This window comes from Mytilus edulis, chromosome 2 (assembly GCF_963676685.1).
Source record: "Mytilus edulis chromosome 2, xbMytEdul2.2, whole genome shotgun sequence".
NCBI classification, from domain to species: domain Eukaryota; kingdom Metazoa; phylum Mollusca; class Bivalvia; order Mytilida; family Mytilidae; genus Mytilus; species Mytilus edulis.
The window spans coordinates 3,909,912-4,198,269 of NC_092345.1; the positions used below are offsets into that span (position 1 = coordinate 3,909,912).

Below are 288,358 nucleotides of genomic sequence, written 5' to 3' on the forward strand. Positions count from 1 at the left end.
TCAACATCGATTAGATTTTCTTTAAAAACTTATTAATTATTGGTTTCAACTCGAACATGTTGCTCTTATGTTGTTTATAAGTTAATCTTAATCGAAAAATATTCCATATGAAATGATCCTACTTTTGTGGAATTTTGTCAACTAAAAAGAAAAATAACGGCTGTTATAAAACTGTGAAACACAGATAAAACTTACATAATTATTCCGATAGATGTGTACACCATGTAATTTATTTATGCAATTTTTATTTCAATAAGTTTTTTTTCTGAAACATGCGTTTTTAAGGAAAAACAACGTGTTTTCCTTTTATAGTGTTTTCGTACATTATTTGGCCTTTTAAACATTTTTGGATTCGAGCGTCACTGATGACTTTTTTGTAGACAAAACGCGCGTCTGGCGTAAATATGAAATTTTATTCCTGGTATATATGATGAGTCTATTTTCATTCTAAGTACGTAATTGATATGCGGTATGTTTTTTTTTTTATCGTCGTTGAGTTCTACAGTGACCTATAGTTGTTTACTTTTATGTCATTTTGGAACCAAGTGGAAAGTTGTTTCATTGGCACTGATATCTCATCTTCTTATATTTATAGTTCTGTTTATTCTAATAAGCCCCCAAAAAGAAATAATTCAACGGGAAATTTATAGTACTCATCATGCTTTCGTGCCTAGGATTGTATACCTATATGACAAAGTAACTCTATGAAACACAGTTTACAAATAAGTCTATTTTACACAAAATACATGAGCTGTGGAAAAATGTTTTCTGGGCGTCTAGCCTGTGCTCGTTTCTCTTCGGAATATAGGAATAAAACACGTATTTTTGGGGAAAGGAAATTTAAAGTCAGTTTATTATCACTGGCTATATAAAAAAAGAAAGGAAACAGTTATCTTGTAGAAAAAACTTTCTCCATATTTTCCAGGTTTTAGGTTATAACAATACAATAGATTACTGCATTCAAGTACACAAATTGAAACAAAACATACGAAAATGGTCTTTAACATGATAATTATACATAGAGTTGTGCTGTTTGTTTACTTGCACAGCTCTTTGTGTAAAAATAGAAACTCATCATATGAACCATCAATAATTGAATAAGGTAATAAAAAGTAAAATAACAAAATTACCGAACTTCGATGAAAAATTCTTAACTGAAAGTCGGCAAGCAAAGGTCAAAATCAAAAGCTAAAACACATCAAACGAATGCACAACAACTGTCATATTCCTGACTTGGTATAGGCATTTTTCTTATATAATAAATGATGGGTTAAATGCGCGTCTAGTGTATAAAATTATAAGCCTGGTACTATTTACATCACTTAGTCAATGTCACTGCTAGTAGACGTTTCGTCCCTGACGGTATCACCAGCCCAGTAGTAAACTCTTCAGTGTTAAAATGAATATCAATTACCGGTATATGGTCATTTTTTTAAAATAAATTTACTATTTGCAAAAGGATGAATTATTCGAAAAGCTAAGGATTTTCTTATCCCAGGCATAGATAACCTTAACCGTATTTGGCACAACTTTTTAGAATTTTGGGTCATCAATGCTCTTCAACTTTGTACTAACTATTTTGATCTGAGCGTCACTTATGAGTCTTATGTAGACGAAACGCGCGTCTGGCGTATTAAAGTATAACGCGCGTCTGACGTATTGAATTATGATCCCGGTACCTTTGATAACTATTAACACCACTGGGTCGATGCCACTGCTGGTGGACGTTTCGTCCCCGTGGGTATCACCAGCCCAGTAGTCAGCACTTCGGTGTTGACATGAATATCAATTATATGGTAATTTTTATAAATTTCATGTTACAAAACTTTGAAATTTTCGAAAAACTAAGGATTTTCTTATCTCAGGAATAGATTGCCTTAGCCGTATTTGGCACATCTTTTTGGAATTTTTGGTCCTCAATGCTCTTCAACTTTGTACTTGTTTGGCTTGAAAACTATGTTAATCTGAGCGTCACTGATGCGTATGTAGACGAAACGCGCGTCTGACGTATTGAATTATAATCCTGGCACCTTTGATAACTATATAATTGTACCTTTTGATAACTATTTTATAGCTTTCTAAACCTGTCACTTGTATGACAGTCGCATAAATTTACAGTGTCTTCTGGCTTTTTCCACATTTTGTATTTTACTATTCTTTCTATTCCCACGAGGGAGATTAGTGGAAGAACAATATATGTTGTTATTGCAATATATGTTGTTTAAGTCATTAGTGTCTGAGTTGGTTTTTTTTTTGTGTTTAAAAACATGCATCAAGTATTAAAATTAAGTGTTTCTAATATTATGGAATTTTTAGAAAATAAAATCGTTTAAAAGAAAAGGAAGTAAGAGCATTTAGTAGTCTGTAACCCGGATTTGTTTTTTTCTTAATCGATTTATGAATTTCGAACAGTGGTATACTACTGTTGCCTTTATTTATATAATGCATCACCTTTATACCTTCATACGTAAATTTCAGTCGTTTAATGTGTCTGATGTTTTGTTTTTGTCATTTGAATAGGGACTTTCCGTTTTGAATATTCCTCGGATTTCAGTACTTTTGTGACTTTTTTTTTATGAACAAAAATGTATATATTATTTAATGTTATTGATAAAACAAGGGACTCTATTGTTAAGTGATTCATCATTCTTAACCTAAGGCGCCATCTTGTCAAATTAAACTGTTCAGGAACGATCCCAGTAATCATCAAACGATACGACACAGGAAATTGTTTTTATAACACTTAATAGAGATACATTGATCTGTAAAAGATCTCTTAGGAACGGACATTTACTGATATATAAAAATCAGAAATATTTTGTAATTGTGTTTTTCAATGATAAGGGTCGTCAAGGAATGGACATTTACGAAAATCTACCGTATACGTTGTTTTGTTAGAATCGTCATGGTTATCCAATTAGTAACCTAAATTAACAAGCGGTCAAATTACTTTCTTTGCCTCAAATAAATAATGCAGTGTTAATTTGGTAGTTTTATAATGTATACATCTTTAGGGGGAGGAGGGGTTATTCTGTACTACAAAAAATTAATCAGTAAGATCAGGGATAATGTCTTATTCTTTTTCCCTTTGGTTTATTACAGTGAAATGTGAAGTGCTTATAAGAAACCGTTTGGTGGGCTTTTTTAAACAGAAGGAAATTTGGATTAAACTTGGTTTTATAGCTAGCTAGCTAAACCTCACACTTGTATGGCATAAATTTCCATTAATTTGACAACGATGTTTTAACAAAACAAACAGATGTAATAAGTTAACATGTAAAAAATAGGGGTACAGCAGTCGACATCGTCTTATAATCTTAATCACTATAAAAAAATACACAATTATTTCAACAAAGAAAAATTATATACAAAGCACATAAGCAAAATCAAAAGACAAGGATACAAAAATTTAAAATAGCACAATAACATAATGACGGGATGTTTAAGTACCAAGCCACGTCAAATGGATATTAGCCAAAAATAAAATTAACAGTAAAAGTAATAATTCACAAAGACAAATAAAAGAATGAATATAACACTTTATAGAGATGACAAGGAAAGTCAGTAACTAGAACTTATACTCCAAGACGATCATGCACTAATTGGGAAGTTGATGTGGAATATTTATCAAAATGGTCTTGGTATCTGCCAGTGAACTTTTTGAAATGATAAATTTATTATTCTAGACGGGCATTTAGTCTATATGAAACTATTACGTGGTGCTTGCATCAACAGAATTGCATAGTATAATCAAATACGAGGTTGAAAGGCATTAATAATATTAAAAGTACCATTTAGTGGGTCTTTTTCAACAGCTGTCTTATTTAAGGGATAAACCAAAATCAAGAAGAATAAAAATCTGCTAAATTTTACAAAACCACTTTCTGACTAGTGACAGGTACATCAACGTGTGATCAGTTAAACTACTTATGGGTATTTGGATCCCCTTTTCCTATCTTGTAAGTGGACTATACTGGAGAATTTAATCCAGTGCTGTAGTTGATTTTTGTGTTTCATTATTGTTATAAAAATCATTAAATTTGTTGTCCATTTTTTTTATGATATAAAAGTTTGACATCCCGTAGCCTTTTGTAGTTAATGAATGACATTTGTTTGGCTGATTATTGAAGTTTACTGTTAACACTTGTCGTTTGGTTCTATATAGTTTCATTATATGCTCATTTCTTAATGGATTACTTTTTTTATTGCATGACGAAAAACATTATTTTTTACAAAAAATCGTTATACTGGACTGTAGTAGAATTATAGTTGAAGCAGAAATAACTCAATATAAAAAAAACGAATTTAGTTCATGATCTTGGTTCTCGTGGAAAACATAAAATATGTATAAGATAGCATGTATCTTTTTGTGTAAGTCATTAGATTTTCCGTTGGTAATATCCCCATTTATGCTTATAAATGTATGGTCCATAAATAAGCAATAAAGATTGACTGAGGAAGGTAAAAATACAAACTTATTACAAACTATTCATTCCTATAAAGAAAATGAAGTCTTATGAAAAATCATTCCGTTACTCTGGCCTATCTTTTTTAACTTTAAAAACTACAGTGAAAGAAAATATGTGTGTGCTTCTTTCTGGGTTCAACTTGATATTGAACTAGCAGACGAATATACGTTTTGAAGTAAGTTGGTACAAACAGTGGTAAATGAAGATGATAATTGAGGAGAGAAGTATTTTCGTAATTTGACCTCGTGTTAAGTAAACAACTGAAAAAATACATGATATTCAATGACTCTTCAATTACATTTAATGATGTAATAAAAACTGAAACACGTATACATTAATATGTATAAGATTTAATATTCGTTTACTCATTCAAATAAAAAGGTCAACTATCAGACTCTGATCTGAGACGTAAAGATACTGATAACTATCAGACTCTGATCTGAGACTGGCATATACGTATAGATACTGAAAAATATCAGAATCTGATCTGAGACTGACATATACGTATAGATACTGATAACTATCAGACTCTGATCTGAGACTGACATATACGTATAGATACTGATAACTATCAGACTCTGATCTTAGACTGACATATACGTATAGATACTGATAACTATCAGACTCTGATCTGAGACTGGCATATACGTAAAGATACTGAAAACTATCAGAATCTGATCTGAGACTGACATATACGTATAGATACTGATAACTATCAGACTCTGATCTGAGACTGACATATACGTATTGATACTGATAACTATCAGACTCTGATCTGAGACTGACATATACGTATTGATACTGATAACTATCAGACTCTGATCTGAGACTGACAAATACGTATAGATACTGATAACTATCAGACTCTCATCTGAGACTGATATATACGTATAGATACTGATAACTATCAGACTCTGATCTGAGACTGACATACACGTATTGATACAGATAACTATCAGACTCTGATCTGAGACTGACATATACGTATTGATACTGGTAACTATCAGACTCTGATCTGAGACTGACATTTACGCATAGATACTGATAACTATCAGACTCTCATCTGAGACTGATATATACGTATAGATACTGATAACTATCAGACTCTGATCTGAGACTGACATATACGTATAGATACTGATAACTATCAGACTCTGATCTGAGACTGACATACACGTATTGATACTGATAACTATCAGACTCTGATCTGAGACTGACATAGACGTATAGATACTGATAACTATCGACTCTGATTTGAGACTGACATATACGTATAGATACTGATAACTATCAGACTCTCATCTGAGACTGACATAGACGTATTGATACTGATAACTATCAGACTCTGATCTGAGACTGACATAGACGTATAGATACTGATAACTACCAGACTCTGATCTGAGACTGACATATACGTATAGATACTGATAACTATCAGACTCTGATCTGAGACTGACATATACGTATAGATACTGATAACTATCAGATTCTGATCTGAGACTGACATAGACGTATAGATACTGATAACTATCAGACTCTGATCTGAGACTGGCATATACGTAAAGATACTGAAAACTATCAGAATCTGATCTGAGACTGACATATACGTATAGATACTGATAACTATCAGACTCTGATCTGAGACTGACAGATACGTATTGATACTGATAACTATCAGACTCTGATCTGAGACTGACATATACGTATTGATACTGATAACTATCAGACTCTGATCTGAGACTGACAAATACGTATAGATACTGATAACTATCAGACTTTCATCTGAGACTGATATATACGTATAGATACTGATAACTATCAGACTCTGATCTGAGACTGACATACACGTTTTGATACTGGTAACTATCAGACTCTGATCTGAGACTGACATTTACGCATAGATACTGATAACTATCAGACTCTCATCTGAGACTGATATATACGTATAGATACTGATAACTATCAGACTCTGATCTGAGACTGACATATACGTATAGATACTGATAACTATCAGACTCTGATCTGAGACTGGCATATACGTAAAGATACTGAAAACTATCAGAATCTGATCTGAGACTGACATATACGTATAGATACTGATAACTATCAGACTCTGATCTGAGACTGACAGATACGTATTGATACTGATAACTATCAGACTCTGATCTGAGACTGACATATACGTATTGATACTGATAACTATCAGACTCTGATCTGAGACTGACAAATACGTATAGATACTGATAACTATCAGACTTTCATCTGAGACTGATATATACGTAAAGATACTGAAAACTATCAGACTCTGATCTGAGACTGACATATACGTATTGATACTGGTAACTATCAGACTCTGATCTGAGACTGACATTTACGCATAGATACTGATAACTATCAGACTCTGATCTGAGACTGACATATACGTATTGATACTGATAACTATCAGACTCTGATCTGAGACTGACATATACGTATTGATACTGATAACTATCAGACTCTGATCTGAGACTGACATATACGTATAGATACTGATAACTATCAGACTCTGATCTGAGACTGACATATACGTATAGATACTGATAACTATCAGAATCTGATCTGAGACTGACATATACGTATAGATACTGATAACTATCAGACTCTCATCTGAGACTGATATATACGTATAGATACTGATAACTATCAGACTCTGATCTGAGACTGACATATACGTATAGATACTGATAACTATCAGACTCTGATCTGAGACTGACATACACGTATTGATACTGATAACTATCAGACTCTGATCTGAGACTGACATAGACGTATAGATACTGATAACTATCGACTCTGATTTGAGACTGACATATACGTATAGATACTGATAACTATCAGACTCTCATCTGAGACTGACATAGACGTATTGATACTGATAACTATCAGACTCTGATCTGAGACTGACATAGACGTATAGATACTGATAACTATCAGACTCTGATCTGAGACTGACATATACGTATAGATACTGATAACTATCAGACTCTGATCTGAGACTGACATATACGTATAGATACTGATAACTATCAGATTCTGATCTGAGACTGACATAGACGTATAGATACTGATAACTATCAGACTCTGATCTGAGACTGGCATATACGTAAAGATACTGAAAACTATCAGAATCTGATCTGAGACTGACATATACGTATAGATACTGATAACTATCAGACTCTGATCTGAGACTGACAGATACGTATTGATACTGATAACTATCAGACTCTGATCTGAGACTGACATATACGTATTGATACTGATAACTATCAGACTCTGATCTGAGACTGACAAATACGTATAGATACTGATAACTATCAGACTTTCATCTGAGACTGATATATACGTATAGATACTGATAACTATCAGACTCTGATCTGAGACTGACATACACGTTTTGATACTGGTAACTATCAGACTCTGATCTGAGACTGACATTTACGCATAGATACTGATAACTATCAGACTCTCATCTGAGACTGATATATACGTATAGATACTGATAACTATCAGACTCTGATCTGAGACTGACATATACGTATAGATACTGATAACTATCAGACTCTGATCTGAGACTGACATACACGTATTGATACTGATAACTATCAGACTCTGATCTGAGACTGACATAGACGTATAGATACTGATAACTATCGACTCTGATTTGAGACTGACATATACGTATAGATACTGATAACTATCAGACTCTCATCTGAGACTGACATAGACGTATTGATACTGATAACTATCAGACTCTGATCTGAGACTGACATTGACGTATAGATACTGATAACTATCAGACTCTGATCTGAGACTGACATATACGTATAGATACTGATAACTATCAGACTCTGATCTGAGACTGACATATACGTATAGATACTGATAACTATCAGATTCTGATCTGCGACTGACATAGACGTATAGATACTGATAACTATCAGACTCTGATCTGAGACTGACATATACGTATAGATACTGATAACTATCAGACTCTGATCTGAGACTGACATATACGTAAAGATACTGAAAACTATCAGAATCTGATCTGAGACTGACATATACGTATAGATACTGATAACTATCAGACTCTGATCTGAGACTGACATATACGTATAGATACTGATAACTATCAGACTCTGATCTGAGACTGACATACACGTTTTGATACTGGTAACTATCAGACTCTGATCTGAGACTGACATTTACGCATAGATACTGATAACTATCAGACTCTCATCTGAGACTGACATATACGTATAGATACTGATAACTATCAGACTCTGATCTGAGACTGACATATACGTATAGATACTGATAACTATCAGACTCTGATCTGAGACTGACATACACGTATTGATACTGATAACTATCAGACTCTGATCTGAGACTGACATAGACGTATAGATACTGATAACTATCAGACTCTGATTTGAGACTGACATATACGTATAGATAGTGATAACTATCAGACTCTCATCTGAGACTGACATATACGTATAGATACTGATAACTATCAGACTCTGATCTGAGACTGACATATACGTATTGATACTGATAACTATCAGACTCTGATCTGAGACTGACATATACGTATTGATACTGATAACTATCAGACTCTGATCTGAGACTGACATATACGTATAGATACTGATAACTATCAGACTCTGATCTGAGACTGACATATACGTATTGATACTGATAACTATCAGACTCTGATCTGAGACTGACATATACGTATAGATACTGATAACTATCAGACTCTGATCTGAGACTGACATATACGTATAGATACTGATAACTATCAGACTCTGATCTGAGACTGACATATACGTATAGATACTGATAACTATCAGACTCTGATCTGAGACTGACATATACGTATAGATACTGATAACTATCAGACTCTGATCTGAGACTGACATATACGTATAGATACTGATAACTATCAGACTCTGATCTGAGACTGATATATACGTATAGATACTGATAACTATCAGACTCTGATCTGAGACTGACATATACGTATTGATACTGATAACTATCAGACTCTGATCTGAGACTGATATATACGTATTGATACTGATAACTATCAGACTCTGATCTGAGACTGACATATACGTATAGATACTGATAACTATCAGACTCTGATCTGAGACTGACATATACGTATTGATACTGATAACTATCAGACTCTGATCTGAGACTGACATATACGTATAGATACTGATAACTATCAGACTCTGATCTGAGACTGACATATACGTATTGATACTGATAACTATCAGACTCTGATCTGAGACTGATATATACGTATAGATACTGATAACTATCAGACTCTGATCTGAGACTGACATATACGTATTGATACTGATAACTATCAGACTCTGATCTGAGACTGACATATACGTATAGATACTGGTAACTATCAGACTCTGATCTGAGACTGACATATACGTATAGATACTGGTAACTATCAGACTCTGATCTGAGACTGACATACACGTTTTGATACTGGTAACTATCAGACTCTGATCTGAGACTGACATATACGTAAAGATACTGAAAACTATCAGAATCTGATCTGAGACTGACATATACGTATAGATACTGATAACTATCAGAATCTGATCTGAGACTGACATATACGTATAGATACTGATAACTATCAGACTCTGATCTGAGACTGACATATACGTATTGATACTGATAACTATCAGACTCTCATCTGAGACTGACATATACGTATAGATACTGATAACTATCAGACTCTCATCTGAGACTGACATATACGTATAGATACTGATAACTATCAGACTCTCATCTGAGACTGACATATACGTATAGATACTGATAACTATCAGACTCTGATCTGAGACTGACATATACGTATAGATACTGATAACTATCAGACTCTGATCTGAGACTGACATATACGTATTGATACTGATTACTATCAGACTCTCATCTGAGACTGACATATACGTATAGATACTGAAAACTATCAGACTCTGATCTGAGACTGACATATACGTATAGATACTGATAACTATCAGACTCTGATCTGAGACTGACATATACGTATTGATACTGATAACTATCAGACTCTGATCTGAGACTGATATATACGTATAGATACTGATAACTATCAGACTCTGATCTGAGACTGACATATACGTATTGATACTGATAACTATCAGACTCTGATCTGAGACTGACATATACGTATAGATACTGATAACTATCAGACTCTGATCTGAGACTGACATAGACGTATTGATACTGATAACTATCAGACTCTGATCTGAGACTGACATATAAGTATAGATACTGATAACTATCAGACTCTGATCTGAGACTGACATACACGTTTTGATACTGATAACTATCAGACTCTGATCTGAGACTGACATATACGTATAGATACTGATAACTATCAGACTCTCATCTGAGACTGACATACACGTTTTGATACTGATAACTATCAGACTCTGATCTGAGACTGACATAGACGTATAGATACTGATAACTATCAGACTCTGATCTGAGACTGACATATACGTATAGATACTGATAACTATCAGAATCTGATCTGAGACTGACATATACGTATAGATACTGATAACTATCAGACTCTGATCTGAGACTGACATATACGTATAGATACTGATAACTATCAGACTCTCATCTTAGACTGACAGATAAGTATAGATACTGATAACTATCAGACTCTGATCTGAGACTGGCATTTACTTATAGATACTGATAACTATCATACTCTGATCTGAGACTGACATATATACGTATAGATACTGATACAAGAAAAGATAGTTATATACGAGCAAAATGTAATCGTGTCGTATTGACAAATATATAGGCCCGGCAAATGGACTTTGCCAGTGCCTGTTGCGTCGAAGTATTTGTCAACATGATTAAACCCACGTTATTATCTCGCATCAGTACCTTTTTTCTGTCTCGCCCTCTGTTCGTGTTTCACCTCCTTGATTACTTGTATAATTATGCAAATTGGTCGAGGTCTTTAACGATAATTTAATTCAAGAATTCAACGAAATAGGTTATGTATGAATATTAATGAATGTAAAATTTAGATTCGCCAAACAAAACAAAAATCCACTCGCCCGCTCATCGATTTTTAATGACAACGACCCGACCCACCCACCGAATTTCGAGATGTTTACACATTTTAACTCGGGTATCATATACATTAAATTTCAAATATGTTTTCTTGTCAGGCAGTATTGATAAGGGGTTGATGTTTCGCATATAGTACTTACCACGGGGAAAGGGGGGGGGGGGGTACTTCGATATTTTATTTGGTAGGGGTGTGCCATTTTTGCCTCAAAAAACGTACCCATTTTAATATAACATTCACTGAAATTCAGTACCTATAGTTATATAAATATTTAAGAAATAATGACATATACTTATATACAATTTTTAAAATATGACCCATGCTTATATAACCACTAACTCACCGGGATTCATTTGGGAACTTATTTAAAAGCACTTTGTTTGAAAGATGAACTTTCAAATGAATTGATTTAATATAATATAATAATTGACCATTAATAATGTAAGATTCTCAATAGCATATTTATATATGATATGTAGATCATACCCCAAATCAATATACAGTTATCAAACGTAAATGCATTTTAATACAGGATGTCATTAAAAAGGAGGGTAATTTTTATATAAAATCTCGCAAAATTATGACCCATATTTTTGGCACATCCCCGTATACCCAATAATAGGAAGTTAACCCCCCCCCCAAACCGTGGTACTTACATTGTTCTTTTTTTAATGTACAAAGAACGAGGCTTGTATAGGGTATATTGGGATATGGGATATTTGCCATTATAATTTTAGGGATATGGGATATTTGTCCTAAAAGTAAATGGGATATGGGATATTGATGCATTTATAAGGATATTGAATTTTTATCATGAAAAAAAAATAAGTGGAATTAAAAGTTAAATACAGAAATATTTACATCTCACTTGATAAAATTGCCAAAAAAAGTTTAATATTAAAGGTCATTTTAGTGCTTTGTTGATTTTAATGGAGTTTATGGTCGTTTTTGTCGAGCCTTCGACTTTAGTCGAAAAAGCGAGACATAGCGATCCTACATTCCGTCGTCGTCGGCGGCGGCGGCGGCGTCCACAAATATTCACTCTGTGGTTAAAGTTTTTGAAATTTTAATAACTTTCTTAAACTATCCTTGAATTGTACGAAACTTTGACAGAAGCTTGTTTATGATCAGGAGATAGTATCCAGAAGTAAATTTTGTAAAAATAAAATTCCATTTTTTCCCTATTTTACTTATAAATGGACTTAGTTTTTTCTGCCAGGAAACATTACATTCACTTAAACTACTAAATTGTCTGTTTTACTTACTAGTACACTTGGTACAATAAAAAACCTGATAATAAATTGTTCAAATAAGGCCTTTGAAAATAGTGGAATTAACTACTTTTGGAGTGTCAAAAACTCGTTGGAAGTACTTGATAAATTGCATGCATATATTGGTGATTTTGAATCTGTTCAAAGTTTTGATTTTTCTACCCTATATACCACTTTGCCTCATATTCTTATTAAGAAAAAATTCACATCCCTAATTAACTGGGCATTTAAAAAGTCGGAATGCGAGTACATATGTTCAAACTCTTTTAGATCATTTTTTAGTAGCAATAAACAAAAGAACTATGTCAATTGGACATGCTTTGATACTATTTATGCACTTGAATTTTTACTTGATAACATTTTTGTTCGCTTTGGAGATTCCGTATATCGTCAAGTTATTGGAATTCCAATGGGGACTAACTGTGCACCACTTATTGCGGACCTGTTTTTGTATTGTTATGAGTTACAATTTATGACTAAAATTAGCAAAGACCCATCAAAACAACATTTGATACAAAAATTTAACAATACTTTTAGATATTTGGATGATATATTGGCTCTAAATAATGACGACTTCAGTATGTATACTAAAGAAATTTATCCTGTAGAACTTACTTTAAATAAAGCTAATGATAACAATGACCACTGCCCTTTCCTCGATCTTGATATCTATATCATAAACGGGAAGCTTAATACAAAAATTTATGATAAAAGAGATGATTTTTCATTTCCTATTGTTAATTATCCATTTTTAGATGGTGACGTTCCCTTGTCACCATCTTATGGTGTTTATATATCTCAACTTGTACGATTCGCTCGTGTATGTAACAATGTATTAGATTTTAGCGAGAGAAATTTATGTATTACTGAAAAATTATTACACCAGGGTTTTCGATATCACAAACTGGTCAAAACATTTACTAAATTTTATCACCGGTATAAGGAAATAATTCGTAAATATAACTCAACATGCAGACATCTTATACGTTCAGGTATTTCACATCCAAAATTTTATGGAAATATTCTTTATAAAGCACAAAAATGTCAGTATTCTCCTCAGAAACTAACAAAACCTTTAAATAGACTTATTAAAAGGGGATATAGTTACGATACTGTTGTCAGGTCATTAAAGATTGCATATTTTGGATTTAACATTGATTCACTGATAGGGTCTTTGCATCGGAACTAAACACATTTATTTCTAAAAAAACAGTTGTTGGCATGACACGGGTTATGTTCTTCTCATATATTTTATGATAGTATGATACTAAACCCCTAACGGGAGGGATTGTACCTGATATTCATATGATGAAGACATAATCTTTCAATCAGTTTAATTGAGGTCTGGAGCTGGCATGTCAGTTAACTGCTAGTAGTCTGTTGTTATTTATGTATTATTGTCATTTTATTTATTTTATTTTGTTACATCTTTTGACATCAGACTCGGACTTCTCTTGAACTGAATTTTAATGTGCGTATTGTTATTCTTTTACTTTTCTACATTGGCTAGAGGTATAGGGGGAGGGTTGAGATCTCATAAACATGTTTAACCCCGCCGCAATTTTGCGCCTGTCCCAAGTCAGGAGCCTCTGGCCTTTGTTAGTCTTGTATGATTTTAAATTTTAGTTTCTTGTGTATAATTCGGAGCTTAGTATGACGTCCATTATCACTGTACTATTATGCATATTTTAGGGGCCAGCTGAAGGACACCTACGGGTGCGGGAATTCTCGCTACATTGAAGACCCATTGGTTGCCTTCGGCTGTTGTTTGCTCTATGGTTGGGTGGTTGTCGCTTTGACATATTCACCATTTCCTTTCTCAATTTTACTCTGTGGTTAAAGTTTTTAAAATTTTAATAACTTTCTTAAACTATCCTGGAAATGTACAAAACTTGGCCAGAAGCTTGTTTATGATCAGGAGATAGTATCTAGAAGTAAATTTTGTAAAAATAAAATTCCATTTTTTCCGTATTTTACTTATAAATGGACTTAGTTTTTCTGCCAGGAAACATTACATTCACTCTGTGGTTAAAGTTTTTAAAATTTTAATAACTTTCTTAAACTATCCTGGAATTGTAAGAAACTTGGCCAGAAGCTTGTTTATGATCAGAAGATAGTATCCAGATGTAAATTTTGTAAAAATAAAATTCCATTTTTCCCGTATTTTACTTATAAATGGACTTAGTTTTTCTTCCAGTTAACATTACATACAGTCTGCAGTTAAAGTATTTAAAACATTTTGAAGATTCTTAAACTAGCCTGGATTTTTACCAAACTTGGACAGAAGCTTCTGACAATCAAAAGATAGTAACGAGAGGAATAATTTTATTGATTTTTTTCATCATTTTTGATGAGTGTGTGATTAACAGCAAAAGTAGGCGAGACACTGGGTTCCGCGGAACCCTTACAAATTTTATTTAAAAGTCATTCAAACCCAAGCGAAAAGTATTGATCTATTTTCGATATTTATATGCTCATATGTACTGATAATTTTAAAAGTATTTGTTTTGCTTTCCATACTTCGTTCCTTATTGTTAATTTTCCTTTTTTGGATGGTGATGTTCCTTAAGCACTATCTTACGGTGTTTGTATATCACAACACCTCCGCTATGCCCGTGTCTGTTGTAACGTTTTAGGTTTTAATGAACGAAATCTATGTATTACTGGTAAATTATTAAGTCAGGGATTTCGTTACCACAAATCACTTAAAATCTTTACTAAATTCTAGATTTGGTTTTGAAGTTTGGTTCTACCTGTAGAAAACTTATTTCAAACGGGATAGCACATCCTCATTTTTACGGAGATGTTGTTTACCGTGCCATTGGATGCTGGATGTGTAATGATTGATAATTTAGTCTCAGATGCATTACTTTTTATTAGTTGTAATTGGCTTTGAACTAGCTGTCAGTAACTACGAGTACTCTCAGATCTGTACTTAGTTTCTTTTTGTTGATGGGATGTACAAGTACTCGGTCACGTCCACTCTCTGTTTTTGTTAGATGTATTTCTGTTTGTATCCATCTGATGAGTTAAGCCTTTTTCAACTGATTTGTATAATTCGTTCTTATGTTGTACTGTTACACCACTGTTCCAGGTTAAGGGGAGGGTTGGGATCCCGCTAACATGTTTAACCTCGCCACATTCTGTATGTATGTGCCTGTCCAAAGTCAGGAGGCTTTAATTCAGTGGCTGTCGTTTGTTGCTGTGTTACATATTTGTTTTTTGTTCATTTTTTTATACATAAAATAGGCCGTTAGTTTTCTCGTTTGAATTGTTCTACATTTGTCATTTCAGGACCTTTTATAGCTAACTATGCGGTATGAACTTTGTTCATTGTTGAAGGTCGTACGGTGACCTATAGTTGTTAATTTCTGTGTCACATGGTCTCTTGTGAAGAGTTGTCTCATTCGCAATCATACCACATCTTTTTTTTTTATATTATATGCTCATATGCATTGATAATTTTCTTGAAATAATCATAGATTTTTGTTAGATGTATCCATCTGATGAGTTAAGCCTTATTGTTGTCAATGATTTTATTTGTTTTGATGCCTTATATGATTACAGAATATTTTCTAGTGTTTTACCTCTTATTTTTTACGTGGCGAGGATCTTCAGAGGTCTCCACGTTTCACAGATTGCTCTGATTTGCAACGGCTGTTTTGCCAGACAAGCTGGGGCCGAGGAACGTCAGAGCACGTCCCATATTAAAAAGTAGATATTTCGCCGTATAAACTATGTTAATAACGAATAATTACTAAATAATCAATATAAATTAATATTTTTTCTTTCTATTACTGGTGTTGTGAGGAAGGAAATTAAAAAAAAGTAACAAAAATATTGGGATCTATGTAATTCATAAAGTTCAACATCAAAGAGTCAAATGTTGTGTTATTTCTTTGCAAAACAAGGGCTGTGCAAATTTTGTCTGCTGTAAAAATATTGCAACAGTTAAGTGTAATGTAGGTACATTAGCAGAAATCGTTCTTGTGTTAAATTTTGAGTTATTGAACTTGCATGCTAAATATCCACTTTTTGATATGGACGTGCTCTGACGTCCCACAGTCTCAGCTTGTCTGGCAAAACAGCCGTTGGATGTCAGAGCAATCTCGGACAAGAGACAGGGTTGAGTCCTTCTGTTCTTTTAACATAGGTTAACATGTAGGATGAAGTTTCTTATCAATGAAAGAAGAATGCTATCAAAATGAAATTTTACAGTCATATGAATCACGGTTTGAACTATTAAAAAAAAGTCTGAAATTAGACCCCTTACACTTAATTTATCGTTGAAGATCACAGAAAAAGAGATTGTTATGTACAAGGCTCTAAGATGGAACACTTCATCTTTTGGACACATATATTCTTATTTAACACTGGAAGTATGCACTGTAAATTTCCTTTAACACAGTTTGTTTTCCCAGTCAAAATTGTTAACGTTGTGATGATGAGGAAAAAAATGGGATTGGGAATGAATTTATAATGATTTTTTGGGATATTTCAAAATAGTTTTAGGGATATGGGATATTTGTAAAAAATATTTATTGGGATATTAGGGGTAAACATTAGAGGGATACGGGATATTTGGATAAAAACTTAATGGGATATGGGATATTGATACCCCCCTAAACAAGCCTCAAGAACATTAAAGACAAACGCTCAAGATTTGAAAAATAGTAAAGGTGTCAAATAAAAGGTGTCAAATATCATCATGCATAGCTCTTAACAAAATTAAGCAATTTCAATGAATTTGATATCTTCAATTCCCGTAAGAACTAAATGTATGAATTAGTATGCTTTACGCTGTTCAAGTTTTGGATTTTGCTAATTTTTTTACATTGAGCAAAACTGAAGTGACATTTATTTTTGAATCGTCCATCTGGTGCAGAAAACTTGGTACCGTTAATGTTGTTTTAAACATAGAAACCAACACTGAAGACGGATAGCATTAATCTAAAGAGGAGGAGATAAAAAAAAAACAATAAACAAAAAAGCATGAACTCCTTACCTTTCCTGAATAGCAGTGTCTGTAAATTCAATAATGTTCAAGATTAAAGCTTGCTGTGGACGCTGTCAAGAAAAACCATTAAGTAATCTGTAACAATAATAACACGGTAGAAATTGGATTTTTATATCTGGCTGAATTATAGTTGATGACTTGCTCTTTCCTAATTGTAATCATTTGACGAAATAATTATGAACTTTAGACCTTTACAAGGCTTCTTTTCATATATAAATCATATTTCGATAGATATTAGAAACAATAATAATTCGTATTTCCAAGCAGATGAAAGTGAAAGTATATTTTTTTAATTGAGATTGTGTGTCTTATACCAATATGTGACCCACTGAGTAGGTTGATACGATGGTGGAAACTTGATCTGTGATCATGAATTATACTGGGTTCCTTGTAATATCATCCGTTAACATTTACCACACAAATGTCATGCATTAATGTTTTATATCAATAAAGTATCTTTTCCAATAAAACATCTTTGGAACATTAAACAGACTTATGTTTATAACCAAGCGTGGATTCTCTAAAGAAAACGTTTTAAGGATTCAATCAGGCTTAAGCGGAACCCGTATGTGAACATTGATTGAAAAGGAGCATTTGAAAAACTGAATTTGTTCTTTTCCAACATTTTAAGAACAATTTAATGTAGATACGTCTAATTAGGTGGAAAGTATATAAAAATGTAATCAACACACTTTATATTCCATGCGTCCGCTGCACTTTTCTAGATTCATCAGGAACGCCCGAAGTCGAATATTTGAATGCCATGAATGTAAAAATGGTACACACAAAAATTAATCATATTTTAATGCAATTTTGCAACTTTTAGAGTTTTTAAAAATTTTGAATGACCTCGAATGACATCTTTTACAAAAAGATAATATTTTTATCTTAGAGACAAAAATGCATAGCCTGACTTTGTCATGAAGGGTTTTCGTTTACGGTAGGAATTATCGCCCAATCTCGTATAAGTCATGCAATGGGATATATTAAATGAATAAGAAATAAAATCTTAATAGTAAGAAACTTTATTCCTTTTTATTCTTTAAATATATTGAACTTGAAAATTGTCAAATATCTTGATCAAATCTCAACAACTTTTAAATGAATAGTCAAAGACAACGGCTTTCTGCTATAATTTTATCATCACATTCCTCCATAACAACGAAATGACCCTAAAGGGTGTATTTTCTTTTCTTTTATAGAAGTATAGAATTGGATCTAAATTTATGAAATAGGTAAGCTATGATGTTTTTAAAAGTGTGATTTATGAGTTTATATCCTTCTAATTTATCTTTTTTCTGATTTTCTGATGTACAAAAAGAACACTATAACGCTCTTCGAATTTGTAATTGGTTCAAATATAGGAACCGCTCAAAGAAAACAAATAAAACTGTGATTCTGCATAAAAAGGATGACGAGTTTTCTAGATAGCAACTGTAAAATGAAATGAATTCAAGGAACATTGGTTTTTTTCTGTATAAATTAATTATGACAAATAAAAGTGAACGTTTATAAAAAATTGCACATAAAAATTCAACTGTATCATGAACTGCAAAATTGCAATCGTCGAATGCAATTGAAAATGTGTATCTAAATAATTTAATTTTGGATGTAACACGTCTTCTGATTGGCTGAAAGTATTTGGTCTATCATAGACATAATTTTGTTATTTGACCGTGATGTCATGGTTGTTTTCTCGTGATAATTATACTCATTAAAAACGGAATTCAGTCTTAAATTTGAAGGAATGACTGTAATAATTTTTCTGTCTTTTCGAGGTAACCTTTAAAGTTTTAATCAAACATCTCGGTTATAAAATATTTCATTTTTCATTCCTGATTATAAAGGTCCTGTAATACTGATTAGGAAATAAATAGATAAGACCCTATATATTGTGTGTCGTTCTTATAAATATTTACATTGTATAAATAACACAATGAATGATCACATCAAATAAAATGCTGGACCAAGTACCTACCATCTTGATCTGTATTTGTAGACTCGCGAACGAGTGGACACACCAGAAATACTTGCAAGATCACATGATTCGAGCATTTCACCAATAGATGTCTGTCACCCGTTGGCTCACAGATCGACTAAAAGTTTCAAATAATCTGCGTGTCCAACTGTTTTAACAAAACTTAAGTCAGTGCCCAAGAGTGGCATCAAGCTGTAGTCTGGATGTTTATCTACAAACAGGTAGGTTTTGATAATCTAGACTTCACATTTTACATTATCATAAAATCAGGAGATGTGATATGAATACCAAGGAGATAACTGTCAACCACATGCCAAGGACGAATTGTTATACTGAAATGTTAGAATATGGCAGTTGTTGACTAGTAGTTCGTTGCAATTCAGTGTTTCTGTTTTTTTCGTTGTTTTCCTCTTATTCATGCAGAAGATGTGTTTCCCTCGGTTTTAGTTTGTAATCTGGATTTGTTTTCTCTCAATCGATTTATGACTTTTGAACAGCGGTATACTACTTTTGCCTTTATTATATGTAACTATTTAAGAATTGAATGCTTCTTTTTGTAACTTCATTGAGGTGCAAAGGGGTTGACCGAAGTACATTTTGTATGAAGCTTTTACAACCCTATGAAGTTACAAAAAGAAGCATTCAATACTTATAATTACATTTTTTAGCTATGATCATGAAAACACGAATTTCATAGTTTTTTTAAATTATTTTATTCACCTGTGCCACTTTATTGTGGGACCACGTGTTATCATGAATGAAAAGTTTTATTGAGTAATGCAATTGCTTACGGAATAACATGTGATGTCCAGTTAGCCAATCAGAATAAAGTATTATAATGAAACATACATCTAATGTAATTATAGGTCATTAAGTTTGTTTTTGTAGATTCTTCCACGCTTCATACAAAATGTACTTCGGTCAACGCTTTTGCACCTCAATGAAGTTACAAAAAGAAGCATTCAATTCTTAAATAGTTACTAAATAAAGGCAAAAGTAGTATACCGCTGTTCAAAAAATGTTTTAACATCATTCAAACTTAATTTCAAAAGTTTCCAAACTTGGATTGTAACAATATTAAACATCCTATCATCATTAAAGAAATATAAACCTTTCTACATCTGACATTAAGCTTAACTGATATTTATAGAATATCATTCTTAACTTTACATATATCCGTATATTAAACCGATCTTACGTGTAGTTACTTTCTTTAAAGAGATATAAAGGTTCACTTTTAAGATACAGTTAGCCCTGGAGAAAAAGCCAAATGTAAATTCCGTATTTGAAAGGGCGTTTCTGCACATCAACATTAATAAAATTTCATTAATGACTTCTAAAAATAATCCCCTCGCCAAGGTTGTCGTTGGTTGCCCTGCGTCATAAGAAACTTTTGCATCGCCGATTATTTCTTAAATGCTATTACTGTCAAATATTTTTTTGCGGAATTTATAAAAATTCTATAAAACTATATCATCAATGTTACAACGTAAGCTATAATCAATATTTTCATTGCTCAAAGCTTTTTTTTATATTACAGCATAGTATTTTCATAAAGATCATATCTAAAAAATATCAATTTCCATCAATTTTTATGTAGGCCAATGTTAAAAACAACCTTTTATGTTTTTAGTCTTGAAACCATCTTCAATAGCCAAAGAGTCAACAATCCACGCACTTAATTCAAAATGATGGCAGCAACCGTTACTATTGGTGACCATACATCAATCCATCAACAATGAGCATATGTAATAACGTATGGTCGGTTATTAAATGTTGACATAAATTTATTAAATTGTCTTTAAAGTTTTCAGTCTAAAATTCATCTGAGATGGTTGTTGGGGCATTTACAGAATTCAATTTATAAAAAAAACCAATACATAATTTATTTTTGTAGCGGAATATAATAAAGAATGTTGTGATATATTAAAAAAAAGTTAAATAATTTTTTTTTTAGGTATGCAAAAACTGCAGAGGTACCCCAACCCAGTACTTCTATGTAAGGTAAGAAGTCCTTCAGGTACCCCAACCCAGTACTGCTATGTAAGGTAAGAAGTCCTTCAGGTACCCCAACCCATTACTGCTATGTAAGGTAAGAAGTCCTTCAGGTACCCCAACCCAGTACTTCTATGTAAGGTAAGAAGTCCTTTAGGTACCCCAACCCAGTACTTCTATGTAAGATAAGAAGTCCTTCAGGTTGGAGACAGCACGAGTGTGAACCTCGCTTTCAAATGACTAAATTCTGCGAACAATAGATATGTCTTTATGAAAAATAAAAAACAGCTATGAAGAAAGCTTGAAACTGTTATAAATTTGAAATGAATGAATGTTTCAGATGTTTCCAGCATAATTTCGAATGTGGTCTTTGTAAATACTTGTTATAAATATTTCGATATTTAAAAACACTTAGGGGACAATGTAAAAAATACATTTACCCGGGATGGACGGGTAATTCCATGGCAAAAAAAAACCCTGAAAATTAGAATATAATAAAAAAAAAAAAAAAGGGTAATCGACACAACGTTATACAGATGGTTAAAAATCAATCAAAAATCATAGCAACATTGAATGCTCCGGTAGGGTCAAATTTTATATATACCATCGTCAAACCGACTCGAACTTAAAAAAACTTTCAATTATGTTAATCTGTAATTCAATTTTTCCTCAACATCACAGAAACATCTTCCTCGATAGATTTTCTGTCAAGAGAATTATTATAAAAGTATATAATTAATAATCTTCATTTTATCTGTAGCCGCAACTTTCTTGTAATTCTAGTAATAAAGCATGGACCATATGAAAATATGTCTCGCAATTATTCCATGTAATGAAAATAACCACATGATATACAAATCTTTCGTTTGATACGCCTAACATAATTTGATATACGGATAAAAAAACTAGTTATATTATATTATATTAGATAAGTTCATATGATGGTTACAGCGTATAGGTCTTATTTCTCATGTAGATATATTGGAAAATACATTAACCCAGATAGTCCACCACAGATATATATCTATAGTCCATCACAGATAAAAGTAATACAAGTTAACTATATATTAAATCTTTCGACATTGCATATTATTGACACATGACCGTTTTTATTTAAAAAGTAAACACAATATATAAATTTTCTTTTTAACAAAATATAGGAAGTAATTAATGCATGGCTTGAGCAGAAAATCCGGAAGTATCGTATACGGACATTTACCCTCCAGGATATATATGAAATCTTGTCATATTCTAAATTAAACATGTTTTATTTGATTCTGTTAAGGTTGTATTTCTAATTATTTGTTTTATGCATATTTAGTAAAAAAATAAGACAAAAAAAAAACTCTTTTAAAGGCTAAACGATTGTGAATGTAAATTTTTCAGATTTCGCCGGACATGCGGAATAACTATATTTGTCACCGTTTGTCATTTGGTATAGTGTTCAGCTTTGGCATACTTTTGTTTGGTAACTATGCTTACTGGAAAATCCCTCTCAGGTATGTGGAATGGTTATTTATTTGTGTTATCATGTTTGATTAAAAAATATACAGCGCTCGGAAATTTTATCAATATGTGCGCAATATAGGGATCCAAAACATTAACGATTGTGATACCTGGGGCCTGTTTATCGAAACTGTCCTAAGTTCCGTCCTAAGAATTTCTTAGGACAGACTTTAGGATGAAGTTAGGACCGACTTACGACACGTCTCAGCATGCACATCGAAGCTATCTTAGGAATATCTTAGCTAGGACCTCCTAACCGATGTCCTAAGTATTGGTGAAAAAGAAAATACAAATTAGATATGAACAAATACAATATGATATCATATTTTATCAATAATTTTGATTTTTCAAATATAGTTAATTAGAAACTTATTATTAGTGTTACATAAAAGATAATAAATGATTATTGTATAATATTTGTACATTTAAACTGTATAAAACCAAACATAAGACAAAAATAATAAATACGTATTATATAAAAATTTAACAAACTAATTGTAAACTAGATATATAATCGGTAAAAATTATTACATGTTTTTGAGTGAGTTGAATTCGAAGTGTCAAGGTTTCAATATTTTTAGTCCAAAGACAAATCTCGTGCATTTTTCATATAAATCCGCAGTATTTCAACTATTTTACTACTGGTAAAAACAACAATACGTGTGAAAATGATCAAAAAGCGAAATTGAATATATCCTAAAGTTAGGACCATCCTAAGACCATCTTAAGACACCTAAATTGATATCCTAAAGTTAGGACAATTCCTAGGGTTTTCCTAAGTTGAGACATGTTTGATAAACCCACTTAGGACTAAGATGTGTCCTAAGTTGGTCTTAGGACACGTCCTAATCCTAAGAGAGCTTCGATAAACAGGCCCCTGATATATTTTAACCGATATTTGACATTGTTACGTTCTAATTAATAAATACTCATTTATAGTGGAATATCATTTTCAAATTAGAATCAATGCAAAGAAAAATTAAAATAAATTTATGGAAAACCTTTGATAAAAATGAAACGTTTCACGTACACGTCAATGAAACGGCGACTAAACTGCGCAAAATAGAAGAGCTAACGAGCCACCAGTCTCCAACATGTGTTTAAACAATTTCAAATTATTGCCAAGTCTAGAAAACTGTGAATTGATTTAAGAAAGACTATCCATATCCGTAGATTTTTGGGGTAAAACAAATAATTTTACAGTAAAAAAAATGTTACGAAGTTTACGAGAAGCTATACAAAATCGCTGAAATACTTTTAAAAAATATAACTAGTTTTGTTATAAAGTGCATGCATGCATGAACAACGTGTGAAAGCATGAACATTGGCTGAAAGCATGAACACTGTCAGAAAACTTGAACATTGCCTGAAAGTATGATGAACATGCCGGATAGTATTAACATTGCCTGAAAGCATAAACACTGTCTGAAAGCATGAAGATAGCCCGAAAGCATGATGAACATGCCTGAAAGCATGAAGATAGCCTGTAAGCATGATGAACATGCATGAAAGCATGAGCATTGCCTGAAAGAATGATGAGCATGCCTGAAGATAGCCCGAAAGCATGATGAACATGCCTGAAAGCATGAAGATAGCCAAAAAGCATGATGAACATGCCTGAAAGCATGAAGATAGCCAAAAAGCATGATGAACATGCCTGAAAGCATGAAGATAGCCAGAAAGCATGATGAACATGCCTGAAAGCATGAACATTGCCTGAAAGAATGAACACTGTGAAAGCATGAACATTGCCTGAAAGCTTAATGAACATGCCTAAAAGCATGAACATTGCCTGAAAGCTTAATGAACATAGCTAAAAGCATGAACATTGCCTGAAAGCGTGATGAACATTGCCTGAAAGCATGATGAACATTGCCTGAAAGCATGAACACTGTCTAAAAGCAAGAACATTGCCTGTAAGCATGAACACTATCTGAAAGCATGAACACTGCCTTAAAGTATGAACACTGTATATACGCATTATCACTGTGCGTTAACTTATTCGAATCTATTAAAAGAAACTATTCGTAGTTAACTCATTTTCAATAATTTTGCTGTGCATCAAATACAAATATGCTCAGAAATTTTGTAATTCATGCACACAAGCCACACACACAAAGCAAAACATACCAATACATGAGGACCTTTTCGTATTCTATTTTACAGGGAGATTCTTTGAATATTTCACGAAAAATGAAGAGTATTTTATGGATTTATAATTGTATATCTTAAAAAAAAATTAAAACATTTTTTGACAAACAAAGTAATATCAATGGTGCTATGTCAAATTTATTCTTTTTCAGACACGAGATCCCATCGAAGAATTTCAGTCATGCAACGTTAAAAGTTTTGTGTCAAGAAGTCCAGTTCAGTGTTACACGTAGGCCTTTGACAGCACTTGCAAGTTTTCCAGGTTCAGGTAATACCTGGGCAAGGCATCTGATTGAACAATCAACAGGTAGGCAAAACAAACAATCGGTAATACATGGGCAAGGCATCTGATTGAACAATCAACAGGTAGGCAAAAAAAATCATCGGTAATACCTGGGCAAGGCATCTTATTGAACAATCAACAGGTAGACAAAACAAACCATCGGTAATACCTGGGTAAGGCAACTGATTGAACAATAAACAGGTAGACAAAACAAACCATCGGTAATACCTGGGTAAGGCAACTGATTGAACAATCAACAGGTAGGAAAACAAACCGTTGATAATACCTTGGATAGACATCCGATTGAATAATCCACGGGTAAGCAGAGCAATTCATCGGTAATACCTTGACTAGAGAACTGATTGAAAGACCAAAGTATACAGAGATTGACAGACAAACACAACGAAGGACTGAAATACACAAAACAATATCCATTTAACATATTATATTATATAAAAAAACTAAAGATTGAGCTAGACGAATTTTACTGAAATATTTTGGTGTAATTAGATTCCCAAAAAGAGTAAGATTGTGTGGCCCAGCTAGTGACAGTCGTCGCGTTGGCTGCTGCTGAAATTTTAAACCCGGTTATAATCCGAAGTCTGTGAAAAGTCCAGAACGAGGATGTCGTGCACGAGGACAATAGCTAATACGAGTTGTAATCTTTGGTACAATTACATGTTTACCGTACCAGCAACAAATTCAACTTAATCAAGAAAAAGCCTTTGTTAAGCAGCTTCTTTGTCTGGGGACCAATCTATCATGGGAGTCCCAACATATTAGATATCAACTTAGCAACCTTTGTATTATAAGAGGATATGCTAAAATGTTGCTTCATATAAAGAAAACTTCACAATGGGAAAATCCGAATTCTTTTTAATTGGATGGCCATCTAATTTTTGGGGATGGGGCAGGAGGATCTTAAAATTGAATTACTTGGCCTGGTAAGAATTGAAAATAAATGACTTTGCATCAGATAGGATGAACATTTAATATTCTTAATAAATTAAAATGCAGTATAGTTGAGTATGCAAATGTGTACAAAAGTAAAGATGAGTTGTCGCGCGTCAAATCACAGAAAAACAGTAAGCATGCGTAGCAACAATTAAAATACATCGATTAAGGGGGAAGGAGGGGGGATACCCCGGTAACCTTTTTTTTTTTAAATAAGAAATTCTTGTAGCTGAATATTATAATTAACCATATTGTATGGATAAGTGTTTAGTGTTTTAAAATTTATGTTGATCTCTAGAATCTATTTAGATCGGTTGATTGCAGACTCACTTATTCTCTTATTCTACTTTAATTTGTGTCAAATCCCTATAAGACTGGTAATAAAAACCAATTGGCTCCGCATGTCCTTTTTCATAAAAAATCTTTATCTTAAATAATAATGACTATCATAAGAAAACAATGGGAAAAAATCGTCATATAATCAGGAAGTATGTTTTAGAAATTTCTGTAATAATCGATGAAGCCTTTCGTGCATAAGGAAGTGAATTTTTAATTATTACTCTAAACAAACCACATTATATTGTCAATTATGAATGGAATCTTTAGATGGAGATTATAATACAGTCAATAAATCTACGTTTTGGTTTCCTTTGATTGAAAGATATTCGCCAAACTGGCCTTGAATTCAAATTTCATACAAGCATATCAATGATTTTTAGCCATGGCGTTGTCAGTTTATTTTAGTTTGACTGTCCCTCTGGTATCTTTCGCCATCTTTCAATGAATTTTCGTTCAATCCGAGAACATAATTTTAATGATTATAACAAGGAACCGCAATTACATTCATATTGTGTTTTTGGTATTAGAATAACAATAAGGTCAAATTAAAGTTTGCATAACCTATACTGATTTTTTTCTCAAAAAAAGGTTTTACAGCAGATCTTTGACTGGTTGGTGTCTGTCATTAACATAAGAACATAACTAAAAACATATTTCTGTATTTGATTCTTTGTAAATCCAATATGACGTTTCTGTTTGGATGCACGTGCTTCTCCTAGACTTAAGCACCAAACAGTACAATCATGTCCCTGCGTTTCAGTTTTGCCTCGTTGTTGAAGCGCTCCATATAAAAAATGTGTTCACGATTTACGCTTTTTACAACCATATAAAATTATACAAAAAAAGCATTCAATTCTAATAATTTCATTTCCATACTACAACTGTGTGTAAACCATTAAAATAAGAGTTATACCAAGCTTTTCCTAGGTTTTTTTCAATTTATTGTTTTAGCATTGTCATGGATAGTACATGAAGTCATTGTTGTTATGTTTATACAGACATAAAAATTATCCTGTGATATTGGAGTTTTAGCGATTGTTCTCAAATATCAAAATGACATATTATATCTAATGAAATATATTCAATGATAATATATTATACCAGTTTTATGCTCTAAATACCACGTTTGAATATCTTTTTATTTATACTAGGTATTGCAACAGGCAGCATATATTGCAGTGATACTATAAAGAAGGATTTTATTGGTGAATGTTCAGTGAGTTCAAATGTCGCTGTTATAAAAACCCATGTTGGATGGGCGAATACAGTTCGTATGCGATATAAGAAGTCCGTGCTTCTTATAAGAAATCCGTATGATGCCATTATTGCTGAATTTAACAGAGTATTTGCTAATAAAACTACGTCCGCAACAGAACAACAGTTTACAGGTATTATAACTAATAGTTTTTTGCATTCAGTTATATATAGTAAATATTAGGTGCGAACTTTTCTTTGCAGTCTTTTGGTCTCTGACAGAAAGTTGTCTCTTCGGCAAACATTCCATATCTAATGTATTATCGTATGATTTTGCAAACAAAATAAAACAGTTAGTTGTATTTTTCTGGGGTTGCAAAATGATTGATAAATAGCACATTTTCAAATTTATTGTTTTAAAATCATTTTTTTTAAAGCGTTAAAATTTACAGATTGGTCAGATTGTGCCATACATTACCCTTCATGGGCAAAATACAAATATTAAGGTAAAGCTTACCGATATGTTTCTGGATAAATTCCGAGAGATGTGTGTTATAGACAGTAATAGGCTGACCAATAAACAAGTCACGAAAAATATTAGATGTAATAAGTATTGGCTCATATGTCGTATACAACGGTATAGGCAGTATATTAAAGTGAACTAAGCCAATATTCCTTATAAGCAGGTTAACTTCTTGACCTTCATTTTCAGTTACTGCAAGCATGTTGTGTATAATAGTATATTGGTTTGCTTGTGCTTGTATAATAGCATATTGGTTTGCTTGTGCTTGTACTCTTTTTAAATATCAAGCTATAAAAGACCTAAACAATTACTAGCGTAGACAGTTCAAATAGGAAAACCAATCTAAAATTACTAGCGTAGACAGTTCAAATAGGAAAACCAATCTAAAATTACTAGCGTAGACAGTTCAAATAGGAAAACCAATCTAAAATTACTAGCGTAGACAGTTCAAATAGGAAAACCAATCTAAAATTACTAGCGTAGACAGTTCAAATAGGAAAACCAATCTAAACTTACTAGCGTAGACAGTTCAAATAGGAAAACCAATCTAAACTTACTAGCGTAGACAGTTCAAATAGGAAAACCAATCTAAAATTACTAGCGTAGACAGTTCAAATAGGAAAACCAATCTAAAATTACTAGCGTAGACAGTTCAAATAGGAAAACCAATCTAAAATTACTAGCGTAGACAGTTCAAATAGGAAAACCAATCTAAACTTACTAGCGTAGACAGTTCAAATAGGAAAACCAATCTAAAATTACTAGCGTAGACAGTTCAAATAGGAAAACCAATCTAAACTTACTAGCGTAGACAGTTCAAATAGGAAAACCAATCTAAAATTACTAGCGTAGACAGTTCAAATAGGAAAACCAATCTAAACTTACTAGCGTAGACAGTTCAAATAGGAAAACCAATCTAAAATTACTAGCGTAGACAGTTCAAATAGGAAAACCAATCTAAAATTACTAGCGTAGACAGTTCAAATAGGAAAACCAATCTAAAATTAATCTATCTAAACAAAACACGAGAAACGGGAAATACTTATGAACCACCTCAACAAACAACAACCACTGAACATCAAGTTCCTGACTTAGGACAGGTGCGAACAAAGCAGCAGGTTTAAACGTTATAAGTACCAACCTTCAGCCTTACCTGAAACAATAGTATAAAATCACAACATAGAACGACACACTATAAAATATCAATTGAAATGGCTTAACTCAATCAAAAGACATATTAACACAAACAAGTGAGCTTCAAACGAATAAATTTGATCTATAACACAATGTAAATACAAATCAATAAAATAAGGGGTGAGATGTTAAACAATATCAGAAAGAAAACCATAGTCTTGGACAAATTGCGTTGAAGCCTTCTGGGCGACATTGAGATGACGAACAGCAATAAAGCGCTGTTCTTTTGTCTTTTAGCTGTGCATGTACGGATTTTTTTTGTCATGGATGGATAACCCATATCCTTGCAATAAAAAATCGAATGGTAGACACTCGACACCATAGCAAAAAAGCACAAAAGATACAGTCTACAAAACATAACGCCAACAACTAAAGGTCGTTTTCATTTCACAAACTTGCGATGAATCCATGTGCTTTGTAGGGATAAGCAGCTTTTGTTCCACAATTGATATCTGTCGTGTTTTAACGGCAATTGAATGTTTTTTAATTATTTAGACAGAGTACAACGATCTTTATATTTTCGTTACATATAAATATTTATACATTTCTTTTTCAGAAAAATTTGAAACTTTTGCGTTGAAGAAAATCGATAAATGGAAGAAGTTTTATAATTCCTGGATGAAGTTTAGTGGCCAAAAATATATTTTGATTTACGAGAAAATGAAGAAAGATCCTGTTAGTGAGATAGGAAAATTATTAGACTTTCTTAATATTTCAAAACAAATTAGAACCGTTCCATGTATGCAGCAGAATATGGACGGAAGATACCGCAGACACCATAGTTACATAAACTTTAACCCCAAAATGTTTTACACAAAAATATTAAAGGTAAAACTAAATGCTGCTGTTGAACAAATAGAAAAGCATTACGGAAAACTGAACTATTCTACAAATATTGAAATGTTGAATGAAAAATAATAAATTTTCAAAAAATTATCAAATAACAAAGTGAATGGTATTGAACTGCTTGCATATTTATTTTACATTATTGGTAATTACAGATGCGGAGTATAAGTCAACGAGACAGTAATTTCAGTGACATTAATAACCAGTAGGTGAAAAAAAACAATCTCATTAAAATGCAGATTTTGACACATGACCTGTATATAATTCATATTTGTGAGCAAAGCTTGGACACAGCATATGTATTTTGATAAGAGTCAAACAGTGTCAACTAACAGCCTTTAAAGTCGTGACTCTTCAATATGTCAAGTCCAATTCACTTCGAGTCTAAAAAAGAAGTTAACAGATTAAACATATGCTACCAAATAGCATATGTATATATGCATTTTGACTGCAGTGGATATTTTTGTTGCATTATCATTTAACCCAACGTCGATCATATATATATAAAGATCGAAGTGTATGAATCAGTTGATTTTACCGGGTTTGCGATAACGTAGCACCTGAGATCACCCCAGTTTTTGGTGGGGTTCGTGTTGCGTAGTCTTTAGCTTTCTATGCTGTGTCTTGTGTACTATTATTTGTCTGTTTGTGTTTTTCTTTTTTAGCCATGGCGTTATCAGTTTATTTTCGATCTATGATTAGGTATAGGAAGATGTGGTATGAGTGCCAATGAGACAACTCTCCATCCAAAAAACAATATAAAAGTAAACAATTATTGGTCAAGGTAAGGCCTTTAACACGGAGCCTTGGCGCACACCGAACAACAAGCTATAAAGGGCCACAAAATTATGAGTTTGAATATCCCTCTGGTATCTTCGTCCCTTTTTTTAGAAGGTCTATAGTAACTAAAGCATATTACTAAACAGAGGGTATCTTCGTCCCTTTTTGAGAAGGTCTATAGTAACTAAAGCATATTACTAAACAAGGAACAGGTAACTTAAAGAAAAAAGAAACAAAGTATTGATCTGGTATCTTCGTCCCATTTTGAGAAGGTCTATAGTAACTAAAGCATATTACTAAACAGAGGGTATCTTCGTCCCTTTTTGAGAAGGTCTATAGTAACTAAAGCATATTACTAAACAGGGAACAGGTAACTTAAAGAAAAAAGAAACAAAGTATTGATCTGGTATCTTCGTCCCATTTTGAAAAGGTCTATAGTAACTAAAGCATATTACTAAACAGAGGGTATCTTCGTCCCTTTTTGAGAAGGTCTATAGTAACTAAAGCATATTACTAAACAGGGAACAGGTAACTTAAGGAAAAAAGAAACAAAGTATTGATCTGGTATCTTCGTCCCATTTTGAGAAGGTCTATAGTAACTAAAGCATATTACTAAACAGGGAACAGGTAACTTAAAGAAAAAAGAAATAAAGTATTGATCGAGAAATTCTTCTCAAATCGGCGATAGAGACCTCCATGAACTTGCTGTAAGATGAGTTTTGGTCCATTCTGAAGGCAGCCATATGGCTTTAAGATGAAGAACAGTAATCAAAGTCCTATTCTTTCCTTTTCTTGTTTCTTTCTTCGTGAGCACCTAGTGATGTTTTGTCACGAATTAATACACCATATTCACTCTTTTTCACAGCTGACTATACATATACGGTACAGGGTGATCTTATTTCTTAAGGTCGTATGGCAACCTGTAATTCTTCACATCTTTGTTCTTCGAAATTTGAGGATATTTGTTTCATGGGTAATCATATCACATCTTCTTTTTTTATATCTGTTCACAACATCTTTCAATCTGAGAGCATAACATGCGTAGAATTAGCTTTTTTACTAGTATTGTATTTTTGTCTTATTTCATTTGCAGATTTTATATAATTAGAACATGGCTTTGTTTCCGAGCGAAAGAAGAACGTCATATTAGAATAATTCTCAACAAATAATCAGTGGATAAATAAAATAAAAGCAAAGATAGAGCTCTTTTCAATAAATACTGTTTGTCCCCTCAAAGTCACAGTAATGCCACAATTTCACTATTCACTGAAAATAATTTACGGTCATCATTAAATACAGAACATGTGATGAAATTCGATCATCTTCGATATCAATATAACCAGGAAGATTTGGACAATTAGGACTTAGATATAAATCAAGTTCAGACAATATATTTCAAGTGCTATAGTGAAAATTTATTAATCCGTTTATCAAACCTTTTACATTTCTTTGTGTCTAATTAATTATATTGTTAAATATATGTTTGTCGTGATGGAAATCACTCTGACCATGACAAGTTAATCCGTTGGACACTAATCCTTTTCTATAGTAACTGTTTTTTTATATATGCTTTTGTATGTTATTTTGTAGTCAGTTTAGGTCTTAGGTCTGGTACTGTCCGGACCTTGCTAATAAAGTTTAAAGTATTGGTATACCGTTATGGCAAGCCGTTCTCGTCAAAACTATATTTAAACCATTTTTCGAAAAATTTACACACTGAGAATTACAACAAAGCACACTGAGATTTAAAAACTTCAAAACGCACACTGAGAATTGAAAATTACACACTGAGAATTGAAAATTACACACTGAGAATTAAAAATTTACACACTGAGATTTCATAAAGACGCACTGAGATTTCATAAAGACGCACTGAGATTACAAAAATGAAAAACGCATACTGAGAATTGAAAATTACACACTGAGAATTGAAAATTACACACTGAGATTTCAAAAAGACACACTGAAAATAAATAAACTGAAAACACACACTGAGAATTTGAAATTACACACTGAGAATTTAAAAATACACACTGAGAATTTAAAATTACACACTGAGAATTTAAAATTACACACTGAGATTTGTGCGCAATTTTTATGCGCACATATCTAATTAGCATACTTAATCTGAATCTATTACAAGCTTAAAACAACAATGGGACATAACTCGTTAGTCCTTCGATTTGGTTCCAAATTATTAATAAAAAAAACTTTAGAAATACAAGAACAAGAAAAATACTCACTTACCCTTATTACAAAATATAACCAAATGGTGAAAAACTTTATTAAAATTATAAGAAAACATTGGAACAATCTGCAAAAGAATGCAGCAAAATGTTTACTCTCTCCTCTCGTCCAAGGAAAGTGTCTATTAAAGCATATAAACGTAACAAAAATATAAAAGATTAACTAGCGAAATCAGGAAAACAGTTGGAAGACTTTTGAAAAGGGACCCATGTTTAATTACTGGTAGTAATGACCTGAATTATAGGCAACAAACTAACTTATGAATATAAGCGATGTTAAGTCTTGAAATTTATTACGAATGTTGGTTGAAGGAATCGCATTTCATTATAATGACAAGAGTTCTTGAGATCAAGATATTAATCTGTTGAATTATTCATCTCATGAATATTCATTTGTAATTTGCATATTAATCTCAGTGTGTATTTTTGAAATCTCAGTGTGTAATTAACAATTCTCAGTGTGTGTTTTTCAATCTATTTCATCTCAGTGTGTCTTTTTAAAATCTCAGTGTGTAATTTTGAATTCTCAGTGTGTGTTTTTTATTTTTTTAAATCTCAGTGTGTAATTTCGATTTCTCAGTGTGTTATTTTAGGTTTTTAAATCTCAGTGTGTATTTTTTTTCGAAAAAAAGGTTTAAACATAGTTTTGACGAGAACGGCTTGCCATATACCGTCTTTGAATTACTATAACACGGAAAACGCCCGGTTATATCTATACCGAGTTACAAAGTAAACATTTTCCATTTTCTCTTGCAATGTTTTTTCATCAACAGTCTCAATATGAAAAAATAGAGATGTGGTATGATTGCCAATGAGACAACTAACCAACAAAGTGCAAATAAAGTGAATCTAAGCAATTAGATGCAACCGTATGACCATCATCTATGAGAAAACCGTATACCGTATAGTCGGCTATGAAAGTCCCCGACATAAAAATATTAAACAATTCTATTGAGAAAAATAGCGGCCTAATTTATAGCAAAACAATTTACGAAAAACGAATTTGACAGACGTAAACCAACGACAACCACTGAACTTCGGACCCTGAGTTACAGGCTCCAGACTTGGGACATGCACATAAAAAACATGGTAGTGTTATACATGTTTGTGAGCGTCCAGCCCTCCTCTAACCTAGAGCAGTGGAGTAAACCATAAGAACAAACTATACAAGAAAGTTGAAAAAGGTTTAACTCGACAGATCGACTCAAACTCAAAAACTGTCATTTACAGTCAGAGAAAACAGAGAAAAACATGACCTTCTACAATGCCAAGATACAGGTATCGACAGATTATAGTACCGTGAAAGTAATTGGTTTTATTTAACTGATTTCCCTCTCTAGACCTAAAAACGACCTTACTGCGCTCTCACTACGCTTCTACTACGACCTGAATTCACCACGACCACACCACGATTGTTTTGAACATGTTCAAAGTTGGCCACGCTTATCACGATCTTGAAGACCTCACGACGACCGTGATATGACCTTACTGCGATCTACACGATCGTACTACGATCATCAACTTTTGCATCTTTTTCACAGATCGTACTGACGTTACGCACGGTATTGCGTCGCAAGACGTAACATGTATAATTGACAAATTTGACGCCATATACTAAATTTGACATTTTGTTATCAAGAGCGGAGTACCTACTCGATCGACTTTTATCAAATAAATACCATAAGCTGAAGAAATGTTTCAAAATTTATCATGTATAAGGCAATTAGTTACGTAAAGATAGTTTTTATTTTCTGATCTGATTAGATGAAAACAAATGCAAATTTTTCCAATTTTGTTTTGGATAGAATACATAGCAACCTTTAAAAAAATCTTGCTTTCGGAGGGACACAAGAGAAGATAAATTTAGCCGGAACATTTTTATGACAAATTGAACATAAAAATTTATGGTATTTATTTCATAAAAATCGGTCATATAATAATTCAGCAAGATTTTTTTTATAATGATTTTAGTTGAAATGATTTTTTTTTTAGATTGAACTCAATTTTGTCCAATATCTGTGCGAGTTTTCAGACTATTTCTCGATCTTTTTAGTACTGATGGTTTAATTTTACAAATACGTATTTATATAGTTGTTTAAAATTTATAAGACCTTTGTAACTCGGATTCTAATCGGGTTCTAATCTATAAAGGTGTTTTAGATTTGAGTGAAAACTTTTGTCCATAACAAATTATTCCTCGGCCCATCCCCCCTTTTCCCCTGTGTCTATACAGGGTTTATTCCTTATGTGTGTATTTTTTTCTAATCTGAGTGTTATTTTGATTCAGCAGACCATTTTGGAATGAACATTTCCCGGCATCATTTTAACTGCCTAAACAGTTCGTAAATAGTGTGTATTTGTATAAAAAGACGCCACTGTGCAGAAACGTCAAAATGACACCCTTGGACATAATGGCTAGACATAGGGAGTATACTTTCCGAACAAAAATGTAAGGTCATAATGTTAGTGAAAACACCCGACTCATTTAACCATTTGTATGAACTTATAGTTTGTATCTTATAAATATGTTAGTTTTGTATTATAAATGCACATTTAGTATTTATACAACATGTTTCACCTAAGGAATGGACAAAAATAACGTTTGGACATAGTGGCTAGACATTCGATTTTTTAAAAATCTGCTACAAGAAAATTTTTTTTTTTACATTTGAAACTTTGAAAATGTTTATCTTTTTCTGAACTTTCTATTGAGTATAGTTATAATATGATTTGATTATTTTATAGGGATAATAATAAAACTTAAATTTATATAAACTTTCCTCAAAACTCATTAAGACAGGTTCCTCTGCTGAATATTTCGTTGAAGGCTTGGTTCAAAGTTCAGCCAATACCAAAAAACGGGTATGATGTTATAATATAAATCTAGTAGGAAGCTGATATACTAAATTTCGCAGATTTTATGTGCAAAATTACAACGGAACATAGAGAAATGCATTTAATTTAATCTGAAATGTTACGCCGGACATGCAATTTTTAACGCAAAAGTAAGATTTGTGAGTTCAATAAAATAAATGTATGGTGCAAAAATTTATAGAATGAACTTAAAATAAGAAAAAAATGTCCGGGCCTTTCTGTAGATATATGGATGTTGGTGATTTTATTTTTTTATAGACAAATGGTTGCTGTTTTAAAATCCTATAATAACGTAATTTTAATCCGAACGCATTACCGTGCGTAACGTCACTACGATCGTGGCCTAATGGGACTGCGGTATTATAACATACATACAATAGTAATATTGTTGCTTATAACGTCTAATTTAAAAAAAAATCATATTAACATTAACAGGTTTTACGATAGTTGAATGCTTTTTGGTGATTCGCGCCCATTTGAATGGAACTATTTGCTTGATTTAGAAATGGTTGCATTTGAAGAATTAAACTCACAAATACAGGTTAATAGCAAACAACAGACTATTATGGCAAGCCTTTTGCTTCGCAGTTTGTGTATGTTTTTATTTTAAAGAAATCTACAGATTCCCAAAAGCATACACAAAAAGTTTAAGGACAGCTTTAACATAGGAAAATTAAAACCTTATGTCTTATATTTTTGTTGAAATAAATTGAATAAATCGGTGCTGTCTTGTCAAAGTGTATCCTGGTCATGCAGATGATACTGCAGATGATATATTATAAAAGTATTCCATATTTACTTACTTTTATGAATGACTTTAATTTACAAGTTTGAGTTGTTTACTCGATATTATAAACACATGATTTGATTTCTACCAATATAGTTCATTTTGAGTTGTTACAAATTATAGTATGTTGGATCTTCTTAAACTCGAAAAATGTGGTATGATTGCTACTGATCAACTTTTCAAAAGAGACCAAATAACGTTAAAGTAAGCGACTGTTGGTCACCGTAAGGCCTTCACCAATGAGCTTAACTCATAATGCATATTTCTATTTTTTGAATCAGAACCGAAAACAAAGTACCGGTTATAGAAAATTTAACAGACACATGTTTAATCCCGCCACATTATTTATGTATGTGCCTGTCCCAAGTCAGGAGCCTGTAATTCAGTGGTTGTCGTTTGTTTATGTGTTACATATTTGTTTTTCGTTCATTTTTTTTTTTTACATAAATAAGGCCGTTAGTTTTCTCGTTTGAATTGTCAGATAACTGCGAGTACTCTCAGATCTGTTCATTGTGTCTTTTTGTGTCGAGATGTATAAGTACCGGGCCACGTCCACTTGTATTTTTGTCCATCTGATGAGTTAAGCTTTTTTCAACTGATTTTTATAGTTCGTTCTTATGTTGTACTATTATACCACTGTCCCAGGTTAGGGGGAGGGTTGGGATCCCGCTAACATGTTTAACCCGGCCACATTATTTATGTATGTGCCTGTCCCAAGTCAGGAGCCTGTAATTTAGTGGTTGTCGTTTGTTTATGTGTTACATATTTGTTTTTCGTTCATATTTTTTACATAAATAAGGGCGTTAGTTTTCTCGTTTGAATTGTTTTACATTGTCTTATCGGGGCCTTTTATAGCTGACTATGCGGTGACCTATAGTTGTCAATGTATGTGTCATTTTGTCTTTTGTGGATAGTTGTCTCATTGGCAATCATACCACATCTTCTTTTTCACATGACTACGGACTAGAACTTTAAAGAATAACCATCATTGATTGATTGTTGTAAGTTAGTTTAACGTCAAGAGTCAAATATTTTATGCATATTCAAGACGAATGAGAACAAATTACAGAGAAATTGACTACTGCTGTAAAATGAGGAATTGTTAGAGTAGATACAGAAAAGTATTAGCAATAATATATTTATATATACCTTCTACAACGAAATTTGTTTTACATGCACACGTATAAAAGTTGCGGTTTTTATCCAACGCAATCATAGATTTGAACATAGTTTTAAATTTAGACTTGTTTATATTTTTTCGTTTGGGCTTGTATCATATTTTCCCTCCGGTTTATATGATCCGTGCATCCTATTTTGACTCTCTAAATTCAACAGTCTATCCTAAATTGAGGTAAATTATATGGCCTTCCAAATTACGTTTTCGATCCCTAACATCACTGAAGAGACATTTATTGTCGAAATCCGGATCTGGTGTATAAAAAAATGTTGACACCTCATGTTTGTGGCATAACATCTCTGCCGCAAGTTCATTGTTTTCTGTTTAGTATTACATTTATATTAAGATCCATTTTGCTACATCTTGTGATAAATTTATTTGGCAATCGCCAATGGCAGTCAGCAGGGTTTAAGAACATCAGTTGTTCGACCCGTTAGTCAAATGCGTTTTGTTTAAATATACTTTTTCACTTATTTGGTCTTTTGGAAAATGTTGTTTGTGTTGTATTTAGACCCTTCTACAACGAAATTTGTTTTACATGCACACGTATGAAAAATTGCGGTTTTTATCAAACGCAATCATAGGTTTGAACGTAGTTTTCAATTTAGACTTGTGTATATATATATATAAAAAAGTGAAACTCCATAAAATCTGACAAAATCAAACGTTATAATTGTAACCATCGGAACTGATGGAAAACAATTGTCATTTCTGTTATAATTCTAACCATCGGAACTGATGGAAAACAACTGTCATATCCATATTCCATAACCTTAACTGGCTATCTGAAAACTTTGTTTTAGATACAAAACTATTAATTTGCGGACACTTGGAACTTTCGAACGAACAAAATATTCAAAAGAGTAGGTTCAGTAGGACCCCTTTTTGGCCCCAAAATATAGCAGTTTTACAAAAGTATGAAAATTGTTATCTTTAAACCATTTACTGGAAAGTAGAATGCTTCTGCTACACAAATATGGGCTGTTTTTGACAATACAATGCACATATATCAGGTACTAGCATCATTAAAGGGAAAAAACGTCACGACCTACAGGAAGTAGTCAATATTTTTTCATTAATTATTGAATTTCTCCTTTATTACTGCACATATAGCGATAAAACTTTGTGAATATATATATTATGTCATAATGAACATATTTAAACCATAAGTAAAAAATCGCGAATTTTCCCTTTAAGTCATGCTAAATTACTGAAATCTTCACAATTTGAGCATTTTAGTTAAATTTTAGACGGTTTCCGTCTAAAATGCAAGTGGCCGCATTCGTGTTCATTCATAATATTAAAATGTAAGTTGTATTATAACATATATAAAGTTTGAGGATGAACACGGATGCGGCCACTTTCATTTTTGACAAAAACCATCTGAACAGTGACGTTGTTTGGCATATTTAATAGATTTTATATATTTAAGCTTGAATCGGAGCGTTTTAATGACTAAATCAGTTGAAATCTTTTACATTAACTAATCGAATCAATTTAAATAGACACTTAAGTGTTTAAAAAGTGTCTAAAATCTTTCGTTCGATGAACCTGAAATTTAAGGCCAAAATCGGCCCTTACCGGATCTACTCCTTTTCAAACATGTTCAAAATTTTATAAAAAGGTCAAACAGTTTTCTTATGCCTTGATAGAGCGTTATTATTACTGACACAGAACGTCATCGTTGTCATCAATTCACAAGTCATCGTCACAGAATTATGCGACTTTTCAAACTTTCTTTTTCTCTTTTACTTTCACTCCTCTTTGTTCACCTATGAAAGCTTGTATAATATTGTATAAACTGTTTGTTTTATATGCATGTCCATTATATTATACTATTATTGTAACTTTATACTGTATTATGGAGAAGACTTCATAAGTATGATTTACTTGTGTCTAATCCATTTTGCTTTAATTCAGCAAATAAAATATGTTTAAACTAAAACTAAAACTAAACCGAATAGTTAGCTATAAAATGCCCCGAAATGACAATGTAAAAAACGTTGCGCACGATGTTCCTACAACACCACGTTAAACCACCAGACGTCAAAGCGAGTTTTCTGAAACTTTTGACGTACATTTATTCAATTTGTAAGTTTCATTTGCTTTTTTTATGTAGTTGGTTGATTCTAAATATGTCTCTATTAATTTTGTGATGTCAAATTTCCATGAATTTATTTACCTCAAGTTGTGGAAATCGAATAAATAATGTTTACCCTTAAACCACCTTAAAATGTTGTATTGTCGTAAGTAATGAACTTGAAGGAAAGAAAATGGGACAGCAGTATACGGTTTTCAATAATTGAATTATAACAAAACTGCTAAAGTTTCATGGTACATATCATCTGTCATTGTAAATTTTTCATATCTTGATTCAACCCTATAATACAAATATATCCGACACTCTGCAAGTAAATAAAAACATATTTACCCTTGATTAATTTGAATGGAATTGTATTAAAAATTTGCCGTGACACATACCTTGTCGAAATACAACCAGTTAAATAAAATTACTAAAACCCGATCTTGAAAATTATTTTCCCAGTCATTTGAAGTAACTAGTTGCTTGTTTTTAAAATGTACTAATCATCTCCTGAATCGTCCGTATAATACGGGGTTGCATTAATTCAATAATACTGTTTTTGTCGCTGTTTCCGATAAGTCTTTCAGTTACCTCCGTTTCATGCACAACATGCACCGTGGTTTTTTTTCTACAACCAGCAATTTTTTTTTCAAATTTCACAACGCGATTCATTTTATGTATCAGGAATATACGATGGAACAAATTTTGCACATGTAACGTCGAAAAAAAAAGCGTTTGTTTGGATTTTTCGACGTTTGGACAAAATGGCTACCGTTTTGTAATGTTTCGTAGCATTTTATTCCTGTAAGACCCAAACATGCAGTTAATAAAAAAAGAATCTAGACTTTATGTAATTTTTGTTTATCTAACTTTTGTTTTGGTAAATTATAAATTACTTTAATATTGAAATATTGCTTGGACAAATGAAATATCAACTTGGACAAAATGGCTACCGCTTGAAAAACGACTGTGTAGAGATGGTTTTATAGAATCTACAATTTTTGAACTCACGAACAATGAGGCAAATGTTTGTTCTTTCGGTAGATGTTATAATTATCTCACATTTTTTAGACATCTTTAGCTATGTCTACTTATAAAACTACCTTTCAGTCGTTAAGTCAAAGAAAAACGTCATTATTCCAGCTTAATATGCAACAACCGAGTCAAACGAAATTCGACAAAAGAACGACTTTAATTTAACCGAGAACTGACACACTTCGTTGCTTCTGCCAAATTTCGGGAAGATCAGAGAATAAGAAATAGGATAACTATACATAAGAGATAAAACAGTTGTTTAAAATGTAACGTTCGACATCCGTTTTTTTCACATAGCTTTGTTGTTTTAATCCTCAAATATACTAGATATTACTAAGCATATGACCAAGAGCTATAAGAACATAAAGGAAAACATATATTGATTTAGTTTTTATAGTGGTTAGTGTTTGTTAACATTTTATTTTGTTTTGCGGAGGAAATTTCGAAGATCCTACGGGTTGTAGGAACAGCGTGCGTGACGTTAAAACAATTCAAACGAGAAAACTAACGGCCTTATTTATATATATAAAAAAAAGAAACGTTACTGTTTCTTACACATTACTGTGCATCAATACATCCCGCACAGTGCAACAGTCGATCCTTGCTTTGGATCGTAACCTCCAGACGGGAAAATTGGAGTATATTCAACTTCGTACTATATTTGGTCTTTTAAACTTTTTTGGATTCGAGCGTTACTGATGAGTCTTTTGTAGTCGAAACGCGCGTCTGGCGGATATACAAAATTTAGTCCTGGTATATATGATGAGTTTATTTACAACCATGCACTGGGTCGATGCCACTGCATGCTAATGGAGATTTATTTCCCCGAGGGTATCACCAGCCCAGTAGTCAGCACTTTTTGTGCGGACATGAATTATCATTTATATGATTATATTTATAAATTAACTGTTTACAAAATTTAGAATTTTTGAAATACTAAGGTTTTTCTACCTAAGGCATAGATTACCTTAGCTGGATTTGGCAAACCTTTTAGGAATTTTGGTCCTCAATGCTCTTCAACTTCATACTTTATTTGGCCTTTTTAACTTTTTTGGATTCGAGCGTCACTGGTGAGTCTTTTGTAGACGAAATGTGCGTCTGGCGTATATACAAAATTTAGTCCTGGTATCTATGATGAGTTTATTTTCTATACACCGGGACACTCTCAATACTATACTAACATTGTCAAAAATCTACAGGATGACATTTAACAGTTTTCAATAAAAAAAAGATATATAGTGAAATGTATTTTTTAATTGTTTTTACCATGAAAGAAGCACAACATCCCCAAGTTCCTTAGTACCTATGTACTTTATTTTATGCATTTAGGACTATTTTGTTCTATCTTAATAAAATTGAGAATGGACAACAGCAGAAAGTTTGACGTTTGGTCATTGGGCTTGTAGTTTGTAGTAGGTATTGTAGTTTGGTGTTTTCTATTGGTGTATTCATATTTTTTCATATTTTTGTATTAACGTCAGTCTCTTAACACATCGAAAGGTTAATTGTAAAAGTATTTTTTCTAGTCAAACACATCAGATGGAAAATTGTGAAAATTGTGAATTGAAGTAAATCTTCTTAATGATTAATATGCCTAAACTCTATAGTCTGATTCCCCTCTTTCTTTCTAAATTACTTAACATTTTGTATAAACGGTCTTATTTTTATGTTTAAAAAGTAAACTAGGAAACACCACTATTTGAAAAATAAAATAAAAAAAAAAACATATATAAAAAAAAAATTAGAACAAAATAAATATGCACTTACATAAAAAATGACAAAAAAAAAATGACAAACATCCATAATGATAAATATAAACAAAAACAAAGATGTATGTAGAAAAGATGAGAGAGTAAAGTCAGACGAAGTTGTTTTTACAATTTATATGTTTCAGTTCTAACCATCTGCTGATTGACATAAAAAAATAAACATTGCTTGATAACAGACACCTATAACAATTAAAGGATAATACTTAAAAGTTAATTTGATTGTCCTGTCGATTAGGATCATCAATGTTACGTCATTCGGGTGATAATCACAGGTAATTGTCACACGTGCCATAATGACAGTAAAATTGTAAAATTATTAGATAAACAGCACCCTTCCCGTGTCGCCTAAACCAATTAAATGGGAGGGACCTTATGACACCGGTGTTTGGACATAAGTGGCAAAGGGTCAATGTTTACTCCACTCTTAAATTTATATATAGATTTTATATTTCGCGGATAAATCAAATGAAAATATTTATTATGACTAGGAGACAGTAAATTTTGCTTGAAGGAGAATTTATTTATGATAAGAAAATGAGGAACAATAAAAGGAAAACTTTATGTGCATCGTCAGGTGGTACACCATTACAGTGGAGAAAGGGTAAGAAAACTTTTTAACGATAAAATTGTAAAAAAAAAGTTTTAATTAAAGTCATAATGGAGTGTAGCCGCTGGGTATTTTTCGTACTTATTCTTATTATAGAATCCGATCAGTATTTTCAAAGAAAATGACTTGTAAAAAATAACAATAATAATTCATAAATTTCTTTAAATATAACCATAGATGTAATACATAACATCTATGATATAACCAAAGACATAAAATGTATTATATGTCTTTGATATAACCATAGATGGGTATTACATCTAACAAAGTACATTGCAATGCAATATTTTGTTAGGGGAAAATTCAGTAGCTGCATGCTTAGATAATAAGACATCGTTTATAAACATTCTGGTGCAAATTACTGACTGTTTCAACTTTGGTCAATAAAGCATTGATATTCAAAATATATTATATTACAAATCTTATAGAAGTTTTTACACATTATTAAAATAAAGTTTGTTCCCCTTACACTGAAATGTATCTCATAATTGAAAATCGAAAACTACTGTATGCTAATTAAATTCGATATTCTATAAAGTTATTTAAGTTAGCTGTATTGATTTTTAAATTGCTGTCCTTAAATTATTTTCACATTTAATTATGGATTTTATTTTTTGTTAAATTTTGTTAGAGAAGTAACTTTTAAATTTCTCTGACGGATTTTCATCTGGTTTGCCTCCAGAAATCGATCTAGCTATTTTAATCGCCTTAACTTTTAACCAATCATTTCCTTCGTTACGAAGTCCCAAGGAACTTGTGGAGGCCATTTCAAATTTTGTAAACACTACGATTTGAATGAATGGAAGTAAATGAAGCGAAAACAACCTTTTAAATCTTAAAAGTCTTGGAATAAGTGACAGTTTTGATGTTTTTATTTCCACACTAAATTCTCTGCGATCGTGCAACTTTTATAGTGATATATTTTCGTCCCAAAAAAATTGTATGGTTTGTTCTGTTTATCAATCTCCTTTCCATGACAATCTAACATAGGGGATTTTGTTCGTAATTGCGTTTTTGTATGTCTATTGTGGTGAAAATGTCATCCTCTGCAACGAAAATACCGGGACTATCTTTGTCGGCGAGGAATAAACGAAAATTGCCTGAAGTTCCAAACGTGTGTATACAAAATGGGACAGAAAGTTTAAAAACCCATGCAAAGTTTAATCCAGAAACTGTTGAAATATCAATAGGTGGTACACACAGTAGAGGACGAATTAAACCAGGATCTGAATGTATAAAATTGTCGTTTGACAAAACAAATTCTTCCGATGATTCTCTCTCTGCATATGAAAGTAATACAAGTACTTTATCAGGTGACACAACATTCACAAATTCAAGTGTTTGTGACCAGTCAACTGATAATGCAGAACATGATTCTATTTCAAATTGGACTAATAACAAAGAATGTAATAAAGAAAACTTTCTTACTCCAGTTAAGGAACCAAGAGGACCCCCTGAAATGGACAGGTTTGATTTTATCTCGCCAAACACTTGCAAGACCCCTAAAAGGAGATACACAGAAGGTGACAAGCTGATTGCTACTCCAGAATGTTATAATGCAGTACAGCTTGAGGATTTATCACGATTTGAATTCCACAGCGATGATGATGATCAACCAAGGGAAGATAGTAGTAGTTTAACAGTAGCAGTACGAGTTCGACCTCTCAATGCAAGGTGCAGTAGTCTTGTCATTATTGTCAGTTTTGAGTTTTTTGTTTGGGGAATTTGATAAGAGATTAAGAACACATTTCCTTTTTTACTTAAAAAAATGTTTTATACATGTATCTAAGTATTGCTCTGAGTCTCTCAATAGGGTCATTGACCTATTTTAATAAATTTTTCATGTACAGTACACAATGTATTTTAACTTTAAAATACATTTACATAAAGTTCTGAAATGACAACTTTGCAAGTCTTGTAAACAGGTGCTACAAGCTAAAAAAAATTGGTGTATCTCTGGTTTTTTTTTATTGTACATCCATGAAAATCATGATAATGATTTCAATTGTACATGTAATGACATTCAGAAATTGTATTTTAAGTGACTTGTCACTTGTTTTCCAATTCTTGCATTGTGTTGCGGCACATGTTCATTTATTTGTTTCCAGAATAAACTTCAAAGTATAGTTTATCATGTTTATATTAAATTGTGTGAATTTATATTTTGTACAATAATATTTATGCATATTGAATTGTACAAATTTGTTTTACCATGTTTACATGTACATTATATCTGATAAAATATTTTTTCAGAGAAGAAAAGATAGGCAACATCCGCTGTGTGGTATCTATGTGTGATAAAGAAACAACAGTTACTAAGGATAACGGTTCTAAACAGACATTTACATATGATTTTTCATTCTGGTCATATGATAAACAAAATGGCAATTTTTCTGACCAAGAAAGAATATACAAGTTATTGGCCCAGCCTTTACTGGTCAAAGCTTTTGAAGGCTATAACACATGCTTATTTGCATATGGTCAAACTGGAAGTGGAAAAAGTTACAGGTACATATGATATGTAATAAAACAGTTGTTTTTTTTGCGTATTTTTACCATGTTTACACTAAGGATATACGTATGCACCATATTTTTAAAATATAGCCCACCCTAAAGTTTTTTTGGTCATTTTTGATTAAGCACTGTTAGAGTCAAAATGTTCCTCCCATAGACTCAACGGGAAAAAAAAGGAGGTAAAATAAAATAAAATCGCTATGTACAATATATGATGTACCTACCCTATTTTTTTGAAAGATGTACATTTGTAATAGAAAACACATTTTTTTGGCTGATTACATTTGTACAGGACTACATGTACATGTACTAAAATATCTATATTATAGATCTTTATTAAATGATATGAGCAAATAAGCCCTAATACAGATAAATCAGCATGTGCAATACTAAAAACGTTTCACTGTCGATATAAATCAAGATTTAATATTGCTCTTCGAACAGGGCCAATACGGAAAAAAACAGGGCCAATACAGAAAAAAGCGGGAAAAAAGCCGTATCAGCCCTAGGGCTAATACAGGACGTTCACTTCCGGTTTTCAATTTTATTACGCCATTACTTAACTCTGGAAGTATCGTTATGCATAAAAACATTTGTATAATATTTTTTAAATTAAAGTCATAAAATAAACAGGTTAAATGATGTGCAATGTTTTGTAATGTCTTAAACTTTTGAAACGGAAAAAACGAGGGCCAATACGGAAAAAAGCGGGAAAAAAGCTGTATTGGCCCATGGGCTAATACGGGACGTTCACTTCCGGTTTTTAATTCTCTTATAATCATTTAATAAAAGTGTTATGAACTGGCTGTTTCTGTATTGGCACTGGTATAGATTCTCGGTCAGCTGTATTGGCCCTCGACCCTACGGGTCTCGAGGCCAATACAGCAAACCTTGAATCTATACCAGTGCCAATACAGAAACAGCCAGTAAATAACACTATAATATTAATTATTGTCATTTGTACCAGTAAACAATATAAAGGTGAAATATAGGTAAACTCTCTTGGTGGCATAGATCTACAGTACATGTATACATGTTGTATATATGTCTCTTTTGCTGGTCATGCTACAGTCTTCACGCTGAATGGCAGCCCAGGCATCCCAGGCTTGTAAAATTTCTCTCGGGCCTGTTAAAATCATATCTACAGGCCAATAGAATCGTAACTAAAATTTTTCAAAAATTGAGCTCCGGGCCTCTAGATTTAACAGTTCATCGTGAAGACTGATGCTATAGCTACATGTACATTGTAGTGTTGAATTCAAAACAAGCAGACAGGATATTTTTGTGACCTGTCCATTTAAAACCTAATGAACAGAGATTTCAGAATGATAAACACAATATCATTACTACAGTCATTGTACTAGCATTAATTGTGAAACCAAGAGTTAAAGTAATTTTCAAATGATGCAACATGTTTGCACTGTCATGACTGTATAAAAAAAGCTAAAAAATCTCTAAGTGAGGATATAAACCTTGAAAAATGCTGAATATAAAGCCAAATAGACATGTATGTAATTATCAAACTACATTTATATTCAGAGTTTCATATTAAACAATTTAAACTCATACCTGCTTTCATTATATATATGTCTTAAATGTCTTTTTACATGTTCTTGTTTTAATTACAGTATCATGGGACAAGTAAACGAAGATAGAAATGAAATAGGAATCATTCCCAGGTTTTGTGAAGAATTATTTTCACGAGTAGACCATGAAGTGACCAGAGATTCAGAGATGGTATGTTTATATCTGTACTAGTACTGTTATACTCTTAGTCATCATGGTAATTAATGTACAACAATGTATGTTGGTGTTTTGCACATGGTTAACTGTAATATGAAATCTTTTTCACTGGGTTAATTTTGCTTATTCTTGATCATGTTATCTCCACAAAAAAATAAAAAGAAACAATATTGATGTGAAATGTGAACTCACCATTGATTGGAGAATGTTACCCCTACAAAATAGTTCTATTGTTCGAAATCATGTACATGTAATATTATAACAACCAAGAAAATATCGGAATTACAGAATTTGATAGTTTTTTTAGCATTGGTCATTTAAGATTGACTGTACTTGTACTTTTCTTACACATCTTAACAATGTGTTTCAAATAAATATGCCATATTTATTATGTTTATACATTGTACATGTGTTATAAGGGTTTCAAGTACAGGTACTTGTAAAAAAATATCTTGAAGCACTGTACATGTACAAAGTGCTTATCTTCTAGAACTTTCAAATATTTTGTATATATATATAATGTGGTTTGATTGACAATGAGACAACTTTCCACCAGAAACTAAATGATCTTTAGGTCACTGTACAGCCTAAAAAAGAGAGAGATGTTTATATTATTAAACAGACTGTTAACCGTTCAACAACCTAGAAAATAGCTCTGTAAAACATGTCATGTAGAATGAAAACGTAATTTAAAGTATATGATTGAGAGTTTCTTGTCCTTTTCAATAAACAACTCCTCAAATACTAAAACTTAATAATTAGTTCTTTTGTAAGTGACACAGTAATTTTCAGTACATTATCTTTGTGATAATATTTGAGAGAATTCCATTACCATTGCCGCCCTAAAATTATAATCTGTTGTCCTCAACAAAGTAAAATCTATCAATTTGAATCTACTTCATTTGAAGTTTAAATGAAAATTCCATTCTAGTGTTGACTAGGTCTTTACTTGAGTTGTGTATTGTAAAATCTATTGTTTGATTTTTAAATGAACAGTACTCAGCTGTTATTGTTTTCCCTTTCGTAATAATAATATAGGACTTTAAAGTTTGAAGTGATTTTAGTTAAGCATGTTAAATCTACACAGACATTTAAGTATTATGGTCTTTACTGATTTACTTTGATAGTTTTGTCAATAAAGTATGAAGTGTATTGTTGTAGGATCCATTATCAATTTGTAAACAAAGTGAAAGAATTTTTATTAAAATTTTAGTCAAGTCATAAATTTCTTCAGTTAGAAGTTGATTATTCTTCTTGAAGATGTAAACCCAGCACGTACAGTTATACATACTTTGATCAATGAATAAAACTGTAGTAAAATTTAACAGACAAAATATTTGCACCAACATAAAAGACTGTACCTTTACTTCATAATGAGTAACTTTTCAATTTATAAAATAAAATTAAAAGAAGATAACATAGATAATTGGTTTATTGATGTAAATATTTAAACAGTAGGTACAAAATTTCATTAGACCTGGGAATCACCTAGATTTTTAAATAGATAGTCATCAATCATATTGATAAACAAATGTTATTGGTCCCATGTGTAGCTAAAATTTATTTGAAGTAAAGAATGTGAAATGCACAATATTACATAATGCAGTTACAGAAAATAAGCTTGGACAGATTTAGCTCCTAGTTCAGATCGGTGCTTACGTTTGTGCGCATTACCATTACAATTGCGCGCAAAACTCATTACGTTTGTGCGCAGCTTTTGATTACATTTGCGTTCATTTTTTTGACAGATAAACTCAGGTAAAATACACGTAATAATACTTATTTATTTATTACTTTGATCAAATATTTCCAAGTATCAGTACCCCTTCCGTTAGTCTAAGTCTCCTACGGCACCTATTTTGAAAGAATTCAATCAGTAATTTTTAAGGAAAAATACAGGTAATAATTAATCATGTTATTTTATTACTTTGTTCAATTATTTACAAGTATCAGTATACCCCTTCTGTTAGTCTAAGTCTCATAAGGCAGGGAAAAAAAGAGATAAAGCCGCATATTTTTTTTCGATTTTCAGATTCAATTCAACAAGTCAAAAAGGTGCATGCAATTTTTTAAGAAAATCTGTGGCCCATTTATTGTAACTTGACCTAAAGCTATAGCGGAGTTTATACCTGGTTTTAGAATTCAATATGAATAATACATAACTTGAACTAACAAACTATTTTTAAAATTAATAATTGATAGTCATATATCCATTATGAAAATACAAAAAAAATATGGTCATTTATATTTTAATATAATTTTTATTTATATTTTTACCTGAGATTACCTGTAACATGAATGCGCACAAATGTAATCAAAAGCTGCACGCAAATGTAAAACATTTTAATCCCCAAATGCGTGCAAACGTAGTGCGCCCATCCAGATATACATGCAACTTTTTTGGCTAAACATGTTCTCTTTTTATGAGGTTGATTGATAAAAATCATTTTAAATTATCCATGCCTTTGACATGTAATTAACATGATAAGAATTTATTGATAAAAATTCTCATGTTGTAATTTATAATTTACATAAATTATTAATTTAAAAAAAGTGAAAATAAAATATTTAGTCTGAACATTATGGAGAATTAACATTATGTTCTGACACCCATTAATAGTCAGAAATTATAATAACAGCCAGTCCCATCATGATTTCCAAACAAACGGTTGTAGATAAGATTTAACATTCAAAGTATTAAAACTAGTCTTTATATGTTCAATGGACTATGAAATTGGGTAAAAAATCTAATTTGGCATTAAAATTATAAAGATCATATCATATGGAGTCAGAGCTCAGACATAAACAAGTCTATTTTTGTTTTTGACTTAAAGAAGTCAAAACATGTATTTATCATAAAATGAGTATTCAATTTTAGACTTATCTAAGTCATAAAATGACAGACTTATTTAGGTCTATTTATGTTGATGAAAAAACTTAATTTCACTTGGTGGCCAAACTACACAACCTATGACAGCAAAAACCTGTCTGAGAGTTCACAAGGACTTGAGCTATCTATATGTAATTGTCTAATTGAACATCCTTGCTAAACACAGATGTTTTTCCTCATTAAGTGTAGTTCCAGGTGGTTGCATTGTAAGGTTAATTAACATTATCTCCGATTTTTTAGACTCTCATTCATATTTTTCTTTAGAAGACAAAGTATTGTCTTTCAATGTTGTCATTATTTGATTTAGATGCATGACCTCCTTATAAATATGCGTGGGTCTTGAAGTTAACCAATTTTGATCACTTATCGACTTGTAGGAGTCGATATTTGCAACTTTTTGATTCTGGTCAATTATTTCTTGCTTAACAACATTTGACTTATGTAAGTCGTATTTTGTCTTGCATTAAAGGGAGACTAATCCTAAAACTTACAAATTTAGACCTCTATGAGTCAAAAGCAGATTCAGACTTATTTATGTCTGAGCTCTGACTATAAAAATATTTATATATTATATAGACTTACTTACTTTCCTTCAATTGTTAACTTTATTAAATATTTATCTTTAAGGAGTCTTTCCTAAAATGTCTTTTGTAATTTATAGAATAATAGAATTTACAATGTAAGTGTAGGTTGTTTAATATACATACAATACTGCTTAATAGAAAGTCTTATAACTAAATAGACTAAATCTGATGTTTACTTTTGTTTAATATACTTCAAATATACCTTAATAAATGCATTCAATAATTTCTGAATTTACTGTCTTCAATTGTCTATCTAAATAGAATAAGTAGACAAAATCAAAACTAATTTTACTTTTTTTAGATCTTTCGTTTGACTTTTAATGAATTAACATGCTTTTGCTGTAACACAGATTTGGAAAAAAAACCAGTGTGCTGCATGATTAATAGAAAGTTTTAAATACGTTCTGATTTTATGAAATATTGATAATAGGCCTATGACATGTATGAATGCCAGATCAGAATATAATGTATTGACGTAAAACTAATGTAGGAATAATTAATACAAGAGTCAGTTTTGTAGGTTAATTTGAAATCATACAATAAGTTATTTGAATAGTGGGCCACATAAACCAAAGTGTCAACAATGGTACGTGCTCCTACAATACAATTGTATAAGAATTAAACAGTTAACAGGTCATTATAAACCATACCTTAATTGTGTGTGGGGATAACGAGTGTCACGTTAATCAACAGTTCTATACGTAAACTGATGAATAATAAGATATTGCCGTAATTGGTAGAATTAAATATCTATCAGGTTTGAATGGTTCTTTGTCAGATGTTTGTGCATTAGTTTGGTCCTAGTTTGAACAAATTGGTAGAAAGCATGGGCCATCAAACTTTGTAATGTTTTTATTCTCCGTGAATATTTTTTAAACTTGTCCCATCTGAGATGTCCCTTATTCTATTTGACATGAATCTATGAAAAACAAGTTAATTAATTGTGTTATGATCCATTTGTCCTGCTATTGAAACTCTGAATGGATTTTGATAGGGCATACCAATATTTTATAGGAAATCTAGGTTTTATAGCCGTAAAAAAAATTAAACTGGTTTTATGACTTGTATTATATATTTTATAAAAGTACTAAATTCAAACCAGTTTTATTGAAATTTAATGTTTTGTCTGACCAATATATTAATAAATTTCCATTATTGTTCTATTTGGCATTTAATTCCAACATTAACATATATAATATATTGTTAACCTTGTATGATTGAAGACATTAAGATTAGTGGGTGTTAAAACTTGTTATAATTCTATGATGTAATATTATACTTTCTATTGTGTTTTATTCTTATCAAGATCGACAAAAAACAAAATATGTTTGTAGACTTTCAAAATTCTCTTTGGGGGTGTACATTACATTATCTGGTTTTGATCTTTAATTAGATTTATAGCAATAAACATAAAGAATTGTAATCTTTTGTAATACAGTTGATTTTTATCCAAATGTTTTGTATGTTTTCATGTACAACATATACAATGAAGATGGAATTTGTATAATTTTATAAAGTTTGTGTTATATTCTCAAACCATCTTTAATTTCATAGTCAAATTACGAGTCATCATTAGTATTGAAATATGTATGACTATGGATGCCAAACTTATAATTGTCATGATTGTGCTATTTTGGACTTGTTGCATTCAAATGTTGCCTGACAGCGTCCAACTGTGATGACACATGTTGATTGCTTCTGTCATGTGGTGGTCATGTCACAATGTGTTTAAAAATTCTCCTTCAAAACTTCTTGACAACATTCAACCAAACTTGAACAGACTATTCTTTAGAACATGAAGTTTTGCACCTGCTATTTTGATATTTAATTCGAATGATTTTTAGACTTTCTTTTATTTTGAGATAGCAGGAAACACACATGTTTTTATAGAAAAAAACTTTGAATTTATCCTTGTCTCTGGTTGAAAAGTTCACAAACTTATAGAAGTAAATAAATTAATATAAGATGCAATACAAAATGCATATTTTAGTGTACATGATGTAAAAATCAGTTTCAGTGCAGTATGTACATTTAACCATTTTTGCCTTGCATGCTCAACAATAATGTTTAAATTCATTATATATTTTAAGATACACCACACTAATTTTCTTATAAGTAGCTGGGGTATAATATGCAAAAATGCAGATTATTTTAATTCCCATACAAAGTAATTAACAAGCTTATAAAATTGATTTTTTAAGGTTTTGTGGTTAGAACATGCTAGTTAAAGCTATCATATGGCAATCAGAGGGATTTAAATTTAAGTCTACATTTTAAATGTGAAAAATTTTGTGGTTAGCTAGGCCAAAAGAAAAAAATTGTATAAATAAACATAAATAATTGTTAAAAGTTCAATATATCCAGTATGAAAATATTGTTTTTTGTCACAGATCTATCGGAATTTAAACTATAAAAGTATGATCCCATGTTCTCATTGTTATACTTATCATTTTTATAAATAAAATTGAAATTGAAATTTATTGGTATTCATAGAACTAATTGTCTACTGTAGGATATTCTACAGTAGATAATTAGTATACTTTAAGACAGCTTTAATAGATGTCCCATTTATTCCTGTAGAGTACAAACAGTTTATAAAAAAAAACCCACACAAATACTTGTCTGGGTCTTGTACTGTTTTATAAAAATAAGTGTCAGATGATTTTTTTAGGGCACTATCATAATGATAGATAGAGATAGATAAAGTGTTAATGGTTAATAGTGCTATAATACAGAATAGCAGGATATGTACAGACTATTTGTTTGTCTAATTATAACATGCCTTTGGAATAAAATGTTAATCCTTATTATCAGATTATATTGTAGTTAATCTGATTTTAGACCATTTAAGGCTAATTCTGTTACAGTAGAATATTATACAGTAAAACCTGATATTTCTGTAGTCTCGTGTAAAAATATACAATTTTGTATGTGGGTCAGATTATTATTATTGAATAATGGCATTTTGTTTTTGATACTAACTTCAGCATCAAGAATATCAAGCAAGCTACTATTCAAACTGATGAAGTCAGTATCACAAAATTAAATGCCATTATTCTCTTTATAGGCAATTTTTAGCAATATGTTTATTTATAATTTGTTGCGAATGGACATGAACATGCGACGTTGCTGCACTGTAAGTGACACCATTCTTTTATTTTTCAAGCATCAGGTCCTGTCCATGATATAGAAAAATATTAGGTAGTTAGATCAAAAGGAAAATTTACAAAATGGCAATAACTCATTTATATCTCTCTTATATTTCAGGTCAAAATCAATGTAGAAATATCCTTCTTTGAAATTTACAATGAGAAGATCCATGACTTGTTGGCTTCTTCAAAAGAAAAGGGTGGAAAATCACAGGTAATTAAAATAACAACATCAAATTGTTTGAAGAAGATCCCTGTTCGTATTGTGCAGTAGTAGAATAGAAAGTGTGTCTTGTATCTATCTTTGAAAATCTTTTTCATTAGTACCTTATCAGTTTGTTTGCAGCAGTTATTGAAATGTAATAAATTATGGACAAAAAAGGAACATTCTAATGAAACATTGTTTTAACATTTTTATTAGATAAAGTTTCATCAATTAACAATTGATTCTATGAAAATGTACTCAGAAGTGCAGTCCACATTTGACAGATAAGTTGTTTTAGTTGTATCAGTTGTATTAGAATGGAGATATCAATATTGTATTTAAAGCCCTGACAGCATCTATTGGTGATTTGATTGTTGCAAATACCTGTTTACTGGCTCTGCTAATGCTTCACCAGTAAACCTTATTTGTGACCATCAAATCACCAACTGATGCCGTCTGAGCTTTAAATACATTACATTTATCATCTAAATGACATTTGCTGAGTTTCCACATGTCTCATAATAATGACACTTTGTTCTCTTTAAAGCAAGAATATTTCTTATTTCCATATTTTACAATTATTACAATTCTTTCTCGTTACTTTTTAAGTCTGAGTTATACTGATTTCTATTCAAGTAAATAGACTTGTTTTTCAGAAATTCACTGGTATCACTGCTGATCAGTTAATATTATGAAAGAGGTATTATCATACAGTTTGCCATGTTGGAAACTTGACTAGTTTTATTTTTATTTAAGCTCAAAGTACGAGAACATCCCAGTACAGGTCCATATGTGGAAGGATTATCTATGTATGTTGTCAACTCGTTTGAAGATGTGGAAGGGTGGATAACTCTTGGTAACAAAAACAGAGCTACTGCAACCACAGGAATGAATGAAAGAAGTAGCCGATCACACTCTGTCTTCACATTAGTATTGACACAGACAAGGGTAGGTAACTCTAAGTCATAGCTTTTAAAATTCTTAAAAATCAACTTCATGTGTTAAAGCATTAATTGAAATGGACCAATTTTGAACTAAAGGTCTTCTTATGGTTAATTCAAATATGGAGTTTATTTATTAGACAATTTTTCTAAGAATTTGTATTATGTTGCAACAAATGATGAACGAGAGTGCAAAATGAATTGAAATACATGTTTCACAAGTTTTGTTGAGCTATGAGTGTTTTTGCATATAAAAATCCTCAAACACAAAATTGAGGAGGATACCATAATGTAATGAATATTTATAATCTGAATATTAAAGCTGCTAAAGCTGTTTAAATAAAAAAGCTAGATAACATAAAAAAAATCATTTTAGACTGATGAAGTAGGAGTCAAGAAGAACGATCCTCGGAGAATCACCAGTAAGATAAACTTAGTCGACTTGGCAGGAAGTGAAAGGCAGTCACAGGCAAAGACAGAAGGAGACAGACTAAGGGAGGCAACTAATATCAACAAATCTCTGACTACACTAGGAATGGTTATCTCCTCTTTGTCTAAAAAATCTACGTCAGGAAAGAAGAAATTCTTCATACCGTACAGAGACTCAGTTCTCACTTGGTAAGACATTGCAGGATGCAGTTATTAAAATTTCCAATTATAGTTCATTTACATATCAACAAGATCAATTTATTATAAAATGAACAATCATCTAAAATTTTCCATAATACTGACATCCCTTGAGTTGAAGATGCAATAGAATAGAAATGTTAGGATCTAGTTTGCATCAGTTGTAATTCATTTGATTTGTATAAAAAATCATCATTAAGAACCAGAAAACAAAAAAATATTGGAGCTCAACAGTGCCCAAATAAAACAGCCACAGATTTCTTAGGGAAAAAATGATGCAAATACCAAAGAAAATTCAGAATTCCCAAATACTAAATGTGGGATGTCTTTTTTAAAAATAGGAATTCTAATGTTTTTCATTTCTTTTTATTTTCAGGTTGTTGAAGGAAAGCATAGGTGGGAATTCTAAGACAGCCATGTTAGCAACAATTAGTCCAACTAACTACCACAAAGAGGAAACACTTAGTACTCTCAGATATCCTTTGTTTAAACATTTACAATATTATATCTGTTAGGGAAGAAATTCATTAATTTTTATTAGTTGTATTCATGCTTGCTCAAAATCATACATGTTTATCTTTACATATTATGTATTATAAAAATTTAAATGGAGTTCTGATTTCTAAATTTCTAAAATTGAGATGAAGTTCCAATTTCTGATTTAATTATAAACTGCAGTTGGGAAATATTTGAAAACTATTTGAATATATAGGTAGTTTATCTGTTCAAACAGTTTATTTTAAGATGTACATATTTACATGTTTGTCTTAATTGTCATCTTTATGTATATAAAAGTTAATCTGATGAATGTTAAAGCCAACCTGTATACTTTTACTTTTGATAATCTACGCATGTGGACAAAGCTTCAAAAACAATTTAAAAACGGACAGAAAGCCCATGCAACTCTGAGATCACAGATGATCACAAATGATGAAATAGTAAAAAGGACAAGGTATTGAAGTAATTAAAGCAGTATGGTAAAATTATCCCGATTTATTCCTTAACTGTTTATACATATGCTAAGATAGCCAGTAGTATTGTGAATACTGCTAGAGTGAACGAAGATCCTACTACAAAGTTAATTAAAGGTAAGGAATACATATTTGATTCAATATAGTTCTCCTCCCATCATATCTGAAAAAGTTGTCCTGACTTTTTAACTTTTGTCTGCAAACATTAATTTGGTTTTTGTGTACTGTGGATTGACTTATTTTCATGGGAACCAATTTTTGTGTATGGCTGAAAACTTGCCAGTTCGTGGATATGTGATTTCATGTTTGTGCCAAAAACTGCATATAACTTATTAGAAATTTGTATTTAGTTGAAAATTTAAATTCATTGGTTAACATGGTTAACCTGTACCCAAGAAACCCACTAAAATGAGTATCCAATGGTTGTATCATAATGAATCCACAGTAAAATGGTGATGATTTTGAATTTTTCAGACCAACTTATAGAGATAAGACTACAGCCCTTCATGATGTCAAATGTTTTCTTCTTTGAAAGTTAGACCTTCTTTATCTGAAAGAATTACACTTATGGTTAAGGAAATAGGTCACTGGAACTTGACCTTAAGTTTGTCTTATTTAAATCATAAGGGTTTATAAATACACACATTAATAGGATTACCTGCTTGGTCAAATAAGAAAACAAAAGGAAAGGAATTTATGGTTGACTTTTAAATTTGACCACATAATTGTTTAATTATAATATAAACTAACCTAGTAGAAGGTTTAAGAGAAGCTTACTGTTAAATGGTGAGTTTTATCACTGTTGTCCTCTTAAGATCATTTATAGCTATTATATATATATATCACACAGTCATAAGTAAAAGTCAATGTTATCACCTTTAAAATATTTTTTAAATTAATTATGGAAATTTAATTTACAGAACTCCGTGCAGAGATTGACAGATTAAAGATAAGTGATAGATGGAATAGAGACGAACAACAGTCAGCCACACAGACAGAAATCGATGAACTGAGAGAAAAATGTGTGGCCAAAGAGAAAGAGATTGAAGAAATGAAACAGTTAGTATTTTGAAATTATGTTTTGGTGTGTGTTAATTTTCATGTTTATTAACTCAATTATATACATATGTATATTAAAATGAAGAAGTTTTAGAAATGGCTGAACTTTGAACTGTGAAATGGGAATATCATTAGAGGATCAAAAAAAAAAATTGATGAAAGGATATTTATATAGATTTAGATGACTTTTTTTTGCGTATCTTTGATTGGCAATTAAGTGTTCAACAGTTTTGTTAGTCATATATGTTTTACCGCTTGCATTCATGGATCAAGTATATGTTTTTTTCATCCACCACATTTACAATACATTTGTAGATCAGTTTCAATATTTTGTATTATAGGTGTGTTACTCAAAGCTATTCATAATGTATTTGCCAATATCAATAGTCTAACTTTGATATATTTTTTTCTCCCAACTGAACACGCTAAATGTAATGTAAAGTAACAACTATTCTTTTATCAGCATTTATTTTCAATATAATATTTTTCAGATCATGGGAGTTAAAATTGCAACAATCTGAAGAAAGAAAAGCTCAAGAAAATAAAAACCTAGAGGTAACTATCTATGTCCACATGATTTAGGATTTAAAATTTTGGTTGATTTTGTCTTTTTCTTATGCTTGTAGATAAGGTGGTTTCAAATTTTATTTTTTCAACTCTGTGATCGTTGTTAACATTTTAAAGCTGACATAATCATTCTATTCTAGACTTGTACTGTACTTAAAATATAATGATTACAACTGACAGACCCTCTACAATTTATCAAAATTATAACTTTCACTATTTCAACTAGTCCTATGTATCTAGACAAAATTCTAAAGCAATATGTTTAAAAAGAAAATTTAGTCCTCAATTTTATGATTTCATTTCCACCGATAAAAATAAGTGGACATATAACAAAACCACATCTTTGAAAAAAGATGATTTTTATACATTTTAAAGAACTAATTAATTGATTGTAGAAATCTGGAATCACCTGTAAAGTAGACAACAAGATGCCAAACTTAGTGAACCTGAATGAAGACCCTCAGCTGTCTGAGATGTTGTTGTATGTCATTAAAGAAGGACAGACTAGAGTGGGCAGAATGTGTGACAATTCTAAACATGAAATACAACTCAATGGAGCATTGATAGCAGAAAATCATTGGTAAGGATTTTATTAATTTTTTATTTGTTACAAAACTCTGTATGCAAAGGGGATCAATGAGTCACTTGTACCAGATGTACTGTGAACAGAACAAAATATACCAAAATACTCCAGAAAGGAAAAATAAAAATTTGCAACACACAGGACAGATGATTAAGATCATGTGTATTAAAAGGACAAATATGGCAGGTTATAAATGCTTTTAAGAAACAGAAACCCGGATTGCTGTAAATTTGACAGTTCATTCCTGGTTTAAGTGTGAAATAAAATGTGACTTTGTATTTATTTAAATCATATTTTAAAGTACACAGCTTTGATATATTCTTATATTCTTATCTGTTTTAGTTGATATTTGATATTAAAGTAATAAAAGGGACTGCATAATGTAATTTGTTTTATGTCATTTGTAGTATTATCAACAACTTAGAGAACGTGATCAGTATAACACCAATCGATGATGCACCTACGTACGTCAATGGAAACCTTATATCAGAACCAGTCATTCTACAACATGTAAGTTCTTATATATAACATTTATACCATATTTTGCTCATTCTCCAGGAAATTGTGATCTGGCTAATGTACATAAAAAATAGTTTTCTTTACACTTGAAAAGACTTTTAAGATGAAAACTGATTAATTTGAAAACTATCTTAAAAGAAAAACAGATACCAGAATATTTTTTTTATTTTTACAACATTGTACATCATATTCTACAAATTTGTACCAATAGGACAGAAATCAGAAGTATTAAGGATGTTTGCTTGTCATGTTTTGGAATTTTGTCAGATTTTCGAAATCCTCTGGTTTTATCTATTTGAATGCCTTAAAAAAATTTGCCCATGAACCCCCATTTTTCATTTTACATGTATATATTTTTTACATGTATAATTATAAGCCATTTGTAAAAGTCTTATAAAATCTTATTTATTTTTTAATAGTTTTTGAGAACTTTAAATGGTCAATGATAAAGCTATGACAAATCAAGAGATAACATTTTCCCGCCAAAATTCCAATGCTAATATCTTGAAAACAAGCACATTGACCCTTATATTTTTTTTTGCTTTTTTGATTCCTCAATTAATTCCCTATCAATATATACTAGTTTTATGAAAAGTTATTTATTTTGAAACTGAGCAGCAAACATCCTTAACTAAGTTTTGACAGTTTTAAGGTGATCCGGATATCAGATAGATATAAGTTTTGTCAGTTTCATCATTCTCTTTCATCTTATGATCTTAGTAAGGTCAATATCTAAAAAATTAGTTAAATTCTCAGTTGAATAAAAAAATGCTAGAATGAGTTTGAGTGAAAGACCTACTCAAAAAGCTTCTTTAGTTATTTAGTTTTGAGGCCTTTTTAAAAAAAAAAACTTTGGTTTATATATGTGTAAGAAATGAACTTAAACAGTATTTAAGAAATTTTCACTTTAATATTGTTCCATACTCTTTTCAGGGTGACAGAGTTATTTTGGGAGGAGACCATTATTTCAGGTACAATTTTAACAGTTTTTTGTTGAACAGTCCCATATCACACTTGAGACAACATTATTTACATTGGAACATTATTTCACCTGATAACTGTATTTGATGTATAAACTCAGTAATAATAAAGGCTGCCACTATGAACATAAAATATATATGTAAAATGTGAAAATACGAAAGAGCTGTGACTGTGGCTATTAATAAACTTTGTTCTAAGGATATAAAGTTCTATTGTCTGATGACATGTTTTATATTTCACAAAACCTAAAAGTAACAACACAAATATTATAATGGTTTCAATTCCAACCCTAGTGCATTTATGTGAACAGAATAATCATTAACAAGCATATAATTCAATATAAGAACCACTAACTTACATATTTTGAGATTGTCTTGTTGTCTTCCTTGTTAAGTGGCATGAGGTATTTGCCATTGAACATTAGGGCAAGCAACAATCCATGTTAAAAGTAACTTGGTAACCTATGTTAAAACATTACTTTATGTTTATCCCTATAGATTTAACCATCCTAAACAAGTGAGGAATAGAAAACAAACATCAGGACAGGAGGTGAAGAAAGACTTTGAGTTTGCTAAACAGGAACTTCTCAATGTTCAGGAACAGAGGTTCGTTCATCACATTGTCTTCATGTATACTCTTACTTCTAAACAAGATCTTGGAATATCAAGAAAATTCTAAATATTCTGTGCAAACTAAATTTTATATGCAGAAGACTTATTAATATGATTTTGTTCGTTTATAACTGATGCAGCTGACACAAAACCAGTCATGTCTCATGTTTGAAATGATGCTATCAATACATTTTTTTGTGTTCTTTTCTTCTGAAATCTACATCAATACCTAGTAACATATTTTCTCCCTTTTAAATTTTGCGTTTTGGAATTTTTTGTGTTAGCTTGAAAATTAATATTATATTCTTACACTTATTTGTTGGCAAGAAATATTTTCCAACATGAAAGTTCAGTTAGCATTAAGGTGCTGTTCTTTTAGGTAATGTGCAGATCTTAATATCAGGAAACATTAGTCATCAATCTTATAAATACTTGTAGACTTCAGTCAGAGTTAGAGGAAGCCAGGAGACAAGCCCAGGAAGAAATGTTGACAAAAGTAGAAGAAGTCAAGAAAGAAGCAATGAAAGAACAAAGAGCTGTGGAAAATAAACTAGCAGAATGTGAACAATTATTGGTAAGGAATTGATACAGTTATTTAAATAAAAACAAACTACATGAAACTCATAACTTACCTTTTTTTCTTACATTGAAAGAAATATTATTTATGTAATATATAAAACTCTATCATGATATTCAGTTTCCAGTAGTAATAGGGAAGGAGTTAAAATATACACTTGTACAAATTTTAAGGATTATTCAGGTAACCACAGTAAAGAAAATAGTATTTCTAAAAAAATGATTAAACTACAGTTATAAATCTGTCATTAGATGAAAAGCTCCTGTAGAAAATGTGTTAGAAGATGTATGAACATATCTTTTTAATGCAAAGAACTAAACACATGGTTTTTTTTTGTTTTGTAGAAAAATCAGTCTGAGGAAGTACAAATGGCTGAACAAGGGAGACTCGAGGCAGACGACACTATTCAAAAATTGAAGAAACAGAAAATGGTATATAAATTTACTTAACTGTTATGAAGATTGCATAAAAGATTAAAATGTTCACTACCTCAGTTTACTTAAATAGCCAGCAACACTAAAATGTTATCAAGTATTTTTAAATGTGTTTAATATTTTTTTTTTACTATTTAAATATATGATTTGTTTTAAATGACCATAGTAAATATATCAAAGGATTTCTTTGTTATATGGTTTTTCTCGTTTTGAGAAAATATCGATAGTAAATACAGAAATTGTGAAGTGAAAATAAGATAAACAAAAATATATTTCTGAAATATTTTTTTACTGAAAGTTGAAATTTCATGAATGTGATTGGCAAAACATCTTTTTTGTGATTTATCTGTTTTCTAGTTACTTGAACAAGAATTGATGGTTGGACGTAAGAGACAACAGTTAGAGGCCAGAGCAGCTGAGAGGGTAGGTTATTACAGTATATATAATCTGTACATAAGAATATGGTAGATGTTCTGATTCTAGTGATATGAATGCTTGTTAGAAGATAAACACTTATCCATTACAACTATTTATTTGTAGAACTTACTTCCTGGTTCACTAACAGGTAACAGAATATCCACATTGTACTCTAAATAAATATTTGTATATAAAAGAAAGGAATGTGCATAACTACAAAAATAAAGTACTAAAATTAAGTTCTGGTATTTGAAAAATGAAATGTGTTTTAATGACATTTCTAATCTATGGTAAACAATTATATCTTTGTTTATTTCACAGGCTCAGCTAAGTCCAGCTTCTACTAAGGGCTCAAGATTGAAAGAGTTTTTAGAGACAGAGAAACAGAAAGTAACACAGAGACTGGAACAACTCAAACAGAAACGATCAGACATATCATCACCCACCAGACGTAACGCTATGATGGAAAATCAGCTGGGTAAACGGGACTTGTATAAGATTGCTTTGTCACTGAGGGAAGCTAATAAGATCAGTCAGTTACTCAAGAAAAATATGGTAAGTACCGGTATCTGTTTCATTTGTATCTTGGTATACAGTCCTTTCTGTACACATTATTGTATTATCACCCTGAGAAGACAAATAAATCAGAATGAAGTAAAATATGGAAAGCTTTTCTAAAAATTGTTTTTGTTTTAAAAAATCTTAAAACCGGACTTTATACTGTTTGCACAGAATTTTTGAATGGACAATTGTTTTATTTGAAAGTTCTTCATTTTTTTTGTGATGAAAGACTTTGCTTCTGTCTCATGCAAATTGTAATATTAATATGTTTTAACATAGTTTATTTGGTAAAGTTTGTTTAAAGTTTTATCTGTTTATTGTAGACTTTTAGCAGAGAGGACTATTTAGAAGATGACAAGTTAGCAACAGCTATCAAAGTAACCAACACAGAGTTAGGACTGTGTACATTCTGGGATGTTCCTAAGTTTGAAGACAGATTAGCTCAGATGAGAGACTTATATCAGGTATGTAACAGTTCTGATAATTTAAATAATTATTTCAACACAAGAAGTCCTAAGATGATCAGATTTGGATACAACCTATTGAATTTTTAGTGTTTTCTGGAAATATTTTATGACATAATCTGACATTGAATTACCCTAAGTATATGGCTGTCATGAAGGGTTTTCTTTGGAATAGAAATATATACATGTATGAATATGTACTATACAAAAGTCTTTGATTTCAATTACATATTTATTTTCAAATATATGATATCAAAAAAATTGTTTTTAGAATATTTAAAAAAAATTATTGCTTATAAAAATGTCATTATGAGAAATATCTGAAACTGAATAGACATAATATGGATTTATCATTGTGTTGTTGGTAGATTTGTCTGATAGATGTATATATTATGATTGCAGAATGATTGTGAGAGTTCTGCTGATGATGAAGTATTTAACGATCCTAGTGAGTCATGGCTACCAGAGGCCCCTACTACACCAAGTACACCAAGATCTCCACTTGGGTAAGTTATTATGTCGGATAGATATATGTTGAAAGATGGGGAAAATAGATAACATGTTCACATTAAATGGTTTATACATTTTTCAACTTATAATTTTACATGCTGTACCTAAATATAGTTAAGTCAGATTTTCTTTAAGCTGATATGATTAAGTTATACATACTTTTTAAAGATTTAGAAAGTTAGTATTTAGAAAACCTACTTTTTTATAATTTTATGTATTTATTATTAAATATTGTTTTTTTTGTATTTACAGGAATAGCTTTAACAAATCACCATTTAGACAGTTTTTATTATCAGGAAATAGTTCCGTTACTAGTCCAAGAAGTTTTAAAGGTATGTTATACATTATTATAAGATACTTTGTACATTTAAAGCATGATCAAAACAAGCAATGTTGACTTAGACATATCAATAATTAACAAGAAGATTTGTTGAAAACACACTTGTAAGTTAAAGGGTTGAAATGCTATAGTGATAATAATGTTAAAATATTGGATGAATTGCAATATTCACTGTTTATTCTATACAAACATACAGAAAATAATTCTGATTTTAATTATTATATAATTACAGATGACACCTGCTCCTGTCCAAGTCATTTAACAGGAACAGCACTAGCTAAAATGTGTGAAAGTGTCACACTGACATTCGTAGAGAATATTCAAGGTATAAAACAATGTTTAAAAGAGTTAAGATATGAAACATAAGAATCACAAACAAATCTAGCAGCATTTATGTCACAAATACAAGTTCAGTTTAGTGAATTTTCAAATGACCAAAGACAGACAAGGATATAATTCAAGTTATGCATGTAATAAGTTACATGTCTTTAATAACTAAGCCTTGTTATAACAGCTAACACATGGCTAAGTTTATCCCGTAAAAGCCTCATTGATTTACCATGGTTAATAAACAAATGTATTAATTTAATTAAAAAATTAGATATCAAGGCTATGCATTTAGTTTCTGTGCAAATATTCAAAAATTCCCTAGAACCCATTAAAAGTTAAAACATTTATGATTTAATTTACAAATAACAAACATGTTATTACAGATTTAGAAAATTTAAGGATTAAAGAATAGACAACTCATAAAAGTATCTGTAATAACCCTATGGGTTAAATCCCTGACTGAAAGACTGAAATAAGAGATTTGTCTAAATGTTCAATAAAATGACAGCATTTAATATGAATGTTAGTAAAAGAATAAAAGTAGATGTGGATTATACATAATGGGAACCCACAAAATGTTAACAAGGGTTCAAGCAGTCTGATTTACAAGTTTAGATTTTATTTTTTATTAACATTTTTATGAGTCTGTTCTATGCAAAACTCTCCTTGCAATCTTTTAAGAATATAACCAAATAAAATGCTGATAAGGATACAAGTGCCTACCATTTGTTAAATAGAAAACAATTATTTTGTTTGATTTAAAAAAGTATACATGTTTTTTTAAAGATATTTTTGTCTATAATGTTTAAAAATATTTTCATTTCAGATAGCTATCTTGAAGAAAGTATGGCAGATAAAATAGTCAAGTGTTCTCAAGCAATTAAAAAATCAGTAGTATATCTGATAGACTCAAATTCTTCACAAGATAAAGGTAAGTCTGTTTGAATAAAACTATATCTGTATTCTCAAATTGCATGTACTGCATATCAAGAGGTTCTGCCAGGGTTATCTATCTTTATTCCTTGTATTTTACAAGCAATCAGTTATACTAGCATTACATGTTTAAAAAAAACGTTATGGGGTAAATAAAGATTTTTCTATTTCTCCATTCAAGACTGTCTAACTTTAAGATATTCAATATATGAGCTTTTATTGATTTGAATAGAAGCAGATGTAGGGTATACATTTAGGAGAAATCAATCCACGTCCAAAGACATAAATAACAAAAAGATATCTATAAACATAAAAATACTTAAAACCATGCTATATGGATTGCCCAATCATTCAAGATGTCATAAATATGAATAAGTCATCTTATGTGTTATCTCTTCTAACTTCATGTCGATAATTTATTATGCAGAATCTGAAACAAATGAAGAAGAAACTCAGTGCTGTTTACTGAAGCTTGCTACAAATATTCAGACATTAAGTTCTCATTGTACAGTCTGGGCAAACATGTATGTAAAGGAACAGAGACACTCCAGGGTCATTCAGGATCTTACAACTAAGTTAAAGGAGCATGTCAAGGTCATGGGTAATCACGTAGTACGTTTTTTCCAAGGATGGGGAAACGATATAGACAGTTTGATATGTGACTCTGGGTCAAAGATTGTGGATTGTGTTCTAACCGTGTGTAAATTAACGGGTGAAATGTCTCTAGCAACAGATATGAATATTATTTCATTTGAGCAACTGAATTGTGAGGAAGCAGATAAAAATGAGGTTTGTTTGTTGTAATTAATTTACTGAATATAAACATTTGAGTTGGTAAAAGAAAAAGGAAACTATTTATAGATTTATGCATTTTATGTTTAATATATATCTATGAATGGTGGTTTAAATTTAGTACTGCAAATTGGAAAAGATTATGATTAATACCATGAATACCACTACCACTACAAAAAAAAAAGACAATATCTGCTACAAATAACGCTTCATTAAAATATAATGTACCCTATTTAACTGTCTATCTATTTGATATATATTCCAAAAAGGCCAAAATTTTTAAAGAAAAAATCTTAATTGTCACATGTAGATTGACTGAAAGTTGTAGAAGTTTTTTCAAAGTAATATAAGTATTTTGAATTCCATATTTTATGTAAACTGCATATTAAGGTCACATTCTTTTTAAGAAGATTTAATTTAATTTTCTCCCTACATTTCAGTTGAGTCCTGATGTTTGTCATGCTTTCTTGGCTGGGTGTGATTTGTTGGTGGACAAAAGTTTACAAGGACCAATCAAAACATTAGAAGAATGGGAATGTAAAGCACAAAATCTGGCAGATCTATCCAATAATAATCTGGTAAGTTGTCACATTACTGTCAATAAACCATACACATAACTTATGTGGAGAGTACGAAAAGACCTGAGGATTAAAATTTATCTAGATGGTTTGATATTTTATAAAGCTTCAAGTGAAATAAATTGATCTACATATATTAGTGCTTACGTGAAAGGCTTTCAAAGTCACTATAGAAATTTTCAGAGACAGCCTTTCTGTGATCACTGTGACTAGAATAGGGTACTATAAATATTAGAATGTAATTCTCAGTTCTCTATTTTAACAGAATTACAGAGGTCTTCTTTAGTTTTAACAGATATAAATCCTTCTCCAATTTTCATGTTTCATGTTTATTGAATTTAACTTATTTTTTTCAGTCTCTTGGAGAAATTCCACAACACATAGAAGAATTGGTCTCATCAATGAAGATATTGTTTTCAACATGTCAGGAATTACAGGTATATTATTATATTACATATTTAAAATTGTATTAACAATATAATAATTGTTTTTCCTGTTTATAAAAAAATATTATTAAGAATCCAGAGCTACAGATGATGAATATGTAACCGGAGAGCATGAATCTACTTGCAAAATTGCATGTCTCCACCGGGATTGAACGGTGGACCTCTGTGTTACAAGGCAGCGTGTTAACTGACTGAGCTAAAGAAGTACTTCCTTAGCTCAACCGCTTAGGGCTGACTAAGTATCTACCACATCTAAGGGAAGCAATCCTGTCACAAATATACAAATATTGATGGAGTTGTTTAGGATTTTCACTGAAAGCCAAGTGTATTCAGACTTTTGCAAAATCAATTAAACATCCATGAAATTACAATTGTTTGTAAATCTACGAAAATTGGTATAGATGAAAATAAATAAATTCCCAGTTTGTGCACTGTTGTTGATCTGAATGTTAAAAAGGTTGTGATAATTTATTTGTTTCACTTCAGGTTGACATGGATACCAGTGTTAGAGAGAGTTATGGTGGCATTCCATTACAGTTTTATTCTGTCAGTTACAAGCGATCACAAGGACTAATACACCACATTAGCAACCTCTGGGAAAATGTACAGATTTTACTTAATAGTGCTGAACCTTTAATAAAAGGTTTGTTTCTACTATATCAGGAACTCTGGTTAAATAGTGTGTATTATCAGTTTTCACTGTCACTAATATCTGAGTTCTCCATAAAAATTTCATTTATCATCTTGGTGAATAGGAAATTTTGAAATACCATCTTGTGTCTAGACATTATAACATCACATATAAAAAAAAACATTGTCTAAAGAAAATAGTTTCAAATTCTGACTCAAGACTCTAGTTCAGTTAGTTTTGGTAATGTACATAAAATCATATATTTCTAAGATTGAATAATGATTTAATAAGCTCTAGATGAAATTAGAATTTACCTATTTGAAAGTAAATTAATGAACATGCACATCTTTTGGTTGTAAGAAAATGTCAGAAGAGCTTTATTTAGATAAAGAGGATATACAATTTGACTGTGATGCAATTTTAGTGATGTATAATAGTTAAGAACAGATTGGATTAAGTAACACGTAGCACAAGGGTTTCCCCATGATGGACTTTGTCAGAGATGGGAAAGACTCAGAAAATAGACTTCCTATGTGTCTATCTCTTTGGGCAGGGGTTGTACTTAATATTAATTCTTGTCATTCATTAATCGTACTGTCATGAAAATAAATGTATTATTAAGGTAGCACAATACAAAGATTTTTTCACTCCCAATCAGACAACTTTAAACTGATGTAATTCATTTCATCCTTCTTTATAATTTATAAATGAGGTACCAAAAGAAAGAAGAAAGATCAATCTTTCAAATTGTGATAATTTCATTATGACATAATTATTACATAATTAATTGTTATGTAATTAGTTGCTATGTTGTGATGTCCATACTTGAATGAATTTAGCTTCTTTGTTATTCATAGCATTCCAAAATATTGTATAGATTCTTGTACAACACAGCTTGACCTCCAAAACCGTGTCTCCGATTTCCAAAAACATCAATAGAACAAATTTTATACCCAATTGAATTTAGTGATCTCTTATGAATTGATGTTGCAAACTTCATTGAAGATTTATGAGAGAATGAAATACAATAGGAAAAATCTGAGACATGGTTTTGGAGGTCAAACTGTGTTGTGCAAGAATCTATAAAATATTTTGGAATGCTATGAATAACAAAGAAGCTAAATTCATTCAAGTCTGGACATCACAATATAGCAACTAATTACATAACAATTAATTATGTAATAATTATGTCATAATGAAATTATCACAATTTGAAAGATTAATCATTCTTCTTTCTTTTGGTACCTCATTTATAAAATTTAAAGAAGGATGAGTGGAATTACATCAGTTTAAAGATGTCTGATTGGGGATGACAAATCTTTCTGTTGTGCTACCTTAAATGGCTACTGAGTATATTAGTAGGTGTAGCAATTCTTGCTATCAATCCTTAATTTGAAAAAAAATGGATTTACAAGTCAATAAATAAAATCTGACATATCATTTGTCCTGTATCTATGTTGTTTTTTAATTATTTTTTGGAAAAATTGATCGCATAGCAAGAATTGCTACTCAGTGACAAAAAATCTGTGACCAGTACCAATTATTAGAGCTGTGTTAATTTACATGGGTTAAAACCTGTAAATACAAATGTAAAGAAAATATCAATATATTATTGACAAACATTGATTTAGCATCTCATTTCACAAATATGAGAAATTTTCAAATAAATTTGATTTTAGGGCTAGTTGGGCTTGATCTTCTTTGGTTATTAGGTGTCAGTAAACAATTAAAACAGTAAATAGGATGGACAACCCTCTGTCTATTTATCTTATGTCAGTAAGCAATTCATGCAATAAATTAGGTGTGTAAACAAAGAAGTTACATTTTTTAAATTCATCACAATTTGTGTTTAATTTTCAAATGTTTTTTTTAATTTTAATTTCAGGGCAAATAATAGATTGTAGAAAACTATGCCGATATTCAGATCTTATACAGAGAGACATCAGTAAATTAGTTCTAGTTTCAAGTAAAGACAATTTTAAAATGGATTCTTCAAGTTCAGATAGTGACTCTTCTGTGTTATCAGAATTACAAATGCAAAAGCTTGAGTATGCAGCAAAAGATGTGCACCTTTCTGCAGGATGTTTGATCCAGAAAGCAGAAAAACTGTTAAGAAATGACAAGATATCTGGAACACCACGCGGCAAACGTTTGTTGCCTCCGTCCCCAGATAAAGCAGTAAACTCTCCATTAAGTAATAAATTTAAGCTGGATACATGTAGCTGGGGATAAATATAAAAAAATCATGTCATGAAATTTTGATTTTTCCAGCCTGGAGAGGTCAGTGCTTGAGATCATGGTCAAGAAGTCGTAAAAGATCTGATGATGCCCTATATTCAAATATGGATAGAGCTGTACTTGGTGCTTTTGCTTGGATAACTATTTATTCAATCATTGTTGTATTTAGATATGTACGCTTGAATATATTGTATCAGCTACCCAACTGTACAGAATTATATTTTAATTGCTAGTACATGTATAATAGAAAAATTCAACTAAATGGCATGGAGACATAATCAACATTTTGTAGTTTTTTTATCTAGCTTTGGTAATTGGGCTTAATAAATGCTTAAAGGTATTGGAAACTACTATTTTTAAGATTTGGTTGAGACAAAAATATAAGAAACAGTGGTAATATATAAATGTGGCTCTTTTAACCAATTTTTTCAAGACTAGAATTAATTATAAATTATTATGAACTGTTCATGCCATGCAATTAATATGATTTCTCGATAAGAACTTTGTGAAAACAGTTAAAGGTCTTTTTTATGATAATTAATAAAAAAAAGAAACGTGATGAAGAACGGAAATTTGGTGAATTGAAACTCTTTGTTAATTTATACTGTCTCAATATATAATAACCCTTATAGAAAGTTCCGTCAGTTGAAATACAGGTCCAAGTTCTGGTTAATACAGTATCTGAAAACATTCTGTTTTTAAGACCTTTCAATATTCTCTGGTTTATCTTTGTGATACACAACTCCAAAAATATTTATGCTGACTTATATTTACTGATCAGGTACAAGAACAGAAAGAAGATGAAGTGTTTTGTGATCCTTGTAAGCAAAGCATGGACTTCAGAAATTTATTATTATCAGATATCAGAAAGTTATGAAAAATATCACAGTAGAACAATATAAGTATTGCAATAATGAAAACTTGTATGGTCCCTGTATCTTTTGTGCAATAGTTACAGCTTGTGTTCATTTACTGATTGTATATAATTGTAGATATAGACCTTTATTTATCTTGTAAAACTATCATGTGTCAAATGCTTCTGAAGAATATATATTTATATGGAAGTAAAAATAATCAACTAAACAAATTGTCTTTTTTTGTCAATAGTTACTTATTTGCCCAGATTAATTTCTTAGGAAAAAATAACGACATATATTTTTCTTTCTTCGTGTGAATGAAAAGAATATGTGGAAATTCTGAATTCCTACTTAGTAATCCCCTTTCTCAAGTGTAATTGTTAAAATCACACATACAGAACATCTTTTGTTGGAAAGGTATCCTTACATACATTTAGATATGTACACATGAATAAATAGTGTCAACTTTTCTTGATTATTATTCATAAAGGAAATTCAAATCCAAATCAACGTTTTCCATCCAAGTATTCCTCACATCTTGCATTAGACCCTATCAAAGATTGTAAAAATATTTACAGAACAACAGGAAGTTAAATGACATTCAATGACAAAGTTTATTGACTGTCCTTTTTTCACTTGAATTCAAATCATACATGTATAAATATATAGCAGAATAGAATGGTGACAAAAAGCCTTTAAAGGCGTCTGAATTGTGCATTGGTATCAAATTGACACTGTGCTAGAGTAAGAGATACTAACTTTTAGGGATTTTGGTCCTCAATGCTCTTCAACTTCGTACTTTATTTGGCCTTTTTAACTTTTTTGGATTCGAGCGTCACTGATGAGTCTTTTGTAGATGAAACATGCGTCTGGCGTATATATAAAATTTAGTCCTGGTATCTATGATGAGTTTATTTAATTCTGATCACCATGACTTGTATGGATGTGTACTGCAGATGGTAGACATGTGTCCAGGAAAAAAATACTATTGTTAGTAGTTCCTATCAAACTAAATTAAGCAGAAAACTTAACATTACAAATTGATAATTAATTTAAAGTACCTAGACTATGACCTATGGTGCAGGGCCTCAAAATAGTCACTAGACTATGACCTAGGGCGCAGGGCCTCAAAATAGTCACTAGACTATGACCTAAGGTGCAGGGCCTCAAAATAGTCATTAGACTATGACCTAGGGTGCAGGGCCTCAAAATAGTCACTAGACTATGACCTAGGCCTCAAAATAGTCACTAGACTGACCTAGGGTGCAGGGCCTCAAAATAGTTACTAGACTATGACCTAGGATGCAGGGCCTCAAAATAGTCACTAGACTATGACCTAGGGTGCAGGGCCTAAAAAAAGTCACTAGACTATGACCTAGGCCTCAAAATAGTCACTAGACTATGACCTAGGGTGCAGGGCCTCAAAATAGTCATTAGACTATGACCTAGGGTGCAGGGCCTCAACATAGTCACTAGACTATGACCAAGGCCTCAAAATAGTCATTAGACTATGACATAGGGTGCAGGGCCTCAAAATAGTCACTAAATTATGACCTAGGATGCAGGGCCTCAAAATAGTTACTAGACTATGACCTAGGGTGCAGGGCCTAAAAAAGTCACTAGACTATGACCTAGGGTGCAGGGCCTCAACATAGTCATCAAACTGATATGCAACTAAAGTAATGCAACTTGATATGATTCAACATAAAAAATAAGTTACTTTTTAACATTTAGGCAAAATCAATAACGACTAGGAATGATAATAAATGGCATGAACTATAAAAATATACATAATCAACATTAATGAATTTTGGACAAACAATTTTTAGTTCATATAAACCTCAAAGCTAAGGACATCTATCATGTCAGGATCAAAAGGAAGGATTCAATAGAAATATGATATTAACATATGTTAAGTAGTATCATAAAATATTTGTTAAGATGACCTTATGGTCTTTTATTACCCTAAGACAATGAAACGTATTGTCAAATTGATTTTTGTCATAATCCACAAGGATCTTAACATACAAGCTGCTATCATTTCCAATGTTTATGATAAATTCTTTCACTACCACTTATTTCATTTTAAGTACACTTTCCTTCTTTCCGTCAGATGATCCCATTTTTATGCTTTACTCTGGCATAAGTAATTAAACTAAAGTTCAAGTTAATAATGTTCTATTCTTCAAAAACACATCTACATGGTATCGTAACAATAAATCAAGAGAACAAGATAAACTAACATATCATACAAATACGGAATGCAATCCGCATATCAATACACCAAAGACTGGTTAAGCAGAGATAACTCTCATAAAAGTATGTTAACTTTACCAAACGACTTGACATACCAAACTGACATATAACATCCCCCCGAACAAATAAACAAACCCCGTTTGTTTTCAATGGGCAAGGCGTTTGGTCATTTAAAATAGTTCAAAAATCAATTATTTTCATAAGAAATAAAGATGGCTTATTTATGTTTTCCAAGCTATTATTCATTCAATCAATATCAAATCTTTTACTATACTCAAAATAAAAATCACTTCCTACTTTATATTCCACAATATAATTGGTAATACAGAGCAAACTTTAATAAATGATGACACCAGCAGAGACCTTGGCTCTTATTAAATGGAAATACAATTAAAGCAACCCAATGGCCATATACGCTGCCCCAAAAAATACAACCATAAAAAATAGGTTATTTCTGGTATTGTACACCAAATCCGTCATTACAAATGACAACGCTATAAATGCTCCTTAAAACGCAGTATTTTCCTTTTAGTTGCATAAATGCAATATTTGCTATTAATCAAACTTCAAAAATGACTATTCATTTGAAAGCAAACGTTAAAATATATTTCTCTTCAATAAAATGAATTACTTAAATTCAAAACTTTCTCTACTAAATTAACTTCTCTTCTCAAATCGTAACTGATCCGTAACTAAAAAATATACAATTAAGAATAAAACTTCAACAAAAAAATCAAAAACAGTAACTTTGAAGTAAAAATCTTTTAAAACTGCTATCATAGCAATATTTACGAAAATATTCTCTCGATATTTTGTATAAAACAAATTCTTATTACAGAGTAATACTTCAACAATATTTCAACAAATCTATTTACAAAATACTTTTTCCGATCAACTGACATACCAAACTGACATATAACACCATCATAAAATAGTGAATATGGTTATAAGCATTTAACCATGGAACAGTTACTTTTACTAGTCATCAAAGTAGTATTGATGGCCCATGGAAATTATAAAAAAATCCTTGTGTTGCCAAATTGATGCAAAAACATTTTTGTTGGTTTTATTTTTTTGAAAACAATTTGTCAGGAAAATACTTTTTGTAGTCTCGTAATTGTAAACTTATATTGTCTTTTTATTTAACCATGGGGCTAAAGAAATGTTGTTACATAGAAATGGAAAATTCATAATTGGGGAGCTGAAATCTCCACCAGATACGAAATGAAGTAATAGTTTCTTGATACGGTCAACAATGAGCAAAACCCATACCACATTGTAAGCTATAAAATTTCTCGAAGCGAGAAAGGCGAGGGCCTGATTATGTACAAAACAATAAGTGGAAAAAAATATGATACACAGCAACAAACTACTACCACCGAATAGCAGGATCCTGACTTGGGACAGGCACATATATAATGTTGCTTGTTGAACCGGTTTGCTGGCACCAACCCGCCAGTGGCGTAGCAGTACATCATATGGACAAACTAGAAACATTAGTTGAAAAGTTACAGTGCTTTACTCATCAGATAGATACAAAGCAGAAAAAATTAAAAAGACCCACACAGATTGGACACGTCCGGGTATTTTTACATCCCCGTATCATTAAATTTCGAAATCCGAACATGAACATACAAATTGAAACTAGCTGATGGCAAAATTTAGAAAGAGAAAACAGAAAGTCTGTATTTTGCATTTTAAACGTCATGGGTTAAGAATATACATTTTTAATCGCTCAGCTTTTGGTGACTTTAGAACACTATGATTTAGTCTTAACAAAATGAGCTGCATAGCGTTTTGTATATTCCTATAATGAAATATTAATAGGCTCAATGCTAAGAATGTCCGTTTGTTGTTACGCATATGATACAGTCTACACATATCAATTACTGTTTTTTGATCTTCAGTTTGAAGTATTGTTTTCTTTCCATTGAGTTTTAAACAAAAAGACTGAATACATTCTGTTTGTAAAGGAACCTCCTTGACTGCCTTTCCAAAATATACATCTTTATTCTCACACACCAACAAAGGTATATATATAATTATACATATATTTAATGCATTTGCATAAAAAAAATACGAAAGCAGATGGAGATATTTACAATTATTCATCCAAAAGGGCTCAATTTGCTGTTTTGCATCTTTAATATTTTCTACAGCATTCAATAATATGGTGTTAATTTTTTCAACCACTATATTCATTTTTCCTTAAGATAGCATAAACTTTCTACTGATTCTTACTTCGTTACATACATCCAATTTGTGAAGCCCTTTCATTCGGTTTACACTATCTAAACTGTTCCAACGATGTGCCCATTTACCAGAGACCTTAAGGTTCCACTAAAGTCAAAATATAGGACACTTCATAAACATCTAAACTTTGCCTGTATTTTTCAACCTATAATGAATAAAGCCATAAACTATGAGAACATATGTTCATTTAAACATAGTTTATATATACACATTGTGTAAATTATAAATAAACTTGAAATTGTTATGTTGTGGCCAAACCGGTTCTTGGGGTGAACACTAAATTTTCAAAAAAATCTGCAGGCCTGCAAGACGACTTAATTTGCTTAAAATTGGTATGGACGAATACTGTTACATGTAATGCAGGGCAAGCGCAAGCTGATTTGTCACATACATATGTTTTAATGGCATATTTGTCCAATTTCTGTATTGTACCTTCGATATTCGTTCACTTAGATACATGAAATTAAATGAAACTCGAAAATCAATACATTTTATAAAAAATCAACATGCGCTTGCCCTGCATTACATGTAATAGTATTCGTCCATACCAATTTTAAGCAAATTAAGTCGTCTTGCAGGCCTCCAGATTTTTTTGAAAATTTATTGTTCACCCAAAGAACCGGTTTAGACACAACATAACAATTGCAAGTTTATTTACAATTTATACAGTGTGTATATGTAAAGTATGTTTAAATGAACATATGTTCTCATAGTTTATGACTTTATTCATTATAGGTTGAAAAATACAGGCAAAGTTTAGATGTTTATGAAGTGTCCTATTTTTTGACTTTAGTGGAACCTTAATAATTTAATGGCAATATTAAAGGAATGTGAACATCCGAGTACAGCTTTGATAAATCTGCAACATACATGTTTATATCAAAACAAAGAAAATTATATGTACAAATAAAATAGTCTAATGCGCAAGACTTGGCGGCATGTGCATTTGACATGAAGGATTATTATACATTTCAAACAACATACTACAATACAAGTTTGTGACAGTGCTTTGTGCCCAAACAACATCTAGCATTAGAAAATATCATAAAAGTCAGCATGGCTTGAAAAAGAGAGGCGAAAGATACCATAGAGACATTCAAAAAGAGGGACGCAAGATACCAGAGGGAAAGTCAAACTCATAGATCGAAAATAAACAGACAACGCCATGGCTAAAAATAAAAAGACAAACAGACAAATAATAGTACACAAGACACAACATAAAGACTAAAGACTAAAGACTAAAAACTAAAGACTAAGCAACACAAACCCCACCAAAAACTGGGGTGATCTTAGGTGATTCGGAAAGGTAAGCAGATCGTGCTCCACATATGGCACCCGTCGTGTTGCTTATGTTATTACAAATCCGTTAAATAGTCTAATTCGGTAGGTCACATTCGTGAAAAGGGAAGGGTATTGTAGTTACGACATAAGGAACATATCATATATCATCTGTGAAACGGTTATTCCATAACTGTCAACCAACTCGTGATGGCGTCCGTAAAATTTACGAAGGAATGTTATCAACTTTACCATTTGGAACTCTTGGTCCAGTAGCGTCCTTGTGATGAGCAATCCTCTATCAAGGAACTTATGATAGAAAATACAAGCCGCGCATACCGTATCAATTGGGAGATATATACTCCGTAAGCAGGCGCTGCTGGAATGTTGCTACATAGAAATTGAAAGTTCACCATTGGGAAGCTGAAATCATCTCTTTTGTCGTAAAGTTATGTTTTCAACCGACCCTCATTGTCAATTTCTAGATGTTAGTCAATATATGAGGTAGACTTAACTGTATCTGTAGTACCCTTTATCTCTAGTTCGATTGGATAGATTCGTTCAACATAGTCACCAAATTTTGTATTATTTAGTGATAGAACATCATCTATATAGTGGAAGGTAAAGTTAAAGGCTATTCTAATTTCTTCTCTTTCTTCCTAAGAGGTTCCTGTATGAAGTCAGCCTCATAATAATAAAGAAACAAGTCGGCAAGAAGAGGGGCACAATTGGTTCCGATTGGAATTCCGACAGTGTGTTGAAAACACGTCTCTCAAACGTAACAAATATGTTGTCAATTAAGAAATCAAGCATCTTGATAATGTCAGTTTCAGAGATTTTTTTGTTTGAATCAGAGTGAATCTTTACAAAGTAGGATTTATCCCTCCCACAAGACAAGATACTTGTATCGACGTTCGCAATTCTTTTCAAACCTTTAAGTCGAAAACAAACTGTCAATGCATGCGATAAAAACTCCGAAAAGACAATCAACAGAATACAAAACACAACATATAAAACTAAAGACTAACACGAACCCTATCAAAAGCTTGGGGTAATCTCAAGTGCACCGGATTGGTAAACAGACCCTGCTTCATATATGGCTTCCGTCTTGATGCTCGTGAAAGTATAGACCTGGTGGTATTCTAGGAATAGTAGACATGATTGTGGTAACAACTAATGGATCATATCAGTCGTCATATGTGAAACATAGTCCACAACGGTCCAACCAGCTAGTGATGGCGTCCGTAGAAATCTTGGTTCAATAGCTTCCTTGTACACATCACTCTTCTATCAAGGAAATCTGGAAGGATAAGGAAGAAATAACTATAACAACAAAATAATTATCAATAAATTATCGACTTTTTCTGAAATTGAAATCCCCAATAAAAAATGTCAAAAGTATATACTCTACAGACACATTTCAAAACATCTTGTTCTAATTCGATTAATGCATTAGGATCCTTATTTAGCGAACTTTAAGGATACATATCAATATTCCATATTATTGCATCTTGATCCGTTTCTAGTAAATATAAAGAAAAATATCCACCAATATACTAGACTACTAACTTTTCCGCCTAGCTCTATGATATTTTCCAGATGTGACATTAACCTTTATCACGAATATAGGTAAATATCTTGTGAGAAAAGAACCTAAATAGCTCGAGGTAATTATCCCTCATAGAATGCAATATATATATATATAATACTATCATTCTAAAGGTGTATATTAGCGTTTATATACGATTTAATCTTTCAAAGTAAGTTGGAACATAAATGTTATACATTACTTCATGTTTTGAGTAAAATTTCAAAAATGAAATCAACACGTCATGACTTAAATGCGTCCGAAGCGTTTTACTGGATTTACCTTTACAGGAACGCCCAAAGCCGAATATTTGAGACATAATGATATATAAGAACCGAAGTAGTTGAGGAGCTTACTGAAATAAGAGAACCTTTATAAAAAGATTAATACATATGAGAAGTTAATTATATAATCTCTGAATCCTGTAAAAAATAACTCATAAAAACTGAACTCCAAGGAAAATTCAAAATAGAAAGGCCCTTATCAAATAACAAATCACGAACAACAAACGGATTGAACACACCTGTTAACTGACTTGGTACGGGCATTTCCTTATAATGAAAATGGTTCATTTCCTTATATTGAAACTGGTTCTATAGCTAGCTAAACCTTTCGCTTGTATGGCAGTCGCATAAATTTCCATTATATTGAAAACAATGCGTGAGCAAAACAAACAAACGTATAGGTACAAATTATAATAGGTAAAAATTAAAAAAATTGGAGTACAGTAGTCATCATTGTGTTATAATTTCAATCACTATTAAACAAACAACTCTGTAAACAAAGAAAAACAACATGTTATATAGACACTATATAGACAAAGCACATACGCAAAAATTAAAGATAAAAATACAAAGATGACCATATCAAAATAATACAACGACTGGACGTATGTAGACAGAGCCACGGAAATACACGAATAATACACGAACCCATATAATTCACGAATGCGTCCACACATGTGAAGTACATAGCGAAAGATGAAAACAAAATTTGATGCAAGTATCCTTTTCTCAACTGTGATTCAATTTCCTAGGAATTGTGTTTCATGATAATTAATGTTTCCTATGAATTGTGCTTTTACGATAATTAATGTTTCCTAGGAGTTGTGCTTTCGTGATAATTAATGTTTCTTAGGAATTGTGCTTTCATGATAATTAATGTTTCCTAGGGATTGTGCTTTCATGATAATTAATGTTTCCTAGGAATTGTGCCTTAATGATAATTAATGTTTCCTAGTAATTGTGCGTTCATGATAATTAATGTTTTTGATTGGGTATCCTGATAATCCTTAAATTAGTTTCCTCCAACTTTTTAATATAGGTTTAACAATAGTTGTCAAAGGTACCATGATTATAATTTAATACGCCAGACGCGCGTTTCGGCTACATAAGACTCATCATTGACGCTCAAATCAAAATAGTTGTAAAGCCAAACAAGTACAAAGTTGAAAAGCATTGATGACCCAAATTCCCAAAAGTTGTGACAAATACGGCCAAGGTAATCTATTTCTGGGATACGAAAATCCTTCGTTTTTCGAAAAATCCAAAATTTTGTAACAGGAAATTTATAAAAATGACCATCTAATCGATATTAATGCCAACACCGAAGTGCTGACTACTGATCTGATGATACCCTCGGGGACGAAACGTCCACAAGCAGTGGCATCGACCCATAGGTGAAATAGTTATTAAAGGTACCTGGATTATAATTTAATACGCCAGACGCGCGTTTCGTCCACATAAGACTCATCTGTGATGCTCAAATCAAAATAGTTACAAGCGTTTATAAACGGATAATCTATCTTCATTTCAAATAATCTGGTTTTGTTTTTTTACAGTTTGTACGGTAAATATTGATAATCACAGCAATTAAGGTCTAAACCTGTATACAGTCAGTGAACTTATCACTTGACAAATAGCAGCATATGCTAATTTGGTGAACTAACCTGACTTTTTAGTCATCAGACAATCATTGCTTTCGTCCATGAAAGATATTTCACATGATAATTTTGTATGCATTTAAGCCACATGTATTTTATTGTTCAAGCTGTTACTTGCAATATTCCAAAATTGCTTTGGTGTCTGCAGCTTTTATCTGTAATAATCAGTAATGTGTATTCAGCACATTGATATATTAAATTTTGTGATAATGCTAAGTTTGCTAAGTTTCTTTTATACTTATTATTATATGAGCATATAGCTTAGTACTATTTATTACTATATGAGCATATAGTTTAGTACTATTTTATACTTATTACTATATGAGCATATAGTTTAGTACTATTTTATACTTATTACTATATGAGCATATAGTTTAGTACTATTATATACTTATTACTATATGGGCATATAGTTTAGTACTATTTCATACTTATTACTATATGAGTATACAGTTTAGTACTATTTCATACTTATTACTTTATGAGTATACAGTTTAGTATTATTTCATACTTATCACTATATGAGGATATAGTTTAGTGCTATTTTCTATTGCTTATTTACACATTTACTGTAATTTCACTGAATGTGACATTTTGGCCCAGTGATGATATTCATGCATAACAAAAGAAGATACCCGGACCGGTCATGCCACTTTTGAATTTCATTAGATTCCCTCTGTTAACTTGATTTGTCCTCTTATCGATGTATGAGATGTAAACATTGGTTCATTTCTGATTTGTTTGTGCATTGTTATCGATCTTGCACTATTTTTTGCTTATTTGATGCCGTTTTATAATTAGTAGAATATGAATGAATAGAAATCGTTTTACGGATGCTGGAAAATGTTTCCAACCACCACTAACTGTAGTTCAGATAAATATTACCTAGTAAATATGCTTTCAAAGGTAAAATGGTGTGAACTTAATGATTTATTTGGTAATAATGTTGTAACATATGTTCCGTAAATGTTTTTACATTATTATTAATAAAAGAATTGTTAATGTTTAAATATATATTAATATGCAATTTAAAGGGAAAAAATCGGATGAGTCATTTTTTTTATTGTTTGCTAAAAATGATCTATGTTATATTCAATATCAATGTCATGCAAGTTTGATTTGATTTTTAAAACATGTTAAATTGATAAAATTAAAAAAAAAGTACAACTAGGAAGATAGTGCATTTAACTTGAACAACCGGAACGTTGTCTTGGAAATGATTAAGACAGTGCATTTGAACATGTACAACGAGAGTTCTAACGTTACATATATCAACACAGCATATGTAAAACGAGAATGCTAGCACAACATTGACCATTATCATCAAACATTTGAACAGATGCAACATGAATGCTAACGTCACAATGAAAAAGAAATACATTTCCTCACGTACAACAGGAATAGTAGTTTTGTATGATTTTTTTTATTTTTTTTTTATATTTTTCGGAGTTTAGTATAACGTCTATTATCACTAAACTAGTATACATTTTGTTTAGGGGTCAGCTAAAGCACGCCTCCGGGTGCGGGATTTTCTCGATGCATTGAGGACACATTGGTGGACTGCGGCTCTTTGGTCGGGTTGTTGTCTCTTTGATTGCCCATTTTCATTCTTAATTTTAGCATTGCAAGAATTAAAACAGAACATTTCAGCATGTGCAACGGGAATACAACCATTACAATTATCAAGACAATAAATTTATAAAAACGTTCAACCGAAAAGCTAACATTAATTGCAATTATAGAAACAATCGTAAGAGCAGGTATAACGTGAATACTATAATATAAATTATCAAGACATCACAGCGAGAAGGCTATCATACCATCATAACATTTATTAATTTTAACTTCATAAACAACCAAATCGTAAATGAAATTGAGTTATCATCAAACATGGAAAACTTTCCCTTGATCCATGAACTACATCAAAGGACCCAGTAACGAAAGATGTCAAATTCGTCTGTAAAAACTGATATATGACAATTAAGAAAGAAAAATAAAATCACAAGAATTAATAAAACAGCTTAAATATTGCCTCATCTTCAAACATGTGAAACAAATTTCCCTTTTAATGTATTTTTACAATTTGCAATAGTGCAATATAAAATCAGCATCTGACCCCGAATAAAGTAAAAGTTTTGTTAGGATTAATAAACGCAGAAACGGACACTGGACCTGCGGATATGGGTATTCTCCAAAAACAATTTAAACACGAGAAAGCAACTTTTAAAACACTTATAAAAGAGGGGCGAAAGATACCAGCGGGACAGACAAACTCATAGATCAAAAATAAACTGACAATGCCATGGCTAAAAAGGAAAAAAGACAAACAGACAAATAAAAGTACACAAGACACAACATAGAAAACCAAAGACTAAGCAACACTAACCCCACCAAAATCTGGGGTTGATCTGGGTGTTGTAAATTAGACTGTGTAAGATTTGATAAATATTTATGTGAATATTTATCACTTGTCTTTTTATTAATACTTAATTCTCACCATTCCACCTTTTTTCATATTTATCTGATAATAAAGCAATAGTTTTAAAATTAAACACTAAAAGACATGAATGCATAAGTAGATTCATTACGTTCGAATAAAATTATGCATAAGAAAATATTTGTTTCTCATAGTAAGAGTCAACCGTGGTTTTTTTTATGACATTTCATGAACAGTATACAAAACAAGGTTAAAAACACACAAAAGAGAATCCATGGAACCTAAACGGAATGAATTTAGACTGTCATACTACTGTGGTGTTTAGCTTGCTATAAAACTAGGTCTAACCCACCATTGTATACGTAAAAAATATGACAATTGTTATCTATTCGTTTGATGTGTTTGAACTTTTGATCGGTTAACTAATTCATGATGGTGACATTATCGACACAACATGTTAGTTTCTATGTTGTGTCTTGTGTACTTTTATTTGTCTGTTTGTCTAATATCCTTTTTAGCCATAGCGTCAGTTTATTTTCGATTTATGAGTGTCCCTCTGGTATCTTTTGCCCCTCTTTTAAAATTCAATATGTGCTGAATTCATCTTTTTACCTTATATGCCCATAGATAAACACCACCAATGTAAATGAAGTCCAACTATTCTGTACAAGCACACTCGAAACATATCAATTGAGCTATATAAACACTCTACGAAATCGTTACATTGTAATACAAACTAGTTCATGTCGTAAATTTTTGTCAATATCAAGACATCGAATCCAAATATTATAAAGACGTATAATTTTATACGACAGACGTGATTTTCTACTACAAAAACTCTACAGTGACCACTGAAAAAAGAAAGTAAAAAGATAAATCAAGTTCAAAGTTAAGGACAATTCAGGATAAAAAAAAATCCAAATACTTTTGCCACATACGGCAAAGTATATCTATACCTATACCAGAGGGAAATCTGTTTCTTCGAACAATGCAAATTTTGTGAAAGTTCATTTATAAATTTTACCTGATCAATGATACGCCATGTCAACAAATAGTACCTGACCACTGACTTGGTGAAAAAAATCGAAGAGGAAACATCCAGCAGCAGTATTTTATCACAAACGTTGATAATTGTTTTGGAAGTATTTTTCACATGCAATAACTTAATAAAAATTGGTATGTAACATTCAACCTTTTTACGGCACTATTGTTTTATATGGTAATAGTTATCAATGGTACCAGGTAATAAAATTGTAAGCACTTTAGCTTCGTATTGGTTCAATCATTGCCGTTATTCTTTTATAGATGTTAACATAAATGTATAGTATCTCTTCGGACAAAAGAAAGAAGTGTGATAAGAGCCATTATTTGTCCTATGAAATTACAGAAATTCTAATTGCATTTTTATTGATAAATGACGTTGCTTAATTCTCTGTCATTTCGTGTTTGATGGCAAGTTTTCTCACTGGAAATTGTAAACCATATAGTCTTATTTATATTTTTAATTATCTGGATACTTTTGTACCGAAAAGTAAAAGAGGGCCGAAAGATACCAGAGGAACAGTCAAACTGATAAATCGAAAATTTACTGACAACACCACGGTTAAAAATGAAAAAGACAAACAGACAAATAATAGTACACAGAAATAACACAGAAAACTAAAGACTGAGCAACCTGTGGTTAAATTTGATTTGATATTCATGTTGATTTTAGTTTTACATATTTGACATAAAATAAGGAGATAACTGTATTGTATTTAAAGACAATAACAATCAAAACCAAGGAGTAAACAAATACTCACAAAACCAAAGGACATTTACATAAACAGTTATAAATAATGAATAAGAAACAACACGACCTCCACTAAAAACCAAGAGTGAAATCAGGTGCTCCGGAAGGGTAAGCATTTCCTGCACCGTATACGGCACCCATCGTGGTATTTCTTTGTTCAGTTCGGTAATGCGGGAAGGTTATTATGACTGAGGAAGAATATCAGATACGATTTCTGACACACTTTTGTCATAATGGCCGATCAGCTCATGATGGCGACCGTAAAATTCCTTTAAGCTCCGACTGCTTCCCTGACTTCAATTGTTGATTTGATAGTCGCCAGTAAACTCATTTCCAAATTGAAGCCGTTGGAGCTTAAAATACAATACAGCTATCTCCATTATAATGAAACTTACACAAAACAACGTCGAATCATACATTTAAAATTTGTCATACGTCGTCAGCACATGTGCGTATGCTTTTTTGGCATAAATTGTGAACTGATGCCATGAAAATTGGTGACGTTAACAATCAAAATGAACGTTACAAACGATGTTGCATTATAATTACCTTTTCACGACGGTCTTTGATTTAAATTGTTGTGTTTTGTATTATGTTTTTTTCTCTCCAATTTTAGCCATTTCGTTGTCAATTTATTTTCGTTTTATGAGTTTAATTTCCTTTTGTCATCTTTTGACTCTCATTTGTCTTTAGTAAAAATATATTTGACAAAAAGTTTCATACAAAATATTTTACAAAAATCAGTAAAACATTTTCAGCAATGATCTCTTTCAGGCAAACTGCTTCTAATATCTGCATATGAACGACATTATCAATAGTGGTTTACAATAACTGTAAAAAGTTATAATATAAAAAAAAGAAGATGTGGTATGATTGCCAATGAGACAACTATCCAAAAAAAGACCAACATGACACAGACATTAACAACTATAGGTGTATAAGCCCTAATGACAGTATGCAACACAATAATAGATAAAGAGCTGCACCATAAATGCATTTTACGCCCATCGCTTTTTAATCAAATAAAAATCCACAACTACTGACGCTTATGAACATCTGAAGGATAATATTTTAAAGATTTATGATATTATTATGCTTTTTCGCCAAATCCTTACTTTACCTTTTCCTGTACCTTTATGTACAGCTAGATATTGGTATATTCTGCTGTGCTATGACATGCAATGTTGGTATGAAGAAATGAAAATTAGTGAGATAATTAAGAAGATTCTGAATTATTTGCACGCATGAATGTTTCATCAAGGTGACTTGTTAGGATTACATTCATGTATAGTTTCAATGCAGAGGGCAAGCGTTTCAAGAAGAATTTCAAAAGATCAAGAGTATAAATAGACAAGAAGCCTGCTAAAATATGCATTCAATCTAATTTTCAAAAACGTTCATCTTGAAAATTAAACAAGATAGTCCACGTTTTGTTGAAAGAAAACAAATATTTAAAGTATGACAGTTTATAAAAAAAATTACCACAACGCAGAAAATCATTAAATTATGTTGAGAACACTTATGTATACTTGTTATCTATTTCATTAAGTACTGTAGTACATTTCCTTCAATAGCTCAAAGTAAATTAACAGATTTTTTACGTTTACGTATACCTACAAGTGTGTGTTATGTGGGTGCATGCATCGATAAGTGACGGAAAAAAACCTTTTAATTAGTTTTAAATTGTAATCAAATATTTAATCAGCTGTCCTATCTTATTTATAAATCAGTAAATCATAGAAGAGCACAGGCTGTTGTATATATAAAATCGATAAAACATGCAATTCTCTTAATTATCTTACTAATTGATTAACATTGTAGCCAAAGTAAATAAACATTCAATGTTTTAAAGTTTTTTAGACTCCGTTTTCAATCCGTTTCCTTTCGAAAAAATACGATTGTCACGCATTGGGTATATAAATTTTGTTACTATGACTTCCTCTGGTTGATAACAATTAACAAAAATGCCATGCGCTTAATTTGATACGAGTATAATTTGGATTCGTTTTCATAAGACATAAACGCAAATAAAAATAGAAGGATCGTCAAAAATAGTTGAAAAACGTTTAAAACCGGAATTCCGACATGTCTAGTTTTTGTGATTTGTGCTGCTTTGATGATTTCTCAATAAATGTTACCCCTGTTTCATTTCACAAATGAGATCAATCAGATATTATTTGAAGTATAAAAAAAGGTATACGGCGACAGTTAAAAGAGAGGTAAATGAAAACAAAGGGGTATTCAAACACAAAAGTTAAAACAAACTGACCATGCAATACATTGACAAAAAAACCCTGAAACGACAGAAAAACAAACAGTTGCATACAAAACATAAAAAAAAATTAAAAAAATCGAAAACCCCAAATCCTACACCCACTTCCATAGTTAAACAGGAACTGCTAACCTGCTTGTTTTCCTTATTTAGGTAGCTTTGCTCAGTAAATGTGTTTCAATCGATTAGGTCACATCTAATTCATTTCACTTGAAAGGATGTTCTTGGTCAGCTCCACTTTACCCGCTATCTTCAATGTTGGTTTACTGAGAAATGGATTAACGACACACTACTTTCGATGACAGAAACCAATCTAAAGTACAGTACGTTTATAAACTTGTTGTTTTGCGTAATAACCGCATCAGTATATGGGCTGTAATACCCATTATGGGGGATATATTATGACAACTAACGTCCGAGGGTATGCATCTTAGGCGTTGGATAATGGAACACCATTTCCCTGTATTATGACACTGGTCCTGATAAAGATTCCTGTCATCGTCATAACAATGTCCGAGACTCATCGACCAGTACTCCATCATCATGGTTAGCGGGCTGATAAGCTGACCAACTCGGCACTGAAAGCAGCCGCTGTGAAGGTAGTTAACAATACCAAAATAGTCAACATACCAAAAAGATCTTACCAAAACCAAAACGGTGGCCGTCCTTTCCAATTTTCCATCGTCACGCATGAAAATATTTCAACGCTCACCAAACGCCTTAGGGCATGCACCGATACGACCGTGCGAGAGCTTTAAAGCCAGCAAAGGTAGTTAAACACTTCCATCATCATTAATGTGATTGTGTAATTGGAAATTTGTTAATTATTGCTGTTTTTATTTTTACCATAGTATTTTCTATCCATCTTTGACGGACCTACAATAATACCCTAACATATCCTTAAATAAAATTTCAATGAGAAATAAGCCTTCTGGACGATTTTAAGTTTGAATTACTACAAAGCGATCTACCTACTGTTTAGGTTATATATGAAAGCCAGTATTAGTAACTACGACCTACCCATACAGATACAGAATATCAAATGATCTGTTGTTCATTTTTGTCTTTATGTTGCTGTGTCTTTGACACACTTCTCACATCTTCTTTTTGGTTTGGTTTGGTTATTCGTTGAAGGCAAAAACACTTAAGTTGATAGGCAGAAATTAAATCATTTTTGTTTTATTATTTATTAGATTCTGTCAATTTCATGTTATATACTGAACCTATACATTTCAATAGTTTGTCTAGACTCAGTCCTCAACGACTCGGCTTATTGTTGTTTAGAATTACCGCTATGTAATCACGATGTCTGGGGTTGGTAAATTCAATTCATGTTTATAGCTGTAAAAATGTGTGATCGATGTAAGTTGAAATCAACCTTGTTTTATTTGATATTATCAATATTCAGTACTGTAATATTATGCAACGACCCTGGTGAATTAGGATGAATAAAACATCAGGGACAATATAAAGCGAAATGTTTATTTTATACTTTATAGTCTATTACAACATCTATGTCTATCATTTTATGTGCACCACAACTAACGATCATAGTAGTGTCACGTAAGCATGTGCAACTGTATAGAGACCGACTCCATATTGCATCGACACATATAAGTTCCAGTATGTATAAAAAGTCAAATCACAAAAATACTGAACTCCGAGGAAAATTCAAAACGGAAAGTTCCTAATCAAATGGCAAAATCAAATGATAAAACACATCAAACGAATGGACAACAACTGCGTTAAATGTGATGGGATCAGTTTACTGGATAATATTTATTTTGTAGAATATTCGTTTATTGAAAGCAGTTGGTTTAGTAAGTTATGATGGGCATATCTCTTTTGTTAAGCTGATGTCGTACATAGTAGTTATTGACATTTACGGCTTCAGTAACAAAGGTATACTCCTAACACAAAAACCAGCTCATGCAGGGACACACAGAAGTCAGAATGACACTACATAAGATTGATGGTCAACCTTATAATAAAATAAATAAAAAGATAAGTTGTGTCTTTGTCTCGACTCACATGCGACAGGTATATGGTGTTACATCTTCAGAACTCAGAATAATCAACTGACCTGTAATTTGACCTGTTGTATACTGTTCCATTTTGTACATTTCGACCTAATCCAGATTTGCACAGAAAGTTAAATAACAACAATGCCGAACTCCAAGAAAAATTCTAAATCGAAAGTCCCTTATCAAATGGCAAAATCAAAAGCTCAAACATATCAGACTAATGGAAAACAACAGAAGTCGCTGAACATTTCTATTTGATTTTGAGTTTGATTGACTTGTGTCTCATCCCTTTTGCACATTTACGCAAATAAAATATGTTTAAACTAAACATTTCTATGCATTCGTTCTAGCTCTGTTTAGTGTCCATGTAAAGCAGTCAGATTTTCTTTTAATCTTTACTTGTTTATTCTTAACAGATTTACTAGATTTAAAATTTGGAAAACCACTGTAGTCTCTAATTGAATCCTTACCAGAACAAGATAAATGCAGGATTGTCAACAAACTCAAATTTATATAACGAAATGTGTTAGACCAGTTTAACGAAAACATGTAGTTCGAAGTCCTGATATCCCGTAATCGTTTCTGTTGGTTAGAAAATCAAAATCAACACTTTACAAATTGTATGCGTTAGACGCGCTTTTCTGCATTTTGCTCTTTCAGGAAAGCTCAAAACCAAATATACGAAAGTCAATTAATCTCTACATTAATAAACAAATAATCTAAGAAATTATTTTTTCCTTTATTGATCAGTCTTTAGTTGTCTGTGTTTTGTTTCGTTGCTCAGTCTTTAGATTCTATCTTTTGTTTAGTTGCTCGGTCTTCAATTTTCTATGTTGTATGTTATTGCTCAGTCTTCTGTTTTCTTTGGGTTTTGTTGCTCAGTTTTTGTTGCTCAGTGTATAGTTTTCTTTGTTGTATTTTGTTGTTTAGTCTTTTGTTCGATATGGGTTTTTTTTTATTGCTCAGTGTTTAGTTTTCTTTGGTTTTTTTGTATGTACTGTTGTTTGTCTTTTCTTTTCTTTCTTTTTATTTTATTTTGCCATGGTATTGTCAGTTTGTTTTTGATATATGAGCTTAAATATCCCTTTGGTCCTTTTGTTATCCACGTATGACTGTTGAACAGCGTTATACTACTGTTGCCTTTATTTGAGCCTCTGATAAGAAGAAATATAGGTTAGATATTCGTTCATTACAAAAACACAATCATTCTAGTACATTTCCACTTCCTTTTAATGAAAAAACGAAAGTGTAACAAAAGAACTCAGAATTTATTTCTTATGCTATATTGTACTGGGTATAGCAGCGTGAAGTAATTCAAAAATATATAAATAACTCTATTCAACAGTGTCTTTAGATATAGTTCATGACCGCCCATTATCATAGAAAAATACACTTAATTTATCTATTAACAAAAACGTCAATCAACTTGAAAGAACATATGTTACTATAATTTTAACATTACATCCTTTTTATAGTAATATTAAAGGCGCCCTCACATTGTTTAATTTTATGGTTAATAAATTGAATTGGTTGTACTTTATCTGTTAACAAAGCTCTGACATTTGGCATTTAGCAATAAAATAAATATTTTATTTCCAAGTAAAAATATGTTCCACTTTGACGTCATTTTCTACTTTTCCAACAAAAAGACTGTTTATATTTTATGGAGTAATCTAAATTGTGTTTACAAAACACAAATGTTATTGTTATGAATGTACTATTTTATATTACTTTTCATTCAAAAAAGATAAATTTATGTTGATGAGTTCACCTTGGAAATAATAATTCAGATAAACATGACAAAATCTTAATAATACATACCAAAATATCAAAGTAACATGATAAAATCAAAACATACATGACAAAATCCTAACGACACATACCAAAATTTTAAAGATACATGGCAAAGGAGTAGGTCCGGTAAAGGCTGATTTCGGCCTCAAATTTTAGGTTCATCTGATGAAAGATTTTGGACAATTTTTAAACACTTAGTGTCTACTTTAGTCGAATCAATAAGTATATGTGAAAGATTTTAACTGATTTAGTCACTAAAACGCTTCAATTCAAGCTTAAATATGCCATAATATGTCACTTTTCAGATGTTTTTTTTTTTCAAAAATGAAAGTGGCCGCATTTGTGTTCATTCTCAACCTTTGTATATGTTATGTATCATCATCAAATACAACTTACATTTAAATATTAAGAATGAACACCAATGCGGCCACTTCCATTTTGAACGGAAAATTAACCAAAATGCAAACATTTCGAGGATTTCAGTAATTCAGCATGACTTAATGATACTAGTACTCGGTATATGTGCATTGTATTGACAAAAACAACCCATATTTATGTAGCAGAAGTATTCTACTTTCCAATAAATAGCTAAAAATTTACATTTTATTAATTTTGTAAAACTGCTATATTTTGGGGCCAAAAAAGGGGTCTTATTGGACCTACTCCTTTTTAAAGATAAATGACAAAATATGTAAGAAAAAAATAAAATACTAAAGAAACATTAAAATGTTAAAGATACCGAACAAAAAACTAAAAATATATTGCTAAAAACTAATGATACATAAAACATTGTAAGACGTCAGACGCGCGATTCTACGTTAGAGTCAATGTTAATCTGGCCATCTTGCTTCAAATCTTTTGGTCGTTTATGGGTAAATTAAACATACATAAATAAAATTCAAAAATGCAGAAAGCAATGAATGAGGTTGTTGAATTTTATATATGCCTTTTTGTGCTTCTTTGATAAATATTTGTCTGTTTTAATTGTGATTAAGATACTTGTGGTACTTGTACATCCTGTCATTATTGTTTATGATATTCTCGTAGTTTTGTCTTTCATTTTTTCTGATGTGCTTTGTCTATTTTTTCGTTATGATTCTTTAAAAAAAACAATTAATACTAAAGATACATTATAAATAAATGAATTGATAAGAAGTATGCGCCTCTTTTAATTGTGTACTGTCATTCAATATAGCATTCCACAAAGCAAACAAACCAAGCCAATACACCTACTAATAATTGTGAAATAAGCATGCGAAATTTCAATCAAACAATAAAATGTTTTTTTATTTTTGTCACTTGATGTTATGGAACAAACGTACCAACAACTAACCAACCTTTTGATATTCTTGTGCAGGTAGATCCAGAACTGCACTTCATTGATGTGTCGAGTCATTAATTGATTAAAGTCAAACTTTTGAGATGACCTCTTTTTGAATGTCTCACTCTCGGTTATCAACTTTCACTTGTCAATTGTAAACATGTGCATGAACTGTTACTTATTCACCATTTTTTTCATTTGTTTTACAACCCATTTGAAACGATAACAAAAACCTTCCATCTATGTCCTGTATGATTACCCCCGTTGAAACTTCTTTTCTGTATTTTGAAAAAACAACAATATCTTATGTAATTTGCGATTTATGTGACAATAAGCATGAAATATCAATCTAAAAATTGATAAAAAAGCAGCATAGAAAATAAGAAATAGATATATGTATACTAATAAGTAGATATATGTTCACATAATACAACTTCATCAACAATCATTTTTCTCTTCAGTTTCTTGTGAACTTGTCTGTCGTTTACACTTCGTGTTTATGCCACGGCGTGCATTTTAATTTGTACTTTTGAGGTATATCGAAGAAAGCAGTCATAGTGTCTTTAAATCGCCTTTGCCTGTAAGTCAAATAATTGAGCACCCTCTATCTACTTACTTTTTTTAGAGTGATCGAGGTGGGCTTGATAACATAACTGGATTACATGAAAAAATTTTACTGAAAGGATTTTGTAAACATTTTGTTATACCGGTATCAGCTTCCAAATTCACCTTCAAAAGGAACACAATCCAGTCCTAAGTGTATGGTAATTATACAAAAAGAAATATGAGGAAGAGGTTGAATGCAAATTAATTATCTCTGGCGTAGATTTTGTTCAGTTGATACCATCCCGGATAAACGATGAAAGATAGAATAACAAAATTGATTTATCAAAGCATTAATCTGTACAGAGGTAGAAAGCAATAGATAGGCTGGTATGCTGGCGATCACAGTGTATAAACTGTTATAAAAGAAGGACGAAAGATACCATAGGGACAGTCAAACTCATAAATCGAAAATAAACTGACAACGCCATGGCTAAAAATGAAAAAGACAAACAAACAATAGTACACATGACACAACATAGAAAACTAAAGAATAAGCAACACGAACCCCACCAAAACTAGGGGTGATCTCAGGTGCTCCGGAAGGGTAAGCAGATCCTGCTCCACATGTGTCACTCGTCGTGTTGCTCATGTTAGAACCTACCGAATTAGACTACTTACCGGATTTGTTATAGCATGAGTAACACGAAGGGTGTCACATGTGGATCAGGATCTGCTTACCCTTGTCAGTCTATTTTCGATTTATGAGTGTGACTATCCCTCTGCTATCTTTCGTCCTTCTTTTATAACAAAATCCGGTAAATAGTCTAATACGGTAGGTCACATTCATGAAAGGGAAGGGGATTGTAGTTACGACGTAAGGAACATATCCGATATCATCTGAGAAACGGTTACTCCATAACGGTCAACCAACTCGTGATGGCGTCCGTACAATTTACGAAGGGATGATTTCAACTTCACCATTTGGAACTTTTGGTTTAATAGCTTCCGTGTGAGCAGCAACCCTCTATATCGAAAATTATGATAGGTAATACAAGCACGGGAATACCGTATCAATTTGGAGATATATATCCCGTATGCAGGAGCTGCTGGAATGTTGCTACTTAGAAATGGAAAGTTCACAATTGGAAAGCTGAAATCGGCTCTTTTGTCGAAAAGTATTGTTTTCAACCGACCTTCATTGTCAATTTTTAGTTGTAAGTCAAGATATGAGGCCGACTTAACTGTATCTGTTGTATCCTTTATTTCTAGTTTAATGGGATAGATACGTTCAACATAGTCACTTGTTAACTTCTACGAGCCAGAACAAAAATGTTGAAGAAAAGATCTGGTAAATGTCCCCATTAAAGTACATTATCAACAATCTATAGATATTTAAAGATTTGTGTATATAGGTAAATAACTTGTTGTTAAAGAAACGTTTTATTATGCAATAAGAATTAATAAGACTTTGAATATATTGTGATTTAATGTCTTCAATTATCGTAAATCAAACAAACCAAATGCCGGAAGAAAAAAAATGAAATTTGGAAGATATTTTCTTCATCAAAATGCACTATTTAAAACAATATAAACAAATCATCCAAAGTCATGTAATGCAATTCACCAAAACATAAGACATGTATATGATATTTTTTGTTTTCTTGCCTTTCATATTTATTATTGTGCTTTGTCTTTATACCTTTTTATGTTTCTCTGGTACATATTTGTTTGTTTTAAAAGTGATTAAGATTATAACACGATGTTGACTGCTGTTCCCCTATTTTGACTTGTTTTTTACCTATAATGTCTTGTTCATAAATAAAGGCAAAGGTTTAGTCAGCTATAAAACCAGGTTAAATCCACCATTTCGGCATAAGAAATTGCCTGTACTAAGTCAGGAATATGACGATGACAGTTGTTATCCATATGTTCGATGTGTTTGAGTTTTTGAATTTGCCATTTGATTAGGTACTTTCTGTTAAGCCACCCATATGATTATATTTCATTCGGGATCTTCAAATCGGGATATGGTTGTTTATGAATAAAGGCAACAGTCTTATACAGCTGTTCAAAATTCATAAATCGATAGAGAAAAAACTAATCGGGGTTACAAACTAAAACTGAGGGAAACGTATCAAATATAAGAGAACTACGACACAACAGAGACACATGTCTCTGTTGTATAATTGTATAATTTATCCTATGAATAGAAATATCTTTTTTTAGTTTCAGAAGATAAACACAAACGAATTTTTATAAAAACAAAAACCATTTGAAATATCTTGCTGTATATTGATCTTATTCACGTGATCTTGAAATGTTGTAGAACCGGTAATGTACAGTTCCAAGATAAGATAAATGTCTTTATAATTCATTTAGCCTATGGTAGCTATAATTTGTATGGTGCTTTTTTTTTTACCATACGAATTTTCTTCAATCATGTTCTTATTCTTTTTGTTTAATTTCTTTTTCGAGTCTTAAAGGATGGAGTTTTGAATTCTATGTGTACGACCTCGCATTTTTATACTGACAGACAAACATAGAAACAACAGTTCACAAAACACAACTATAAAAAAAGACTGAGCCACGAAGCACACCAAAAACGGTAGGTTATCTCGGGTGCTCCTTAGGCGACAGCAGATCCTGCTCCATATAGGTCAAACGTCGTATTGCTCATATAAGTATAAATCCGGTAATATGTAATTTGGTAAGTCAAGTGAGAATGTATTTGAAGAAAAAAAAGGAAACATTTTATTCAATTGTTCTTAAATTGCATAACACATTTGCAACTGGACGTTTGCCAAATACAGAAAAATTAAAAAAGAAAAACAATATGCTTTATTTTAATTTAACTCTTTGGCAATTTTTATGGCCACTCTTTTTACCGATTGTGTCTGTTTGTTTTGTTCACGCATAATTATCAATATTATTAAATTTAACGCGACTGTCGTACAAATGAGAGGTTTAGCGCTGTAAAACCAGGTTCAATCCACCATTTTCTACATTTGAAAATGCCTGTACCAAGTCCGGAATATGACAGTTGTTGTTCATTCGTTTTTGATGTGTTTTGTCATTTGGTTTTGCCATGTGATTAGGGACTTTCCGAATGAATTTTTCTCGGAGTTCAGTATTTTTGTGATTTTACTTTTTGATTTAGATTAGAGGAAATTACAGATGAATGTCGGTGTTACCCTTTCTGGACCTATGAAAGTGTAATGTCCAGCACCAATCAGGAATATGTTAGTTGTTATCTACAGTCAGTTTAAATGTTCAATGTATGTTGGCGTTTGATTTTATTGAATTCCAGTGTTTCTGTTGCTCTATTGTTTTCCTTTATAGTTGTTATGTCGCCCTCGGTTTAAATTTGTTGCCAGGATTTGATTTCCTTAATCGAATTATGACTATTGAACAGGAGTATTCTACTGTTGCCTTACTCAGTTAAAATGCAATTCAAAATTTGCATTCACAAACAAGTATGCCAGAGATTGCATCCTTTATTTTTTAAGAGGATGATTAACATAGTAAGGTAACTTGATATAGATTATAGTGACGGACAAAAACAAAAATATAGACAGTATTAGACAATTTCTCTTTGTTTATTTTTTTTTTCTATACTGGCTATATAGATATACTAGTAAGTTTATGTATGTGCTATAGAAAAAAGACAGGGAAATACACGAAGATCAAATAAGCTCCTCCCTATTTTATGAAAAGCATGCGTATCATCTCAGTAGATATTTTTAAAGCATCTCTAAGCAGATTGATGAGAACACAGCTGTCGTTCATTGTATACTTTAATGTATATAACGAAAATTAATAATATATTTTATTAAGTTTGTCGATACCCCAGGAGATTACTGTAACGGGGTTATTATTGAGGATAATCATTAGACAGGACAGGTAATAAGTTATATGCATTTGCTTATAGGTTATAAATTGTTTTCACTTTCAGATTTTAACTTATTCAGGTGCGAAAAGTTTGGGCCCTGTCGTTAAACATTGCTATATGTTTGCATATATCGGAAAAATTACAACAGTAGAAAGTATTTATAAAAAAATTTGCAACCCTTTAGCTTATAGTCCAAATGTCAGAAATATCACCTTTTATAAGCAAGGTTAATAATATATTTCGAGGGAAAAATCCTAATTCTTTTCAACGAAGCTTATTACTGCTGCATTTCATGCTGAATGGTGACAATATTCATTGAAATGACAGTTGTTTGATTTTGTAAATCTATTTTGAGCTCAAAGACGTTAGCATACGTATGTTTTTGTTTGATTTTGTTGCAGTTCTGTGTTTCTGTTGTTCCATTATTTTCCTCTTAAAAATTGATGTAAGGATGTTTCCGTTGGTATTAGTTGGTAAACCGAATTTATTTTCGCTTAATCGATTGATGACTATTGAACAGCGGTATACTAATGTTGCCTTTACTTTTATACAACAATATGGAAACAGAATAACTATCTTTTGATAAGCATTGATCAGGCTCACAATAGAAATTTCTACTAGGTTAGAGTTAAGGATTGCAAATTGTAATTTTTCTTAGAAAATAACACAATGTTAGTTTAGTCAGTTAGACATGTCCTCTGATGCCTATCTGTACTTGTTGACATTTATTAAACTCAGTTCTACTAAAACCATGATTTCTGCATTGTATAAATTGCATAGGAATTATTCCGATTTAGAATATGAAATACACCTTTTCACATTCACGTTTATAGATGGATTTCAGGGAAGAGGAAAGGCGAAGGATAAATAAGGCAAATGTATATTTAAGATGTATTTCGCCTTCTTCGCAGTCGAATTTTTAGATTGAATATATATATAAGTTAATGTTCTTAAGAATAAACAATATTCCGGATTTTTTTAAATGTTATCTTAAGACTAGTTTGGTGTAAACAGTTAAAATAATATTCTGAATTTACATAAAAAATTCTCATTAAAGATAAAAAGGTTCATAGTATTTAAAAAGAGTGCCCTTTTAAATAAAAATAAAAAATCCAAAAACTCAAAAGTACGTTTGTCAATTTCAGAAACATATCAACCGGAAATCTTTTGCACAAGTTAGATAAGGCTACCACAACGCCGATGGAAAGCATCTTAAAAACCTCAAACAAAATACAATCCTGCCATTACTTCAACTTATTTATAAAATTATATCAAAAAATTATTTCGATGAATTTTTGTTGGTGATTTCACTAAAAAAAGAGACATATATATCTCCTGTCAGGAATATGATATTTGTTATGTATTAGTTCCGTTGGTTGATATGATTAAGTATTTGATACCGTCAGGTTTTATTGCCTTCGCCATATTTTTATTTACATGGGCGCTATGTATTTTGGTTTGTATTTTCATATCATATAATAGAGCGTGCAATACTTATGATCTAGAATAAGTCGGTTAACTTAAAATGAGCAAATTGATTTTTTTTTCATATTAAATGGTTGTTATTGTCGTTTATAGAGCACCCTATGAAATTGAGAATCAATAACATATCCATCGTACGCTGGCAAACCCTCTGAAGAAACTGAATAAATGCAATAGTTACAGATATATAACCAGTAAATTGTGAAAGTACTTTGAAGTTGATCAAAGCTTGAAATTGATATTTTCCTCGACTACAAGTAGTCTTTATAATGTATTTGCTGCAAACATTTAGTTTGAACCCTTAAAAGTTTAGTAACCTTTCATAACGCATCGTATGGTATGTATCCTAAAGTAACTACTACTCTTCTGTGAAATAAAATGATAAACATATGACTAACCAATAACACGTTTTTCTTGGGATGTGAACAAATGAAAAACAAATGGTAATTTCACTTTATAAGTGTACAAATAAAGCTTACAACAATATATCAATCATAATATGAAGTGTTCAATCAAGACAGTATGATTACTGATAAAAGAGGGACGAAAGATACCAAAGGGACAGTCAAACTCATAAATCTAAAACAAACTGACAACGCCATGGCTAAAAATGAAAAAGACAAACAGAAAAACAATAGTACACATGACACAACATAGAAAACTAAAGAATAAACAACACGAACCCCACCAAAAACTAGGGGTGATCTCAGGTGCTCTGGAAGAGTAAACAGATCCTGCTCCACATGTGGCATCCGTCGTGTTGCTTATGTGATTACAAATCCGGTTAATAGTCTAATTCGGTAGGTCACATTCGTGAAAGGGAAGGGGATTGTAGTTACGACGTAAGGAACATATCCGATATTATATGTGAAGCGGTTATTCCATAACGGTCAACCAACTCGTGATGGCGTCCGTAAAATAGTTTCAGGTCCGTAGCATAAGTTATTTCAATACTACAAATGACTTTAACACCACAATTGATAAAAACTTCATACTGTAAACTTACAATACATGTTTGATCAGGTAGACAATTAAATATTAAAATCGGTGAGCATATCGAAACCTGATTTACAACTTTCACGAAGATAATATCAGAACTCATGATCTGGTTGTCATTATAGTAAAAATGTGATGTTACGCACGATATTGCGAACAGTTGATATAGCCGATATCGATTTCTTTTCATCAGAAATGCTTTTGGTGTTAATATCGACCTGCACTTCTAAGTGTTTGGGGTGAGAAAATACTTTTTGTGTTTTGGCTTTCGAAACTTTTTGTCAAGAATATGTTAGTTGTTAAAAACAAAATCACAAAAACAATGGGCTCCGAGGAAAATTCAAAAAACAGAAAGTCTCTAATCAATTGGCAAAATCTAAAGCTCAACACGTCAAACGAAGAGATAATAACTGTCATATTCCTGACTTGGTACAGACATTTTCTATGTATGTTGGTGTTTGTTTTTGTTTTATTTCATTGTTTCTGTTGTTCTGTTAGTTTTCTCGTATGGTTAATGTGTTCACCTAGGTTTTGTTTGTAACCCTAATTTGTTTTTACTTATATGATGTATGGCTATTGAACAGCGGTATACTACTGATGCCTCTATTCTTTAATTTTGATTTCTGAAGAAGTCGGTGCGACTTCAATTGAATCGAGTTCTACTAAATAATAGAAACTTCTAAATGTTCAATGACTTAGCCAATTTAATTAAGAAAGATGAAAACATTAGTTTATTCATCAGATTTATTTACAGATTTTGTTTTAGATTGAGAAGTCGTCCACTTATTAAAACACAACAATGTTGTCGTAACCATTTTTCAAAATTTCCAGTACTAAGTAAAAAATATGACAGTTGTTACAAGTAGTTCGTTTCTATGTATATTACAATGGAGTTTGTTTTTGTTGTTCTGTTGTTTTTCTATTATAGTTGATATGTTTTTGTAACTCCATTGTTTTCCTATTATAGTTGATGTGTTTCCCTCGGTTTTAGTTTGTAACCATGATTTGTTTCCATTCAATCGATGTATAACTTTTAAAAATTGGTATGCTACTGTTGTCTTTATTATTCAACGCCAACATACATAGAAACGAACTGTCATATTCCTCACTTGGTAAAGGATATGTTCATAAAAACAAGTGGTGGATTGAACCTGGTTTTTAGAAAAACAAAACCGCGCTTTATATATTTATATATTTAATGCGTTTCCCTCAGTTTTAGTTTGTTACCCCGATTTTTTTTTGTCCTTGGATTTATGAGTTTGAACAGCGGTATACTACTGTTGCCTTTATTTATATGGCAATGTTAAAATAAATCCCTAATATAACAACACTATGTGACAGGAAATCATCACAACCAAACGCAAGAACACTAACACAGAGAAACGCACAAATATATGTTATTATAGTCGTTACAACACGTAAACCGCAGAATAACATCAGACGTCTTCCATTTACGAGAGTTCATTCAATTTTTTCAACAAAACTAGTCCAAACAATGATCATGATTATGACGGTATTGAAAGGCTATTTCCAATGAATCCTCTGACGACACCATAACTTCTTGGACTTACACAGTACTCTTACGATGTGAAATGTACAAAAATACAGAATTCAAACCATAAACGATTAGACTTAACACAATATCGAATCAAATCCAAAAGAAAAACATCATAACCACTAGTAAATAAAAACTAAAATTACAAAAAAAATGAACTCCGAGGTAAATTCAAAAAGGAAAATCCCTTATCAAATGGCAAAAAAAAAAGCTCAAACACATGAAACGAATGAATAACAACTGTCATATTTCTGACCTGGTACAGATATTTTCTAATGTAGAAAATGGTGGATTATACCTGGTTTGACAGTTAGATACACCTCTCACTTGTATGACATTATATTGAAAACTGTGTGTGAACAAAACTAACAGATATAATAGATAAATATGTCTAAACACATGATTGTTGGATGTATTAATACCGAGAGATGTCGAATAGCACTACAAATTTACCCTCGGTACAACAGTCATTATCAAAAATAAGTCCCGTTCGGTACTGAACAGACAAACGACACAGATATTGAACCACAATCTAAGACGTGATAAAAGGTGATTAGTTAGTTTACCACAGACACATAGTATAGATCACACAATGCATGATGGTGTCCATAAAATTTACGGAGTGTCAATTTTAATATTCCGCTCATAACCATGCTGGAGAAGTTTCTGCAGAAGAAGCACACAACTGTCCGTAACGTGTGAACATGCAAAAGCATAACATATCAATTGAGATATGTATACACCATATAACGAAGCAAAGGCTATGTTTCTGCTGAGAAATGGGAAGTTGATAATAAGAAGTTGAAATCATCCAGTTTGTCATAGATTTTAGTGAGAAGTCGTGCATCTGTGTTAATATTAAGGAAAAGTTCAAGGTATAAAGTAGTCCTTCGATCGACTATCAGAAGCAACTTTGATTTCAATTTCCCTGGGAGTAATGAGATGCAAGCACTGACTGATATATGGGTAATTTAATTATAGGACAGCATCAATATATCTGAAAGTAAGACTTTTGCAAGGTACTTTTTTCTTTTTCGGCAAAAGAGTTGCACAATTAGTACCAATTACAATACTGTATGTTTGTTTAAATATTAACCTTACCATCTTAACACATATATTGTCGATACAAAAGTCCAGCATTTTGGTAATACCATCGTCAATGTATTTTCTGTGATCAGAGTTGTTCTTCACAAAATAAAAAATATCATTTAAGAATTGAATGCTTCTTTTTGTATCTTCATTGGGGTGTAAAAGTGTTGACCGAAGTACATTTTGTATGAAGCGCGGAAGCTCTACATTTTAAAAATTTGCGCACGGTCAAAGCTTTTACAACCCTATGAATTACAAAAAAGAAGCATTTTATACTTATAATTACATTTTTTAGCTAGGGTCATGAAAAAACGAATTTTATCAATTTTTTTATTTAATTCACATGTTCACTTTATTGTGGGACCTCGTGTTATCATGGATGATAAGTTTTATTGTGTAATGCAATTGCTTAAGGAATAACACGTGATGCGCAGTTGGCCAATCAGAATAACGTATTATAATGAAACATACATCTTATGTAATTTTAACACAATGTAAGACATTTATATCTACGATTCCAATTTTTAAAAAAAATCTGTTTGAAGAGATGGTGGAATCGATCGTTCAATCAAGTATAGGGAATAGTCATATTAAGCGTGAAAGAATCAAAGATCTAAATGTTATGCAAAATTGCAGAGATTGTGATCTAAGATTTAGCAGCAGATCTTTAGATTTTTTTAAAATTCACATCTGATTGGCACCACTGGTTTAATATATATCATCACACAATTTTTGAAAGCTATCTTTTCCTGTAGAAATAATAATAGTTTGCACTTTTAAAAGATGTTTAGTCAATAATTTTGATTTTTGCTACTAGTATGAAAAAGTGTGCGACTATTTTGTATTTTTCAAGTCAAAATACGTAAAAGCACTACATTATGGACCAGAAATCGATTTCATATTTTGTTAATTGAAGTCGCAAATTTTCTTATAAATATGCGTCGAAATTCGACAGAGAGCAATCTTGCAATACATTTACCGTAAGCCGATGTAGTTTTGTTTCACGCGAAGAACTAGATGGTTTTAAGAAATTATCTATTATTTTACTTTTGCTAGTATTATTTACCAAATCAAAATATCCTAAACATCTACTTTTGCATAGGTACTATTTCTGTACTAGAAATATGTAGTACTGAAAATTTACATTTTAATATTTAGTACTATTTCTTTACTTTAAAATTATTGTAATATTTAAGTACCTGTGTTTTACAGTACTTGATTTGTACTTGAAATTTTGGTACAGCAATGATATCAACAGTGATCACAGTATTCCATGTTTGAAAAACATAACTTTAAGAGATTAATTTGAAATAGACAATTTTTCAAAACGTCGAAAATGAAACGGTAGTAATCAAAACGCTCTAGTACTTAAATTCTATGTACAAATCAAATACTGTAACAAACGGGTACCTAAATATTACTATCATTTTAAAGTTTCAAAATAGAACTGAATATCAAAAGTAGATTCCCAGTACTACAGATGTTTTGGTACAGAAAAAAAGTAACTATACATAAGTAGCTGTGTATGATATTTTCCATGTTAAACAAAACAATGTATCCGTTGAATGTCTGTCTGTCTGTCTTTCTGTCAAATAGATAGTCTTTCCACATACATTTTACACGACATGCCCCGTTTTAAGCAATCATCATACGTTCTCATGCACTTAATATTGTTTAAAAGATGTAAACATGACGTACTGCACGAAAAAAAGATTGAACTTTACGCAAAGAAGGGTAAAACGGTTTAGGAATATTGAAAATCGAAATGATCTGTTTTTAGTGGTAGGATGGTCATCAAATTGTTTGATCATCTGTACTCTTAAAGTCCCACACATCTACCGAATTGATTAAAAAGATATGCCTGTTCATAAATAGCCAACTTAGGACCAAATTCAATTTACTTAAGTACAGAAGCATTTAAGATCAATTTCAATACATTCAATCAGTTTGTTAATAACGCCAACATCTGGTGTCTTAAACTCGATACCAACATCAGATATACTGATGGTCAATATTGACAAATTACCATTACATACTTATCTGACGTATATCATGTATCTTATATTGACATAAATAACAACTTTAATGAATGTCTTTTTAAACTATCAAAACAGATAAACTGCCTATCAATATCTTGAAATAGAAATAGAAATATGATGACATTTTAACATGATGTAAAAATCTGAATTCTAATTCTAAAAAAATAAATTATACTTTGATTACATGAAAATATCAAGAAGTGTGCATACATTTTATCTGATTTTCTGTGTATTTTGTTGTATTCAAGTATTTATGCAAAAATGAGTATATGACCTTATTGACGGACAGCGACATAAAAACTACATTTTTTTGTTATTTAATGAACTGAAAAGCTAAGAAATACCGCAATATTGTTTTTGTTTTACAAAATAATTACCTTTGGGTGGGACTTTTTAAATGTGAATTCATCATAGATACCAATATTAAATATTCTACGCCAGATACTAGTTTTTTTCTATAAAGACTTTTGAAGAGCATTGATGACCCAAAATTCATATCAAGAAAAGTTATTTTTTTTTGCCTTACAACTGTTAAAATCATTTAACTAATGTGTACAGTAAACTATGAGTAAGGGAAGCATATTGGGAATAAACAGACTACTATTAATTGTATTAAATATGACAGTTGGTTTCAATTCAGTCGTTCGTTTGTTTCCTCTTTTTGAACATATTTCAGTTAACGTTTATCACTATCTACTTAACAAACCCTACCTCCCTGGATTGCCTATTTCTGCTTTCTTTTAAGTGTTCTTGCTGAAGATTAATATCTAAAATACTTACAGCACAGACAATTATACAGTGTTATTTTCTATTTATAGATTCTAGATGCCCCCAGTTTCTCATTTGGTTCCTATTGCTCAGTTTTTATTTTTTTATGTTGTGTTTGGTGTAAATGTCCTTGCCTATTTGTCTTTTTTTCTTTTTTAGCCATGATGTTGTCTGTTTGTTTTCGATATATGAGTATGACTGTCCCTCTGGTATATTTTGCATCTCTTTTATTTTGTTTAATGTTTCACAGATGAATATGAACACGTGACACTATGTTTGGCCTATAATAATTATTCGATGTAGAGATACCTGATGAAATGTTCGATATTAGCGTCACACACTTTGAGTTAGATATTGACATATTATAAGTAAATGTATACGAGGAAGTGCATATGATATATATTGTGGCTTTTTTATCACGATTAAGTTGAAAATCTGATAAATTTGTTTAGAAATTGATATTGATTAATAAACTAGCAGTGGTTTCGGAATATAATTAAAACTAGTATGATAGATTTTGTTTCCAGTCGTTCCAATAGTTGATACAGTTTACGTTTGGTGTTGTCAGTTTAAATAGATATACATTTTTGTTTTAAATTTACCTTAAAGTCGGGTGGTTTGTTATTACAGTTTTGTCTGGTTTGGTTGGTAGTTTAGGATACCATTTTCGATGTCAACGTATAATTGTTCCTCCGCACAGAAGTCCCTCTGGAAACTTTGAGCGTTTGATTTTTCCATTAATTACTGAGTTTCCGTTTTGAACTTTCTGGAAATTTGGTATTTTGTGGTTTATCTTTTTGACATACACAACGCTAATATATCTGTTCCTGTTGGAACAAATATTATATACCATGTATTGCGTTGGAAACAAATACTGTTGTTCTTCTTGTAGAAATTATCAGAATATTTCTTCCGTTTATGGACTTATATTATAGTTACGATACTGGTCATTAAGACTGCATATTTTGGCTTTAATATTGATTCACTTTTATGGTCTTTGCAGCGGAAATAACCACATTTATTTTTAAACCAGTTGTTGGCATGATACTGGTTATGTTCCTCTCGTATATTTTATAAGGGTATAATACTTAACCCTTAACGGGAAGGATTGTGCTTGATATTCATATGATGAAGACATACTCTTTGAATCAGTTTAATTGGGGTCTGGAGTTGGTATGTCAGTAACTGCTAGTAGTCCTTTGTTAATCTATGTAACATTGTCATTTTGTTTAGTTTCTTTTGTTACCTATTCTGACATCAGACTCGAACTTCTTTTGAACTGATATTTACTGTGCGCATTGTTGTGTGTTTGTTTTTTATACATTGGCTAGATGTATATGGGAGGGTTGAGATGTTTAACCCCGCCGCAATGTTGCGCCTGTCCCATGTCAGGAGCCTCTAGACGTGGTTAGTCTTGTATTATTTTTAATTTCAGTTTCTTGCGTGTATTTCGGAGTATAGTATGACGTCCATTATCACTGAAGGAGTATACATTTTTGTTTAGGAGCCAACTGTAGCACAACTCCGGATGCTGGAGTTTTTCTCTGCATTGAAGACCCATTGGTGTCCTTCGGCTGGTGTCTGCTCTTTGGTCGGGTTGTTGTCTCTTTGACACATTCCCCATTGCCATTCTCAATTCTATGTTCCAGTATGAATATGTTTTTAAAAATTGCATTCTCATTTATGTGAGATTTTGTGGTACCATTAATAATCGAAATTGTTAAGTTATGCAGTCCGTAATTGTTGTTATGGTGCAAATATATCTACTTATTGTGTGTGTTACAATAAAGATATCATTTTAAAGCATCGATGGATACTTATGAGTCAATATACAATTCAATTAACTAGATCAACAATAAAAAGATTAGATAATTAGAATATGGCATAAAGCTGTTGCTCATTTCAATATCATCATTATATAACTGACACGTTGCTCTATTATTATTTTGCCCTATTCGTCTTTAAAACGAATACATGATATGTTTATCTTATTGTATATTACATAATGGCAAATAAATAGATAAATCTAAGAAAACATACACGGATATTGTAGAATGAAGATAATAACTTATCGCAAATAAACGTTTTTATACTGTAAATTCAGAAATTATCTCGATTTCTCATTTAGACGAAAATACTTTATTATTAGGTTTGCAAAAACAAAAAACTCGCATTCATAATATGTTCAGTACCGATGTTGGCAATCATTAATACGATCTTACAATTGACCGGTAACCTCTTAATTAAGATTTCATATCTGACCAGTAAGCAGTGATTCGTAATGATAAATGAATGCATTTGTTTTTGAATTTACTAGACAGATATTTGTTTCCAAGTGAGCATTTCACATACAAATTCATTATCACAAAACATAATTTATATATTAAAAAAACACTACCGAATTCAAAGGTAGATTTAAAAAGGGGTAAATCAATGAAACCTGACAAAACCAAACGATTGATAACATCAAACAAAGGAAAGAATGGAATCAATGATAATATTTCTAAATTAACACAAGTTTTAGAAGACAGTGTAATATACCACATCCATTGCTTTGTCTAACTTTCCATAAATTAGAACGTAAAAATGGATTGTTCTTCTTGGTTCATAATTTTGATATTTAAATATACTTTTCTTTAGTTAATAGTTGTTTAATTTAAAATAATTTAAAAACGTATGTTCAAATTCGCCATGATAAATAAAGGCAACAGTAGTATACCGCTGTTCAAAACTCATAAATCCATGGACAAAAAACAAAATCGGGGTAACAAACCAAAACCGAGCGAAACGCATTAAATATAAGAGGATAAACGCATTAAATATAAGAGGATAAACATAACATCAACTGAATCCAGCTAATGTCTTTTCCCCATTCGGTCATAAAGTTCTCATGTATGCAAGCATTTATACGTCCTTGGCTGCTAAATTTAGAAAGTGTTGTTGTCATTCTAAATTGTTTCAGAATAGATATGCGTAAAACTGAAATTCGTATTCTGTTTTCAATTTTTTTATCAAATGAAAACAAAACAGTGATCGAGCACGATTTGAGATTTACCAATTTATAATAAGATCATCCGTCATTTTTTGGGTTTTATTTTTTGTTTATCAATGATTAAACTCTCAATAAAAATTAAAATCAAGTTACTTCTATCTTTTGGCGAAATATCAATACAATTATTCTACAGTTTGGAATGTCGCATTACTTCTGTCAGGTATAGGAAGAAAACCAGTTTGTTATCTTTAAATGGCATTGACGTGTTTTTCTAAGAATTCTGGAAAAAACTAAATTAGCACGAATGCCTAACCAAGCTGTTGTTCATTGCATTACTTCGACTATAATGAACCCATTATTTTATTATAAATGAAGAAGGACAAATTACGTACATATTATAAAAACCTGAATGACTGATATTGCGGTCAATATGCTTCGTGTAAGAGGAATATGTACTTTTAAAAACATGTTTTAAAAGAATTCGTGAACTTTCGTGAACAAAAATAAATAGATTTTGAATTGGGACCGAATTTGAATAAAAATGCTCTCATTTTGCAGTTATCTGCTTATGATTACCATACACACAGCCCAATTAGTTTGCAATCCGCATCTTGACGCAAAGAAATTCGTGCACTTCTAGCGACTCTAAAATTAAAATATATCTACATCTATTTTAGTCATAGTCTAGTAAGAAAGCATTATGTTCGCTTTTGAAAATAAAATTTATGCTGGTTAATTTTTGAAAAGAAGGACGTATTTAACCAAAATGAGCTTAAATTTTGTTTTATGCAAAAGACAATTTTAAGGGTCCATGTTGAACTTAAAGCTGATATTGTTAAGAGAATAACATTTTTAAACATTTATTTTGTGTAAATGATCAAAATTGACCATTACTGAATTGTCTTCATTGCATACATGTCGCAGTTCCAACTGATTAAACCTTTAACAATGTTGTGTTTATATTCAAAGGTTTGAAAATCTTTTGGCTCGTCTAGATGTTCGACTAAAAACGATTCTAAAACAGTAGCATATGAACTAATCGATATTTGTAGCAGAAATATTTAACAGATATGTCATGTTGAGGAGGGCTATTTGCGAAAAATTCCAGTCTAGAGAATGTTAAATTTCGCGAGCCGTAAGGCGAGGGAAAATCGTTCCCAAGACTGGTATTTTTCGCAAATACCCCTCAAGAACATGCTATATCTGTTTAATTACACCGAATGTTAATGTTCAAAAACGCATTCATAATCGTCACGTTACAAGCGTCCACTCGGATAGAGTTTTTTTTATGGAAAATAGCACGGCAGAGGGGATAAAAAAGGCATATCCTTTTTGCATTTACCCTGGCAGACATATGGCAGATTACTTAAATTTGAGTAGTATTCCACCTAATAAACATACTGATTGATAAAGTCTTATCATTTGAAAAATACTTTGGTACAAATATGGGTTTTATATGTTTTTAAGTTCAAACAAAATCGTCTTAATAAAACATTTCCAACAACACTAGAGACAATAATTTTTATAATAAACCGCATGAAGCTGTTGAAAGACATTATTTGTTAAATTTGACGGATTGATTTTTCAATAAAAAGTCAATATTAAAAGGGATATGAGGTACATTTATTGCCCGAAATGACTTTTTTGTACATATATAAAGCACAGCTCACACAAAACCTTTAAAAATACAAAAAGAAAAAAACAAATCTTATAAAGCTTTTCTGATATATGTTGATAATGTGGTCAATAATTTACTTTTTCAGAGAATGTTTATATCTAGCATATCACAAGGAACTTAAAATACTTGTAACGATACCACAGAAGCAAAAAGGTCTGCTTCATATCTAGGTCTTTTCCTTAATATTGAAACATATGGGTGAATTCACACAAGAATCTACAACAGACGTGGCAATTTGAGATTTTCTATTGTAACTGTCCAATTTTCAACAATAACATACCATCTTGCCAATTGCATAGCAATTACGTATTCCAATTGAAACGTAACCCATGTACATGTTAACAGTAAACATATTCCATTAACAGAGCTGTGCTCCTGTCAAAATAAATTATCCAGCTGAACGAAGGAAATCTATACTACGACCGCCGTCTTGAATTAGTTGGGTTGACGTATGTGTTATTTCTGTAAATATTGAACCTTCTTATCATCTATTCACTTCTAAATTCCTTACTCAATCAAGTTTTAATGTTAGAGACTTTACATGTACGTACGGTTACCGACTGCTGTGATGTTTTACTGTCATTAAAAAGATATCTACCAGTCCGCTGCTTTATCATTCGCTTGACCTGATCCATTAACAGACTGTTATACGAGACATATGGTGGTGTCATTGTCCGAAGGATTTGAGTTCAACACCAGTCTGAATAGGGTCCACGTTTTATATGTTATATGCGAGTTGTTTTTACACTGTGAACGCTACAAGGATTATTTCATGTTTATAAATGTTTTTAAATCGTTTATTATGCAGACCTTCATTTGACAGCCACCCACCAACAAAAATCATTGCAAAACACATATAGGTACAATAAAGAAACGAACAGACTGACAACAATTTACAAAATACCAGAAAAAAACATAACCTATGAAATAGCAACGTGAACTACTCAGTATGAAATAATGAACTTGTAGCGTTCACAGAGTAAAAACAACCAGCATTACACTGTAGAAAGCACATCTGATTATACCTTGTGGTTTATATATATCAAAGCATAGATAGCGATGGGACATCTGGAAGGTCGAAAGATCAACAAGTCAATCGATTAATGTACGCAATTACGTTTTGAGAAATAGTGAAAAAACGTCAATCGAAAGTATTTTAAAGCTAGATAAATGTCCTACATCTGTCAACATTAATCGGTTAAAAACATTGGAAACAATATTTCGAATAGAATAGCCCTGTCTGTATAAAATACGTCTGATATTAGCCTTTAATTCAAAGACTTAACATGGTTGGTGGATTTTATTCATAAAAAAGTTTACAAATTGCTAATATGTTTTCAAGTAAGTTCCTTTTTTTGTTATTTAACCAAATAGCAAGTAACTTTTCAAAAGATTTATTCGTCGGTTTGAGAGAAAAATCAATTTCACGGTCAAGATGTATAAAAAGTGTGTTTTTCACAACGTTTTGTCTACAAATATAGGTAAAATTTTTATGTAAAGTTATCCATTGTCTAAGAAATATTAAGGTATTAATCTATAATTTAATATAATAACTATACATAACGTAAAAGCATAAATTAAAACAAATTTTAAAATTTAATTTTTTTTTTTTTAAATAAATTGATACAGTATAACCAAACAGAATAAAAGTGAAAGCATTTAATTAAATTGTTATAATTCTATTAGTTTATTGTCATTTATGGTGTTGGTCGAATTTTTAAATGCAACCGGGCATCCGAGCGTCTATAAATCAGTTAATATATGCACAAATTATGTGTTCGGAGTCTTAGATCGTCAGATACCCTAATGGTTGTCTAATCAGTAATTTTTCCGATTGTGGCATTTGGAGGTACTATAGATTCGCATTGTAGCTGATCCTTGCATATCAGGAATACTCTGTTAAAATGTTAACGCAAAAGACCTCTTTTGGGTTTCATATATTTCCTTCAGTTTGGTTTATTACCTTAACTTGTGTACTTATTTGATGATTGATAGCTTGCATTTTTGTTTTGCTTTTTCATTTTGCATGCTTTCTATATGAAATCGTATTTATGATAAATTTCATATTCTGGAAAATATTTTTCAGCATTGCTTTAATCAGATTAGCTGATATCTTTAGGAAAATACAGCTATTGACAATAACTACATTAAAAAAAAACTCAAATTTTAAGACGATTATCAAAGTTTAAAACGCACATAATTTTCAACCCATGGAATAGGTTTTATTGGCAGTATTTGTCAAAAACCTTTCTGAATGCTGGGTGGTTAATGCTCTTCAATTTCGTGCTTTATTTCAATAAGGGCAACAGTAGTATACCGCTGTTCAAAAGTCATAAATCGAATGAGAAAATCCGGGTAACAAACTGAAAGCGAGGGAAACACATCATTTATAAGAGGAAAACAACAGAAACACTGAAATGCAAAAAAAAAAAAAAAAAAAAAACAAACGACGATACAACAAACATAAAAACGAACTATAAGATAACAACCGTTTTAATCTTTCATTTTTGAGCGTCCCTGAAACTACTTTTGAAGTCGTGAATCACGTTTAGGGTACAACACTTTAAATCTGGTATCTATGATTAGGTTTTTTTAAACCCTTAATCTATATAGCTTTTGTTTTTTTTTTCATTTTCAATCACTAATTTGAATCACATACTTGCAAAAGGTCCAGCTAGCTATAAAATCAGGGCCAATCCATCATTTTCTACATATTAAGGAAATGCCTGTTTCGTGTAAGGAATATGACAGGTTTTCCATTCGTTTGATGTGTTTGAGCTTTTGATTCTCCCATTAGGTAAAAGACTCACCGTTTTAAATTTCTTTGGAGTTCTGTATTTTTGTTATTTTCATTAATAATACCTATGATTGGTTGTCGGATACGTCACCGAGCTTGTCATCATCTCAGTAGTCAGTGCTTTAGTGCTGATTAGATAACATACTTTTCATAAACTCTCCGTTTATACATTTATTGGACATCAAAATATTTATTAGTCCGTCATGTTTTGCATATGTTCTTATACGCAGAGAAAAATGATATTGAAACCACATTCATGGGTACACACACGCATGATCAGTTGATCTTCTCGGTAAGAATGTTTTGTAATGCATGTATTCATCGATTAAAAGTTTCAAAGCCACGAACATGACATATCTGGTACTGAAGTCAAATTGACATTGATACACCAGAACGCAGCTAAGTGTGACTTGAAATTTGAAAAAAAAACACTTATACTATGTTTAATCACAAAATTAATGATGCCAATTGGTGTACCTGTAACGAAAAGCAGTCAGTTATTATGTGCATTGTGTTCGCACAGTTGAAAGTCTTACGTAACTAGGATTATTATCAAACTTTTAGTACAATATTTGAACAGCGGTATACTACTGTTGCCTTTATTTACAGGGAGTCAATTCAGTCGTAGAGTATTTTATTTCGATGAGATCTTCATTTCATTTATTTATTTTGCAGACTTACTTGTATGGCAGCAACAAAATGACGTCACAACAACAAGTAGTCCATGTTTTCCTTATATTCCTCGGCCTAATATCGTCTTCACGTAAGTAATCACTTTTATTACCATTGTTAAGTTGATGATAATTGGAACCCTTTCTTGAATTTAGTAAAGGTATCATTTTATGTCAGAACAAAATAATATGAATAAACCAAGCATAGAATAGACAATAAACACACAGAGGGTCGAACTACAGACGTCGAAAAAGCACATGTGTTACGTTTGGAGACTGTGTCGAAAGCATCTACTCCATCAAACTTGAAGCAACGGAAACAACAAATTCAATTTCGTCTGTCTCATATCTTGACTGACATCTAGAAATTCACAACGATGGTCGGTTGAAATTAAATTTACGTAAAAAAAGTTGATTTCAGCTTTCAAATTGTTAACTTTCCATTTCTATATAGAAAAATTCTAGCACAGCATGCATATGGCATATATATCTCCCAAGTAATACGATATTACACAACTGGCATTTTATCGTGATTCTATTGATAGGGGATTGTTACTCACAAGGAAATTATTATACCCTGAGTTCTAAGTGGTGAAGTTGTAATCATTTCATCGAAATCTGTACGGACGTCATCACGAGTTGGTTAATCGTTATAGGATATACAGATATTTCCAAATGTTATTACCACAATCTCGTCCCCCTTTTTAGAATACGAGACCTACAGAATTAGACCGGATTTATAGTTTCAAAAGCAATATCACAGGTGCCACTAGTGGAGCAGGATCTGCTTATCTACTGTTTCGGAGAACCTTAGATGTCCCCCAGTTTTTGACGGAGTTTGTGTTGCAAATAGACATTCAAGCTCGTTAATAAAAAATTAAAATAATAAAGCCATTCAAAAAAAAAAGAAAAAGATTACAACTGTATAAAAACACGACATAGAAAACTAAAGACTTACAAACACGAATCCGACCAAAAATACTGGGGGTGTACTCAAATGCTCCGGATTGATAAGGTAGCAATACACAGTTAGGAAAAAAAACTTAAAATTGACACTCATAAATTTTAAACACCCTCTTTCCCCTCCTGTCTAACAAAGAAGGCTTTATATGTGTGTTATGCATGTATATACTTATAGAAAGAGAATCTTCCATAGATTTGATTTCTAATGGTCATAAGGGTGAAATATAATCCCTCTTGGGTGTAACCATGGCAACAATCTGCATTTCTTAGATACAAAATATAGCAAAAAAGGGGGGTGAACATGTCACAAATGTCTCCAAAATTTGGTCTAAAGGGAAAATTTCAATCAATTACAGTAATACCTTTCCTGAATCCATAGGTTTATATCTATCAAGTGGTCCCAAAAAAATCATATGCTTATCTGCTCGTTTTTCCATAAAATTGAATTGAAAAGATCGAGCGCAAAATCTTTGTTGATAAACACTACAATAATGTATGGACCTATGAACGGTACGGATAGGAAAATACGGACTGTCAATCATATAAATGGCCTATAAAACATGTTAAAAACAATCTTAATGTTCATATAAACCCACTAAGAAGGCTATATTATTCTTCAATTATCTAAAAATCAATTTTATTGTACAAAAACTTTCATATTTAAAAAATTCACAGGGGCCATAATGCGAAACTAAACTTCTAACTGTGTATTGCTACCTAAGCCAATCCTGTTCCATATGTAAATGACGTATGTTCCGTTTTTCATGGATGAACCAAGGCCAATACTATTTATAAAACTGTTTTTTAACAACCGAAACTGCCTCCTTAGACATTATAATTATACGTAACTGCTATTTTGCTAAAGGTATCACATACATTATTAATTAATTGATGTAGAATTTACATACCGTTTCGGATCTCATGCGATCACCCCAGTGTTGTTAGGGTTAGTGTTGCTCAGTTTTTATGTTTCTATGTTGTGTTTTGTATAGTTATTTATGTTGTTTATCATTTGATCGTTTATCGCTCTTGTCATGGCGTTGTCAGTCCACTTGTGAGTTTGAAAATCCCTTTGGTATCTTTCGCCTCTCTTTATAATACCCTTTCTTTTTTTCTTTTGTCATATTCAATTTTCTTTTCGTCTCTCTTTTAGAGAAACAAATATGTCAAAAAAAGAAAAACTAAACGGTATATAGACAAAGCACATTAGCAAAAACGATAGACAGGAAAGTTACCATACATTTTTGCAGCACAATTAGCATTGCCATGAATTTATTTCCGAGAAATAGTTCGGGTTTTGATAGAGATCACGTTATTTTTCTGTCTGTGGGTCTTTGCAATGTCGTGTCCGGCTCAGAACTGCCGTATGCATTTAAGTATTTTAAAGATGACTGGTATTAGTGTTGACCACTCTTTTCACAGTAATCGTGTTTCCCACCAGCGGAGAGTGTGGCAAATAAGTTAGATGTGTCCAGTTTGGAGGCTACGGTTACACACATATCATAATGTAATGAGATGTACTCAGTGTATACCTTTTGACTGTTGAATGAGTTTGGATACTTTGAAATTTTACTGATGACTAATTTTGACTGCCTTGAAAGAAAGTGGTTATATACAGAGAAATTTGTTTTTTTACGGGAATACTTGGACTTGACCATTATTTTACAATATTGCTTGTATAGAAAAGTAAAATAACAAAAAAAATACCAAAATCCGAGGAAAAATTAAAAAAGAAAGAACCTAATGAAATGGCAAAATCAAAGGCCAAGCACATCAAACGAATGAATAACAACTGTCATATATCTGACTTTGGACAGATATTTCTGTATTGTTGTCTTCATATACACTGGTTGCTACTTTAAGTTTTGAACTAACTTCGAAGCCCCAAATGTTCTCATGAATACTGTTTAAGTTAACATAAATGCTAGGAATACTGTTGTAGTATCTAAGTGATTTTTTTTTTTGCTTCAGTTTATCTCAAAAATGAATTTGCTTTTGATATTGTTTTAGTTCAAAAGGTTTAAAAGAACTTCAGATAATAACATGTTTATTTGAATTATTGCTCACTAAAAGAACATATATCATATATCATAAAAAAGGGCTATTCAATATAGTAATGACTTTATTGACGTGTATGGAGTGTCACATATGTCATGGATACGTTTAACCCTATTCAGATTTCAATGATAAACCATTTTTTTAAAACTTATTTTGACAAATTATTGACAACTTTATCTGATGGAATCTTAACATGACAATGTTATTATTTGCTATATTTAGAGGAGTGGGCGCAATTTTCAATAATTAATAAACAGTCTAATAGTCCAAAGAAAAGATCCCAGTTCCATTTGTGTTTTTTTTTACTTCGAATGACGTAGAGTTCACTTTCAACAGATATCCGATGCAAACTTATGTAAAAAACTTCCTAGTTTTTATTGAATTTCACATCTGAAGTGCACTGTACTGGAATGTTGCATGGGAAATTTCATGCTTGAAAAAGTTCAAGGATACGTTCCATAGAAAAATCATTTGATCGAGTAACAGATTGAATAAATATATCTATATATATATATATATTATGTTTACCAGCATATTTTTATTCTATATTTGAGATAAACAATTTGGCTTGAAAATGAATCTTAAATATTGTTTGAGAAATTCTTTTGAAATTTTCAACATTAATGATATAGTATTCTATTAACCTCGCAAGCTCTTACTCAAACTATAAGGAAGACATCTCAGTAGGGTATCATCAGAATGAAAGCGGAATGATGGAGAAGCTATATAACTGGGATTAAAATAAAGGGGGTAATAAGGTGGAGGACCTTATATAAAAAAGAAGATGTGGTATAATTGCCAATGAGACAACTATCCACAAAAGACCAAAATAACACAGACATTAACAACCATAGGTCACCGTACAGCCTTCAACGATGAGCAAAGCTCATACCGCATAGTGAGCTATAAAAGGCCCCGATAAGACAATGTAAACCAATTCAAACAAGAAAACTAACGGCCTTATTTATGTAAAAAAATGAACGAAAATCAAATATGTAACACATAACCAAACGTTATGTTCACCTCCTTCACTTTCGAATGCTTGTGATTTGTATTAAAGACAAATGTACTTATTCAATTTAATTCAATATTGCATTGCCATTTAACACTTCAGACAAGAAATAAAATAAAGATGATATAAAGTTATAATAGAAATCGTTACTGTCATTGTCACATATGTGCCTCATCAAATTCTAAATATGAAATAATATGATGTAATCCGAAACAATTTAAACGTAACAATGTGTGCATATGTGTTATATAATTCTTTTCTAACAACGTTAGATAAAAGACAACACACTTGTTAGGTAACAGCAGTGTGTCTATGTTAGAATATTGTAAATCTGTTTAGAATGTGTAAGATAAAAAAACAAAAAATAATAAGTAAGTCAGATCATAAAGTGCGATTTTCAGTTTTCCATTTCACCTGAAAATATTATTTCTGTTAAATTGTATTTCATTCTAGAGCATACAAAAAGCTTGAAAATGTTTGATTTAGAGATATAAGGCCTGTAATTTCCTAATGTTTTTAGAGTGAGATTGGTTTGCTTGCATTGTTTGTGAAAACGTTTGCTCAAGCATTGTAATTAAGATTGACACCTGCAAATAATATGAATATAGGCGGAGTTACTTAAATTTGTTGAAAACTATCCTTGAGGTTAGGATCCAAATTGTTTGTTTACAGGTTTAACTGCGCAATTTATATTGTTGTCCAAATTTTGTCTGTTTTCTTTCTTCTTTTTTTTTTGGGGGGGGGGGGGGTCACGGTTGAATTTCCACCCTTTTCCACTTATACCTGCTTTTATATTTAAAACGATATTTTGGCTTGTTTCCTTGTCGGGTGTCTAATTGATTTTATGTATATATTTTGTAAATAAATGTATCTATAAGCTCAAATCCGTTTGATGTCTACGAAATGCAGGTACTCGCTGTTTTACATTAAACCGCCTAAACCCCATTTTTATTTTGGCTTTTCTATTCTAATATTCTAAATCTAAGATAAGAATCAATAACATGTGATGTCAGTATAATATAACACAATACTATTTTGATAAGCTTTGTATGTATCAAGTATTTGAGGAAAGTTTATTGTACTAGAAAGGGTAACGTTTTTCTTTTTTTCACCTGTGCTTGCGACTCAAACCTTAACCGACAAGGATTGACAGTTTCCCTACCGTGTTTTAACTGGTGGTTCGCTAAGGGCCCTTCAGCTTTCATACCAACCCAACAAAACTGACCGGCATGAAGTAACACAATAGTGATGAAAGTGGTGTTAATTAAAACCAACCAATCAACCTATCTATGCTTTTCCCGTTGTGTCCATGAATTATTCATTATTTCATTTTTCAATAATAAATAAAACATTAATTATTTACACGCAATTCATTTCAGTGTTTACACTTTAATCGTCAAGTAAAGTGTTAGATGTGTTTGAGAAACGAGATGTGTCGGTTAATTTCAGTTGGACTGAAAAATAACAACAAACATAACATTTAACATCATTGCAATACTCAGTGTTGTCCATAAGTCTACCAAAAGGTCACTGTTTACAGTACAAATGCGCCATCTGTATATTAAATTTCTTATTTATACTTAATATTTATTTTTTTGAATGTTGATTTCTATATTTTCTGTTTGAAATTATATGTATATACAAGGCTAAATTCTTATCTCAATCTTTATATACAGTTTCAGCTTCTACTGGAATATGCTCCTTCCATGAAGAGGGAACATGTGACGAGAAAGCAGACTGTGTAGCAAAGGACGAAGGAAACAGCTTCGACTGTGTTTGTCATACAGGTTACTTTGGAGACGGATATCAGAATGGAACTGGTTGTACAGATGGTGAGCTCAAGTTATTTATTCATTAACATTTGATACCGCTAATATTTTATCATTTTTTTTAACAACACTTACTCGACAGTCCAAAATGTATTGCAAAAATTACAATTCGCAAATTCAATGGCAATACTTGGCTAGCAATACGAAAAAGCTATATATATATATGCATGAGCAATTATACAAGTCGCTTGATTGATTTATATATTGGTCATATTTACATGTGTTGCAAAGAAATGTTCACTACCAGGATTAACTGAAGTACGGCTGGTCATCCTCTGACTTATTTCGACAGTACAACCTTAGCTAAGTTGGGTGTCAATTTGACTGCGGGATCATGACATAAATTCGCAGCACAGTGTGGTATAGAAATGGGACTTACAACACGCAGTCAAGTGCGGTATCGAAATGGAAAATACAATAAGCAGTCAATTGCAGTATAGGAATGGGACATACAATACTCAGTCAAGTGCGATCAAGTAATGGGATACCTACATTTCACAGCCTAGTGTTGTACCGGAATGGGACATGCATTTCGCAGCAAAGTGTGGTATAAGAATGAGACATACAATCAAATGCTTTATGTATAATGTTTGCCATGTTAACTGTACGTTAAAGAGCCCTTGCAAAAACTCTCTGAGGATTAGTATGCATGCTGTTGAAATGCAAAACATCTGTAAAAGATCAAAAGACAAATATACATGACAGGGTGTATCTGAAGATTTGCGGGTATCAAATGGACACAGTTGGAGCCTCGCAAAACGGATATTTTCAATCAATTAATAAAAATTGCCCACTGCTAATTTTCAAATCCAATACTCTTATTAACATTATAATGCAACTGAAAAAAATTGTACTAGCACTACATTGCTAACTTTTGCATCATTTCGTGCCTGGTGCATGGGTAGTTGTCTTATTGACAGTCATACCACATTTCCCTATTCTATACTGTAAAATTATTCATCTTAAAATCTGTCGCACCACGTCTGATCTGAATTATTGTTTTCAAATTTGTGACTCCGCGGTGTCCAATCAAACAATGCTGCATTATAATTATAATTATCGGTATTGATTCATCGGTCATTTATTGAAATATGAATATATTTTAATGAATGAAGACATTAATCAATCAATCTGAGCTAAAACCATGTAGCTCCATGTAATTAGCAACGGATTAAATTTTTAGTAGTCTCAATATTCGTTTTTTTTTTAAATATATAATTTCAAGTGTGCTCAGCATGTATCAATATATTTTACTTTAATTTAGGGCGACACCCATGTGTCATAAACGATGAGTGTCATACCAATGGTGAATGTGAGGATAATTTCTGTGTGTGTAGACATGGATTTAAAGGGGATGGCTATGATGTATGTGAAGGTAAGTAACCAATATCCTTTATATCAATTTATATACGTTCTATCCATCTCGCCTTCCATCCGTCTATCGGTTTGTCTATGCACTTGTCCGCTTTCCAATAAATAATAATTGATTTTAAAATTCTATAAACTACTGTTATTGTAGTATTTTAAAATGGAAAGGAGTAACAACACATCGAATTGGCGAAAATAAGTGAAAATGTCACATATATATTTATATATATATGTCTCTTATATTGCTGAAATGTCAATCTCGTTTTCTTAAGTCGCTCTTCGTGTGTTTCAGTACTTATAGAAACGTCCTTGGCTTTCAAGTATTTGACTTTGGACGTTCCTGATGAAGGTTAATCCAGAAAAGCGCATTGGACTCACGAATTTATAAATTGTGATTTAAAAAAAAAAAAATCTTACATATTATTTAGTGAGACCATATGGTTGAACCTATGAACCCAGTTAACATTACGCCTTATAAATACAAAAAAAATAATAATATCAACATGCCTGATAACACTGTAAAACACCCTTACACTGATTGTTTGTATATCCACACAGGTCTGTGTCCACACTTGTTTATTAAGACAAAAAATACACACACAAAAAAACCCAAACCCAAACACCACCAAAACGACAAAATAATATAGAAAAGGGGTACCAATTCCGCTAGCGCGTTTCGTCGAAACAAATAAAACGTTACTTAGGCAAATATGACCAAATTAACTTATCCAACATTAACACAGCCAATTAAATTCAAAACATATTGATTGATGATTACGCGACTGAAGCCTTTTAACCATATTCGTATTAATATAACGAAAAGAAAACGAAGTTTACTTTTAGAGTGTCAGTTAGAAATAGTAAAACACTTTTACAAATTCATTAAACTTTTTTTAAAAGCTCCGCCCTAAAAAGACACTTGATTTGATTTGATTTGATTTATACATGGTTTTAACGTTACGTTCCCTTTTCCTTTTGTCACTTTGCGGACAGACAGAAAATAAGTAAATAAGTACAGGTACTACCGGATCTTACAACATAATTAACATGAGACTGCAAAAGAGTGAAGAAATGTATAGGTAATGCTTTCCAATAAGTCTCGGGAGGGGTTAATATAAATCCTTGTCCACTTACACTTAATCACGTTTGCTTTATTTTGTTTAGATTGAAAAATAGTTCAAATTTAAAAAAAGTAGAAACTCTGTCTAAAGTGGATGAAAAATGTGTTTGTCCTACTATGGTTTGAACCGGTCTGACCTGCCTGATAAATATTGCACAGTCCCATATATATATATATATATATATATATACAAAATGCAAATTATTAGTGACATCTTCCATTTAAAATAAAAGGTTTCTAATGTCATTTTTTGACAGACAATTTGAGGGAATTTATGACTTAATATGCTTAAGCGACAAACATAAATAAACATCTATGCCTTACAACTCTGATAGTTTTGCTTAAAGTTGAATATAGTTGTTATTTACTTCTATAGATAAGCTATATAACAATGCATCATACAGAGAGATTTTTGTATTTTGCTAAAGTCATTTTTTGACTGACAAAATTTGACAATCCAAATTACAAATTATTATCCATGTGCTTTCGAGTCAATTTTTGCGCATTTACTGGTGTTTATTTCTTAAAAATAGGTGCAGGATGGTGTGTGTAAAATTATTGGTTATAGCTTATAGGAACTGTTAGAAATTACATTTTTAATAACATGTTTCAATCGTCATTATTTGCTAACGTAAAAAAATATTGACAGACGGATGAAAAAACAAAAAGATTGCTGTTTACCTGTTAATGTTGTTATAAGTGGCCATGCTTTTTGTTGTGTGTCATAATTTAGAAGCCCTCCAAGTGGCTGAAGGTTTATTATCACACTGAATGACACATAACGTTGAACATTACTAACGTCAGACCTTAACTTTGACAGAAAAGACGATCTCAAAATTATTTACTTTGATTAATATACTGACAACAAAAATATGTGGTTCAACTGATGCTTATTTAATCTCTGTGGTCATTTATTTTTATAACATGAATCAGCAGAAATAGTTATTTATAAATAACCAACTTTTCACGTGTGTTTGAGAAAAATTGCTAACGTCAAAATTGCTGACAGAACGGTTGTTTTGAAATGATTGATTTTTAAAGTTATTTTTTATTGCACAAACCAATCCCCCAACATTCTGGGAAGGTTTTTTGAATTGTAATTAGTTGATTACAGCCCATTTAGATATTTGACGGACACTGGTGCACTTTTAAATGGAAGATGTCATATACTAAGGATTTTCTTATCCCAGGCATAGATTACTTAAGCCTTATTTGGCACAACTTTTTGGAATTTTGGGTTCTCAATCCTCTTCAACTTTGTACTTGTTTGGCTTTATTCATTTTTGAAAGATTAACTGTCAAATAATTTTTAGCTCACCTGGTCCAAAAGGGCTTTTGTATTATATCTTAAAAAAACTTATAACATGTACATGTATAATAGATATTAAGAAACTTAATAATAGAAAAATAGTTGGACAAACAAGATCTCAAATTAAGAGAAATGGCAGAAATTGTCCATCAACTTCTTATTGGAGTTATTACCCCTTCAATGACGATTTTTTGCTTTTTGCCTAATAGATATGCTTTTCAAATTTGTACTCTCTTTCGCCTTTTTAACTGTTGTTTATTCAAGCGTCACTGATGAGTCTTTTGTAGATGAAACGTATGTCTGGTACAAATACAAAATTTCAATGCTGTTCTTTTTTTTTTTTTTATCTAATAGATAGTATGATGAATTTATTGTTTACCCTCTATCATGACTACTTAGTTAGGAGCAAAAGCTATACTATATTTTATTATACGATAGAGAGAAACTAAACAGACTGTTTTGTAGGCCAAGGCTCCATGTTGAAGACCGTACTTTTACATATAATGGTTTACTTGGATGGAGAGTTGTATCATTGGCACTCATACATTGTACCACATCTTTTTATATCTATTCAATGATTTAGCAATATAAGATTTAAAAAAAGACCCCGAGATTTTTGTAATTAATTCTATTCTTTTCTACAATGTTGGAGAGTGTCCTTTGTTGAATATGCATATATACCAAGATATGCTTTTATATGATTTGAAAGCAGTTAACTTAATCATATAATTTGTCTTTCAACCAACAAAAGATCAGCATTTGTTTAGTCTCTGTTTTTGGGAGAATAAATGAACTCTGATATAATCCCTTATATTTTTACATCCATATCAAAATATAATAAGACAAGCATTTTGAAACCAAACTTAAAATTTCTGTGCCCCGGGAAGATATATTGAGATGCAGGCTAGGGGAGATTACTTTTACCTGGTTCTTTTTTTTTTTACCTTAAAAAAAACTTTTTTCCTGACTTTTTGGGAACTCATCTGGTCATTATATTAACCTTAAATAAAAGTAAAAGAGCTGATCCAAAAAAATGAAAAAGATGAAAAAATTACTTACCTTTCATAAAACTTTTATATCTGTATAAAAGGAGTAGGTTCGAATTCAGTAAGACCCCTTTTTGGCCCCAAAATTAAGCAGTTTTGCAAAATTGTGAAAATGTAATCTTTTAGTTATTTTTTGGAAAGTAGAATGCTTCTGCTACATAAATATGTGCTGTTTTTGACAATACAATGCACATATATCGTGTACTAGCATCATACAGTCATGCTAAATTTCTGAAATCTTCACAATTATAGCATTTAAGTTAAATTTAAGACGGTTTCCGTCTTAAATGAAAGTGGCTGCATTCGTGTTCATTAATAATATTGAAATGTAAGTTGTATTTGATGATAATACATAACATATATAAAGGTTGAGGATGAACACGGATGCGGTCACTTTCATTTTTTACGAAAACCATCTGAAAAGTGACGTATTTTGGCATATTTGATAGATTTTTCATATTTAAGCTTCAATCGGAGCGTTTTTAATGACTGAATCAGTTAAAATCTTTAACATAAACTAATTGAATCAATTGAAATAGACACTTAAGTGTTTAAGAAGTGTCCTAAATATCTCGTTAGATGAAACTGAAATTTGGGGCCAAAATCGGCCCTTACCAGACCTACTCCTTTGTCTTAGTATCTTCATATGATTAAACTTTAAAAAAATAATAAGGACAAACACTGTACTATTTTTTTCTGTACTTTCAGACATAAATGAATGTGAATGCAGTGGTGAAACCTGTATGTGTGATGAGAATGCCTACTGTACTAATACCATCGGCAACTTTACGTGTCAGTGTAAAAATAACTACAGAGGAGATGGATACTCATGTTCATGTATGTATTGGTATTACTGTCAATATCTATCTTCTTGACAATGCAGGATAAACATGATAAACCTTCAAAATTTTGTTTATTAGTTTAAAATTGTGTTTAAAAAATATTTTTTTTACATCTTTTCTAGGGTAGATCAGCTAATTTAAAAATTCAAGGTTAATTCATAAGTAAGTGGGATTTAACGAGATCTTTAAAAACAGTTACGTACCCATAATGCCACACTGTTTCTAAATCAGTCATTTATAAATGGAGTTCCCTCAGATACTAACTTGATTGAAACATAATCAGTTCATATTTATGTAATAAATGTCAACAAAAATATATATATGTATTTGACTTTAAATTGACACATATATATTTCCTTGGATTTTGGGACATAAAAAATTAGTTTAAATGAAAGAAAACAAATCAGGATGTATTTCATATTAAGTCCATGCCAATGGTCATTATATGTCTCATTGGCAATGAGGGGAAGATCCAGGCTGTAGGGTGACCGGAAGTTGTTGACATTCAAGTCCTTTGGTCACTGGTGGATTATTGTCTTATTGGCAACATACCACATCCCCTTATTTTTAACTAAAGGATTATCTATTCCATCTTTAATTCTTATTTTTGTTTTTCTTTAGTTTTCTGCTCTATAAACGCTGATTGCCATGCAGATGGAAGATGCCAAAATGAGGCCTGCATCTGTAGGAATGGATATGAAGGGGACGGCAGATTCAACTGTACTGGTAGGTGTTATCATACATGTCAAACAAACTTACAATAATATCAATTGTTTGTAGAAATTTCATTTGTTTATTTAAGTGTCATCACTCAACATTTAGTTGTACTTTACAGAAATTAATCACGATAGGTTGAAACGTTTTCTGGGATTAAGAAATATGATAAGCTATTTATTTTTAATAGGGGAAGTAACTCTTCTAGTAAAACAAACTGGTTAACTGTTAATGACTGACCCCATGTAAACCAGTCCATGACAACAACTGTAGACTGAAGACTGAATGTTCCCCTTCAGATGTCAATTTGTTATTTTTGTCATTATAACTTTTATATATTATATAAGTAGTTTTATACTTTATTAGACATAAATGAATGTGCCTTGCCGCCATATCCATGTTCTGTCGATGCTGACTGCGCTAACACAGATGGCAGCTATGAATGTGAATGTAAAAATGGATACACCGGCAATGGGAAAGATTGTGCAGGTATTCTATATATAACATAATTACATTTCTGCATGGATTTTTCCACTGTGTACAGGTATTTTACCCTTTATAAAACAACTATAATTACATTTCTGCATGAATTTCTCCACTGTGTTGAGAAATTACAATATTTTATGCATAAATAGTTATTTAGAAAAACGACAATGAAAAATTAATTGAATTTTATGAATGATAGATTTGATTTGTTTAGAGAATACACTGATAAGCATATTTCTTTGATTAACTATTCTGAATCATAAAAACTGTAAGGACGGAATGACTCAATGGTAACAATGATAATGACTACTAATTCCCATATTCAGCCAATCAGAATTTGTGATGTTGGCATTAAACCAATCAAATGGTTATTGATTAGATTACTGCAGATAACAATTTTACAACAGATGTTGTTTTTTGAGTCTATCTGTTCTTGTAAATATTCTTTTCTTGTCCAAACTAAAACCCAAAACATGGATAATTAACAGCACATTTCAAACATTTAAATTATACATTCCTTATCTTGCAATATTTATTTACCATAAGGAGAAGGATTACTATCGGTTACAGTGTAATGACCCTGAACATTTACATATGCCTGCCTAAAAAGATAGTTCTTTGGGGAAAGACGGCTTCTGTTTCTCACGAAATTATCGTATCTTGAGCTCTCCTTTACACAATTTACGTTTCTTTTACAATCCGGAAAAATCAGTATGACGAGATATTCTAAATATATCCAACCTACATTATATTTAATAGTGACGTCATTTTTGGAATGCCACACTACGTAGAAGCAGGGATATCCTTCACTGGTTATTTAAATCATTCTCAGAGATTGTGCACTAAAATTGGTATTTGTTAAATTTAAACTTAATAATGTTTGCCGTAGATGATTCAAACTTCAACATCCAATACTTTAATATGTAGGTCAACAACTTTCAAAGTAAACAAAGACCGTGGGGATGCATGAGATTGGGGAGAAAAATGATATTTTTCATTTTTTTCTTTAAAATTCTGTTTTGAGAATCTTCCTCCAATTCAGGAGCACCTCAATTTATGAGTAATAATCCACTAAAATAAAAGTTAATGTATCTGAACACTGAAAATGTAACATTTAGTATATGATTAGTAATCTTCCATTAAAACTAAATTTTGTGTACCAACATAATCATTGTAATGGTAAAAAGAAATTAAATTAAAAATGTTGCATTTTGTAGTTTAAACCTATTTATTCATGAAATTTACAAATATTTCAAAAAGTAGGATTTGAAAACAAGCTTCACACAGTATACATCAATCATATTATATTTTATTAGTACCTGTATCCCTGTGATGAGAGTTGTAACTGGGAACTTTATCAAGGGAAATTTAAAACTGAATAGATTTTTCAGTCAGCCTAAAAATTAAAAATCTTAGAGAACTGTCACAAAAAAAAGAAAATGGCTTTAGCCTGCAGTTCAGTGGTACACAATTAAGATTTCAAAAAACTATTGTAGTTGTTGTTAAAGGACAGAATTCAGTTGAAATTAAGATAATTAAATATCAACTTTAATTGAATGTTTAGATTTAGAAGATGCAGATCTCTGCAATTGGTCCAAATTGAATCCTAAACTAAGGAAGAGAAATTACAACAATTGATTTCAATATTGTCAATCTTTCTACATGTTCTAGCTGTTCGTTTTTTTCATTCTTTATATGAAGACTACCAAAAGATACCCCCCCCCCCCCCAAATAAATAATTATATAGAAACAAGGGCCTTCTTTCCCCTCAGAGCTATTCAGCTCTTTGATTGAAATACAGTTTGCCTAAAAAGATAGTTTTTTGTAATACAGTTTTTATCCTATAATTTCTGTATGAAGATATAAAACTACCTACTCAGAAAACACATCAGAAACATTTTTAGGGTTTTTCCTAAAGAATTTTTCCTTTGGAAAGCAAAAATATATAAAAACATAGGAAATTATAACAGTATATAAGCTTAACATGACAGCTAAAATAGTCTTTGATCAACTTTGACTACCAGAGTTAATGTGTCTAAAATCTGGCTCAAAGTGTGTGTTTAGTGTGAATCATGGTACATAATTATTTTTTACATTTACATAAATGTAATATTTGCTGCTGGATATTTCCCATCCATTTATCAATCAATGAAGCCAGTTTCTTAAGTAGAGGTATCTTTAAATCAAACCTGGCAGGAATTTTTTCATTTGAAAATCTTTAATAGAATTGAAGCAAGTGAATAAATTATTAATGTAGCTTAATGATATTTTTAAAATTAATAGAATTTACATAGTTGTGTATTTCACTGGAGTTCTATTAACTTACAGCAATGCCTAGGACATGTGATGAAATTTTTAAAACGAAACCCAAATCAGCTGATGGCCTGTATATTATTGATCCAGATGGACCAGATGCTTTACCTCAAGTGGAGGTGAGTGGGCCTCTATATTGTGTCTGATCACATGGTAATGTTGCAGGAATATTCTGTCATTGTCTGGTATACACTAATAGTAATAAAAACGACAATGAAACACACATTTACCAGATACCAAATGCTGGGATGTTACAAAATGTAAAACAAACAAGAAATCCATGAAAACCAAAGGCCTGATTTAAAATAAAACAACAAACAAATAAATACGCACAGCAACCAACTACAACCTCTGAATTACAAATTGTTTCCTTAAGCTATATTTGAGAATTTTTGTCTCGCTTAACAGAGTCAAAAAGCTAGACATAGGTATGCTGTTTCTGGCGTCGTCGGCAGCGGTGTCAACAATGTATTAGTTTGTGATTAGACCTAGTTTATGGTGAACCACTAGTGGTAAGTCAAAGATATTTGGTATGCAGTTGTATTAGCATTGGCACATCTCATTACCATGGAGATTATTTCACCCCGCACCCTCAGTTATGGTCTATTGACTATGAAATTTTTGCTTAGTTTTTATGTATTAGTTTGTGATTAGGTCAGTTTATGGGGAACCACTAGCTATATATAGTGGTTAGTTAATGATAATTGGTATGAAGTTGAACAAATATTGGCATATCTCATTTCCATGTAGATTTGTTGCCCCCTCCCCCTCAGTCACAGTGTCTTGACTTTGAAACTTTTGCTTAGTTTCCATGTATTTGTTTGTGATTACGTTGGTTTAAAGATAACCACTAGTGGTAGGTCAATGATATTTAGTATGCAGTTGAATAAGCATTAGTATATCTCATACCCATGAAGAATATTTGACCAGACCCCCTCATTATGGGTTATCGACTTTGAAAATTTGCTTAGTTTACATTTATAAGTTTGTGTTTAGGTCTGTTTAAAGGGAACTACTTATGATAAGTCAATGGTATTTGGTATACAGTTGTATTAGCATTGGCACATCTCATTTCCATGGAGTTTGTTTAGCCATGTACTTTCAGTCCTGGTTCATTTACTTTGAATATTTTCAAAACTTACATGTTAAAGTGTTGCTGTTTTAATTCAACATTTGCATTATAAAAATTACAAAAACAGTGAGACATAACTCTGTGATAACAGTTTATTATTATTACTAAAACCTAGTACCATGCATCTGGTCTCAAATTTTACAGCTTATACAGATGTCACTATTGTACGAACTTAGAAAACTTTTCATATAGACCATTATTTTGGTTAAAAATTCAAGAATGCATTTTTTTCTTCCAATCAACAGGTATATTGTGATTTTATGCCTGACATGGGTGTAACAATCATGAATCCCAAAACTGAGATGGTCCAGGTGAACAGAAACAAACCCGAGTACAGTGTAGAGTATGAACAACAAATACCTGAGATAGAGGCAGTGGCAGATAACTCTGGATTCTGCTTTCAGTTGATGAGGTTTGTTCAAGTTATGATTGTATCATGATCCCATGAATGAGTTCTTTAAAAAATATTATTACAAACAGCAAGTTGTATTTAAAAAGTTTTAAAAACTATTATAAACCAATAATTCTTATATGATATGAATATAAGGGTTTAAATTCAAGGCCAATTCAATGACACAAATATACAATTTACATGTGATAGAGGTTACCATGGTTACGATTGGGAAATTTAAATTCCTTAGCGCCAATTTAGATAATTATAAGGATTAAACATATTTTTTAAAGAATTTATTAATTGACATATATACTGGACCACGTCTCTCACAAACATGTATGTGAGTGACGTGGTCCAGTTTATACACCAATAAATTCTTTAAAAAATATCTTGTAGTTAAAATTTTTTGATTGTCCAAATATTTCATATGTTTTTGTTATATTATTACAGTGCTAAGTGTCGTTATTTGGCTAAGATGTTAGATGGTGATGATTACTGGGTCGACAGAAAAAACAACTCACACTACACATGGGGAGGAGCTAAAACAACTGGAAAGGTATACTAGTAGAGTTTTGTATTTGAAATACATTTCATGTATTAATATGATATTTGTATTAGGAAATCACTTAAAAGCTATTGTAAATAGTTAATCTGTGAATGAATTAGAAACCATATATTTTTCAATTCTTCTGTCCTTTTCCAAACTTTACTCCAACACTCAATTGTCTTTGTATTCTTTAAGTCATGTAAATTAGTTTCTATTTGATAAGCTGTTAAAATAATTTTAATTGAAAAGACTCCTTTTATCTTTTAACAGTATTGTGCCCTAATATTTTTTTTTTGTGTTATTTTAAATATTTGTGTATATTACCAATATACTACAAGGATATGTTGTGAACAATGTTAGTAGTGGTGGAAGAATTACAAGTGATAAAATGTGGAGATGTACCTTGATTGGCAGAGTTATGTTCAAAATTACAGATAAAGATTCATTTCAGTGTGCATCCAAAATTTACAGTACTGCACAGCAATCAATAGCTTACTGCCTTGACATATGCTTTTGAAATGTTCTTGCTTTAAAAAATCAACAAATAGTTCTTTGATTGGTTCTTCAATGATATTAATGCCACATCTATTTTGATTTATAATTGTTTGTTATTTTACAGTGTGTATGTGGACAGATTGGTGCTTGCCCTCATCCTGAATCTAACTGTGTGTGCGATGGGACGGTAAATGGACAAATTGATGATGGAAAAATCATTGAGAAAGATCAGCTTCCTATTAGAAAAGTCCACATTGGTGGATTGACAGGTTCTGAGAAGATAGACATCATCCTTGGACCAGTTACATGTGGACCTAAACCATTTGGTAATTCTAATTGGAAATATTAATTATACCTGAAATTTAATTGCATTTTCTCTAAAGCATTCATTTCTTTATAAAGATATTTATAAAATATTTCTAAAGAACTAAAAACATTTTTCTTTGTTATTGCCCTTGACATATAAAATTTGTGCAACACGGGGGATGTTATTGTAAATTATTTGGACAAGATTTGTTTTATTATATTCTATTCCTGCAAGGATATTTTGATTGTACTTTTTATGTTTCAGCTGAAAAGGTTTAGTCTGTTTTTGTAATGACAATACAATAATTTACCTTCTTTTAAAGGATTTCCAATCGATTGTTATGAAGCAAAGTTTAGTGGGGATAAAATCAAGAAAAATGGACCTTTGATCATAGATGTTGATGGGCCTGATGGACCAGCAAACCCTATCTTAGTCCAGTGTGACATGGAGTCCTATCCACATGTTGGCATCACAGTTATAGTCCACGATCAGTAAGAAATGTTCACTGACAAAAAGTTTGATTTTTAATGTGTTAAAGTATTATAATGGTAGTGCATGAAATGTTCATCAAATTTTTCTAGGGAAATACATATAAAATTTTCCTGAATTTGCTTAATGTAAACATACCATACGATGTCATACATTTTAAAAATTCATCAGTCATCAACTTTCTGTTAACTTAAATAGCAATCATAAAATTTAGTTTTCATGGTTTAGCTAACGTTATTGTACAATCCTATTTAAACTTTGTTAAACATTTGAATCTTGTTTCATGAAATACATGAAAATAAGCATATATGTATAAAATCTATTATTTATTGCTTAAAAAAAAAGAGTCATCTTGCTTTGTTCATTGAGCAAAATTAAAAGAACTAGGTGTATAGTTTATTTAGAATAACAATGATAATTTTAGACATGCCATATACATAATTGAGTTATTTTATTTGTTACAGGCCAGGTCCCACTCCACCTAATACACCCATTGAATATGCTGGTAATAACGGAGACATCAGTAAAATTATTGAAAAATCAGCATTCTGTAGACAAGATGTCACATATGATTGTCAGGTAATTCTTAATGTTAAATTTAGTTTGATTTAACTGTATATGTCAGTCCTTGAAATTAACACAGGACCAACAGGGCATGTCCTGTAAAAATATATTTGGTCCATTTTTTTATACGGCCGCAAAACTTTTTGGGGATCGTATAATGGTATGATGTTGTCGTCATCTGCGTCGTCCGAAGACACATTGGTTTCCAGACAATAACTTTAGTTAACATGAATGGATCTCTTTGAAATTTAATAAGAAGGTTCAATACCACAAAAGGATGGTTGGGATTGATTTTGGGGATGATGGTCACAACCGTTTAGGAATTATGGGCCCAAAACAAGCATTTTTCAACTTTCAAGATAATAACTTGTGTATAAGTATTTCAATTGCTCTGAAATTGTTTCACACTGTTTAATACCACAAGTAGAAGGTTTGGAATCATTTTGGGGGTTATGGTGCCAACAGTTTAGGAATTAAGGGCCAAAAAGGAGCCAAAAACAAGCATTTTAGTAGTTTCTGGACAATAACTTGTATGTTAGAGTATGGATCTATCTGACATTGTACTACAAGGTTCCATATCACAAAAGGAAGGCTGTGATTGAGTTTGGGTGTTATTGCCTCATTCATGCAGGAATTAGGGGCCAAAAACGAGCATATATCTAGTTTCCAGATAATAGCTTGTGTTTAAAAGTGTATGGATCTCTCTGAAATTGTACTACAAGGTTTCATACAACAAAGGAAATGCAGGAATCGAGTGTGGGGTAATTGCTCCAAGGGGGGGATTCAAAAAGTTTTTGGGGGTTCCACTTTTTTTAGGGGTTCATTTTTTTTCTCACAATTTTTATAAAGTTTCAAGAAGAAATCTTTAATTGCACAGTATTGCGCAATAGATTTGTAAGATCTTGATTTTTTTTGTGTGTCAGAAACCTTTGATATGTCAAAAATTTGATAACAATCCAAATTAAGACAGTATCAAGCTTGAATATTGTGTCCAAATTTGGCCCAACTGATATTTATGAAGAAAAATTTAACCCCAATATCCTACATGTTGTATAAGCTAATCTTTGCAAATTGTCAAGAATGTAACAACTGCATTAAAACATTTCTTGCTGAAAATTACAATTTCAAGCACCTGCTATTTTTGTAGGACTCACCAATCATGGCCAATGGCAACACACAGATTGTAGATATAGACGGTAACGTGAAAGATTACTATCCTGGAGGTCTGCCAGGAAGATGTGCATGTGGTTTGACTGGAACATGTTTTGATAAAACCAAACAATGTAATTGTGACACAGTAGATGGAGTTCAACGACAAGACTTTGGTCCAGTGACAAACAAAGGAGATCTGCCTGTGGGTTCTGTAACATCAGTAGACCCAGGAAATAATTCCACTGTAACTCTAGGACCATTGATGTGTAGTAGACGAGAGTTTGGTAAGCTCATTATTCAATTCTATGATTTAGCTGATAGAACTGGAAGTGGATTATACAGACAATAAACAAGCACTCAATCAATTATATGAGCTAGAGTAAATTTCCTCTATTGTCAAATGAAAAAGGCTCTACACTGTTAAATAAACTTTCTAACATTGCATGATTAAAGAGCCAACAATTGTCAAAGATGAAGTTTAAAGTATACAGAAACTAAGTTATATGTTTGTAAATTTTACATTTGTAAACATATTCTGCAGTATTTTAATTGGTCCTTCTTGATAAGCTTTTAAATATGAGATTTGCTGAACATGCATAAATTTACTATCATTAAAATGTTTGAATTATTTACAGGTTTTGAAGCAAACTGTGAAGTTCTTCTACAAAAAGGTTCTGATGTATCGTATACCTACTGGATAGACCCAGATGGTCCCCCAGCAATTGATGCCGAAGATACAGGTATAATTTACTATAAAGTTGCTTAGGTATGTGACTTATGCTTACCAGATATATCCAGATAGATCTCTACTTATTGACTCTATAGATACAGGTAGAATATACTGTGGTTAAGTAGTGTGTCTTATACCTACTAGATATATTCAAATGGACCTCTGCCTAATGACTCTGGTATACAATATACTGTGGATTCATTTACTTTTCAAGGGTACCAATTTTCATGTATTTAGGGAAAATATATTCGTAGATATTTAATTTTGTAGTTTTGAAAATGTCTGCACTGTGACAAGCCTATTGAAGATTTGTACTTGTTGACCATTTAAATTCGTAGTTCACCCATGAAATCCACGAAAATTAATATATCACATAAATGGTAATGAATCCACAGAAGGTGATTGGGTAAAGTGACTTATACCTACTAGATAGATTCAGATCTGGGTAAAGTGACTTATACCTACTAGATAGATTCAGATCTGGGTAAAGTGACTTATACCTACTAGATAGATTCAGATCTGGGTAAAGTGACTTATACCTACTAGATAGATTCAGATCTGGGTAAAGTGACTTATACCTACTAGATAGATTCAGATCTGGGTAAAGTGACTTATACCTACTAGATAGATTCAGATCTGGGTAAAGTGACTGATACCTACTAGATAGATTCAGATCTGGGTAAAGTGACTTATACATACTAGATAGATTCAGATCTGGGTAAAGTGACTTATACCTACTAGATAGATTCAGATCTGGGTAAAGTGACTTATACTTTCTAGATAGATTCGGATCCACCTCCATCTATTTAATATTGACTCTGTGGATATAGGTATACTATACTGTATAATTGGTAAGGATGGGACCATGCTCAAATGTATTTTTTACCTACATGATAGATCCAGATTGATCTCTACCTTTTGACTCTGTAGATATAGGTATGATATAAAGTATTACTACAGCGGGTATCACAGGGATGTATTGTAACTTGTATTTAATTAGTAGTCTAGACCCACAAAGACCTCTGTCACTGGACTCTGGCATACTGTTTAGTTGGAGCTTTATTGTGACATATGCCTATTAGAGAAAAATCTGTATGACTTTGAAAGATGATTGATAATCTCAGTAAAAACAATTGTGTGCATTCAAATTACAAAAATCCTAATACCAAGTACATTTTATAATGTTTGTTTAATGATGTAAACAAATATTTAATTACAGAAAATGTTGCACCTTTCCCTGCTCAGTGTGTAATGGTAAAGGAACCTCCACATGGCGTTACAATTATACATCATGAAAACGAAAATTATGTAAGTAAATTGTATATTAATCTATAAATGTTAGAAGCTTTTTAATTACAAGTTCTCCTGATTATAAAAAAGAAGATGTGTATATGCAAATGAGGCAACTTTTCACAAGAGACAAAGGACACCGAAACTAACAATTATAGGGAACCTTACAGCCTTCAACAACAAAGTCCATACAGCTATAAAAGGCTCTAAATTGACAAATGTAAACAAAATTAAATGAGAAAACAATTATTTATGTAAAAAAATAATGAACGAAAAACAAATATGTAACACAGCAACAAATGCAACCACTGAATGACAGTTATAAAGCAATTCCCATTTTTAGCTCACCTGGCCCAAAGGGCCAAGTCAGCTTTTCTCATCACTTGGCGTCCGTCGTCAGTGGTCGTTAACTTTTACAAAATGGTCAGTTGACCCCTGAAGGAGTTATTGCCCTTTATAGTAATTTTTAACCAATTTTTCATAAATTTTTGTAATCTTTTTACAAAAATCTTCTCCTCTGAAACTCACGGCCAAATTTAACCAAACTTGGCCACAATCATCATTAGGGTATTTTGTTTAGAAAATGTGTGTAGTGACCCAACCAACCAACCAAGATGGCCGCCATGGCTAAAAATAGAACCTAGGGATAAAATGTAGATTTTGGCTTTTAACTCTGAAACCAAAGCAAATCTGACAGGGGTTAAATTGTTTATCAAGTCAATATCTATCTGCCCTGAAATTTTCAGATGAATTGGACAACCGGTTGTTGGTTTGCTCTTAAGAGCCTCTAGCTTGAAAACAAGGTCCTAAAAGTAGTCCTTTTTTATAGTGATGGTTTTCAATTTTTGACCTGCAATGTTTTGATAAAAAAATTTAATATATTTTAAATTAATACTCCTTTTCTTTTTACAATATAGATTCTATTATTAGTACTAACTTACTTTAATTACAGGAAACCTTGGAAGGGTCATTGGTACTGAACTATTACTATGTATCTGCTCTACAATTTCTAAAACTACGAAAGAGATCAGTGTTTTGTACACAGGCTGTGTCATTTGAATGCACAACTTCACCAATTTTTGAAGGTCAGTTCAGTATAGATAAAATAAGTTTTGTAAATGGCAATTTTATCATATTATTTTCCCTAATTCTAAACAGATTGATCACTTTCCTGTTGGTTATTTTTTGTTTGATTTGATTGATCTTAGTTCATCATTAATTAAATTTCAGTTTTGACTTCAAATTTACTTGCTTTTCTCTGAATTTCTCATTGTGGCTTCCAAAAAAGATGACCAATGATGCCTAAAAAAAGTCTCACAAATGTTGTTGCAGAACATTAGAAGAGTCTGCATATCATCTAAAAATACAAAGAGAAACAGATTCAATCATCATATTTTGTGCAAGAAGAATCTCTCTTCTCTCAACAGTTTTAAGTTATAAACATGCAAAACTCTTCAGTTTGTGCACAGAACAAAAGAACTATGGTTTTTAACATTATAAAAAAGGCACGAACACAATAAAGATTATGAATATCATACTTGTACTAATTGTAGGTGGTGCTCCTAACATTGAGTGGTATGATATAGAAGGGGATGCCCATTCCTACTTCAATGGTAATGGTAGCAAGAATGGATGTGCTTGTGCTCTGACAGGAACATGTGACGGTGGTGCTGGCTCACTCTGTAACTGTGACAAGAATGACGCACAGAAAAGGTAACAAACAACATTATTTATAAAAAAAATACAGATTCTGTTCCTTTGACGTTGTGTTACTGCACTTAAAACTGTAGGATTGTTAAAGATTTTATTTGCTAGCCCACTTGTCTCATGATGACATTCTTTACTGGTGATCAGCCAAAATTACATAACATCAAAAGGCATAGTTGCCATTTTCTATAATATCATGAAAAAAAATACATCTTCCTGTGTAATGAAGACTTTTAATGAGTCTATGAAGTACAGTAATAGCCAATAAATAAGATAAGATATACTTCACTTTTTTCTGTATTTACATTCATCAGCAGTAATATTGCCTCTTGAGAAATACAAGTGATTCAATATTTCCTCTAATAAACTGCATGTTTCTGCTAATATTTATTTGATGAGAGATTTTCTTTGTCAGTTTAAATATATTCTTGAGAAAAGTTTCTTGTAATTATTTATATTTATAGAGAAGATGTGGGGAACCTAATTTTGAAAGATGACCTTCCTGCTGCTGAGGTCAAAGGTTTTGGACCATCAATCAATGTAGGACCATTGAAATGTTATGGTAAGACCAACAATCAGTTGATCTTAAGTTAATATTGTTGGACATTTATTTGTGGCATTACATATCATAAAAAGATGTTAACATTTATATAAAAATAAGATGTGTTATGATTGCCAATGAAACAACTCTCAATGTGAGAACTTACTGATAGTGTGGGATATTATTGATGAGCAATAACTCACAGTTCTCCTTGTTTGTTCTCACTGTAATTCTTCTCTATGATAAAACTTATATATATTTTTAACTAATCCTTTGTAATAAAAGAGCCATTGTATTGTGTAAGATATATATTTTTACTTACAAATACCAGACACCTACCCTACATCCTGTGACCTGTATTCCTATATAAACATACATTTTTACTCATCATTACCAGACAGCTACCCTACATCCTGTGACCTGTATTCCAATATAAACATGCAGTGATCTGTATTTGTAAATAAACATATATTTTACTTATCATTTCCAGACACCTACCTACCCTTCATCATGTGATCTGCATTTCTTAATAAACATTCTTTTTACTTATCATTACAGACACTTTCCCTACATGCAGTGATCTGTTTGCCTATATGTACTTTAATCGGTTTGAAAATGAGGCTATGGTTAAAAGTGGTGAATACACAATCAACCCAGATGGCGCTGGTGGTGTGGAATCTTTCAAGGTCACTTGTCAATTTCCTAAAACAGAGATTCCAATCTTACCAGGTTTGTATTTTCTGTTCACAAGTATTTGATAATTAGAAGCAGCTTACATAATAAAATTAAATTGAAAAAAAAATATTGTGTATGAAATACATAACATTAGATTTGGCAAAGAACAGTTTGAAATGTTTCAAGTGAATAATTGGAGCACTTGGTAACCTTTAGAAAATGTTGATCGTTTTGTTTAAACTGCTGTTGTTTGATAATATTAAATTTACAATGTATAGACAATAACAATATTACAATTGTAGCCTTTGTATGAGGTCCATATTAGGATTTATTGATCAAAAGGAGTATATCTACCTCAGACTTTGTCCTTAGTCAATATGCTTACAGTATTAATTATTGGGCCTTAATCCAAGCAGATTACAATTACCCTGTCATGGCTATCACTTTAATTTATCACCTAAAACTATTTTATTCATACTATGATGCACACTGCATATTCAAATCTTGAATCAACAGAGGATTCAAATTCCTAGGAGCAATTACATGAAAAAAAAATAAAAAATGGATAGGTAAAATCTGAATCCAAAGGAGCATAATCCTCCATGGGAATCTGATCAGGTTTTCCTGTCTGTCATCATGTTTTTTTTATGCCCCACCTACGATAGTTTGTTTTGATGAAGTTGAAGTCCAATCAACTTGAAACTTAGTACTCATTTTTCCTATGATATGATCTTTCTAATTTTAATGTTAAATAAGAATTTTCATCCCAATGTCATGGTTCACTGAACATAACAAATGATAGTGCATTGGGGGCATCTGTGTACTATGAACATTCTTGTTTTCTTTTGTGTCTCATACCATATTATTTTATATTAAGGTACGAATACCAATGGTACTCAATCTCCAGATGGAACAGACCCTATTACTAAATGTTTTGATATAAACTATGGCAATGGAATAACTAAGGAACAAGTACAGGTTAGTTATGTTAACCAGGTGTCAGTGGCTTGAAAGTTTTATCCATTGGCTAACTGTTGACCAGTGAATAAAGTATGAATAAATCAGTGCAACTTATCCAGTTAACAAGTCTTATCCATTGATCAACTATTTTGAGCAACTTAGTGCAGGTGTTGGACAATCAGCTTAATTTGCCAATGTAAACATTGAGAAGTAGTGAGGTAACTATTGAGATTGATTGATTGATTGTGTTTTAAAGCCACTTTTAAGCACTACTTTTGGGCTATTTAGTTTCGGTCAGTTTTATGGATGGAAGAAGCCTGAATGTCAAGAGAAAATCACTGACCTTCTTTAAGAAAACTGTTAATCATAGTTAATTTAGATTGGAGTAGAGTGCACCTGCCTGGGTAGGTTAATTTAGATTGGAGTAGAGTGCACCTGCCTGGGTAGGATTTGAACTCAGTAGAGTGCACCTGCCTGGGTAGGATTTGAACTCAGTAGAGTGCACCTGCCTGGGTAGGATTTGAACTCTCAAACTCAGTGATGACTGACTAGTGATTACAGTAGTAGAACCTCTTATAACACTTGGCCACCGAGGCCCCTGTCAAAGAAATGTGTTCAGGAACTTGTGTAAATGCTCCTGTTATATTATAGACTGTGTCCATTATGACATTTGTATTGTATTTTGAAGGTGCTGATTGATAACTCCAAGACATGTGTTCAGGAATTTGTCTATAACTGTGTCAATGCGCCAGTTACAGACTGTGTCCATTATGACACATGTTCACCTTTTGTATTGTATATTGTAGGCCCTGATTGATAACTCCAAGACATGTGTTCAGGAACTTGTGTATAACTGTGTCAATGCGCCAGTTACAGACTGTGTCCATTATGACACATGTTCACCTTTTGTATTGTATATTGTAGGCCCTGATTGACAACTCCAAGACATGTGTACAGGAACTTGTGTATAACTGTGTCAATGCCCCTGTTACAGACCATGTCCATTATGACACATGTTCACCTTTTGTATTGTATATTGTAGGCCCTGATTGACAACTCCAAGACATGTGTACAGGAACTTGTGTATAACTGTGTCAATGCCCCTGTTACAGACCGTGTCCACTATGACACATGTTCACCTTTTGTATTGTATATTGAAGGCCCTGATTGACAACTCCAAGACATGTGTACAGGAACTTGTGTATAACTGTGTCAATGCCCCTGTTACAGACCGTGTCCACTATGACACATGTTCACCTTTTGTATTGTATATTGAAGGCCCTGATTGACAACTCCAAGACATGTGTACAGGAACTTGTGTATAACTGTGTCAATGCCCCTGTTACAGACCGTGTCCACTATGACACATGTTCACCTTTTGTATTGTATATTGTAGGCCCTGATTGACAACTCCAAGACATGTGTACAGGAACTTGTGTATAACTGTGTCAATGCCCCTGTTACAGACCGTGTCCACTATGACACATGTTCACCTTTTGTATTGTATATTGTAGGCCCTGATTGACAACTCCAAGACATGTGTACAGGAACTTGTGTATAACTGTGTCAATGCCCCTGTTACAGACCGTGTCCACTATGACACATGTGATGGAAACAAACAACCAGGTTATTTACGAATGTTTTTAAACATATAATTTTTTAAAGTTATATTTTTTTGTAATACATGAAACATTTTGCCGCTAGACATTAAGCAAACAACAACCAATCAGTTTTGCCTAAAATAAGGATAAATTATTTTGAAATCACAAATCACTACTTTCTTGAAGTTAATTATTCTTTGACAACAAAAATGCACAACTTCTCTATTTTGCTACACATTTATGCACTGTAGATTCATTAATATTTGTTGGGTACTAATTATTGTGGATTTTGTTGGAAACGAAATATTAATTTTTCTAGACTTAGCAGATTTGGTTTCAATTAAGATAAATACACAAAATTGTAGTAGAAAGAATCTTTAAGGACATTTTCATGTAAAGTATACTGCGAAAAGATAGAAGAGGTTCATAGGTATATAAGTATTTAGTGTTCACTAGACAGAGAGTTCTTTCTGTTTTTTTGTTTTCTTTTAGATAAGTATTATTTACTTTCCTAATCCTGCTTATGAAGAGATCTGTTTCTTCCATTGTTCAAAAGAATTATAAGATGATAACACTTTATAAATGGCACTTTTTTAGTTTTTGGTGGGAAAACAGAGCGGGGGTGGTTAAATTAAAATTTATAGCATTTTGGTATTAATTTCCATGACTATTTATTGAATACTAATTTTCTTGATAATTCTTCATTGTACATATTGAAATACTAATTCCCTTAGGTTTTGCTGGATCAAACGGAGAAGACATGTGTGCTTGTGGTGTAACAGGAACTTGTGCTAGTCTTAGCGGAGAAGTAAATGAATGTAACTGTGCAATCCAAGATGGACAACAGCGATCAGATGGGGGAATGATTCGAGATAAATCTCGTCTTCCTGTTTGTGAAGTTTGTATGACCATTGATCCTGTTAATCCTCAACAACCATCAAGATCTGCTTCGTATGAAGTCTCGTCTCTCAAATGTAGTGATTATAATATAGGTTAGTTAATCACAAGTTTTACCAAATAAGACATCTGAAGTTCAACACAAAGTCTTCAAAAATGTGCCATTTTAAAAAACTGCCCTGAGTGTAAAAAAAACCCATTAAACTCCTTCAACAAATCTTAATCAATGCCAAGTTCAACGTAGTTTATCATAAAGCACCCCAATTCATCCAGAACAGACACAGTTTAAAATGATACAAAATTATTCACAAAAACTTGAGAGTGCATAAAAAAAATTGTCAATGGTGGGGAAAAGTGTAAGTCAAAGTTGACCTAACTGTGAGGTGTCAAAATAAATCTTTATCCTTTCAGTTTATTATTTTTTTTAGAGATGAGACAGGGAGGCTCTTTGTTTTTGTTCTCATTCTGAAGTGAAATATCTCTTTCCATATATTTTCAAATTTGCAAAACATATTTCAGACTTCTACATGTCTTTCTCAATAAATTGATATCACCTCCAAATTAAATATTCAGTTGTCTCCCCTTAGTTGATTGTTTTTATTTGTTGGTAATTGTAGTGATTGAATTTTTTATGAAAACACATATGACAGATATGACTAGTGAAAAAGAAAATAAATCTTATGCTGTAATCCTGTAACAAATTTTGAATGGCAATAACCAAATCTTAAGGCAAAAACAGTCTTATTATTATAGTCTTATAATTTAGAAATAAATTGTACCAACAAAAGAATGTGCTGTTATGTTTTGTCTGCAATGTTTTAGTTTATACAGATTCAATTAGGATCAATGATTATGTACAATTATTATTAAATAAATCAATATTATTTTCATATCTGTTTAAAAAAATAATTCTGCCAAACAGGATATATATGTGTTAGCATTTTAATCCTTTCTTAAATTGTAGGTGTGTTTGGTTCTTGTCAAGCAAGACGTGAGTCGACCAATTCTCCACAGCCGTCAGATACAGTTTATATTGATCCAGATGGATATGACAAGGGTAATCCCCCTTTCCCTATATTCTGTGAAATACTGGCCCATCCACCAGCAGGAATTGTGGTAAGTGAAAAACATGGGAAAAAAGAAATTTGCTGGCTTTTTAAAAGAAAAGGTTTGATGAATATAGTTTCAAATGTCTTTTAAAGGTTATTTGTTTTGTATTTTAATACTCATTTCATGGATATTAACTTTTTTTTCCTTTATCTATCTGCAGGCCGCAACTTGAAAAGTTGAAACACTTTTTTTCAACTATCATAGGTTCATATTATAATGTATTGTGAAAATGATTGATTGATTGTAAGTTGCTTAACATCCAGAGGCAAATATTTCATTCAATACATAAAGTAGGTTCATAATAGAGACTGTCTGGGATGAATTTAAGGAAAGACAGCTTGACTACCACTGGAAAAAATGTTCATAGTATATAGTATATTGTGTAGATGTAGTGTCACCCTGATGACAAACTTTTTGTGTTTAAAATTCCTAGCTAATATTGCCTTACTTTTAACAGACCATATATCCTAAAAAAGAAACTAATCCAGTGCCTGAGGAAGGTGGAATGATAATAGTGGACTACTTTGTTTATATTCTTGAGTACATGAAGGTTGTGGTTAGCGAGGCCGTGTTTTGTGAACAGGAAGTTTATGTTTTATGTAATGGCGCTCAACCTCCAACAGAGCGGGGATCCTATGATGAGTGGGTTGTAAAAGAAGATGGTAAATATAGTGTATTTTCATTAATAATATTCTTTTTATTCCTTTCATATTTAAAAAAAGTCTGAAAATTTGTTTTAGTCTTAATTTTTTTTTATACAAAAAAGCCTTTAGAGAACAGCACTCTTGGTTACATGCATGTCTGCACGGTTTAAACAAATACACTCACTGTAAGCTCTAATGTGAAAAAACACTAACTGTAAACTCGCATGAGATATTAGCTGGTATGCATCTCAGCTAGCAGGTCATGGGCTACTATATGCTTTACCAAGAGGCTAAACTATTTAATTTAACAATACTCATGTGTCAACACTTTCAAAGTTTTTAGCTTCAAATTTACATTTCAACAAATTTTTAAAAATGCTATATTTTGATGCCAAAAAGATCTCTTATGTCCTGCTCCTTTATGTTGTGTCTTCTGTACTATTATTTGTCTTTTTATTTTTAGCCATGGCGTTGTCAGTTTATTTTCAACCTATGAGTCTGACTCTCCCTCTGGTATCTTTCGTCCCTCTTTTATGGTTGTAGGGATGAAAAATCAAAATCAAAATGCAACTGACCAATTCTATGTAGATAAATAAAATTGAGGAAGTCCAATTATATGACTATTAATTTTGATAGGAACCATTCAGTGTAAAGAAGGTGCCTGTTCCTGTTCAGATGGACAGATTCATGGTGGATTTGTTAAAGTTCAGAGTAGTTTACCAGTTATATCAGTTATATTAGATACATCCACAGCAGATAGGAAAGTACATATTGGACCACTCAAATGTTATGGTAGGTTTAGTGACCAATCCTGGGGTCAATTTAGTATATCATTGTAACTCAAATATTATGGTAGGTTAATGACTAATCCTCATGTCAATTTAGTATCATTGTAATTTGAGATTTTATTCATTTCTTATTACAATATGAAATGTTGTAACTTATTGTAATATTTGGTGCAGTGTTGATTCAAATATAGGATGCAGTTTTCACATATTGTATTCAAGTCAATTAATTGTGTATAGTACTCACCAACTGTCAATTTATCTTCATCAGTACAAATTTTGTAGTAAGAAGAAAATTGTATGTTTGTGGGTACAAAATGTTCTTAATTTGAGGTAAAACTAAATCCATAAAATCTGCAAAAAATAGTAAACTACAAATAATAATAAATCTACCTTACTCTATAGGATCAAACCAAAGATTTTATGACAAGTACTTGTTACTTTGCAATAATGACTATTGGATTTAGGAATAATAACAGACTAATTTGTTATAAATAAGAAAAATTATGTTGAGGTGGTGTGATGGGTTTCCTATGGACTTTAATCCTGTAGGTCTGTCTAGATATAGATAACAAGTATTCTTATACTAGCCTTTTTAAAGGAGGGCATAAATGAGGCAGCAGTCCACCAACACAGAAAGACCAAAGATCAGCTAAATTGTCTCAACCTGAAAGTACATGAATTTGACAACATGCAATGTATTTATATCCATTCATCTACTTAATCAATTAAATGTAATATTGGATTTTATTTTCAGATTTGTACAAAGACTGCCATGATATTAAAGTAAACAAAGCCATTACAAACTCTGCCAAATACAGAGGGAACAAATATGCTGTAGACCCAGATGGTGCAGGTGGGGTGGAATTCTTTGAGGTCACATGTGATTTTCTAACAGACCCTAGTATCGGTATTACAATTGTGAGTATTTATTACTTTATATATATATATATATGTATTTAACTTTAAATTTAAGTTTACTTTTTTGTGATTAAGTTTGTTTTTAGAAGTTATTAGTAAGTCATCTCAGTTTCGAATTTATGATCCGATATTTCTGTCTAATTTATGTACAGTGTCCAAATCTCATTTCACGTTTCAGTGACTTGAATTTTTTTAGACATGATATTTTTTTTTTCCAACTAAATTTGTTATATTGAATCATATTGCAAGGTATACATATCTGGCAGACAGGGTTCACTCTTTTTTACTTTTTTGTGCCCCATTTGTTATGCCCAATTTATGAGCATTATGTTTTCTGGTCTGTTCGTCCGTTCATTTGTCAGTTCGTTTGTCAGTCCGTTCGTTCGTCCCTCTGTCCCACTTCATTTTAAAGTTTTTGGTTGAGTCAGTTTTTGATGAAGTTGACGTCCAATCAACTTAAAACTTAGTAAACATGTGTAACGGATCACATCAAATAAGGCAATAAGTCGAGTATGCCGTTTAATTTACATAAGTAACTTTATTCATCAAAACATATAATTTTGGCTTCATATACTGTTAGTATCGTAACAACCGATTCTGTACAAAAAAAAATAAATACAAATACACATTAAATACATCGTAAGTAAAAATATAAATTAAAACACTCAAAACATAATACTAAACAAACAATACGATTCACTTCCTTTCACTCTTAATAAATAACTTGTTAAATTAAAAAGTAAATTAAAATAGATATTATACAAATATAGCCTTTGTATGAGGTCGATACAAGGATATATTGACCTGAAAGAAGTATATTGACTGAGGACGAAGTCCGAGGTCGATATACTTCTTTGGGTCGATATATCCTGTATTGACCTCATACAAAGGCTATATTTGTTATATTACTAATTTCTGACCATATTTGTACAAAAATGTATCAAAATCGTCATTTTAGGTTTGTTGGAATTTTAAAGATAAGACATTGTCTCCTTGACAATAACAACATATTAGATGTTATTTCATTTACTTTTTTTTTGGACATCTTATGTATTTGAATATTTTTTGCGTCAAATAATCGATCACAGATATCATGTGTTTCAAAACGTTAAACAATATCCTAAAATTCATTACATGACGTCACAAAGTATATTGGTTTTTAGATATTCTAAAAATAACCGTGCAATATGCTTTTTGCAGGTCAATATGCGTTTTGCTATCCGCCGTTTTCTCTCTACCTTCGAAAATATAGTTTAACATGTGACTATCCCTAAACGAATCAAATTTGTTAAAATATACGAATTAATAATATTAATTTATAAATACTTCTACAATTCTTAATATTTCTTCTTTAAATAGATATTGTTCTTAAAAGGGTACATTAATATCTCTAACTGATTATGATCTCTCTATAAAATACTGATGTGTCTCCGAATAATTATTAACTTGCAATGAATAAAAACTAGACAACGAAACGTACGTCAAAAGGGAAACATCATAAAACTTAAAAAACGGGAATTATTACAATGTATATGAGCGCAACGTTACATACGCGCAAATACTCAAAAATAGTAATTAAAAGTATGATAAATAAAATAAATAAATTCAGTAATAATAAATAGAAAAAACCCAACAATTTGGAATTACATTTCAAATCTAACAACATGTTTCCTATGATATGATCTTTTTAATTTTAATGCTAAATTAGATATTTTATCCCATTTTCATGGTCCATTGAACATAGAAAATTATAGTGCGGATGGGTTAACCATGTACTTCGGACACATTCTTGTTTGTGATTTGGTTTGTTTTTAGAAGTTATTTGTAAGTCATCTCAGTTTAATTTATAAATGATTGTAAAATGTACATGATTGTCTTTTTAGAGTTATTGAGGTTTTAAAAAAAAAAAAAAGAGGTGGTGGGGTTTCACATGTTGCGCCATATCTCAAAAAACAGTTTATGGTTATTGCTTAAAACTTTACACACTTCTTAGTTATATTAATTTAAAGATCTGTATACTTTTCGATGATGATTCAAAACTTTATTTTTAGAGTTATTGACTTTTTTGTAAAAAAAAGGAGGGGGGGGGGTCCACATGTCGCACCATATCTCAGAAACTATTTATGATTATTTCTTAAAACTTTACACATCTTAGTTATATTTATCTAAAGATCTGTATACTTTTTGGTGATCATTCAAAATTTTATTTTAGAGTTATGGAGTTTTTTCTGAAACTATTTATGATTCTTGCATAAAACTTCACACACAAGACGACGGGTGTATCATGCACTTGTGGCGCAGCTGTTTATTATTGTATGAAATGATTAATTGTTAGGTGAACATATATCTGTCTGGCATGGCTTATCTTACCGTCACCCCAATATCATGGATCATAAATAATGCTAAGTTTCTGTTATACCTGTATTAGGTATATGTTAGTCTTCATCATACAATTGTCTTTATTATTTAGATACCAGGACAGCCTGACAGCATTAAGGTTGAAGGACAAACAGGACCAGGATCACAGGTCACAGATATTGTATATCCAGATGTCACACCTGAGCAAATAAATGTTCTGACCAAGCAATCAGGATTCTGCTCACAGGTAATTACATTGAGAATAACTAGACAAAAACTTGTCAAAATACAGCTAATTGGTTATAATTATTTAAACTGATTATTCCATCAAAGTTTTAATATAGATTTATTTATTGGCTCTGTTCGAACCAACATGAAATATGTATGCCAACAGTATGACAATTTGCTCAGGGTTACAATATCTCTTGTAGAGTTTCACAAAACATGAACAAATTTATTAGTAAGTAAAAAAGTACCTTTTCTTTCTTGTTTTCCATTATAAAAGATTTAATGTAAAATTTAAGATAAGAATTTGGGATTCTTGTAAAAATCTTCCAAAAAAATGATAAACAACACTTTATGAATTTGTTCCTCCAAAGCACTTTGATGAACTCACCTTAATCAGGAACACTTAAAGCTAAATATTTGAAAGTCAATGATGTATAATAACCGTAACAGATCAAGTTGATTTGTAAAATTTTAAGTTGGTTCCTTTGTTAATCTGTGTATAATACTGATGTTACTTCATCTTATATTGATTGTAATGTGTATGTATTTATCAACAGGGAATACAATATGAATGTAAAGAGACTGCTCTCATTAATAATAATTCTCCAGCTGATGGGTTCTACACAACTTATGGAGGAGTCCAGTCGTCAAGTTTTGGTACTGGTTTCCAGTCTGATGTGACTGGATGTGCATGTGTTCTGACTGGAACCTGTCCACCTGGAACCAATTGTCATTGTGATGCTAAAGGTATAATGAATTAACATACAAAATTTGTTAAAGGTAATAATAGCTTTTAATTTGAATAAACATTGAAGAACAATGAATGTCTTAAGACAAATATTCAAATAAACCCTATTTCAAACATACAGGAAAGTCTGCTGCAGTAGACATACAAATCTAATGATTCATCATGCATCTCAGATGTGCAATATTTGTTATGTTGATTGTAGATAAGAATATATGTAGGTATGACATATGTCATTATATATTATCATTTGTCATTAGATATTGACATAGTCATATGATATTGACATAGTCATATGATATTGTCATAGTCATATGATGTTGACATAGTCATATGATATTGACATAGTCATATGATATTGACAAAGTCATATAATATTGACATAGTCATATGATATTGACATAGCCATATGACTTTACAGTGAAAGATTTTTAAGTTTGATGTGTATGAGTTTTGATTTTGCCATTTGATTTGGAACTTTCCGTTTTGAACTTTCTTATTGGATTTCATTATTGACTGTTGATGTATAATATTTATTATGCATTGATTATTATAATAAGGAGATTTGGTATGATGACAAATGACATATTTATCTTCCAAAGTTGAAATGACAATAATAAAAGTAACCATGTAGCATGTATTAAATGCTGTTCTAATTAAGGATTGTCAAAATCTAGTTAGATGGTACCTATTTCCTTACATTTTAGAACCAATGTTCTCCTACGACTATGGAATATTAACAGATACAAATGTTATTCCTATTTCTTTATATTTCAGGACCAATGGTTGCATATGACTATGGAATAGTAACAGATACAAATGTTATGCCTATAATAAAGTTAAACCTTGGTGGTCAATCTACCCCTGGGGCAACAGCCACTGCAACTGTTGGTGATGTACGATGTGGTCCTACACCTTTTGGTAAGTTTATAGATGTATTTTCTGACTAAAATATTTGTTAATGGTCCAGATAATACAGTTTAGTTCAACAAAAAAATATTTTCCAAATATCTGTCTAGACACTTCCACATATCTTCCATTTCAGCTAAAGACAATAATCTAGGGTATCCTATTTGTTCATGTAATGTAATGTAATGAATATTTATGACACAGCCAGCCACTGTTTATAAACATTACATTTTTTAGAACTGCTTTTTTGTTTTAGACTTACCTAAAGATTGTGAGGAGGTTTACAAGAATGGTTTCCAAAAAAGTGGAGAGTTTATGATCTACCCAAGTACCGATACAAAACCTTACATTGTTTATTGTGATATGGAGATAGTTCCAGGACATGGTATGTTATGATCTATCCAACTACTCAATCTGCAACAATATAACCTGTCTTTCATGTAGACAAAGCTTGAAATACAATAGATGTATTTACATTGTATGCAAATTTTTCAGCCATTACATAAATCACACAATTTCCTGTAAACTTTGACAACATAATTAAAAAGTTATTTTTGTTTTGAATTCGGAAGGTTATTCAGAGCAGATCTGAGGTCATTTGGTGACAAAATTCAGCTTAATACCAAAATTGTAAAAAAATTATACAGGTATCTCTTAAATTAATCAAAGGGGTATTTTTTAGTGGAAGAAGACGTCAAGTCTTCTGAAGACTTAAGGGGCCGACCATTGGCTTTGAGTCTCCGTATGTCGCATTCATTTCGTGTATTACAATTTCAAAACAACTTAGATTCCTGACACCGATTTTTACACATGATTGGGCATCTGAATCATTTAATTTGTAAATTATGATTGTAAAACAATCACTATCGTAAATATGACCCTTTTATTTATGTAAATTATTAGATTTCATCTCATCCACATGAACGTAATTTGTTTACTTGTAACAGGATGTTTTAACTGTAGATATTTGTATTACGCATGCGTGAATTTGGTATCGGTACAACTCGCCCTGTTTACAAGTTCGCCCTTGAAGTTACGAATTTGCAATCCTGCAGACAAGAAGATTTTATTTTTATATAAATAAAAAGGATATATAAAGTGTTATCTTTATTCATGGGTTTCCTTTGTCATGTGAATTAGATGCCCTTCGTAACATACATGTGAACCTCCCGTTTAGGAGAAAAAACTCCCGTGTATGAAATTTTTCAGACGCCATATTTGATCATTTCTTACTACTGTACGGGTGTAATTGACACCTGTGTTAAATTTTACCTGAACATCAAAGAAGATGTATAATTATATGGCTTCACTTGACAGCTTGGGTGTCAAACATACTGGTAATCAACGATGTTTACCTCCGTCTAACTGCCGTTGTGTTATCAAAACGATGTGTATTGGGAATATTGAAATACTTTTTTGTTACTTCCCTTTGTTTTATCCTGTTTTCAGTTATTTTGCTTTTAAAAATGTAAATGGTAAAAAGACTATAAATGATTTATATTTTAATCAAATAATCATAAAAGGATGTTGATTAAATGAATTTAAATGATTTTGGACAAATAAAAAAATTAAAATTTATAAATTATTTTATTAATTTAGACCTCCTTTCAAGGATTAAATTGAAGTTTATATATTAAATTTGTTTATAACTGGGTAGAAGTCAACATACAATATGTGCAATTAGGCTAATAGTCTAGCTTCTGCTAGCTTCATGTATAATTTTTCTACCGATTTAATATATAACTAGAATTATGCAAACAGACTTAAGGAAAAGGCATGTAAGTCATGTAAGTTCATACAAATATGACACTTTTTCTAGACAATCCAGATCTTGCAAAATACATCGCTAAAAATTGTAACCTTTAATTTTGTTGTTGTGCAGTAAAAACCCATATGGGAACTTTCAAAAGATGGCAGGTATGTAACAAGTCTTACTATTTTTATGCTCCATTTATGGGCAATATGTTTTCTAGTCTGTCCGTCCGTCCTGCTTCTGGTTATAAAGTTTATGGTCGAGCTAGTTTTTGATGAAGTTGAAATCCAATCAACTTGAAACTTAGTACACATGTGTTCCTCTTGATATGATCTTCTTAATTACTGCCAAATTAAAGATTTTACCTAATTTTCATAGTCAACTGAACATAGAAAATGATTGTACGGATGGGAAATCCATGTACTTATGACCTTTTCTTGTTTGAAGAAAAAAAATACATTTTAACGATAATGGAACAAAGCAGCCTGGGTAAGTGGGGCTGCTTTTATGGTAATTCAAGTTACCTTTTATTCACCTTCTTCCACTTCAGAGCTATCAGCTCTTTGATTAATGAATTTTTTTCTAATTGCTATAAACAAGCCGAACGTACTACCCATGAAAATGTTCCAATCTTTAATACCCTAAGCTTAAAATAGAGTTTCTATAAAATGCATGTTAAAATACTAAATTTAGATTTACATCTTCTGATATTTGTTTATAGGAGTAACAGTGGTAGGCCATGACCATGAGGACCCAACAGTAACTGAGGGAACAGTCACAGAAACTGTTACCTATAATAATGCATCCAGTCAACAAGTGGATGGTCTTACTGATGTGTCACAATACTGCTATCAACCAATTAAATATGACTGTTATAATACACATGTAAGTCAATAGTCTCTCTACCGATGTTTCACAAAATTACTATCAGCCAATCAAATATGACTGTTTATAATACACATGTTAGTCAATAGTTTTCCTTGATGTGTCACAGTATTTCTACCAGCCTATCAAATGTGACTGTTATAGTACACACATAACTCAATCTCTCTACTAAAGTCTTACAATACTGCTATCAGCCAATCAACTATGACTGTTATAATACACATGTAAGTCAATAGTTATCATTGACTTGTCACAATAATGCAAACAGCCAATCAAATATGCCTAACACATAAAATTTTGACCTACCGTATATTCAAAGATCTGTTTTTATGTACCAGTTTTTAATTGAAGTTTATTGGATATGGGAAATTTTACTGGACTGGCACTGGTGGTCAAAGTAAATACTACCTAGGGACTGGAAGTAGTGGGTGCTCCTGTAGTGGAGGGATAGACAAACTGTGTGGAGGAGACCAAACAAGAAGTGTCTTAGAAACGAGGTAATATAAATTTAGAATATGTCCCTGTTATAGGGATAACTTGACCTGCTTTCTTCAAAATATCAAATTACAACCAGTATCTATTGGTATAGTAAGGATTCGATACTCACATATATACTTATAAAGTAAGAACATTATTAGATATTTTTTTTCTCTGTTTTCTGTTTTGGTTACTGGGATTTAAACAGGCATATTTATTAACCCTTACATGATAAAATGTTTGAATCCCTTCACAAGTAGATAAAACTGTGTTAACCTATGTAAATACATGAAACAGTGATATAGCATTTAATAGTATGACGTCCATCATTGTCCATTATCACTGAACTAGTATATATATTTGTTTAGGGGCCAGCTGAAGGACGCCTCCGAGTGACCTTCCACTGTTGTCTGTTAATATATGGTCGGGTTGTTGTCTCTTTGACACATTCCCCATTTCCATTCTCAATTTTATTTTTATTTAGTTAACTTTTCCCTGGCTATTAGGAAATAATAAACTTCGCCCTGGTTATTTGAGAAAACGTAAATTTTCCCACTTTGGATATTTGAAAATTATAGTTAGTTTTGACCTAGTTGTTGTTGTTTTTTCATTAGAAAATGTAGCTGTGATGCTGGCGAGTTACAATGGAGAAGTGATGCTGGTGTATTTACCAATAACTTACCTGTAGTTAGTATGACTTTCCTAGACAGTGGCAGAGTTAATGCTACGGGCAAGATTACTCTTGGGAAGCTTTTCTGCAGTCAAGTGGAGTTTGGTAAGTTATTTGTAGTGAGATTGATGTTAACTGATTCCTTACTTGATTGATAACCAAGTTTAGACAATGATACACACAGCAGCCTTGTTTTTAGGCTGTTTAGGTTAAAGGAATATTCATTCTTCTTTTATTTAAATTCTAAGAATTTGGTCTGTTTCTGGTATTTATTCCCAATATATTAAAAAAAAACCTATTAAAGTCATATACCAGGTAACTTATTTCACTATATAAATAGATAATGCTTCGAACCAAAAAATGATCTAAATTTTAATTATTATATTTTTTCACAGACTTGAATGAATGTGATACAGGATTTAATGATTGTCATGAACATGCAACGTGTACCAACAAAGATGGAACATTTGAATGTAATTGTAAACCTGGCTATCAAGGAAAGAAAGTATCTGGTGTATACGCAAATGGCAGAAACTGTTATGGTGAGTATTGAGAACTTTTTGTGTTAAAATATATAACAAGCAACAGGTATCAACAAAGACAAAATCAATGTAAAGGTAAATAGGGCTTTCAAGACAAAAACACTGCCTACTCTATGGACTTTTGCATTATATAAAAACCTTCCTCTGCTGTCAAGAAAGCCACTAGCTGTTAATGCAAAAAGAAACATCTGGCGTATAGGCTATTTATTGGCAGTAACTATTATAGGGAGTTCTCACGGCTTTAATAGCAAAAACTGTTACAGTACATTGTTTATAGATATACATCAAATACATTAAAATGACTGAGTTAGCCTTTGAGAGTTCAAGTGTATATTTTACAGGGCTTAAGAGAAAAAAAGACAACATGAATTACACATTCATTAAGTTTTTGTACCCTATGAGGAATATGAAAATTAGTTTCAGATTGTTATTTCTATTAAATGCTTTATTTATTCCCATTAGATGATAATGAATGTGCTCTGGGTTGGTGTCCACACTCAGCAGAATGTGAGAACATTCCTGGATCCTTCAAATGTAAATGTAAACCTGGATATACACAGGAGTTACCTGAGGAATGTGGAGGTAAGTCACAGGTGAATCAAATGTGTGGAGGTCAGACTTAGGCATATTGTAGGAGTTACCTGAGGAATGTGGAGGTAAGTCACAGGTGAATCAAAGGTGTGGAGGTCAGACTTAGGCATATTGTAGGAGTTACCTGAGGAATGTGGAGGTAAGTCACAGGTGAATCAAATGTGTGGAGGTCAGACTTAGGCATATTGTAGGAGTTACCTGAGGAATGTGGAGGTAAGTCACAGGTGAATCAAAGGTGTGGAGGTCAGACTTAGGCATATTGTAGGAGTTACCTGAGGAATGTGGAGGTAAGTCACAGGTGAATCAAAGGTGTGGAGGTCAGACTTAGGCATATTGTTTCCTACTATGACAGCACTGTCACCAATCATTCTATTTTTTTTTTATATTTTTGAAATTTTTAGATAGAACTGACCATATATTCTTGGAATTTGCTTAAAAAATTAATTTATTCCTTATATTCAAGAAATATATTGCAACATTTATTATCCGTATTATAGCTGTAGCCATTTTCTTTTACTATATATAACGGTATATATATATTTAACCATTTGACTGCAAAAATTTGCATTCTGATTTACAGAAGCGTCAAGATGACAAATGTATTTAAAATGACAAAAAAGGATTATAATTCACCATAAACACTGTTGCAATGTCAATTTTATAATGTTTAAAAAGCAAAAAAATTAAATACAAAGCAGTGTTAAATAAACTGAAATTTATCTGTTGAATTTTCAGAATATAAATAAATAGTAGTAATAAATATAATACATGTAGTTTATAACTCTATGTTTGTCAAGGAGTTGAAAATAAAATTGAGAATGGAAATGGGGAATGTGCCAAAGAGACAACAACCCGACCATAGAAAAGACAACAGCAGAAGGTCACTAACAGATCTTCATTGCAGCGAGAAATTCCCACACCTGGAGGCGTCCTTCATCTGGCCCCTAGAAAAATATATGTACTAGTTCAGTGATAATGAACGCCATACTAAACTCTCAATTGTACAAGACATTTGAAATTCCTTTATAGGCTATGAACAATGTAAAGCTGTTTGCAAGGATATAGATGAATGTGCTGATCCAAAGAAAAATAATTGTAGTGAGAATGCTGTGTGTACCAATCTACAGGGGTCATACAGTTGTCGCTGCAAGAGAGGGTATAGAGGAGATGGAGTTGAATGTATACGTAAGTTAACAACAGATTTTTGTTTTAAAAAAAAATGTTTTTATTAGAGATAAATTTTAATTTTAATTTTAATTTTCAGTAGTTTAGGAAAGCTAAACCATTTGTTCTTCCTTCAGACAAATATTACAAATTTTTTGTATAGAATAAGAATAAAGCATTCAAAACAATTTTATTTAAAAATTTCTCAAAACACATACCTGTCAACCTGTGACGATGAAAATGCAGGTCATGACCTGCATTGAAGAATCAAATCTCAGGTCATAATGCGTACGAACTTTTTCGAGCTGAATTTCAGTATTTATGGTATATTTTCTTATAATGTATATCAAAGATACCAGAACATCAATGCATGTTCACTTTGTTAAAGTCATTTTAAATCTTATAAAATGTTATTTCATTGCACTTTTATAGATTTTTATAAATTTGTGCAACTCAGTCTTATGTGCTTTACTTTTTGAGAAAAATTAATACAATCAGCAAACACTAGAATTTAATGTAATTCTTAAATGTTTGAGGCTATTCACTATGTAGCCTTTAACCTTAATAGTTTTTAATCAGCAAGGTCATAAGACTATGATAAAATATAGTAATACAGTTAAAGGAAGTATAAATGTAAAAAATAATTTTCAACTTTTAAATTTTAAAAATTGTATAAAGGTATAAAAATAATGAATAGATATTTTTCAATATGTATTTGAATTTTATGTTTTGAATGATTTAATCTTTTTCACTCATAAAACGTAAATATAAGGAATAATTTTGAATGGTGACAAATAAGGGGAAGTAACTCTAGTTCAGTTTGTAACCGATGGTGCAATTTATTTACGACCTAAAGCTAAGGTAATTGGTGTTAATTAACAGTGTGTTTAACACCAAAGCTGTCAAGTGAAGCCATGCACTTAATGGGTCACTTAATTTGACAGTTTACATAGCTAGATGAACTTCCTGTTCATGGAAGAATTACGAATTTGCCGGTATTTCAAAGGAATATTACTTATGAAATCAATCTCAAGGCTAAAAAATACGGGTGAAATCGGGTCATTTTCAGAATTCCCGGGTTATTTCAATGACCCGGCGTGTGTTCCGGGTGATCCCTCAGAATTGTGAAAATCTTGAGTCACACCCGCAGAATACGGGTTAGTTGACAGGTATACAAAACAGGAGATTTTAGTGATGGGGGGAATCTGTGTCTCTGTTAGTCTGGTCATCGTTCGGTCATACTTTTGTATTAAAAACTGCTCCTGAAACCTTGACAGACATTTGTAAAACTTTTATAGAATCTTACTGACACAATAACATAATACACTATTGCACCACATATTTTTTGAAAATTGTCGTTCCCCTCTTTGTATCTTTTTAGCTCACCTGGCCCGAAGGGCCAAGTGAGCTTTTCTCATCACTTGGCGTCCGGCGTCCGGCGTCCGGCGTCCGTCGTCGTCCGTCGTCGTCGTCCGTCGTCGTTAACTTTTACAAAAATCTTCTCCTCTGAAACTACTGGCCCAAATCAAACCAAACTTGGCCACAATCATCATTAGGGTATTTAGTTTAAAAAATGTGTGGCGTGACCCGGTCAACCAACCAAGATGGCCGCCACGGCTAAAAATAGAACATAGGGGTAAAATGCAGTTTTTGGCTTATAACTCAAAAACCAAAGCATTTAGAGCAAATCTGACATGGGGTAAATATGTTTATCAGGTCAAGATCTATCTGCCCTGAAATTTTCAGATGAATCGGTCAATAGGTTGTTGGGTTGCTGCCCCTGAATTGGTAATTTTGAGGAAATTTTGCTGTTTTTGGTTATTATCTTGAATATTATTATAGATAGAGATAAACTGTAAAAAGCAATAATGTTCAGCAAAGTAAGATCTACAAATAAGTCAACATGACCAAAATGGTCAGTTGACCCGTTTAGGAGTTATTGCCCTTTATAGTCAATTTTATACCATTTTTCGTTAATTAAAGTAATCTTTTACAAAAATCTTCTCCTCTGAAACTACTGGGCCAAATTAATCCAAACTTGGCCACAATCATCTTTGGGGTAGCTAGTTTAAAAAATGTGTGGCGTGACCTGGTCAACCAACCAAGATGGCCGCCACGGCTAAAAATAGAACAAAGGGGTAAAATGCAGTTTTTGGCTTATAACTCAAAAACCAAAGCATTTTGAGGAAATCTGACATGGGATAAAATTGTTTATCAGGTCAAGATCTATCTGCCCTGAAATTTTCAGATGAATCGGTCAATCGGTTGTTGGGTTGCTGCCCCTGAATTGGTAATTTTGAGGAAATTTTGGTGTTTTTGGTTATTATCTTGAATATTATTATAGATAGAGATAAACTGTAAACAGCAATAATGTTCAGCAAAGTAAGATCTACAAATAAGTCAACATGACCAAAATGGTCAGTTGACCCGTTTAGGAGTTATTGCCCTTTATAGTCAATTTTTAACCATTTTTCGTAAATTAAAGTAATCTTTTACAAAAATCTTCTCCTCTGAAACTACTGGGCCAAATTAATCCAAACTTGGCCACAATCATCTTTGGGGTATCTAGTTTAAAAAATGTGTGGCGTGACCTGGTCAACCAACCAAGATGGCCGCCACCGCTAAAAATAGAACATAGGGGTAAAATGCAGTTTTTGGCTTATAACTCAAAAACCAAAGCATTTTGAGGAAATCTGACATGGGATAAAAATGTTTATCAGGTCAAGATCTATCTGCCCTGAAATTTTCAGATGAATCGGTCAATCGGTTGTTGGGTTGCTGCCCCTGAATTGGTAATTTTGAGGAAATTTTGCTGTTTTTGGTTATTATCTTGAATATTATTATAGATAGAGATAAATTGTAAACAGCAATAATGTTCAGCAAAGTAAGATCTACAAATAAGTCAACATGACCAAAATGGTCAGTTGACCCCTTTAGGAGTTATTGCCCTTTATAGTCAATCTTTAACCATTTTTCATAAATCTAAGTAATCTTTTACAAAATCTCCACTGAAACTACTAGGCCACAATCATCTTTGGGGTATCTAGTTTGAAAAATGTGTCCGATGACCTGGCCATTCAACCAAGATGGCCGCCACGGCTAAAAATAGAACATAGGGGTAAAATGCAGTTTTTGGCTTATAACTATGAAACCAAAGCATCTAGAGCAAATCTGACAAGAAGTTAAATTGTTAATCAAGTCAATATCTATCTGCCCTGAATTTTTCAGATGAATTGGACAACTGGTTGTTGGGTTGCTGCCCTCCAATTGGTAATTTTTAAAGAAATTTTGCCGTTTTTGGTTATCTTGAATACTATTATAGATAGCAATAAACTGTAAACAGCAATAATGTTCAGCAAAGTAAGATCTACAAATAAGTCAACATGACCTAAATGGTCAATTGACCCCTTAAGGAGTTATTGTCCTTTATAGTCAATTTTTAACAATTTTCATTAATTTGGTAAATTTATGTAAATTTTTACCAAATATAGTTCTCTGTTACTAATGGGCAAAGTTCATTATAGATATAATTGTAAGAAGCAAAATCGTTCAGTAAAGTAAGAACTTCAAACACATCACCATCACCAAAATAGAATTTTGTCATGAATCCATTTGTGTCCTTTGTTTAATATGCACATAGACCAAGGTGAGCGACACAGGCTCTTTAGAGCCTCTAGTTTTTCTTTTCTACCCATTTTCATTTGTGGGCAAATAACAAATCTATAATAAAATATTAGTAATACAAGGTCAATAAAAATTAATTTTAGTCATGAATTGTATTCTATAGGTTGAAAATGATATTAGATTCAGGTTAGAGCCTCTAATGTTAGCTATTGATATTTATATTTTTCTTTCAGCTGTTGGTCTTTGTACATGTTTTGGTGACCCACATTGCATATCATACGATTCTAAGTTCCTCCATTACCAAGGAGACTGTCAGTACGTGATGAGTCAGGACGGGTGTAATGGAACCGATCAAACCTTTAAAGTACTAACGAAACATTGGAACAAAAACATAGTTGGTTTAACAGATGCAACATGGGTAGAAAAGGTCATATTCACATTCCCTGGTCATGTAAGTATTACGATTCTTTTGGACCATATTTTTACATTCAGAAAATGTTTTAAATATTGAAATGAGTCTAATCTTAAGTATTTGTTAAGATAAAAAAGATTAATGAATTTATTTAAAATTGTCAAACAAAAAAATGCTTACCAAACAAATACACACTTAGAGATCACCTTATAGGCTGAAACTAGTCCAATAGATCATCTTATAGGCTGAAACTAGTCGGTTCAGAGATCACCTTATAGGCTGAAACTAGTCGGTTCCAAGAGATCACCTTATAGGCTGAAACTAGTTGGTTCAGATTACCTTATAGACTGAAACTTGTCGGGTCCAAGAGATCACCTTATAGGCTGAAACTAGTCGGCAAATACACACTTAGAGATCACCTTATAGGCTGAAACTAGTCAGTTCCAGGGGATCACCTTATAGGCAAAAAACTAGTCAGCAAAAACACACTTAGAGATCACCTTATAGGCTGAAACTAGTCAGTTCCAAGAGATCACCTTATAGGCTGAAACTAGTCAGCAAATACACACTTAGAGATCACCTTATAGGCTGAAACTAGTCAGTTCCAAGAGATCACCTTATAGGCAAAAAACTAGTCAGCAAAAACACACTTAGAGATCACCTTATAGGCTGAAACTAGTCAGTTCCAAGAGATCACCTTATAGGCAAAAAACTTGTCAGCAAAAACACACTTAGAGATCACCTTATAGGCTGAAACTAGTCAGTTCCAAGAGATCACCTTATAGGCTGAAACTAGTCAGCAAAAACACACTTAGAGATCACCTTATAGGCTGAAACTAGTCAGTTCCAAGAGATCACCATATAGGCTGAAACTAGTCAGCAAATACACACTTAGAGATTACCTTATAGACTGAAACTAGTCGGTTCCAAGAGATCACCTTATAGGCTGAAACTAGTCAGTTCCAAGAGATCACCTTATAGGCTGAAACTAGTCAGTTCCAAGAGATCACCTTATAGGCTGAAACTAGTCAGCAAATACACACTTAGAGATCACCTTATAGGCTGAAACTAGTCGGTTACAATAAAAAAACTAACAGACAATGTTGACTAAGACAAATTGAAGATGTATTGTATATGACTGTAAAAAAAAAGTTTGAAATTTACCAAAGTCCCACAACAGAAGTGGTACCATGCTCTAGACAACTAAGAGTAATATATCTAAGAATGTCAGAGTAAAAATAAAGAATGATATTTTGTTTCTCTAAACATTTGTCTTTAATTAGTATTTAATGTTTTTATAAGTTGTAGAGTTAATAAACATGATAAACAACACATTTGTTTCTCTAAACATTTGTCTTTAATTAGTATTTAATGTTTTTATAGGTTGTAGAGTTAATAAACATGAAAAACAACACTTTTGTTTCTGTAAAAGTTTTTCCTTACTTTGTATTTTATGTTGTTTTTTTTAGGTTGTTGAGTTAGGCCAGGATCATGAGCTGAAGGTTGATGGACTAAAAAGATCTATACCTGTCAAAACAGATAAAATGTTAGCGCAGAGAAGAGGAAAATGGATTGTAATTAAATATTATTTATATTTTCATTATAGTTTTATACATACTAATCCAATTACTCACAAGAACCATTATAGTGACATTCAGTTTTGTATATTTTTCTGTAAATTACCAATGTTCCAATGCTTATGTTAATATGTCTCAGTAAGAACCATTTGTTGAGTGACATCATTTATATCAATTGTCTTGGATCAATCATATTATTTGTAAATAACAACTTGAGATTTCTGGGGAAGGGTTAATGGTAGTATACATGATACAAGTTTCTTTAGGTATGTTCTTCTGGTATTGTTATAGCACAAAATCAAATAAGGCCTAAACAGAGCAACAACAAAAAATAAGATCAAATGCCATGTATTTAGAGATTAGCATGCAAACAAGACATAATCAATGAAAAACAAAAGCTCACTGGTTTTAAAAGGGACGTAAACCTAACAATGTGTGTATCAAACAATAATTTAAGTGCTCTATAAATCTTATGACTTGTTGTTTCATTAATCTTTATTTTATTTATAGTAGATGTTATTGTTGAATATATTATTGTCTGTACTAGGGTCACTCCTATATTGTACTCTTTTTAATAAAACATTGAATTGAATTGAAATGAAATGAAATAAATCTAAATCTTGATGTTGTGTTACCAAATTTGAAAGAGATGACTTAGCATCTAGCAAAATGTTATTTATTTCTGAAATGTTTTCTTATTAAATGAAGATGAAGTCACTGCTTCACATATGTACATTTCAATGCAGACAATGAAACCTATATTTTTAACAGGAAGTAAGAACTACAATTGGTGTCAACGTCAACTGGGATGGATTTGAAAAAGTAGAAGTAAAAGTTCCACCAAATTATCAAGATAAGATGTGTGGTCTGTGTGGTAATTATAACAGTAACCCTGGAGATGATTGGACACTTGGTCCGGCTTGTGCTGGTCAAGGAACAATAGTAGGTTATTTACAAACAAAATAATATAAGTACAATTGTTAATTCTATTTCTTGTCAAACGAAGGTATAATTTTTAAAGGCAGTGCTTTAAGGCCTGACTTTCAAGTCATGAGGTTAATCTTTTCATACGCAATCTATGCAGGGGGTCTTTTGGCCAGAAAAAGATCCGGAAATGTTCGAATTTCTCCTCTTCTTTTTATGGTATGATATGGTTTTTGTTTCTTTCATTTACATTGGGGACTAAAGAAACGATCAGTGTGTATTGTTCGTTTTATAGAACTTGTTATTAATGTGTATTTTGCATTATAAGCAGTCAACCTGACTACAAACTATCATTATTTGTATTCCGTGTGGAAAGAGGTCGGGTCAATTTCGAGTGTTATCTGAGATCTAAAGATTTTTTAATTAGTTCAGACGTTGATATAACAATGAAAAGTCGACTGAACATGATTAATATTGCATCTTCTATAATTCAAAGCGGAATTCAGTTTATAAACGAGAAACCGTAAAGCGTTTTCAATTTCGGTATTAGTTATGTATGTTGTCTACGTATTATCCTGGTTCCCGGTACTACGTTCCGGGTATTAGCTATTTGATATATCTGATGTGTAACATTACGATCAGGTACCAGCCAATCTACGTGTGTATGTGTACATGATTTCCCGCCAAAATGACCGACTTACAGCTATGGAAAAATAGTCCATAAATGTTCCGTATAATGATATGCAAATTCATAATTAATCGTAACTTTTTTTTATCTTTATATAATAAATATAACAAAATGGATTCCACAAAATTGAAAATAGCATTATTTTACGAGGATTTCTAATATTTTTTTCACTTCCGGGCGCAGTAATACGTATGTTTTGAAGGAGCTCGAAGAAATTGACAAAGTGAATTGAGAAGGAAACGGATAGATATACGTCCTTGCTATCAGGTAAAACAATTTAAATGTACAGAAAAAACACATTTACTTCACACAAATAGTACAGGCTTAAGCATTTTTTTTGTCTTATACACGACTGTAGTCTAGTGTTTAAACGATGGCGGTGACCTACAAGGTACGGGTCATACTGGGTCAAGTCTAAATATGTAAACATATCCACGTGCTATTAGGTAGAAAGCATCGTAATGCAATATCTGCAATTATTTCCTCCTTTATACATCGTTTAACCAGATATATTTCTCTTTCAAATACACTTAAACACGGGTTGTATGTACGGATCTTTTCTAGTGTTTTCTTGTCCTTTAATATTAAAGTTCATTTGTTGATGTTTAAATATTTTTGAACGACTGAACACAGGAGTGAATGAATGCAACAATGATATATACTGAAGACTTGGGCTGTACAATGATAGTGTACATATATCATACTGATAATTATTCTAGCAGTAATTATGTTAATTTAGGATGTAATGACAGGAATTCATGAGCTATGCCTCAGGCTTTCTGAAAAAATATCAATGACAATGTAAACAGGAACAAAACATTGACACGAATGATGCTCTCTTCTATGTTATAGTTATTTAGGTATGTGTGTTGCACAAGTTTCAAAAAAACTTAAGTTATAAAACTTTTTTTCAGGGCACAAACCCACTTTAAAGAGACTTGTCTACTGCCATACCAATCCTATTTTCATGCACCATTTGCAAGCAAGAGACTGAATGGTTTGCAAAATTAAAAATCTGGACGGTGTCCAATTAAACCAAAAGAACTAAACTGGATGAATATTGTAGGAGAAATCTAGAGGAAAGTTTTGATTTGTGAAATTGGTTTTCCTGAAAAGTCATTCATCCTAGCCTGCAGAAAGGAACTAATAACTGTCCACCACCAACTGACGAGCTAATGTTGAGCTTCACATATGGAATTACTCAAATACCATCAATGTCTATGTTTTCAGCACAGATTTCACAAGTTATGACAGCTGTGGTTTTTTTTTTATACCTGTTAAAGAGTTGTATACTAAATTTTATTTTTTTTATCAATAAATATATCTTGTGTCATTTAAGAACTTGTATTTTTTGCCAAAAGATGCATACTAGTGAATGAAAGTGGTGCAGTTCATTTTGCTTTGGTATATAGAATTGAATTACAATTGTTCATGTTATTGGAATGCATATAAAAATAAGGAGATGTGGTACAATGTATATACATGATATTTAGTGAGTTTATCAAGCAAAAGTGAATAAGAAATAGGTATAAGCAGTTACAGGTACTACTGTACAATCTCAAACAATGAGAAAAACTCATACCGTAAAGAGAATTTCATATTTACAAGTATGTTTTGTTTTTGCGTTGAATAATTTTCTTCTATTGTTTTAATTGCAAATATGGGAAGTGGTTAAAATGCTAATGAGACAGCTGTTATGGCCACAGAGCCTTAATTGAAAACTTCTTTTTCATTCATACCGGTAGATTTTGCCTGGAGTTAGAAACATATCTGCCAACTTTTCAAAATGCACATGGGGGTTTTACGTGAAAGATGGTTCATATAGTCATACAAAACCTTCAAGGGGGCCTTCAAATGGAAGCAGGACAAGTCGCCCCACTGGCTAATCGCCCACTTTTAAAAAAACCGCCACAAACTGATTTATCAAATCGCCCCACATGTGAAATTGGTTAAATCATGTTAAATATTACTCCTGCCAACCCGCCCTACTTATAAAAAAACGGTAATATTTAGATTAATATATATATATATAATTAAAAATAAAAACTCGCACCACTTTAATGAAAACTAATCTACACAGAATACAAACAAACCGAAAATTTATTTAATTACTATTATTGATATACTGAAATTATAATTCTAAAAAAAAAATGTATTGTTGAAGAATAAGTAAGTTTTGAAGCTTAGTTATTTGCATAACAATTGAAAAGAAACCTGTTAATTGTATCATAATGCAATATAAGGAATTTAACTTATATTCAACGGGATAACATCTTTTTCCATAAGTGGGGAGGGTGGCAAGACCTTTTCAGCTTTTGGTCTTCGGTGCTGTGCGGCTTTGTGCCTTTTTCACTTTCGATCTTTTATATCTGGGCGTTATGTATTCGGGTTTAGTTTTCTGTAATTAGTTAATACTTCAGTTTCTTTATGTATATCTCTTTCATATTCATTTGATAAAATTTACTGTTTGCAATAGCAAGAATTGTTCTATATAATAAGAATGTTCTTATCCCGGGCATAAAAACAATGCCGTATTTGGCGAAACCTTTTCAACTTTTTATCTCCAGTGCTGTACAACTTTGTACTTTTTTCTCTTTCGATCTTTTATATCTGGGCGTCACTTGTAAGTCCTGTGTGGACAAGGCGCGTTTTTGGCGTATTGAATTTTAAACCTGATGCTTTTTGTTATCTATTAAGCATGTTTTTCTTTGTCTAATATGTTCTCCTATTTATTTGTATTGTAGTCCTGTAATATGTTGTCATTTCAATGTTATATTTAACTTTGCCATTAAAGTGCGAGGTTTGGCATGCCACAAAACCAGGTTCAACCCACCACTTTTATTCCCTTTAAAAGTGTCCTGTACCAAGTCAGGAAGATGGCCATTGTTATATTATTGTTCGTTTCTGTGTGTGTTGCATTTTAGCGTTGAGTCGTTTGTGTTTTCTCTTATTTTTGAGATATTGAGATCAGACGTGGCACGGTACTTGTCTATCCCTAATTCATGTATTTGGTTTTCATGTTATATTTGTTATTCTCGTGGTGTTTTGTCTGATGCTTGGTCCGTTTCTGTGTGTGTTACGTTTCGGTGTTATGTCGTTGTTCTCCTCTTATATTTAATGCGTTTCCCTCGGTTTTAGTTTGTTACCCCGATTTTGTTTTTTGTCCCTGGATTTATGAGTTTTGAACAGCGGTATACTACTGTTGCCTTTATTTGGCAAGCAAATATTTAATGATTATGTGATTATATTGGCAAAAAAATGGTGATTATGTGATTACTAGGACCCCCCATGAGGGGCCTCATTAGGTGGGACCAGTTGGCAGGAGTAATATTAACGGAATTTAACTTATATACAAAGGGATAACATCTTTTTACATGAGTGGGGCGAGTTGGCATTAGTAAATTTCTATAAGTTGGGGCAAGTTGGCAGGAGTAATATTAAGGGATATAACACATTTCACAAGTGGGGCGATTTGGTTATCCAGGTTGGGGCAGTTTTTTTTTAAAGTGGGGCGAGTTAGTGAAAAAGTGGGGCTATTTGCTAATGGGGCGATTTGTCATGGATTCCCTTCAAATATATTCTAATGTGGTTTTTGGCTTCTTCGTGCATAAACAAGCTCATTGCCATTGTTGAATTAATTGTTTTCTTTAAAATAGTTGACAAAATTGCTCTTACAAAATTTCCATTTGGGAGCCTCGAGCTCGATGGGGGAAATACTCTGCAAATACTGACAGTTAGCAGGTATGGTCATCAAAAAAGTTGATGTGTTACTATGTACATTTACCATTATGTTACTTGATGTTCTTGCTATACACACAGTACAGAGACTAGTCAATCTTTGTGAACTTCTTTTTATGGGAGTCATAGAATATGCGTATACAATCAATAATTAAAAATAGTCTATTTATATTGAAAAGGAAAAGTTCTTATATGTCTAAAGAAGAGGGACGAAAGACACATAAGGGACAGTCAAACTCATAAATTTAAAGCAAACTGACAAGGCCATGGCTAAAAATGCATTTCATGGCGAGGCACAGAAAATATACTGTAAACAGTAGACTATAGATATAGGTGAACTAGGTACAAAAGAACTCTAAATCTTAAATTCTACAAACCACCTCTGTTCTATGGAAGATAATGATATAACTGGACTAGAAATACACACAACCTGTAATTAACTGCCTTTACAGCGCTTTCGCGCTTTGATTTAAGGGTTAAGTCACCTGAAACAAGCTCTGGGACCTAAGCAAAATTTTTTCAAAAGTTATGAGTAAAATTCAAATTGAATTGACCAAGAGCAAAAAAATATGTTCCCATTTTAATATCAAATTAAAATGAAATAATTGATAATGTAATAAAATAGATTTCTGTTCTATGTAATAAAACATTACTAGGAAAGATTTATTGCATTGGAAAAAATGTCACAAAGTAATGTTTCTGAGCTCAAAGGAATAGCTGAAACCTTTCATAATTTAAAAACAGTTCATTACATTTATCAATTACTTTGTACTTTTAGACAAACAATCCTAACAAATTTGGTAACTCCTATGTTGATGTGAGTTATAAAGACGCCAACCCACAATGTTCATTTGATTGTAACGAACCACCACCATCCAAAGAACCTTGTACAGGCATGGATATGACATTATCTAAATTCTACTGCGACAAAGTGTTTGATATGAATGGAAAATTCAAGGTGAGAAAAAAGTCTAGGGTGATAAGGTTGTACTATTTAGTAATAAAGTTAAAAAATGTAAAAGCAAAAGCCTTTGCGACAAAATTTTGTTCTGCATAGAAAATTCTAGTGAGAAATAAATCTGTTACAAGGTTGCAAGTTGTCACAAACTGCAAATTGATATTAAGATAGACAAACCATTTCTTTTGTTGGAAAATTCATGGTGAGATAAACCTCAACTGAAATAAGGTTTAATGCTTTTATCACTAAGTGGCATATTTACCGTTAAGTAAAAAGCCACTGTGGCAGTCTTTGACATGTAAGATCAATACATGCAGAACTGTGAAATAATATTAGATAGCACTGACAAATTATGCCACATGCTGGCCATTTCATAAAATAATTGCATGTGAGTTTATTCTCATGTATTTATTATAGCAGACAGGTTTAAAAATTATTGACAGTTTGTAGGGGGTTTACATTATGGGAATAATGGACTACTGTTATAAAAAAAAAATCAACAAAATAAAAAAAAAAATTAAAAAATTGAGAATAATGGGATGCCAAAATATGACAAATAGAAAACAATGTTCAAAATTTATCAAAAAAAAAAGAATACATGAAATTCTACAAAATTGGTATGCAACTGATATTTATAAATCCAAAATTAATTCTACATTAACCTTTTATATTTGCCCTCTAATCTTTACAGGCATGCCTTGAGAAGATGGATACTGATGGTGTATTAGAGAGTTTCTACGCTACTTGTATCTTTGATGAATGTAAGGTAACAGACAACAGAGAGCTAGTCATGTGTGCAATAGCTGAAAACATTGTCAAGGAATGTCAAGATAATTATGACACTGTCATTTCTGATTGGAGAACACAGGAAATGTGTTGTAAGTTTGTCTAATTATTTTTATATGTATAATTATTTTTGTGAGATTTGATTTAGTTATAGTTACATATGAATGATATCAATCAAAGTGTTATTTGTAGGATCGTTTGTTGATTCAGTTATTTTCGTGGGTATCAATGTTCGTGGATTGCTGAAACTTGCAGTTTCATGGAAATTTGAATTAGTGGTTTTGCAAATCTTTGTAGACAAAGATTATTGAAAATATGTTATTCGTTGAACATTTGAATTTGTGGTTCACCTCCACCCACGAAACCCACGAAAATTGGTATTCAACGAATAATAATGAATCCACAGTATTTTTAAAACATTTTCCAGAATTGCCTAAATAGTCCTCTTACTGTCAAATAATTTTCAAATCTTTAGAAACACTAAGGATTTTTTTACCCATTATTAAATTGTCTAAGGCAGTTTTGGTAACCCCTTCTTGGCATTTATGGTTTTGGAATATTTTTTCAACTTTTAAATTGATTTGACTTTCCAACTGATTTGTTGCAAGCTCCACTGATGATTACAAGTTTTTTTAAGCCTTCTATATTTGGTTAGATTTTGCTTCAATATTGTAAATTATATTTACAAAATTTATTACAATGACTTTGCTGTACACACAAGTAAACATTCACCGCAACCTTTTATCAAAATTTTCTAGCCAGAATTGTGGAAGAGAAATCATTTATACCTAACATATGTATCACTATGATTTATTTTTCTCTCCATTTTTTTTTTTAGCACCAAGTTGTCCAGTAAATATGGAATATTTAACATGTGGCAGTGAAGATAGAATGAGAACATGTGAGAATACAACCACGATAGAGACTGAGTCATATGAGAAATGTACAGCCGACTGTTATTGTAAAGAGAACATGTTCTTGGATGGTAATAAGTGTGTAGAGTATGAACAGTGTGGATGCCTGTATAATGGTTTCTACTATTCTGTAAGTTATTGTAAATGTTTGTCAATGACAGATCTTTTATACTATATATTCTTCTGTCTATTCTTCATTCATCCATTTTTCTATCCGAGCAGATCTTGCAATGTTCTTTATGATGTGAATTTTTAAGATTATATGCCAAAGTAGGATTTTGATCTAGATTTTGGGGCTAATTAACATGGAAATATAAATTTGTTTGCTATGTGCTATGACAAAAGTTCTTAGTAATAATTTTAATTTATATTTTATTCCTCTGTAGTGTTACGTTAATAAGTGATAGAAATATGTATTATGTGCCAGCTGATATACAATTGATAACTAGTAGTTTGATAATATAATTTTGCTAATTTATGACAAATGAGCCTTTTAATTATGATGTTTTATATAGGTTGGAGAGTCATACACTGATCAAGAATGTACAACAATGTCTACATGCCAGTCTGACAGGTCATTCACCTCACGACCTCTGACCTGCAGTGAGAATGGCACATGTGGTTTGGATAAAGATACTGGAGTGTATGGATGTTATTGTAAACAAGGATTCATGGGAGATGGAGAGAAGTGTGAATGTAAATATATAAGTATAATAAAACATTTAGCCAATCAATGTTGAGTTCCAGCTTTTTACCTTTTTTTTATACCACTCTTGCTTATATACATCTTGATGTATAAACTGTTAATTTATTTCTGGTTGAAAAATCTTTATGCAAAATCTGTAACTGTTTAGAAATTGAGTTGATATAAGAACCGTACGAAACAGACTAAAATTCATCTTTTACATGTATATCTTATTTGAATATTCCAAAGCCAATCAAAATCTTATACATGTACATTTAAGTGCACTGCATAAGGTCTTTTTATCCGACACAGCTCAAATGTGAAATGTTCAAAAAGGAAAATAAAAGATCAATAGAGATTCGTTCAACAACAAAATATTACAACAATAATTTGATATAGGCAAATGTCTGAAGTATATTTGAAGGTATGCATAACAAAATGAATTCAAAGTCAGTGCTTAAAATGTATCATCCGTGGCTTAGTTGGTATATTTCTAGGATTATGATTGATAAACGCATGTCATTACAAAACCCATAACAGTGTTGCTGACCAATAAACCTGGACGTTGCTACCCATTACATCAGGGAAATTCTCCTGACTTAGTTACATAGTTGTTCTTCTACAATAAGCAATTCTGTAGATTATTCATGATATCCAACTAACGATTATTATGATCGTGTGCACTCATTTAAGTAAATGCATCACTTGGCTGCCACATTTTCAATGAATGGGACTTCTGACCTAACTATATATGCAAACGACCCACACCTTCTATGATGTAACTCTCACAACATTGCCACATTTGACCCATTCCAATTCTCTGTCTCTGGATTAAAAACATCTTATATTTTAATACCTGTAGGGTTCTACCAAATGTAAATAAAAGTTTTTAAATAATGAAAAAAACGTTGTGTTCATGTTACAAAAATTGCCAAATTATCATAATATCAATAGATATGGATATTTTAACACAGTTGAGTACCCTGTACAACCTTCAGCTTCACCCCAGGGTGTACTTGGATACTTCAGGGTGTTAAAATATCCATATCTACGGATATGAAAGTAGATAACTTATATTATTGGTGTAGTTAGATGAAATTTAAAGATTTCAATTGCCATGGTGCAATTGGCTGAATTGGGATATGTGACAAAAAAATGTCTTATTTTAAAACTAATACTTAAAATTGTTTTGTTTTCTAGTTAATCCATGTGGAACCAATCCATGTAATCCTAATGAGAATTGTGTTGTAAAGGGAGAGTTATACATCTGTGAATGTCAAATGGGATTCCAGGGAGAATGTAACAATTGTCAAGGTAGGTACCAGTTCAGATTTATTTCATGGATCAAGAAACAATCAGACTAAATTTGAAACAAAGATCAATCATATTTTCACCAGCCTAACAATAGTATGACTATGTTTACCACCTGACTTTTAAAAAACTTATTACCTTCATTGATTCTTAACTTTTAGTGATTCAGCAAAGGTTATAAACAAGACTTCCAATTTACATTTCATGTCTCAAATTGTATCTTAATATTACAAAATCATAAACACATTGTGTTTAAAAGATTCTTTAAAATTTGCTATTAATAAGTGAAAGAAAATTTGCATTTTACAAAAGTTTTAAAAACGTTTTGTATGTTTTTGCAGATATTGATGAGTGTGCAACAAAAACGGATGAATGTCCCCCACATTCCAGGTGTAAGAATACTGTTGGTAGTTATACATGTCAATGTATTGAGGGATACCAGAAAGATAACGAAAGATGTAAAGGTATGAATATATCAAATATGTATATCTAAAATAGATTATTTGAGATATTCTTTGAATATTGTAAACAATACTCAGTAATTTTTTCAGTCAGTACTAATATATGTTATTATATGGAATAGATAATCATTGATATGTTATCTGTATGCATGAATAGAAAGCATATAAATCAAACAATTTTATTTAAAAATTTTGAAATTTGTCAATTATTTTAAAAGAAAAACTTATAAACCTTTATACTAAACATGGTTGTAGAAATCATAGTAATGAATGAATATCTTCTATAAAAAAAAACATATCTTATAAAATCTTTTTCTAAGAGAACATTTGTAATTATGCTGCAAGATATTGCATGAAAATAAGATTAGAAATCTGGAATAATATAAAGTAAACATTGCCTATGTTTATTTCACAGCGTCAGATACAAATGTTAACCAGAATTATTTTGAAATCATAAATAAAATTTGTTTTCAGACATAAATGAATGTAAAATTGGAACTGCTACCTGCGGAGATGGAACCAAATGTATGAACAAACCTGGTAGCTTTGCATGTGAACCTTGCTCAGGTACGTCTTACATAAAGGGTGAAATCGCATGGTGGTAGGTATCTGCTAATTATCACTGCTGCGAATGGTTCTACAGCAACATATATAGTTACAACATTGAACCTTTGAGAAAAAATACAAATATGTTCTGAAGCATCTGAAAGACAATAAAGATGTAACTTGCATCTTACAACTGCTAGTTTAGTGTTTAGAAGCAAAAATAAAATAAAGAAAACACTCGTCAATCAATCATACAGCCCTTAACACTGTTCGTGATTTTTTTTCAGCTGGTTCACCAGATGGCAAATGTTGTGTATGTTATGGAGCTAAATGTAATATTCCTGGAGAAGTAAGTTATATATTATGTGTAATTTAACTAGTTGATGCATACACAGGTTGAATTTAAGTATTTTTGTGTACTGGTCAGCCGGACCAGTGGACTGAAAAATCTACTGGTCGCTCCAAATTTACTGGTCCTGCAAAAAGAATTCATTTGACAATCACTAATATAAATGATAGATGTGTACTTTTATTTTCATGCTTTCTTTTACACATGTTAGACAATTGTAATAATCAGAACCCCCTCCCCCCAGGGTAAAAATGTCTGCAATCAGTGATTTTTATGGACAAATTTCTACTGTTCCGCCGGACCACTATCTGAAAAAATCCACTGGTCCAAAGCAAATTCTACTGGGCTCTGACCACCGGATTAGTGCTTATTTCGACCCCTGCTGCATATTTTATGTCTGAGTGTTAATTAAGAATTGAAATTGACTTTCTTTGAAGCACTTTTAGAATCTTAAATTTTGAATTTTATTTCAAATTGTTTATTGATGTTTATAATGGTGGTTTTGATTTGACCAAGCATTGTGAGGGGTAAAATTCATAGCTATTATGCAATCAAATAGTAGGCACAATTAAGCTGTTGTATTAGAAAATATATAACTTTAAAGCATTTAATACTTGCAGACATTAATATTAGATTTTAGAGTAGCAAATGTATGTTATAAACAGTAAAATACATTGTCTTGACCTATTTGTCATAAAATGCTCTCAGATTTACAAAATACAAATGTATATCTTTATTTTGTCATTGCCAGAACAAAAGCTTTGACATTTGAGTACAACCTAATTTACCAATGTATTTTGTGTGCAGGTATGTGGCACAGATGGTGTGACTTACAGCTCAGAGGGAGATTTGATTGTAGCCAGATGTGAAAAGGGGAAAAAGATTGGTCTAAACTACAGAGGGCCATGTCTAGGTATGTTAAGTTCTGATGCAAGATTATTGTTAAGAATACTGAACAAAAAAAGAGTTAATTTTCAAATTTGGAATATGATACAGGATTTATTAATCATCAGGTTACTTTAAAATGATTGCTTGATGGCAATTTCTTTTCATTCAAGTTAGCTTTCATCAATTTGCATGAAATATATGGGCAATTTCACAGTGTGTTAAAATAAGCCCCCACCTTTCAATTATTCTGTTCTTTGTTCTAGTTTTGTGGCATTAATATAATAAATCATCAAAAAAGCGACAATTTATCTTATGTCTCATGATAGTTAAAATATGTTATACAAAACTTTCCAAATTTTTAAACACTGTATTGTTTCATTCACTTATGAATCAAATCAACACCAAAAAATGACCATTTATTCATGGGCAGACTTATAATTTGATAAAACTACTTATATTTTTATGTGCATTCACAAGTTTTAAGTTCATTAATTATTTAGCCTTCTTTCTAAGTGCAGGAATCTCTTACTCCTTAAGACATTGTCCACATCTAGCTTATGACAATTTGCAATCTGTAATTCTTCTGTTATAATTATGTAGACTCCTGTCCTGGGGAGAACAGCTGTCCAGGTATGCAGACATGTAATATCAGTGAGGAAACAGGAAAACCTGAATGTACTTGTCCACCATGTTCACCAGAAGAGGTGGTGTCAGAAGGTAGGAATACTTTAATGAAAATAATACATAATTACCTCCCGTGACTAAGCTGAATCATGTGAAAGAATCACTTAGCAACTCTCATTAAAAACTATTTAAAAATGTATCTGTTTGAAATCAATTGGAAAGTTAAGACCAACACTGATCATTTTAGAAGAGGGGCATTTAAATTTACAATGTACTGATAGTTTGGCTCCACTTGGGACACCTGCAATAATCATAGCCAACCAGTAATTGGTTGTCTTAAGTGCTCTATCTGGTTAATTCCATTCTAAAATTAGTTACAGAAAATTTCCCAAGTTCATGAATTGGCATAAATAAGATGGTACAAAAAAATTGTAAATGAACATAAATCATGATTAAATGTTAAAAAAAAGTGTCAAATGCATGCATTAAGATTTCGAGGACAAGGATAGACAAATCCATGACCAATGAACAGCAGACAATTTTTTTTCTAAAGAACAACATAGAAAGCCATTTAAAACAAGGATCAGTAGAAACTCTACAAGAACAACTTTTTTAAACAGGCATATATGGGCTATTTAAAAAAAAATGATGCCAAAGTGTGACAAACATGGTAAAAGATTAAGTCATTGCTAATCTTTTTTCTATCATTTTTCTTTAATCCAGAGACATTCAAGTTTACAAAACTACCAAGGGTTAATGCAAAATAATAAAAACAAAAATTTTAACAACATTTTACTCATAAGAATTCATCCACTTTTCAAAGGAAACAACAAAATAATAATATCAACTGACAAACATAAATAAGAATATAAATATCAATGTAATTTTTTTGTTTGTTGCAATAAAGGTACTAAATGATTTTCCTGCAATTTTTTTTAACTTATAAACAGTTTTTTTTTTTAAATATGTAAATTTCACCAATTTTTAGTGTATTCTTTAATATCTTATTTCAAAAGTTTTTATATCTCTTTGCAAAAGCTTTAATTTTATATAAAAAGTATAAGGAAGCAAACATATATGATCTAATTACATCCTCTGAAAATTTCACACCAATTGCTTCAGTCAATTCTAAGTTTTCTTCATTTAAAAAATACAAACATGTGTTTTTTATCCTTTTGTTACACTCCTGACATATTTTTTCAGTAACTGTAAGACTGTTTTTTAATGGAATTTTTAGAAAATCAGTAATGATATCTATTTTAAATTTACAATCTCACAAATAAATATTTATTAGATATTTGATTACATATTTTTTTAATTTCTGAGCAAAGAGCAAACTTTTAACATGTTTAATGAGAATTACACTTTAATTTTTAAGAATCTTTGGTGAATAGTGTGCAGAAAAATCACTTTTACAAGACAGATTGGCTTTCTCATTACATTGTAAAGATGTTACAATTATTTTAATAAAGAATCATGTTGAATTTTGTTATAGATAAGCTACATCAGAAACTTGTCAGGAGTGTAACAAATACAAATGTTACACTCCTGACCATAATTTATTGCTACCATATTTTAACCTGAAACTGACCTGAAATCATGTAGAGTCTTTATATTTCACATATTATTTTAGTGCAAATTAAGAACAGGTTAAAAAAAACTATATACTTCTTACATATTTACAAATTTTGCTAATTGTCTATTTAAAAAAAAAGATGGCTTTCCTTTAAACCTTGTTCAGTCTCTTGTTTGATACTATATATATATGCTGTTTTTATGTCAGATAATGTATTATGATAAGTTTGTTCGTACTACCAAAGATGGTAGCAGTATGTGCTCTGTATATTAAAAATTGTCCAAAAATGTACCCAAAAATGTCAGAAGTGTAACGCTTTAAAATGTTTAAGTGTAACATTCATGTTATTTTTTATAGAAACAATGTTGTTATTATTGGTTTTCTTTTCTGGAATTTGAGTGTGAACACCATCTGTTGCATATTTTCAGTAACAAAACATGCCATTATTATGGCCTTTATTGCTTGTTTATGCTCAATACTTGTATGTCAGGACTGTAACACATTTAAACAAGCTAGTTCAATTGCAATTTTAGTTTAAAAATTTCAAAAGTAATGATGTAGACTTGTATTCTGTGTTAAGCTGAGGTGTAGTAATGTCATTTTATAATAATTGTCAGCTTGTTTTTCTTCCAATAACTTACCTTTGCTAATAAGATTGAAATAAGGCATTTTTTTTGTGTTACACTCCTGACATTGAAGTATTGAGCATACAAAAGCAATGAAGGCCATAATAATGGCATGTTTGTTACTGATAAACTGTAACAGGTAATGTTCACTGAAATTCAAGAAAAAACAACAACTATAACAACATTGTTTCTAAAAAAAAATACATCTTAACCCAGTTGTTACACTCCTGACAGACCTGGGAAGTCCTCTTATTGTAACCATAATATTCCAGTAGTAGAACTTCAGGGTCAACTGGATGCACCTGTGCCAAGCTATGATACTAAACAAAACAAAAATAAACCGTACAAGATGTACAGAAACATGTTATTTCAACTACAAAGACATTTTCTGGCAGCATATTGACTTTTACAAACATTTTTTTCTACACAAACTTATTTGACTTACCTTATGAGGCTCATAAAAATGTAAATATATGGAAGAATTGAACAAGAAATCATAGTCAAGATATAATAGTTGGATGAAAGATATTGTTTGGTATTGTATCTGCCCTTATTTATTCTATATCATCAATGAATGCACATGCTTTCTTCTAAATGTCACACTAAAAGCGTTACACTCCTGACATTTTGAGGTACAATTTTGGACAATATTTTTTAAGCAGTGCACATACTGCTATTATCTTTGGTAGTTAGGACCAACTAATCATAATACATTATCTGACCTAAAAACATTACAGATATAGTATCATACAAGAGACTGACAAAGGTTTAAAGGAAAGGCATCATTTTTTTTTAAATAGCCCATATGCTAATTAAAGTTTTCTTATTTTCAGTTAAAGTTTGCAGTAGCACATTGGATATATATACCAACATATGTTCTTTTAAGAAAATCCAGTGTGCATTGGACCGAGAGGATACCATTATAGAGAACACCATAGCACCATGTGAAGAGAAGGGAGGACGTGAGTGTTGTTTATCTTTACCATGGCATTGTCAGATTATTTTTGATTTATGAGTTTGAATGTCTCTGTGGTATCTGTTGCCTCTCTTTGTCAATTATTATGCTAGTAATTATGCCCTCCAGCAGTTATCTATGTTTCTTGAGTAAAAGTTAGGCTATTTTATATATATCACAGCTATACAGTTTATATCTTGTATCACTCTTAAAATTTTTGGTGAAAAACATAGTTTGACATGACACATAAGGCAGCACTTATTCTCTCAAAATCTTCATTTTGCAGTATATATCCTTTAAAAAATAAATTTGATTATTTGATTGGACACAGCTGTCTACAAAGACAAAACGTCTTAGGCCAGGGTTTTTTAATTTGTTGGTTTACGGATTTTCCACATGAAAAAGTTTGGTTGATCGGTCGGAAAATCAATAAAAAGAAATCTCTCAAGACAGAAAAATATGCAAAAAAAATATATTTCACCTTTCGTACAATATGTTTGGTTTGCTATTTGATCATCATTTCTTATATATAAGTTCGATGAAATATTATTGCTCAGCAGCCATAATCATCGCATGACATCGTCTAATAATTTTCTGTGAAAAAAGGGGGTTTGTGTCAACGGACAAAGACGAAATTATATCATCATTTCACAAATGTAGCCCTTAATAAATTTCAGGAAACTTGGTGGTTAATGATCTTTAAACACAATAACTGATAAAGAAAAAAACGAAAAAAACGTCGTACTAAAATAAGTTTCAACACACATGTCAAAAACGTAATAGACTCGTCCACTGGAAAAACGAGGATTTCAGGTTCATCAGTAGTCATGAATTCCCGTTTTTTATATCCAAATAGACAAATTTTTTTTATTATCAATAACACAAGGTTGAAGAAAATTCCAAAGGATTTGTTTTAATTAAGTTCTTCAACTTAACGTGTTCCACGGTTGGACAAGTTCATTCTCCATTTTTTCTATCTTAGGAAATGATGACAAATAAGGGAAACAAACTTATTGTGTAAGTGGTTTTAATCACAGGTTTTGTTCTGCAAAATTATTTGGGCAAATAACATTTCAAGGTCAGTTATGATTGATTTATCTATTTTTAGATACATAATTGAAAGTTTTAGTTTTCACACCAGAAAGAGTTATCCTTTCCGTTAGTGTTCAATGCTTTTCATTTCATAAGAAAAGGATATTTTATCCATTTTTTAGAGATAATGTTTTTGTTAGGGTTGGTGGGAATAAAAAAGCATGAAAAGTCAATTTTATTTTTATTCTGCAAATCGGCAAAATAGGGTCGCCGGATCCGTAAACCAACAAATTAAAAAATCATGGCCTAAGTACAGTTTTTAACACAAAATTTATGATTAATTGCTATTGTTTGTGCAGTTGAGGTAGTAACAGAGTGGTCAGAATGGTCACCATGCAGTGTAACCTGTGGTAATGGTACAATGACCAGAGATAGGCAAGCTATGGCAGAGTTTGATGATTTCCTGACGGAGAAGTATCCACTAGACCAAGCATCAGCTTGTTACAAACCACCTTGTGTAGGAAGTAAGTATAACTACCCTTTACTTTGACCTATAATGGTTTACTTTTACAAATTGTGACTTGGATGGAGAGTTTTCTCATTGGCACTCATACCACATCTTATATCTAAATATAAGAAGTAATTGCCAATCATTTGATTTCTGAGTTAATATTTTTTCCTGCATTGCCAAAAGCGGATGAGGTTTAGTAACACTACTCTACTCTGTCTTTCTGTTCATCTGTCCAAAAGAAAAATTTCGTCAAAGTTTTTCTTGGTTTCTATAAAAGGAATTGATTTACGGTAATATTTGGTTAGCAGCTTGATATTATTAAGCAATTTTAAAATCTGCCATGAGCTATTTCCCATTTGATGATCGTTTGAAATCTTACAATCCTTGTTGAATAAGGAAAGTTTTCATCAAATTTTAGATCCTTCTGAAGTGAATGATATTTAAATGTATTCAGTTATAACCCTTGTATAACCTCTGTTAATTGCATGCAGGGATACGGGTGCTCTTGTTACAGTTCCTGTGTTTTTGTCACATCTATCTGGTTTTAATCTTATGTGTTATTTTAAGGTTCATGTGAGGGTATTACTTGCAATACAAGTCATGTTTGACCCTACTATGTGTTCTATTTAAGGTTCCTGCAAGGGTATTAACTGTAGTACAAGTCAGGTTTGACATGTTGTATATTATTTTAAGGTTCCTGCAAGGGTACCAACTGTAGTACAAGTCAGGTTTGACATGTTATATATTATTTAAGGTTCCTGCAAGGGTATTAACTGTAATACAAGTCAAATTTGACATGTTATATATTATTTAAGGTTCCTGCAAGGGTACCAACTGTAGTACAAGTCAGGTTTGACCCTATTGTGTGTTATATTTAAGGTTCCTGCGAGGGTATTAACTGTAATACAAGTCAAGTATGTGTTGAGAGTGAGACAGGGGAAGGATTCTGTATGTGCCCTGACTGTACTGATCATGGAGAGGACCCTGTCTGTGGAAAGATTGGATCTCAGTACTCCAAAACATATAAAAATCCTTGTGAGCTTTCTAAACAAGCATGTGATGAAGGGGAGCCGTATGAGGAATTGTATGCTGGTACCTGTGGAAGTAAGTCTGAAATAGAATAAATGTGCAGTACTGCAATAGTAGACACTTAACTACCTTTTTAGTAGTTACTGGCCCTGAAATTTTGCATTTTACTTTTTTTTCAATTTTGGCTGTTTTAAAAATCTATAGGAGCAAGATTAAAAACACAAAAATTTCAAAAATGAGGATTTAGGATCTGTCTTCCACAACACAAAGAGTAACTATAATATTTGCACACAAAGTAACTGGATTTTTTTCCCTGGTTAGTGATATACACCCAAGTATGTAATTGTTTACCAATCTTTACTGTTTTTGCAGCACAACCACTCAATTGTACCAAGATGCCAAGATTAGAAACAATAAGAAATGATGAAGGTTGCCTATCTGAGAGAAAGGTTAATCTGGGGAAATGTGATGGTGGATGTGGCCCATATGCTAATTTATGTTGTAAACCAATCACAAAACAGGTAGATGTAGAGTTGGTGTGTAAAGACCAGACAACAGGGATGAAAAAGGTAAGTCTGGGTTAATATAAAAGCAATAATTTAGAATAATGCTTTGTTGGTAATGTCTAGAATAAGTTTTAAGTTTTGTTGTTGGTTTGTTGAATTTCTGAATTATTATATCAGTTGACTTGGCATTTATGACATTCACTGTTGGTTACTATTGTTTATCACAAATTAAAATTTGACAAAATAACAAAGATCAGTTTGTCCTATTAAAATCGAAATGATTCATGGTAGCCGTAGATTTCTTTTCATTTATAACCATGGAAAAATGTGAACAGTACATCAATAAAACCGTAACCAAACCCAAAGCAGTCTATATGTTCCTGACAAAATAACAAAGATCAGTTAACAATAACTTTTTATCTATTGTAGGTTGACATTATCGAGGATTGTGAATGTGAATCAATACCAGTACCGTAGGGCATGGGTTGAGATTCATCAACAACACTGATGTCTAGAGTCAAATCTACTTAATTTTTAATATAAAACAATGCTATTTAGAATATTGTAAAATGCTTCCATTAGTCAGCAAATCATTATAGAACATTCATTTTATTAAATGGTTTTGGACAACATTAGTTCATAATTATATTTGCTGGGATATCTTTGCTGACGCTTCAGACAAACTTTAACTTGCTGTTAAATATTCTGTTACCCTTTTTCCAAGCTGTGATCTTTAAATGAGATTTATTTGTTGTTGATGAAATAAAAAATATCATGCTGTTTTTGTAAAATGATTTTATAAAAAATCAAGCAGTTTAGCCATGGCATTGTCAGATTATTTTTGATCTACGAGTTTGACTGTCCCTCTGGTATCTTTCGCCCCCCTTTTCACCACCATTGCCATACATGTGTTTATTAAATCTTGAAAACAAATTTCCTTAAATCTGGTTTTGTGATAGACAAGTAACAAAGTTATTGACCAATCATAATTTAGAAAGGCAATGTGTGTAAGGAGAATATATAAAGAGTTAATAAGTTACATACTGTAGATTCATTAATAGTTGTTGGATTTCAATTTTCGTGAGTTTTGTTGGTATATTAAGTGAGCCACAATTTAAAATGTTCAACAAATCCCAAATTTTGCATAGACTTTGTTTGTAGAGATTGGTTCAACGAGGAAATCAAATATCAACCAAAGTTTTCCTCAATCCAGGAAAAAAATATCCACCAAAAATAAATGAATCCAAAGTATAAAGATATTCCCTTAGATAAAAGTTTTTATAAAAGTCACATTTTGTATGTATTAGTAACATGGATCACTTACCTTAGCTGGATTTGGCAAAACTTTTAGGAATTTTGGTCCTCAATGCTCTTCAACTTCGTACTTTATTTGGCCTTTTTAACTTTTTTGGATTCGAGCGTCACTGATGAGTCTTTTGTACACAAAACGTGCGTCTGGCGTATATACAAAATTTAGTCCTAGTATCTATGATGAGTTTATTTACAAGGATCATTATATTGTATTAAATTCCAAATATAAATAAACTCATCATAGATACCAGGATTAAATTTTGTATTTACGCCAGATGCATGTTTCGTCCACAAAAGACTCATCAGTGACGCTCAAATTCAAAAAAGTTAAAAAGGCCAAAATAAAGTACAGTGTTTTATAACAAATGAATATTGGTTATATACATCAAGTTCATTACTCAATAGGCCAATTTTCATTCGTAATTTAGAAATTGGAATTTTTATTGAGATGGCTTCACAATTTAAAGGGGCACTAGCTGTTAAATTCATGTGACCGATTCTAATCAAATTCTCATATTTGATTTATAACAATGTAAAACATTCATCCAAACTATTAAAAGTCTAAATTAAACAATAAACAAAGCACACACATGAAAATACGTAGCTTCGTTTCGTGTGTATTTGAGTAGACGCCATCTAATTAATTATCGAGGTGACCTCTATAGTAATCTCAAGACAATATAAGCGATGTAAACATAAATATAGATATCAATAGATTAAGCAAACACGTGCTGTTGAATTATTCTAGGCCTATTTAATTTCATATTACAGATAAAAAATAAATGTTTATCATGGTTTTTACCTGTATTAGAATGTTTATTTGTGGATCAAATCAGTCAATCAAATGATTTACCTTTGTTTCACTTCAATGTTGACATTCTCTTCCTTTAAATAACTTTACACATACAATTCACGTGTTATCCATCTCAAGCTAAGGGGTTAAAGTAAAGTTCACATGAATACAGATTTAATGAGGTCGAATTATTCACTTGCAAGTGAATAATTCATAATCAATGTTTTTTTTGCTTATTTTGACAAAATTGAACCTTATTGGCTACTAAAAAGGAATTATTATTTCACTATTTGTATTTCATTACTGATTGAGTCAAAAAAAATATATTAGGTTGTTCATATATCTCGTAGCTAGTGCCCCTTTAATAAAAAGACCAAAAGTAAATAATCATTGAAAAAGGTTTCCTCATCATATTGCAAACATAAAGAGTAAAAAAACAAACAAACTATCTAAAAGTACTAACACCACATACTGAAAGATACTTTAAAGCAAATTACAATTAGTAAATGAAAAATGGATGTTAGACTAAAATCAATTAGTACTCCAGTATCTATTAGTGTAAAGTTGCAAAAAACAGCTGAGGAAAAACATGACCTTTTACAATGTTTATCCGTATCAAAGGGATTGAAGACTGTAACTGTTCATAACTGAGTAGGAATTAATATTTAGTTATGTTCTAGTTAATTTATACCAAATCAATGTTAGTGCTGGTATGAACAATATTCTAAGATGTTAAATTGAAAACCTTTGAGAATAAACTTATTCAAAGATCTATAAGATGATATCGAACATATCTAATATTGAGATGTCGATTTATGAATATAATGAAACCATGTCCTATTTGAACAAGTTACATCCAAACTTCGGCTGTTGTCTGATCTATGGTCGGGTTGTTGTCTCTTTGACACATTCCCCATATCCATTCTCAATTTTATTCCACTGTTTGCAGTAATTTGTAATAAATTCCCTTTCTTAACAGATTATCACATTGCGCTACATGTGGAGCAGGATTTGCCTACCCTTCACCAACACTTGAGTTCCACATGTGGAGCAGGATCTGCCTACGTATATCTTTCACTAACATTTTGCAGTGTCATGGTCAGTTAATTCTGTTGTTAGTCTTTTGTTCTTTTTCTATTTTTGCAATGTGGTTATCAGTTGATTATGTTATTTGTCTTTTGGTCTTTTGTTCTCTTTTGTAATGTGGTTGTCAGTTTATTTTCAACTTAAGATTTTAAATATACATTAATATCTTTCTCCTCTCTGTTACCAGTGATGCATAGATTACATTCCTCAAAATTCATAACGCCATTAAAAGACAATGTCTTATCGAATTGGGAACTATAAACACTGTAACCTGGAATCGAAGAACATCATCGTCCAAGAATTACAACTGGCAAAAAAGAACAAAAACTTGTCCCAAGTCGTTAATTTATTGTCAAGAAATGTCTTTTCGAAATTGAAATATCTAAATTGAGGAAAGAACCATATTGATCTTTATATTAAATTTAATTAAAGTAAATATCTTTTTAATAATTTCGGCAGTATATAGAGTAATAGAGCATACTTGATTACTAAACGCACAGAGTAGTACCAACTCGTTAGGACATGCATTAAAACCGGGATGATACAAATATAGGGTTTTTCTACTTTTGAAAATTGTATTTTGGTTTTACACTTTGTTAGTATGTTAACCCGATGAAAGTTATCGATACTAGTCAAATATATCAGTCCTGTGAAGTTTATAAAAAGTAGTCAGATACCAGGACGTTTAAGGTTATAAAACCCATATTTGCATAATCAAAGGTACCAGGCTGGTGAAGATTATGAATACCAATATTTGAATAAACAAAGGTACCAGGCTGGTGAGGATTATGAAACCAATATTCACATAATCAAAGGTACCAGGCTAGTGACGACTATGAAACCAATATTCACATAATCAAAAGTACCAGGCTGGTGAAGATTATGAATACCAATATTTGAATAAACAAAGGTACCAGGCTGGTGAAGATTATGAATACCAATATTTGAATAAACAAAGGTACCAGGCTGGTGAAGATTATGAAACCAATATTCACATGATCAAATGTACCAAGCTGGTGAAGATTACAAAAACTAACCAATGTACCAAGCTGGTGAAGATTACAAAAACTAACCAATGGAACCAGTCTGGTGAAGATTAGAAAATCCAATCAAGGAATTCAGTTGATAAGAAAAACACATAGATATCAGCACCAATTAAAATTTGTGTTTAGTGTATTTTAATGACAGCAAACATCGAAAACTAATTAAAACACTTCCAAAGAAATCTTTAGTAGGGAAATTTTGAAACGTGCTAATGAGTAACTCTGAAGCTGATTTCTGTGCTTAGTCCGGAGCTATGGCGTTTCCTAGTCTTGTATGGGTTTTTTTAAATTTTAGTTCATTTATATTATTAGGAGTTTAGTATGACGTTCATTTTCACTGAACTAGTACATATACTTGTTTAGAGACAAGCTAAGGTCCGGTTCTGGGTTCCAGATTTTCTCGCTGTGTTGAAGACCCATTGGTGGCCTTCGGTTGATTTAAAACTTTGGTCGAGTTGTTAAATTGTCTCTTTGACACATTCCCTATTTTCATTCTCAATTTTATAATGAAGTTGGTTCGATTCAAAGTATGATGTCGTCTTGGTACTTCCTAATTTCAAACACAAAGAAATAAAACGTTTTAAATACAAGAAAATAATTTTACTGGTCATTATATTAATATATTCTTTTCAGTTAATTTGAACTAATCAAATATATCAGGCTTATGATTTTATGCATCAGATGAAAGTTTATTCCACAATAAGTTTATTCGTCTAAAAATGATGGAAGGTCATATCAAACATGAAGTGTAATAGCAATAACAGAAAAAAAGTTATAGAAATTTATTTGTAAAAAATATATAAACATTGTATAAAGATCATTACATGGATTTCATTCTATGAAAATTGAAATGTACAATTATTTTATGAAAATTAGAATGTACAATTATTTTTATGAAGATGATAAAAAAGTTATGCGTGATTTAACATGATTTAATTATATACTACCAATAAAACATGTAAATGAATTCAAATATCATTCAGTATCCAGTAATTTGTAACTTAGTACGCCAGACGCGCATTTTGTCTACATAAGACTCTTCAATGGCACTACAAATGCCCATCAATATAGAGAGTAGTATGTAGACATACAGATTAACTAAATTGCCGATCTAAATAGAAACTAATACGCCAATTTTTTTTGTAGAATAATAATGTTGTTTTTTCCTATCTTATATGAATTTCTCTTGGTTTGTTTCCTTATCTATATTGCATCTTATTATTTTGGGACAAATACAATTTAACTGTGATACTTACTGAATGGGTATCAAATATAAAAATATTGTTTTTCAAACGATAAACTGTAAGGTTGGTATTTCATGTTAACGTTATCCTAGAGCATGTTTGTCTCTTTTTTTTTAACTGTTTCTTAGCAATACAAATATTGTAAATTATAACAAAACAATATACTCATTTTGACATCTAAAATTATGCAAAAGTACTCTTTTCAGTTATATATAAATTAGATCAATAACGAATGAACATAACATGTCAAGCTGGGACCATGAAAAAACATTACATAGTAACAAATAAGCAATATGTACATATACATAACTATAATTATCACAACAAAAATCGCTGTATTTTACTTATACTGATGTACAATTCTGTTTAATGGAATGGTTTTCTAAAAATAATGCAATGGATTTCCTCATTTGTGAAAGACTGCATATTATGACTACGGTTCAACTACACCCTATTCTACTTACTATTTTCAAAGCTAATACGTAGCATTTTAGTCAATATCTATATGTTTTTCAATAAATTCTTAATGGGGATATTGATAATGTTTAATGTCACAGTCTGGTTTACCCTACATTTCAACATGTTAAAAAAGAGTAAACATAAAACAATAGAAACTGTTTGAATATCTGAACCATTGTTTACCTGAGAAGATGAAGCATGTTATGCTATATTCATATTATGAATACATATACATTGGGAAAATTTGCTGCCAAATAAACAACTATGTGTGCAATTCGCCTTTTTAGACTATGGGTAATCCCATTGTTCGTACACCAAAATGGAAATAACGTTACGTCGTTGGATGGATTTTCATTGTTTTGAAGGTTTTAAACCAATCACAACGTTTTGGTATACACTTTTGAAAATATTACCTAGAATGCATTAGATTCTGAAACGACGAATTCTTCATAACAAAACTTTTTCATTGTCTGTAATATGAACGTTATCTAGCTACAGTCAATCAGTATCATGCATATGTTGTAAACAGACAAAGGGCATGGGTTAGCACTAGTTCATGTTTTCCAGTTAATGTTTTCATTGGAAAAATATAATATCAACTTCAAATACTAAATCAACAAATATGAAATAACAAGTCCCATTAAGAACGAAGTTAGTGAAAATGATAGTCCCTGACACCCTGCAACAATATCTGTCAAGGCTGGATCAGTAACAGGTACTCCCTGTCCTCCTAAAAATTAACAAATGACAAATTTCAATGAGCAGAAATATATATTGTAACATGTTTCATTCAATAACTGACAAAATGAAGAAAAAAATAAGTTCATGCAAAACAGACAGCACAGTCGTCATAAGGTATACGGCGAATAACATTTTTTTTACACATTCAACCGACGAATGAACAACGCGATTCCCACAGTGGATAATCCCAGATTTCATAGGTATTAAAATAAAGGATGACAATTGGAGAAAACTTATATTGATCATAGATTGTGTTAGTAATATCAACAATTAAAGGTATATCCATTGTATGACTTCAAAACGAAAATGACCCGCACTTTGTTAACTGAGTAACCTTTATCAGGTTCTTTTGCGATAAAAAATGAAAACGAAATACAAACCTAAAGTGAAATATGTGACCGGGGACATTTTCCCATCACCTCCATTACTGTATCCCAGTACACGTAACTTGTATATCACACGTTTCTCTATGCCTGTTATGATACCTTCAGTCTTTCTGTTGGTGATTATAACATCGTTTTTTAAAGACTGTTTTATATCCTCGTTCGCTGGATACCATCGTAACTAAAACAAAAAGTGCTCTCTATAAATTGAAGAAAAACTTTCAAAGAGGCACTGCTTGATATATAAATCATGTTTATATACCAGTATAGTTGAATTATAACAAATACAGGTAGAAATTAATAAAAAGAGTTTTAAATTAATTATTGAAATTGCAAACGAATAAGCACCAAGTTCATCCAGAAGTCAATTTTGTCCTACTATATGTATGCATCTTCCATCAAAGGATCACGATGTCATATCAAGTGTCAAAAGAATTTAAAGGCAATTCGAGACGTAGTGCGACTCAGAAAACATACTCTAACCACATATTCATCAATTGATACACACACACACCAATTTGGTATTCCCAATAAAGAAAGTATTTCAGCCGACGATTTTAATTTTCAAACGAGTTACATGTGTTTTGATGAATATAATATATCCGTATACATTGTATACTTCTAAAATATGGAATTAAGTTTACAATTGTATCATGTATACACTTTTGATTTATTCGTAGAAATCCGACACGTTGTGTCAATTAACAATTAGAACGGATAAAAATCAAAAGATTATTTCACAAGGGCTACAATGCTCGTTTTGATGATAGCAATGTACATGTATCTATTGTCACACGGGAAGCAATGAGCATGTTGATTTTGATTGAACTGATATTCACGATTGATAAACTAGCCTGAAAACTAGATATGAGAAAAACTCGCATAAATAAGCTTATGACTATTTACAACACATTTATTAATAAGTTCAAATTATTTTTCACAATTGAATGTTTTTACCAACTTTTAACTATAAACAGGTTTTACCTTATATCCTGACAGCACTTCTTCATTGATCCCAGTTAATACACCTCGCCATTTTACATGTACACTATCAGGACCATGAGATCGGACTGTTACATACTCAGGATAATGCCTTGGTGCTGTGTATTCAATTAATAATCACTTTATTACATGCGTTTTTTTTTTAAATAAGTACAAGACATTGTTTTAAGCTTATTTAAGAAAGAGGGACAAATAAAAAGAAAACAAATCCGGATTACAAACTAGAATCGAGGGTAGTACATCAACTATTAGTATTAGAGGATAACAATTGACCAACAGACACACTGAAGTGCAACAAAACCACACTCCATACATATAAACGAATTATTGTATTACAACTGCCGTATTCCTGACTTGGTTCCGGATATTTTAAGTTAAATGGTGGATTGGACCTAGCTTTTTGTTTGGGCTAGCCTAACCTCCAGCTTATATGGCAATGTAAATATGAACAAGTTAACGGAAATATCAAGATAAATCCTTATCAAAGGTTCTTCAATTCTTATACAGTGCATTCCATAAACTATCATCAATGCAATGCAAGTCATTTAAATTCAAATTATGGGACAGTATTCTAAATAAATAGTTGATGTGTATTTGGAAAGTCACACTGGCATTTGATTTGTTTAATTTGACCAATAAACAAAAACGATATGTATTTGCATGCATGTAGATTACGTAATTGTTGCATCATAGAGAATGAAAATAACTTCCCTTATTTTAATAACTTGAGGCCTTCAGAAACGGGACAATTTTGTAATATAATTTTCGACAAACTAGTCCATTACTTATTAAGCCTGTACATCAAACATGAAGAAATATATGTTGTAATGGTTGAATATTCAAATGTGACTAAAAACAATGCAATCATTTTTTATAATATCTGTTTAAAACAATACATACGTTCGGCATTTGTACTCATTCTTGTTTTCTCACTAGGAAAACTTTCTCCTGCAGTGTTGAACACCTGGACAGTAACCCAGAAATCAGCATTTGGTTCTAATCCAATAACATAACCCGAATTTGCAATACCATAAATATAGGCTGTCACTGATTTTCTGTTTGGATCATTCAGGTCAACCACATTTATCTAGAAAAACGAACAAAGGTATCTAAAAGTTTATGGTGATAACATACGATGTAATTCAGGTAGGCTCCAATCATGTTAGACGTGGAATATGACAGTTGTTGTTCATTCGTTTTTGATGTGTTTTATCATTTGATTTTGCCATGTGATTTGGGACCTTCCGATTGAATTTTGCTCGGAGTTCAGTATTTTTGTGATTTTACTTTTTGGTATCTATTCACCACATACAACCAATCACTCCTGTTTACATAACAGTAAATAAAATCCGTTACTTGTTATTTGCACTGCGTGCACATTATATTTTTTTAATATAACTGATCTGATTCGTTATGAGAGCATTACTGAAGAAACTTTAAATAGATATAGGAAGATGTGGTGTGAGTGCCAATGAAACAACTCTCCATCGAAATAACAATTTATAAAAGTAAACCATTATAGGTCAACGTACGGCCTTCAACACGGAGCCTTGGCTCACACCGAACAACAAGCTATAAAGGGCCCCAAAATTACTAGTGTAAAACCATTCAAACGGGAAAACCAACGTTCTAATCTATATAAAAACGAGAAACACATATAAATACATAAATAAACGACAACTACTGTACATCAGATTCCTGACTTATGACAGGTGCAAACATATGCAGCGGGATTAAACGTTTTAATGGTACCAACCCTTCTCCCTTTTCTGAAACAATAGCATAACATCACAACATAGAAAAACACACGATCAAATATCAATCGGCAGGCTTAACTCAATCAAAAAACGTAAATTAACACACTATGATCGAATAATAATGGTGGGAATCTGAATCTCATATGCTGTTATATCACTCAAATATCTCGTAATCCTTTTAATGCCCCATCTACGATAGACGAGGGACATTTATGTTTTCTGGTCTGTGTGTCCGTTCGTCTGTTCGTCCGTCCGTCCGTCCGTTCGTCTGTCCCGCTTCAGGTAAAAGGTTTTGGTCAAGGTAGTTTTTGATGTTGAGGTCAAATCAACCTGAAACTTCGTACACATGTTCCCTATGCTTTGTTCTGTCTAATTTTGATGGCAAATTAGTTTTTTACCCCAATTTCACGGTCAATCGAAGATAGAAATTGATAGTGCGAGAAGGGCATCCATGTACTGGGGACACATTCTTGTATAATGTTTTTGATATTCTTGTTTATATTCGAGCTTTACTGATCAGTGTTTGTAAATAAAGACAACTGTTCAAAAGTCATAAATCGATGACAAAACAAATCCGAGTAACAAACTTAAACCAAAGGACAAAAATCAATTAAAAGAGGAAAACAACAGAACATCGGGAACACTGAAAGAAAAAAAAACACACAACCAAATGCCAATACAAACGACATAGATACGAACTATAAGATAACAACAAACATGTTTGTTTTATTTTGTAAACAAGAGGCTGTCACAACGACAGCAAACCGGATTTATTTATATTTATATGTGTCCTGGCAATATCACAAGAACCATTACTGATGAATGGTGAAAGTGAAAATCGTCAATATCAAATTCGACCTCCATTTTGTCATCAGTATCAACATCTTAAAATTTGAAAAGCTTAGATTGATTTGAATGGTTCATGAGTAAATGCAACAACGTGAATGGAAACGCCATTTCACAATCTTTCAAGAACCATAACTCCTGAACGGTAAAAGTCAAAATCGTCATTATTGAACTTGACCTCTAATTTGCCATCAGTAACAACATATAAAAATTTCAAAAGCTTTGGTTGAATGGTTCATGAGACAATGCACGGACACGACTGGAAACACCGTTTTTCAATCTTTCAAGAACCATAACTCCTGAACGGTAAAAGTCAAAATCGTCATTATTGAACTTGATCTCTATTTTGTCATCAGTAACAACATATTAAAATTTGGAAAGCTTTGGTAAAATAGTTCATGCGTAAATGCACGGACACGACTTGAAACACCATTTTTCAATCTTTCAAGAACCATAACTCCTGAACGGTAAAAGTCAAAATCGTCATTATTGAACTTGACCTCCATTTTGTCATCAGTAACAACATATTAAAATTTGGGAAGCTTAGGTAGAACAGTTCATGCGTAAATGCACGGACAAGACTGGAAACTCCATTTTTCAATCTTTCAAGAACCATAACTCCTGAACGGTAAAAGTCAAAATCGCCATTATTGAACTTGACCTCCATTTTGTCATCAGTAACAACATATTAAAATTTGGGAAGCTTAGGTAGATCAATTCATGCGTAAATGCACGGACACGACTGGAAACTCCATTTTTCAATCTTTCAAGAACCATAACTCCTGAACGGTAAAAGTCAAAATCGCCATTATTGAACTTGACCTTCATTTAGTTGTCACTAACAACATATTTAAATTTAAAAGCTTTGGTTGAACGGTTCAAGAGTTAATGCACGGACAACATTAGATTGCCGCCCGCCCGCCCGCAGTACATCCCCAAATCAATAACCGACATTTTTGTCACAAAAATCCGGTTAATAAAACGTATGTCTTACGTATTAAAGTGTCAGCAGAGTGAGTCTGATACGTATGATGATTAGATTGATTTATACCCAACGTCTCATTTCAGTCAATTTCAAAATGTTCTAGAATATTTAACTGCAGTATAATGACGAGCATTTTCGCAAGTAAGTTAAACATTAAAAACCATAGATTGCATTACTGCTACATTTATACAAAGCAGTGCCTATTGTAGCTGCATACTAATTTGACTTTTGATTTCAACTCGATATAACAGGCAGCAAAAAAATCCTTTGTCTTACAATAACACATAGGTAACTGGAATGATAATACACATTATAAAATACTATTTTTTTCAATGAATTCCAATTTTCTTCTCAAACTAAATGTTACGTGTTGTTGTTTTTATCGCATACGTTACATATTTTTCAAATAAATCAACGAAGTTCCGTCAGATTCTCTTTCAAGTTATGATGAAACTTAAGTTGTGTTTACCTCAAATCCTTGTATTGTACCACCAATGATTTCTCTGGTATTAGGCATTGGATTCCAGTAGACCAACAAAGCTGTACCATTTACACCACTTCCACCCACGCCTTTTGGAGGATGTGGAGGAACTGAAATTAAAATCAAAGACAAAAAATTAAAATGTGATCTAAAATTAAACAATATTTACAATAAATAACAATCTCATTAAATCCGAGGGCAGTGTAGCGTATCAGAACATTAGTTTTTGATGAGATTGAATAAATGATATCAATAAATCAACGAATAAAGCAAAAGATAATACAAAATAAACGTAGTGCCATGATTATCAATGAAAACAAAATAATGATATCAAAAGCACAAGAGGTACAGATCATCATATGGTCTAACCTTTAGACATAGACTTAATTTTTCTTTTGACATATTATTCTGACCATGTCTTATCTTTTACACCAACCGACGGACCATTTGAAATGTAGCCAATTTCAATTTCAGTTCATAACAGGACGAAATGAACGATGTCCTGCATTTAGGTGAGTACAATATATAAAAATTGATTGTACGTAGCAAAGATTGTTTTAGTTATCCTGCATCTGACTATAAATAAAGCAAAGTACCACGTCATCACAGTCATTGTGATGGGGTGGCTGATTATAGAGCAACTTAAGAACGAGTTTTTTTAATCTAAATTTCTTCTTTGAACAACAATTTGATTAAAAAAGATATGGACTCTCCATTAAGAAGACAACATTAAATTTTAGTAACCTCTTGTTTGTTATTTAATATTACTGATGTATAGATGGTTGTACAGATACATGTGTTAAAAGAGCAAAATTCAAGTTCTGCAATGTGAGCCTCAACTTTACAAATCGGTTCACTCAAAAACAAGACCTTTTAAAAACGTTTTTGCAATTCCAACGCCGATTTTGCGGTACGTAAAAATCCTATTTTTGCTGCAGAAAACCCAAAATATAATATTTCTTGATATTGTGATGGGCTGTTGTTTAAGATGGTAACTGTCTGCTATGATTGTTCTTTGTTAATGATTGGAAAACCTGGACTTAAGTTGTGACTATTGAACAGCAGTATTATAATGTTGTTTTTTTATTTATTTTTAATTGTAATTAAGACCTGTTATTGTAAATCACATCTTTGTCCTTGTCAATAGTTGTCAGTTAAAATCAAACTATATCACATAATTCCATTTAGTGTTTGTTTTTGACTGATCTCACTGTCTTATATAGTTAGATCAGTATTCAAATTCAGCTAGTAAGAACGTTTTTTTGTTAAGGTGGTACATACCACTACAGGGAAATAATATTGTAAATGTCAAATCAACGCTTTAATCACATTATATTGTTAAATAAACAATAAGCTTCTCATTTATCAAAATAAGTATTTTGAAATTTTGATATTTGTGTTTTATGAAAATTAAATGAGCCACATTTATTTTTAGTCAAAGTGTTTGGCACCACCTTAGGCAATTCAGTTCAGATTCGTATTAGTCATGTCGATTATCGAGGTGGTATTTTTTTCTGTTTCAAAGACCATGGTCGTATGCAAACCTTAGCAAACACGCAAAGTATATTTTAATTGTCTTGTTATCTAGTCCATAGGTCAATTTAAAACAAAGGCTCGTGAGTTAGGTATAATTAGATATCAATTTTAGTTTCTACGACTGATATTTTGAACTGAAACGAATTCTATGTCGTAAACCCAGTATTAACACTTTGATGTTCAGAAATTTCAAATAATGTCAAGATAAAAATATCTATCAATAGACTAATCAGTACATTACTAATCAGTTTTACTCCTTCTACATGTTAACTTACTCATTTCAGCAGAGTAAATCACTTTCATGGTACTATTAGGACCAATTCCGTATCTGTTTTTTACACCGATAATAATTTCATACTGTTTATAATAATCATTAGAAGTCAATGTCCTCACCAATTTCTTCTGTCGTCCATAGAGTGTTACCTACAGATACAAAAATATGTTATATTAAAGTGAATTGAGTTATTTTATTTGAATAGGCTTGTTGTTGAATTTGTGGATAATTGTGTAATAGTTATACACCGATGGACAGGTGTGTCTGGATAAAAAACCCCGACAGCCCGAGATAACTAACTTACACCCGATGCTTAACCCTATAGGTGTTAATATTGATTATTATGAAACGGTACGGATAGCATATATATTGACAATATCTAACCATGATGTATAAGATTTTGTTTTACATGAAACCCCACTAGTTAACTTACTTTGGGTATCTCTGTTCAAACTTTGGTAAATGATAAGATTTTACAAATATCAAAGTTGCTGTTTTGCATATTCCTGCAAAATGCATGTGCTCATATGGATCAACAGGTAAAGATTGACTGGTTATACATAAAACAATTTTGTATGATATTTTGCAATCCTTATTTGTATAGTTGAAATACTGGATTGATAAATGTGAATAAGCATTTGATGTCAAACTTTCAATTGGGTATGTTTTATTTTGCTGAGATTATATATTTTTGTGTTTCTCTTTCGACATAGATTATTTGATATCTTTCACTTATATTTGACTTGTTGTATCATTGGGTTATTGTCTCATTAAGGAATTCTAACATATTTCATTCATAATTACAGGATTAAGCCATATGTCATTTAAATGATGACAATGATTATGATGGAATCTTTTATTTCAAACTTACAAATTGATAAGGTGAATTGTTGTTTTCTTTACTCCTCCAATACACATGATATTCTATTGCTGGACCTCCTTCATACTCTAAGGATAAGGGCTAAAATATATTAGAGAAGGCTTGATATTAAAATATAACAGTGGATTAGATTCTCGAAACAATTACCATATATTTCTAAATATACAGATATAGGGTCACAAATAATAGGTAAGATGTATCTTACTAGACCTAAATGCTTTACGTATTAGACTAAACCATTTCATTGGCGTTCCTTACAAATTGATAAATCACCACACAAACTAAAGTTAATAGCATCTTATATTTGAAAATTGAAATGCAACTCATACCTTTCCAGACCACATTTTTTTTGTGGAGTTCCTGTTGCACCTGTATAGTGTTTGTAGGATGTTGTGTTATTTATTTCCGTGGTGCTGTCTGTTTTTATTCGACTTGTGATGTGTAATTGTTTCATTCTTATTCTCTTGTCATACAATCCAACAATGAACTTTGAAGATTTTATATGCAAGTGTTATTTTTTTGTCTGTCCTGTTTTTTAAGCTATTGGTTTATGCGTTAATGTCGACATTTAATCCTCTGAGTCTTGTACCGTAATTGAAGTTGAATTAGATTTTTGTTTCTTACTTTATAAAATAAGAGAGAACAGTTGCTAACTACAAATACTGTAAATACACAATTTTTTCACAGAGTAGTTTGATTATAGTATTTAAAAAATTCATTGATATTTTACACTTGTATTACATATTTGGGAAATAATTCCAGAACGAGATTTCAACGAAACTCAAACGTTAGAAGAATACACCCTTAACTTACTTGCCACGACATTTGTAAAGTACCAAATGTTCCATTACCACCTCCGACGTACTGGACTGGATATTCAGGTTTGGCACCAGGTATAGTGTAAGATTCTGTGAAAACAATGGATATAAAATAGAGGAACATTCATACCTGTAGAAATTGTTTTGCTCAGAAAGACCTGATAATCAATATGTAATCACTTTTATGATTTTTTTTTTTTGTACTTTCAGTTTTATTCTATCTTTTTATTTCATGATAAGGTGAACCAATGCCTCATGCTTTATATAACAAATTAAGAACAATACATTAGATGGCATTGGCAAAAAACATTACAAATACACAAAATTAGTCTGCGTCACAGTAAACAGTATCTTATATAAAACTACACCCTGACAGATCTTACAAGATTATACACATTAAACTCATCACTGTTGAAGCTTACAAAACAAAACAATTCTTTTTAGAACTTTCTGAAAAAGTACGAAAATTGAAGAACAAAAATGACACTTTGGTTTAATGCAGTTATTCTCGAGTATCTTTTTCGGCTTCGTTCCTTTCTATATACATCATATACCCTTAATTGTCTTACTCTGCCCTTCAAATGATGTGAGTGTAGTAAGCTAATTTTAGTATAACTTCAAGTCAAAAATATGACAGTTGTTTTCCTTTCGTTTGATGTGTTTAAGCTTTGGATTTTGCCGTTTCTTAACGGACTTTCTGTTTTGAATTTACCTGGGGGGTCGGTAATTTTAATGCTTAATAAGAGACCTTAAATCTGAATAGCTGGGGAGACACTAAACAAAAGAGACAATTATCGGCTCAATGTCTCATTTCTGTAAATATAGGCAATGTAGTTTCTCATAGGAACACCTTTTGCTGCTTAAACTGTACCACTTTTACTATGAAGTTTCGTAAAAATTATCCCAGAATGGAAAGCTCATATGCATTACTATGTTTTTCAAAGGCCAAAACATAGTGCTGTGTAGCATATTGTCAACATTTATATGCTACGAAATTCCAAGAGTTTAAACTTAAACTAACATTCTGAGTGTACGATCACTCTCTTCATTTTGGGTCTTCCTTGGAATTCAAGGCGTTCGCTATTTATGTTTGTTTATACTGGCAACACTTCCAGGTTTGGTCTCTATGAGATGAAACATAGAGATCATATCTGGGATCCAGTAGATAAACACAATAAACTATCTATGAATATTATATATCACCTCAAAAGAGGCGTGGTTTGTGAGACAGCTGTAAAGTACAACCTCAAGTGTTTTCCTGATGAAGCGAAATACTTGATAAAACAATACTTACTGGAAGGTATACTTGGGTATCCAGGTACAGAAAAAGCATTTGAAGCAAAAATACGGAAAGTATAGTTGTTATAAGGTAAGAGACCAGATACTATGTATGATCTCTTTTTAGTATCTGTGCTGTCATCTGTTGGGGCATGTCTTGCACCAAAATCACTTACTTCTGTGAAACAAACATTTCATATTTATAAATTAACTGTTTACAAAACTTTTGAATTTTTGAAATACTAAGGTGTTTATACCTCAGGAATAGATAACCTTAGCTTTGGCAAATCTTTTATGAATTTTGGTCTTCAACGCTCTTCAACCTCGTGAATCTGGCGTAAATACAAAATCTAAATCCTGGTTTCTATGATGACTTTATTTTTAATACATAGAAGGAAACGTCAGTTAAGACAAATAACTCAAATAATCAAAATACCAGATCATGCATTACACAGATAAATCAGAAACCTTTTTGTAATTAAAAGATTTATGCAACCATTATTCAAAAGTGAAACATAGTTGGTGTACTGTTGTTCAAACCACTTTATTTAAATGTAGTATTTCATAGCATTATTAATATCTTTATAAGTTAACAAACCAATTTAACCATTATCTGTCTTGATTTTTATTATGTTTATATTTGACATCATATCTTAGTATAAAAATATATAAAGATGTGGTTTGTTTACCGACGAGACAACAATTCACCAAAGTTCAAACGAAGTGAAACAGTTTATTATTATTTTGATACAAACCTCCAACCTTTCTCCATATGGGATTGAATGTAGTCATAGCCTCAATAGTGTAATTAGTTATAGCACTTCCCCTTTCTGCTGGTTTCGTCCATGTCAACGATATCGAGTATGGGGTAGCGGTTCCCTTGATAGCATAAACACCAGCAGGTTCTCCCGGAGGACCTGGAATTAGTAAAACAAAGTTCTTTCGTTTCTTACTTAAAATCAATTAGTTGCATTACGATCTGTGCATAAATAGGAATAAAATACACGAATGGTTTTAATAGTCATTTTATAATTTCAAAAAAAGTAAAGTTCAAATTCTTGCTTCTCCTTATTGTAATTCAATTGAAAATAAAACATATGAAACTTAATTCAATTTTTTTTAATTTAAAGATATGAACAAGAAAATAAGTTTGAGACGCATACCATGGACAGTTAGTTTACCAATGGCGCTGACGGATGCCACAGTAGTTGTTGCCACACATTCATAGTATCCATCGTGTTTAAACTGTGCAAAACGTATCCTTAAACCATGCATGTTAACTCCATTTTCCTAAAACAACAAGTGTTCTCTTTAAATATAGATTATATCTTACTAAAACAACTTTTGGAGAAAGATATGTTGCTTATTGTACACGATACCCTTAATTTGGCAAAGAAAAAAAATAAAGAATTAAGACATATGTTTACTGGTGTTTTGATAAACGGAATACAAGATGTGCAAAGCTCAAAGCACACAGATTCCTTAATTTTTCAATTGTTTTTATGATCAATTGATTTTTACTGCAAGTCTGACTAGAGTTTGTAAAGCTGTAATAATGTTTATTTTTTCTATCTGTCTATCTATGCCTTGTCACCAATTAAAATATAATTTGAGCTAAATGTGTAAAATTCTCTAAAAGGTTATGTGAATGTGTTGCTTTTGTTACTTTTGTTTTCCTCTTAAAGTTGATGTGTTTCCCTCGTTTTAAGGGTGAAACCCGAATTTGTTTTCTCTCATCGATTTATGACTTATGAACAGCGCTATTGTGTAATTTCAAATTAGACATCTTTCCAAAAGTGACGAAATTACTTAGATGTTAGCAAATAAGCTATAGGTCACAGTAAGGTCTAAAACGTTGATCAAATCACATACCGCATACCAAGCGATAAAATGTCCAAACATAACAAAACGTAAAATAATTCAAACGTTCTTGATGTATGTACAAATAACAATGTATGATATACAAAAACAAATGACAGGCTCATAACTTGGGACAGGCAAACACAGAATGTTGTGGGATTGAACATGTCAGCTGGTGTATAACCCTCCCCTGACCTGGAACATTGGCGAAACAGCACAACATAAAACAATTCAAAAATCATTTGAAAATAAGAAAATGCCTGTACGAAGTCAAGCATATGACAGTTATTATCCATTTTGGAAAAAAACATTGGCAGTATATTTAGTAAACACAAGAGAATTCTGATTTATGATTTTGAATCTCCCTCTGGTATTTTTCGCCTCTTTTTCAATTTACTTAACTTACCGTGGGAGTCATGTATGTTTAATGCTGTAAAATATATCTTTTTTTTAATTTTCTTTTACGTTCACAGTTATTTGATGTGTGGAGTGATGATTTTCTTACTATATAAATAAATATTACTCACGTTATACAGAAACTTATTAAATATCAAATACTACTACTTAAGAGACATGTACAAATGTGATTTATTAGAATAATAATGTTCAATTCGAAATAAATACAAACTTTTACGAAATATGGATCATTTTCGACATCTATCATCATTCCGTTAAATTTCCACACATATATCAGATCATATTTGTCATAATCATATGAGGCTTCGCAACGTATAAACGCCGTTCCATTCCAGGTCACGAATGTTTCATCTGCCGGTACTACAGGCAGTGTTATTTCATCTGAAAATAAACGAAAAACAAATATTTATGAAGAAAAATATTTTCCTGTTGTTCTATAGTTAGAATTTTATGGTATTTTAAACCATTTTCTTTACATAAACAATGCAAAGTATGACGTGGCTTACAAACCACAACTTAAGTGTAACAAGAGATTTCATCTCCAATGTGTTTTTTATTTATCTGAACAATAGGCAGTTCTAGCATCACCGGGGATATCCTTGTAATTTCTGTCTCTTTAAAATCCGTTTGGAAGAGGAACAATCGTATGTAAGTTCATTAACAAATTGAAAAATGCATTAATCTGATATTCTGATAAACCCTCATCATCATGGATAAGGCAATTCAAACTTACTAGCAACGGTCAATTCTGTAGAGGAGTCAGCTTCTCCTAGGTCATTAGTTGCTCTGCAAGTGTAAACTCCTGCGTCTCCTAAAGTAACTTTTGTGATAATCAAATGTCCATTCAGTAATCGATGTGCTCCAATGTTTGAGTCCACGGTGCTATATAATGGAACGCTCAATTCAATGCCATCTTTTAACCATGTTATTTGAGGTGCAGGAGCTGCCTGTGGATTGCATGGTATTGTTATGTTTCCATTCAAAGCGGCAAGCATCTTTATTTGTAAGGGACTTTTGGCAAATGAAGGTGTAAATGCTGAAAAATAGATTTCGATAGTTAAACACATTATATATAGTATAGTATATGAATAAAGTACGGAAATCAGCATTGATTCGAACAAGCAACTAAAAACTACATTGTTTGTTTTAAAAGTTCTGCTTTACTTTTATCACTTTTGTGATATCTTGACACTATCGATCAGCTTCTGTATCATACTCTACACTATATCAAATAGTTCATAATAGAGAAAAGTCAAGATGGTGGATTTGTATACTGACAATTTGTTTTTTATTTTAATATCTATAAGCTTTGTTTGTTGTATCAAATGCAAAGAAATTCATTCAAATGAAAATGTCACCCACTGTTTTGTTATAATACCTGAGTAACGAAATATTATTAATTTTACTTCTTGCACAAATTTAAAGTATAAAACAAAACTAATAGACCTAATATAAAAATGAAGATGTGGTATGATTGCCAATGAGACAACTGTCCACAAGAGACCAAAATGACACAGAAATTAACAACTATAGGTCACCGTACGGCCTTCAACAATGAGCAAAGCCCATACCGCATAGTCAGCTATAAAAGACCCCGAAATGACAATGTAAAACAATTCAAACGAGAAAACTAACGGCCTTATTTATATAAACTAGAGGCTCTAAAGAGCCTGTGTCGCTCACCTTGGTCTATGTGCATATTAAACAAAGGACATAGATGGATTCATAATAAAATTGCATTTTGGTGATGGTGATGTGTTTGTAGATCCTACTAACTGAACATTCTTGCTCCCTACAATTATCTCTATCTATAATGTACTTGAACCAGTAGTTACAGTGAAAAACATTTTGTGAAAATTTACAAAATTTATGAAAATTGTTAAAATTTGACTATAAAGAGCAATATCTCCTTAAGGGGTCAATTGACCATTTTGATCATGTTGACTTATTTTCAGGTCTTACTTTGCTGTACATTATTGCTCTTTACAGTTTATCTCTATCTATAAAAATATTCAAGATAATAACCAAATGCTGCAAAATTTTCTTAAAATTACCAATTCAGGGGCAGCAACCCAATAACGGTTTGCCTGAATGGTCTGAAAATATCAGAGCAGATAGATGTTGACCTAATTACAATTTTATCCTCATCAGATTTGGTCTTAATGCTTTGGTTTCAGAGATGTGAGCCAAAAACTGCATTTGACCCCTATGTTTTATATTTAGCAATGTCGGCCATCTTGGTTTGACGGCGGGATCATCGGACACAATTAAAAAACAAGATACCCTAATGATGATTGTGGACAAGTTTGGTTAAATTTGTCTTAGTAGTTTCAGAGAAGAAAATTTTTGTAAAAGATTAAAAAAAAATTAAAAAATGTAAAAAATTTACTATAAAGGGCAATAACTCCTAAAGGGGTCAACTTACCACTTTGTTCATTACAGGCTCCTGACTTGGGACAGGCATATACATACATAATGTGGCGGGGTTAAACATGTTAGCGGGATCTCAACCCTCTTCTAACCTGGGACAGTGGTATAACAGTACAACATAAGAATGAACTATAATAATCAGTTGAAAAAGGCTTAACTCATCAGATTGACAAAAATACAAGTGGACGTGCCGGGTACTTGTACATCCCAAAAACAAAAAGACAATTGGAACAGATCTAAGGGTACTCTCAGTTATCTAACAGCTAGTTCAAAGCCACTAATAACTAATAAAAACAATCATGCATCTAAGAATAAATCTTATCTAACTTAGATATCCCGTGTGTAAATATGGAATGTAAATAGAGTCAATTGATAACAAAGGGATAACCAAAACTTATAATTCAAAGAGAAACCAGCAAATTTATTGCAAAAAAAGAAGGCAACAAGAATATAAAATACACTTTACTTAAAAAAAAAGACTGAGCAATGCGAACACTATAAACAATGGGGGTGTTCGAAAGCAAAATCAGATGAAGACAACGATTTGGGCGATTTCATTCAATAAGATATCACAAAAATGACAAAACAGAGGAATATATCAGGAATACACCCAATGTACAAGGTTCTATAAAATTTGCCAAGCATTTAATCATAACGTGTTTAAACAAGTGTCAGATCAAAATTGAACAGAAATTTACAACGATCGGTCATCATAACCAAATGATCATGGACATTTTCTTTTCAGAAAATCAAAATACATGTACACCATAATAGTTATCAAAGGTACCAGGATATAAAATTAAGCTACTATGAGTTATTCATCATTTTCACATGCTATCTTGAATATCTGCCACTGCGATTAACGTTTCTGATAAATTTTAAATAGGAAAAGGCGTTTGGATGCATTCGATTTATAAATTGTTGTTTGAGCTTTTTTATAGACCTGTAGATGACCCTTAACTGCGCCCCACCAAACACAGTACCATACAAATTTGATGCTACACACTGGTATATATAATTACAGAGAACCCTTAATTGAGCCCCACCAAACACTGTACCATATACATTTGATGCTACACACTGGTATACATGTATATACTTACAGATGAACCTTTACTGAGCCCCACCAAACACTGTACTATACACATTTTATGCTACACACTGGTATATATAATTACAGAGGACCCTTAACTGAGCCCCACCAAACACTGTACCATATATAGTTGATGCTTCACTGGTATACATTCTTACAGAGACCCCTTAATTGAGCCCCACCAAACACTGTACCATATACATTTGATGCTACACACTGGTATATATACTTACAGATGACCCTTTACTGAGCCCAACCAAACACTGTACCATACACATTTGATGCTACACACTGGTATATATAATTACAGAGGACCCTTAACTGAGCCCCACCAAACACTGTACTATATACATTTGATGCTACACTGGAATACATACTTACAGGGAACCCTTAATTGAGCCCCACCAAACACTGTATCATAAACATTTGATGCTACACTGGAACATATACTTACAGAGAACCCTTAATTGAGCCCACCAAACACTGTACCATATACATTTGATGCTACAATGGAACATATACTTACAGAGAACCCTTAACTGAGCCCCACCAAAGACTGTACCATATACATTTGATGCTCCACATTGGTACATTCCACCATCTCCTAGCTGAATATTTGTCAATTTGAGAACATTGGATTGTATTTCAAATTTTCCTGGTACGGATGTAATCACTTTAGAATCTTTGTACCAGGTGTAAGTGGCTCTTGGCCTGGCTACCACTTCACACCTCCACGTAATCTGACTGTTAATGTCTACATGCATATCTTGCAAAGCATGGATGAAATAAGGTTTTGCTAGAAATATATAGCATTGTTGTCATTTTAATTAAAAGATTTGATGACTCATATTTTCCTCCTAGCATACATATATACGAATACGATATTATCTAATCGAACCAAAATTTGATAAATAGAATATTCCTTCTAGACTCAATCTGTGAACAGAAACATATCAGCAAATGTATTCATCCTAAAGACAGTACTGACTTGGCGTGATCATGTTGAAGCAGAAAATCTGGGAGTATTTTACTATTATCATGGATGCACAATTTTGGGAGTGCATACCTGAAGACGTAGCTGTGAGACTCCTAAAGCGTCCATGGAAAGATTTATAAATTTCTTGATTATCATGTAAACGCCACTATTAGTTGTCAGAAGTGTTCACAATTGTTCATTATCATGTCGACACATTGAGTTTTTAACTTCTTCATTATCATGTCGTACAGTGAAAAACTAATAAAGAAAAACAGAAGATTGTTTCTTAATTTTACAGTTGTGTTCACTCCGTGGAAGTTCATACCATACCCTCAGTTTCTATTGTATTTTTTGTACATACTTGAAACAGATTAACAAGATTTGAACATCGATAATGTTGCTTTTAATTGTTTCTGAATATAAAGGAGGATGGTATAGTTAAATCGTTACCTGAAAGGGCAAAGGTAAATCTTTTTTCGTCCAATCCCTTGGTGGAGCTGACACTACATATATAAGTTCCTTCATCTTCAAACTGCGCGTTCTCTATGACAAGGATACGATTTAAGTCTTCATATCTAGCTTTACCGGGAATGGGCTTCCTATCTCGGGACCAGGAATATTCAAGAGGCATTCTGAAAAAGAATAAGAAAAATATTTTGTGAATTTACCGAATCAATATTGGCAATTGATAAAATATAAGACTTTTACTATGAAATCAACGAGTTATAGTAAGATCTGATAATACCGGTTGTATTCAAGACACATAAACGTGGATACATGTGTATGTACAGTAAATATTCTTATTTCACAAATGGATCAAATTATTTTATTGAATTGAATTTTGTCTGTTTTGTTCGAGATCTTGATGCATTTATGATGTCATACAAGTGAGAGGTTTGGCTAGCTATAAAACCAGGTTCAATCCAAAATTTTCTTCATAAGAACATTTCTATACCAAGTAAGGAAAATAACAGTTGTTATCCATTCGTTTGATGTGTTTGAGCTTTTGATTTTGCCATTTGGTTTGTGGACTTTCATTTTCGAAATTTCCTCGGAGTACTTTTGTGAATTTTTTACCTGCCATAAGCCAAACATTCTAGTCGTATCTCGAATCCTCTCATTGGTGTTACTGGATAAACTCTAGGGAAACTATCCTGTATCTCAGGGGGAAAGTCAGCGGCAGCTAAAACATGATAAACGAACTCAGACTTTAAGTGCTGTTAAGGAAGATCGCTACTCAAAAATAATAATCATTTCATAACACTAGTATAAATTGATAGGAAACAAAAGAGCGAAAATAAATATAATTCCGTGTGCTTGTTTTTGAGATACTTGTATTAACCATTCAAAAATAACATTTTTTTTAAATTTTATAGATAGCTTATAATAATACATGTTAAAGATTTATAAAAAGAAAAATGGGGGTAAAGGCAAAATTATTTCAGGCATGGAAATGGAAAAAAATAGAGGATTACGAAAATCTGACAAAAATTCCCAAAAATGACAAGCGAACCTTAATAACAAATGAGAGCATTTTTTGATCGTTAAAAGCAAAAAAGTTCTTTGAAAAAAAGATACTGTTTCAAATATTGAACCAGTATAAATCCAAGAAAAAAATTAGTGATTGTAAACTACTCCCATTGTTTTGAAGATTATATCAGCAGACATCTACAAATGTCTTTATTTATCAATAAATCTAATATTTCATAGAGCAAGTTCTTCTGTCTGTCCAAGATGTTTACGTCTTGACAAGTTCAACTTTGAAATTAGAAATGCAAATAATAGACCAAATGAGTCCGTAGGTTAAAAAAACTAACGAATTTTGTTTTTAAATCACGATTGTAAAGAAACAGTTAAAAATTTATGTAACACACATACTTTGACCAGTGACCTCTAGGTATATTCCTTTACTAGTAACACTAGGTGGCTGTGAAGTCCACATCTTTTCATCCGGAAGTGACGTTAATGTAACCAGGCAGTGGTATTTTCCACTATCCTGAGCCTGAACTTCAGAGAAATATAAATTGCCATCACTTGATAAGAAGTAATACTGATTAAGTGATGTCTGTAGAAATTCGTCACCTTTCTGCCACTGGTAATTAGCCGCTGTAAATTAAAGCAGATAAATTCAATGTAAAAACAATAAAATGAATAGTTCAACCCCAGTTCTAAGGGTACAAGGAAGTAATTTTACACTATAGTTATAAAGCTATTTTAGAATTGCACATACACATACCAGAAGACATCTGTGTTGTCCAAATTGTTTAATAGCAATGTTGTCGCAGTATGGTGGCGTATGTTTTTGACGCAGTTCAGTTTTTCTGTTGTTTTCTTGATTTTCTCATATAGTTGATGTGTTTCTCCCGGTTTTAGTTTGCAACCCGAATACGTTTTCTCTTTATCGATTTATGACTTTTGAACAGCGGTATACTACTGTTGCTTTTATCTAAAAGCAATCAGTTTCAATAATAGTGGGAAACCTCGTTGTCCGAATATTGAATATCATTTTTTTTCAATACTTCATTTTGTCAAATGTTATGCTGATATTTCAAATGGAGTCATAACGCATTCATATTTATCAGATCTGTTGCATTTCTTTTGACTTAAACTACTATGCATTAAGAAAGTAAAATCACAAAAATAGCGAACATCGAGGAAAATTCAAAACAGAAAGTCCCTTTTCAAGTGGCAAATTAAGCTCAAACAAATCAACCGAATGGATAACAACTGTCATATTTAAACAAACACATAAACATTGGCGTTGTAGAGTTGACTTGAAGTCATTTCGGCTCTTGAAACCCAAAAGGTATAATCAAATTGCACTTCCAGTTTTCTACTAGCTGATCGGCACTACCTGATGAACTTTTAGATTGTTATACATCTTAAAGTAAGTGTCTGATTTGATATTGTCTCGAATATTTTAAAGGTCCGCTCAAACACTTCACACATTTCACACAGTTCTTGTCCATTCGTTTTTGATGCGTTTTGTTATTTGATTTTGCCATGTGATAATTGATTTTCCTCTAAGTTCAGTATTTTTGTGATTTTACTTTTTAAGACCACAAATAACATTATGTTCAAGTCAAGTGTTTTCTACTGAATTGTAAGCCAGACTTTTATTGTACTTGGATATGTCATGCATAGGGTAATGTATATGAAAAAATGGGTAAAATTAGTTAAACACATACAGAGTACTTCGATTGTTTTTAACAACTGTAGTAGCATGTTATTTCTCTTTAATTTAAAAGAATGATAACATCACGACGTTCCTTTCTATATGTTGTTGTAGATAAGTATAAAAAAATTCGATTACTAGTATTTTAAACTGATGTAACTAAGTCCTGTTATAACTATCAATAGCAATAGGAACGGATATAAACAATTCAAATATGTCAATCTATACATTTGAAACCTTCTATATAAAAAGAGTAACATTTCTAGTATTCAATTTCAACTGGATATACCTACCTGGTTTATACGTAGGATGGTTACAGTTCAGATATGTCCCTTTGTATAAAGATACATTAAATCTTCCGGGTACTACGTTTGAGAACTCGTTTAAAACTGAAAACAAATGGATATCATTAGTTATAAAGTTTAAATCATCACTGCAATTTGTATTACATAAGGTTTCATGACTTAACAAAATTTCATTCATACGTTTTTATAACAGACATCTCGAATCCGATATCAACCACATGACTTACGTTTAATACCAATCAGACACACTTATAATTGGTTTTATCCCTGGGTAAAATGACCCGCCCCGTCATATCATTCATAGTTAAATAGCTTGAAATTTGTGCATTCCATTTGTTTTGGCGTACCAATAGTATATTGAGCTCGTACTGACGTCTTAAATCTACCACCTGTCTCAGAGAAGTTCAGATAAAGTAATTCATAGATAATCTGAATAAAGCTTATATTTTTATATACAATATTGAAAATTTACAGAGAATAATATTTCTTTTTTTTGTTTGTTTCTTGCTGCATGTTATTAGTAACCTCGCTGTAAATACACAGAAGGGACACACGTTACCTCGCTGTAAAATACACAGTAGGGACACACGTTACCTCGCTGTAAAATACACAGAAGGGACACACGTTACCTCGCTGTAAAATACACAGAAGGGACACACGTTTTCTTACATATAATATATAAATATTCTTTCAAATCAAAATGATACTTAAAAATGTCTTACGAGTGTAGATTTAGCTTTGAACGCTTAAATACAAAGCATGGAAATGCAATGATGTATAAACGTAGAAAAAAATAAGAGCTAAAGAATGTTTTTAAATTTAGGTTAGGTCAATTTTGCCTGACGGAGTTGGAACATGAATTTATCGGGGGAACAAATAACAAAAAAAAAATAAGCAAAAATACCAAAGTAAATTAAAAAGGTGGAAATCCTTAAATCCAGACAAAATCAAGTGCTCCACCATATCAACCAACGGATCAAATGGGAAACACCTGTAAGATTCCTGACGTTCTACAGGCATGTATTGAAGAACATGCAAGGTTGATCCTGGTCGCATAGCTAATTTAACCTTTAACGCTAATCAGTTTCATTGACAAAATTGAGCTATCAATCCAAATAGACATTGATAAACGTGTAAATAAATTAGGATCCAGTAGCCAAAACTTTGTAAACACAGATCACAGGCATACAAGGAGAGCTGATTTAAAAGTTCAAACAAACATTGAAATAAATCTAACAGATTCCTCCAAAAAAGGTAAAATCGATTTAACTAGGTTTATTACTGATTGCTCTATCCATGCAATATTTGATAAAATACGATATGCTATTTTTATATTTTGTAAAACGTACATCCATGTGTTATCCTAGCAACATTACTCAAAATCGATCCAAACTGGTTTTCGGCTTTACAATGGTAATTGCCACTATAGGCAACTTCTGATGAAACATTTAAGAACGTCAATTTGCCATTGGTTATAACATAATTTCTCGATGCTGTAATAACTGTTTTAGCTGTATTTTCTAATCGGTACCACGTGTAATGAGGCTGTGGGACTCCTACAGCTGCACATTCTAAATTTGGCTCGATAGAATGTGATGTGACGACTAGATTTTGTGGTTGTATCTTCATTGCAGGACCCTTGGGTGCATTTTCATTGTCCGATATCGATGAACCATACGCTAGAAATACAACAGAAATCATTTACAATGTACGTACCGTACCGGCTTACAAATAGGTGAAATAGCATAATTTCAAAATGACAATTTTTATCGAATAAAATAAATGTACAAAATAGTTTGGTCATGTAGTCAAGCCGTCATCGCCAACACGATTAAAGATGTTCATTAATCTGTAATTTTACTGCACTAATCATGTGTATTGGTCAAATACGAAAGTAAAAGGGTGCGTTAAGAAGTTATGAACACATTATGGTGAACCACTAACTTATAAACTTATAAGCAAACTAATTTTGGTTATTTTCTTGTAAAAAGAAGACTAGTATATAAAATAATAGTCAACAATTAATATTCGTATATTATAATCTATAAATATTGTATACATTTGGATATAAGTTTAGTTTGTTTTCAAATATTTTGGCATCGGACATCACTGGAGAAACTTGTACTGTCGAAATGCGCATCTGGTGCATTAAAATTGGTACCGTTAATGTTTTACAAGGTTTGACAAGGTTTGTCAGACTGTAATTAATATATTGTGAGCCTTTTTCTACCTTTCTAGTCTTTTTTTAGATGATCGTTATTAGAGAAAGGGTTACAGCATGATTTATGACAATTATCAAAACCCTCCGAATTATGTTAAGAAATTAAAGGACTTCGATAAGTGCATTTACATTTGTTTATCTTTTCCATTTTCAAAGTAAGGTATTTTCGTCTTATCTTTATAAGCTGTGTGTTAGGATATATATTAAATATCAGTGTTTTATTTTCAATATACTTATATTTTATGATCTTATAATAACAAACAACAAATGCTGATTTCATATGTTATCTCTAAACATGCGATGATCCACAAGACATTAACCAACAAAAAATATAATATATATAATAACGAAAACATTTTAATTATAATCTATTTCATTGCAATCTTACTAAAATCTCGCCCAGTTTCTATGATTCGTGAGACTTCGACGAGCGGTATTTCACATATATAACTAGCCAGTGTATCTTCTGTCACTCTAGACCATTTGTATGAAGACGTTGATCCTAAAAATAAAAATTTAATTGAATAGAAAATGGTCTTCTCTGATTGCAACAATTTTTATTTCAATTTCAAGAAGTCGGATTGTTAAAATAAAAGGTACATAAATGTCTTGAAAATTCAAAATGTTTAGAACAAATTGCTGGCATATTTCTTTCATATTTATATGACAAACTATTTAGTCCTATTTGTATAACAACATTTTCCCGTAATAGTTCATTTTAACCCTTTGCTAATTTGAATGATATGATATTCAAAGAATATTCTTATTGTTTTAGGGATTTTTTTGTGTCAATAATTTTATAAAGAAACGGGGCAAGTGCGAAAAAACAAATTTTTAATGAGATTGTATATGGAATGAAAAAACACATTTTTAAGGCAGTAACGGATTTATGAGTTTGTATTTTAAATGCAAGAACTGATATTTTACATAAATGATGAAGAACAAACCTGAGACAAAATATTTGTATGCAATCCGCATTCCCTGATATGTAGACAGTTTATTGTCTAGGCTGATCCAATATCTATCTTCGTCATTCCCTGCTGTCCCATCGCCCTCCCATATTAACTTCATATCAAAATAAGATCCGCTTGTATACCATACTGATCGTCTAAAAAAGTAAAAAATAAATAAAAATGTATTCATAATGTCTTGAATTTTGTTATTCTGTAGAAATTGATATGTATTGTAGAACCATATTCATGTACCGGTTCTTGACCAACGTAGATACAAGTATCTTGTCTTGGGGAGGGATAAATCCTACTTTGTAAAGGATCACTCTGATTCGAACAAAAAATTATTGATTGACAACATATTTGTTACGTTACTGTTGGCATTCCAATGGGAACAAACTAAGCCCCTCTACTTGCAGACTTGTTTCATTATTATTATGAGGCTGACTTCATGCAGAAACTTCTTAGGAAGAAAGATAAGAAGTTATCAATATCCTTTCACTCTACTTTTCGCTATATAGATAATGTTCTTTCACTAAATAATTCAAAATTTGGTGACTATGTGGAACGCATGTATCCAATCGAGCTAGAGATAAAGGATACTACAGATACAGTTAAGTCGGTCTCATATCTTGACTTACATCTAGAAATTAACAATGAGGGTCGGTTGAAAACAAAACTTTACGACAAGTGAGATGATTTCAGCTTTCCAATTGTGAACTTTCCATTTCTAAGTAGCAACATTCCAGCAGCACCTGCATACGGGGTATATATCTCCCAATTGATACGATATTCCCGTGCTTGCATTTCCTATCATGATTTTCTTGATAGAGGGTTGCTGCTCGCAAGGAAGCTATTAAACCAAGAGTTCCAAATGGTGAAGTTGAAATCATCCCTTCGTAAATTTTACGGACGCCATCACGAGTTGGTTGACCGTTATGGAATAACCGTTTCACAAATGATATCGGATATGTTCCTTACGTCGTAACTACAACCCCCTTCCCTTTCATGAATGTGACCTACCGAATTAGACCATTTACCGGATTTGTTATCACATAAGCAACACGACGGGTGCCGCATGTGGAGCAGGATCTGCTTACCCTTCCGGATCACCTGAGATCACCCCCAGTTTTTTGGTGGGGTTCGTGTTGTTTATTCTTTAGTTTTCTATGTTGTGTCATTGTGCTGTTGTTTGTTTGTCTTTTTCATTTTTAGACATGGCGTTGTCAGTTTGTTTAAGATTTATGAGTTTGACTGTCCCTTTGGTATCTTTCGTCCCTCTTTTCTTGATAAATACGTCAACAGCATTGCTTTACTAGCAGATATTACTTGAAAAACATTTATACAACGTCTAATTACTTGTAATGATAAAAGTACTAAAGTCATCAATGCAACACAGATGTTCCAAAAACACTGTTTTCAATATGTTAAAATATGTTGGACAATTGATATTTCTATTTGCATATAATTATAACAATGTATCAAAAGTCTACACAGGTTACAAAGGCCTGATATAATATTGTAACATGTTTTACGCGGTCTTAGAATTTACATACTAAAGTCGTCATATTTGCAATTTAACCGATTTTGTCATTTTCCTGATTGTAGCAGCATGTTGATTGAGTTTAAATGAGCATGATGGGTGATGCATACAAGGCAGGAGACGTTTAATATGTCAATGCACCCGGTATCTCTCTCTCTCTTTAATCGATTGTTCGAGATTTGAATATCGAAAACAATCGTATTAATGATCTATTTACTTACCCCTGAATGTTATACTGATTTATATTTGATGTTACAAAGTTGTTTTCGTCGTCGTTGTTTACACTTACTAACCCGGCACCTTTAGCCTGGAATGGAACATAGTAATAATATAGTAACGAAGTAATTCAAAACAACACATAACAGGCACCAAGTATACAAAGTTTCCTATTAATGAAACAACAAACTACCGTAAACCAAACAATTTACCTACAATTAAAAAAAAACAATAAAAAAAAACCGCTAATAAATGGACGGACGGAATCACACAAAAGCTCGAAAACGTTATGCGTATCTACTATTTAAGACGGAGTAGAGCTGTTTAGTTTGGCAAAACATTTCGGAATGTTGGTTCTTAAAACCTCTTCCGTCGTGTCGTATTTGGTCGTTTAACGTTTTATTCAACCGCCAACGGTGAGTCGTTTGTAAAATGTTTTCAACAGATATTTCAACACGAATTATAGTCGCGGTTTCATTGAGTGTTAATTTTGCACCCCTATTTACCGACTTGTTTTGTATTCATACAACTACGTTTTCAAGACAAATAAAAGTGAACATCTTCTAAGTCCTAATATTTCACATTTAAATATATTGATTATGTCTGGTTCCTCAATAACCAAAATGTCCGAGAATGCTCAATTTCATATATCCCTGCAAACTTGTGATTACGTATTCATACATTATACTAGAAGGTCTGCTTCTTATCTTGATCTCTCTCTCGATAAAAACACAGATGGGCGACTAAAACATGAATATATGACAAACGCGGTGATAAAAATTTCTGAACAGTAACATACTCACTGATCCATCATTAGGCGTTTACATATCTTTAGTATAACGTTACTCACCGTGCATGTTCATAATACATGAATTGCATTAACAGTAAAGTGCTTCTAACAGAAAACCCTTTCCAACAGAGTTATGAGGAAGAAGACTGAAATCGTCACGTCATGAATCATAAGGTCGAAAGCATGAATTGGCAAACAAATACAATATTTATGTATGAACTCAATAGCGACTAGTTTTCGCCATCTTAGATAACAGAAAAGTCGTGTGAGCTGTTTTTTCCCCGAATATAATAGTTGGACTATGTATGGATTCAAATAGCGACTAGTTTTCGCCATCTTAGATACCAGAAAAGTCGTGTGAGCTGTTTTTTCCCGATTATGATAGTTGAACTATGTATGGATTCAAATAGCGAGGTAGATTTAGCGAAGAAAACGTCTTCCCTGTCGGAGTAATAGCGTGTGGTAAGAGAGAGTAAGCAGATCCTGCTCCTATAGAAGTATCCGTCAAGTTGCTAGTGGTAAGTACACATTCGGACGATTAATGTTATGTAAAAAAAAATGAAAATTGTCAGGATTGTTTTGAATTGGGGTATTCCGTTCCAATAATGCAACCATTATTTAACTGGACATTCGTTCCCTATATTGTCAATAATGTACATTGCTGATTTACTTTACTTACCAAACATGTCTTGTCGGCAACTTCGTAAGACAGTAGGGGATAGAATTTGAATAAATAACAATTACTGTTGAATAGAATCCATTCTAGTGGACATTCTGAAAAAACAATCAATTAATCAAAACAATCTCAGACTTTGATAGCAGATTAATAGAGTAGCAATTGCGAGTTTCTAAATATAAATAAATAAGGTTATAATTATGTATTTTTATAACAACAGGAAGAAATGGATGCGAACAGATGTGTGTCTGGAAGGGTAATATAGATCCTTTTCTGTTAAATGCAATCGTCATGCAAAAAGTAAAATAACTAAAATACCGAACTCCGAGGGGAACAAATAAAAAATGAATTATGAAAGTCTCTAATCAAATGGGAAAATCAAAGGCTCAAACGCATCAAACGAATGGATAATACCTGTCATTTTTCTGACTTGGTAAAATAGTGGAATAAACAAATATCTATATAAAGCATGTGTATTTCAAATATGTAAAACAAGAGGAATATAGCAATTGCTTAAAACGAAAAGATTATTACGATAATTACCTTGATGTCAAAGATCAAATTATAGATGATGTCTTTATGGCAATTGAATTATAAATTATGAGAATATGGAAGGGGTTTTTACTCAGTGTCCAGTTATTTAAAACGTTTGATTTTATCAGTTGTCATGACTTTCTCCATTTTGAATTTGGCTTGGAGTTCAATTTGTTTTGTTTAACTTTTTCTTTTATTGTAAGAATGGATTGGAAGAAATAAAGCAAAGAGATTCAGAACATTGCAGTTAAAGAATTATAAATGACGGAAATAAGGTAGGTGTTTACTTGTTCTGTTGATTGACGGCGTTTGATTTTGTTAGTTTTTATGCAATGTTCCTTTTCGAATATGAATTGGAGTTCAGTATTTTGTTCTGCTTTTTTCTTTATGATTAAAAAAATGGATCGGAAGAAATAAAGCAAATAAATTAAAAACTTAATTGTAAAAAAAAAGAAAGAAATTCCTAATACTGTCGTTGAAAGATGCCCATTCGTAAATTGATAGGAATTGGAAACATAAAATTCATCTCTTAGGTTTAGCTAAAACATGAAGTATACAAAACTGAAAAGATACTACATTTGTCTGATATTTAAAAGCATAACCTCCTGAGCAAATGAGTAACATCAAATCGATTGAGATTATAAGATCCTTGTAGTCATTGTGATCCATGCCTTTGTCGATGCCACTGCTGGTGGACGTTTCGTCCCCGAGGGTATCACCAGCCCAGTAGTCAACATTTCGGTGTTGACGTGTATATCAATAATGTGGTCATTTTTATAAATTTCCTGTTAACAAAACTTTAAATTTTTCGTAAAACTAAGGATTTTCTTAACCCAGGCATAGACTATCTTTTTGGAATTTTGGATCCTCATTGCTCTTCGACTTTGTACTTGTTTGGCTGTATAAATATTTTGAGATGAGCGTCACTGATGAGTCTTATGTAGACGAAACGTGCGTCTGGCGTTCTAAATTATAATCCTGGTACCTTTGATAACTATTTGTCTCTTCAGAATGTACGTATATAAAAAAAAAGTAAAATCACAAAAATACTGAACTGAGAGTAAACTTCCAAACCGAAGTCCCTAATCAAATGGCAAAATCAAATGCTAAAACACATCAAACGAATGGACAACAACTGTCGTATTCCTGACTTGGTACAGGCATTTTCAAATGTAGAAAATGGTGGGTTGAACCTTGTTTTATAGCGCTAAACCTCTCACATGATTGTATGAATGTCGCATCAAGTTCCATTACATTTACAACGATGCGTGAACAAAACAGACATCATAGGTAAAATTGTCAAAATATGGCACAGCAGTCATCACTGTGTTACAATTTCATTTAGAACAAAAATAAACAAATATTTAACTAAAAACACAAAAAGCATCTATTTAACGTTTAATTCTAACCCTAATAATGAACCTTTATTAAAGGGTAAAAGGATGCTAATAGGGGTAGAAGATAATTATGCCACCTAAAACCTTAACATGAATATTTTCTAGTATTTTATAGAACTCTAGATATTGACCTGTATACAGAAACTGTAATAATTACCTGTCAGTGTTTGTGATGCCACTACAGTCACAAAAAACAACAGCGAAAAAGCAACTGACATTGTTTGCTTTGTTACATGTCTGCTTTAGCTGTTATAATTATTATGCACCTGGAATGAAGAAGTCGTTTTTAATTCGATTGAAAAGCTACTGATGTAAAAAAAAAAAATAAAGAAAAAATTAATTGTAATTCAAATCAATTTATGTCTCCAGAAAACCTTTATACTTACCCGTTTTCATTGGATAAATCAGTGTCTTAAAGCAGGAGAAAAACTTGCTGTGCAAGTGTAAACTATACAGCCAATATTTTACATCGAAATGCACTACAAAAGAAATTTCCAGAAGTATGTTACTGCTCAATTGATTTAATGTCTTATGACTTCTTGGACTCTTTTGGTAACAACTTGCGTATCTCTCTATGACTAGTATGCAATGGTCTTTATCTGAAGCAAGAAAGTAGTGCTACTCTGTTGTTTATTTCATCAAAAATTTATTAACTCTATATCTCATAAAAGCAAATAAAATTAGAGCGGCATTATATATAGCTTTAATTTCGCAATTACTGTCTTATAATCAATCCTACCATTTATATTACACATTCAAATAAAGGTTTGGAAATTGAATCTCTACAGTATTTGTATGTTGTTGAGTGTATTACATTTCATTCTATATTTTTTACATTAGCTTTTACGTCACTGTGATTTTTTTAATGAACAACATATCATTGGTGTTACGTAATTTATAATTGAGTAATGGGTACTTTATATGTTTCATGACAATTAGGTACATTTTATTAAACTACCTTGAAAATGATGTAAACATGTAATTGAACCTAGTCAAATCTGCGAAGGAATGGTTTACTTTCTTTGTTGTTATTTTCCATCATGGTATGCTCATAAGAAGGAGATGTACACTTATAAACTAATACCATGTGCTACAATTAATTTAACTAAATACAATGTTGCACACTTTCATGACTTATACAATGTACCGAATGTAGTCTAATTCGGATTAATATTGAGATGTTTGTCCAGTTTTGAGATTTTAAGTAGTAGTTAGAATTTCGGTACCGACATGATTTGTAAAAAAAAACCTGTACACTGCTTGTTATAAACTAATAAGAAACTAGGGTTTCAACTCAATGAGGCGAAGTAGACCTTAGATGGATTAGGCTATTTTGTAGTTACTTTTTGCTCATTTAACGATTCAAATGTTTCAGCTCCAATACATCCGTGGCTCTTAAGTATTCGGCTTTTAGTGTCCCATATAAAGGTTAATACAGTAAAGGATTCGGTCAACTTATCTTTTAAACCCGTACGAAATTATAAGGCGTTTTACGCCTGGAATTAAGGCGTAAACCAGGCGTAAGTGGTAGTTACGTGTCTAGATCCAGGCGTAAGGGAGCAGGAAACGTAAATGTGTAGTCCTTACGGGCGTAGAAAAAAGCAGTAAACCTGACGTAAATTGAAATAAGCAAGGCTTAAGTTTTCTTACGGGCGTAACTTGAAATAAGCAAGGCGTAAATTTTCTTACGGGCGTAAAACTGTTGGTATGGCGTAAATAGAAATACCCATAATGCTTTGTTTAAAGGATCATGTGATTTTTTTTCAAAATTTGGCTCTTTGGTTTTAGTTTGCAAGAGTTAGACACATGGCAGCTTCAATTATATATAGGGATAATTAGCTTGTTTTGTGCTTTTTGGAAGAATCTGAAATTGGAAATACTGAATCAAATAGATTAATGAAAATTGTGAAATAAAAGGAAAGTAGTAATGCATGGTAAATAATAGTAATGTGAGTATAACTAAGTTATTAAGTATTATGTTCTATCAGAAATTTTGAAATCCCAAAACCTTTATCCTTGGATAATAACATTAAAATCTTTTACTTGAAGTTAAATTGCAGTATTATCATTTATATTTTAGTTCAAAAGACAACAATTTTCAAAAACAACTTAGTTAGGATGCTACTTTTATTTCAAGATAAAATAATTGTCATAATTCTTATTTAAACTTAAACTTATTTGAGCCAGTGTCTGCCTAAAATGTATTTATTTCTATATTAGCTTCTTCAATGGTTAATATTTCAAGTTTTTTGTCAAACAATAAGAAATAAAAGCAACAGTACAGAAGTTTGTATCAAATACACAAAAGTACACAGCTATAGGTTAATACAGTCTGAACTAAAATAAGTGTAGTATTAAATAATATTACGCCTGGTTTATTTATTGACCAAGCGTACTCATTTGCATATTACGCCTATTTTTTTGTGAACCAGGCGTACTCATTTAAATATTACGCCTAATGTTACGCCTGGTTTACGCCTAGTTTACGCCTCAGTTACGCCTGGTTTACGCCTGGTTGACGCCTGGACATGCATTTTGTAAACACTGCAATGCCGCCATGATAAAAGTATGATTTTTACGCCTGGTTTCCGTGTCATATACGGGCGTCATAGTTCGTACAGGAAGTATTCTTTAATGAGTTTGATATCGAGATTTTTGTGAATTTTTGAGACTTTATACATAAGCTCCCAAAAATTAACGAAAACCAATAAATCAAAATATTGGTGACTTCTGCAATGATGTAGGTTGGGAAATATTTACAAGAGGGATGATTCTCTGTCGATTTGTCACTTTTGAACAGCGGTAAACTACTGTTGCCTTTATTGAATGGATTGGTTAGATTTAAAAAAAAATAAAAAAAAAAAAAAAAATTTAAAATTTTTTTTAAAAATTTTTTAAAAAAAAGCGGTTAACTATTGTTTCAACATAATAAGATATTAAATAAAACAGGTTTAATTTGCCAAATTCCTTAGACATTAAACCCTTTATCAAATCAGAAAAAAAATGAAATATACGTCGCTGCATAATGCAACTGATAAGGTTAGCATGTATAATGAAGCATTTCTGTGATTATTTTGACATGCCATGAACAAATGTTTTGAATTGGACTTGAAAATGTAATTCTTTTATTGATGTAATGTTTAAGGAAGAAAATAATTTAAAAATTATTTTTGCATAACAATTAATTATTTATATAAAAAATTTTTAAGGCATTTGGCTATATTTGTTTTCCCTTTTGCTAATAAAGCTAATTAACGTTTCTATTGACTTATACATATCTAACTTTAAAAAGTTATGTTTGAGTGATCTTAAGGTTATAATCAGGCAGAACGTTTCGGAAGCACGAAATTTTATACCGCATTATTTTCATTTCCACACACGACACGTCGTTTGTTGACCAACTAGGCAAACAGCGTAGTAATTAATAGTTATCACACAAGGACGCGGTGTGCCAGTGTAAGACCGCCCCGATGGCCGGAGGCCAGAGGGTGATCTTACACTGACACACCAAGTCCGAGTGGGATAACTATTCTACATCCCAGCAGTTTTAAATAGACGAAAACCCATTTACAATTCATAAAATCTAGTTTATAATGCCACAAAACCATTACAATATACTTTATATATTACTATATGATGTATACCCTTTATGACCCCCAAACACGATGAGTAGATATCAAACAATGTCAACTCGCCCCACTGTTCGAAAACAATAAATAACTCCAAAATGTCCAGCAATTGGACATATTGGAATCAAGTTAATTCTTTTGCATGGTCAAGTGCAAGGTTTAGTCAAGTAAAAAATGAGATGTTTTAAACATGATACTTTTTAACTTCATATGTGTGTTCCTCTATATTTAGTTGTCTGTGTACTGTCTTATTATATTGGTTGGTTTGTTTTTTACCGAGGTGCTGTCTGCTTATTTATATTTATGTATTTCCTTGAGTTTTTGGGGAAGGGGATTTCTTTGATTTCTAATGACCCCATCTCTGATACACATAGTCTTTAGAAAATCAGCCGGATATATGAAATTATCGCTCTAGTCATAAATATGAGATTCACATTACAACATTATCAACTGAACCAGATACAATAAAAGATGACGTGCATCAACTAATTAAATTTAGATTTCGGCGCATTTAGTCGGAAAGATAATAAACATAAAAAAAATCTACATGATGAACCCTAACCACTGACTATAGCTTATCTGATGTTTACTTTGGCAAAGTGACGCATGTCATTAGTGGGGCAGGAAGTGCTCGCCCTTCCGGATAACCTGAGACCCTACAGGTATTTGGGAAGGATCTTGTTTAGCGCAGTACTTTAGTCTTTTCTATGTGATTTGCGGGGAAATGTTTGCTAATGTAGTCATGTGTTTTATGGTAAAGTAAGATATATGTTCTTTTTCAATTTATGATTTGTATTGCCCAATATATATTTTCTTACTCTAAAATATAGACATAAATAAATAAATAATTTTTAAAAAAATAATTAAAAAGAAATTAAAAGAAATATTTATTTTTTTTAAATAAATAATAAAAAATAAATAAAAAATAAATAAATAAATTTATAGATAAATAAATAAATAAATTTATAGATAAATGAATACATACATTTATTTATTAATCAATCAGTAAGACTTCCAAATTATTCCAATTATGCTATTTAACTTCAAGCTTTTGATTCAAATATGAACATCCAGTCCTTGATCTATGATGAAACAATTTAACCTTTCTCGATCAACTATTGGTTTACTATAAGACGCCCCAGTAATATCATACCTCTTTAAACTTAATAAAACATAATAGTTAGTAAACAAGTTAAAAATAAATATTTAATTATAAAAATGCTTATTTTCCTTTCAGATTAGTTTTTTCTAGTATCGCAGCAGGTATCACACGGGTAATTAAATACTTTACTTTACATGTTATACAGTTTCATACAATACAAGTGATACCTAGTTTCTCATTTATAATTCACAGTTACTGTTTTGGAGTTATCTGTCAATGAACAAAGGTTAGAAAGGGAAGAATTTAACACTTGAAAGTATTTAATTAGCATAAATCTCAGTTTACATAGGATATGAATGAATACTGGTTTAAAGCAGTACTGGGATGTACGTTGTTTAATTCCTAACAAATCACATAACCGGATTGAATAATTCTTTAAATGCTTATTTTTTCTGCAGTGATCAGTCTGGTTGAAACCAGAACCTTACATAACGCGAATTTCTTTTGGTGATTTGAGCTAGAAAAAAAATATAAGTAAAGATTTCAAGGTTCTAAGTCAGTGACTTTTCTTAGGAATTTATTTTCTTTTGGTGATTTGAGAAGTTTAAAGCTAACAACATTTAGTGAAGATTTCAATGTTTTAACTGTGTATAGTTTGATATACAATGTCAATGACTTTTCTTTGGAATTTATCTACAGTTTGCAAATGCAATCTTGGGAATAAAGATAATTAGTATTGTGAGGGGTCAAAATGAATTTGGAATTATATTTCCTTTTAGTATTGTGTAAATAAAGGATTTTTTTCGCTCTACCTTATGATGGAACTATCATGCTTATCGTCTCTCATAAATCTGTACAGATTTGGCTTATGTATACAAAATGTATCTTTTATAAATGTATTGTGTAATTTTATACAAGGTGAGACGTAAATAAAATATTGAATTGAATTGAATTGAATAGCTTAACATGATGTTAATTACAATAAGCATTAAGAAAATGACAGTTTGACAAACTCCATAAACATCTGTCTATAAGTTGGCCAGTACATGCCTTTTCGTTATATGCATCGTTGTGTTGCTGTTTTATTACGTATACCCTGCGTCATTTTTATTAATTTGCAAAACTTGATAGTGGAAATTTTAGAAAAAAAAAATATCTCCATGCATGTGTGAAAGTGAGAACAATTAATTTTGTTAATGGTGTTTAATCTTCGAACATTTTTTTCTTTGGAATATCATACCTGGCAAAGGGTCAATACAAATGTATTTTGCCTTATTTATTCTTATATACTAAGAAATTGTGTATCTAAATAGACCATTCCTTGATGTCCTTGGTGTATGTATATATATAAGGTAATTATATGAAATGTTTACTGAAATTTTAAAAAGATAGCAAAGTTTGTATTTGGTTTAACTTGTATTGCACCTCATTTTTCTTTTTGTTTTACTTTTGATTTGGTAGAACATACATTACTGCAATGTTTTCGTCATTGTAATTAATTGTTTTGTGTTTTCATTGGGATGGTGTGTCCAATCCCTTCAGCTATTCTTGCAATAAAATATATTTAAACTTTATCACGAGGAGAGGGAAAAGTTATATGATGACATTGTTAATATTATACCATGTTTTTGCAATTTAGATAATTTTGATAAATTTAAATATTTAATGAACTGTTCGGAGACTGATGTTCTCACCAGATTTCTTATATATATAGACAAATGTATTTTGATTAGACATTCATCAGTGGGAATAATTGCATAATATTGAAATGTGAGTTTTGTCTCTTGCTTGTTATAAGTGTCAAAATTGTTGTCTGTTATGTTTTATTTTTGTTTTGTATATGTTTTTTTGTATATGTGTTTATGTGTTTCAGCGATGATCCTTTTGTACTGGATTTTATACTGAATAAAATTAGTTAGTTAGTTAGTTAGTTAGTTTAAACTTAATAAATAAAAAAACTAAAAAAAGCTAATAGTTTATTCAGAAAAATATATTTGCAAATGAATATTCTTATCTGTTAAAAGGTAATCTCTGTAATCAATTCGTAACAGGTAAAAAAGTAAACAAGAGAATTATTTTACCTTTAAACAGTTACATTCCAACAAACGAAATTTTACACTGAAATTCTTTTAATAAGCATTTCAACTAAATATGGGATATGAATATTAGAAAAAAATATATAGTTAAGTCGACAAAACTCAACGCTCAACGAGCTCTTTTTTTGATAATGATAGCCTTGGAGAATGAGGCGTGTTCAATGTTTTTGTCGGTGTGTGCACCACCCTCCCAATACCTGGGACAGCGCTACATAATTAGTAACTGAAATATTCAAATGGCTTATCACTTAAGATCGAGAACCGATTTAAAAGTGCACGCAGTTTCTAAAACCTAGTCAAACCCATTACAAGTTATACATGGATCAAGTTTCACAAGACTTTAAAATCAATCTGCTTATCGAAATGTCTGTCAGTTACATTATAAGTATAAACGTTAGGCTGGGCACAAACCAATTTTCCTTTACAAAATTATTCATGAAATTATTGCAGTCTTTATCTAACAATAGACAATAGAACCAGGCAGGTCAAAACTCTGGCGGAGAGTTTCGTTGGTAATTATATCGCATCTTATTTTTACACTCATCGTGTTTGTACTTTATGGTTTTTGGGGGGCAGCTTGGTCTGACTTATATTAATTTTATGATTCCAAATTTTTAAAACATTTTTTTTTCTCCAGAAGGGTAATAAATAAAAATGTATTCACTGAAAACCCCCAATTGGTTCAATCCAGAGACATTTATATGTCTATCTCTGGTTCATCACTGTTAACAATGGTTACTGAGACAATGAACGGTGTTTCTAAATTTTCTGATTGACTTTATTTAATTACTTCAATACATTGAAATGGAAGAAAACAAAATCTTTAATTTTCGGCTCTCACTTGACACCATTTGCGAGTATGGTCTTGAGAAACGATGATAGTCCGTCGGAAGATGGACGATAAATGGTAGGCCCGTGTTAAGAAAGAGCAATTATAACTCTTGCACGTAAAACACACCCTTGTAGATTTCGAAAAAGAGCAGGCTAATGCCGCTACAAGGCAGCACTCGCACCCGCAAAGTGAAAATGGAGTAATATAAGTTGCAATAACTTGTTTACCAATCCACTATAAATAAATATGATTAAACTAATAAAATCTTTGTAATACTTTAATATTTATGATAACATTATTTTCCAATATTAATGATAACATTATTTTCCAATATTAATGATTATTTTCGTTCATTTAATAAAGAGATCATGAATTTTTAAGATTGCGTCGGAAATCATAATTTCATAATAACAATAATAGATCTCTTAAGATTAGTAAACTATAGAATACATTGAGTTTTGAGGAATATCGTGATGAATTTCGTTATCTGTGTTTATAAACTGTAATCTTGTCACTGTTTTCTACTATATAGTTCAATAAGCCAGTATAAGCTGTATAATATCAGATTAATATAAAACTGCATTATATTATTTTCACTATATAGTAATGCTGAGCGCCGAATTAAAAAAGGTAAATTCAAACGTCTTTTGAAATAAAGAACAATTGAACCAGGAAAAAATCCCATTTAAAACGTATAGAGTACAGTTGATATGTCTTTGTAATTAGACTTTGTAATATCTATCAAAACTATAAGACATTAGAAATGTATTTGTGTAATTACCTTTCTGTTTTCCTGAATGGTTTCCTGTTTGAAAATATCTCTTGCGCATTCTTTGCTTCCGTTGTGTTATTAGATTTAGCTACAGTTAGTGCCTGTTGTTATGTTACACAATTATAGTGCTACTCTTTTTTTTGGGCGGGATTTTTTCCCCACATAGAATACATGTATGAAAATCACTGCATTACTTTGTAATAAAACTCGTTTTATTTAAACAAAATGTAACGAGTTGAAATAATACTATTCAAAACCGAAAGGTTAAACACTTAAAACATCAACAAAAAGAGAATACGACAGAGGTTTAAATTTAGAAAGCCTAATGATTCGTTTGCTCGTAAAAAAAACCCGAAATCGAAGGACCATCTCGAAAGACCAACATTAAATATATTGTCTAGTCTTAAGTTAAAACATTAGTTGCAAATTTAGAGTGAAACTCCTTCTTCCCTTTCTTCATTGTTACCTGAATAATCAATGAATGAAAACTGAATTAAAAAAACTGATGTCAATATAAAATAGAAACCTCTAAAAATAATTCTCTTACCTCTTATTTTTTAAAATGCTAATTAATAAACATCATACCCAATATCACTAAACGTACCTGACGACAAACCAGTCCTGTAGATACTCCGTTCCTATCAACCATGATATGTGTATAACCTCTGATAAAATTGACCAGTACTGTCATAGGAATTTTTATCTAAACCTGATAACAGTAGCTGATTACACACTGATCTGCCTTATTTAGTCATATATGTTAACATAATGACAAGGTTATATACAATAAATATCTCCACTCGTAAGACGTATAAAATAATACGAAAACTGAGCCTAAAACCAAACGTGAGAGTTCTTGGAGTCTACATGCCAATATTTGAATAAAGAAAGAGAAAGGTTATAACCTCAACTTGTGATGGAAAACAGATATTTATATAAACAGATGTGGAATGAAATGTTGTGACAATAATGTACTATTTAGATTGAATTTAAACGTATATACATGTAAACATGGTATCAGATGTAATGATCAGTGATTATAATCGGTAACCAGCTTACTGTGAAGTTACTCCTATATTGAACCCTAATTGAGTAGGCTTTTGATGTTTGAAAATTTAATGTATACCATATCAGCCCCTCTCCCCACCCCTCCCCAAAAACCAAAAAATACTGATAAATTTTCAATATCAATAGAAGATGATCTAAAACAACAACCTTCTTTATAATGTATGTTTGCCTTGAGCATCAGAATATCATATGCATTTGATATGTATATAATTATATGATACAGTTTATATAATTTGTTTGTTTGATATATAGTTCACTTTTTTATGAGAAATACCAAAAACAAACCTTTTAAAGTCTGAAATATCTTATTGCAGTGAAAAGAAATATCAAATAATGTATTTATATATTTTGTTGACTTTATTTGTTGCTGTTGTTTTCGTTTTTGTTTATTTGTTTTTATAATTTATATATAGACAGCGATATCTAGAGTGTAGGACAGCATGCTTTCATATCAGCAGATTTTAGACCAAAATGTCTTTTAAAATCTCTCTTTTAATTTCCTTTTAATTTTGAGGCATGTTATTTCATTTTTATTTTTTTTGGAAAAAAACAGATACAAAATCGAGGACTCTTTTTATGCACCTTAGCTTCGTAGTGACGATTATTTGGTTGTTTTTCTGCATTTTAAATACTATGTTAATTTATTTCCATTAACAGAAGATAAAACATTTTTTATGTGTCTTGAATTTCAAAATTAGTAATATTTCATTTCTGTCAAAGGCTGTGGTTCTGACTTAGACGTCATGTCTCGTTGTAGATTTACGAGCTACTATATGCTTCTGACTTAGTCGCCATGTCTCGTAGTGGACGTGCGAGCTGTGATTCTGACTTAGTTATGCGTGCTTTTATCAGTATGACCTAGGCGTCAAGTCCCATTAGTTGTTTTTTTTTTACGAACGATGATTGTTACTTGTTCGTCATGTCGTGTAAATTTGCTAGATGTGATTCTGACTAAATCGTCATGTCTCGTTGTAAATTTACTGACATTGACGATGTCGCTATTTTTCTTTGTACCACAATATTAATATGTTTCTACTCGTCTCGCTTGTTAGCAAATATTTGAGTAATATAACCACTGTTGGAAATAATTTTCTTTTAATTCAGAAGACAATATTCTCATCAGATGCATTATGAGCATTGTAAATTCGATTCAAAATAGTTTGTAGTTTGTGTAAGTTGTTCTTGTTTATTTCTCTAATTCTGGGTAATTCTTTAGTTTGTGTAAGTTGTTCTTGTTTATTTCTCTAATTCTGGGTAATTCTTTAGTTTGTGTAAGTTGTTCTTGTTTATTTCTCTAATTCTGGGTATTTTTTTAGGCCAAAAGGCAGTGTGCCAACATTTCCCAGATAATTGTAACTATGTAGCGTATGTCATAAATAACCACACATCAAATTACCTGCAATGATTATTTTACGAGACGGGAAATAATGTATCCAGCATACTATGTAGTGTTTGCTGTGGTATACTTGAATGTACTCTAACGGTAGATTCGGATTTGGGTCTTACTTTCGATCTATCACATAGCTGTGTGGTCACCAATTTCTGTTAAAAAAATATTCGCTCTGTCAAACAAAGTAAAGTTTAAATGTGTTAGAATCGAGAATTATAACCCCAACGCATATATATATATAGAGGTTGCAATTCAGTTTCCACTTAATTCCTTCCCTTAACTAAATTTTGGCAAAGCAAAATTCAACAAATTGAGATAACGAAATATGGCTCAGACTTGAAAGTTGATTGATTTTAGAACATTTTGATTATCTGTTAAAATTGACTAAAAGGACATTCTTATCCATAAAACACCAATACCGTACATACACCAAGTAAAGTTATCTGATTCTGGATAGTTTATTCTGTTAAGGTTAATTGTTAGAAGACTTCTTTTTGCAATATCTTTTCGCAATAGTCTACACAAGGTCGTGTTTTTCACTGACTTTATCTTAACATTAAATTCATTGGATGTGTACTGATTGATTATTTAGTCTTAGATGCATGATTTTTGTTTAATGTTATTTGATTTGAACTAGCTGTCAGTACATGCGGGTACTCTCAGAACTGTGTTTATTGTCGTTTGTGTTGTTGGGATGTACAAGTACCCGGTCACGTTCACTCTTTGTTTTGTTACATGTACTGTATTTCTATTTGTATCCATCTGAAGAGTTTAGCATTTTTTAACTGATTTTTGTAGTTTGTTCTTATGTTATCATTAACAAATCCCGTCTAGCTAGTACAGTAAGACGAGTTTCTGACATGAGTCTGGAAACACGTATTCCTGTCTGCAATATTCTTATTGCCGATTTAGATTTTCATTGCTCAGTTTCGAAAGTATGGAGATGCAATATTTTTATGCAACAATATATGTTGCATTTCTGAAGTCAGTCAGTATACTTCTTTCCCCTTAAAACACACTAGTTCAACAGCAAATAGGCTTCGTGCTTCTCTTTTTATCCAGTTATTTTATGTAGAAGCTTTATAAATCATATTTGTCAATATAACAGAAAGGAATGATTAACAATAATATTGCATATTACATTATCACTACTTGTATTTCGTTAAATTATCAAATAATATCATCATTTACCAAACGTAACTTAGTTAAAAGATCATCAATTAGTGTTGTACAGAACATGATATAATACACGCAGATACATTTTTTGTACATATTGTCTTTATTAACTTAGAGATATGACACAAACATATTCTATTTATATCAAGACTTGAAAAAAATATTCTTATATATATATATTTTTCGATATGAAATCTGAAGTAATCTGTTTTTTGGTTGTTTTTTTTTCTATTATAGATATGACAAAGTCCTTTGTTTAACTTTTTCTAAACACGTTGTTGTGCTTTCTATCGATCGGATAAAATTCAGAACCAAATCCTTTGCTACCTGCCCATACAGTTTGTTTTTATGTAGTACTGGTACACAACTGTCCCAGAATAGGTGAGATTCGAGCGCCAACAGGTATGTTTAACCCCGCCTTTTTCTGTATGTGTCTCATTTCCAAATTCAGGAGATAGTTATTTAGTTGTTGTTGTTGGTCATGTTGGTTGCTGTCTGCTACAACTGTTTATGTTATTGTTTCTACCATAAATATGACCATCGGCTTTCTGCTTTAAACTATTCAATATTAAATGTCATACCGAGGTCTTTAAACGCTTTCTTTACAGTATGGGTTTGCTCATTGTTGACGGCCATATACATGCCCCTATATACATTTCCGAACATGCACGTCCTTTTGTCTCTATTGGACGGTTGTCTTATTGGCAACCATATCACATCTTGGTCTTTCATATTTAAAAGTTTTGTAATAATTATCGTCATTTAAAAAACAAATTCTGAAGTTTGTAATGATGCAAAATCTAAAAACATCCTGTGCTAAATGCTTTTTTTCTTTCTACATTTGAAATGTTTAAAATAGTTAAGAGACCCACATTGATGTTTTGATATTTGGCGTCTTATCAAAGAGGACTTATTTTACGTTTGTCTATAGACAAAAGTTTCTTTAGCTATGACTAACATGGTCCAAACCTCGTTTCTATGCTAAATAAGATAAAAATAAAATTAGAATGTGTCTGAGGATACGAATGCCAAACTTAAGCTTTGCAATATTGAAAAGGGGCATAACTTTAGAAAGGTTAGTGACTCACTTGCCAAATTTGAACTCTGTTCTGAACACTTTATATGAGTTTTATAAGATTTGAATCAGTAAATCTTTAGTTAGAGTGCGGAAACAAAAATGGGACGGACGAACGTTCAAGGGTAACGTTATGGTGGAGTCATAAAAGTAGTAAAATTCAAATAGTAACTTACACGTATCTATCAGCTGAAGATTGTATTCATAAATATTCCATAATCAAAATCGTTTTTCTTATACTAGTATGTATTTTATCCTTATTTGATTGATAAACAAATTAGATAAGTAACCACATGATTTACGTATCTGAAATTTCTGGTGATGTTTTTTTTCTATTGGAAAAAAATGAATCAAAACAAAAATAAGATGAAGATGGTGTTTTAAAATTCATCATTTTTTAAAATAATTTTTATGATTATTCCTCAAGTTTTTAGTAAACAAATTAATTTACTAACCACAAAATATCAGAGGTCGTTGATTTGCGTTGGATTGGGTACGATTATTACGTGTCTTTACCATATGTGCGTAATGGGAGGTGGGGAATTGATTAAAGTAATTAAAAATTTGTTCGTGGAATTTTGCGTAAACTCATGATGTGAATCAAACGGTTCTAGCTATCTGTTGTTTTTCAAATGCAACGAAATTTGCAATCATGATATTTCAGTGACACTGACGGAAGATTTTTTTTAAATAATTTTGTGTCTGTTGCATGGTGTTGCAGTTTTCAGGATCTGTTCTATTTAGTTCCCACTAAGTTTACTTCTAAAGTTTGACGGCTTTAGTGATCCTTTTCAGCGTTGAATGCAGAACTTTACATTCTTTTCGGTCTTGAGTATGAAATATTTTTAATCAGAAAAACGGCAGTAATTTCTCAGTGTTAATTTTTGGAATATTCTAAGAACATATGTATTGAAAGATCATTATTAAAATATTAAATAGGAGAATGTCTATTTTATTATGCCATTAAAGACATATAATACTATTGTATATATGTCTCAGATGTTATATACAGACAACAGAGACATCTTTGACATCTGATACTCATATGATCGAAACTTACTTTCATATTAGATCTACTTTTTATGAACGTTAAAAGTTCAAAGCCTGGACATAAAATTTTGACATTAGTACAATAGTCCCAATTCAAAGTAAACAATTCTGCTGACGTCTCAATACAAGTTAAAACTAGGCAGTGGCTTTTTTGCCGTATTAAGATATCTGAATTCAAGCCGGCAAAATAGCATATATCAATAGAAATGGCTATATTACCGGCACTAGAAATATAGCGAATTTGTTAATTCTTTATTACGAGTGAAATTTAACTTACAAAAAAAACTATGAAATTGTGCACTGTCAACATAAAAAAAATATATAATATTTACTTCCGATATACCAGTAGTAAAATACAAACAGACGTAACATTATTTTAGGCACTTGTATATGATCGTTTAAAAACCTTAATCAGTCGAAGTGTAAATAACTATGTAGAATTGATAACTAGGAAAAAATCGTGAGAACATAAATATAGAGCATCAATTGTTGCAATAGAATATCAAAACATGTAGTTGGAATTATTTATAAAATCAGACAGTCTCGTGCTACATGTAACTATGCATAAGAATAAAATTTCAGATTAGTTAAAATCACATTGCATTATAAATTTAAAATACCATACAATATAAAAAAAAAAAAGTCAATCACATATAGCTTCAAAATTAAAAAATGTTCAAATTTAGCCCTTTTTTGTTATTGTTGAATTGCATATGGCTAAACAAAATAGTTTTTAACTTTGCTTCCGCTTACCTAATGCCAGCAAAATAATATATTTTCTATTTTCCAGCACCTGCAACGATTTCACTATATTGTTGGTGCCAGTAAAATTCTATAGAAATAGGCTATTTTGCCGGCTTGATTTTAGATATTTTAATCAGAACCGGCTAATTTGCTATTTTCATAATTTTGCCGGTTCCGTCAAAATAGCCACTTACCTAACTAAAAGCATAAACGATTTATTTAAAGTCGGTTATACATTATATAACAATTCAACATCAGCTCTGTAGAGCTTTTAAAATCCGACTTAAATATATGACAAGCACAATACATAAAACACATCATGCAAAATAAATAATGTTATCAAGTACAGCAATTAATAAGCACAATTAAAGCATATAAAGCAAAACATAAAACATATAAGATAAGATAAGATAAGATAAGATATTTTTATTTCCAATTATGGGCCCCAAAGGGCATAAACATTACAACATCAATAATTTTTTCATAATACAATACAAACAATGAGATAAAAAAAAAAAAAAATTAAACGAGAACTATTTAAGTTCTTAAAGAATACGTAGATAAAGAATCTATAGTATGTTGTTTTTTTTTAATACTAATGCATTTTATTACAAGTGTGGTTGATATAGATAACAAACAAGCAGCCCAAAAAGAAAAAAGAAAAGAAAAATAGATATCCACATATGTATAGTACACAAAAAGTTGGATCAATTAAATATATAATAATTAGCCAAAAAGAAAGTAGAAATTAAACATGTCCATGACTCATCCGGATCCTGTGTCAGCAGCAAATAGGAAAGCATTATGGTTTCCTAAAGGCAGCTGACACCAGGGGACGATACCTTATGGGCCATAGGCATGTAAAATGTGTGTAAATGTCTCTTTCCTACCTGTATCAAAAGCAAACAAGGAAGCATCATAGGTAACTTGAATGCAGTTGATACCAGGGGACGATGCCTCAAGGATATAAGAGAACATTTGAATAAATAATATATCTTAACAATTATATAAAACTGTGCTTCCTATCTAATGTTTCGGTAAGATAACGGCATTTGAAAATTAATCGTTGTTTTGACAGTGTTTAAATAATTAATCTCATTTAAAAAAATTCCAGTTTGAGTTGTTATCGATATATGACAGAAATATCATTTTCACACTTACGCATTTTCACATTCCATGTTTTAGACTTTCCTTCCTTTCGATTATTTCCCTTTAATGCGATTTTCTTCGTTAAATTGACGCGCCAAATTTCGTCATAATAAACAAAAGGTTTTGCAAATAAGGTTGACAATGCCAGGACTACTAGAGTCTTGCAAGAAACTGTTCAAAACTAAAGATCTGTACAAAGTTCTTTCACTCCCCAAAAATGCATCTCCTAGTGAAGGTAAGGTTATCTCTTAATTCGCCCAGTTCTGATTATTTCTGTGCTTTCGAGACGTTTCGGCCAAGTCGTTTACAGATCTTTGCGGATCCAGAAATTTTCATAAGCGGAACCCCAATGACTGTCTTAGAAGGCCCCCCTCCGTTCATGATAAAGTGATTCCCTATTTAATCAACCACATTTTGCTCACTCCCCACCTTCGGTTTAGGCCGTAGTCCAAAGGCATAGTCGATTCGGCCACACTATTTCTGGTTTTTCTTAACAAATATACATGCCTTAATTGTTTTAAGAAGGAATATTACTGTTTAAGACCAGGAAATATAAAGGTAGTCTAACAGGTTGAGTTTTGGAAGATGTTATAATTTATTTACCTATAATGGCTTTAGACCCATTTAACATTTAAAGTTGATATATCCAAAAAACTATGTGAATGTACTTGTCTGTAAATCCTTACAATGAAAATTTTGTCAATAATGCAAGCCTTTATCATGTTTATGAAGTAATTTACCAGATAAAGGTGATCGCATGTACTTTTAAAGTTCATCAAGCTTCTTCGTGATTGTCATTACACAATGTACATGTATGCAAGATAAACAAGAAATAATGTTTGTTTCCAAAGGTACTTACGTAGTGACATGTATGTCAAGAAACTAGTAATTTCTACAGCTTTGAACATTTCTTGGTTGATCATTTTACTTTTATTTTACATGAATAAACACAATATTTTGATGTCTGTTGCTTTCATTGTAGTAAAAAGAGGCTACCACAAGCTGTCTCTGAAAGTACATCCTGACAGAGTCCATGGAGATGGAAAGAAGACGGCCACAGAGAAATTCCAGGTCCTTGGAAAGATATACTGTATTCTGTCAGATAAAGACAAAAGAGCAGTATATGATGAAACAGGTGAGGTACAAAATGTTAACAACTATGTCTTATTACTTGTACATGTATACAATGTACATATAAATTCCCCATATCAAGATAGTCTGTAATTAGATAAAATTGTTACACAGAATGATTGTAACCTATAAATACAATATATTCAGGGTCAGTAAATTTCAAATTGGGTGAGAGCTAGTGCAGTATTTATCATATAAGTTCGCTGTAACTAGTAATATTCCTTAGGTTTACTACACAAGCTTCAGCTTTTTCAGGTTATGCTGCTGATTGTTAGCTATACATGTACATGTTCTTTCAAATAACTTTAATACAAAATAACTTCAAAACTGATTTAAATATTGATTTTAGGTGGTTCCCATAAGTATATTTGAGAATTGCTCTTGTACAAAATGTAATGTTCATCATAGTAAACATGTTTTGATTTTTGAATGCTGCATCGTTTTGCATTCCTTACGGTTATACATGTACAAAACGTATATACATATATAATGTATGAACACAGTTTTCATAAAATTTATAGTTTTAATACATGTACACATTTTATAACAATACACAATCCTAGTAAACTTCATTTTAAACAGTCATTTAACCTACCTACATGTATCTTCCAATATTTGTCTGTCTGGAAACAGGAAAACAGGTATGTTTGGCCTTAACACATCTTGACAGAGACTGTGTAGGGGCCAGTTGTAGCCCTCCTCTTGGTGAGGAATTTTCTTATGTTAGTGTGTTGAAGACCCATTGGTGGCTTGGGCTGTTTCTGCTCTTCGGTCAGGTTGTAACTGCTGTCTTTTAGAAACATACCAAATTTTTATTCTGAATTTTATTACAAATAAGGAATTGTACATTTAGGTGAAGTTGATGATGAAGATGATGTTTTGACACAAGACAAGGATTGGTATGATTACTGGAGAATTCTGTTTCACCAAGTAACACCACAGGATATTAAAGAATTTGAAGAAAAATATAAAGGTAAAGTATGATTATTGTAACTGTTTGGCATATAGTAATCATGGTAATGAAACAGCAACCCAACATCTCAAGATTACATTTGTAGCATTGATGGACCTTCACGTGAAAGATCAAAAAGAGAAAATGCCTTTTTTTTCTACAGTTTGCCGGTGAGCATGAACCTGTTTATAAATAGAATGAAAATTTACAAACACACAATTTTCTTTCTTTTTTTATATATTTGCATATTACTTTAATTTAGTGCTAGGCAGATTCCAAATAAGAAAGTTGAAAAGTTCCCAAAAATATATTTAACAAAATCAACTTCAATGAAGTTCTGTTTTGGAATACATGTTATACTTATATAAGTAAACACTTTTTGACAAAAAATAGATCTATTCGCATTATATTTTTTAAAGAACACCTTAAAAAAATGTTGCTATCATAACAAAATTGACAGACATTTTGACGGAAAATTTTTATGTTAGCAACACAAAAAATCCTGATATTTTCAGTATTATCAAGGTTTGGATGTATATCTTGATTTTATATGAAAGGCAAATTGGAATAAAACATTTCTGAACATCTGCACCAATTAAAAAAGGAATTGTAATAACTTCAAAAAAGGATTATCTTTGAGTTGCTAACATAAGATTTGACAGACATGAACAATGCTGCTAACATAAAATTTGACAGAAATTAAGTTGTTGCTAACATAAAAATTGACGGACTTTTTTGTTGCTAACATAACATTTGACAGACTTTTTTGTTGCTAACATAACATTTAACAGACTTTTTTGTTGCTAACATAATATTTGACGGACTTTTTTGTTGCTAACATAAGATTTGACGTACATTATTGTTGCTAACATAAAATTTGACGGACTAAAATGTGTTGCTAACATAAGATATTGACGGACTTGTTGCTAACATAAATAAATTTGACAGACAATATATATATTTGTCATTTTTAACCAACATTGGAGATTTTATCCTAGTTGAAAGTCATATTAAGAACTCCTGCAAAATACCGCTGCCTGAAATTTAAAAAGATTTCAACCCAGGATAGATAACTCTAATTTGTAGCACATCCAAATGTTGCTAACATAAAATGTCAAGTTTTACAGAAATTATGTTAGCAACAGAATTGATAAAACTATTGATTAAATAAAGTAAATTGAAAGGTCCAAAATGTGTATGTTTAATGTACATTATGAAATACAATTTTAACAGGCTTATATAAGTACCTACAATGATGTGGCAAGATTTTATGAAACCTGTTGCTATCATAAAATTTATTGACAGACGAGCATCTAATAAGTAAGGTATTTGAAATTGAAAAAAATATATATCACAGATGTTTTTAACAAAAGAAAAGCAAAAGATTTAGAAACAGGGATGTTTGAATAATCAAACTACACTAATAAAAACCATTATACCAGTGTCAACTTAAAGCATCGTAAAACATGAACCTTGTGTCAAAAAATGGGAAGTAATTTCCGTTAAACTGAAAAAGTTCACATTTTTCATCTTGTTTTGATCCTTTCTACTTTTAATGGAAACAATCATATCCAATAATTGGTTTTCTTGCTTTATATAACATTCTTATTCAATATAACATTCACACATTATCATTCAAATAACAGTTAGTATTATTTTTCTTAATTTGTTCTTTTTGACGGAATTTTTCATTTCTTTTTGGAATCTGCCGCTAGTTATAGCTATTTTAAAAAATAGTAATGTCAATGACAGTTGGATGTTCATGTAGCTTCTCATACATATATTTAGTGTTACCTTTGTATCTACATTTATATGTGTTTTATAATTAAATTTTAGGCTCTGATGAAGAGTTATCTGACTTAAAAGATTTATACTGTGAATATGAAGGTGATATGAGCATGATTATGGATGGAGTGATGTGTTGTACTGCAGAAGATGAACCAAGGTTTATACAAATCCTCAAAGATTTAATCAAGAAAAAGGAAATTACAGAGTTTAAAGGCTTTACAAGAAGCATTACTAAGACAAAAATAGCTGAGAGGAAACGAAAGGTAGGGGCATAACTAAGACAAAAATAGACAAAGTGAAAAAGAAAGGTATGGGCAAAGAAAAAACATGCACAATATACTGTAAACAGGGAAATATCCACACAATAGTTATTTTCCCTTATATATATTTAATAGCTTTTATTTAAACAATTATGAAATTCATTTAAAAGTACTTTTTATTTTATTGAACTGTCTTTTATATTTTTTGTTGGTTCTTTGTTAAATGTTGTCATTTCTTTGTCTATTCATGCCTAGTCCCCTTTCTAGACTAGTCCTAATTCAGACCTGTACAAATTATGATTTTTTTTCTCTCGGAATATGGTGATGCTATGACTTTTTGTCAATTCCTTTTAAGAAGGGCACAACTAAAGTAAACAAAAAAAGTCAATGGCTGACAAGTCATTCTGATAATTCTGTTGCACAGCATGAATGGACATTTTTTTTAAAGCTTAAAACCAATAAAATTTAGAGGCAATTTACATTTCAAAGCTTTCATTTGTTTCATATTGTACTTCTTAGTAAACTTAATATAATACATGTATCATGTATAACATGAAAACTGCTGAATAATGCATTGAACACCAACCTTTTATGATGAAAAATGTTTTTTTTGGAAAATTACTCTTTCAGTGGCATGTTTCCGATACCATTGACCAGAACCGGAAGTTGATTATATATTCGCCTACTGCACTCAGTTTCATATTTACTACTTTACATACTAACTGAAATCTGCTTGTATTACGCTACACTGGAACAAAGTGTTGTAGTCGGACGGGAACCAGTTTACATACTTTATTTTATTTACAAACAAAAAATCTTGACCTGTCCATAGAAAGACTTGTATAGTCCCCGGTTTTATTTTCCAAAATTGGACCTTCCAGAGGGGGTGCGGACTATAGAGTACAATAAGCAAGAAATAAGAGAACAACTTCAATTTCGCGGCGCAGTGGTTTGTTTACATTCCACCATCTTTGCTATTGATATTGTAGAGGGAGCTCTCATCATTTTTCAAACTAATAATTTTAACTCATCCATATTAATAAGTTATTTCTATTCAATATCAAATTAATACTGATAAATATAAAATCTTAACCTTTCATTACAAATTTCTCATTTCTTTTCAATGCATTGGTTGAAATAAACTGGTACATGTATCTGCTTGATTGAAAAAAGAAAACCGTAAACCAGCTTAGAATTTGTAAACTACAAAACGTAATCGGTTATTGTTCATTCCGTTTTGGTGCTCATACTGCCTAATATCAGTCAGGGGTACTACTTGTACAAGTGTATTTTATTTACCTGAAGAAGTAAAAAAAAATATACATATATAAGTAAATAAATAATGTTTGAATAATCTCCCCTTAATTTTCTAAAAAATTTACTTGTATAAGTAAATTTTTCTTACAATCCCACAAAAATCCTCAAGTTTTGAGATGTAAAATCATGCCTTTAATGATTTTTCCCAGGTTTGCTCAAATTTTTTCATTAAAGTTCAATGTTTCATCTCATTAATTCATCTAAGAAACTGATTGAGCAAAGATCTTGTATATTTGCGCAAGGCAACCAAAAATTGCTCCTATGGGGCTTGTAAATGAGCAGTGTTATGAAGATAACAGATAAATGGGATTTTCATTGTCCATGAAATTACACTTAAATGATTAGTAAAGAGTAAAGACATCTGTAAAGGGTACACAATTTAAATTTCTATTAGAGCAAAGAAATCTTAAAAATTCAAGAAAAGAAGAAAGAATGATTTTTTTACTTATACAAGTAAAAAATTCTGAATGCCTAAGGGACATAACTCAGCCAATTTTTTTTTTACCTATACAAGTAAATAAAATTCACTTGTATAAGTATCCTACAAATTTACTTATATGTGTATATTTTTTTTTACTTCTTTAAGTAAATAAAATACACTTGTACAAGTAGTACCCCTGACTGAATATGGTTTGTATTAGCTTAAGACCCTTCAAACATTAATGTGATAGGTATATTAAAGACTGTTTTACAAAATGATGGTACTGTTTTACTTTCAAAGACATATTATAGTGATATCTGTCATGTACGGATTTTGACTCTCACTGGTTATTTTCTTCTTTTACACGTGTTTTATATACTTCCTGTTTAAACATATTCAAGTTTCTAAATTGTTTTTTAAGTGAATTTAACTTAAGAATCATTTACAAGCAGTTTCAGCTTCTGTTTGATGATGGAAAACAGGTTTTCCCAAGAAAATACGGCAAACGATCGCACAGGATTTGAAATTACTGGAGTTTCATTAGACAGGTCAGGAATAACCACCAATTGGTGGATTATACCTCAATTGATGTATAATCCACCAATTGACATATAATGGTATAGACCAATTGATGTATAATTCTTTGTTTTTCAAATCAAATTATTCAACCAAATGGAGCATTGTTTTCTTAAAAGCATATTATGGTATGAAACATGTCAAACATTCCTAGTTTAGTATAGTGACATAAGATATTGCATTTAATCAATAATTGTATTTGCAGTTTCTTCTATTGTTATCTTGTCAATTCTTGATTGGCAAATTAACCACTAATCACCTGTCAATGGACATCAATATGGTCTGCAGTCATCGACTCATGTGATTTTGAGTACAACTCCACAGGTGAATGGAGCTCTCTGTTAATACCTGACTTTCATTATTAAAAGTCAATTATGGTCAATAGTACAGATGTTTCAACAAAAGAATTGTTGTACACATGCATTCTCAAGAGATGCAACAGGCTTTGACAAAACTGAAACTTAAGGAGGACTCAACAATGGTCATAAAATAGGTTGTAAGTTGCGAAATGATGCTCCTATCTCTTACTAGCATTTTATTACAAAAAAACTTTATACGTCAATTGGTCCATACCAATATACCTCAGTTAGTGGATTAAACGTCAATTGAGGTATAATCCACCAATTGGTGGTTATTCCTGACCTGTTAGACCTTTTCTTACAGAAACAAAAAGTTTTTTTACCCAAAATTTCGTGGGAAGAAGGGGATTTCGGACTATCATATGTACCAGTGCGAACTTAACAAGCCTTTCTACAGTATTTATTTGTACAAAAAAACAGCCAGTAGTCAACTGTAGATCATTCAGGTAGTCTTGACCTATTCATCTATAATACTAAAATTACGAGGTCCAATTTGTCAGCCGTCATCACGTAAAAACGACGAATCACAGAATTCAACTTTATATATAACTAATATAGTACAAAGGTGTAGATTAAAAATTACACCACTCCAGGCCCTTTTGTTTTCCACGTAATTAATATTGCCAATAATTAAGAAGTTCCGGGTCGAGTCCGCTACCGATACCAATAGTATATTCACCTGTTACCTTTTACCTTATCTGTACGTTCCGCATCTGACAGGCGCACCACCAAACGTTGTTTTCAGCATTAATATGCTATATACACGGGTCATAACCACAGGGTTGACACTACTGTAAATTGTCAAATTGTTACCTATTGTAGTATTTTAATTAGTAAGACTTTCTAAGATAACAATACGAATACTAAAAATCTGTACTAAAAATAAGGCGTTTATAGGTACAGTTTTCAATTTGTTAGTGGGCATGACGTAAAACAGCGAAGCAAAGAATTCAACTTTATTTATAACTTATATAGGACAATGCTGTTGATTAAAAAATACTCCATCCAGGACGTTTTGTTTTCCAAATAATTAATATTATTGTTTCAGTTCGACGGGTTCAAACAGAAAGACTTGAAAGCAGAGAAAAACTGTGTATCTTATAATCGGCATGACTTTATCAGATGACAATACTAATACTAAAATAAGGCTTGCGCATAGTTATATACTTTAATTTAGTCACGGACCCGTGATATCACGGGTGTGTTCTAGTTTGTACTAAAAAAACAGGTAGTTGTCATCTTCACTTCACACACACACATATACGAATATCAATTTTATGCTTACGAGACATGTTGCAATGTTAAACTAAATAAATTAGGGTATGTGAAAATCGAGACTTGCATAAAAAATATCCCAATATTAGAGACAGTTGCATCATTTTTCCTCAGAGCTTTCAGCTCTTTGATTAAAGGACCTTGACTACTCATGAGGGTCTTCTATGGTCTGCAAAACTTTTAACCAACAAAACAAGAAATAATTTTAAATTGACATTTTACCATTTTGTAGGCTGATGAGGAGGCAGATGAAGCTGATGAAGAGGCTAAAAAGTTAGGACTTGGAGAGGAAGACGAAGCATTAAAATCTCTAATTCATTCTAATCAGCAGTCACGAGCAAAACAAATGAACAGTTTCTTTGCTGATCTAGAGGCAAAATATGCAGAGCCAGAAAAAAAGACAAAAAGTAAAGGAAAATCTAAGAAAAAATGAACTGATGTGTAATTTGTTTATGTATCTGTTGTTATATAATTTATTGTTGAACAAAAAAATAAAATAAAAGACATTTTACATGGTTAACTTTATAGTATTTGTTTATGACAATCTGATGTACAGAATCTAAATTACAAAAGATGTATATTTTTTAATAGTATGTTTATTCACTTTTGGCATTTGTATATACCTCGGGATACACTTTCTCATTGTTGGAATGGATCTGTCATTGGGGAGACTGTCCAGCAGTGCCCACCATTAGAAAAAATATCTAATAACTGAATTGATTGGATTTACACACATGTTGATTTATAAAGCTGTTCTTCAATGTTTGGTAACAATACCATTCTTTGTGTTAAAAGAAATCAATCAAATAATTGAATAACATATTGGCCTTGACACTTTTGTTTAATAGAGATAGGAAGATGTGTTATGAGTGCCAATGAGACAACTCTCCATCCAAGTCACAATTTATAAAAGTAAACCATTATAGGTCAAGGCAAGGTCTTCAACACAAAGCCTCGGCTCACACCGAACAGCAAGCTAGAAGGGCCCCAAAATATAACTAGTGTAAAACCATTCAAAGAGGAAAACTAACAGTCTAATCTATTTTAAAAACCAGAAACACTTATGAACTACATAAATAAACTACAACTTCTGAACATCAGATTCCTGACAGGTGCAAACAATTGCAGCGGGATTAAATGCTTTAAGTTTACATGTAATACTACTAGTTTGTGATTAGGTCAGTTTATGGGTAACCATTTGTGGAAGGTCAATGACATCAGTCTTCACACTTAACCACAGGCACAGCAGCCAGACCTTGTAAAATTTCTGTAGGGCCTGTAACAAAATTTGGCCTAAAATTGAGCTCCAGGCCTTTATTTTCAAAAGTCTGTTGTAAAGCCTGATTAGGTATGCTGAATTATTAGCATTGGTATACTTATTATTTGGCTCCACCCACTAAGTCATGATCTATTGACTTTAAATGTTAGCATAGTTTTAAGGTTAGCCATCAATGTTTTGTCAATAATATTTGGTAAGCAGTTGTATTAGCATTTGCAAGTCACATTCTCATAGAGATAATAATGAGGAACATAATGAAAAAGACCCCATTCATCTCGGTTGGAAAATAAATATTCAATACCCTAAGATTTTGAATTTTGCAGGTAGTTAGTTAGCCTGACATCTTAACCCAATCTTTTACTTCTCTGAGCAGTGAGATAGGATTCCAGGCTAACAACAGTACCTCTGCTCACCTGAGCATACTCGAAAGATAGATAACGGTTTTCTAATATTGAAATTTTCTAAAAAAATAGTGTTTTCTATAAAAAAAGGATTGTTAGAAAGTCAAATTTAGGAAGTACAAAACGCTTCATTTATATGTCATATCAAATATTGTCGATTTTGTATGATTTTAGAGGAGTTGCGGCTCAAGTCACAACACTTGGTCAACACATCATAATGAACATTCATGCATTGTTTGGTTTCATTCCATTCAGTATTTCTCTTAAAGAAGACATTTGCATTGTCCATAGGGTCCTATGTCAAACGGAGTCCCCTACTGGTAGCCATCTTGGATGATGGATCGTCTTCAAAGTAACAACACTTGGTCAGCACCCCATAAGGAACATTGATGCCATGTTTGGTTTCATTCCATTCAGTGGTTCTCTAAAAGAAGACATTTGCATGTATTATTAATAGGGTTCTTTGTTGTTGTTCTTAAAGTTTTTTTTCCATCTGATTAAAGATGATTAATAACTGGTGCATTCGTGGCCTATTTATTTAAAACTTGTTAATATTTTAGTTATATACAAAGAACAGATGTAGTGATTAAAACTATATACAGTAGATGAATCTATTTAAATGAGAGTGGAGAGAACAGCATATGTAAGCTGCTCTTTGAAGAGTAGACTGTCTGTGTGTTTGCAACTGTAGTTGGTTAAAGATTCAAATGCGTTATTATGTATGGGAAAAATGAAAATCTGTACTAGTCTTTGGAAGTATAAATATATCTGAAGGTGTGAGAATGATGTTTTCTTGTTCTTGAGTCTGATGGGATGATAATTGTGCTAGATGGTATAGCAACTAGATGATGAGTGATCTTGTACATCATAACCAGGCTTGCACGTAGCCTGCGTTTTGTTAATTGTGGCTAGTTGAGTGTATTGCGCATGCTTGATACACTGCTAGTGTTATGACATCTGTTGACATCTGTTGCAGGCTTACCGAGCAGCTATCCTTTGGATCATCTCTATCTTCGAAATAGATTCTGAAGTGTTAAACTGAGTCCCTTACTGGTAGCCATCTTGGATGATGGGTCGGCTTTAAAGTAATAACACATCATAAGGAACATGCATGCCATGTTTGGTTTCATTCCATTCAGTGGTTCTCTAAAAGACATTTGTATGTATTGTCCATAGGTACGTCCGCTATGTCAAACGAAGTCCCCCGCTTGTAGCCATCTTGGATGATGGATCGTATTCAAAGTAAGAACACTTGGTCAGCACCTCATTATAAACATTGATGCCATGTTTAGTTTCATTCCTTTCAAGGGTTCTCTAATAGAAGACATTTGTATGCATTGTCCATAGTGTCATATGTTGAAAAAAGTCCCTAACCGGTGGCCATTTTGGATGATGGATCGTATTCAAAGTAACAACACTTGGTCAGCACCTCTTTATAAACATTAATGCCGTTTTTAGTTTCATTCCATTCAGTGGTTCTCTAATAGAAACCATTAATTTGTATGTACTGTCTATAGTGTCATATGTTAAACAAAGTCCCTAACCAGTGGCCAACTTGGAATGATGAATCGTCTTAAAAGTAACAACACTAAGACTAATCAGCACCTCATAAGTAACATTCATGCCATGGGTGGCTTCATTCAATAATGCATTCAGTGGTTCTCTAAAAGAAAACAAGTGTATGTATTCCCCTACCGACGCAATCTGTCTGTCTGTCTGTCTGGTAAATCAGTTTTCCACACGTTTTTTTCTACATGGTTGAAGATATTGATTTGACAACCGGTCTGATGATTTTATGCAGAGTTATGGTCCTTTCACTTAAAAAATTCACTAAAATAATTAGTGTTTGCACTTTTTTAGTCATGCTTGAAAATGTTGACTTGATATTTGTTATATAGTTTACACCATGACAAGCTATAGATCAAGTTAGAATTTTGTTCCAATAAAATGATTTTTTAACCGGTAGAAGACTATGTATTGTCATGCATTACTCACATAATGCTTGTTTCATTCTATTTAGTGGTCCTCTAAAAGAAGACATTTTAAATTTATTTTCTTTACGGTTCTTTGTTAAACTAAGTCCCTATCTAGTGACAATCTTAATGATTGATCGGCTTCAAAGTAATAGCAATTGGTCAACACCTCATAAGGAACATATATTCCCTGTTTGGTTTTAGTCCATTCAGGGGTTCACTAAAAGAAGACAAAATGTTTGTATTGTCCATAGGGTCCTTTGTTAAAAGAAGTCTCCTGCTGGTGGCCATCTTGGCTGTGGACATGATCGAGTATATTGATGTCTGTCTTTTTTTCAGGGCCGTAAAGTGCCTTCCCTATGAGGGGAGGTAGTTGAGGTTTGCCGAGCGGAGCGAGGCGAAAAATTTTGTGGACCTTTTTATGCAGAAAATGCAATGTACTTACCCAGAATTCACCTCTTGTTTTTATGTAATATTTTAATAAATAAGCGCCTGGAATATATTGAAAATATTTACTATCCAAAGTTAGATAACGTGTGCGGTTAAAGTAAGATTTTTTTTATCCTTTGTCCTGCTAAATTATGACTCTTCAAAAGCTATTATTACTAAGTTTTAGGGAACCAATTTGCGTACTTAAAATAAAATGCCCCCTGAAGTTAAATTTTTTTTTTATGGTTTATCAGGTTTTTTGGCTGTCCAAATGGAGCTATTCTACTTCATTCCAGAGACACAATTTTCAAACCTTAAAACATATAAAATGAAAATGCATACTTAACAAAACTTTAATTATCAAATTCAAATTATTATAGCGTAACACAGTTTGTTTACACTGAAAGTTTTATTCGGTTAGGCTTTGTCAAAAATTTTCTGTGCCTTGTCGAATCCCATCTCTTTAGCACTTATATGCATTCAATATTGCAACATTGTGACTTCTATGTAGATGTATGTGTTGCATAGAGAGACTACACAATCTGCTTTCCGTCATTGTTCACCTGTTCCATGCTTTAGTTGCATGACATTACGTTTGAATGCTTGCTCTATCGAATATTTTTACCCAACCTCCTTAATAGGTGTAAGAGTAACAACCAGTACTATTAAAATAAAGCATGATTTTAACCATTTGTTTGGTTTTTTTTTCAGTGTTTTTTTCTTCATTTTTTCTCGGTTTGCAATAGGAGGCAACTGCCTACATGCCTCAGTCTATGTAATTTACGGCCCTGTTTGTTCAGGCTTTCTTTTTGAATTTTAATATAAAACAATTTCCATATCTTATTTTATGCTGTCTCATTTAGTTCTTCTATACAGTAAGTTGGGTTAGTATTTGGCTTTTGGATGTTGTTAATACCTCTACATGAGTAAGTTGGCTCTCAGGAATTCAGTGAGATTACATTTTGCACTTCGTTTTTCAAGTTTAGTTGTAATCTCTGTCATGCCTTTTTCCATTCTATTCGGTTCTGCATTTTTTTTATAAGTTTTTCCTGACTTTTTTTAGGCATAAATTGTCATCAGACCTTAATTTATTTTGCCAAGTTGCTCAGCCTGCCATTTTTTTTTAAACTCAAAACTCCTGTCCTGCCTTTTTTCCTTGGTTGTAGGGATTCGCTCTAGAGAGACATCATATGAGCAGATGGTGCACTTCCCCCAAACCATTGATTGAAATCTTACCGTATACAAACCTTGCTTTCACAATCAGAAAAATACTTCTTTAATTTAGCCAGCCCTTATTTAGGAATTTCCAAAAATAGACGACACTTGCGTAATTCCGCTCCCCCTTTCATGTGATCCCTTAATCTATATTAGACTTCCTGGTTTTTGGTTTTTGGAACTGCGCTTCACAACAAACATTGACAGGAGAAACAATTTAGAATTGCTTATACCGTAAGTAAATGACATTTTGCTGTTTATGTAATCATGACGTTTTGGTAGTCCAAATAATTATTTTGAGGCAGATGACTGAGGTGTTACCTGTGAACTGAAACTAGTCTCAGCTGTGAAAAAGACCTTAGTCCGTATAAAACATATATTTAAATACTGATTTTTAAGTTAATTGTACAGCATGAACAAAGGTCAATTATATTTGTGTTTACGTTTTACAAATTGATACATAACTCATAAGCAGCCTCCTCTGCTGTCAGAGGGACACATATATCCATATATTTGGTTCAAGCAAACACTTGTTCATAACTACATCTCTTTCAATTAATACAATGAAGATTATTTGTGATCTTTTTTCTATAATGGGTCTCCTATATACTGTGATTAGGGTGTGGCATAATATGAAGGTACATCAAAGATGTCAAAAGGGGGTCCTCATATATTTATTTTTTTTGGGGGGGGAGGGAGAATTAAACCCACTCAAGAGACACAATGAGACATCACAGACAATTGTTCTGCCCTATTTCCTGACATCCAAAAAGCTTAAGAGGCAGCAAGAGCAGGGACTCGGTTACGTGTAGCAGATTAAAATAAATCTTGTTTAACAATGTTTTGCAAAATTTATTTCTAATCTTGTCTATTTATAATATTATATTATTAAAGTTTTCTAACGTTGGCATCGACATTTCTTTGTCTTGTTTGTTTTCTAGCAATGTTCAGTTTACTATTCATATCGTTTTACCGAACAAATCTAAAGTTGATATTTTGAACATGTTGAATTATAACAGCCTTTCTTTCTTTAATTAAAAAATAATTAAAAATATTTCTATGTGACTATATATCATTCAAAGGCACTCATGTCTTCTCTTAACAAATATTTGGAACTTCCCAGTTGATACAGTTACATGAGTATAACAAATCCATGTTATTTTGTGACGGTGAATTTAAGCAAACTCTTTCTAGAGTCTTTAATAGGTGAAAAGTACTTTTTTGTTCAATTGTAGACATTAAGGTCTTATAACATTGTACTATTTTTATTTGTAGATAGAAGATATATTTTATAATGGCCTATAACCAGCAACCAAATCAGACACCATACCCATTGGGGTCCAATTACAATACACAGTACAGTACACCAGCAGCACCACCTCCAACATACGCTTCAGCAGTAGACCCTCCTCCACAGAAGTCATATAATCCTCCACCAACCAACATACATGTACCTAAAAGTAAGTATTATTTATACAACATAAAGAAACAATGTGGATTCATTTATCTTCATGGATACCAATTTTCTTGGATTGAGGAAAACTTATATTTTCATGGATATTTTATTTGCTAAAATTGCTTTAAGAAAAGGTGTGTACATTTGAACATCATATTAATTGTTTTATCTTAACTTACAAAATCCACAAAAATTTATACGACTGCAAAATTTTTGCGGTGGAATATTGGTATCACGTCGTCGTCGTCAGTGTCGTCCAAAGACGGATGGTTTCCGGATAACAACTTTAGTATAAGTAAATAGAAATCAATAGAATTTCAACACAATGTTTATAACCACAAAAGGAAGAATGCAATTGATTTTGGGGGTTATGGTCCCTATGGTTTAGGAATTAGGGGCCAAAAGGGCCCAAAACAAGTATTTATCAAGTGTCAGGACAGTAAGTTGTGTATAAATATTTCAATTGTACCACAATGTTTAATACCTTAAGTAGAAGGTTGGGATATATTTTAAGGGTTATAGGGCATGCAGTCTAGCAAAAAGGGGCCAAAAACAAGCATTTTTGTAGTTTCAAGACAATAAATTGGAGTTATCTTTCTTTGTCCAGAATGGTTGTTGAATCACCTAAAACCAATGTTTTATGAAATATTCTTTGAAAATTGGAGTTACATGTATCTTTCTTTGTCCAGAATAGTTATTGAAACAAACTTAAATCAATGCTATATACAATATACAATGCAATTTTCACTTTTACTACCAAGGCCAAATAAAATATATGTGTGGTTCCAGTAACCTTACCGTCCCTACTTTTCGGCTTAAAAATAGCCTACCCTAAAGATTTTATTGTCATTTTTCATTAAGCACTGTTAAAGTCAGAATGTTGCTCCCATAGACTCAATGTAAAATAAAAACATAAAATAAAAAAATCCCTACCTACCTACCCTAACTTTTTTTCAGATGTAACTGGAACCACACATACTTTTTTATTTGGCCCAACTATTAAAATAAAACAATCTTTACCATTCAGTGATTACAAGCACTTTGATTACCTTTCTAGGGTTATGCCCCTTTACAAGTGAAAAAACTGAAAAAAAAATTCGTTTCTGATCTCTTAACTTAAGTTTGTCTCAACTAAATTTAATGAAATGTGTATATATAATGCTTATTACCTCTAAACTCAGTTCAAGTTCAATTTTTGGCAGCTTCACTTTTACAGTTCTTGAGTTATGTCCCTTTTTAACGTTATATGCTAGCGGGGGCATCATCTGTGTCCCTTTGGACACATTCCCCATTTATTTTTTTAGAAGTTACTATCAATTTATATTAATTTTAACCATGACTATATGACATTATATATTTTAATATTTTATAATGTATTTAAAGGAGTAGTTATTGTTGCAAACTCCATTAGAAATTTGAATTGAGATCAGTTTTGGAATAAGGGCAAGGGGGAGTGAATAAAAAAATTTTTTTTTGGGGGAGGGTCAATTTTACTCATTTCAGATTTCAGAAATAAAAAGAAAATTTCTTCAAACATTTTTTTTGTTGAGAGGATTAATATTCAACAGCAAAGTGAATTGCTCAAAAGCAAAAAAAAATTTTTTAAGTTCAATAGACCACATTCATTCTATGTCAGAAACCTATGCTGTGTCAACTATTTAATCACAATCCAAATTCAGAGCTGAATCCAGCTTGAATGTTGTGTCCATACTTGCCCCAACCATTCAGGGTTTGACATCTGCGGTCGTATAAAGCTGCGCCCTGTGGAGCATCTGGTTGTGTTTGATATGTTGATATACATTTAATTTTGTATGGAGGATTAGAAAATGAACTTGATAGAACCATAGTTTTTAGGTTAAGATTGCATGAACTGCAATCAAAAGCCTATGGTACTGATTTGATATCTATCTATACATGTATCTTCAAAGGTTGATCAGTACCTCTGATAGTTCATACAAAATATTGCAGTGACGTGATCATTATTTAGATCCTATCTAGTAAATGTCATGCAATTTATTGATGATATGTTTATACTTTGATATTTAAGTTACAATATGATGAGTATTTGAATAATCATACTTTTTTATATATTAAAAATAAGAAATGTATGGTGAATGAATCTGTTATGAAAATGGGTTCAACTACAAATGTACAATCATGAACAAAGTAAGACAACTCCATCTGAAAAATTGAACTTGCATTGCAGAATGTCTACAATTCAATGCTTTATTTAAAAAATCCAAAAGTTATAGAATGAAAGCAATCTGTGCCCTTCAGTGCTCACAAACACTTTGATTGATAAAAAGTACATGTATGCGTCTTTAGCCAATTTGTCAACCAGAAATGCATGCAACACTTTTAACCTTACTTATTTTACAGATCGAACAGCTGACAGTAATTATGAGACAAATTTTGCGGATAGTCCGTTTGGTAGTTCTTTCAGTGACAAGGCTGTGAGAATGGCATTCATTAGAAAGGTAAGTGGTTAGATGCTTTTCTCTCTACCTCTCTACTCAGAGACCTAGACAAAGTTGTACTTCTAACCATTGTTACATTGTTGCGTACATTAAAAGATTAGGTTTTTAAGCAAAATAAATTTGTAATAGCACTGAAACCTGTTAAAGAGAGGTGAAAGATACCATAGGAATATTCAAACTCTATGTAAAAAAAAGTGACAACGCCATGTAGAAAAAAGCAAAAGAAAAACAATAAATAGTACACACAACACAACAGTTAGTGTTTGATCTACTTATTGTATCAAAAACATCAATATCGTTTGACTGAGTTTGTTCATTTGTATTTTTTTTCTCAGCTAACTAAAGCTCAACACAGATCTATTGGATCTGGACCAAAATTGAATGGAATCTGTATTCTTCCTATAAAAAAAACATGCATGTCTCAACCTACAGGAGAAGAATGATTATTTGTAATTCTATGATGGGATTTCCAGATTTATACAAAATAAAATAGGTACAAACAAAATGTATACATAAAAAAAGAATAAATATAGAATGTTCATGTACAATGCGCTAGTGTGGTACATGTATTTAAGGCAATACAGTTAAAAATCATTTGTTTTTTAATATGAACATTTTTTTTTAAATTTTAGGTGTATCTTATACTGATGGTTCAGTTACTAGTGACCTTTGGCTTTGTTTGTCTGTTTTCTCTTGTGTAAGTAATTTTATTCAATAGCATTCATTGAAATCAAAGCATGGTGAAATTTTCCACTTTTATGGTGTATTTACTTACTTACTGCCCTTGTACACCATTGGCATGTATGGCCGTCACAGGGTTCTTAGTTTTAAAACAAACTTTTTATAATATGTTTCCAGAAGAGTGTATGGAGCAGAGGCAGTTGATATGATTATCATGGATATCTTCAAAAGTGCTATTACTATAAAAACAGTGAATGTATTACGATTTTAATTGTAGACATTGTAGCCCTGGTCACAACACCTCCACGACACATCTATGCAGCTCCATGACATGAAATTTTGTCAAATCACAGGTCATCTGTGATCGTCGTACGACAGTTGCACAATATTTTGAGCATCGTGGGGCTGTTGTGTGTCATGGGACGAAAATTGGACATACACCTTTTTTGCTCTGATTTTTTGTTGTGTCACTGTCGTGAGAGTGTCTTACCACAGTTGTGGGACTGTCGTGGGATAAACACATTGTTGTGGGTACCAACATAAATTATTTTAATAAAATAATATTCGTATGACTGTCGCACCACGGTCGAAAGACAATCTCACAACTGTCGCTAGACACTCGTGATTCGTCGGGATACAGTCGCACGATTGTCTCACAAATACCAACATTGATTGTCTGTCGAACGACAGTGGTATGTTTGTTGTGCAACATATTTTAGTTTAATTTAGAAGAATACAATTCAGTAATGGATGAATGGGAAAACTTACACTCTGCCGTTTAACGAGTATGGTTATTCCACCAGAATGATTACCCATGGCCCTGCTACTGTGGATTCATTTATTTTCGTGGGTACCAATTTTCGTGGATTATGGAAAACTTGCAAGTTCGTGGATATTTAATTTCGTGGTTTTTCCGAAGTCTACATACAAGCCTATAGAAAATTTGTTATTCGTTGAACATTTAATTTCGTGGTTCACCAGTACCCACGAAAGCCACGAAAATTGGTATCCCACGAATAATAATGAATCCACAGTATATAGGCACCTTGTCAGACTCCAACAAGAGCACAATATTGTCCTGTTTGCATTGATTTGAGTCAGTGAACAGCAAAGGAACCAGCGAAACGCCTACCGTTGGTGGGTTAGGCCATGGATCCAATGGCGTCTGATGTTTCGGCAGTATAGTACACTGATGCAAGAGTTGAAGCGGGAATCTACCGGTGATATGCAGATAGAGCCTGGCATGTTTCAAGAGCTTTTGCTGAGAGTTGCCCCTTGCATCACTAACCCAATAAATTAGGCCTTCTTTATATATTAGTAGTTCGGAGTCAAACGTGCGAGTGACCCACAACTGTTGTGCTACAGTGGTACGACAGTGACACAAAAGTAACACACACATCCCATGACATGAAAACCTGAAAAAATAGCCCAAAACAACTCGTGATTGTCGTAAGACTATCGCACGACCAACTTACCACAAACCCACGACAGTACAATTACATTTTTTTTCTTTTGATGAACCATGGACATTTCGTAGCTGCTGTGACCACTCAAAATAATTTTTTGACATTTTGCACAACAGTACCTTGACAACTATTTAATACATCTTCTTCAACAAAAAATTGTACGATCTATTGTGACCGTTGGCTTGTATTGTCAAAATGACTTCAAGCTTATACATGTATAATGTAAAATTTCCACATTATGATTCAATATCTAGCTATATCAAGTGACAGTCTTACACTTGACATATCCGATCACATCTAATGCTTATACAAAAGCAAAAATCTTCTTAACTTAATTTGTAATGAATTTGATGCAAATGTTTTGTAGAACAAGATATTGACTTACAAGATGTAAAATGAAAGGTATCATTTCACATTAATTTATATTATTCCAGTAGTTTAATTATAAAAAAAACTATATATATATATATATAGTGACATACATTTATATTTTGTTGTTATTTTCTCTCCTAACAATATCTGGAAATCAGATAAAAAAAAACAACCAGTATTTTAACTCCTATTATCATAACATAGTAAATTTTAACACATATTTAATTCTTACATACATATATATATCTCTAATACCTATAGGATGCACACTAACCACTGTCCAATAGACCACTTTCGAGTTCATCCGTCACCGGCAAAAACTCGTCAATTATACACGCCTTTATGACGTCATTTACCAGATAGAGGGGGTCGCCTGTATCCATGCACTATTTACGTTCATCAAGCGTCTTAGTGATCGTCATTGTGCAGGATAAACTAGAAATAATGGTTGTTCTGTAGGTACAATATGACAATTCCCTAATGACAGCAATGCTGATTGTCAATTTTGAGAATTCAATTTGCCGAATAATTCGTACAATATAGAATTATAGTTTTCCAACCACTCGCTCAACATTGGAATGGAAGTGACGACGCCCCTAAATGCACAGATGACGTTCACTAAAACCAGAGTTTTTGACGGAAATACACCGAACTCGAAAGTTGTCTATTGTGATGTGCACACATTTATTTTCAGTTAAGTATGAGTTATCTTTCTTGTATCATAAAATTAGTTGTTGAAATGGTTCCCGTTTTTTTCTATTTTTTCACCTATTGCAGGAGAACTGTGAAAAGTGGAAGATAGTTTTTCAATAATGTAGTAATATTTCAATTTCTTCAGTGCAATCTTAACACAAGGTACCAGTGAGTTCAATCTACAAGAATAAATATAGTACTTCATGAGAACAGTGAAAACATTTCCTGAGATATCTATAATAGCTGATCCCAAGAGGATGTTTTGTTTTGATATCAGAAGCTCATAATTGCAATTTGAATGTAGTGTATCAACTAGTTGAAGCCAAAAGGTTTTGACAATGTAACATTCCAAAAAAATATCTTCTATTGTTTCTTTTGTCTCATTGCAAAAACTGCAAAGGTGTGTTTCTTTAAGTTTACACTTATATAGCAGATTATTTGCAGAATTTTGTATTGAAAAATTTTCATTTTATTACTCAAAGAACACTTGAAAGGATGCATATAGAAAAGATCCCAGTGAGCTATTTCCATATGCAAAATTTCTTTCCATTTATTTTGTGATTTTATGTTTTTATTTTTTATGATAAGTAGACAAAAATAATTTATAAAAATATGGGCATGATTTCTGATTTGTTTTCAAAAAGTCTAAATTATCGCAAGTAATGTTGATTTTCTTTTCACAGTTTTTGATCTTGTCCTTCCAACTACTTGGGATCATATGATATATACCATAGAATTGAAGAAAATTTGTATCAATATCATATGTTTCTTTAAATTGATTAAAAGAAAGAAATTCATTGTTCTCATTCAGTAAATCATTGACAAAAAATAATCCTTCCTCACACCATTTTTCATAAAAAATAGTTTTATTATCAATTTTTAAAAGTGTATTAAAATTAAACCAAATAGGTTGGCCCATAAAATCATTATGGTTATAGGTAGCATTCCTCAGTTTAGCCCAATTTAGAAGGATGTCCTTCCAAAATCTATTAAAATATATGAAATTTGTTCAATACTATCCTTTTTCATCATCCATATTTTATCTGCAACATATTTTCTATACTTGTCATTAAAAAGAATTTTCCAAGGAGAAAGATTGAAAGGGTCTAATAATTTATAGATCCATGTCATTTTTAGTGAATAACAGAAGGATTCAATATGAGGCATCTTTAGTCCACTAGTATCATATGATCCAATTGACCGTTTCAGAATCTAAAGCATCATGGGTAATTTCATTGTTCGTACCCCAAAGTGAAAATAATGTTACGTCATTGGTTGAATTTCCGTTGTTTATAACGTTTTAAGCCAATCAAAACGCTTTGGTGTACGCTTTTGAAAATATTACCCAGGATGCATTAGATTATGAAACGGCCAATTAGTACATTTCTTTTGATTTTATCTGGTTTGCCATTCCATAGAAACTTAAAAAAAATATTTTCAATTTTCAAAAGAGGGATTTGGCAATATTTTAAGTGACTGAATGAGAATTGGCAATGCTAAAGACTTTATGACTGTTATTTTTCCTAGGTATGTAAGATCTTGGTAAATCCAAGAATTTAATAATGCCTTTATCTTTTCAATTTTCTCTTCGAAATTATAGGCAGTCTTGTTGACAGCAAAAAGATCATAGTTTATACCTAAGAGTTTAAATTTCCCTGTCTGATTCCAGTTTAATCTTTTCTCCTTGGTGAAATATTTCCTTTGAATGCGCTTTTGACCCAGTCCAAATTGCTTCAGTTTTTTCTAAGTTTGCTCTTAAACCAGAACACTCAGAGAATTTTTCTAAAATATATAGAGATAGTTCTAACGATTTTTCATCATCATCCAAAGTTAAGGTTGAGTCATCTGCATACTGACTAAGCAAATATTCTATCTTAATACCATTAATATCTGGGTTGTTTTTCATTGCTGCACTCATAAGTTCCAAAGCCAGTATAAAAAGATAAGGGGATAAAGGATCCCCTTGACGGACCCCTCTTTCTATATTAAAGAAAGTAGAGCAATGACCATTATTTATGATACAACTTTCGATATTAGAAAATAAAGATTTTACCCAATTACAGAAATCAGGACCAAAACCTAAGAATTCAAGTGCTTTATTTATGAATGACCATTCAAGAGTATCAAATGCTTTTTCAAAGTCTAAAAGGAGTAGAAGTCCAGGTATATTTTCTTCTTCAGTTCTTTCTATTAAGTCAAAAATAAGTCTTGTACATTCCCCAATGTATCTACCTTTTATAAATTCTAACTGTGTTTCATTAATAATATGTTTGAGAAAAGGTTAAATTCTATTTGCGAAGGATGTGGAAAATATTTTCATATCAACATTTAAAAGGGTGATAGGTTGCCAGTTTTTTAAATAAAACTTAGATATGCCTTCTTTTGGGATGCATGTAAAATGCCTTGTCTTTGTGAAATTGATAAAGAGCCTTCTTCAAAGCTATAATTAAAGGAATTAAGTAAATAGAACTTAAGGTCATTATTTAAATATTTTAAATGAGCCTACTGCCGGATTTGTATATACATGCGAGTATGATGCATGGTTTGCAAAATAGAAATTGTTTGCAATAATTTATAAATTTTGCCAAATTGCGGTCAAACAAAAAGTTGTTGTTGGAATGTTGTCAAGTTATTCCAATAGTTGAATCAAAGTTAATACTAATAAAAAGAGATAAATAACACAACACCTATGGAAATACAAGTCACACAATACCTATGGAAATCCAATTTCACAAATAGCTGGCCACACAAAATACAAGTGGATCATTTCTGTCCAGAATATTTACATTTTTCTCAAGTTTAACAACAACCAATAATTATTTGTTTTTCCTTTCAGTAAACCAATCAAAACCTTTATACAGACAACAGGATCTTGGTTTTATTGGGTATCATAGTAAGTATATAGATAATAATTAATTGCACCTGCATATATAGATAAAAGTAAAGGGCTTTCTCAATATCACACCTGTATCAACCTGGGACTACAACATCATGGACCAGAGGATTATTGTTGGTGACCATTATTTAAAATTAAGAATGAAAATAAGGAATATTTCATAGAAATAACAGACCAACCAAAGAGCAGATAACAGCTGAACCAATGTGTCTTTAACGTAGCAAGAAAATCCAATACCCAGTGGTGGTCATCTGCTGGCCTCTTAATAAAATTGTGTTCTAGTTCAGTGAACATGGACATCATACTATATAATTGAACTTAAATTAAAAAACCCATACAACACTGACAAAGGCAAGAGGCTCCTGACTTGGGACAGACGCAAAAATATGATGGGGTAAAACTTGTTATGTATAATCACAACCCTTCTCCTTTACATCTAGCCAATACAGAATAAAGAAACACACAGCAATACTCACGGTAAAACTCATTTAAAAAAAGTCCAAGTTCTTGGTCATAAAGATAACATATTAATCTGTTCAAGAGCTCATCAGTGCTCATGTTTCATTGCATTGTTATTGTGTACTTTGAATGAAATTATTTCTTGCTTATTTACTTCCTAAACAGTGGTAAAATGGTTTATCATTACAGTGCTACATTTCTTGTGACTTACATAGTACTAGTATGTATCCCATCTGTCAGACGAAAGTATCCAGGAAACTTTATTTGCTTGACAGTTTTTGTAAGTATCGATTATTTATATTTATAACATATGTTCAAAGTTTTGCAGATGTGTTTTACTACTTGATGATGTCATGTGTACACTTCTAGTGGACCACAAAAGAAAATGCAAGAAAACTTTTGAAAATCATTTCGAGATAATTAATCTTATTCTTTAGAAATTGTAATGTTGTGATAAATTATTGTAAACAATATAAAATCAAAGTACTGAAGTACTGAACATCAGAGGACCTCAAGTTGTGTTGAATTATTGATAAATGACAGGTGTTTATATTATACCTACCAGACAGATATGTTCACCATACAATATAGTACAAATATTAAATATAATATGCTATCATATCTGAGATACTGACTTGAACTAGGAAACTTAACTTTGTGAATTATCAATGATTACTTGGTCAAATGAGAACTGTTAGATTGGCATTATGACCATATATATGCACACATACAAAAATCGTTAGCGTATAATTTATAATAGAGAATCAACATAGCAAATAATTCTTCGAGTAGCTATATAGTCACTCACTGAACTATGAAAAAGAGGTTCAAGACAATCATATCAAAACAGATAAATTGTAATATTGTGGCTAATTAAAAAATAAAGTGGGGAAAAATATATTGTTTTGGCGAAAGAGGTGGCGAAAAAATAATTGACCCAGGGGAAACTTTGGGGCTAAAGATACCAGATGAACAGCAAACTCATAAATGGAAAATAAACTTACAATTCCATGACTAAAACTGAAAAAGACATGCATACAAATAAAAGTACACTAAAAACAACATAGAAAACTAAAGACTGAGCAACACGAACCCCACCAAAACAGGTGATCTCAGGTGCTCCGGATGGGTAAGCAGATCCTGCTCTACAAATGGCATTAATTAACAATGTTTGTACATGTAGTATCCAGGTCTTTTTTCTGAAACATTTAGCTTTTGGATCAATTGCTAATTAAATGGATGTTAACACAGCAAGATTACTATCCCTTATTCTAGATTTTTGTTGCAGTCAACACAAACTCTTTAAATGTTCATAAATAGCTTCACTGAGTTACATTTGTATCTTGGTTTTATTGTAACACAGTCAATCATTTATCCATTATATTTTTTTTTAATTTAGCAGCTATACATGTACATTGTAGGTTCTGTTTTCTAATAAGGTCTTTCCACCTTTCCGTGGAAAGACCTATTGATTTTGTTCTGATTATTTTTATTTTTTTTCTTCCGCCTAATTTTTTTTCTTGCGTAATTTTGTTGTTTCAAAAGATGTCGCTTAGATATTTTGAATATGATATCGTATAGTTTATACGCTTTAAAACTGACAACCGCGCAGTAAGAGTTATCTCCCCAAACACTGTTTTTCTTGTGGCCACTACTCCTTCGCAACCGTAAAAGATTACAACAAATTTATTTTACCAAATTGCTCGTTACATCTTCAGGATTCGGAGTTTAGTTTTAACCGAAGCTATCCTGATACTCTATATGAGAGTTATTCCCCCTTATGTATTTGATATAAGTGATTTGCATTTCTAACTGGTAAACCATAAGTGATAGAGACCTAGGGTCTTTTAATTTGAGATCCTTGGTCCAAAAAAAATGAAAATTAGGTCAAGGTCAAGGTCATATTCTAAATTTTTTATTTTGGCTTATTTTTACTTATTTTCAAAACCTTATAACATATCTACATCTTATTTTCACTAAATTGTTAGTTGCGACATGCCGTTACTTATAATTTTTGTTGAAAGGGTGCGTAAACAATAAATAGGAGTTTTTGCCCATCTTATATTTAGAATTATGCGTAAAGTCATATAACTCATTAACCATACATAATAAAGACCTAGGGTCTTTTGATTTGAGATCCTTGGTTTATGACCTTGAAATTGAGGTCAAGGTCATAGGTAATTTGCACGTTCTAGATTTTGACCTTTGCTTTAAATTCATATTTATATATTATAAAGCCATAGGAACTGACATTTTAGATTGATTTTTAATATTTTGATAATAAAATAGATCTTCACTTGTGGAAAGACCTTCAATTGTTCTTTGAACAGTTGGTTTTTAATTATTAAATGGTTCATTGTAAATATTACAATGTATTATATGTAGATAGCCATTTGCTAATGATGGTATTTTTGTTAATTGAATATCACAACATTTGGATAGTTTTTCAACTGTTAGGTTTTTTTTACTTTGTTCTGGATTTAATACTTCGGATACCACTGGTTTAGCAATGAGAACATTTTGCACTATACATATAGAACACAACTACCATATGAATGTGTCGGTCCTTTGTAAGAAACCTGTAAAACAGGCCTTGTAATTTTTTGGTGTATATTTTGATTTCCCGATTGTACATTGATGTGGCCATTAGTTTTCTTGTATATATTGTTTAACATTTGACATTTCATGGCTATTTCTAACTGATTTATGTATAGTTTTTTTCTGATTGTAAAAATGTTGTATGGTTATAAGCTTTATTTCTTTTTCATCATTTTGTCTAGAGCTGGTGTCTGATTTATACCAATCATACCTCCCTTTTCTTTTTTTATGAATAATGACAACAGTTTGGTTTTAATTTTCATTTATGTATGTACATGTAACAATATAAAACAGTATATATACATGTATAATCTCATTCCATCATTAATATTGGTCATTGTCGGTATATATTTATCTTTAAGTTTAACAATGTACTGTGAAAGAGCTATCTTCTAACAGATACTTAGTATGTAATGGTTATTGTGAAACCCCTGATTCAAAGGACAAGTTTCACTTATTGCCCAAAATAGCCTATACTATAAAACTCCAAAAAGTTCTCAATTTGGTTCGTAATTTGGGTTTATTTCAAAAGTCTTAACACTCAATAAATCAGTTCTTTTCATAAAAGTACATTTTATATTCCAAATTTGTCAAAATGTGATGATTTTGGGCAATTTTCAGACCTGAAAGCTTTAAGCCTTTAGGAATAAAGATTTGGCCGCTACCTACATGTACCATCCAAAATGTTTTGTAACCAAAAGAATCCAAATCTGATATATATAATTCATCAATATAAAAACTTTTTAGATCTTGGATGGCAGCCAAGTTTAATTATGCCAAAAACAATTAAAGTTTTACCATAGTTATCTGTGGTATAATTTTTACAATTATTCAATGGTTTTGTTGTGTCTGATTTTCGAATAGAAAAATAAAGATGGCAAGACCTGAACGATGCCGCCGAATTTTTTTAAGTAGCATATATGAACAACAGAGTCAGTGTGGGGCCACTAAGCTAAACTGCCCGCTTTGCACCAGCCAATATAAATGAATGCCTAGGGTGGGAATCGAACCCACATACACCAACTCTGTTGTCCCTATATTTTTTTTAAAAATAAACAAAAAATTGTCAAGAACAAATTTAAAAATATAGCGCTCATAGGTTTGTCTCAATAAAGATTTGCTTAGTTTGCTCATGCAGTATCCCAATATTGCTCTCAATAGTATAAATAGGCTCATGTGTGCTCAAATAACCATTAAGATTAGTCTCAATATTGATATATATCTAACTCAATTGAGTAGATCTAGCTCAAATTTTACTCAAACATATAACTGATCATATTTGCTCAATTTAAGATCTCATGGGTGCTCATAGATAAAGTTAACTGATTGTATTTCTCATAGATATAACTAATCATATTTGCTCAATTCAAGTTCTCATATGCACATATGCATGTACATTTGTATGTGTGAACAAATGTCTAATATAAGTTACTAAAATTTTACATGGATATGGTTACACATTTAAATTAAATAATGCTGTAGAGAATGATAAGCACAAGTATGTCATCAAATTATCATATAATTTTGGCGATACATGTCATGTATGGTCAAAATAATACAATACTACAAGCTAAGGAAGACTTAAAAAACAGGACAGTTAATCTATATTTATATCTCCAAAACTGTAAGGTTTCTCCCAATATATCTATAGTAATTCAGTAAATGTGATTAACCCAAATTCTGACATTTCAGTGTAAAGTAAGACTCTTGATTTCACGAGCAAGAGTCTTTATACACTCAAAAAGAGTCCAACTCTATAGGAAGAAGAAAAAGTCTTCTCTGAATATTATATAAACAATAAATTCAACCAATAATCATATATTAGAATTACTTACATAGACATAGTCAAAGTCATTACAAATTCCGCGTATTTTCCAGTCAAGGGGACATATTCACATATACTAATGCAACAAACTAAGTCGGAGAAGGAGCAAAATTCCGAAACAGTATCTTAAAAAACAGAAAATAGTTCCGTGTGTGTGTCCAAGTGATCAATCTACTTGTTATTTACGAAGAAAAGAAATTTAACTCAAAAAATTGTTGAGATCTTTATAAAAACAAATTGTTGTTATAAAAAATACACAAATAGTAACCTTATCTTTAAAGGCCTTGCAGGTTCTTGTTACTCCTACCCAATCTGCTGGTATTTTCAAAATGGCTGCGGGGGACGTGACCTGATAATTTATTTTAATATTATGACAGATTAAATTTTCCTGGTTTTGCTACGTTAATATTATAGACAAATATATGCTACAAACGGTTTAAAAAGGTTACTCCAAATCAAATAATTGAAATATAATTACCTTTCTGTGTATAAATGTGTGAATTGATTTCCTCTCGATTTTCTACACGCTCGCTCTTGCCCTCTTGCGCACTCGTGGTATTCATCCGCAACAACAATTTTTTGATATTGAAGATCGTTTGATTAAAATACAAATGTTTCTAACGACAAAACGTTTTCATATTATAAATTTTGCATTAAGAAAAATTAAAAAAACTGAGTATCCATTGAAAACATGAATTTAAAAGAAGTGATACGGAATTTTATTCTGCACTATATAGGTCCGCGGGTCTATAATGTCGGTTATCATTCCAAAACTAATTATATATGCATCTCTTTGATCTTTGCGCGAATTGAATAGTAGGCGATGGCAATACACCCGAGGCCCCTCAGGGGCCTCTGATGTAAAAAAGGAGATAGCCAATATGTTTTACAAAAAAAAAATAGCATTTTAAATTTTGAAATCTTAATTTGTGTGCAACACTTCCTGAAATCAAAATAAGACATTTCATATTTTTATCCAAAGATTGACAATCACTATAATAAATGGACATACAAATTTCTGAAATTACAGCTTGTTTCTAACTCCTTAACAAAGGATAGAAATCACCTACCACCAATTCCTAAAAAAGTTTTTATTATAAAGACAATTTTTTTGATGAAATATAGATTTATCATCAATTTTGATAACATTATAGTTCTGTATACTTTTCATGAATTGACGAATTTGTTGATAGATGTACTAGAATTAACGATTTTGTGGATACATGTACTAGAAATGACCATTTTGTGGATACATGTACTAGAATTGACGATTTTGTGGATACATGTACTAGAATTGACCATTTTGTGGATACATGTACTAGAATTAACATTTTGTGGATACATGTACTAGAATTAACGATTTTGTGGATACATGTACTAGAATTAACATTTTTATGGATACTAGATTTCTTTGTTTTGTAGATGTCTAAATTTAATCTATAGAAAATGTGTATTTTGCTGAACATTTAAATTTTGTGGTTTGCTTTTACCCACAATAAACCACAAAACTAGGTTTCTCTTAATAATCTTTGAAAAACAAGAAATCCACAGTAATATTTTATGGAATGACATTCTTAAAGTTGTTTTTTTTCAGACCCTGGCATTTTCTTACATGGTTGGAACAATCAGCAGGTAGGGCATCTTATTATCACACAAATATTTGATATCAATTTTCAATTTTCAATGTTAAAGTGGTACCAAACACCTTGACTAAAATTGATTTGGCTAGTTTAATTTTCATTAAATTTTGACAAAATATTTACTTTGGTACTATGACAAAAAAATTTGAACCTCACACTTTATTGGAATATTTCAATGGATATATAGTAGTCTGACAAACACTTATTTTGATCGTTGAGAAGCATAAAACTCCCTTATTAAAAGAACTATATTTAAGCGCTCAACATTATCTTCCTATAGTGTTATGTACAACCTTGAGGAGGCTTGCAGGTACAACAGTAAAAATTTGAACATTTTGTTTTTCATTACAAATTTTATTAATTACATGTTTAGTTGTTACTTTATGATATGGTACACAAATCAACCAAAATTCAAAATCAATTTGTGTAGGCCCAAGATGACTTTTAAAATGTTTATATCACTGAAAAAGGTTCAAATTATCTCCCTTTGGTGAAAATATGTCATATTTTGGCATTGAAATTGAAATATCTTTATTAACTCATCGGTGATCTATATTTTCATTAATATTTTCAAATAAGCTACACTTAAACTTAACTCTTGTAAAATTTAAGCGATTTCTGTAATTTAGTTCTTTTTTCATTACAATATTACGTTTTTTTTCTCCTATTAGTTTAACAGAAAAAAAGTAACTTCCCAAAAATGCATGCTTCTTTCGAAGGCAGATTGTGAGCTTAAATGAACGGTGACCCCATATTTTTGTTTTATTGTTCTATTAAGTATAGGATAACGTTTATTCATAGAAAAACATAGTGAAATCCTATATTAAAAAAAAAAGATTTATACCCAGGAGCCCCTTAAGTTGAAATATTGAATTTTACTAATATAATAAGGTCTTACATTCCTTGTAGTTGCTTTTTTTTCTGTTCAATATTCAGATGAAAAATTTCAACCTGAAACCTGTTACAATGCCTGAACACATCCCTGAAGTTTGCAAGGATGTTTGTTTTAAATCTAAGAAATACATGTACCTTTAATTTTTTATGCAAAGTGATGAGTTAAATACACATCCCCATCAAAACAATGATCTATGTATCTCCTTTGCAAGAACTAATCAATTATTACACATATCAAATTTATTGTGTCTTTTTTTTGTATGATCAGTACAAGAAGCTTTGAAAAGTCATAGAAGGGTACATATCAAATGCATTGTAAAATTTATGAGGTGTAAATTTAAATGTGGAATGTATTTGCTAGTAATTAATTATGTGTTTTTTTATACTTTTGATTTATGATTAAACTTGTCAATTTAGCAGTATATACTTTTAATTTGTACTGCTGACCATTAAAAGTACCACTACTTATCATCATGTGTGTTATTAATTGTATTATTTATTGTAGTTTTTATGACACAACCAGTGTATTTGTGGCAGCTGGAGTTACCTGCCTTGTTTGTCTGTCGTTATCTTTGTTTGCCATCCAGACTAAGGTAAGATATGGTTAAGGTTGATCAGAACAAGTGGTAAAATAGAAGAACAAAGTGTAATCTTTTGCAAATCTAAAATGCGAGCGCCTTGGCACTTTTACATTATTTCATTTCTGAAATATTAAGGTGATTTAATCAACATACTCAACAGCATCCAAACCAGATATTTATCCCAGGGCAGATCCAGCTATTTTCAAATAGAGAGAGAGGGTGGGTGTGTATTTCCAACTATATGTCCCAATTCAAAGGCATTGATTTTGTCAAAAAAAGGGGGAGGGTTCCAATCCCCTTGATCTGACACTGTTATCCCTCAATCCTTACAAAAATTGTAGACTGGGCATTTATGGAACTTCTATTAAGCTTCTATTAAGATTCTGGCATGCAAGGGGGGGGGGGGGGGGGTCTGAAAGTCAAGATGTACTGAAATTTTTTCCCTATCTTATCTTATTTGTCAGTGGATTTCTTATTGGAGTTATTGCCCTTTCATTATGATTTTGTATGAGCATTTCTTTTATATAATCTTGATTGAAATAATGGATAGAATGAAATTGTAACCAGCATTATTGGTAAACAAACTAAAGTAAAATGGAGGGAATGTGATTTTTGTGGGGAGGAGGGAGTTTTGGGTGGTTTTCCTAAAAGAGATAAATGGTGTTCAATACTGAAGGAAAAATAAATGATTAACATGCATTTGTTTTACATGTATGCTGTAAAAAGCTGTATATTGAAAAATTCATAATTTATGTCTAAATTATAATTCTAATTATGTTAAATTTGGAAATAAATATCAAAATAACATTTTTTTACCTGGTGAACAATGAATAAAATTGAGAATGAAAATGGGGAATATGTCAACAGTCTGCACCGTTAGCCACTTGTCCGATGCCCCAGACTAGTAAATATTAATTCGGACTGGTGAAAATTTTCAAAATTTTCTATAGTCATATAGGGACAAGTTTTGATAATTTGTGTCCAGACTAGTAGCTGAAAAAGTTTTTGGTGCAGACTGTGTCAAACAGACAACATTCCCACCAACAAGCAGATAACAGCGTACATTTGGCCATATTAGGAATACACTTCTTAATGTTGTTTTGTAATATGTAGCTAATTTGATTTAATTTTTAGATTGACTTCACTTTGTGCAGTGGTCTATTGTTTGCCTTGGTGATGGTGCTGTTCTTTTTTGGATTGTCCTGCATGACGTTTTATTTTATTTTCCCAGCCAATGTTTTTGCATGGAGGGTAAGTCTATTTTATTGGGATACGATTGCTTTCAAGCAATCTGTAGACTTATACAGGTGGCTCAGAGCAATTTCCCTCACGTCAATCGTTTTATTCTAAACATTAAGGAACATCTCAGATTCTTATGATTGTCTTGCTTTAAAAGGTAAAAACAAACAAAGGGATTGAACTTAATCAACTTTCCTATAATGTTCTTTTCATAATCTTCATGTTTGATAATTCCCTTGACTTCGATGCGTGTTTTTAACAACACGGAAAATCAGAATTAAGCAGTATTTATATTTAGTGTAGTTATAAATTTAGAAACACGTCAGAGGGAATTCCCAGTTTTGATAAAATGCGAGAGTTCTGTGAATACCAATAAATCTATTTTTGTCATATAAGAACTGAAGTGGAGTTTTTCTTATATGTTACTGTTATGAAACTGATATTTGAGATTGTACTTCCATAAAGAAATTGACAACCATCTAGGTTGTTTAATAAGCATTTTTAAAATATATCTTGCCCCAGGGTTTGATTTGAAAATTATGCGCATGCCTATAGTTTTCTTGACTTTAAGGGGTTTTAGATTGAATGGTTGCTCTGGATTCTTCACTCAATTAATTAATTTATAACTCATGGGATCTTTTCTATGTATGTCTGCTATTGAGGGTTATTGTTGTTGCATAATTTTAAATCATGCATCATTTAGATTAAAATAAATATATTCCATATCGTAAAACACCCCTTCAGGCAAAATGGAGTCTTCCATATTATCGTTTTGAGTTGTCTCCCTTCCGGCAGTAACTTCCGTGAATTCTGAATATAAACAAGACGTTGAGTATTAGCTTGTTCTGTCAATAAACGTCGTATTATATTAAAAACGAATGCAATTTAAACCGATAAATGTGTACGGAAAGGAGCCATGATGACTGACCCAAAGGAAATTAAATATTTAAAGAGTTAGGAATGGGGTTCCTCCTAGAATTAACGTAGGAAAAAAGGTGATAAGATACGAATTGAAATCTACATCTACATCTACATCATACAACGATCCATCAGCACATTGATGACTATACGTCGGCGCATCGCTAACAGACACTTAATAAAATATAATAACCAATGAGTGAAATAAAATACCTTGTCTGACATCTCTCACTCTGAGTCGGTCAGTGACTGCTGTGGAAAGTAAACTTGGTATTGATAGTACAAAAATAAAACACAATAGACCTAATTACATTGTTCATACACTTTTATCCGGGTTTGGCTATTTTGTAACTTTTTTACAACATGTCTGTTTGTCATTTGAATTAGTTTTGAAAATAATATTATCCAGCTACATGCATACATGTGTCAATGAAACAATGGCAATCGTATCCCTCAGAGCAATCTGCTCTTTGATTATTCTTCATGTTAGATATATTACAAATCTTTGAAAAGTCTTTTGAACACTCTCAAAGTGCCATATTAGCAATATTCTGTTTATCTGTTAAGGGCATACGATACAGTTTTGAACCTGTATTTACAAGTTGATGAAAATTTGCATATAGGCTATTTTTTACCTGATTAAATCAAATATGTAATAAAAAATATACCTTCATGTAATACTTTTTGAGTAAAATGAGGTCGAAATTTTGTATATTTGCTCAAAATTCAGATTTGTGTCCGTATTTTCTTTTTCGAAAGAAAGACATAACTTTTTTGTTTTAAAAGATAAACACAAATTGATTTTTGTTAAATAATCGATAATTTCTGTATTTTATAAGTATTATTAAAATTATGCAATTTTTATTCCGAAATAACTCTATATTTATCAAATGTTCATGAATAGAGAAAAAATCTCATTTTTTTGCTGCATGTTTATCAAAATTAAAAAAATTGCGCTATTTACAGTTTTATAAAATTTGGGTCACATAATCTCCTTACAAATTGCTGTTTTAAAAAATAGGGGTTCACGCACTTGTTTTCAAATTAAATCAGTTTGAATGATAAAAATTAGTCGAAAAATGCATCTTTTCCCGATATGTCATAGTTTGACGTCGCGAAAATAACATTTTACGTTAGCAACGTCATTACCTTCCCTGTAACTGTATCGTATGCCCTTAAGATAAGGAGATGTGGTATGATTGCCAATGAGACAACTATCCACTTAAGTTCAAATGAAGTGGATGTAAGCAATGATAGACAACTGTATGACATTCATCAATGAAAAAAGGCTTACAGTATATTTGTCTATAAAATGAAAAAAAACCTGTTTCAATTGAGAAAAATAATGGCCTTATTTACAACAAAATAATTTACCCAAAAAAATATGACAGACATGAACCAAAACAATCACTGAACTACAGGCACATAAAAAATTTGGCAGGGTTAAACATGTTTGTGAGCGCTCAACCCTCTCCCTAACCTAGCACAGTGGTGTAACAAAAAGTATTGTTTTTTTTTGGTCAAATTAATCAATACATTCATTATCTCTTTGTAATAAGGCCAGTTTGCACAAAATTTGTCTGGAATAATATATGTAGGGTTCTTTATAAAAGCATCTCATTTTTAACCGGATTTTTGTGACAAAAATGTCGGTTATTGATTTGGGGATGTACGGCGGGCGGCCGGGCGGCAATCAAATGTTGTCCGTGCATTAACTCATGAACCGTTCAACCAAAGCTTTTAAAATTTTAATATGTTATTACTGACAACTATACAAAGGTCAAGTTCAATAATGGCGATTTTGACTTTTACCGTTCAGGAGTTATGGTTCTTGAAATATTGAAAAATGGAGTTGTCCGTGCATTTACGCATGAACTGTTCTACCAAATCTTCCCAAATTTTATTATGTTGTTACTTATTAAAGAATGGAGGTCAAGTTCAATAATGAAGAATTTGACTTTTACCGTTCAGGAGTTATGGTTCTTGAAAGATTGAAAAATGGAGTTTCCAGTCGTGTCCTTGCATTTATGCATGAACTGTTCTACCAAAGCTTCTGACATTTTAATATGCTGTTACTGATGATAAAATGGAGGTCAAGTTCAATAATGACGATTTTGACTTTTACCGTTCAGGAGTTATGGTTCTTGAAAGATTGAAAAATGGTTTTTCCCGTCGTGTCCGTGCATTTTCTCATGAACCATTCAACCAAAGCTTTTGAAATTTTAATATGTTGTTACTGATTACAAAATAGAGGTCAAGATCAATAATGACGATTTTGACTTTTACCGTTCAGGAGATATGGTTCTTGAAAGATCGTAAAATGGCGTTTCCATTCAGGTAGTTGCATTTACTCATGAACCATTCAATCTAAGCTTTTCAAATTTTAATATGTTGATACTGATGACAAAATTGAGGTCAAATTTGATATTGACGATTTTCACTTTCACCATTCATCAGTAATGGTTCTTGTGATATTGCCAGGACACAAATAAATGTTAATAAATCCGGTTTGCTGTCGTTGTGACAGCCTCTTGTGTTTTGATTGAATGAAAAAGAAATTCGCCAGGGGTAATTTTTTAAATGTTTTAATTAATTTCAGATATTGGACTGTGTCTATGGTGGCCTTGCTGCTCTGGTTTTCAGTCTGGTAAGATTTTAATTATAATGGACTGATGTTGTCACAGAGATGTGAATAGCAGGGGCTCAGCAGCTAATGGCCCCTTAATTTAGACGTGGGCCACTTAAAATGTTTATATTCTACTCATGAGAAAACTGTTGACTCATGAAAATACAAGATGGGCAACTACTGTAAATTCAGATATTATTGCATGCATTTTTGAAAAAATGGACAAAAAGGCAAGAATAATTATTGCGATGTCAGGAAAATCTGCATACAGATATATGTATCTATTATAAGAATGTGAGTTCTTATTATTGCTATACTCACCCTGTCTCATTATTGGCATTATTAACAACCTCGCAATAATTAACAGCACTTTAAGAAATATAATCTTTGGGTCAGTAACATTTTCAGAACCTTTGAAAATTCACTTCTGTATTTCTTTTTTTTTAAACAAAAATATATTGAAAGTTATTGGAAACTTGTTTCTTTTCTCAACTGTCTACAGTGTGGGTTTCAAACCCAAGAGGATTTTCTCAACTGTCTACAGTGTGGGTTTCAAACCCTTTTTTTCTCAACTGTCCACAGTGTGGGTTTCAAACCCAATGTTTTTTCTCAACTGTCTACAGTGTGGGTTTCAAACCCAATGTTTTTTCTCAACTGTCTACAGTGTGGGTTTCAAACCCAAGAGGATTGTCTCAACTGTCTACAGTGTGGGTTTCAAACCCAAGAGGATTTTGCAAATTTAGTGACAGGATGATAATATATATCCTACAGCACAAAATGCAGGAACCAATGGTGTACATGTACAAAAGGGAAAATAGATTTTTCACACCTTAAATATTTAGTCTCTTTGAAAAGTTTTATGCACTTTACCCAGTTTTAATATGAGTTATCAAGTAACAAGTGAAATATGGTAAAAGTATAGGTGTAAGAAGTTGATACTTGAGCTAAAGCTTACATGAAATTTGTGTTTAAGAATTTAGCAGAGGATGTTGGAATTTTTCTATTGTACCCCTTGGAGACATTTTAAAATTCAATCTATCAACAAACCACTGTTACTTGCGCAACCTATTTTATAAACAGATGCAGACTGGTAATGTACTATTTTATAAACAGATGCAGACTAGTAATGTACTATTTTGAAAGAATCCTATTAAGATTGATTTGTCATAAATATATGGAATAGCGTTTTTATGTTAAGAGGTTAAAACGAGTAGTTTGATTAATTTTGGGGTAAAAAATCTTACTCAAAACCAGGGAAATCAAAAACCATCTTTCCCCCCAGAGCTATGTACCACACTTTTACTTATTATTTAATTTGTCATTTTTGCAGTTCCTTGTGTACGACACCCAGATGGTGGTAGGTGGTAAGAAACATGAGCTATCTCCAGAGGAGTATGTGTATGGAGCCTTACAGCTGTATATTGATATAGTCTACCTCTTCTTGATCCTCTTGGCTTGTTTTGGAAAGAGTAACTAAACAGGAACAGAATATACAAGGCTTTTTTGTACTTTGCTAGATATTGTCAGTAATTATTATAATCAAAAGTTTATACAACTCATTTTATTTTGGTACAAATTATTTTCTGTCAAAGTTTCTGAAAAATCATGATTTAGATTTGAGTACAAATATATATTTTTTTTAATATGTTATTTGATAATTTTTATTAGTTTAAAAATACTTGACTAGTCACTACAGCAGTCTTTGATTTTACAAATCCATTTTTTTTCTCAAAGTATTAGTCATGTAAGTAAGTTTATTTATAATTATGTAAAAGATGTGAGTGGTGATAGGTGTATTCAAATTCAATTTTTTTAAATGATTGTAAAAAAATTACACTTAATGCAGTCAACCACCCACAGAGGAGGTCTTGTTTTATGATCAGTATTTATTTTACATGATATTTTTTACTACAATGTAATTAATTAGAAAAGTTGCATTCTATTTTCTTTGGAATACTAATTAACAAACTTAGAAAATAGATAAAATGTGAGTTCAAAGAATAACTTTATCAATTTTAAACTTTTTAGAGTTAGAATTTTTCATCGCTAGAATTTATTTATTCTTCATGTTAATTTTTTTACAATGACTTTATTATTATTTTGCAATCAAATGTTTTTAGAATAATTTCAATTTTCCTTTGTCAAAAAAAAATACAAGATGTATTTATATGTTTTGAAATTACTTCAGTATTTTATGTTGAAAAAAGCTCAAGCTCAAAATGTAAATGTAAATGGCCATCAGCCCTTTTTCGCTGGAATAATATATCTGTTGGATATTTTTTATCTTATTATTTATCTCTATGCTGAATTATTATTTTTTTGGCAAATTATGCAGGAACTTATTCCAGTAGCATGACTATTGATGAAAGGGTATAAATATGACTTTATGTTTTTTTTATATACTGAATACTTTAATTTCATTGTATTTAACCTGTCAATTTTTCTTACGCTATTAACTTCATGCCTCAGAAGATAAATTTTATTATTTCTTATTCTTATTTGATACTTTATATTCTTTAAACAACATTTTATATGATAATTGGTAATACACTGAACAATAAAATTATGCTTTCTTGACAAAACAGATCAAAAATATCTTAGAAAAATCAAAACACATTAATTTTTTACTTGTACAATGCTGTAGGCCTTTGAAACAATTCATAATATGAAAGAGCTTTTAAGAGGTACCTTTGTATATATAATAAATGTGAGTTACACAAATTTCATAAAATATCCCTAAAAGAAGGCTTAATTTCCATATTAAAAACAAACTTTCAAACCTTTATGAATCAAAAGGATTGAAATATATTGTATGTTCAAGATATAGAATGCAAATATCTCATATTTCTTAACTGACCATATCCTCAAAATTACGAATGCTTATTCTGATTGATTGATTAATTGATGGTATGGTAGGGTCAAGTATTGTAACTGAAGTTGCAAGCATTAATGCCTTAACTGAAAAAATAATTGAAAACGTAAAAAAAATAACGGTTCCCTTCCAAGGCCTTAATAGAATAAAATGTTGAAAAAGCAAACAATTTTACAACACTATTCTAAGTCCTTAACTGAAAAGGTAATTGAAAAGACCAAGAATTTAACAGCCCCTTCTAAGGGCTTAACTGAAAAGATAATTGACATAGCCAAAGATTGAACAGCCCCCTTTTCTACAATAATGATAGTAAGATGTTTTACATTCTAAATGTGGTCATTTATAAAAACACGAACTAGTTCCTAGTATCTGACCATAAAGTGTTTTTGGTTATTTTGGCAGCTGGCCAGTTTAGTCTGATTTTTACAGAATGGCTGGTATTGTATTGTTACCGTTGAAATTTGACCAAAGTTTTATTTTTAAAAATGACCAGCCTGAGATTGAAGTTCCTGTGATATAAAGTGACATTTTTGTTTTATGTTATCAAAGTGTTGATGTCTTAATGTTGTTGTTATCATGAAGATGTGATAACTAAACAGCATTGATCAATTTCCATTTGTTTTTTGGGGGGAGGGGGAATCGGGAAGAGATTTTCATGTTTTATTGTAATAAATTTCATGTTTTATTGTAATAAATTTCACGTTTTATTGTGTAACTACTGTTAACTGTTTTAACAAGATTTGGTCTGTATCAGAGTTGAAATGTAGATGTAAAGGTCCTATTGCTAGTATACAAAAGTAAGCTATTTCAGGTTTACTGTATATGCTAGAAGATATTTTTATAAATAAGTTGTGTTAAAAAAGTACATTGAGACAGATATTTATACAAGTCTGCATTGACATATTCCTTTATAATAGAAACTAATTTATTTCAAACAGATGTGTAGGTTGTAACTTGAATATAAAAGGACTGGTTTGAAAATTTCACATATACATTATCTAGTAAGTATGTCTGAATTAGGAACAACTCTGCAACAAATTTTATCCATCAGATCACCAATGATGTTGATACAAGGCTTAATTACACATTCTGTATTTATAATTCGTCAATATAATAGCCCAACAATACTATAGTACCTACAAGTAAAACTGGTTCTTTTCATTAAAAACTGGTAATGAACCTTATACTGAAGGGTACTTTTTGTGTCTGTTTGTTTCAGACTTCAATATCGTAAATTATATACTGTAAACCCTAGTCAATATATCCTGTATATATAAAATACTGTAAACCCTACATGCCCTAGTCAATATATAAAAGTGGGTTTATGTTCTATGTTTTACATTTGTATAGACTTTGTTCCAGATTTAATATACAATTGTTAAAGTCAAAATTATATCAAATAAATGTTTTCTGTTCTGTATATTCTTGTATTTCTTTTCACATCAGTTTAAAAGGTTATTAGCTAGATTTATTGTATTGCCTAATGCAGCATTGGCAATAACTCATTGTATAAAACTTTCTGGTTATAAATGCTTGATTATCTATTTCTTGTGTTCAGATGCCTCATGATCATAAGTCAAAATCATACCTGCAAAATTTCAAAATCCCTATTGAGGATTATAAGCCCAAGTGGACCTAATGGTCTTTTCATATTGCCATCAGTGATTTTAATCTACTGCTATGTTGTTTAATTGAGGTCATCTCTAGCACATGTCTGTTGTCCATTACCTCATAACTATGAACCAACAACTGCATTTAAACTATGTTCATTTACACTGATTTGTTTGCCCCCACCTACTGTAGTTTTAAGATTGGGCAAGCAGATTCTACTTTAATTTTCAAATCAATGCCATAATGATCTGACATTTATAATATATAGATGTATAATATAATCTGGCATCTAAAAAGCATGTCTAGCTATGGACAAACTATGTTTAGGTTTGCATTTTTACAAATGGCATGTTAATACACAGGGTCTTCCTATTTGACAAAACTTTCAATAAATGTTTTGTCTATTCCCCCATTGTAAGCTTTATAGTCTAGTCAATCTAGTATAAATTTGCCCCATACCTTGAAGTAATTGCAACAGAAGTATTTTAAGTTTTAATCTTTAGCATTATACCCCAAATATACACAGAAAAAAGTCCCATAAAATCTAACTTGTGGAAAACTAAAAATCATGATTTTAAAATTCCTATGGAGATTTGCATTGATATTGCATTGATATGAGAGATAACTCTGCAAAAAAGGCAGAACTATCAATAAAATTGATACAAAATTATAACCTTACCGCATCTATTAAACAGAATGTATTGATTCTTGATATTTTAGCCGTCTTTAGAGTATAACAAACAACTCTAAAGGTGACCATATATTAGATTGTTCAGCATGTCAAGGTAAAGAATCTCAAATTGAATAAAACCAATTAAGCATATATTCTTCTTTTTGTGGTTGAAAGTTTCTTTAAACAATGTAGATCCTGAACAAATATAATTTACAGATATAAACAATACCAATTATTCACATTATTTTTTCAAAATGGTTATAAAGCCACAAATTTGCAATTTCTTTAATGAAAAAATATGAGGAAAAAAAAATACCCATCACACTTCGGTTTTGTACATTTTTATCCAACCTTTATGTATAATATACTAGTAGTCAAATACGAACTTATAACCCCATCAAAGTTTCATATTTTACATGAATTTTAAGAAAATCAACCGAAAACTGTAAAAAAAAACTCATTTTTGCAGAGTTATCTCCCTTTGATTAGTCTATAGTTTTATATGTTGTGTTTTTTGTACTATTATTTGTCTATTTGTCTTTTTATTTTTTAGCCATGACGTTGTCAGTTTATTTTCGATATATGAGTTGGATTGTCCATCTGTTATCTTTCGCCCCTCCTTTGTAATTGATTAACATAGGGTATATATCCATAGAAGTTATCTTTCGCCCCTACTTTGTAATTGATTAACATATGGTATATATCCATAGAATAGAAGTCCATCTGTTATCTTTCGCCCCTCCTTTGTAATTGATTAACATATGGTATATATCCATAGAATAGAAGTCCATCTGTTATCTTTCGTCCCTCCTTTGTAATTGATTAACATATGGTATATATACATAGAATAGAAGTCCATCTGTTACCTTTCGCCCCTCCTTTGTAATTGATTAACATAGGGTATATATCCATAGAATAGAAGTCCATCTGTTATCTTTCGTCCCTCCTTTGTAATTGATTAACATAGGGTATATATCCATAGAATAGAAGTCCATCTGTTATCTTTCGCCCCTCCTTTGTAATTGATTAACATAGGGTATATATCCATAGAATAGAAGTCCATCTGTTATCTTTCGCCCCTCCTTTGTAATTGATTAACATATGGTATATATCCATAGAATAGAAGTCCATCTGTTATCTTTCGTCCCTCGTTTGTAATTGATTAACATATGGTATATATCTATAGAATAGAAGTCCATCTGTTATCTTTCGCCCCTCCTTTGTAATTGATTAACATAGGGTATATATCCATAGAATAGAAGTCCATCTGTTATCTTTCGCCCCTCCTTTGTAATTGATTAACATAGGGTATATATCCATAGAATAGAAGTCCATCTGTTATCTTTCGCCCCTCCTTTGTAATTGATTAACATATGGTATATATCCATAGAATAGAAGTCCATCTGTTATCTTTCGCCCCTCCTTTGTAATTGATTAACATAGGGTATATATCCATAGAATAGAAGTCCATCTGTTATCTTTCGCCCCTCCTTTGTAATTGATTAACATAGGGTATATATCCATAGAATAGAAGTCCATCTGTTATCTTTCGCCCCTCCTTTGTAATTGATTAACATAGGGTATATATCCATAGAATAGAAGTCCATCTGTTATCTTTCGCCCCTCCTTTGTAATTGATTAACATAGGGTATATATCCATAGAATAGAAGTCCATCTGTTATCTTTCGCCACTCTTTGTAATTGATTAACATAGGGTATATATCCATAGAATAGAAGTCCATCTGTTATCTTTCGCCCCTCCTTTGTAATTGATTAACATAGGGTATATATCCATAGAATAGAAGTGTCCATCTGCTATCTTTCGCCCCTCCTTTGTAATTGATTAACATATGGTATATATCCATAAAATAAAAGTCCATCTGTTATCTTTCGCCCCTACTTTGTAATTGATTAACATAGGGTATATATCCATAGAATAGAAGTCCATCTGTTATCTTTCGCCCCTCCTTTGTAATTGATTAACATAGGGTATATATCCATAGAATAGAAGTCCATCTGTTATCTTTCGTCCCTCCTTTGTAATTGATTAACATAGGGTATATATCCATAGAATAGAAGTCCATCTGTTATCTTTCGTCCCTCCTTTGTAATTGATTAACATAGGGTATATATCCATAGAATAGAAGTCCATCTGTTATCTTTCGCCCCTCCTTTGTAATTGATTAACATATGGTATATATCCATAGAATAGAAGTCCATCTGTTATCTTTCGCCCCTCTTTTGTAATTGATTAACATATGGTATATATACATAGAATAGAAGTCCATCTGTTATCTTTCGCCCCTCCTTTGTAATTGATTAACATATGGTATATATACATAGAATAGAAGTCCATCTGTTATCTTTCGCCCCTCCTTTGTAATTGATTAACATAGGGTATATATCCATAGAATAGAAGTCCATCTGTTATCTTTCGCCCCTCCTTTGTAATTGATTAACATAGGGTATATATCCATCGAATAGAAGTCCATCTGTTATCTTTCGCCCCTCCTTTGTAATTGATTAACATAGGGTATATATCCATAGAATAGAAGTCCATCTGTTATCTTTCGCCACTCTTTGTAATTGATTAACATAGGGTATATATCCATAGAATAGAAGTCCATCTGTTATCTTTCGCCCCTCCTTTGTAATTGATTAACATAGGGTATATATCCATAGAATAGAAGTCCATCTGTTATCTTTCGCCCCTCCTTTGTAATTGATTAACATAGGGTATATATCTATAGAATAGAAGTCAACAGCAATACACCTTTGTGTTTATACAACTGAGGAGGATAATAACATTCTTTTTTTGATGATTTTTTGTTGTTGTTCTTTACAAGACAAAGCTATCTTGGCTATTTATGTTTTATATTTTGTTCTTTATTGATGATATAAGCTATGAAGGTACATCAATATAAGACGAAATTTATAGTATCGTTACAACTTTTGCTTAACTTTTACCTTTGTAGTCAAAGTCAAATAATTGTTTTTCTTTCTCCTACTAGGGATCATAACTGTTATTTAGTGTTGGGAAAAAAAAAAGGATTTTCTTATCCCAGGCATAGATTACCTTAGTCGTATTCGGCACAACTTTTTGGAATTTTGGATTCTCAATGCTCTATAACTTTGTACTTGTTTGGCTTTATAAATATTTTGATATGAGCGTCACTGATGAGTCTTATGCAGACGAAACGCGCGTCTGGCGTACTAAATTATAATCCTGGTACCTTTGATAACTATTAGTGTTTGGGAGATAGGTGTACCATATAAAAAACTGGAGTGTTCACTATAAATGAAAGGGAGGCATATTTAGTCAAATGAAGCTTTCTTAAAAAGTAAAAGAAATGAAATATGGAGTAATTGTCAACATGGTCAATCATATAGCATCCCAATCAAAACAAAACAAAATGTTAGAATCGGTCAACAAATGCGCTTTACCCTGTCTATGAATTCAAGGTATCGATGGTAAAGAAAATTTATTAACTATTTTGAGAGATTACCTAAGATATCGCATCAACACGATATTTAAAAGATAAAAGACATAAATATATACAATCTAAACTGGGAAAGATCATTTCCTATGCGGAATCATTTTTTTTTATATCTTTCACCAATAAGTGGTTATAAGAGCAGATTCCTATCAAATTAGTTTCTCTATTGTAAAGCTTAGAAGTAGAACGCACATAACTGGGTAATTTTAAGATTTTATTATTCCTCATGAACGTCCAATGGCATATAGTTTATGCATTTTGATTGAAGTGGAATGTTAGGATTTGGTACTATCCAAATTGTAACATTTCTGACATTGATCCCAACAGTACGGAAGAAAAAGTATGAAGTTAGTTAGACTGTTATGATAAATCATTTTGAAGACTAATTTTAACGTGTTTTTGATAAATACATGATAGAGCGTTTTCATAGTTATTCTAAATATGAAATAAGTTTATGTTGTGATAGTTATAATTCTATTGATGGTAACAATTTGTACATACGACAATTAATGTCGCTCGATGCCAAAATATTTGAAACACCAAGTGTCAATGACGCAATATCCAGATTTTCATGCCAGTACCGAATTACTGACTACTGGGCCCGATGATACTTTTAAAGATTAACATCCCACCAAAAGTATCGAACCTGAGGAAGAAAGTATATTATGTACCCAATTTTCGGAACCAGATGTGCATTTCTACAACTTATGTCTTTACAGTGATGCCAAACTGTTTGATAACCAAAAACGTATTGAAAAATGAAGAGCTTAGAAAACACGAATGTCAAAATGTATATCGAAACCCAAGTAAGAAAGCTTTGTAGGAGGGAAATATTTATCACTTAATTAAGATTAACTTTTATAAATCTTGTAACAGCAAATTTGAATAACACAATATCTGTATTTTCATGCGACAACAATACTAACAGCATGATGCTTCTGTGTTACTTTACAAAAGTTAATGGACACAGTGATATATAAATTTGTACTGGAAGGTTAAATATCTGTAACTGTTTATTTAGCTATATTACATATATTATGACAAATGAGTATATCCTGTTGGTTTTTGTCGAGCCTGCAACTTTTGTTGAAGAAAGCTCGACATAGGGATAGTGATCCGGCGGCGGCTACGGCGGCGTTAGCTAACTTCTAAAAAGCTTTATCTTTTAGAAGGTGGAAGACCTGGATGCTTCATAGCTTGATATGGATGCCTCATCTTACGAAGTTTCCGTCAGTCACATGTCCAATTTCCTTGGTTCAGTGACTACTTGAAAGAAAGTTAAGATTTTTTGTAATGGAAGTAATTTGATAACTATATGTGGTATGTGCGTACCTTGCAATGTCCTCATCCCCGTCAGACAGTTTTTTCGCTTGACCTCGATCTCATTTCATGATTCAGAGAACAAGGTTAAGTTTTGGTGGTCAAGTCCATATCTCAGATACTATAAGCATTAGGTCTAGTATATTCTGTGTATGGAAGCACTGTAAGGTGTACATGTCCAACTGACAGGTGTCGTCTCAAAGAGGGACGAAAGATACCAAAGGGACAATCAAACTCATAAATCTAAAACAAACTGACAAAGCCATGGCTAAAAATGAAAAAGACAAACAGAAAAACAATAGTACACATGACACAACATAGAAAACTAAAGAATAAACAACACGAACCCCTTGACCTCATTTTCATGGTTCAGTGGTCAATGTTAAGATTTTGAGTTTTGGTCTTTTTTCTAATACTATATGCAATAGGTCAACTATATTTGGTGTATGGGAATATTTTATAATCTATATATCAGTCGCGCAGGTTTTATTTGACCTTGCCCTCATTTTAACGGTTCATTGTTCATTGTTCAGTTTTTGTGTTTTGGTCTGTTTTTCTTAAACTATAAGCAATAGATCAACTGTATTTGTTGTATGGAAGGATTATTCGGTGCACATTCCTGCCTGGCATGGCTCATCTCACCTTGATCTTTTTTTCATGGTTCATTGGGCAATGTTAAGTTTTTTTGGTTAATGTTAAGTTTATGTGACAGTTGTAATAAAGCTAAATATATTTAGGACTATTTATAGGTTAGACAATGCTTGGTCATGTTTTATGAAGATTTAAGCCCAAGGCGAAGGCGAAGCCGAGGGCTTAAATCTTCATAAAACATGACCAAGTATTGTCTGACCTATTTAGAACATATTCACACTTTCGAGTGACCTTACAAAATTATCCTTTCCCATTGTAATATTCAAACCTAAATAAGAGTTCACTTTTTATAATGACATGAATGAACTAAATGTAAAACATAGGTAATCATAATTTCAATAAATGGAATGAAAAAGCTCGGACATAGTTTGTGAGGACCGACTGGATAAATTGTTTTTCTTCTGCTTGAAATAAAGTTTAATACTTATATAGCTTGAGAATGTTTTATCTTAAAAAGCAACACAATGTTATATACATCCCCTTTTTGAAGTTTGACTTTTTTTTATAAATATAAAACTCTCGGTATAAATATTTAAATTCAGACCATTCAACATTAAATGCTTACTTTTTATTGATAAATGTTTACAGCAGAAAGTGCAATTTGTTGTTTAATAAAAATTAAAAAAAAAAAAAGATAAATTAACATGTTTTTGTGTTTCTCCGAAATTTGCTCTATATATCAGCAGACTGGCATTGTTTTCTTGAAAGAAAAAAAATACCTCAAATGTCAGGTATATAAGTTAAATAAGTATTAGTTCATCTACATCCTTACCCAAATTGTTTTTGTTTATTCTATATATGTGTACCGTTAAAAAATGCATGAAAATTTGCAAAATTCAAAAGGTTTTGTTTTTATCTCTGCTCTTTCATCTTTAATCAGTAGGCTCTTTTCCCATGGAAAATGCCTCAGTGGATTGTACACTTCGTTAGTGCAGTTATTAAGAGTTCACATTTTAAAAATATGCTTTAAATTGTAAAAATATTCGAATTAGCTCTCGCCGCGATATAACCTTTTTGTGCTAATGCGGCGTAAAGCAACCAACAATCAATCATCAATCAAGAGTTCACTTTCATAATTAACTGACAATGAAAAGTCATTCATGTATAGCATTTCATAGTGGATGGAAAACCATGTACTATGAAAATTAGAGGGGGGAAAACTGACTTTTCATTGGACGAAAAGGAGTGAGTATGTTCTAACAACATAATACCAATGATTAGTAAAGAAAGCGAGACATTTCAGAGTGTGCACTCTTGTGGTTACCTTATTGTGAATAATGCGCCCAACGGCTCATTTAGAATTAGAAATGAAACTCACTAGTTAATCTAGATATAAACCTTAGAAGTTATTATCCATTACACAATACAAATCTTACTGTAACTGCATGAAGTATGAATTATTACCATCCGATAACGGTTAATATGAAAATACAAGACACTTTGTAAGTAATTTATTGTACCATCTATGATTGTACCAACTTAGTTTATTCATAGATGTAATACCCATTACATCTATGGTTTATTGAAAATGGGGGAGGGTTGTTAAGTTTTTTTTTCTATTTGAAATGAAATTTCTATTGCGGAAAAGTGATTATTTTTTTCAACCAATTTTAATTGAATCGAATGAAATATTCAGAATGATTTTCTTTTGAATAGCAATACATTTTTTGTTTATTGTTTTCCCCCTTTATTACGACCCCATTTTGAGGTACGTGGTTGTTATTCCAAAGAATATAATAATATTGATTTAGTTATCATTTTATAGAGTAAAAGATATACATAAATGTAAATAAAAATAATAACTGACACGAAGGGAGCACGAAATCGTGATACATGTATCAATACATGTAGGTCACAGTATGATTTCCTTTTCAGTGTGAATGAGTAAGATTTTCAAAATCTTACACACGATTATGTTAAATCGGGCTTTGAAAAAAAAGTGTTACATTAAAATTCATCTCACACAATGATATTGTCTCTGTATTGAAGTGATAAATATACAAAACTTCACATAATTTGTTTCTAAAATTAAAATGCGGACAATGACGATTTTTTTACACCTATCATAGATTGATTAAAAAACAAAATCCCAAATCGGCAATAAAAAATATCAGACGAATATAACTTTGAAGTAAATTATAGTTTGCATCTTTATCAAGGAAAATAATGACCTCAAAAGGTCATTATTTTATGCCTTGGAGAAAATTTCATTAAAACATGGTATCGTTCGGGTTTTTACTTCAAAATATGACCTATCGATCAGAAAGAAAATAACTCCATATATGTATATAATGTTGGTGAAAATATATCTATTATTCAGGATTATGAATACATTTTTACATGATTTATAACAATAAAATTGAGAAAGGAAATGGGGAATTTGCCAAAGCGACAACAACCCGACCATAGAGCAGACAACAGCCGAAGGACACCAATGGGTCTTCATTGTAGCGAGAAACTCCCACACCCGTAGGCGTCCTTCAGCTGGCCACTTAAAACTAGAGGCTCTAAAGAGCCTGTGTCGCTCACCTTGGTCTATATGATTATTAAACAAAGGAAGCAGATGGATTCATGACAAAAATGTGTTTTGGTGATAGTGATGTGTTTGTACATCTTACTTTACTGAACATTCTTGCTGCTTACAATTATCTCTATCTATAATGAACTTGGCCTAGTAGTTTCAGTAGAAAATGTTAGTAAAAATTTACAAATTTTATGAAAATTGTTCAAAATTGACTATTAAGGACAATAACTCCTTAGGGGGTGGGGGTGGTCCGGGAGTTTGAATTCCCCCTTTTTTAACAAGAGTAATGCTTTAGAATAGAGACATATGACTTGGTTCAAAATTTGTATCTGCAAGTAAAGTAGAATTTAAAAGATTTTTTCTTATTCAAAGTAGATACTTAATAATTTTTTCGCTATTGGAATTTCCTACAATGTTGTTGGTTTTTTTTAAGTTAATAAATAAATCATGTATCTACTTGAGAACTCTTTTGAATGATTATTAACTAAACTACACAAACCTTGGTTTCACGATCAGAAAAATACTTCTTTAATTTAGGCCGCCCTTATTTAGGAATTTCCAAAAATAGACGACACCTGCGTAATTCCGCTCCCCCTTTCATGTAATCCGGCCCTAATCTATATTTAACTTCCCGGTTTTTGGAACTGCGCTTCACAAACATTGACAAGAGAAACAATTTAGAATTGCCTATACTGTAAGATTTTATTAATATAAATCTAGAGAATGATTTGTAAATGACATTTTGCTGTTTAATATGTAATCATGACGTTTTGGTGGTCCAAATAATTATTTTGAGGCAGATGACTGAGGTGTTACATGTGAACTGAGACTAGTCTTAGCTGTGAAAAAGACATAAGTCCGTATAAAACATATTTAAATACTGATTTTTAAGTAAACTGTACAGCATGACCAGTCTTTTATATGTGAAAAGTATTTTTCAATTGTAGACATTGAGGTCTAATTACAATGTTTTTATTTGTAGATAGAAGATATATTTTATTATGGCCTATAACCAGGAACCAAATCAGACATCATACCCATTGGGGTCCAATTACAATACACAGTACAGTACACCAGCAGCACCGCCTCCAACATACGCTTCAGCAGTAGATCCTCCTCCACAGAAGTCATATAGTTCAGGTGTAGCTCCTCCTCAATCCAACATACATGTACCTAAAAGTAAGTGTTATTTATACAACATAAATCTTCATAGATACCAATTTTCTTGGATTGAGGAAAACTTATATTTTCATGAATATTTAATTTGCTTAAATGCTTTACCTTTACTCACACAATTCACAAAAATTGGTTAAATAGCTTTTGTTTAAAAATGACAAATTCATGAAATTGTGAACAACAAACATAAAAACTACAAAAGTATTGGTACGACATATATGACATTGTATAGTTTTTGTGTATAATATGTTGATATACATTTAATTTTGTTTGAAAAAAAAGGACTTGAGAAAACCTTAGTATTTTGGTAAAGATTGCATAAACTGCAATCAAAAACCTATGGTACTTATAGATTATCGTTGATCATCTCAACGAGATTGATTTTCTCGCTTGAGCTGGTACAGCGAAAGTGAGAAGAGATGACCAAAGATAATCTGCTTATCGCTATTTTACCTATGACGACGTTGTCAATTTCATGTCAATTTCGTTAGCAACGCCACGTGGTCTCCTTAGTTTCTAGCGATAATTTGTCCATCTTACGCGAGAAGCATGATATGAAAATTATCACAAAAAGAGTTCAAAAGAAAAATGCACAAAATTGTATCGTTATTCCTACGATATGAGGGCAATAAGAAGTACAACAATAGTTTAGGCACACAAGTATAATTCCAAACAGTTACATCATGTACGTGTACAACGTCATCAGTATCAGTGCTAATCTATGGAGCGCATCATAAACATATACATATCGTTACATCCCCTTTCTTAAGAAAAAATCTTTAATGTTCTTGTTCTCAAAATTTCTTTGAACTGATCATAACTCGCGATTGTGCCATTGAAAGTATTAACTTTTACTACAGAACATATTTACAGTCCATCACTAGAAACCCTTCTTTTATAAGTCCATTATAAATTCACAATATCAAAACCCTAATCTAACTCAAACTAAAAATTTAAACAGGCACATATTTACAAAGTCCATTCAACGCACTACTGTACATACATAGTCCTGAAGATGTTTCGGTCTACTACGAATACGTTCTGAGGTTCTGATAGTTTGTTTTGGTTCTTGGTGTTCAATCACTTTGTCGTCTACTTGATTATCGATGGCGATCGGTTGTGCTTGATTGTCAGTACGATCCGCGGCTGTTTGAGTTGCTAGATCTAATTCTGACTGTTCAATCATCGGCTCTTTAGTTAGTATCAAATGTCTATGATTTCTCCGATAAGTGCTGCCATTTTCGGTGGTCACATTGTACGATCTAATATTACATTTCTCATCAACCTTTGCTTTTGTCCATTCTTTTCCGTTTTTGAACGGTTTTATTCGGACTATATCTCCTTTCGCTAGTTCGGTCTTATCTTTAGCACTACGATTGTAATAGCTACGCTGTTTCTCCCTTTGAATCCTCTTGTTTCCTACAACATCTGTTTGAATGTCTGGCTTCAATAATCTTGACGCCGACGGTAATAGCGTTCTTCCTCTTCTTCCAAACATGCGTTGTGACGGAGAACTATCCAAGCCTTCAGATGGTGTATTTCTCCAATCTAACAATGCTAAATACGGGTCTTTAGTATCCTTATGAGATTTCACCATTAACCTTTTTGCTGTTTTGATAGCGTTTTCAACTTTTCCGTTTGATTGTGGAAATCTCGGTGAACTTGTTGTATGCGTAAATTCATACTGATTCGAAAAATGTCTAAACTCGTGACTGTTGAACGGCGGTCCATTGTCTGAAAATACACAATCAGGTAGTCCATATCTCGCAAAATGTTTCCTCAAGATTCCAATTATTTCTTTTCCTTCTTGTTATTTAATCTGTCGATTTCAAAGTAGTCGGAATAGTAATCAATGGTCATCAAATAGTCTTGTTGATTATACTCAAAGAGATCGCAAGCAATTTTCTCCCATGGTCTTGTACAGAGTTCATTACTATGCAAACTTTCTTTCTGTTGTTCCATGTTGAATGCATTGCAAGTTTCACATGTTTTAATATAACTTTCAATGTCCGAGTTCATATTCGGCCAATATAAACATTCTCTTGCTCGTCGTAAGCATCCTTGTATTCCTATGTGACTAGAATGCACTTTTTCTGTCAGATCTGCTCTTGCACTATTCGGCACTACAACCCTATCACTTTTGAAAATCAATCCATTCTGAATTGTAAGTTCTTCTCGAAACGGAAAATACTTCTGTATCTTAATATCTACGGCATCCTTGTTAATCGGCCATCCTTTCTTTATAACTTTCCAAAGCATTTGAAGTTCTTCATCTTCTGCGGTAGCTGATTGTAGTGTTTTACATCTTTTGGCGGTGATCGGTAAAAATTGAATCGCATTCACAGTTTCAACTTCCTTCTCGGTTTCCGGTCGTATATCTTGTCCACTTAGTTCTTTGTTAATATATGCTCTACTCAATGTATCTGCCATATACATTTCTATTCCTGGTTTGAAAACAACATATTCAAACTTTTGTAAGCGTAACAACATTCTTTGTAGTCGTTTCGGAGCGGTAAGCAAAACTTTCTTACATATAATCTCAAACGGTTTGTGATCTGATTCGACGACGATTTTTCTTCCATATGTGTATGTTTCAAATTTTTCCATTCCAAAAACTACTGCTAGTAATTCTTTTTCAATTTGAGCATAATTTTCTTCGGTTGGTGTTAATGCTCTCGACGCATAGCATACTGGTTGTCCCTCCTGCAACAAGCAAGCATCCAGTCCTGATTTCGATGCATCACACTGTAAAATGACTTCTTTCTTTTCATCAAAGTATCGAAGTATCGGTGTATTTGACAATACGGTTCTTTTCTGATCAAATGATAGTCCGTGTACGTGAGGATCCCATTTGAAATCATTTTCGGACTTAAGCAATTGTCTAAGTGGAGCGGTAGTTTCGGATAGACACGGTGCAAACTTCTGTACATAGTTCACCATGCCCAAAAGTCTCTGAACTGCTTGTCGGTCCTCAGGTATCGGCATTTCCGTAATAGCTTTGACTTTTTCGGAGTCTATTTTCAGTCCTTCAGCGGTAATTCTATGACCAAGATAGCTAACTTCCTGTAATCTTAGTTTCAGTTTGTCTTTATTTAGTTTCAAACCTTTCTGTCTACAACGATCCATTAACCCTATCAGGTTCTTATCGTGATCTTCTTGTGCGTCCTTGTCGTTAGTTCCGCAACCATATATCAAGATATCATCGATCATGATTAACTTTCACGCCTTTTAATCCCTCGAGGGCTTCATCCATTCTACGCTGGAATTCCTCGGGTGCTGGCGATATACCGAACGGCATTCTTTTCCAACGGTATCGTCCCCACGGAGTACCGAAAGTTGTCAAGTAACTAGTCTCTCCTTCTAACTGCACATGCCAAAATCCGTTTTTTGCATCTGCTACCGAGAACCATCTTGCTTTTTCTAAATCTGGTAGCAAGTCGTCGATCGTCGGAGTCGGGTAATGATTCCTTTTCAACGCTTCATTCCGTGGTTTCGGGTCTATACAAAGTCTTATTTTTTCCGGACGATTTCGTGACAACCACCATCGACGATATCCAATCGGTCGGAACATCAACTTGTGAAATAAAATCTTTTTCAACTAAAGTATCGAGTTCATTTTTTATTTTGTCTCTAAGTGCAACTGGCACTTTCCGTGTAGCGAGCTTGACTGGCTTTACGGTTTCATCAATGTCTTACTTCAGTTTTCCGGGTAGCTTTCCTTCTCCCTTAAACACATCTGGATATTGCTTTTCAAGCGTCTGTTTTGATACAACACTTACAGTGCTATCAGTTCTATCATCTACTTTCGAAATATTGTCATTGTGAATATTAACTTTGTTCACAGTAATTAATTTCATCCTCTGAATCGCTTCAGATCCAAGAATCGGCTGAACATTTCCAGTTACAACTACGAATTCTAAATTGTACCATTTCTTATTCTATGGATTGACTATTGTGATTTTCCTCTTTCCAGCAGGCTTAGTTTCGGTCTTGTTGAACATAACAAGTGTCTGATTTGACGGTTTCAATTGCACAAGTTCTTTATCATTGAATATCTTCTTTTAGTCTTTTGTCGGAAGAACATTGACGGTCGATCCACAGTCGAGTTGGAACTTAACTTGCTTGTTTTGAACATTCATAATTGCATTTATTCTTTTTAGTCCAACGGTGTTAACGTCTTCAACTATGAACATATATTCTTCATCGGACATATTTTCATCATCGGATTGTTCGATGTTGTGAACGGTTCTTCTGTTCTTTTGTCTAAAATTCGGCTTGTTTGCACTCAGAGTCGTTCTTCCGGATTCACATTTGATTTTGAAATGATTTGACTTGCCACATTTTCCACATGTTTTGCCCCATGCTGGACATGCTTCTCTTTTCTGCACGTGTTGTCTTCCACAATACTTGCAATCATCGAACTTCTTATCGGTTTGCGGTCTCGGAGTAAAGTTTTTTCTCGGCTTCTGATCCCGTCTCCTTACATACTGGACCTCTTCTTGTGAAATATCTTTCATTTGTATACTTGTCTTTTCATTTGCGCGGCAAATGTCTACACAACGATTCAAAGTTAGTTTCGCATCCTGTAATAACTTCTTTCTTGTTGAATTTTCACGTAGGCTAATGACAATTCTGTCTCGTATTAAGCTTTCCTCTATTGTGCCATAATTACATGTTTTGACTAATGTACGTAATGCAGCAACATATGTATCAATGTTTTCACCTTGCTCTTGGTCTCGTTTGTTGAAACAATATCTCTCATAAGTTTCGTTCGTTTTACCAATGCGAAAGTTCTCAAATTTCTCAATAACGGCATCTATATCATTAGTTTCACCTTCGTTAGCAAACACGAATCCGTCAAAAATTTCTAGCGCATCTGCGCCAATGCACGTTAAGAACGTAGCAGTTCTTGTTTTGCCCTCTTGCTTCTCTAATCCTGTTGCAATTTCATAGTTAGTCCACATTCGTTTAAAGCGTTTCCAATTTGTAGCAATGTTTCCTCGAAAATCCAATTTCTGTGGAAACGGCAGATTAGTGTTAATTATGCGTTCCGTAGAAATTATTGCCTCAGCGACCACTTCAGCTTCATTATCAGACATTTTGATAATTAATATATATGAAAAGTTTTCTTCAATAATTGAAAATGTTTTCGGATATAAATTGTTAACAAGTCATAAAAAACTCACGGTACATAGCGAATTGTATGTCCTTGAACAAAACGTGTAATCCAAACAATGCCGGGATGCTGGCGTCTCGCTTCAAATGTTATTTATAAACTTTCCGGTGCATATAATTCACTAATATGATTTATATTGTCCGTTTGCAACCACATCTGACACCATGTATCGTTATTCCTACGATATGAGGGCAATAAGAAGTACAACAATAGTTTAGACACACAAGTATAATTCCAAACAGTTACATCATGTACGT

General features: G+C 31.7%; 7 protein-coding genes across 10 annotated transcripts in view; 6 read left to right on the forward strand and 1 right to left on the reverse strand.

The window, feature by feature from the left end:
* The first annotated feature begins 19,858 nt into the window (after nt 1-19,858).
* On the forward strand, nt 19,859-31,028 carry LOC139510453 (WSCD family member AAEL009094-like). The gene is made up of 5 exons (XM_071297035.1): nt 19,859-20,145; nt 23,306-23,418; nt 25,729-25,883; nt 28,304-28,540; nt 30,620-31,028. Exons 1-5 carry the CDS (start codon nt 20,128-20,130, stop codon nt 30,979-30,981), a joined length of 885 nt encoding a protein of 294 aa, XP_071153136.1. The 5' UTR covers nt 19,859-20,127; the 3' UTR covers nt 30,982-31,028.
* A 13,964-nt stretch (nt 31,029-44,992) lies between these two features.
* LOC139511262 (kinesin-like protein KIF14) lies at nt 44,993-72,549 on the forward strand. The gene is made up of 28 exons (XM_071297871.1): nt 44,993-45,941; nt 46,521-46,775; nt 48,410-48,518; nt 55,266-55,361; nt 56,109-56,300; nt 56,670-56,911; nt 57,297-57,395; nt 57,935-58,008; nt 58,812-58,950; nt 59,442-59,505; nt 59,913-60,097; nt 60,508-60,610; nt 61,553-61,590; nt 62,098-62,205; nt 62,650-62,785; nt 63,133-63,219; nt 63,580-63,645; nt 63,961-64,194; nt 64,524-64,664; nt 65,067-65,170; nt 65,427-65,506; nt 65,747-65,839; nt 66,671-66,775; nt 67,205-67,566; nt 68,010-68,147; nt 68,504-68,584; nt 69,080-69,236; nt 71,110-72,549. The coding sequence occupies exons 1-28, from the start codon at nt 45,286-45,288 to the stop codon at nt 71,454-71,456; spliced, it is 4,491 nt and encodes a 1,496-aa protein (XP_071153972.1). The 5' UTR covers nt 44,993-45,285; the 3' UTR covers nt 71,457-72,549.
* A 25,002-nt stretch (nt 72,550-97,551) lies between these two features.
* Nucleotides 97,552-181,601, forward strand: LOC139510092 (uncharacterized). Its single transcript, XM_071296341.1, has 55 exons — nt 97,552-97,722; nt 113,783-113,870; nt 119,488-119,643; nt 120,905-121,015; nt 125,192-125,320; nt 125,947-126,051; nt 126,406-126,528; nt 128,854-128,957; nt 130,216-130,382; nt 130,815-130,920; nt 131,531-131,732; nt 132,036-132,204; nt 132,667-132,781; nt 133,914-134,202; nt 134,554-134,658; nt 135,868-135,956; nt 136,891-137,023; nt 137,492-137,651; nt 138,110-138,207; nt 138,745-138,915; nt 139,739-139,839; nt 141,336-141,447; nt 142,157-142,414; nt 143,284-143,435; nt 143,887-144,091; nt 144,710-144,865; nt 145,616-145,779; nt 148,250-148,384; nt 148,923-149,112; nt 149,888-150,031; nt 150,276-150,404; nt 152,494-152,657; nt 153,009-153,154; nt 153,749-153,909; nt 154,200-154,346; nt 154,809-154,928; nt 155,967-156,122; nt 159,959-160,176; nt 161,607-161,711; nt 162,486-162,656; nt 167,843-168,022; nt 168,714-168,900; nt 169,647-169,852; nt 170,238-170,418; nt 171,608-171,721; nt 172,060-172,182; nt 172,654-172,746; nt 173,013-173,074; nt 173,882-173,987; nt 174,563-174,679; nt 177,622-177,750; nt 179,135-179,299; nt 180,166-180,390; nt 180,688-180,884; nt 181,251-181,601. The coding sequence occupies exons 2-55, from the start codon at nt 113,807-113,809 to the stop codon at nt 181,296-181,298; spliced, it is 7,863 nt and encodes a 2,620-aa protein (XP_071152442.1). The 5' UTR covers nt 97,552-97,722; nt 113,783-113,806; the 3' UTR covers nt 181,299-181,601.
* A 4,221-nt stretch (nt 181,602-185,822) lies between these two features.
* Nucleotides 185,823-224,857, reverse strand: LOC139510093 (contactin-like). Of its 3 annotated transcripts, none has more exons than XM_071296343.1 (25): nt 224,762-224,857; nt 216,479-216,587; nt 214,394-214,488; nt 212,930-213,015; nt 211,163-211,323; nt 210,604-210,717; nt 209,344-209,673; nt 207,983-208,078; nt 206,393-206,620; nt 205,592-205,697; nt 204,965-205,146; nt 204,065-204,334; nt 200,749-201,051; nt 200,227-200,396; nt 198,902-199,028; nt 198,494-198,655; nt 197,755-197,916; nt 196,456-196,550; nt 195,634-195,723; nt 194,764-194,911; nt 192,941-193,062; nt 189,784-189,970; nt 188,866-188,981; nt 187,879-188,062; nt 185,823-187,487 (listed from the first exon to the last, which is right to left on the reverse strand). In XM_071296343.1, exons 2-25 carry the CDS (start codon nt 216,537-216,539, stop codon nt 187,366-187,368), a joined length of 3,717 nt encoding a protein of 1,238 aa, XP_071152444.1. In that variant the 5' UTR covers nt 216,540-216,587; nt 224,762-224,857; the 3' UTR covers nt 185,823-187,365. The 3 variants fall into 3 exon arrangements, with proteins under 3 accessions (XP_071152444.1, XP_071152443.1, XP_071152445.1); XM_071296342.1 differs by lacking the exon at nt 224,762-224,857 and adding an exon at nt 220,936-221,093; XM_071296344.1 differs by lacking the exon at nt 224,762-224,857 and adding an exon at nt 216,708-216,943.
* A 7,622-nt stretch (nt 224,858-232,479) lies between these two features.
* Nucleotides 232,480-241,003, forward strand: LOC139511263 (dnaJ homolog subfamily C member 9-like). The gene is made up of 5 exons (XM_071297872.1): nt 232,480-232,639; nt 233,387-233,539; nt 234,389-234,508; nt 236,324-236,538; nt 240,716-241,003. Exons 1-5 carry the CDS (start codon nt 232,546-232,548, stop codon nt 240,914-240,916), a joined length of 783 nt encoding a protein of 260 aa, XP_071153973.1. The 5' UTR covers nt 232,480-232,545; the 3' UTR covers nt 240,917-241,003.
* Nucleotides 241,004-245,843: 4,840 nt separating this feature from the next.
* LOC139510097 (protein lifeguard 2-like) lies at nt 245,844-272,893 on the forward strand. 2 transcript variants are annotated; one of them, XR_011661829.1, is made up of 12 exons: nt 245,844-246,014; nt 247,056-247,240; nt 249,616-249,713; nt 250,346-250,410; nt 255,762-255,818; nt 256,470-256,560; nt 262,298-262,335; nt 263,743-263,830; nt 264,953-265,069; nt 268,575-268,622; nt 269,932-270,334; nt 270,529-272,893. XR_011661829.1 is itself a non-coding variant. In XM_071296349.1 (11 exons), exons 2-11 carry the CDS (start codon nt 247,075-247,077, stop codon nt 270,076-270,078), a joined length of 915 nt encoding a protein of 304 aa, XP_071152450.1. In that variant the 5' UTR covers nt 245,861-246,014; nt 247,056-247,074; the 3' UTR covers nt 270,079-272,893. The 2 variants fall into 2 exon arrangements, 1 of the variants encoding a protein (XP_071152450.1); XM_071296349.1 differs by having other exon boundaries at nt 245,861-246,014; nt 269,932-272,893.
* Nucleotides 272,894-282,322: 9,429 nt separating this feature from the next.
* The window catches only part of LOC139510096 (protein lifeguard 2-like), a 23,016-nt gene continuing 16,980 nt past the window's right edge, over nt 282,323-288,358 (forward strand). Inside the window, exons 1-2 of the mRNA XM_071296348.1 lie at nt 282,323-282,443; nt 282,732-282,928. Of these exons, the coding sequence (XP_071152449.1) occupies nt 282,751-282,928 (178 nt within the window). The 5' untranslated portion in view covers nt 282,323-282,443; nt 282,732-282,750. The remainder of the gene's footprint in view (nt 282,444-282,731; nt 282,929-288,358) is intronic.

Bases quoted from the DNA above. Each gene is read 5' to 3' on its own strand.
- LOC139510097 (XM_071296349.1), top strand. From the start codon at position 247,075: ATGGCCTATAACCAGCAACCAAATCAGACACCATACCCATTGGGGTCC. The intron at 255,819-256,469 runs GTAAGTATATAG...TTATCATTACAG, and splicing joins TGGTTTTATTGGGTATCATA to TGCTACATTTCTTGTGACTT. The intron at 262,336-263,742 runs GTAGGGCATCTT...TATTTATTGTAG, and splicing joins ATGGTTGGAACAATCAGCAG to TTTTTATGACACAACCAGTG.
- LOC139510453 (XM_071297035.1), top strand. The intron at 25,884-28,303 runs GTAGGCAAAACA...TATTTATACTAG, and splicing joins TCTGATTGAACAATCAACAG to GTATTGCAACAGGCAGCATA. The intron at 28,541-30,619 runs GTATTATAACTA...TTTCTTTTTCAG, and splicing joins AACAGAACAACAGTTTACAG to AAAAATTTGAAACTTTTGCG.
- LOC139511262 (XM_071297871.1), top strand. From the start codon at position 45,286: ATGTCTATTGTGGTGAAAATGTCATCCTCTGCAACGAAAATACCGGGA. The intron at 45,942-46,520 runs GTGCAGTAGTCT...ATATTTTTTCAG, and splicing joins GTTCGACCTCTCAATGCAAG to AGAAGAAAAGATAGGCAACA. The intron at 61,591-62,097 runs GTACAATTTTAA...TTATCCCTATAG, and splicing joins GGAGGAGACCATTATTTCAG to ATTTAACCATCCTAAACAAG.
- LOC139510093 (XM_071296343.1), bottom strand. From the start codon at position 216,539: ATGTCAGTTGCTTTTTCGCTGTTGTTTTTTGTGACTGTAGTGGCATCA. The intron at 188,063-188,865 runs GTAAAACCTGTT...TTTTTGTTTTAG, and splicing joins AAGTGCTGTCAGGATATAAG to TTACGATGGTATCCAGCGAA. The intron at 187,488-187,878 runs GTTTGTATTTCG...GTTAATTTTTAG, and splicing joins GGTCACATATTTCACTTTAG to GAGGACAGGGAGTACCTGTT.
- LOC139510092 (XM_071296341.1), top strand. From the start codon at position 113,807: ATGACGTCACAACAACAAGTAGTCCATGTTTTCCTTATATTCCTCGGC. The intron at 119,644-120,904 runs GTGAGCTCAAGT...ACTTTAATTTAG, and splicing joins TGGAACTGGTTGTACAGATG to GGCGACACCCATGTGTCATA. The intron at 125,321-125,946 runs GTATGTATTGGT...GTTTTTCTTTAG, and splicing joins AGATGGATACTCATGTTCAT to TTTTCTGCTCTATAAACGCT.
- LOC139511263 (XM_071297872.1), top strand. From the start codon at position 232,546: ATGCCAGGACTACTAGAGTCTTGCAAGAAACTGTTCAAAACTAAAGAT. The intron at 232,640-233,386 runs GTAAGGTTATCT...CTTTCATTGTAG, and splicing joins AAATGCATCTCCTAGTGAAG to TAAAAAGAGGCTACCACAAG. The intron at 233,540-234,388 runs GTGAGGTACAAA...TTGTACATTTAG, and splicing joins AGCAGTATATGATGAAACAG to GTGAAGTTGATGATGAAGAT.